This window comes from Marmota monax, unplaced genomic scaffold (genome assembly GCF_021218885.2).
Source record: "Marmota monax isolate L192 unplaced genomic scaffold, Marmota_monax_Labrador192_F-V1.1 WCK01_AAM20220418_F8-fsc00041, whole genome shotgun sequence".
Classification (NCBI taxonomy): domain Eukaryota; kingdom Metazoa; phylum Chordata; class Mammalia; order Rodentia; family Sciuridae; genus Marmota; species Marmota monax.
In genome coordinates this window covers 11,128,508-11,416,865 of record NW_026695238.1, presented here as the reverse complement: position 1 = coordinate 11,416,865, position 288,358 = coordinate 11,128,508, and the positions used below count along the sequence as shown (strand labels likewise).

The 288,358-nt window shown below is 38.7% G+C and overlaps 2 protein-coding genes across 8 annotated transcripts; one reads left to right on the top strand and one right to left on the bottom strand.

The window, feature by feature from the left end:
• Positions 1 to 50,374: 50,374 nt before the first annotated feature.
• Sphkap (SPHK1 interactor, AKAP domain containing) lies at positions 50,375 to 202,816 on the top strand. Of its 7 annotated transcripts, XM_058577448.1 has the most exons (13): positions 50,375 to 50,803; positions 75,709 to 75,787; positions 88,381 to 88,486; positions 105,924 to 106,031; positions 162,051 to 162,110; positions 163,821 to 163,955; positions 170,121 to 170,376; positions 171,783 to 175,557; positions 188,297 to 188,482; positions 190,358 to 190,444; positions 192,528 to 192,580; positions 192,666 to 192,850; positions 200,940 to 202,816. In XM_058577448.1, exons 1-13 carry the CDS (start codon positions 50,776 to 50,778, stop codon positions 201,081 to 201,083), a joined length of 5,202 nt encoding a protein of 1,733 aa, XP_058433431.1. In that variant the 5' UTR covers positions 50,375 to 50,775; the 3' UTR covers positions 201,084 to 202,816. The 7 variants fall into 7 exon arrangements, with proteins under 7 accessions (XP_058433431.1, XP_046295923.1, XP_058433433.1 ...); XM_046439967.2 differs by lacking the exon at positions 75,709 to 75,787; XM_058577450.1 differs by lacking the exon at positions 190,358 to 190,444.
• Positions 202,817 to 232,484: 29,668 nt separating this feature from the next.
• Positions 232,485 to 274,440, bottom strand: Daw1 (dynein assembly factor with WD repeats 1). Its single transcript, XM_046439853.2, has 13 exons — positions 274,325 to 274,440; positions 264,545 to 264,617; positions 260,632 to 260,776; positions 259,116 to 259,174; positions 257,481 to 257,603; positions 253,595 to 253,694; positions 249,627 to 249,734; positions 247,370 to 247,476; positions 246,157 to 246,259; positions 245,285 to 245,399; positions 237,687 to 237,763; positions 234,273 to 234,435; positions 232,485 to 233,062 (listed from the first exon to the last, which is right to left on the bottom strand). The coding sequence occupies exons 1-13, from the start codon at positions 274,404 to 274,406 to the stop codon at positions 233,028 to 233,030; spliced, it is 1,290 nt and encodes a 429-aa protein (XP_046295809.2). The 5' UTR covers positions 274,407 to 274,440; the 3' UTR covers positions 232,485 to 233,027.
• Between the last annotated feature and the right edge of the window lie 13,918 nt (positions 274,441 to 288,358).

Sequence of the window (288,358 nt, the reverse complement as noted above, 5' to 3'; positions counted from 1 at the left end):
TGGAAATGAACATCCTTCATTAAACTTCCGTGTCTGGTTCTCATTTTTGAGTTTTCTCCTAGTGCCTTGGAAAATAAAGTTTTGCAGATTTTTTTCTCTAACTTACCTTGCAAGTCATAGTAGAGTTGACCATGACAAAATGTGCTTGATATATTTTGACCAGCTTCATGTGTAATGCGTAAGAATAATGCTGTCTGGTTTTGTTATTTAAATTGTAATTTACTGTTCATAAAATGGTTGATAGTGCAGCCCTCTTGCTGCTCTCTTTAGAAGGCTCTGCTTTGGAGCATTCAGGGTTGGCTCTTGGCTGGCTCCCAGCTTGGCTTCTAAAATTTCCCCTGATAATGTGGTTGTGTCTAGAGAGTTGGTACATACCTTGGGACTCATGGTGGGCATCTGCTGAGAGCATGGAACTTTAGTGGTGGAGAATGCCTACGTGAGCAGCCCAAGTGGTCCTCCATGGTAGAAATACCACGTAAGCATGGCAACCCTTTGGTTGTTGAAGGAAGACTGTGATCTGCATGACCATTCACAGTTAGGAGGATGCACAGAGGGGTGAACAGGTCCTTTCACAGATTCCTCCCGTATTTCTCCCTTGCCCATCCAGATGTGCATGCTTGCTGTGTTGATGTGATGGATCTCAGACACGAGTATGATTCTAAGCTGATTCTCATGAGTCTTGGCAAATCATTGAACAGGTGGGTGGCATTAGGCCATTCCAAAGTGTTGCCTAATTAATGTAAACCAAAGATATTTACCTTTTCCAATCCCTTAAGACAACAGGAAACTCTTTCTTCTCTCATATCACATGTGTTACTTACCGCTTAAAAACTTGACACTACTATTCACCGAATCTGAAATTGCAGTCTTCATAAATATCTACCAATTACTTAACACTTCACTCTCAATTCCCTTGTTCCCTTGCCCATAGCTTCAGCTATGTTGGCTTCTCAGGGGAAAGTTACCTTTTTTCTAATCATCAGATTAGCATGGCTCTCTCCGCCCTGCTTCTAACACCAGCACAAATATACTGTCCTCTGCTCAGCCTAAGCTCCCACAATTTACTGAATCTGAGGCACAATTTCATAAGATGGGCTTGGATATTAAAACACAATCTTCAAATCTTGATGGCTGTATCCCCCATAATTATTTATGAGTCACAGATATCTAAAACTAAGTTCAAGCTGGCAATCCTTTTATAAACCTGTAGCTGGGGTGATGTCTGCTGAAATGTCAGCTTTCACAGTTGGTACTAGTTATGATGTGTTGACTGTAAATACAGAACACCTGGCTGGTCATGGCATAAAACATAAGGATAATGGGGCTAACACAGCAAGAATTCAGAGACAGGTGGTTTCCAGATTGGCTCAGGAGTGCTACCGTATCCAGTCATGGAGTTTGTTATGGTTTGGATGAGATGTCACCCAAAAGCTCACATGTGGGACAATGCAAGAAGGTTCAGAGGAGAAATGATCGGATTGAGAGAGAGTCTTAACCCATTCAGTGAATTAATCCCTGATGGGATTAACTGGGTAGTGACTGGAGGCAGGTGGGATGTGGCGGGAGGAAATGGTTAATTGTGGGTTGGCTATGGAGTATATATTTGTATCTTGAGAGTAAACTCTCTCTGCTTCATGATCACCAGGATGTGAGCTGCTTTCCTCTGCCACTCTCTCCCGCCATGATGTTCAGCCTCACCTGGTGCCCCATGAAATGGAGCCAGCCTTCTATGGAGTAAGACCTCCTTATATTTGTTCTGGTCAGATCCTTTGGTCATAGCAGTGAAAAAGCTGACAAAAACAGAGTTGGTATTTCTGCATTTCTCCTGACCTTCCTTACTGAGCAACATGGCAGCTTCTATTCCAGATTCTGTGTATTCACACAGAAAGCGAGGAGAGGGTGATGTGAGGGTGTAAAACAGTTCTCCTCTCAACCAATCACTGGAAAAAGTAAATGGATAAAGGAAAATTCACAGTACCAGGCTAGACCAATCGTGACTTGTCCCCAATGGCTGGAGGAAGGGTGAGCATGATGCTATTGAACAAGTAGAAATTATTTCGTAGGGAAGGAGTGTTGGAGGTAGGCCAGTGGCTTGGACACTCTGTAATGCACTGAAGTCCTTTGGAGTACTGATTAAACAGTTTTGGAGCCCAACATCCAGAGTTTCTGCTTCAGGCAGTCAGATGGGACCTGAGAATCTGCATTTCTAACAACATCCCAAGGCTGATGCATCAGGGACCCTTCTTTGAGAACTACTGTAGGGGCATACATCAGTCAGTGCCAGACAACTCTGTAAGTTCCAGGTGAAGTCAAGAGTGATTGTTGGCTTATTTACAGGCATAGAAGAGGATTTCTGTTGATCTCATCTACAGATGTAAACAGAGATTAGGGTGAGCCTCACCAACAGTCATAGGAAAGGATTAGTTCTGGCCTCCCAGTCAGAATGGGATCACGGTCAAGGACAATCATACTTTTAAAATAAAATCTGTGGTATGCCTTATCGTGTTGACTCCATAGGAAAAGGGATTATACCCCACAAATCAGTTCTTTTATCCAACATAATGGCCAATCCAAATCATTGTAAATAACAAATTTGCAGAGGAAATCCAAGTGCAATATAGTATTCTTTTATTCTCCAAATTCCTAAATATGTAAAATGGGAATGATAATAATATTTTATATTGTCTAAAAACATTACTTAAATATAATTTTAGCATGGATTAATCTCAAACCAATTAGGGGCTGTAAAAACCCAGTCTAGTGAATAAATTTTAATGGAAATAGTTTAGAAAAATTAAGAGGTCATGTCTAAGAGGTAACCGATTATATGCAAAAAGAATGTTTTCAATAATGTATATGGAATAAGTTTTCAATTATAATAGGTACATTTGAAGGTGGTGGGTAACATTTAAAATGTCATTCATACTTTATACTATCAATGTGTTCTTTTTGATCATCTGTTTTGCATCTAGTGCACAACAGGTCCTGTTATGTGTGTTTGAACAAAATATAGAAGCAACAAAGAACTTACTTACATGAAGTCTTTAGGCAGTTCACAAAGATGCAAGGAAATAGGCATGCCAGTGGTCACAAGTCCAAGTGCTCTAGTAAAGAGAGTAGGCTTATGTGCCCTGATAGAGGGGAAGGGTCCACACAGAAAAGTTGGTCTGTTTGCCAGCCTAGGTTACTTAGAATTAAAGGGAAGGGAGTGGGTTCCAAACTAGGATAACAGAGAGCAGGAAGAAAATGTAAATACATGCATAAAGAAGAAAGCACTTTCTTTGAATAGCAAGGATGAAGTCTGGCTGACTCTGGGGTGAGAATAAGTAATCAAGAACACACCGGCTTTTGAGCCCATTGTTTTAATCTGGGGAACACGGGGCTTGGGATGTAGCTCAAGTACAACAATTGTCTAGCATGCATGAGATCCTGGGCTTCATCCTCAGCACTGCAAAAAATAATAATATTAATCAAGTGAACAACAAATAAAAGTAAACAAGCCTCTTATGAAAACAAGTTCAAATAAGCATTTTTACAAAGGATAGAATCATGTACAAAAATAGCTTCTATATAAAATAGAGAAGTGCTTTGCTGAGCCATAAGAGGTTATCTTATAAACACACATCATATTTCACACATGAGAAGAGCCACAAAGACCCATCTGTGCTCCAGATATTATTTAACCATCCAGAAAGAATTCAGGCTCTGCCTAAGCCCTGTATTTTTGGATAAACACTCAAGAGCCCTATGAACCAACTGCTCTTTTGTTGTGGACACTGCCATCATCCTCTTTTTAAGTTCCCTATTATTGTTAACTTTTACTAGCACTTACTACATATCATCTGCATTCTTATGAAATCTGGGCTAATACCATAAAATTGGTTTAAATCTTATGATTTCAAGGATACAGAATTCTTGGGAAAGTGACCTTATGCATCTCTGTGATATATTGTTAGAAATTTTTAACAAGTACCTAATGTTTCAGAAAGGTTTTTAAACCAATGACTTTTTCTTGTGCTAAAATCTGCATAGCATGTAAAAATATCATTTGTAACCACTTTCAAGCTTACAGTTCAGTGGCATTAAGTGCAATCACACTGTTTTGCAACCACCATTACTATCCATCTCCAGAATATTCTAATCATCCTAAACTGAAGCTCTATAGTCATTAAGTTAACCCCACAGCATGCATCTCCTCCAACCCCTGTAACCATTTCTTTACTTTTTAATCTCCATGGGTTTGACTACTTTAAGTGCCACACACTGGAATCAGACATCGATTGTCTTTTTGTGACTAGGCTATCTCACTTAGCATAATGTCCTCAAAATTTCTGCACATTTTAGCATGTGTCAGAATTTCTTTCTGAGGCTGAATAATATTCCATCATGTGTATCCTCTATCATTCTGTCAACAGACACTCAAGTTGCTTCCACGCTTTGGCTACTGTGACTAACTCTGCTGAGAACACGGGTATACATACATCTCTTCATGTCTCTGCTTCCAATTCATTTGGTTATGTTGCACACGGGATTCAAATTCTCTAATCATCATCAGGGCTTATGCTGTATCTGTTTTTTATAGTAGCTGTCCTAATGAGTAGGAAGTAGCATCCTATTATGATTTTGATTTGCATTTCCCTAATGATTAGTGATATGGAACATCTTTTCATGTGTTTATTGGCACTTTGGGTTATCTTCTTTGGAGAAATGCCCATGTGAGTCATTTGCTCATTTTAAATTGAGTTGTTTATACATTTTTAGCATAAAATTTAATGCATATTTAATTCTCTACATTCCCTAGATATTGATTCTTTATCAGATATGTCATGTGCAAATAGATATCTCATTCTTTAAGGTAATTTTTTATTCTATTGATAGTTCATAAAAGTTCTTAGTTAGTATGAAGTCCACTTTGCTTTTTTTATTTTATTGCTTGTGGTTTTAGTGTCATATTCACGAAATCATTGCCAAACCCCATGTCATGAAGCTTCCCCCCTACATTTTCTTCTGTTTTCTAGTTTTTCTCCATGCATGTAGGTCTTTGACTTATTTTGGGTTAATTTTTGCTTATAATATTAGATAAAGATACAATTTCATTCTTCTGCATGTGAATATTTTGTTTTCCAAGCAACATTTGTTGGAAATACTGTTCTTTCCCTAATGAACAGTCTCGGCATCTATATCTCTCTCTCTCTCTCTCTCTCTCTCTCTCTCTCTCTCTCTCTCTCTATATATATATATATATATATATATATATATATATAATTAACATGTGTCCCACTAATATATACAAATAATATGTGTTAATAAAACAGTACAAATAGATTTAAAAATAGATAAAGTAAACAAATAAAAATAAATGTCTTCTCACAGGGAAACTGAATCTTTTGTTGTTTTGAAAGAATTATGTCACTATAGAAACCACAAGCTTGGAGTACAAGAACCTATGATTTTATACTTAAAACACAATACTCCATCCCCTAAAGCTGCAATGAGGAAAGAACACTCTCTCTCATCTCCAATTGATGTAGAATTCAGGCAAGAGAGAACTTCTCAAATATAAAGTCAAAGCTGCAGGGATCAATGGACAAAGAAAATACTTGCTGAGAAAGGAACTAGAGTTTTATTAACCCAAGAAACTAATCCAACCAGCAGACGGAGCGTATTGATACATGTATATATAAATGTAACATTTAGTGAACCCAAGACCACTTTGCATTGTCTAGTCCTGGCTTTTATTGGATTTATCCTGTTCCTACTCTACCAGTACATCCTGGGGTTGCGGCAGGCACATGTCATGTGTAGTTGGTTCCAGATCACAATCAGCCACTTCCAGACCTGATGAGAACACTACATTTCACTGCAGTCCCGGATTTTAAGCCCCAGCAGTAAGTGGGATTGCAGGCAGGCTGTGTGCAAGCAGATCTGTGTGCATTTTTGAAGGAAATGAGGGTATGTGGATGCCAGAGTGGCTGAATGGCAAACTGACAGAGACTGATAATGTCCCTTGGTTGTTTGTTCTTTCCTAATCCACTTCCTAATCCACCCCACCCCGGGAGTGTCAAAGTTCTGTCCACAGAACTGTCCAGCAGGGAATAGGCACATAACTATATTTGAACAATCAGATGTCAGTAGAAGGAATGGGTGAAATCTTCTGGTCAGGACCATTAAAGAGGGAATCCTTGTATTTCATTTCCTCTCTTTCCTCTTTTGTGGGATTGGAACAAAAATGTACTGATGAACTATCTTTGACCAGGAGAATGAAGACCACACAGTAAGAGACAATAAGGTGATAGATATTTGTGTTTAGACTTCAATAGTAATGCCAGAAAAAATGCTCTCACTTCCATGATATATGTCTTCAATATGTTTTGAGGTCTTAGGAGCAAATTATAGGAAGATATATTAAATAAAAGTCGCTAGAAAAACACTGAAATACATGTCACACTAGAGATAGAGGTCAGAAGGACACTTCTATTCTAAATGGATATTTTTCCAAATGTTGTATCAAGTAGTACTTTTCTACAAACCTCCAGTTTTAACTACTTGCACCTGTTAAAAGCTAATTCATTTCAGTTTCTTTATTATGCTTCAAAATATATGATAATATCCATAACCTAAGTTGTTTCTGTGAAACTTCTAGTTAAAAGATGTTTATGTAGACACTTTTTATTACAGAAAACTGCCTCGATTATGGCCAAGTAGAGAATTGAGTCCTAATTTTTAATTCAGGCTCTCCTTACATGAGTGTAATTGGAAAAATAGGCTAGGAAATAAAAGTCCTTATACAGGAATGAAAAAATAAATGTTCTTCCCCAAAGGGAAATACCAGCTGAACTAATTCTATTGCTGAATCAAAACACAAAAATCAAAAAGCAGCTACCGAAGTCAAATAATTCCATAAGGATTATTCAAATCACACTAAAATTAGCAAATTCAAAAATCCTTACATTCTTGTACAGGTAAACAATATTAATGACACATCACAGATTACCATTAACAGAACTGTTAATCAGACAGACCTTTCAATATAGTAAGAGTGCAGCAGCTGAAGCTATAACTCTTCTTCCTAAAGTTGAGTACCGTGAATGGAGGGAAAAAGGAAGAGAGAGGCCATGCAGCATGGTGGTAAGGATTAGGCACCCAGAACCACTGCCACGTGTAGGCTTTCCTTGCTCTCTGGCCTTGAATAAGTACATTAACCTCTCTATGCTCTGGTTTTCTCCTTTATCAAATCTGAAAAATAGTAACACCTTCATCAAAAGTGTAGACAATTAAATGTTAATGTGTGCAACTTAGAAGAGTGGTTGGTACACACATAATAAGTGTTTCTAAAATGTAGGTTATTATTATATGTCTGAGGTAGGGAAGAAATGCATAAGAATGTAAGATTATAGACTATGTGTTTAGGATTGAATTATGACCGACTCCCCCGCCCCCCCCCCCAACAATCACATGTTAAAATCATAATCCTAAATACTCCAGAATGTGACCTTCTTTGGAAACAGGGTCATTGAAGATGTAATTAATAAAGGTTATTTAGAGGAATAGGGTGGTGCCTAATCCAACATCACTAGCACTATCAACCAAAGGGGAAATCTAGACATACAGGAGAATGGCAAGTGAGATGAAATGATGAGTTGATGAGTTGATGTTCTATAAGCCAAATATTAACAGAGATTGACAGAAAAACACCAGGCTAGGAAAGTAGCATAAAATAGACTCTCCTCTACAGCTTCAGAAGAAACCAACTCCAACAACACCTTGATCTTGGACTTGCCATCTCTATAGGTATGTGAGACCTTAAATGCCTGCTGTTGAAGCCACCCACCTTGTGCTACTTTGTTAAGATGTGTATTTGTTTATTTCCTTTTCTGGTATGGGGAATTCTCACATGAAGTAGGCAAGTGTTCTAGCACCCAGATCCTCAACTTCTAAAGAATACTTTCTACTCAGTCTTCACACTCCTATGTTGAATGTCCATCTTGGAAACCATTACGATTTAGATAAGAAGTATCCACCAAAGCTCATGTGGGAGACAATGCAAGAAAGGTGAAATGACTGAGTTATGAGTACTACCCAATCAGTGAATTAGTCCGCTGGTAGGCTGGTCGGGTGTGGCTGGAGGAGGTGGGTCACTGGGGATGCTTCCTTGAGGTATAAATTTGGAGAGCTGAGCTTTGTCTCTCTCTCTGCCTCTTGGTGTAATGCTGTAGTGATGGGCAAAGGGGCGATGTATGCAGTCGAGGGGAGAAATAAAGAATTTTCATGTGCCTGTGCCCTTTTCAATGCTTTATTCACTCAAAATTACTCAATATAATTTCACTCAATACACTCTTAATCAAGAAATGGCAATACTTAATGCTGGGCAGTGAAACAGACATAATCAATTCAAAGCAAACAATTCTAAGTTAACTCTAAGCACTGAAAACCCACCTAATCATGACGATTACAGACATTCCTTCTGCGTGCTAAGCTCAAATGCCAAGTCGAAAGTCTTGCGTCTTAGATCGTAAGTCCAGCAGAATGCCCACTCAGACCACAGTGATCAGGTCAGCAACCAGTGGAGTCTTCTTTTGGAGTGGAGTTGACGACTGGTGGAGGAGACAATTATAAGGAGACGTGGCCATTCTCACCAGAGTCAAGAGGCTGCTGTAAAGTTTGAGAGCTGTGAGGAATGATGCAGAGGATCAGGCAGAGGATGAGAAGAGTTGGGTTGTCAGTCCAGGTCCTCATCAGGCTCTCCTGTCAAGTGAGTATCAGTGTCAGCTAGCTGGACGTCTGTCCTTTTGCTCTATTATTTATACTAATTTTTGGAGCTTCTGTTCATCCTTTGGGTCCCTATCAGCTGTTACCAGGTTTCTTAGTGACATTTTACATTTTAGAGACAAGACCTATTGTTTGGAGGCTTCCACCCTGATTTTACACTCTAACTCTTATCAGGGTTCAGGCAAGTGATATGTTTATACCAAGTGGCTTGTTTATGACTTTTTACCAGGCTATGCCTGATGACATATTGGAGGGCTCTGTAGGTTTGTGCCTGGGGAGACTGCAGGATTTTTAATAGTTGCTTAGGCTAACGCCCAAGGCCATCCTTACCAATGCCCAGAGCCACTTTTGTCCACCGTACTTTTCTGCCATGATGGTTCACCTCACTTTGAGCCCCAAGGAATGGAGTGGACCTTCTATGAACTGAGACCTCTGAAGCCACAAGCCCTGAAATAAACCTTTCCTCCTCTAATAGTTCTTGTCAAGTATTTTTGGTCACAGAAGCAAAAAGGCTAAGATCGATTGGAGTGGGGTCATTGCTGTGATTAACCTGACTATTTGTTCAAAAGTTTTTGGAGTTTTGGGGAATTTGTTGGAGAAATTTTGCAAAGTTTTGTTATGCCAGCTGAAAACGCTTTAGAATATTCCAGTGGACCTTGATGGGCAGTTCTGGTAGGAGCTCAGAAGCCCAGTATGCCAATAAGACTGTGCAAAGTAAAGATAGGGCTCAAGAGGTTTCAAAGGAAGAGGACTCTATTGGCAATTTACTAGAGGCCATTCATATTACATTCTGGCTAAGAATTTATCTGTATTTTTCCTGAGTCCGGAGACTTTCTGTGAGCATGATTTTAAAAGTGATGGACTTCTTTATCTGGTGGAAAATATTTCTAGGCAATCTAGTATTCAGTTGGTGGCAAAGATATTGCTGGAGGTTTCTAGCCAAGTCTCTTGTGACATTCAGGAGCAGAAAGCAAAACAGAAAGATCTGAAAAACTTGTATTTGAAAGGCGAGAGTAAAACTGGGGTTAAGAATTTGCAGTTATAAAAGACATTATAGCCACTAAAGAAATGCTAAAGACATTGCCCAGAGACAGTAATTGGCAAGACCACATCCATCTTCTGCTCAAGGGAGTAAAAGTAAAAATTCCTTTGAGAAGAGACCAGTGAGGCACAAGGGGGCCTGGGAAGATTTTTCTCTATTCTCAGCCACCGGGGAACTCAGAGGCTGCTATAGTTGTGGACCTTGGAGGCTGGACAAGAACATTGGAAAAGAATAACTGGAAGCCAATTCAAGTATTAAAATTTACAGATACTAGAATTACCTACCTAAGCCCCCCAATATAGCAATTATTAAAATGATGAAGTCAATTTAGAAAAGCTTCTGGGCATGGAATAGATACAGAGATATCAACTTTTGGAAATACAACAACAAATACAAAAATTTAAAACTACTATTTATAATGAAAATAGACACTAAAAATGTATCAAAAATTTAATCTACTAGAAGATATGTGTAACCTGCCTGAAAAAAGGTCATATATTTTATTTAAACCTCTTTAAAAGACTAAAATTATAGAGATTTCATTTTAGTAGATCAGCAGAATCAGTATTCAGCTCTCCCCACTTTGATGCAAATACTCCATATAATTTCAATAAAAATTCCAATAACATTTTCTGTGATAGCTGACAAAACTCTTTAAGAACTTATATGAAAAAAATGGCATTATTTTAGGTTATTATGAATGAGATGGTTTTCCTGAAATTTTTTCTCAAGTAGAATCACTGCTGTATAAAAAAAAAAAAGCTATTGATTTATATCTTGTATCTGCTACTTTTCTAAATTCATTTATCAGCTCTAGAAGTCTCCTGGTAAAATTGTATGGATCTTCTAGGTATAGGATCAAGTCATCAGCAAACAGAAATAGTTTGACTTTGTTTTTCCTATTTGTATCCTTTTAATTTCCTTTTCTTGCCTGATTGCTTTATCTAGAATTTCAAGAACTATATTGAATAAGAGTGGTGAGAGTGAGCACACTTTGCCTTGCTCCTGATTTTAGAGAAAAAGCTTTCAATTTTTCTCCATTCAGTATGATGTTGACTTTGGGTTTGTCATGTATAGCCTTGATAATGTTGAGATAATGGTTTACTCAGCTTTTTTGCTGCTGTGACTTAAAGACTCAACAAGAACAACTCTAGAGGAGGAAAAGTTTATTTGAGGGTTCATAGTTTCAGAGGTCTCAATCCATTAACAGCCAGCTCCATTCCTCTGGCCTTGACATGAGGCTGAACATCAAGGCAGAGGAGTATGGTGGAGGGAAGCAGCTCACATGATGATCAGGAAGCAGAGAGAAAGACTTCACTCAAAAGATACAAATTATATTCCCCCAAAGCACTCTCCCAGGGACCCACACCCTACTCACCTTTAGTAACCACTCAGTTAATCTCATTAGGAGATTAACTCTCTGATTTGGTTAAGACTCTCATAACCCAATCATTTCTCCTCTACACCTTCTTTCATTATCTCACACAGGAGTTTTTGGGGGACACCTCACCTCCAAACCATGACAGGTAAGTTTCTTCTGACTCAAGTTTCTCCAGCATTTTTAACATTAATGGTTGTTGTATTTTATCAGAGGCCTTTTATGTGTCTGTTGAGTTGATCATATGATTCTTGTTCTTCTGTTTAAGTGGTGAATTACTTTTCTTGATTTGGATATGTTGAGCCAACCTTGCATCTCTGATGAAGCTCACTTGTTATGGTGTATTATCTTCTCAATGTGGTTTCAACCACATTCAGTTTCTGAATGTGGTTTGCTAATATTTTTTAAGGATTTCTGCACCTATGTTCATCAGGGAGATTGATCTATAATTTTCTTTTTTAGATGTGTCTTTGTCTGGTTTTGGTACTAGGGTTACTTGCTTCATAGAATATATTTGGAAATATTTCCTTCATTCCTTTAATAATAACCTCAAAAAAATACCCTTACTTAGAATTAATCTAACTAAGGGGTAAAAGATTTCTTCAATGAAAACAATAGAATACTGAAAAAATTAATTTCACCTATAAAGATGAAAAGACCTCCCCTGTTCTTGGATAGGCAGAATTGTCTAAAGAAGCATGCTAGCAAAAGCAATATACAGATTCAATTCAATTCCAATCAAAATAATAGTGACATTCTTCACAGAATTAGAAAAAAGAGCAGTCCTTAAATTCACTTAGAAGAATGAGAGACTCAGAATAGCCAAAGCAATTCTGAGCAAGAAAAGTGGTGCAAGAGGCATCACAACACCTGATCTCAAATTATACCACAGAACTATAATAGCAAAAATAGTAAGGTATCGGCATAAAAATGGACATGTAGACCAATGGACTAGAATAGAAGACACAGAATTGTGCCCATCTACTTACAGATGGGCATAATACTTGACAAAAGTGCCCAAAACATATGTTGGAGAAAATATGGTCTTTTTAACAAATGGTTCTGGAAAAACTGGCTATCCACATGTAGAAGAATCAAATCACATCCTTATCTCTCACTCTACATAAAAAGTCAAATCAAAATAAATCAAAAACTTAGGAATGAGGGGCTGGGGTTGTGGCTCAGTGGTAGAGCACTAGCCTAGCACGCATGAGCCACTGGGTTCAATTCTCAGCACCACATTTTTAAAAAAAAAAAAAAAAACCTAGATAAAAAAATAAAGGTATTGTGTCCATCTACAACTAAAAATGTATATTTAAAAAAAAACTTAGGAATGAGACCAGAAACTCTTCAACTGCTAGCAGAAAACAGCAAGAGGCAAATATACCAAAAATATTTCTAAAGAAAAAAAAAAAAAGAACAAAGTAGGGCTTGTTCTATCAGATGTTAAAACCTTATCATTGTATCATTAGAATTAATATAGTTGACTTTTATGGTATTCATATATGAATTAAATATAGAGCCCTGAAACAGAATTAAGTAGCATTGAAGATCATTAGGAAAAAGGAGAGTCATTCAATACATGAAAATACGATAATGGATTGAATAATGGAAAGGTGCACCGGAGTCATGGAAAACGATCACACGAAAGAAAAACATACAGCTGTCACATGAAAAGGTTCCTTATTGTTAGTGATTTAAAACTTTGAAACCTGACAAACATAAAATATTGACATGGGTCTGAAGCAACAAGAACATACGTTCGGTGGAAGCTGTAACTGGTACAACAGTGTATGAGAAAGGGAAAAGGGCAGCTATTTTACCGAGCAATAAAAAAAAAAATGAAAGCATTATTAGTCTCCAGATGAAGCACAAAGTTAGCCAGTTCTGAACAACAATCAGGCATGATTTTAGTTGAGTAACATTCAGTTTATTTCTAATATGCATTTCTAAAATTAAACTAAAGTATTAGGAATTTTTAATGCAATGTATAATTTGTTTGATTTTTTTGTATTAATGTAATGGCCTGTTGAGTTCAAGAGTACTCAATGCCATTAAAAGAATATTGAGATTTTTACTCTATCTAGGAATGACCCATATTGACTGTTCCAGTTTATTTTAAAAATCAAGATATTATGGGCGTTCATAAACTTCCTAGGATAAAACACACCATGTTTTGAGAAGATACTTATGTTATGAGTAGATACCATGTTTTGAGAAGATACTTATGCAGGACACTTCACATATATTAGTTATTTTTTTAATTGACAAAGCAACACTGGAGAGGTCATCACTGTTAATCTCATTTTATAGATGAGGAAATCCAAGTTCAGAAAGGTTAACAATTTGTGTTTACATAGTTTATAAATATAAAATGTAGATTCAACCTGAGACTGACCTTATTTCAAGGCACATGTCATTTTTATTGCCATGAACTGCATTCTTTGCAAAGTGAGACTGGCCATCAACGTAATACATTATTAAGCAAGACATGTCCCTCCCTAAAAGACAGGTTTGGGATTTTTATCATACTCTGTCCATTTCATTTATTTGTTCAACAAATACATATTAAGCACTTTTTCCATATAACTTGTCATGCCATGGATTGAGGATAGAAGATTGCTGATTATAGTCTTTAGGAACAGAGGATATTTATGGCCAGTGGTAGAAAGAGCTCTATAGTAGAGAGACACCTGTGAATGACATTGCTCAAAGAGAACTGACTCTGGCTGCGAAAAAGGCTTCTGAGAACTGGCAGCAAGTATCCACCTTACAGAGGAATATACAGTTACGAATAAGCAATAACCCCCTGGCAAGGGCAGAGAGAGAAGGGAATGCTCTGGAGTTAGGAAGTTTGGATTTGGAACCTCAGCTCTGTCATTTATGAACTATGCAAACTTATATGATTAGCTGAACTTCTCCATGTTTACTTCTCCAACTGCAAAACAGGAAATAATAGCACCAAATTTCTTGTTTAAAAAATAGAAGAAAACATTGCTATGTTCTGAATGTTTGTGTATCCACCTAAAATTCACATTGGAAACATAACCTCCAATGTGATCTTTGAGAGACACAGCCTTGCCCATCCCTAAATAGCTTCATGATACACCTGCCACTGACTGATTAAAATTCCATGCATGGGTTATGGTAGAAGAGAAAATTAATTAACTGTATAATAGAGCTGAGGAAATTGCCAGAATGCAGCACAGAAAGCGAGATGGGGAAAAAATGAGAGATTAAGAAATAGAGAAGAAAATGACAGATCTGACATGCTGTGTGTTTAATAAGTTAATGATAATAGAGCAGGTGATCCCAATGTGACCAAGTCATTTCCAGTACAAGAGAAAGATAAAATCCTCAGTTTAAAGAAGTGTGTCAAGCTGGGAGAAGGAGCATGTGCTTTATTCCAGCATCTGATATTTTTCTCCCTTGAACTCACATTCCCCCTGGTGTGTTAGATTTTTTTCAGGAAAAAAACAGAATGAATAGGATATATATAGATGTATGGGAGTAGATTTATGATGGGAATTGGCTCATGTGATTATGAAGGGCAAGAAGTCTCACACTGTGACGTCCATAAGCTGGAGACCTAGGAAATCCAGTTCAAGTCTGAAGTTTTGAGAGCCAAGATGTCAGTGGCTGTCTGAGGCTGAAGGCTGGAGAAGCAGGGTGGGGTTGGGGAGGAGAGCAATAGTGTAAGTCCTGGGATTCAAAGACTCAAGAACCAGAAGTTCTGATGTCCAAGGGCATGAGAAGATGGGTGTTAACTCCAGGGTGAATCCCTACAAGGACTGGATGAGGCCCACTCACATTGGTGAGGGAGAGCTCTTTTGCTCTGTCTGCCAATTCAAATGCCAATCTCTTTTAAAAACACCCTCTCATAGGCACCCTGAAATAATAACGATTTACCACCTACCTGGGCATCTCTTATCTCAGTAAAGTGGATGCATAAAATTAAACATCACACTGGGAACTGATTTCTCTCATTAGTAAACATAAAAAGAAACTGAACATAAGTTAGCTCTCTTCTTCATTGATGCTAACCTGGCCCTTGGGATCATAAGGCTGGTCACACTGTCCAGGGCAGGACAAGTGAATCTGCTCAGTTCAGAAGTGAGAATGTGGGAAAATAGGAATTTACATCTCCCAGGAGTGAGTGTAAATTAGTGTCATTGCTTTGGGGGGAAATTTGGCAAATATATCCTAGAGTTGAAGAAGTAAATTATCTATGCTCCAGCAATTTCACTTCTGAAATTAAAAATAATTTTACAAGACTATCTCACAAGTAATTCTAAGCAACATATAAAGGACACTGATCATAGCACTTGGAAGCCTACTCTCAAATGCATATATATATATATATATATATATATATATATATATATATATATATATATATATATATATATACACACACACACACACACACTATGTGCACTTAAAAATTACATGCAACATTAATATTTATGGACTTCATTGGTTTGTATCAATATGGAAAAAAAAACTTAAAAATAATATGTTGGGTAAAGAGTCTATTAATACTATTGAATGCACTTAATGCCATTAAGTAAAATTTACAAGACTAATAATATGCATTTGTAAAGTTATATATAACTGTTGAACACATATATTAATAAAAATAGATAATTTGTATGTGAAAGACATCTTCATGATTGTGGTGGTCATTACCTGTGAGGGAGAGAGGATAGTTAAATACATAACAAGCTGTCTTTCATTTCCTGCCTAAATTTATTTCCCGTTCCATCCCTAAAGAGAAAGCCATTCTGGTCCCACCTCACTCCATTTACTAGATGAGAATGTTCACGCTTTGGGAAACATTGGAGATTTCTTCTGCCCTCCATCCCACCCTCTTCTTACACATCTCCCCAAGGAACAGGCATTTAACTCATGGGTGAATTGGGAAACAAAAACTCATTTCTCATCTTTGTCCTTTGTTTCATGAACAATCTGCATAAGATCTGCATTTCTGTAGAATAAACTTCTGAGCCAGGTGTGCCAGAGTCTGCACACCCGTGCTTATTGGAGGATTCGGGGAAATCTTTGGCCTCTGGCCCAGTTTAGCTATGCTAAAATTCCCTGTAGCCTTGATCTCCACCCACCTGCCTCTTAATTTCTTTACTTGATTTTCCAATACTTGAAATCAGAAGAGAAATTTGCTATCATTCTTCTAAAATACCAATGTTTCCAATAGTGAAACTCAAAAGCACAGTATTTGGCATTCTATGATACAATTATATTATATTATATTCAAGATCTACATAATAAACCAAGTATGTTTCTAATTTACTCATAATCTGATAAAATAATACCAATGGAGTGAAAAAATGATGACTATATTAAACACTGTATTGGGTCTTTTAAATTCTATATCTAGCAAAAATCCAATAGCAAAATCATTGTCATCCTCAATATACAGCAGAAATCACTGTGGTTAAGCAACTTTAAATGAAGGTCACAGGTTGAACATCACAGAGGCATAACTTGATCTCAGATCTATCCAGCTCCTGCAGCAAATAAGCCCAAGAATTAACTTTGCTCTGAGTCAGTGAGAGGGCAACAGTCTTTGATCACTAGTATCATGAAACAAAGAGAGCTTAGATTTTCTCGTTAAATCACCAGGTCCACTCTTTGGAAAGCCAGTGGAAGCCAAACAGCTGTTCTTCTTTTCATGCATGCTAATCACACTTATGATTGCTTAAAAGCTCTTTCATAGAACAGCACACATCAGGCAAACAATTTCATGATACAGTAATATTAAGATTGCATATTTTACCCTGCTTATTTACTGGAAAGTTACATAACATTCAAGAAACACATGTGGGCTTTATTATGGGTTTGGCAAATTTTGCAAAGGAGGTGAGATGTAATAAAATGATTTCATTTAAATACACCGAAAAGACTTGAACATAAAGTGTGAAAAATATTCTTAACAACAATTTTTAAAACCACAAAATATAATTCAAAACATTACTGGAAGGTTGGCCATTAGCTCATAAGAGTGCACATGTGGGCTATTTCAGCTGTTTTGAGAATCCATTGCTTGTAGACTCTTTGCATTTGTTGTAGTTTTATAAACTGAATTGTATCTATTCATGTTTTTGTATGTGCTCAAGTAAAGTATTATGTTAGAATTTCACAGCAGTAGTAATTGCTAATGATGTGTGAATCTAGACTGTGCCAACAGATCAACTGCAAGGAACAATAAGGTATGGAAAATTATCATTCAGTTCTTTATGATGTCTTCCCAATCATAAACCTCTTTCTGCATCATCCTTTCAGAGGCAAAGTAAACTGGTATTCTTCTCTACTCATCACTTTTCCCAGGGCTGGGGCATTGAAAGGCCAGGAGGTACCACTCCTAGGCATGTTGCACAACAGGGGTTCATCTATGTAAACTACAATGTGAAAGGTCCTTCCTGGGATTGTGCCACCCGCTAACCTTCCCAGTCTTTTCCAGCTCCTTGCATAGCAACCTCGTTGAATTCCAATAAGTTTTTCAAATATGCCCCTTGCTCTTCCTTGGTGCCTCTACATGTCCTGCTCCCTCACTCATTCATTCAGCAAATGTTCTAAAAGTGCCTTCAACGTATTCTGTTCTGTGTTGGGCTCCAATGTCGTCATCAAACGTTGATTATGTTGAAAAGTATTTACTTCTTGCCAACATGGCAAAAATGTTGCCTCTGTAGGATAATTAAATTAACCAAAAACAAATACATTCAGTGTCCAAATAAAATTAAACATTGAGCATACGATAAAATCAAACACTGTTTAATTATAATGTTTTCAGAATTCACTGAGGATAAAGATGGCTTAAGAAAAAGTACACATGATAATCAGGACTGAGTTTTAAGGAACTGAAATCCATCTTAAACTGTGCTATTGCTTAGAGTAGTATCCCTCAAAGGCTCCAGGTGCTATAGACCAGGACCGAGGGTTGGGATATTGGGGATTGGTAAAAGCTTTAGGAAGTGAGACCTCCCTAAAGTGGGAAGTCCTTAGGTCATTGAGGTTTAAAGTTACTCTACAATGCAACTGTGGGGCCCTTTTTATTTTCCTCATAATATAAGTAGGTTTTCTCTATCACATATTCCCTCTCTTTACCATCCAGCACCTCCACAGGGGCCCAAAGCAATGAGTCCTTCAGACCTTGGACTGGTATTTCCAGAACTGTGAATCTAAAGACAGGTATATTGTTATTGTAACATGAAACTGACTAACACAAACTGGTTTAGCAGACAGGTGAGTTGGTGGTGAAATGCTCATATAATTGATAAATCCAAAATAGCTATTTACCTGGGTCTCTGTTCTGATCTTTCTTCCCATTTCTGTTTTATTTCCCAATTCCTCCTTGGTTAGCTTCACATTGCTTGTTGGTATCATTCATCCCTGCTTTGGGCAAACTTTTGTTTTCTTTTTTTTTAAATTTATATATGACAGAAGAATGCAATACAATTCTTATTATACATATAAAGCACAATTTTTCATATCTCTAGTTGTATACAAAGTATATTCACACCAGTTTGTGTCTTCATACATGTACTTTGGATAATAATGATCATCACGTTCCACCACCATTTCTAACCCCATGCCCCCTCCCTTCCCCTCCAACCTCTCTGCCCTATCTAGGGTTTGTCTATTCCTCCCATGCTCCCTCTCTCTATTCCACTATGAATCAGCCTCCTTATATCAAAGAAAATATTTGGCATTTGGTTATTTGGGATTGGCTAACTTCACTTAGCATTATCTTCTCTAACTCCATCCATTTACCTGTAAATGCCATGATTTTATTCTCTTTTATTGCTGAGTAATCTGTGAGGTAAATAGACAGCCTGCAACTTGGGAGCAAATTTTTACCCCTCACAATCAGATAGAACACTAATCTCTGAGGTATATAAAGAACTCAAAACTTTAATCACCAAAAAAAAACTAATAACTCAATCAATAAATGGGCCAAGGACCTGAACAGACACTTCTCAGATAATGATATACAATCAATCAACAAATTTATGAAAAAACGTTCATCATCACTAGCAATTAAAGAAATGCAATCAAAACCACTCTAAGATTTCATCTCACTCCAGTCAGAATGGCAGCTATTATGAAGACAAACAACAATAAGTGTTGGTGAGGATGTGGGGAAAAAGGTACACTCATACACTGCTGGTGGTGCAGCCAATGTGGAAAGCAGTGTGGAGATTTCTTGGAAAATTGGGAATGGGTCCACCATTTGACCCAGCTACTCCTCTCCTCAGACCAAAATACTTAAAAACAGCATACTACAGGGACACAGCCACATCAATGTTTATAGCAGCACAATTCACAATAGCTAAACTGTGGAACCACCTAGATGTCCTTCAATAGATGAATGGATAAAAAAAAAATGTGGCATATACACTTTTGTTTTCTTGAAGGTGGAGTAAGATCTGCATCATAAGAGACTGATTCAAAAGGAAGAGTCTGTCTCTCAGAAATTACATTTCAAATGCATGGACAGATTGCCTGGTCCCTCTTGACTCAGTCACTGAATGTAGGTGAGCTAGATACCATGTTGAAGCAAAGCATCCAAACTACATTTTACAAAATCTTTTTTTATTAATTATGGTAATTGTTTTTATGATAAGAATAGAACCTTAAACTATCTCATAGAAATATGATTTAGAATCTTTGAGATCTTGAGTAGAAAATTATTTTTAAACAAAAGACAAAAATGATTGACTAAGAGGAAAATATCAATCGATTATTTATATTAAAATTTATTTTTGTTCATAAAATAAAAGCACAAATTATAAAATTGTGTACACAACCAAGAGAGGAGAGAGAGAACAATCTTAAGAATAGATAATTCTAAAATTCTATTTAAAAAGCACTGATAACTCTATAGAAAGTGGAAAAAAAATGTACAAAAAAGAACAATTTCGAGGGGGGTGTCATTAGGATAAGAAACAAATGAAGAGATGTTCCATAGCACAAGAGAACAAGGAATCACAACCATGATGATGGGTCATTATTTTATAAACTATAATTCCATACCATTCAATTGGCAAAGTTTAAGCCTAATAAAACTAAAGACTGAATAAGATTTGAACCACGTGTCTAATATGATTACTGTTAGGAATTTCTATTAGATTTGGACATAAGATGTCCCCCAAAAGATCCTGTGTCAATGCAGGAATGTTAGGAAGTGAAATGATTAGCTGGTGAGGGCTGTAACTCATCAGTCCATCCTGGTCTGAATGACTGACAGGGCAGTGACACAGGCAGGTGGGTTACTGGGAAGATTCACCTTCCCTCTGTCCCTTCCCCCTTCTTCATCTCTCTCTGTGTCCTGACCACCACGAGGTGAGCAGCTTTCCTCATCCCTGTCCTTCAGACATGATGAACTGCCTCCCCTTGGGCCCAAAGTATTGGACTGGGCTGTCTATGGACTGAGATCTCTGAAACCATGAGCCCCAAATAAACTTTCCCTCCTCCACATTGTTCCTGTTGGGCATTTTGGTTAGTGATGAAAAAGCTAACACCTGAGTGGTAATTGGTGAAGGCACTTTGGAAAACAGTTGAATATTTATATACCTGAGAATTTCACTGTTAGAGATATCCAAGAGAAACTCAAAAAAGAACAACAAAACTCTATGGAAGAATATCATACCACAGCAAAAACCTGGTGATAATCCAGGTGGCCATCCAAGGAGAGTGAATGATCAAATTATTCAGGCGGTGGCATATAAGATAGTGGCTAAAATTAATGAAATATAATAACATGGAAAAATATGAAAGAATCTTAGAAAAATAGAAGTATGTTTTAAAAAATGAATCCCCCAAATCAGAAGATTACATGCTTACTTTTTACAAAACATAATATAGATGTAATCATTCTAGACAAAAGTGGAAACAAGAAAATTTGATGCTTATATCAGATAGAAAGAGACAGAATGGACTAGAGGTTGAATCAAGAACTTAACTTTTATTTGAGTGGTAGGCTTATGATGCATATTATGTTATTTTAAATAATACATTCAATATAAAATATTAATTCAATTAAATGACTAAATAAATAAAAGAAATTCATTTTTTGACCAAATGAAGAGATTGTGTCATGACCAAGGAATTTATGATTAAACACTTCTGTACCCCTGGATTCCAAAGAAGGTGGAACAAGATACAAAAATCATGGTACCCACAGGGGCTAAGGACACTAAGTCTGTAAGCAAAGAATGAAGTAGGGAATTCCAAACTGAGGGAGTGTAAGATCATGAGGATGGTTCATCTGTGTTTTCTACTGTAACAGCAGATGGACATTTCCCCCCAGTACTTGTGATGTACCAGGCACTCTGATAGATGTGTTTTCCTGTATTATATCATTTAATCCTTGTTAGTAGATAGGAATCGTTTTCCCCCACTCGACTGATGAGAAAACTGAAGGTAAGAGTTTATCTTGTCCCATAATTCCATCCAAAAATGCAATGAAGATAACATTTGTGGGGCAGATGAAAGACCTTTGAACAGGTAGATCAGGGATTCCTCAAAGGGTACAAAAGGCATTACCTTCATCAGAGAACCAACAGGAGTCAGAAGAAACTTTCAGCTGATATGGTGACTCAAACTTAGTGAATGAAAAGTTGACAGGACCCTGGGCAAGGACAAGGAAACCATTAAAACATGTGGCATTTCTCCAGCACTAACAGGAACAGGCAACCATTTTCAGGTCTAGGCCTGAGAGACAGGTAAAGAATCTCCAGGAGAAGCAAGCCACCTGGCAGATGTCCCAGGCAACGGAAGACACAGCCCTCACACGAGACAGGTGGAGTTCCAAACTTTCCCCCCGTCATGTGCACCCTGATCACACGCCAGCATTGCTCAGGAGCTGAACACGGTATGAAGCAGGGGCAGGACATTGTGATAAGGCAGTATTGTAGGGGTCACTGAGCAGGTGCACGGAGTAGAATGAGGAATGGGTCCTGGGTAGTGTGGACAGAGAAGAAAAGGGCGTGCACATTTTTAAAATGCCTTATTAGAAAATTATTACAAATATACAAAAGGCATACTTTCAGATCAGTCCTTGGTCTACAGCTTTCTTCTCTTCCTTATCTCTGTCTTAGACACATGCATCAACAGTATGGCTCATTATTTTAAAAGAATACTCAGCAGAGGTTGTATAGGAAACATTACTTTCCCCTTCTACTTTGAATCCTGACCTTAAAGAACTATAAAGCTTTTACAGATCTTTTTTTCTAGAAAGCAATACAATGACTTTAGCACCACAGAATTAAGAATAGGAAATCCAACCTTTGGCTTAACATTATTGATGTGTTTTAAATTTTGACATGTATTTTATGCTTTGTGGGAGGAAAACTACTGATATAGGACAACTCTAGAAAATAGCAAAGTATTTCTAACCACTATATTGGATATGCTAATTTACAGAAAAAGCCTCCTGTTATTCCATTCAGTGAGTGTGCCCCACCCCCCACACTGTCATCTTTCTTCCTCACTCCTTAATGACATCTAGAGCAGAAAGCTACGGCTTTCTGATAATCTTAATAGTCGTATAATATTTATAATAACGCTATCTTTCAGAATAAGGAGGTGCATTTATCTAAGTCAAAATTTCCTTTCCACATCTAGTTCTGAGCTTCCACTTACCCGCAGTGGGAGACTGGCCTGGCTTGGGGATGAGAAGGAGGCAGAGGCAGCAGGACATGTTCACCAAAGGGATGGAATTGTCTCATGGGGATACAGGTGATAACAAACCCTCTCAAAGTCCAATTCCTCTTTTATTATCACCAGGCCTCGGTGGTCCTGCACGTTCTCACCAGTGGAATACGCCTGCTCCCCCAGAGTTTTGTTGGTTTCACATCTAATTAATTGGTTATTGTTGGGCTCTAATAATACACATTGAACTTAAAGTGAACAACTTCTTCTTACTTTCCCTTTTGAAAATGTAGGATTGCACCTGGAAGCTGCTGGGAAGGACTTCCAGTTATGGGGTCCACGCCCTCCCCACCCACACAGGGCCTCAGCTTCACATTTCCACCTCAAAAGGGAGTTGGTAGTGATGGATCACTGGATCTAATTTGGCCACAGTTCATGTTGTTGACTCCTACATATTACTAAGATTCAGAATAAACAGTGAAGGCAAGATGTGATTTTTCTTTTCTGAGTTATTTTTCAAGTGAATTTTTACTTAAAAGCAATCAGACACAATTTGAAAAAAGCCAGAATCAAGTTGAAAAACGTACAGACAGACTCGGCTTTATGATTGCTTATAGGGAGTATGACAGAAACAAGGAAGGAAGAAAGGAAGAAAAAAAGAAACTGTTTCAAAGATGACTGACAGAAGAAAATCCAAAAGATGACAGGCTTGCAGTACCAGGATAGCAAGAAGTGGAGCTCTGAGTGGCTTGATCACCTTCAGGGAGAGCTAGACGCTTGTTAACCAGCTAAAGTCAGTCTTATCCACCATTCAGCCATTTTTTTCTGAAGTTTCTCCTTAATAAAAACAGAAGCATGTGGTGAATTTTCAGGTGCAGATATTGGTGGAATGTTTTAACTGTAGAGATATTTGATTGCCTCTAGAATCAACTCTGAATAAAGACCTAAGTAGCAGTGCAATTTCAGAAACTTGCTATGAAATGGAATTTTCATAAATTGCTACCAAAATGATCATTATGTTTAAGACATTGCTTAACTATTTTTAGATATGTTGCTACATGTGAAAGAAATATTTCATATTTAAAATGAACAAAATGGGTTAACTAATAACCTATGAGCATGTACATACAGCATACAATTTTAACAATCATTAACACACTGGAAGAAAAAACTATAATATGTAATGTAAACTGTCACATGCAGCATATAAATTCATTACTGTGATACATTATTATGTTGGCATAATGTTTTTCTTCAAAATACTCAGTAATATAAGTTTACAGTCTTAATCCACTACTTTGTTTTCCTTTTTGCACTTTAATATTTATTTTGTTTAAATTTCTTTCATTTATTTTACTGGGATGATTATATATGGAGTGCAACAAAAGAAAAAATTCACTATATTTCTTTTCTGGGCATAAAAAATTTGTTTTAAGAACATTGCTAAAAATGATCCTTAATACAGAAGATAGTGTTGACAAGTGACCTGACCCAGGTGTCAGTATGTCAGTTATAACAGACAGAAGTGCATCTCTTCTTGGGTAAATTACTCTTCCTTGCTCTTATCCCTCTATTTCTAACTCCTCCAAGAAACGAGAGAGAGAGGATTAAAGGAAAAGACTGAACTTTCTTTTTCTAATTGCTGCTGAGTTCCGCTGCTGGCCCCTGTGCTCAATGGTCAATGTCTTTCTTTTTCATGGACGCCAGCACTCGGTTTCCTTTGCAAGCCTTTCAGGGGCTCTCTACTCCACACAACTTCCTGACATGGCAGATGGGACTTTTGATGTGACTTTTGATCACTGCCTTGCCACAGCTTCACCTCAGCCCACAGTTGGAAGCACACTCCACCCCTCTCATTCTTTATGCTGGCAGGCCACCCCCATGGCAGTGACCGCTGGGTCAGAGTGGAACCCATGAATCCTGGTCACCCAAAACAGCAGAACAAAGACTGCCTAGTACTGCCTGCTCTTATCCTGCTGACAGAATTCTTCAGAGCAAGACATCTGTGTTATGTCCACATGCAGTCCAACTCCTGGATATGCCTACGAGGCTCTCCTAAAATGCCTCCCATAGTATTTTGCCTGTGGCAGCTCCAATTGGGCATAGGTGACCTTCTGTAGGTCAAGATTCTAGACAGGGGTGCAAGGCAAGTTTCCCATTCTTGCTCAGGGGCTCTCTTAGGGGCTCGCTCATGAGGCTGTGCACTTTCTGCTGGTTAATGCTAATGGTTAGGCCAATTGGACAGTTGAGAGTCTCAGAGTTGCCCTGACCGTCTCATAGTGCACCATGAATGAGGCAAGCTTTCCCAAGCTCATTTTCACATGAAGGAGTACCCACGCCTATGTTTTATTTAGATTTTGTATCTTAGCTCTCAGAAGACTGATCTGTGAATAGTAAGAACCGTTGCACAGGTGTGAATTCTAGAAAGACTGTAGGATTTTTAGGAAGAAATAGAAGGAGTTGTAATTTCATGATTTCTGTTTTCTCTGTGAAATAAAAGATCAGATTGTCTGCTAAGGGTACAAGAGGAAATAGGAAAGCGTGATAAAGAAAATAGAGTTGTTTTGAAAAAGACATTTTGTTAAGCTCTATGAAGACTGAGAAACAAGCTAATATAGTAGAAGACATCAAATTATATTAATTGCTGACCACTTACTATATACAAAATACTATCAGAACAGTGAGTGATGCTCAGGCTGAGAGGCTGTCAAAGATCAGCATCAATCAAAGATCAGCATCAATTACCCAGGAGTGTCACTGTAGGCTGAATATGTGTGATTAGACACACGTGATGCCCTAGATTTTTCACTCAAATGAAATGATCAAAAAATGAACACACTCAGAACGATAAAATGAAGATATAGTATTCACTTTATCAATACAAACATTCATTTTCATCCAATAATAATGACTTCTTAGACCTTGCTTTCTTTCTCTCTCTGTTTCTATCTGTGTCTGTACATCTCTGGTTAATATTCATATTCTCTCTCTCTCTCTCTCTCTCTCTCTCTCTCTCTCTCTCTCTCTCCCCCCCCCCCGTCTGAATGTGTCTGTGTGTATGTGTATCTGCAGATATGTGGCTTGTGTGCATATTATGTGTTTGTATACTTTATTTGTGAATATGTATGTGTGTGTATGCTTATATATATTCAGATGTTGCTTTCCTATATTGCATTTAAAATTAAAGCTACCACAAATGCATTTGTCTTGACAATACTTTTTGGGATGTGATCCCAATAGCAGAGGCAACAAAAACAAAAATAGACAAGTGGGATTACATGAAAATCAAAAGTTTAGCATAGCAAAGTAAGCAATTAATAGAGTGAAGAGGCGACCTAGAGAATGGTAGAAAATATCTGCAAAGTATACATCTGGTGAGTCAATTTCCAAAATACATAAGGAACTTGAACAACTGAAGAGCAAAAACCAAATATTCCAATTAGAAAAATGGAAAAAAGATCAAAGTAGACATTTATCAAAAAAATAAACACACACACACACACACACACACACATAGATGGCCAACAGGGGGTTGAAAGAATGCTCAGAATCACTAATCATTATGGAAATACAAATTAAAACCATGATAATTTATCATCTCACTCCTATTAGAATGGTTATTATCAAAAGAACAAACTTAAGCAGGAAGACCAGAAGTTTGAGGTCAGTCACAACAACTTAGTGAGACCCCGTCTCAAAATAAACTAAATAAATAAGTAGACTGAGTGTTCAGCTTATTGGTCAAAACACTTATTCTGGTTTACATATGTGATGTTCCCCAAAAGTTTATATGGAAGACAATGCAAGAAAACTTAGAGGTGAACTCCTCAGGTAATGTGTCTTAACTTAATCAATGCATTGATCCTCTGATAGAGATTAATTGGGTAGTGACTGTAGGCAAGTGGGGTGTGGCTGAAAGAAATGGGTGACTAAAGGTGTGCCCTTGTGGTACAAAGAAAAGAAAAGGAAACTTATACACTGTTGGTGGGAATGTAATTAGTGTAGCTATTATGTAAAACAGTATGGCAATTTCTCTAAAAGTTAAAATTAAAATTACCATGTGATCCAGCAATCCATCTCCTGGGTAAATAAACAAGGGAAATGAAACAAGTAGGTCAAAGAGATATTTGCAGCCCCGTGTTTATTGCAAAATTATTCACAATATTCAGGGTGGTTGGGGTGGGATTGGGATATTGGAGAGATATTGGTGAATGGATCAAAATTTCAGTTAGAAAGGAAGAATAAATGCAAACTCTTTATTGCACAATATGGTGGCTGTAGTTAATATATTGCATTATTTAAAACGCTAGGAGAGTGGCTATTAAGTCTTCCCACAAAAAAAAAAATAGTAGCTATGTGAGGTAATGTATGTAATTACCTAGATTTAGTCAGGCTACAACATATACATACTTCCAAAATATATGTACATGAAAAAATATATACAATTTTTCTGTCAATATATATAATTATATATAGAAAGAAATTGTGCTTTAAAAAACTATCACATATCCTTAACATATAAGTTAAATACATCTTAGGTAGATAATTGGAAGGAAAAATTATGTTTTTTCAAGTAGGAATGATCAATTTTCAAAATAGTGCATCTTTCCCCTGCCTTAGCGATATTACAGAACACTTTATGATCTCTTCTTAAAGGTAGCACATAGCTTTGGCTATTTTTAGTCTCCTAATTCTCTTTCCGATTGCTCAGTCCACAGTTTGAAATATCTTTGGAAATGATCTCCTGGTGGTTTTAATATATCTTATAAAGGAGGAAAAATACCTTTTATTTTCATTCATTGTGTGTAAGTTTCTTATACCCAGCTTCAGAATAAATAACAAGGACTTCCTGTGCTGTACTGTGAATACTCATGATAGTCAGCAATCCGCTCATCTTCTTTTCATGCACAACCTGCACTGTAGGTTTTCAAAAGCAGAAATACCTTATTTGCAAAAATGGAAGGACACGTGGAATTTTTATGTTGCTTCCTTAAGTGACAAATACTACTATTATAGACATGCTGTTTGCTCCTGGTTGACTTCCTTTGGTTTGCAGAGAAAATTTTCATTTCGGTGTCATCTGAATTGGCTTAGGTGCTTTTTTTGCTTGACAGCTCTTGTAAAGGGCTGATTTCCAATTTTCATGGAGGAATAATTTGCAGAGCATCTTCCTAATAATGGTAGGTCACCAGTTATCTTCCTAACCCCCTGCCTACAGATGTATTTTCTTTTACATTTGGCAGAAATATCACCCACATTACCTGTGGTTTCCTTCTCTAAAATTGTCTGTTATGTCTCCAAACAGAAAAGGATAAAAACAAGGAAGCTCTCCTTCCTTTAAACAACAAAACCCGATATTATTCAGGTTAAGGGGATGCTTTGCCTGATTAATAGTATGTGGAAGATGAGTACACAGGAATAAGAGGCTGAGGAAAGAAGAGCAACGTACACCCAGAAAAGCATTAAAAGGCCTGGCTTGCCTGGATACAGGTAGGGCAGAAACGTTGGTGGTTCTTCCATTACTAGCCCCCCACCACAAGTAACTTTGTGGTAGGGGTCCTGGTCCATAGACAACTGAATGGGAGGTACCCCAGCGGACCTGGCCAACCAGAGTGCATTGAGTTAATTACCACCCTCACTTACACAGCCACATGTGGTCACACAAATCCACATCCAAGGATTGAGTTCTAGTCTAAAGGATGTAGTTGACAATTTCAAGGATTAAAATCTGGTTCTGACACCCCATGTCTTGATTTGAGAGGTTGTTAGATCAGTACATACATTTTTCAAAATTCATTGAATTGTACCCTTTTTAGAGGAATGAGTTTTAACTATTTGTACTTAAGCCTTATTAAAAGTAAATTTAAATGTTAAAAACAGTTTAGCTATAAAGCTGACAAATTATATGGGTTATGCTGGGCACACAGTAGTATTTCATTAATTTTTATTATGGTATTATTTTACTTTAAAATAAAGGTTTTTCCAAGTAATTATGCCTGAAAAAGTTATTCCTAACACAACTTCTATAGGTGACAAGATTGTCTCGTCTGGTAATTAAAAGAATTATTACCAAGAATGTTTTAGGGCTGGGTTGTGGTTCAGTGGTGCATGCTTGCCTAGAACATACCAGATCCTGGTTTGATACCTATTTCTGAAATAAATAAATAAATAAATAATTTAAAAAATTTAGCCAAGCACAATGGCACACACTTGTAATCCCAGCAACTTCAGAGGCTGAGACAGGAGAATTGCTAGTTGAAAGCAGACCTCAGCAACTTAGTGAGGCCCTAAGCAACTTAGCAAGACCCTGTCTCAAAATGAAAAATGAAAAGGGCAGGGAATGTGACTCAGTGGTTAAAGCACCCCTAGGTTTAAGTCTGGTTACAAATACATATATATATATATGTGTGTGTGTGTGTGTGTGTGTGTGTGTGTGTGTGTGTATGTATGAGTTCTTTCCTCATCCATGAGTCAGGAATTACTTCTGCTTTACTAGGATCACAATAGGCTTATGAATATCACAAGAAATAATATATGTGAAACAACTTTATAAAGAAACTCATAAATGTTTGACTTTAAAGTTATAACACATTTAATGATCTACTTAGAGCATAAACCATTTCTTTTCTAGGGTTATATCTCATTCCCATTGCCACCTCCAGCAACTATCATAATATAGTGAGCATATATGATGTGTTCCATGATATTGACAGATTAAATAGATAGGTAATTGAGTACCAGGGACTATGGCAAGCACAGAAGGAATTATACATATTGATGAAATAAAAATTGCACTTGATAAGATAACACATGTAAACATACTTACCAAGGTAACTTGTGCCCTGAAAAGAATGTTGCTTAAATAAGGGGGAAAAAAATAGCCTGGGAATCACTGGCCCTTCCTTGGCTCCAAGGCAGAAACTTGAGCTGTAGAATGAAAGGTTAAGGAAATAGGAGAAATGAGGATTCCAGAATGAAAATTGATTATAAAAACTAAAAGGGACCATTTACTCAATACTAGTCAGAACTATGGGGGCCTCTCTCTCTTCCTCTCTCTGTCTCTCTCTTTTCATACACATACACAGAGAGCTTATTTTTGTCTCTGAATCTGATTAATACTGAAGAACATAAGTGGCAAGGAAAGGAAAAGTATTCATAAGTTATTGACTTAATAACTTTTTGATACCCCAGAGTATCTTCAAGTCCCATATAATTTTTGACACTTGATTCTTTACAAATGATGCCTCTAAAAAGTTGTCTTTCATTTCCACCAAGAAACGAGTATGTACCCTGGACCTGGGAAAGCAGGAAGATGGGCCTCTGGGAACTAGGCTGCTCACTGTCCCTACTGAAGTCAGCATGCTGGGACTCCCCAGCTAAGGAGTTGGAGCTGAGGAACTGCAAACTGTAACCAAAAATCCTGCTGCTCTCCAAGTCAAGTTCTAGGTGGACATTTAACTTGGAGAATGGTCTTCTTGATGCCACAAATGGGTTTCTAACAAGGAACTTGTGTAGCTCTTGAAACTAAGAAAGAGTGCTCCCACTCACAGTAGGAGAGCCCAAAGCTTCTCTTCCTGTTGTTTTAACACAAACTTTGCATAGATTTGGAAGACTGGCATAATCATAACTTTATATGTTGCATCCAGATCAGTCACTCAGACTGTCCTCCATTTGGTGCAGACCTCTAGGCATGGCCATTCATGTCCACAAGGGCCTCCAGTGCTACAATTCCTCTTTCAAACATTCCATGAGGTTGTTGACTCTTTTCTACCTTAGAAATAACTGATCTCTGATTTTCTAACTAGAGATCCTTTACCTCTTCCCCCTGCCTCTTTGCCACAGAATACCATTCAGAAGGACCTCTTAATAACATTTGCCTTTTAAAAATGCATAAAACTATAATTGAATTTCATCAATCAAAAACTGTTTCTATAAACCAGTGGGAACATTTAGTCATTTCTTCTCACTTCTTTCTCTATAAACTAAGAAACATTTCTATCATCAAAGACAAAATTTTGCAGGCATACCCATGCTTGGCTTCGATGGGAAAAACTTCCCACATGGAGCACAAATGTGCACCCGCTGGTCTCTTAGCAATCAAGTGCAAGATAAAAAGTGTTATCACTCTTATCCCAACAGCCTATCATCTGTGCTGAACACTATTCATATGGTTCAGCAGGGTTTTCCTGAGACAGCCAGCTCATGTCACCACACGTATTAGGATACCTCAGATGCTTATTAAAATCTGAGACTCTGTTGAAGATGAAGGTGAGTCCTTTAGTCTAAGATGCAGTTGCCTCATGAAAACCAGCTCTGTGTCTTCTGGGTGTTCTGTAGTATCACTTTGATGCTCTGGTGATTACTTCTTTGCTGGAGAAGAATATAAATCCAAGACTGACAGTTGTCCTCTGAAACAAAACTGGGTTGTGAATTAGGAAATGAAAGCCATTTACAAACAAGCCAGAACTAGCATTGGTGTTTGTGGTCCCAACCAGGAACACTAGGCTTAGCGTTTTCCCCGGGGTAGGTGTGCACATTTTCAGTAATCATAGAAGCCCTAGTTAAAATGCTCCCTAGACACTGCTTAGACAACAAAAGTTTCTGCTTGAGCAAATTGGAACACCTCCTTCAGACCTTGATTCCTGTTTTACCCCATTATTCACATAGATTAACTCCAGCATCTTAGCAGAATTCTGGCTTAATTAGTCACAGAATGTTATAAATGGCCAAGTGTGGTTTATAAGCCATGCTCACTTAAGGTCCACTTATCACACCTCTCCCCACCTCCAACAAAAGTCACCTGGCAAAAATGAACCCAGTTAGCTGAGAGATGATCTCCTGGGAGTAAATCTGCTTTCGGCAAGTGTTCGTGAAGATGACCTCATCACAAAATGCAATGGTTTCTTTCACCAATTATTCTGGAAATCATTCAAGGAAAGATTTTTGGAAGGGTTTCTCACGCAGTCCAATTTGAATAAGGTGGGGGATCTTAGGCATCTCCCAACCTCATGCATCACATTTAAGAACAGCACATTTGACTCTGCATGCCCAGTGGAGTCCAATCTGTTTACTGTTAACTGTATGAATTTCAGAGTGGGCACACCCTTTCACCTGGGCTGGCTGAGAAGTACACTCTCACTTGCAGTTCCAGTTGAAGACATGAACTGTTTAATAAATGATATCTCATTAATTTCCTTTAATAGAGGAATCCTGCAGAGAAATTTAAGCCTGAAAAAGTATCATACCCATTTTTTAAGACTCAGTGTTGTGTGGAGTGCTCTGAGACTCTAGTCTCCAGGCCCCTTTCTAGTCTGTTCTTTATAGCCTAAAGTAAACCTGGCCCACTCCAGGCTGGAGGGCCATGTGTGGCAGGCCTACAAGTCAGCCAGGGAGAATGGGCTGATCTAGCCAGGCCCTGTATGGATTAGGAAACCATGTCCACTGCAATGGTGAGCACTTGAATTATTCTAGATGGGAAAGTTACAAAACAAGCTTGAGCATCCATCAGAAGATTTACCTCCCCAACAAGGCTGCTGCTCACTCAAGGGTTCCAACATAAGTGAAAGCATTTCATGAAGCCAAAGCATTATTAAAATGTAAAACGTTATAATTAGTATTATTAAAAACAAGTTTTAGCGTGTTCACAAAGAAAAAACAAATATTAAATCGTAGGAGTAAATTGTACATTTTCAAGAAATATTCAAAATGAAGGAAAAACGCTGTGATTATCCACAAAATTAGATTAGTACTCCAATGGAGTATATGACTTAAACGTATTATAGGAAAAGTGAAGCAAATCTTCAAGTTAAAACTTTTCTTTCATGATATTTTCTGTTTGTTATGGAATGGAGAGAAGTCCAGGAAATTAGGGGTCAGAAGTTATACTTTGATTGGCTAATTCTGTAAATAATTGATCACATGACCTTAGGGAAGTTCTGTGAACTAGACAAAAAGGAATGAGGGAAGAGAAGGGTGACAGGTGACAGGAATAGGAAAGAATGACTCTAACATGACTTTTCTATGAACATATATGAATATACCACAGTGAATCTCAACAGTGATCCTCAGCACATGTAAATAAGCAAATAAAACAAGGTATTTAAATTTTTTTAATTTAAAAACTAATTAGTCACATGACTTTGGGTCAGTCTTTTGAATTCTATAGAGAAGTTTCCTAACTAAAAATAAATTGTAGTACTGGAGAAATCATTGTAGCTCTTTCCAGGCCTATAATTCAAATTGATTGTATCTGTTGTAGGTAAAACCATTTCGTGTTTAATGACATGTGAAGATATAAAGGGAAAGCTACTATGTCATATTTTTCAGAATTTCAAACAAATGACAACCCCAAATTATATGTTCATGACATTCTTCAAATTGGTGTATCATTTATAAACTGTGTTTTTTCAAAGACTAACAAGCTATTCTTGGCAAAGCCACCAAGTACTTGGTTCTTTATTGTTCTGGAAGCACTTAGGAACAACTGATGACTGACTCTGTATCTCACCAGAATATAATGGTAACATATTCTTTAAAAGGCTGACTAGTTGGCTGGGGAAATAAAAACTCACTATCAGTCTCTGAGTTTGTCTTCAAACAAGGCCTTAAAAGAGATTATTTTAAAAATCTACTTAAGTACAAGTTCCATCCACTGACTTGGAGGCCTTTTCCTGAAAGAGGATGCTTGTTACCAGGTGACATCATTCAGTTTATGGCCTTGTATGTTCACAGTGTCCTCAGGCTCACCTGGATTCAGCCTTCATTTATTTACATGAATACATACACATAAGTAGACACTGAGCTCTGTAACATCATCTATGTCCATGTCTTCCCATAAATTGCAAGTGAGATTCATGTGAACATCACCTGGTCTCTGATAACAGTGGTGGCAGTTTGCTTAAAAGAAAATAAAAACTTCTATGCAAAAAAGTATATTATAAATCTGAGAGTAGTGTGTCATGAAAGGAATGAAATAGACTTCGAAGCAAGATAGTTTGGTGATGGTTGACTTCCAAATTCCACATCTCATGCAGAGATTGAGAACTACTTTAAATTAATAATAACAGATGAGATCAATCAAAGGAAGTCATGAGAGGGCGATGAAACTGTCTATCCAGGTGGTGAAACACTCAAGCTTTGGATTCAGACACAATTGGATCAGTTCTGCCACATGAAAGCCCTGATCCTAATAAGGAGCTACACAAATGCTCCGTGTGCTTCCACATCTGTAAAATGAGGATGATATACACCTTCCTTGTTGCAATGGTGGAGAGAAAGCATGTATGTGAGGTTATCATATGCCTGGAACATGGTAAGTACTGAGTAAATATGATCCTCAGGACTGGTGATGTTGGTAGAATTCTTAGATGCTGAGACATCACATGCGCTAGTGTCAGCAGCTGACCTCAGCCTTGCAAACGACCACTGCCACAAGTCTCCAGTATCAGGAGATGCCTAAGTAAATGTGATGTGCAGGCAAACCCAAGGATTCTCCTGACTGGATAGAAACTATTGTTTGAAGTAGAATTTACCAGAAAAGTAGGAAATCATTAACCATGAATTCCAAGGTCACCACTTTACTGATTTGGTAAAATTTTTCTTCCCCCTTTGAAAAACTAGTCCACCCTTCTTTGATATCCAGTATTGTCACACATTAATTCTCCTTTTCTCCAATTAAGGCCTACTGTCAGGTACCAAACTAACAGCATAAAGAATTGCTGACATGTTACAGAGCTACCTCTCCACAGACGTTCCCACTCAGAGTCTCCAACACTCTGAAAGGAGGTATGGAAATACTTGATGGTATTTAGAATTTTCAGGATTGGGATTGTGGCTCAGTGGTAGAGTGCTTGCTTAATACCTGTGGGGCACTGGGTTTGACCTTCAGCACCACAAATAAAATAAAGTTTAAAATAAAATTGCAAATTTAAAAAAGAAAAAAAGAATTTTCAGGGTCAAGAGGTAGAGCTTCTTCCTCTGTACACGTCCTGAAAATCACCTTCATTCATCTATGATTAAAGTCAAACTTACTTTAACTAAGAAATTGGCAGTATAATATGAAAATGAAGACCATATAAATTACTTGATACATAATTAATGTATAATATCTAGTTAATAAATATGTATTGATAATGCTCCTGTTTTTTTAAGCTAAGCTTTTAATAGAAAATAATTTTACAAGCAGTACAGATTTCCAGGTGCTAACACAAGTCCAAAGAGACCCAAGTACCATCCGAGAGTTCTGACTTACTGCTCATACTCAACATTATACAGATGAAGTCCAAAAATCTGTGTAGCATGGTGCTGTATTTCACAACTCTCTACTTTCACATTATTGGGTTTTCATAGAGGTTCACCTTTATAAAGATGAGAACTATATCTTGAAATGTCAGGTAGAAGATGTAATGTGTTGGTGATCTCATGGAGAACAAATACCTGTGTGTCTACGTGTGAATACTGTAGGAATGTGTGTGGTTGGGCCCCACTGGCCACCAACCTGATGGCTATAACAAAAGGAAACAAAATTAACATAAACATAAGAAAATTAGCAATCAACCAAATGGCTGACCGGCACTCTATCCTCTATTTCACAAACCACCCTGAAAGACAGATGCTATTTAGAAGGAAACAGGATAAGAGAAATTAATGAACATCTGCAAAATCACACAGCTAATGAGATGCAGGTTTAAGTAATCCCATAGACACTGTCCACCTCACTCTGCCATACCTCTCCTCATTATTCCCTCTTGTAAACTTTGTTTACAAAAAGAACAATAATTTATATATATGTGTGTTTATATCTACACATGTATATTTATAAAAATGTGCATTTCTCATATTTCTTACATATTGCATTGTTGATATTTCAACAATAAAGTCTTGCTGTATTTCTTTAAAAATGAAATATGATTTCCTTTCATCTAGAAACCAACCTCATCTGACATTATAAATCTGCCTTACATTCCCATTTAACCTTCAGTCATTTATATCTTGTCACAGATGATCAGTCTGCAACATCACACAAAAGAAGAGATGATGCAAAACTAGATTTGGACTTCATGGAGCAGCAAGAGAGGGGAACCTCAGGGTGCCACTGACCAAAAGGGAGGAAGAGATAGTCTTTGTTGGATTTGGCTTCTTACTGAAGGTTTCAGAAGCAACTCTAAGGGGACCATTATCTTCTCTGGATTGGCTATTGTTTTGAGGCAGGATTAGCAGTGAAAATCCTTTTCTTAGTCTGCTTGGAATATTATATAAAAAAACCAAAATCTAGGTGGCTTGTAAACACCAGAAATTTATATTTTACAATTCTGCAGGCAGGGAAGTCCAAGATCAAGGTGTTGGTGAATCTGGGATCTGGTGAGGACTTACTTTCTGGTTCTCAGCAAGTTGTTTGGCACTGTAGCCTCCCATGGCAAAGCAGTGTACAACGACTGACTCCTCTCTGAGGCACTCAGCTGTTCATGAGAGCTTTGCTTCATGAGGTCCCTCCTTCTAATGTCATCACATTGGGGGATAATATCAATATGTGAATGTTGGGGATCATACCAACCAGGAGTTGGGTGCCAACATGAGAGTTGATTAACAAGCATATCTCAGTAATGATAGCTCAGCAAATTAGGTTTGGGGGCATCATTGGTAAGAAATAAGTAGTGACTCAAAGAGCCTCAAAGGAGTCTTTGTAGCATTTCACCACTTCCAGATGACCCATAGGAAACCATGCTTCCCGTTAACATGGTTGCTGGCTTACCCTATGTATGTGTTGGGGCCAAACTGTATTCTTTCTTGATCCAAGGTAATGGTTACTTTCAGTCCAGGGCAGGTATTTGCTCTTCTCTATTCATTCTGGTTGTTGAGTTGACCAGTCATTCCTGTTTTATTACTGTATACACTTTTTAAAAGCAAGTTCCACATTTTCTGCCATTTCTTCTAGGAATAGGCTAAACACAAAAAGCTCTTGTGAAGGCATCATTAAGCAGAAGTAATGAGCACAAAATCAATTTTCAATCAGGAATCCAGAAAAACAATTGTATTTTTATGGTATTCATTATTTAACTATTGCACTTGCATTCATTAGTAATACATTTTCATTTCAGAATATCTGTATGAACTAAATGGCTCATACATTTCAATCAAAACAAATTTCTAGATTTAAGGAAGGAAGAATCCAAACATTTCAAAATACTGAAGTGTTAAGAGGAGGAAATGGGAAAATTAAAAGGGGCAATGCTTTGTTTATTAGCACAAAGATAATCTGATTCAAGTGTTACCATAGTATATTTCAACAATAACCCCAAAGTGAAGAGCTCTCAATAACACAGCCCTGTTTCTACCCCTGGTGCCATAGGTACTCAACAGCACCCTCTAAACCTCAGGGTAGCTGCAACTACATTAGAGAGAATTCCAGGAAGAACAGTATTCCAACTTACTTTCTAAAGGTTTTCAAAGAAAATGGACAGAAATTAATCTCCTTTCTGCATCTGTGTCTTAAAATGAGTAAGAATTAATTTTAAATTAAATTTTGTCTGTTTAGACTTTGAACAGAACAATGAAATGTCCAAGAGGCCTGGGGTGCCCATGTGCTGGGAGGAACTGAGGAAAATTCAATGGTGTCTTCCTCTTCTGCGACCTTTGATGTCTGTGGGCAAATTGTGTAACATCAAGTGCTTGAAGCCATCAACACTATTGCTGATTTAATATTACCAACAATAAAGCAGAACTCCATGTGTTTTCCAAAAAGAGGAGGGCTAAAACTGCCTAAATGATTACTTTTTTTGATAACATGTTACATGTCTCTGTATTTCTATGCATATCAATAATATGCATAGAATACATTTAGTACGAAGGTAGTTATATCTCAATGCAATGCCATAGGTTCCAAAACAGGTCATAAGCAAAGAGTTATGAGAAAACAATAAATTGTAATTAACTATGCTTAGAAGAGACAAGGTATCCTTGAAGAAGTAGCATTGGGTTTTGGTCAAAGATAAAGTGTAGGCTGTAGGATTAACATGAATCCATTTGATTTTAAAAATTTATTTCAAGAGAGTTATTTATTACATATTTATCAATAGAATTCCTGTTTTAAAATTATTTTGCTAACCACTTCCATAAGCATGTGCTATAGGCGCTAGCACCTCAAGAGTCTATAGAGGTCCCGTCATTTTGAAATCTCTCATTTACCTTGTGGATTTCAGAAACAACTCCCATGAACACATGATTAGGATTCTGCCAGGGTATGGAGAAGACCATGGATGAGAAGGGCCTGGAAGCCCAGGTGTTACTGTAGTCTCAATGACTTCACCCATGACAACAGGATGGAGGCCACACGGGAAATGCTTTGATACATGATCTTATGAAAGAATTTTGTGTAATATTGAACAAACAATTTCTAAGAAAAATACTATTTAAAAAAATTTAAAGATGTTCATGGACCTTTGTTTTATTCATTTATTTATATGCAGTGCTGAGAATCAAAGCCAGGGCCTCACACCTGCTAGGCAAGTGTTCTACCACTGAGCCACAACCAAATTGGGTAAATAAATAATATTTACCCAACCCCAAGGTAAATATTATTATTATTCTCACTTTGTGGTGAGAAAGATGAGGTTATATAAAGCAAATCTCAAGTGGAAAAATTAGGAGTGGAGTGCATTCCCCCTTCTTGCAAATTTTGTGTGTCTTTAGGCATTTTTCTTTAATGCTGCTTAGCAAAATCAACCCTAATATATGTACTTACACCTTCGTCAGCTCTTTCTACCTCTATTTGCCTCTAACTCCCTCCTCCTCCCATTAGTGCCTTACTTACTGGTGCATTGGTCTGACTTTTGAAGTCTTTGATCCTGACTCAGTTTCCTGTTTGCACATCTGATACAGTTTCTTGTAGCAGAAAATACTGAGGAATTCTCTACCTTCACAGACTTCAGAGTCCTTTTAATGTCACCAGCATACTCGTGCCAGAGCTGCTAAGAAACTATGAAAATAGCATAGGAACAATGGACTCTTGGCCAATCACCCACTTCTTGAACCTCCTTACTCACTGACTGCCCCATATCTATGGATACAGAAGATAAAGAAGAGAGAAAGACAAACAGAAGATGAGCATTAGGCTATTAACTTGAACTACTGGGTAGCTATGGCATCTTTTCCGGAGAGGTGGGAATCTGGAGAAGGTAGCTGTTCATAGTGTGGAACTCTCTCCGTGTCAGCATCCTTCTTTTAAATGGAAATATCAAAAATTAAGTTAAAAGTTAGGTCAATTATCTCCCAAGAATGGACATTTACAACACCATTTAATTTCATGCTTACCAAATGATAAAGAAGAACTGTTTTCTATGTTAAAGCTTTTAATAATCAATCCTAGCAACTTAATTTTTATCTGAGAGTATATGGAAAAGTGTTTTATTAGAAGACTTTTGTTGACATATTCATTTGTATATACAGACATTTATTTGACTATAGTTTGTTTTGGTTTGTTAGCTTGCCTTCCAAACTAGGACATAAGCTCTATAGGGAAATAAATAAGATTTCTTCCTTCACAGATGTATCCACAGTAAGAAGGGCAATGTGTTCACTCATATGAAGCACTGATAAATTCATACTGAATAGATAGAATAAAATAACATCAGCAATCACATGTTGGAACAGATAAGGAATATTTATCAAAAATGATTGGATCCTGAATTATTTTAAGCATTGATAGTAAGATTTTTCATTCCTGAAATGAACATTTAAAATTTAAAAGTCCGTGCAAGGCAGCAAAGTCATTCCCTTTCTATGGTTCCCTCTAAACATGTACAGACATACGTGTGCTTATGTGCAAACGCACAGTAAAGCCCATGAGCTGCTTGGTGGCTGAAGCTTCCCTCACAGAGCTTTGATTTCCTCTATTAAAGGAATGGTGAGGCCCCAGGGATAATAGCCAGGCCAGGGGTGAGAACCTTGATGGTGCGGCACCTCTGTCCAGGTGTGCATCAACACCTGCAGGGTGCTTAAGACTCTTGAGACCTGGTCCTCTGCAGTAGCCTTGCTGCACTCCCATGTGGAGTATGCGTGTGTCTTCAGGAAATGGAGCCTCTGTAGCAAATCAGTGCATCAGTTTGGGGATTCTTCAGGGGACTATCTCCAGGGGCCATGACCCATTTCTTCAGGACTTCTAAAAATAATGGGAAAAAAAAATATATATATATATATATATATGAATCCAAGTTCAGTTATATTTTTTTAGATTATAGGAAAATCTGTGAATACTCTTCTGTGGTTGGCTGAGTAATGACCCCAACCCTCCTCAAATGGAGTAAAAAGTGATGAGACCACAGCTGCAGAGACCAGAGTGATGTGACCACAGCTCAGGGGAGTGGGCAGCCAGTGTCCCCAGAGGCAGAGAATGAGTCCCAGAGGCTGAAGCCTCTAGAAAGAACACGTCCTGCCGACACCTGGATTTTAACTTCATGAGATTCTGACATCCACAACTATAAAGGAGTAAATTTGTGTTGCATTAAGCCACTAAGTTCGTGGTAATTTGTTAAAGGAGCAATAGGATATAGTACACTTCTGTTACAAATTATAGACTTTAAGAAACCTGGTAATTCCCTTTTCCCATTTAATGCCAAACTGTCCTTCTCCCGGCCCCTCCACTGGGACACACCTATTGGGATTCTGCACAATTATTTCCACCTTTTGGTAATCTGTGAACTGTGCAGTCAACCTGCACTGAGCTGAATTTATTTGCCCAGTAGTTCTGCAGCCGTGGAAACTCACTAGGGTGCTTCAAGTCTTCTCCATCTTCGCCTCTCCTTCCAATTCATAGTCTGCAATGCCAACAAGGTGCTTTTCTAGCCCCTACTAGGAACCCCACTTCTGGAGAGTCTCTCTCAAGCATACCTTGCTTTCTCAGTTTGTCTTTAATTTCAGTATTTATTTTTCTCACAGTGGGTTGACATTTGCTAAGTGGAAATTTGCCATATGGCTTATGGGCTTTGGAAGCTGCAATAACACTATCAAGAATAGCTGGGGGATGTTGTCCTCAATTTACTTGATCAAAGGTGCTATCTGCATGAGAGATCTAAGATATAATAGATTCTGAAGCTAAAAATGTTAGATAATGAAGTTATTTACTATTGGTGTAACTGCTTCTGTTGAATGACTTTAGGAGATATTTTGCAGAAAATCACCCATTGTGGCCATCATATCCCTCCTGAATCAATCACCTATTAACTTACTATTGTGGAAAGTAGCAACAGAATCCTAGCAAGAACCTGATAAAACATCAGTTGCTTTTAACAAAATTCCTCTTAAGGTCCCAATATGAATCATTTTAATACTTTTGTTTATTTATTTATTTTGATGTGGTGCTGCTGAGGATGGAACCCAGTGCTTCGCATGTGCTAGGCAAGCAGTCTGCCACTGACCTGCAGTACAAGCCTCCCTATATAAATTTAATAATTTCAGAGGTGAATGTGAGTAAACAATTTTTTTAATTAAGCTACTGGTAACATTCCATTTATTCAGCAAATTACTATTCACTAATAATCTCCATATACCAAATCTTAATAAGCCACTGGAATATTATGGTAATATAATAATGAACAGTTGTTTTTCCTTCTCCATGGTGGTGTTTGCCATGTAACAAAGGTGACAGACATCAAATAAGTAATAGCATTAAAATATCAGGGGTAGATGTCAAGCTGTCCTAGAGGAACTACAAGATGCTTTGGGAACAAACACAGCTGCACAGTTGGCACTTTTTAATTAATGCATTAAAAGAATATAAAGCAAAAATCACTTTATGATAGAAAAATATATTAGAATTTAATTTTATAATTAAGTAATAAGCATGCATATTTAATATCCAAATTTAATTATTTGGGTGATGTGATTCTGCCAGAGAATTTTTTTTTCCATGCTCTGTAGAAATTTAAGTTCCCATTAAAGGAATGAATTTGATCTACCAAAGAATACTCTATAATTACTTCAGTTATTAGAGCTGAAGTACAGAAAAATGCTATTGATTCCTAATATTTGAGCAAGCCCTTCTGTGTCTGGGAACAGTATTTATAAAGCTAATGACTTTTCAAACTTTTATCCAAACTTTTAAATATAGTTGCTTTTCAAGTTTTTTCTTGTTGCCCCTGATGCTTGATGCATCATGCAGGAGATAACACCTGTCCATTAATCCATAGCATGACAACTATCATGAGTATATTCATGAGGTGTTTGGGATGTACCAAAACAAAATCAAAATGCCTTGTAATCAGCACTGCCCTGCCAACCCTGCCAACTGGGTACTTGTCTCCTCTCCTGCTTCTGTAGACTATCCTGTCGTATCACAAGCTAATCTTTCCAAAATACCAGTCAGATTTCAGGGTTCTGCTGAGAGCCTTCCAGAGGCTAGCTTCCTTCCTCTTGAGTAGAACAGTTTCCCACTCCCTCTCCCTGGAGCAGGCCTCCCACACATCCCTTCACACAAACTTTTCCTCAATGACCACCACCCAGTGCCGGGAGGTTTCCCTTCCAGTGCTCACATTTCCTTTTCTATAGCACGTATCAACTCTCCTTAAACCAACTCACTTATTTCTCTTTGTGTTGTCTATTGTCTGCCTTCTCCTGCTAGAATGTAAGGAGCAAGAGGGCAGGAGGCCTTGCCTGTTTTGTCTAGTGTTGTAACCAGGTACCTAAAAGAGAATCTGTCATTTAATAGGAGTCCATAAATATGTGCAGGTTGCTTATGACATTGAATACTATGAAAACCTATAACTCCTGCTTAGAAGTGTGTTCAGAGTCTTACTGCCAATGTTGAGTAGGAATCACACTTAGCGGACTGTATAGGGTGTGTCTGTTGAGTTGGTCAAGGTCACCAATGCTGCAGACACCAGGAGATATACTGGAGGCCGCAAGACAAGAGTGGCCATGGCTGGTCTCCTTTTCTTCCCACTCACCGTGCCTCTGAATATACTGACTTGAATTCCATATTCCCTAAGCAACTGAACAAATACCAGGTCTCACTTGCTTGCTCCCTTCACTTACACCCTTAAAGCCAAGTAGGACCTTCACTTGTGATCATGCAGGTGGATCTTGGTTGTTTTCATGTGTTCTTAAGAATTGTGCAGACCCTGACCAGCAATTCTTTCAAGTTCTATGACTACCATTGAATCTTGTATCTGAAACTTCCAAATTCTCTCATTCTGACTTCTCAAACTTCTTCCAGAAATCTGAACCAAACCTACCAATTTCTGACTGTTTTGAAATCACATTAAAAGAAGAACACCTGTTACCCTCCCATGCCTCCAGGAGCTCACATTCTGACAACTGCCATCCAGAACCATCTGTCTAATTGTGCCTTCTACTTCCTGCTATTTTTTTTTTGATACCAGGGATTGAATTCAGGTGCACTCAATCACTGAGCCACATCCCCAGCCCTATTTTGTATTTTATTTAGAGAGAGGGTCTCACCGAGTTGCTTAGTGCCTCGCTTTTGCTGAGACTGGCTTTGAACTCACGATCCTCCCACCTCAGCCTCCGGAGCCTCTGGGATTACAGATGTGCACCACTACGCCCGGTCCCAATTCCTGCTTTTATAATTGGCAAAGAGCCACTTCGTGGAAAGTAATGCCATAGGAACTACAAGTGAGAACCAAGACAAAGTTAAGAAAATAGAAAAAATTCAGTCAAGCTAATGTTCTGAAATGTTCCATGACGCCATATTCTCCACCTCTTTTTTTTAGAGCAATTTTCCAACTTTTTATTTTAACATATTACACAAAAAGTTACAAATATCCCCAATTAATTTTGTTGCACTTCATTGTTTAGTTGCTTTGGCAGGTGCATGGAGGACCATTGCAATTGCAAAACACAAGAATGTTCTAATACATTGTTTGATAAATTAAGGCTCCAGTCTCAGTGATCAAGAAATGTTTAGGACTTTGAATGCACATAGATATTTTCCTGTCTCTTAACAAGCTTTATATCCCAGTGTGTGACTTGTAAATTACATACTGAGCCACTTCCCTATAGCAGTGTCTTTTTTCCTAATACTTCTTTTTTTCTTTTCCTTTTCTTTATTTTTAAATGGGGAAATGTAGGTCATGCCTGTCAGATATCTTGAAAATTAAAACCTCAGTGTTAGTCACTACTATCATTAGAGAGTCATAAGGACACCGGGAGACTCACTCTGTGTGGGGTGGGGGAGAGAATGGAGAATGCTAAGACACTTCTCAGATTTGCACTCAATCTCAGAATAATTGTGAAAGCTTTAGCCAGCTAAATCCTACAAAGGGGTGAGGGAAAGCTACTGTCTTAAGGAAAAGGTGCTCCATGCTTCTCTGTACAGATCTCTCTAAGCCACCAAGTTCATTGTCACAGTAGGACTGGTTCAGAAACTATTTCTATAATGATTCTCTCTGCCTATTGGCCAAATCTTCCCCCTAGACCTTAGCACATCTGACTCCTTCTGGTCTAGAATGAGTTTAAATTGTCCCTTATTAGAGATGCATTCCCCAACCAATCACAGCTACCTGTTGTGTGGAATTGACACTGTGCAGCCCTGTCTGTAAGTATCTCATTTAGACCACTCCTTCTTTACAATATGAAGTCTTGGGAGGAGGTGGGGACCTTGCTGTCCCTGATACCCCTTAGAATGCACATCACCTGCAATAGTGCATGAGCCTCAGGGCATTCTCAGCAGGTGTGATGGTCTGAATGATTGTTTCTCCCTAAAATTAATGTTGAAACCTAACCACCAATATGATACTATCAGGAGTAGGACTTTTGGAGGTGAACAGGATATTATTCATCAAGATTAATGCCCTTGTAGAAGAGGCCCCAGAAAGATTCTTACCCCTTTCCCCATGGGAAGATGCACAGAAGGTACTATCCATGAGCCAGGAAACAGGCTGTCAATGGGTGCTGAATCTGCCTGCCTTGATCTTGGACTTCCCAGCCACTAGAACCCTGAGAAATAAATGTCTATTCATTATGTAACACCCAGTCTGTGCAGTCCGTGGTACTTACCTTTAGCAGTCCAAACAGACTAGAGGTATTGTTGAATGATGAGAAGAAGAACAGACCAAGGGCAATTAGAATTCCCCCCAAAATGAGGTGTGGCCCACAGACAAATCCAGGGACCTCTGTAATATCAGATCACATCTAGAACAAGGATCCTGGCATGCCCTGCATTAGAGATGCACAGTGTCCTCTCACTATCCACCACCGGCCACTCAAATGGCTGACTTAGGCAGAATCACATCCTCTGAAGGATGGTTCTGTCTCAAACCCCCAAAACTGTAACATGATACCTTGCATGGCCACAGGGACTTTGCAGGTATGATGAAGTTAAGGGTTTTGAGATAAAATTACTCTAGATTAGCCAGGTGGCTCAGTTAATCCCTAAGTCCTTAAAAGTGGAAGAAGAGGCTAGAAGTTTTATTTTATTTTTTTAACATATGCTTCAGCAATATTTGTTGAAAGGCTGTCTTCCTTCCACTGAATTGCTCTGCATCTTTGTTAAAAGATGTCACTATTAAATAGAATATTAGGGTTTGGGCAGATGCTTTCCATCAAGCTAAGCAAGTCCCTATCTATTCCCATGTTTTTGAGAGTTCTTATCAAAAACCAGTATTGAATTTTGTCCACTGTTTTTTTTTCTGTACCCATTGATATGATCAAACACACACACACACACACACACACATTATTTAACTGACAATATGGGAAATTACACTGATTAATTTTCAAATACTGAACCATTCCTGCATTCCCAAATGAACCCCACTTGGATCCCCACTTGGGTGTATGTTTCTTTTTATATACTGCTGTATTTTGTTCACTAATTTTCCATTAAGGATATTATGTCTTGAATGTCAATCTGTAGTTTTCTTTTACTTGTTCTCCTATTTAGGTTTCAAGGCATACTAATCTAGTACAATTAATCCTTTTCTATTTCCTGGAAGAGGGTGTGTCAAATCAGGGTTAATTTTTCTTTAAATACTTGGTAGTATTCTATAGTGAAATCATTTGGGCCTGGAGATCGCTTTTTGAAGAGGAGTTTCTTTAATTACACATTCAATCTCCTTAAGAGTTGCAAGGTTACTCAAATGATCTGTTTTATATAAGGTCTGTAAAAGTAACATATTAGTTTCCTATGACCGTGCACTCTAATCCAGGTGATTGAGAACAACACAAATGTATTGCTTCACAGGTATGAAGGCTGCAATGTAAAGAGAAGGTGTCAGCAGAGTCACGCTCTGCTGTTCTTTCCTTCAGTGCTCAGCTGCATTTAGCTCCTGGCACTCCTTGGTTCCTGGCAGTATAATTCTACCAACTGCAGACTCATATGCCTTCACTCAGTGCTCCTTTGTGCAAGGTCCCCAGCCATATGTGAGTAGAGCTCACCTGAATACCTCTTAAATCGGCAGACTCTACCTCCAAAAAGTAAAAAGAAAAGTAAGAAAAAAAAATTCCATTTTAGAGTACTGCAGGTTAAGGCTTCAGAGTATCTTTTTTTTTTTTTTTTTTGAGATAAGGAAGAGTTACCTTTAACCCATAACTAGTAGTTTGCATTTTTTCAAGGACCAGGTTCATGTTTCTAAAAGTGTCAACTTTGTGTGTGCAGAGTTGTTCACAGAATTCCCTTATTAGCCTTTCGGTCTCTGCAGTTTCTGGGGCAATATCCCTTATTTCATGGCTGATATTGGTGATTTGTACCTTCTCAGTCTTGGTCAGTTTTATTGATCTTTTTAAACATCCAACTCTTTGTTTCTTCTTTTCAAAATCATTATTATTTTGTTTAAATTCCATTCATTTCTGTTGGTGACTTTATTATTTTTATATATTTTTTTTAGTTTAGTTTACTTTATTTTTTTTTTTTACTAGCTGCATGAGGTGGGAGCTTAGATCATTAAGTTAAACATTTCCCACTTTTTTTGTATATGCATTTAATGAAAAAAAATGCAAATTCCTAATTGCAGACCAGAAATTTTAAGAGGTTATATTTTCATTTTCATTTAATTCAATTCACGTGTTTTTAAATTTTTCCTTGAGACTTTTTTTTGATCCTATATTAGAAGTGTATTCTTTACATTCCAAGTATTTGAATGTTTTCAACTTTTATCTGTAGGATCTTGATTTTCTTTTTGTTTCTGTTGTGTTTGGGGCACATAGTATGATTTCAATTATTTTAAACTTACTGAAGTTTGCTTTGTGCCACAGTATAGTGATCTATTTTCATATCTGTTCCATGGATACTTGAACAAAGCCAGTGCTACTCTTGTTAGGTGGACTGCTTTACAACTGTCAATTAGACCCCACTAGTTGATGGTATTGAGTTCTTTAATATTCTTGATGGCTTTTTTCTGCCTCGTTGTTCTATCAATTGTTGAGAAAACAGTTAAGGACTCCAGCCATAATTGTGGATCTGTCTGTTTCTCCTTTCAGTTGCATAAGCTTGTTGCTGCACATATTTTGCAGATTTCCTGTCTGGTGCGTATGCATTGACGGTTGCTGTGTCATCTTGTTACATTGACTTTCTATCATTAAATGACTTCCTTTTCTGCCCCTGGTAATTTTCTTTGCTCTGTGGTCTGCTGTATCTTCAGTATCAATATGGTCACTATTCTTTCTCTTGAAAAATGTTCACATAATGTATCTTTTCCACACTTTTGCTTTCAACCTTTCTATATAGATGTATTTGAAAGTTTCTGGTAGATAGGGTATAATTATGTCATCTATCTCTGTCTTTCACTTGTAGAATTTAGACAATTTGCATTCCATGTTATTGATATGTAAGAACTCAGAGCTGATAATATTGGTTTTTGTTTATTTTCTCTTTTTTGTTTGTTTTATTTTTCTTGCCCTACTGTAGGTAGCTTAAAATTATTTTTAAGTTTAACATGACTTAGGTATACTCATTTTGAGCATATTTCTCTGTATTGGTTTTCAAAGTAATTTCTCTACCCATGAGCTATAAAAACACGTAATTGTAATTTATGTTCAATTGGCATTGTCAATTTACTAATTAAACCAAGTTATAAATCTTACCTCTCATATATCTCTATGTCTTCTCCCCTTTATAGGTGTCTTAAATGTTTACTTATATTTAGAAGAACATCAGAAAATGTTGTTTGCTCTGACAAATATAGAATTGAAAGAAGAAGGAAATCCCATTGAATTTACCATATTATGCTTACTGTGTTCCTCTTCCCTGATGCTCCAAGAGTCCTTTCCAGTTTGATTTCTGTTTTGAGAACCTCCCTGTGGCCATCTTTGAAGATGGGTCAGCTGGGATCCATTCTCATTTTCCCTGGATGGGGAGTCTGAATGTCAATAACTCTTTTCCTCAGCACTTGATAAATGTGGCATCATTTACTCCTGATGGCCATAGCTTTTGATGAGAAATCACTGTCATTTGAATTATTCCCCCCACAATGGGTAAGGTGATATTTCTCTTCTACTGTTACAACAGTTAGTGCTTTATTTTGCTAAATTTATGTCTTTTTCATTTGCTTCAAGCATTTTTGTATTGCTCAGCAAGTTACAGTCCTTCCTTGGTATCCATTGCCTGGGGGTATTGGTTTCAGGCTCCCAGCCCATTCCAAAATCCAAGGATGCTGAAGCATGATATTCACATATAACTTATGCACACCCTACCATATATTTTAAATCATCTCTAGATTAGTTATGTAAATGTGATGTACATAGCTTTTGCCTAAGAAATAATAGCAAGAAAGAAGTCTGCATGCATTCAATACAGACACTTTTTATTTCAAATATTTTCTGAGATTTGTTCTACTCACAGATGTGGAAACTATAGCCATGAGGAACCAACTGTATTTTTATAATGACTGCCTTAAAAGCTTTGGCAGATCATTTTCATATCTCTGTTATCATGGTGGAGATTATTTTCCATCCAGCTTTAAATATTCCTGGTACTTGACAGGGTAGAGCAATTTTCTATTAATATCTGTTCATTTAGGGCATGATGCCTAAAGTTTCCGAATCTTGTTTAAACATATGTTTTAGCTGGCTCCTCTTGACACTGGTACTGTAGGACAAGGCAGATGGGATAATGCTGCCCCATAACTACCAGGTGGTGCAGGGATCTAGGTTCCTTCTGGGCTTCTGTTAACAATAGATGGTAAGAGTCCTTGGTGCTGCTATGTAGGGGAGGGAATTCAGGCTGTTCACTGCTCTCCACTGATATCCCTGGCTGGGAGTGGTAAGGGTGCCACAGGGTCTCCAGTGACTGAGACAGGGGGTGTCACATCGGGACTATGGCTTTTTTATACTACTCCTGAGTAGAGTGGGGTGGAAACCCATTACTGCTGTGTGGGTGTGAAAGTTTCCCCCAAAGTGGGGAAAGAGGGTTACTACTGTCTTAGGGGTTAAAAGTCCTGGCTTCCTACCTTGCCTTAATACTACCTATGTGAGTGGATAGGAAGGAGGCCCCACTATTGTGTGGACATGGAAAGCCAGGCACCACTGGCACCATGACCAGGGTGAGAAAGGATTGGAGAGTGTGTTAGGTACTAGAGCTAATGAAAGTCCTGGTCCCCATTCAGCCTTCTCTGATACCACCTGACCCAGAGACATCACTTGCATCCCTTCATCCCAGCAACAGAGAACTGTGGACTTTTCCTTTAGCCTTTGATGGGCAGCTGAGAGTGGAGTCTCAGGTTTCTCTTGTGTGTTAGCCAGGGTGAAGCAGTCATTGTCTGTGAATTTTCTGTCTTGCTAGGCTGCCTCGACATTTCACTAGAGAGGGAAGCTTTTATTGGGGCTTTTTCTGTTGCTATCTTTGACATCAACAGGTTGTCATCTTCTTTAGCCCAAGTCTGGGATGTATATGGTGGAAAGAAAAGCCCAGAAACCCACCCCTGGGACATTCCTTGAGTCTCAAGGTCCCTGGCTGCCTTACATGCTCTGTTCCCCTTCTTGTTATGTCTGTTTTATAATCTCCACGGGTTTAGTTGTACTTACAAGGAGCAGTAAGAAAAAGTGCATTTATTCCAGTTTCCCAATCCTGGCAGTCTCCAGCTTTCCCTTTTTAGTTTGTTTTTTAATTAAAAAAAAAAAGAATAAACTGTGTCCCCATCTTAACAGACATTTTCTGCTATCCTTTTTTAAACAATGCTCATTTTTGCTCAAGGATATACGGATCAGGCAATGGTGACATTTGTGACAGCTTCCAGACTCAGAGCTGGCTTCAGAAGGATGGCCACTGTCACAGGTTTTGAAATCTCTCTGTGTTCCCAGGTTCTGACACGGTAAGAGACTGACTGGTGACAATTAAGGGGAATGAAATAGATAACGAAATGTGAGGACCAAAAACGGAAGAGAAAGGCCAAGCGAAAGGATGCACTCTTCTGGGTGATCAACCATCATGTGCCAGAAGCCAAAGGAAAATAAAACTAGGGGCAGCCAAAGGTGTGGTGCGCGCCCAGTGGAGAAAGCGGGAATTGCTGGACAGCGCGACTGTGAGAAAGTGGTTGAGCAACTTCAAGGCTCTCACTTGCCTTGACGGGAGAGAACCGGAGGGAGGGGACCGGACCCTGGGGCGGGGAGAGAGAGACTGTATCGAGTCACCTCCGCTGTTGGGCGCGGGGAGTGGCAGGGAAAGCTGAGAAGCAACCCGGGGCAGCTGACACTTGGGTATGCTGGAGGAAGGAAGCAGCAGCCTTGCAGAGGGTAGAAGCGCTCGCCAAGCGCTCCGCACCGTCTGACTCAACCGTGCGAGGGAACCACTGGGAGGTCGCTGCGCTCGGCGCTTCCCCTCCAGGGAGGAGCGAGCCTCAGCTGCCTCCGCTGCGCATCTGTCCCCGCGTGCTTCTGTCCCCGCGCGCATCGGTGCCGGCTCTTGGGGAGCCAGTTTCTCGCACCGCAGACTTCCCATCCTCCGCCTTTCCTTAGCGCCTGTAAACAATGGATGGCAACTCCCTGCTCTCGGTACCAAGGTAAGACTCGCTTGCCCCTATGCCCAACCCAATGGCCCTCAAACTCCGTTCTGAGCTTCGGGTTCGCTCAGAAACTTGCCCTGGGGCTCTTCGGTTTGCGCGGGTCACCAATGAAGGAGCTTGGGGTCGCTGCACTAGCAATTAAGTCCCGCACCGGCTGTGGGAGCCACTCTCCAATGATCGCTGTCCTGTCAGCTGCCCCCGCTGGGCGCGATGTTGGGTGGGGCCTGAGCATAGGGGCTACAGGGGATGGGGGACCGCTCGGTGCCCTCCTCTAGGTCCCTGGGACTGAGATGTCCTCTGCCCTGCGAGGTACCCTGGAGCCAAGCTGGAGAGGTTTTCTCAGCCTTGTCGGGGACGCGGATTCCAAGGTAGGGATGAAAACCGGATGAAGCAGGACTAAGGCAAACTGTCCCCTCTTCCCTTATCTTGACCTGGGCGGGTGTCTGGAGGTGCTGGGGTGAGGAATGGTGGTTGGTAGGGGTGAGGGTAGATGGCCCCAACCTCCGCCGGGCACCTAAACCGCGCCTACAGTGATCCAGAACAGAAGAGACCTCAGCCCCTTCCAGTCCACCCTCCCCGCCTGCCTTACACCCCCCACCCCTACGCCAGTCTGCTAATTACTCCTTTAACATCTGGACTCCTTTAGCATTTCCAGACTCTCAGCGCTGAGGCTAGGGTGCTGGGGTTCCAGGTGAAGTGCTAGTCTGCTCCTGTCTCCTCCACTCCCTTGGCTCCTGCACTGCTCTCCTTCAGATACAATCTGAGAATCCAAGAACCTGGGAATTTTCTCTTTCTTGCACGGTAAATCTCAGGGGTAAATTGGGATCCTGGCTCTAGTTGGGCTCCAGCAGCTGGGCAGGTAGCTTTGCTCTCTCTGTGGTTTGGCGCATCCGGGAGCATTCACACTCTGGGGAGGAGGATTCTGTACTCACAGGTCCAGGGTAGTGCTATCTATGGCCAGCACCGCCTCACCTCTCCTCCTATGGAGCTTAGTGTTGATCCTCTTATCATCTTCTACTTCCTCCTTTCCCCAAATATCTAGGTAGCATCCTGTCGAGTTGAGAATATCAGACACTGGAATAAACACTTTAAGCTTGGATTCTTGGAGAGCAGCAAGACCCAACGCCCACAGGCTGGGCACATATGTAGCTGATATTATATTACCAAGTAGCCAAGCAGGAGGTGGGAGTGGGGTCCGGGTGGTAGAGGGGGTTAGAGACTGCCTTTCAAACCTTTGAAGCCCGCCATCTAGAGACCCCCATAAGCATATCTTACCATGAGGGTACCAAAAGGCTTCTGAAAGACCCATCGGGATTATTGTGCAATGCCCAAAGCTGTTCTTAAGTGAAAAGTTTGTAATATTCTGAGTCAAACATGGTCAAAAGACCACTAAGTCTTTCAATTCCGGCTGCAGGAAGAGGACAAGTATGAACCGCTATAAGATTTTTTAAACTACTACTTAGGGCAAAAGGTCATGTAACTTGAAATGATGAACTAAGTGTCCCCACCATTCTAATATAGATACTTTTAATAGATCACTTATTTGAAATCGAGTTTTACAGACCAATACCACTGTGACTGAATCATGGTTTATTCTTATTCAAATGGGGGGGGGCATTTTATGAATATTAGAAATACATTGTGATAATAATTTCTTAAAATTATTTCTACGTAATGACCCTATAAATAACAGACTGACTGCACTGATATTGCTCTATGTCTTATAGTAGTCTATTCAACTCTCCATAGAGATTTAACATCAGCTGCAGAAAATTAAACTTTTGGAATATAGCTGCCTATTCTTCCAGAGATATCACATTCTCACAAATCAGTGTAGTAATTTCATCTATTTTATTAGCATCCTTATCCATGTATATTAACTCCAATTGATGAGTTACATATGCAAAAAGCAAAATAGAATTTTAAATTATGTATACAAACATGTATTAGTCATACGACTTATCCACAAAACCTTGAACATTGAAGAACTAATGATTGGATATTATACACAAATGTTTTTAAGAAGATTACAATGACTAGGAAACATCAAATTAGTATCAGTCAAGGCTCACATTGTACAAATCTGAAACATTTTCAGTATCTGATAAAATTAAGTTGGTGATTATAAATCCTTGCTTCTCTTGAGCAAGAATATATAACAAGGATGAGCAAGGATATAAAACAGTTTAGAAATTCCTTTCAGCAACCAGACAGAGAAAACAAAATGATGTGGTCATATAGTGAGTTAATTAAAGAACACATTTTCTTTATTGGCTTTTCCATTTTCTTAGTGTGTTTAATTAAATGTATAAATGAGATTTTTAATCAAGCAATATTCTGTGAAGATTGAGCTCAAAATTTAATTTGCCTCATATACTTTATAAACTTTAAATCATGGGTTTTTAAAAAAGAAAATGTTGATTCTTTGAATTACCATACTACATTATGTTACTGCTGTGAAAGCTCCAATTCATTTTTACTATGAATATTTTCATTTTCAAATGCAAAATAGATTATGTGGATTACATTGCAAATTTCTTAAAATCACTGTTCATCAAAGTTGAAAGAGGTTTCCAAAAAGGAAACCGAACTGTGAAGGAATTAAATGCTTCCTCGTTTGTTGCATTATAAATCCAGAATCTTCGTTGCATTATAAACACAGAATCCAAGTGTTTTTTGACTAGTAGTCCAGTTCAAAGAAAGAATACATTTTAAAGGAAGCTGCTTTTTGTTAGGGGGTGGGAGTCGGGGTTTTATTTAGAAGTTTTGGTAGAGTTTCCTCAGTCGTCTATTTTACAAAAAGTTTATTGAATTTTCTAAGGACACACAACTAGGTTTTAGGAAAATAAAAGAATCCAACGTCTCTCCTCCAACACATCCAGTAGCACATTTATTGTATGGAAGTTTCTCCTCACAGAAGCAAAGCCTGTTTTATTTATCAAGTGATATCCCTCCTTGGGTAATTTGATCATTATATCCTCTGCATTAATTATTACAGATATTTATCCACTTCCTATCAAAAACTCTAAAACAAAAGAAAAATAAAGAAAAAAATTGGATTTTTAAAATTTACACAAATAGTATGTAGCAGGGCTAGGTCACCCCCAAAGTTCTTCTGGTTTCTTTCTTCTATTAATTGAGAACCCACACACTTTGTTTCAAATGGGGGGAAAAGAAATTCTAAACACAATTTGGAGAAATAACTGATGTCATTCTTAGAACACATGGGGGCAGTCTAAACGCAAGAGGATTATCTTTTAAAGGCAGCAAGTACTGAAAATATTTTTCTTTCTTTTGTAAACAGAAATGATTTGTCACTTTGACCACATCTAAACTTGAGTTAAAAGTTTAAAAAAGAAGTCTTCTCTTATTTCCTAAATATTTGCACATATTTTTTTCTTCTCTTTTAACTTATCAGATTTTATTTCAATAATAAAGTTTTGACATGACTCACATAGAAAACCAAAGTTGATCAAAGATGAACTTTTGAAAACAATTAGGCATACTGATTTAGGTTTCCTGTCAGATTATTTTAATTAACCTGAAGTTTACATGGCAATATGTCACTAAAATTCACCTGAACCTCAAGATTATGTCTCTCAGAATCTTAGTTCCAGGAGGAAAAAAGAAAACTAAACTAATTGTAATACAGATACTTTTAACAAGGGCCCTGTATCAGCAAAGTTTTACTTTATGGTTAGGTCCTCAGTTTCATTCAAAATGAGAAATGCAAGAGTGTATTTATGTTTCTGTGTCCTGTTTCTGGAAAACTCTTGAGGAAAAAAAAAACTGATCTAATACTCTTAAGTTGAGGAACAGAAATGAATATCGTATGCTGCCTTAGGTGTAAACTTAGATGATGCTTCACCCTGGAATGCTGTCCTTAAGGTCATGCTAAGCTGCAGCCACATGACCAATTCATAAATGTCAGGACAACACCACCCCACAAGGTACAACTGGGGATTAGTAAATCCAGATGGCCAAGACTCTGGGAACCTGCATTGCTACTGGGTAACAGGTACCTCGTGAAGAGATGGGAACTCTGACAGCAATTTCCAATAGAAATAACTTCATAAAAGTCTTGAAGTGCATCACTCACACTGCACTTCAGGTACTGGCAACTTTTATAAGTCCTTGACCTCTATCCATGCGGTGCCTTCAGTAGAATATGTACATATCTGCTAAAAACACTCAACTCATAAATGAACTAAGTAGGAAGCATGTTGTTTTGAAGAAGTCTCCTTTAGATAGTATTACTCATTTGAATGCAGGTTTTCTCTGTGTGCGTGAGTTTCCAATCCAAAGATCTTTAAGGAAAAAAGAGATAGTAATATACTTGGTATGTTGAGACATGGTGTTTAGTCCTTTTGGAGAATGAATGACCGTCACAGCCTGGGCATCTCTCACTTGGGCACTCTGTGGATCAACATCTCACACTCTTAAAAGAGGTAAGTGAGAAATCAAGGCATTAAAAAGAACTGAAGCAACACCCACTTGTGTGAGAGAACACTAGGCCTAGAGCATGGGTGATTTGTTTTAATATTCCCCCATATGAGGAGAGAAACATTACGCTTACGTAAGGTGCAGTAAAACCTTACTCTTTTGTAAATAAGATCCTGATTCTACCATGATAGTTATTGGCTATCCATTCCGAAGAAAAATGCTTATCTACTCTGTAGATTTTTTTCATCATCCATGAAATGTGAACAAAAAACACACTTCAAACACTTGGAAGGATGTTTTGAGGACAAATTGAGATAGCCTGGGTGAAGGACAAGCAACAGTGCTATGTTTGAGCTTTGATACCGATCATAATGGATAAATCTCTGCAAATACAATTCATAATAAAATTTAAAAATCAGTACTAGTAAATAGCTCACATGACTTAGACATGCAGTCTACTTTCTCTGAAATTAGTACACTACTCTAGTTTTCTTTTGGTTTATTTTTTCTATCTTTTTGCTTTTAATCTACTTAGGATTAATAATAATAATTTTAAATTATTTATTTTGGACAGAGTGTGATATCATACTCTTTTTACCTCTCACCTAACAATCCCTTTATTTTAATTGATGTAATGAGACCATTTATATTTATTATGATTGTGCATAGGGCTGGATTTAAATCTTTCAGCCAGTTGCCTGTTTTCTATTTGTGCCATTTGTTCTTTCACTTTCTCTCTCTCTCTCTCTCTCTCTCTCTCTCTCTCTCTCTCTCTCTCTCTCTCATTTGTGTTAAATGAAAACTTTCTATAATTCCATTTTATCTCATTTATTGACTTACTATTTATTTATATTTTGTCAAAAACATTGGGGTCCCCCACAGTTTAGAGTATATATCTTTTATTAATCAGTCTAACTTCAAGTTATAATATGCCACTCCACATCCAGTGTAAGCATTTTCAGGTATACATTCCAAATTCTTTCCTTTGATACTTGGTCCTATTTCATCATATATTTTATTTTTATAAATGCTATAAACATAGTGTATATTATTGTATTTCTTTTAAACCACCAGATTTTTTTTTCAGAACAATTAGAAATAACAAAAAGTGAATTTGGATTACCCTTAGCTTATTCCATGTCTGACACTCAACTGTACATATTTAACTGTACAGACTGGCTGCACACCTTGTGGCCAAAGAGTATGCCTTTCCATTTCCTGTAAAGCAGGTCTGCCTGCATTGAATTCTATTTTTGCTTCTCCAGGAAAGCTTGTATCTCTTTGAAGCAGGCCTTTTATGAGAATGGGGTTCTAGGTTGACCATCATTTCTCTCTTCTCTCTCTCTCTCTCTCTCTCTCTCTCTCTCTCTCTCAAGCCAGTCCTCTTCTGTCTTTTGACTTTTATGGACTCTGCTGAGAAGCTGTTGTCATTCTTCCCTTTATTCCTTTCTATGTCTTTTGTCTTTCATCTCCTCCTGTCTTCAAGATTTTCTTTGTGTCCTGTTTAGAGCAATTTGAATGTGATGTGCTAATGGAAGGGGTGCGTGTGTGCGTGTACTTATCCTGACTGGTATTCTCTAACTTTCTTGGATTGGTGACTTGGTGTCTGTTATTAATTCTGGTAAAAGCTTGGGAATAATCTCTTCCAATTGCACACATCATTAGAACATTCCTCTGACGCTCTCTTCTGCGGTGATCTTTGTTGTCCCCCCTCCTATAGTATTTGTTTCAGGCAGGTAATTTGCACTGATCTATCTTCAAGTCCATCAATCCTTTTCTCAACTGAGTTGATTCTACCAATGATTAATTGGTTAAAATCATTTTTCATCTGGTTTCAGGGCTAACATTTTATTTTGTCTTACAGTTTTTATCTTTCTACTGCAATTACCCAAGTAAGTTTGCAGGCTGCCCACCTCCTTCTCCAGAACCATGAAAATAATAATCATTATTTTTGATTTCTTATAATGTAGTTCCAACTTCTTTGTCATACCTGAGTCTGGTCTGGTTCTGTTGGTTCCTTTATCTCTTGAGAGTGTTTTTAATTTTTTCCTTGATTTTTCATATGACTTGTAATTATTTTATTGGAAGTCAGACATATTTTGCAGTATGAAAGTTTCCCCAAGTGGCAACTAGAGTAGGAGCTATTATTTACAGCCCGCTTTTAAAGATGAGGAACCAAGGCTCAGAGTTTCAATGACATTCAAGGTCACTCAGTCAGGGAACAACAGAGCCAAGCTTGAAGTATAAAATTCCAAATTCCAAATCCAATGTCATTTGATTATCTCCCTGTTCCACTTCATTTCCTAATGCTTGTACCTTCAGACTCTGGGGTTCTTTAAGACCTCCTCTGCCACAAGGCTTCATTTATTTTAGACATTTTTGATCTCCTGTTCCAAGAAACTTACTGAATCGTGAATAATAATGAGTCAGAAATGGTTCCTGACCTTAATTAGCATGATATATAATACCAACATGCCATTTTTTTCTGAACACCTTTTGATTCAGCAGGTCTCAAATATGATTTCTGACTCACAAGCACTATGAAGACAGATGGGTATGATAGAGAATTTGACACAATCACAGGAAAACAGTGGAAACATAGGGAGTGACAGTCAGTGGGATTTAGCATGTGAATTAAAATCTGTGTTCCCAATGAACGCTAAAAATCCAGACATTAAAATCTCTACCTGCACACCAAGCTACATTTCCACTTGAGATACAAGAGTTGGCATGTTCTGCAATATGGTTTGAGTGTTTTTAATCTAATAAAAACAAACAAAAACACACGTGAATTAATGTGTCTCCTTCTATCCCTTTTATTTTAAATACACACATAACCAAATTATTAAAAAAAAGTAGCCTAAACTTCTAAACTTCTTAGAGTAGACATGGTTTTAGACACTCAGGTTAGTTCAAAAAAACATAAAGACATTGCATTACTTTTCTCATGCTTCTTTAATAAATTGCCATATAATCAATGTCTTAACACACAAATCCATTATCTCACGGTTCCATGTGTCAGAAGTCTGACATGGTCCTCCCTGGGGTAAAGCCAAGATGTTGGCAGGGCTGCATTTCTGGAGGTTCTTCTGGAGAAACTGGCTCAGTGCCTATTCCAACTTCCAGAGACTGCCAGTCCCCTGGCCTCATGACTAGCTTCCTCCTTCTTCAGAGCCACCAAGTTAGGGTTGAGTCTTCAGTTTGCATCTCTCCAACTTCTGACCTCTTCTGCCTCCTTCTCCCATTCTTACTAATCCTTGTGATTACATTTGTCCCCTAGATATCCAGCTTAATCTTCCTATATTGAGGTCAGCTGATTAATGACCTTAATTCCATCTTGAAACCTGATTCTGCCTTGCCATATAACATGACAGATTCACAGCTTCCCGGGATTAGGATGTGCATGTATTTGGGAGGATCACTAGTCTGTCTGCCAGAAGCATTAATTGTCCTAAAAATTGACCATTGTTGGCTCTCAAACAGTACTTGAGATTGTAACTAGAGTGACTTATTTATTTCTTCCTCTCTCTCCTCCTTCCTTCTTTCTTTCTTCATTAAATAAAAGGGAAAGGTGACAAGACTATTGCTTCCTCCTCTGTGATGCACAAGTCATTTGGTGTTGTTGAGCTGAAATAAGCATCAAATTGGCAAAGACTATTTAAGAGGATAGAGCAGGTCCAGATAGACCCTGAAAAAAGGGAAGAAGAATAAGCCCCTGTCCTCCTTCCATGATCAGCACACAAGTGCCTGCGCATCTTGGAGGTAGCTGGGGCCATGTGGAGAGGAATTGAGGGAAACACAAGAGAGCAGATACTGGGACACCCTGGGCAATAGTTTTCTTTTCATTTCCAAAGGGATGGTTTTCAAACTACAGACTGATCAGCCTTCCGCTCCCTCGTCAACAACATTTGACATGATTGACAGGTAACCCATAACTTCTTAAAATAATTTTTCCCTGAGGAGAAATTCAACTATAAATCATGCCTTTTGAAACACCAAGGGCTATTCTCTCTGTGCTAGAAAAATGAGAACATGTAGTGCAGAGGATATTAGAAGTAGATAGGACTTTGGCAAAGGTCATCTTGCCCGGTCATCAATCCTGTCCTTCACAGCCAGAAAAAAAAACAAAGTCAAGGAAGGTTATGTGAATTACTCAAATCACACAAATATTTGGAGATAGAGCTGATAATAAAACCCTGAACTCCTGATTATACTTATTACTACATTGGGTTTGTTTGAAATCATAACAGCAGCAACAATAACAATAACACTAATCTCCAAAACATAATCAGAAGCTCTCAGAATTTTCTGGTACAATACATCTATTACCCATTTCTAAAAATCTGCTCCACTTTTCTATGAGAAAAAAACAATTTCGATGTAACTGCTCACATGATCATTGCCCTTCAGCTTCTAGAATTCCTAGAAATAAATTCAGAGCTCAAGTGTAACAGCAGAGTAGAAGTTTATGATTTCAATATCTGTGCTGTTTTTAGCCATGATATGGGCCTCTTTTTATATTTCTATATTCCCTAGCCCTGAGTCATTTGGTGTAGCTGAGCTAAGCATCAAATTGATAAAACTCATGTTTTATCATTTTTTTCATATATATCTTTTCTGTTAGCTATCCAAATTCTTAGTGAAACACGATGGAATATCCATAGCTAAATCAATCACTCACTCAATTATTTCATTATAAGCAAAGGAAAATGATAATTTTCCTATGTATCAGAGCAATTGAACTTATATATGGCAATGGTCTGTTTCTATTTTAATTATACTTTTTTCAATGATATACTCCATCTGAAAAGTTTTAAGGAATTTCTTTAGAACAGTTAGTGCATTGAAGTAAAACCAACTGTTTTAGAATGAATATAAAATAAAATATACTGCTAGAGTTTTATAAAAGAGATTTCTCAATTTTTCATCAAATATATATGTTAGACATGTGTGTGTGTGTATATATATATATATATATATATATATATATATAAAATTTATATACACAATGGCTACCAATTTATATCAGGGGAATTAATACTTAAAATACCTTTTCAGTTTTCACATGTCACACTTTAGTGTACTTTCCTAAAATATTAAAATACACTGAATAAAATTATAGAAACTTTGAAATATTTACTATTGCTTTCAAAGTTACAAGGAGAATTAATCCTTTTCTCTCTTTATAATTCAAGATTACCATAAATTAAACAAAAAAATTACTTTTCTCCTACATGTCTATGATTTTGAACTAAGAAGATAAACAGATACAATAAATGGCTTTTTATAAACTATGCCTATGAATAGACTTATTCATTCATTTTCAGTTTGAGTAGTCAATTCTTCCACTTAGTTCATGTGGACAAATATAATCACAGAATTTATCTAAGCTATTCAGATAAAAATAACTAATTGAAGCCTTTCTTTTTTCTCTAAGTAAAATGTTGGCCCCATAGGGTATAGTCACTGCTGACTCATGCTCTTGATATACCTTGAAGATTTTTAACTTTTATATTGTTTTTCTACTGAATCAACAGTGTTCCTAGGTAGCAACTAAAAAGGCTCATTCACTCCACTCCACTCCTGTAATTATCAGCAAGTCAGTGATCTGACCAGGCATTCTGTTAAAACGGTGTTAATCTTCCTCTCCTATAAAGATGGAGAAAATGTGGTCACTTCACAGGAATCGTGTAATTTAGGAAATGAGCTGCAATTTCACCACATGAATCACTCAAGAAGAAGTGTGCAAGGAAGAGATTCAATATACATGGAAAGTGGCATGCCCCAGCACAGTTCTCACAAACTGAATGACCCTGAGTCCTTGAAGGTCACAGCAGTTCTTCATACAGGGAAAGGAATGTGGGAGCAGTGTGAACAATGACATTTTCTTCAGTGTTTATCCCAAGCCCAAGACTTCACAGGATGGATACAGGATATATAAAGAAATGCAGAAAAGGTGGAAATCTAACCCAGGTTTTAAGCTGGAAGACTTTACAGTACTGGTATGAATGGTTGGGAGTGGGGGAAAAAATAGGAAGGGTTGCTCACCTGCTTGTTTAAAGGGAAAGAATGTAGCGATTTGAATGTGTGCTACAAGAAGATAAATGGAACCCAGAAAAAGATGTGTAAAGTAAATTTGCTACAAAGATGTCTGTGTCATATGAAATCGTGAACAACATTAGTATGATTGGTTGGAAATTTGTCATTCAAAAAAATAACATTATAATTAGCTAATTTTACCAGTATCTCAAAAGGAAATCTGAATGACATAATGAACAAATAATAAATTAGGTGTGGCTGGATTGGAAGATCATAATTTTCCCTTTAAAATTATGTGTGAACATGGTATTCTGTTTCGAGATCGGAAACAGTGTCAATTCTATAGCCGTACTCAGCAGCCTCATCAATTTTGCCAACATTCCCTTTAACTCTTTGACTCTCAAATCCATCTCTTGTGTGAAGCATCTGTCCTGTCAGTTCTCATTGATTTTCTCTTCTTTTGATATTATCTGGTCGCCTTCTTCCAGATTTCCATTTAGTGATGTGATTGACTTGTGCTTAAAGAGTTTTCCAACAGTTACGTTCTTCACCTTTCTGAAATCCTTCATCTTCAGCAAGATTTGTCATTTCAATTAATTAGCACTTTATTTAAGTAAAAGTCACCACCTCTTAAACCATCATCAGATAAGTGTTATACAATACAAAGGTACTGTTTTGACAGGTAGAAACACTCAAAGAGGGAGAGATCTTTACTGGAGACTCATTCTTATATATTTGGTCTATTAGTTAATAAAACTTGAACTTTACCTTACACAACCTTGCAACTGCAGGGCATGGTCTGTGAATAAAAAAGACATCTGACCTTTTTGGGGACAATTTGCAGTGATGAAATTTACCAGACTTTCTTCGAGGAACAGCACTTCTGAAATCTTTTCCAGCTTCACAACATTGTCTGTACATGGGTGGATTGTCTGACTGAGCAAGGCAGCTACAGTCAGACGTTTCAGATTGAATGTTTCCATCTATCAGTCAAACTAGCATTAAAGAGGCCTTCATGGTTTCAAAATACCTCACAATTATTATTCTCTTTCTGATGCGTGGGTAGTAATTTGAATAGAATATATGAAAGCACCATTTTTTTTTCCAGGAAGATAGAGCAGACCCTCAATATATATCACTCCTCTTCTCTTTCAATGGGACCACAGTGTTGCTCAAAATCTAAAAGATAGTCAGAAGGTCAATTAGATTAAAGCCATGCAGTGATTTCCTGGCAGTGTCTGTAGTGACCAGGACCTCAGTGACATTAATGTCTATCTACTCCTTCACAATTATCGTCATTGATCCCTATAATAATTCCAAAAGCCTCCAAGGCAGGCGAGAAAGTGCTGCCACAGAAACAAGCCTCTTGATAGGGAGTAGAGGCCAAGTGCAAGACAGGTACAAGCCTTGGGAAAACAGAATTTATTTATTCATTCATTCATTCATTTATTCAGTACCCACATTGAACCTTTAGTGTATACCAGGTAAGGTACCTGTCAACTCCACTGGTGCCTGGAGTTCAGGCAATGAGGAAAAGGGGAGGAAGAAATAAGACCTGAACATTAGAGGCCAGAGTATGCTAAGCCTTGGGAACCAGTAGATGCTCATTCTAAAAATAATGTGATATCACTGAAGTTTTTCAAGTTACAGGTGCCTGGAAACCCTAATCAAAATATACACATAAAGGACAGAGCCCAATACCTAGTATATTGTAAATGCTCCATAAACAGGAGTTGTTATTGTTGCCTATTAATTATGATTATAATTACCCATAATTCAGTAGCACAACTCTTGAGGGCAAAGGAGGGGAATAGGGTGCTAAGATCACAGGATCAGCAGAAGAGGGTCACTCAAGAGTAGTGATTATCATTAAGAGGATGCTATAAAGGTTTTTGTAGTCTAGAGATAAACAGGTACCAGACACACAGAGGTTGGTCATGTGCCATGCAGACAGACAGCCACCAGGAGAATTCTCCCCTGTGATGTTTATTGAGGTATTACCATGTTCTCCAGTGTAAGTAGCAAAGAAGGTGGCACTACTGCCTTCATGCTCAAGTGTCCTGCCTGACCCTTTGTGCACTTTGTAGATAAAAACAATTAGCCTCTCCTCTACAGTACTAGGGAGGAAAGATGGGAGAGTGGGCGAGGGAGAGGATGGCAGAGAACCAGAGCAGAAGTGTGAGTGAGAGGGCTTGAGAATGGATGGATGCTGGGAGGGGAGGAAAGCAGATCCCTTGGGTTCCTTGGGCTGCACTGTACATGCAGGTACTAAAGCTGGTAGAATTCAACAAAAAAAAAGTTGCTCCTAACATTTGCTAAGTGTTCAATAGAGAACATTTATTTTATTTGTGTTCTTAAAATCTCTATATATACTTGTTCACCTCTGTATCTATCTAGGTCTCTGGGTCTGCTACTCAATTGCCCTAATAATTTTCATGATTAAAGAGTCTCCATTTCCTTCTCCAAGGTCATGCATGAATCCACATCCACTATAAAACACTGGACAGTGTCTGTAGCCCAGCTCCTCACAGCTGCTGCTATCCAGTTCTTAACTGACGAACAGCCGCTCCCTGCTCACTTTAAAAGTGGGACAGCAGGATCCGTTTCATCGGGGAGCCCCAGTGCTTCCTGGCTCAGCTTCTATGGGCACAAATCAGCTGTGCCTCCCAGAGGTTTGCCACTTCCTCGTGGCATTGGGTTTAAGAAGGTCTGAACTCCCTCTCCTTATGGATCCTACAACCTCTATGCCTTTCCTAACTTCTACTTTTCAAGATTAAGGTAATATAGCAATATATGAAATATGTGTGGCACATAATCCCTGTTTTCAGTATCAGCAATGAATAAATGATTTCATAGAATTCTTCCCACTGGGTTGATACAAAAACAATTTATGGATGCACAAGTATCATTTAGCAAAAATGACCAAACCTGTGGTCTTATTCAAACATAAACCGAGATAAAAATTACTGATAAATAATCCAGCTGAATATCTAATTGATGTGGCCAGTGACTATATTTCAAATACAAGAGACCTTTTCACAACATATTAATGTCATTAAAATATCAATGCCTATGTCATAATTAATGCCTGAAATTCACCCACATTCTCCACTGAACTCCTTAGATGCTCTCGTGCACCTATTAAAAGGATGCAGGCATGCAGGGGGCTTCCTTTTCGGGGAATCTACTTGCCCCTGACCTTATCTGTTTGGAGGTAAAGTACATAGAAGCAGAAAGCCTAAGTCTCTGAAGAGGGCTGGCTCCTGATTTATAGAGTGCAGGAGTTATTAGAGAAAGAATATGGTAGGTTACAACCAGCATCTACCAAAATCAAAAGCAAAGCATATTCCTAATAATTTGTAAGAACATTTTGTCATCTGTTGACTCCATCCTTGGGCCACCACTTGGGCCCATGAATTGTACTTCTGAAGGAATAAGAATGTCTGCAATGCTCAAATTTCATGTGATGCAGTAGGTAGGCAAGCTGTCGGTTCTGTAAAGCTGTCCACAGCACTGGCAATCCCATACACAAGGCTTTGAACTGATTACCACATACTTAAACCAGAGCACAAAGCCAGGATAACTAACATTCTGGAGCAAAATATCCTTGTTTCTGGATTGAGCCAGCTCCTTATCCTCCCACTCACCTCCACTAGAATACCAAGGTCTCACAGGTCTCACATCCTCTCCGCTGGGCTCCTGTTCAACCTTCTCTAGACTTGTTTCCCATTGCCATGTGGAGTGACCCACCCTGGGGCACTCCTACACACCAGGCCCCTTCACTTGGAATCCCCTCTTCTCTTCCTCACCTGGTTAGTCCCATCCCTCCTTAACAGTCAGATTCTCAGTGAAACCTCTCCTCTACTTTCACTAAGTCGGACTCTCCCACATCATTGAAACCCATGAGGCTGACACAGTTATCATTTAATTTTTGGCTGCTCCACACACTGAGTTTGTTGAAAACAGGACACACGTCCACCTCTGGTCACCATTGTATCTGCCGCATCTAGTATTATATTTTTCCCAATGTCAGCTTGGAGAAACATTTATTAAATGAATAAGAGAAACTTAAATGTTATCTGTAGTCCATATCAGTATCAGCAATGAATAAATAATTTCATAGAAATTATTTATTTCTACGAGCACAGAGAACATAGATACTAATATATTGTTTGAAAAACCAAGAGAGTCATTGTACAGAAAAGGGAAATGGGTCCAGACCACCGACGGTAAACATTTATTACCTCACACTAACACCAAGGTTTATGAATGTCAAACGAGTATAGTTAAAAAACATTTATGTCCCATAGATGTATATTTGATTGGCATATAAGTCGTGCCTAACCATATAAGTCTATTTGAGTATTTCATTCAGGGGGTTCACATAAATCTAGCTAAAGAACATACTAACTCATTACACTGGGGAAGAGAGACACGATGATTAAAATATTCCACATCCCCTGCTTCCAAGTTCGTAAGTCCACTGATAGCATCAGCTCAGATTCATTCAAAACACCAAACTCGGGAGAATTCCTCTGCCCTAATCTGTAGTTTGGCCATTTTGTCTTCCCAAAGTGATGAAGGTTCTGACATTAAAGGCCTTGCTGGCAGACAAGGGTGAGGCGCGTCACCAAGGGCAAGAGAACTCCTTTTCAGCCTCCTAGCACCACACCATGTTCCTGTAGGGTGTCAACAAAGAATAAATTGCTCTGGAGGGAAATTTTGAAGACATCTTTGGAGAAATAAGCTGCACAAACAGAGCCATGACGGCACAGAGGCAAAGCCTCTGGTTCCCTGTGGAGGGTAGTGGGCGTGGGGAGGAAGGAAAGCCCCTGACATCCACTGACCAAGAGAGCTGTCACTTGTCCCTCTGCCGGGCTCACTTTTAGATATGCTTCTTCCTGACTCTAGGTCCACACCCCACTTTCTTAGAGCAATTTCTTTAGAAAACTTGCATTTGTATTTTATTTCTCTGACCTTTTGATATAGTCAACATTTTGAAAGCTTCTTGTAAGTTCTACAGACTTTCTTAAGGATCTGGGAACTGTCTACTTGAAGTGTAGACATCAAGGGAGACAGCAATCCTCTCTCCCAGTCTCTGTGGGAGACTAGGACCACAACCTCAGTGGGTGCCTTGTTCCACCTTGTGAAACCCCCTCCTGTCATAAGGATAGGAGAACGTTTACTGTAGATAAGTTAACAAACATTGATGACCGTGACCCCCACCCCTGCTCTCAGTAAGCTCTCCTGATCTTCAAGCTGAGTGGGTTGCAGGCTCCGTTCTGGTCTCTCTCCTCTACTGCAGTGGCCTTGAATAAATTCTTCCTTAGCTCTTTAACTGGGGCCCACTTCTTGCTCCATCCCTCAGTCTCCATGACATGCCTCCAGTCCTGGTCTCCTCATCTATGGTTTATGAAGAAGAATTTAATTCTTTCAATGAAAATAAGAATGCAAAAAGATAATTTTTAAAAAGGGTGGGATGCCAGGCATATTTAGAGTCATATTGGAGGGATTTGGTAATTTGTTAAATATCTAGGGTGAGGAGGAAAGGAGTAAATGGTCAATCCAAATTTTCTGTAGTTTAGACCATTGAAGATGATTTTAATGACAGAAACTAAGCTGAAAACTCCAAGGGAAAACTGTATCAGGTGGATGAATTTGACCTTGAGATGGATGCAGAATTTGAACTTGAGATGTAGACATCTGGGAGGCTTCTGGGCCTTGCAGTCCGAAGCTCAGGAAGGAGAATTTGAATCTCGGCTGAGAGTTTCAGAAGGATGCGAATGGCTGTCCTTTTCCCACTCCTAGTTCTATTCTTACTGAATTTTCAATCTTTTTATATTTTTAAAAATTTTCTTTTGGGCCCAGGTTCGCTCTATGGAATTGGCAGTGGGGTTCAGCCTCTCAGACTTTGACCTTTCACGTCAGCTGTTTCTTAAAACTTGCCTCTCATTCTTTCCACTTCTGTGCACTTTAACCACCTCCAGACTGGTGCTGGGTGCGACTGGTCTCTCAGTCCTACTCTCCAGGATAAAATCACACAGTGCTCAAAAGACAGAAGTGAACCCCATCACAGCGTTGTGACATCTGTATGTTTTACCTTCACTCATCCCACTGAGGTCTGAAAAGGAGATGAAAGTGAAGAATGTCGTTAGTGGACAGTTTAGACAATAAATAGGAGTTGTTTGAATGGACGGCCAGCACTGAACAGCAGCACTGACTAAATTCACTGGGTAATTGCCCGATCTCCCTGTTGCTTTAGCACAGCTACGGAAGAAATGAGTCTGTGCGGGATGTCCACTCTGCTGCACACGTCCTGACCTTTTTGCAAGCAGATCAGTCATCGTTAGCTCCACTCAGCTTGAAGTGCTGTTGTGTTCCTGGCATTTCCACCTCAGTCTTGCACGTTCTGCAGCAGGCTGGAGGCTGTGGCAAAGACAAAAAAATAAATAACCAACACTGTGGAAAACAGAATGCCTCATTTACCTGGTGACTTTCTTTTCTCTTTAAAAATCAGAATTACTCAACCTAGAAAAGGCAACCACTGCCCTTCTGTGACCACTTAAATAGCATTTCCGTGTTTATTTCTGAGACACTCCAGCGAAGGCATTCTGAGCAACGGTAAAACCATTGGGTTCACGCACTGTCCCCTAGTTCTACTCCACTGCTTTCATCCCAAAATGACACCTCTCCCAACAGGCACTGCTAGGCCAGGGTGGGAAAGCAAAAAAAGTAACTAAGTACCTGCAGGAAGTTAAATGAAGTCAAAGCCCTCTGGAAGCAGTTTTAATAATTAAAAAAAAAAAAACTGGAAAAGGAGAATAATGAGAATAACAGGTGTTCTATTACTAATTATCCAGCTGCTTAATTCTGCTCCCACCAGTTGCATCCTGCTTTGTGTGAGGCTGTGAGTGGAAAACCCTAAAATATTCAGATACACTTTCTGTGTCAGGTTTTCTACATGTTTTCTTCCCTGTGATATTCAATACAGCTCTTTGGGACCATTCAATGCACTTTTGGGCTGTATGATACACAGTGCTTTCTAATGGAAAAATTCCAAGGCATGGGATTGGAAGACATGGGTTTTAAATCATGTTCTGTGCCATACTATGTGACTTTATCAAAATTATTTAACTACCCTGAATGTGTTTCTGAATAGTTCCTGACCTAGTCCTCATTATTCATGTGTAGGGAGAACTAGACAACCCACGTGAAAATACTTACCTTGTAAGAGTAATATCAAATGTTATTTTCCTTATCTTTGGCCTGTTTTACCATGTGGCTTTTTTTTTGTCTGTCTCATCCAATACAACATAAACTCACAGAGCTGGGTTTTGTCTGCTCATTCACTGCCGTATCTCGAGTAACTTGCAGTGTTTGAGGTTCAGTAGTCATTTGTAGAGGATTAAAAGAATGAGTGTGCACACAGATTTCTACCTAGTTTTATGATCACTTAGAAGGATTAAGATCTTTCTGCCTATTATGCTTATAAACTGGCTAATGGGAGCTGTTAACAAACTATTAGAAAGGAATCTCATTTTGATCTCATATTTCAGGAAAGATCTAATGCTTGTATAGTTTCTAGAAAACTTTGCTTCAAAAAATGAAAAACTCAGAAGTAAATCTGAACCCATGACAAGGTCTAGGACACGTTACCATGACTATTTGTTGAAGCAATAGAGAATTCCGCCATCCAAGCAATCATGTAATAGTCATCAGGAATACTAATATACATGAAGCTTCCTCCTGGCTCCTGGATTAGTCAGTTTTCAGTTATGCTAACTAATAACTGAGATAATCAATTTTATTGTGGAGAAGAAGTTTATTTTGGCTCACGGTTTTCAAGGCTTTAATCATGATTAGTTGGCACTGTGGCTCTGAGCTTATGGCAGCACGTCATGGTACGACCATGTGGCAGAGCAAAACTGCTCACCTCAGGCCCGAAGGGAAGAAGAAGAAGAAGAGACCAGGTTCCCATAACCCACTTCAAGGACACATCCCCATTGATCTAAAGACCTCCCAGGAGGTGCCCCCTCTAAAGCCCTTCCACTTCCCAACAGCACCATTCTGAGGACCAGACCTTTAATTGCTTGGGCCTTTGGGGACACCTCAGATCCAAACTCTACCAGCTCTTGTTTCTAGCTCTGTCACAACTGGCATGTCATTGCATTTGACACACTTATGTCAGATTCCTTGGGAAACGATAATGTAAACATGACAAAAGTAAATATATAAGTGAGTGATCTTATCTCACAGTAGGTTTTGTTCTCTGGGTTGACACATCTTGGCTTAACTAATCCTTCAGAAGGGAAGACATTCTAACCACAACTCTCTTCTATATGGGACACAATCTGTTCTGCTCTGCCTAGGAACTGGCTCATAGATGGTGACCTGCTGAGTGTCCTCCCTGAGCACCCATTAACAATGGCTCCTTAACACTGGACTTTTTTTTTCTTTTTTGCCCCCTTCTCCTGTGCCACATGGAAGCTCTGTCACCTGTTTGCAGCTATAATTTGCAAAAAAAAGGAAACAGGTTTTCTCTCAGAAATATGTTCACAACACCCCTAACATTTGATAAATAAGAAAACAACAGTTTTAAGGACTAAGCCCCGAAGTCTCTGCATAATTGCTCTGGCTGGATATGCTCACTTTCTGCCCTGGGTTCACTTTCTCAGTGGCATCTAATGAGGCAGCGGTGAAGGCTGCTATGCCAACGGCTGAGCTTTCCTAATAATGAGGGGATACATTCATCTGCCCGACCTCTGTAAAATCTGTGCCCGCTTCCCCTGGAAAGGATGAGATTCAGTTTCCAAGAACAAACCAAAGTTCCTTGAACCTTGGCTCATTGGGAATTTTGGAGTTATGAAACCTGAAATGCATATTTATGTCATATTCATTGGATGGTCTTTTTAGTAACCAACCTTCTTTTGTTGTTTTGATTCAAATGGGCCCTGATACCTGAAGCACCTATTAGTAAAAGCTGCCCTTGAGTTGTAACTTTCTAAGAATTGGTGTTCCACTTACTTTATTCTCATTATCTACCTTCAGAAAGCAAAGGGTTCTTACTCCACCAAGTTTTATCTCGGAAGTGACTACTGGTGGGTGAATGGAAAGCATATTTCTTGCTAACCTTCAGGCACAAATGCTGGTCCCATTTCTGAACCTTGATTCCATCTTCTGAAAGAAAATGGATTGGGTTATGAACAAAATAAGAAAGTCGTGTCAGCAATGCGACAGTAATTGAGATAAAAATGTTTGAAAAAATGCAATCAGATTTTTCGGAAAGAAAAATTAAAACTGCACACATGATAGAATATTGTTATATTGAATTTATAAGATGAAATTAAGACTTAATAAGATTATCAATAACTCACAAATGCCTGGTACCTGGGAAATACACTTGTATTCTGGAATTAATTTAAAAATAAATAAATGAGAAAGAGGAAAAAAAGTTGTTATACTATCTTTAAAAACATGTTTTTTAGGTGGGTTGAATAATGCTTTAAATAGGTGATTGGCTTTAAAATGGTTCATTTACAAATTGTACAAAGATATAATTTTGTCAGTAATATTGATTATCGCAAAACCTGAAGTACTGCCCAAATGAAAATTTTATTATTATTTTTAACTAAAATTTTTCCTTCAGATATAAAATACTTGGACAAATACTGTAAAATGTGCCTAGTTATCTTGTGAGAATATTTTAAATGTTGACTTGGCTCACATGCTTTTTTTCATGAAGTAGAAAATGAATGTAGAATACTTTTCCCTTTGTAAGCTCAGTGCTTAGAGTTTAGGATTTGAAATGGTGATTTAAATTTTGTCTTCTTATTAGTGATTTAAATGATTTCCTTCCTTTTAGTTGAATGAATTATTGTGAGAAAAGAGAAGGGAGATGTTAATTCTTTCCTTTATTTCTGAATCTCATTCTAAAACCTGATCATTTTTAAGTTGCTGCTTTTTTTTAACTGAATTTGACTGAAGGGTCATGAAAAGATTGATCATTCTACTTCCCTCTCTAACATATTGGATTGTGCTACTCAACCTCCATCAAGGTAAAAGCGCTTTGTGTTGAAAGCAATTTAGACCTGGCCGAGAGGCAGCGCACATCCAATCTGCAGTCTGAATTTAAGCCACTCACCTGAGCTCTTTCTGAAAAATTAAAACTGTACACACAACGATAGACTGCTATTATATTGAATTTTTAACATGAAATTAATACTTAATAAGGTTATCAATAACTCGGAAATACCTGAGCATTTTGATGTATTGTATCGGGATAAACTTCCTCTGAAGCATGTTGCTTTCCAGAAACAGATTGAGCACTAAGTGTATAAGAAGACTGCATTTGTTTAAACTAAAAATCAGGACACCTACTGTGTCAAATATTTGTTTTTGACATTCATAAAATGATTTTCAATCAGGTCTGCTATGAAAACTGTAAGCTTCATGGTCATCTTAATTATGATCTACATTTAAAAAATGAAGATGTTTTATTGAATTTCTAAGGGGTGACCTACAGGTTGAGCATCCCTAACTCAAATACCTGTTAATCCAAAATACTTTGAAATCCCATATTTTCTGAGCACTAGAATGACACCCAAGCAGAAAACTCAACACCTGACTGCATGTGCCAGGGGGCAGTAAGATCTACCTTTGGGCTGTGTATATACAAAACAAAGGAATTTTATGTTTAGACCTGGGTTCTACTCCCAAGATATCTCAACATGCATATGCAATTATTCCAAGCTCTGAAAACATCTAAGAGTCAGAACTTTTCCAGTGCTGAGGTTTCTGGTAAGGGATGCTCCACCTGTACAGTAATTACTGTTACTGTTGTTTTCACTACTGCTCATTGCTATAGCTCAAAATGATCACATAACCATGTATCTCTAGGCAAAATAATTGTCTAATTCCTTGTCAATCCAACTACTTCTAATTCTTTATGAAAAGCTGTTCAGGCAATAAGCTTGTTCTTCTAGTAGGGTCTTCTCTGCTCACAAATATTGTTAGATGTCCCTCATCCTCCCATGTTTTCTCAGCCTTCAAAGCCTTGGTACTGTTGTCCTTTCTGTGTGTGACTCTTCCAAACAGCTTCAGGTAACTTCTAAATGCTGGTGAGTTTTAGCTCTAGTAGTGTAACAAAGTTATTTATCAATCCTCTTGATGAAAGTGATTAAAATGGGTAATAAAATATTTTCAAACATACTAAAATACTTAAAGAATAGATAAGATAAAAAGGAATTACCAGCTAAACATCATCATACCACCAATGATAATAGAAAATTGTTAATAGCAGTTGGTAAAAAAAAAAAAGACACAAACCATCAAAAATAATAATCACACTGATTCCTGGTATCACAAAAGCAACGAGAGGCTACCAGGGATGAGGAAGCAGCATCTTCAGTGAGTCAAAGGAAAAAAATCTCCAGTTTAGAATTCTATATTCAGTGAAAATATCTTGTGAGGATAAATACATATTCATACAAACACCAAGAGCATTACTTCTCATTACATAAAATTATAGGAGATTTACTCCATGCAGAAGAAAGGCAGTCCCAGATGTGAGGTCTGCAGTATGGAAAAAATAAAATGTAAAGAATGTTTTAAATATTTAGTAAATCTAAATAAGTATTGGCTTATAAACAATATTAATAATGCCCCATGGTGTCAAGAAAAATTAAATATAAGACAATATTTGTATTCATCCAACAAAATTGATAATATTTGTATTCATCCAACAAAATTGCCTCAAAATTAAGTCAGTGAAAATGGACAAAGAAAAATTATCCCCCCGAAAAAAAATTCAATATGGATTTAGAATTATTTGAACATCATAACCAATATATTTTAATAAACATATATTGGATAATACAACCCCAAACTGCCAAATGCATACAATGTTTACAGAAATTGACTATCTATACTGGGTTATAAAGGAATTTTATACAAAGACCAAACATGAATGGCATGCAAAACATGTTACATGAGCACAAAGCAATTCAACCAGAAATCATCAATGTAAACATAAATTAAAATTTTTCATATAAATAAAAATTAAAATGCAATTTCAAATATACATGTACCTGCATATCTATAATACAATTTATAAAATAGTTATAATATATGGGTAATAAAAATTGGCACATTTCAAAACATAGAATCCAGATAAAAGCACTATATGATAAAAACATAAATGGATGCATTTTTTAAAATAGGCTAAACATGGTACAGTAAACATTAGAAAAAAACAAAAGAACTCTAAAGAAGGTGAGAAAAAGAAATAATAATAAGACCAGAAATTAATAAATTAGAAAGTAAATATAGACCAAAGAGGACAAACTAATCAAAGATTCGTCCTTAGAAAAGCAAATCAAGTTATCCCTGAGATATTTAATTTGACAGAACAAAAACACAATTGTAGGAATGACAAAAAATGAAGATTACTACAGATACCTGAGACAAAAATTACAAAAAATATTTAATAAAACAGGTAATTTCAAGTAAAACCGTAACTTACCTAAATAACCCAAGAAGAAATGGAAGCCATGAATGGTGTATAAGGATTAAAGATTTAGCCAGGCATGGTGGTGGTGCACACCTCTTATCCTGGTAGCTCTGGAAGCTAAGGCAAGAGGATGGCAGTTTTGAAACCAGCCTCAGCAACTCAGGGAGGCTGTAAGCAACCTAGTGAGACTCAGTCTCAAAGGCAATATTGCTCAATGGTTCGGGGCCCTTAGATTTAATCCCTGGTACCAAAAAAAAAAAAAAAAATCAAAGATTTGATTATTTGATTGTAAACTTTCCCTCAAAAAAAAAAATGCTGTACTCCCAGATAGTTCTACTGGAGAGTTGAGCCCATGATTCAGTATGTTTCAATAAAACAGATAATTCCAATAGAATGCAAACTCATATGGAAAATAAAAGAAGATAAACACCTCTAAGCCTGACTTAATGAAATCAATTATTATGATCAACAATATTAATAATCTAAAGGAGAAAAATCATCTGATTATCTTGAGAAATCCAGAAAGGCACTGGATAAAATATAATATTCTATCATAAGTAATAGAATAAAAGTACTAGAAAAAATGTTTTAAGTAGAAATAGACAAGGACTTCCTTAACTTAGTAAACAGTATCTACAAACAAACAAAGAAAAATACTACAGCAAACATAGTACATAGTGGTATAAATTTAAGGATTTTTACATTAATGTATTTATTCAACATTTCCTGAATATTCCAGCTACCACAGTAAAGCAATAACAAGAACAAAAAGTGTATATGTATATAGAAGAAACTAAAGCTGTCAGCATTTGCAATTCATTTCATTGTGTACCTAGAAATACAAAATAATCTGCAGATAAATCATTTATTCACTTAATAAATGAATTTAGCACATTGGCTGAATATAAATCAAACACTTTGATAAACTATAGTTTCATATGAGTCACAAACAAAAAATGAAACTTGAAAAGGAAAAACGTTTACAATGCTACAAATAAATGATCACTTTCTAGGAATAAACGTGCAATACCTTTCAGAAGAATTATAGACCTGAGTGAGTGGCTTCGATTGAAGCTCTCATGTGACTCCGTGACTCCGTGGTTGCTCATTCATATCTGTTGCTACCACCCCTTTCCTACACCTGGTATTTTCTGCTTTGATGGCTCGAACAATTTCCTACCTTATTTCTTCTCTGTTATCTTCATTCAGACAGCAAAATGGCTACTGGGCAATGAGATGTGAAGATTGTTTCACTGCTTCCTTTTTACTCTTTGCTTATAAATTGATGATGATGATGATAAATGGATAAATAAATAGATAGACCTATAGATAGTATTCTTTTTCATACTTATAGTAATATTACAACTTCTGAGATTTGAAGTGATATACTATTGATTTGCACTGAAAAGGGAATTATTAATATGACTTGGATGCATACATGGGGTAGAAATCTTATTTACAAAGCCTTCAAAGAAGCTGGATCTGTTGCCTAGTTATTCCCTTTTAAAACATTAAGCCTGAGAAACACAAAAGTGTGTTTCTCGCTTGCAGATATGCATGCGACAGGTCAAATTCTTATCTGCAAAATGTAAATTGCCTTTTGATGCATTAAAGATGTGAAGCTCAATCATAAACATAAATTCAGCATGACCCAAGATAGATACCACTGAAAAACATCTGTAATCTTGGAACCCTTTTCTGAGTTAAAAAATTAAAATACTATTGTTGCAAACTCATGATTTAGCTACTTTTGTGCTTTTTTAAAAGACAGCCGACTGTGAATCTGTGTCATTCCTCTTAAATGATACTAAAACTGCTGTTTCTTTTTTCCCCCACCCTCTCCTCTCTTGCTTCCTCTCCAAATCTGCTGGTGTTTTAACTCCTTTATGGTGGGTGTGGTCCTCTCCATCAGCCATGTGGGTAGTTGAACCAAACTCTCCTATCTGCCTCTCTGCTGCCCTGCCTGCCAAGAGACACTCGCAGGAATCCAGGTTGGTTGTGGGGCGTGGGGTCCAGGGGATTAAAAATCCAAGTTGTGATCAGGGCATCTTCTTTCCTTCCAGCATCCTGTGAGCCTCCTGGGTGCTCACCCTGAGGCTTTGACCTTGACCTCACAGGTTTCCTGGTATACAGTACTTTTGCACCTGACCTCTTCTTCACTGGAACATTTCACCCCTTCTGTGCCCATCCCTTCAGGACCCTGCTACCCTCCCTATCTCGAATGACTGCAAGACAAAAATACAGTTTTAAGCATCAAGGTGGACAGGTGGCAGAAATTTATACTCAGAGCTTTCCTCATGTCTCAAATCATAAAAGAAATATAATTTTCTATTTCATTTTTATGTAACCCCAGGCCTGATGATGTTTGGTAATACCCCCCCACACACCATGACCCCAAAATAGCCCTCTTCTCTCAACAGGAGTAGACATAAACCAGGTGCAGCCATGGAGGGATCTTATGCCAACCCTCACTCTGGCCTGCATTGTTCTCTATAGACCTGAGTGTCCAAATCCTGTGGAAGGGCCCACAGGAAAAACAGTTCACAGCATGTAACAAAAGCATGAAGTCAGCAGAGCATCTGGGAAAGGGCACAGGCAGGAGCAGGCCCGTCTCCGTTTAGACTCCAAAGAAGCGTCTTGATAAACTGTTACTCTGAGAGGGTGCCAAGCCTTCAGTCTTCTTACACCTATAATAAGCTAAGGGCACCTGCCCCGCCATGATGCTGGGAGAATTTGAAGCAACCAATGTAAGATCCTGTCACAATGACTGGAAGAAAGCAGGTGCTCGATTAACTGTGTTTATTACTATTTACTGAGATTCGGCAACAAGGAATCTTGTGAAGTAGATATTATCTACTAATTGTACTTATGTAACAGATGAGGAAACCAGATCTCAGAAAGATTAAGTAACTTTCCTAAGGCCAAACTGATGAAAATGACAAAGTTGGGACCCCAATTCAAGTCTTTTATTTCTAGTACACAGTGGTATTTTCACTATACCACATGGAAGAAGAAGGGTTGAAATTTGACATATTTAAGTCAACTGATAATCTTCTCCTGGGTTTAATGTATAGGTGTTGTTATACATCATAGCTTCCTTCATTCTACTGATTTCAAATATTGCAATTATAATTTACACAAACTTTATAATGATTTTTAAAAGCAGGAAGATTCCATTTCTGGCATATATTGTTTCCATCTACCTGATATCTCTGATAGGTTCCCTAAAACTTGTATCTCAGAACTAGAGACCCTCACATCCTAAAGTGGGAAATCGAAATTAAAAGATGATCTTTATTTTTGCATGGCTTACTTAAAGAAAAGTCACAAGATTGTTTAAAGTGAGGCCATTATTGTCCCAACCACATTTATGGAGAACTGAGCAGTTGGCAGACATTGTGTGCTTTCTTTCAAAATGCAACATAAGTTTAAAAATATTCTGAGAACAAAACTAACTCATGGAATATTTAATACAATTCTAAAAATTTGAGAGTGATTTGAGGAGGGTCAAATAAGCAGAGCATAGAGGATTTCTAGAGTAATGAGAATACCCTGTAGATACTATAATAATATATACATGTCATTCATTATTTATTTCTCTAATCCCATAGAACATACAGCACAAAAGTGAACCTTGGTGCAGACTGAGGATATTGGGTGATTACCATCTTCAGTGTGTAGTTTACCAAAGCAAATAAGTGCAGCTCTCCCTGGGGAAATGTTGGCGACAGGGAGGCCGTGTGGGGGCTGAGGCATGGCCAACAGGGGACCTTTCTGTACATTCATCTTAAATTTCCTGTGAACCTAAAACTGCTCTAAAAAAATAAAGCCCCCTCCCCCCCAAAAAAAGGCAAAAACAAGAAAATCCAGGAAGGAAAATCCGAGATTAAAAATATGTCCCAGATGTTTTATCTGGGGTCACATAATCAAATATTTTCCAGGCCAATACTTATAATGAAAAGGAGGGCAGCAGACTCTGAAGGCATGCTTTAGAGAGGTCCCAAGTTCACCAATTACTGCCCAGTGCAGCCTGATTTACTGTTTGTTCCAGAGAAAACAGAAACGTGGTCTTTTGCGGGGGATACATTCTTCCACTTTCCAAGTGTTGGCAGCTAAATTAAAATATTTTAATACTGTGCAGGCCGATATGGCTCTCAGTTTGTGAGTCCTGTTATATTCTCATTGCTGTGCTTTTGATATAAAACTATCTCTATTTTAAGCTTATTCGATTTTTATTTATAATGTTTGACATTTAACAAGCTGCACTTTTTAAAGTCATAAAATGAAAATGCATTGATTTTCATTTAAATAAGGAACTGAGTTACTTGCACCATGTGGAAATAATCTACAACTGTAATAATAACAACTCCAAGTTCATTTTGCAGAGTTGATCATTAAATCTTAATATATATGCCAAAATGCCTGCTAGCAGGAATTACCTGGCCAAGGTTATCCCCAAAACCTTACCTAAGGACTGTTCTTCAGGCCCATTCCAACATGCTGAGATTGTTTTAGTATTTCTTCAAAATCATCCTCCTGGCTTGGATATTTTTTAAAAATACTCTAATGTACCCAATAAAGAGCTCAATAAAATTCTTGAGTCCATTAAAATTGTTAAGGAAAAATGAAGCCATTAGTTTTGGCCATTCTTACGCATCAGGAGGTGCTCCTTCTCAGGGGATATGTATTCATGGAATGATAATATCCTTTAATACTGTGCCAGAAAGTTTGGCTGGCAGCCTCCAAGAGCCTCAGCTCCTGATCTAAGTCTCATTACCCAGAGCTGGTGAGGTACTGCACAGGGTAGTCCCAGGTGAATTCATTTCATCAATTATCTACAGAGTTACAAAATCCTTCAAAAGTCACACCCCAGAAACATAAAGGGGGCAAGGTATAGCTCACAGGCAACTGCAAATGTTTTTCTCAGACAGGTGAAGCTTGTGTTATGAAGTGTGCTTCCAGTTTAAGGTAACATCTGCTGGCTTCTCCAGTCACATTGGTCCACTTTGACTGTGCTGGCTGAAATGTCTGTCACCTCCGTAGGACCCGTGAGAAGTCCTCGCTAAAGCAATCCCATATATGTGAGGGTTACCAACTTCATGTGATTTGAAAGGAAAAAGTTATTTACTAACCAGAGAAATTCCTTAGAGCTGTAAACACGATAGAATTTTGCATTTCTTAATTTGTTCATAACCACCAAATTTCCAAAGGTCTTTCTATCACCCATTTAAAAATAGAAAACATTATCTGGCCACAAAATAATATATACAAAATGTACAGGAACTGCAAAAAGGAACAAGAAAGAAAATATCACAAATAACCCCATCACCCTAAGGTGACCAGTGTTAATATTTTCATGTTTTCATGAGTATGAAACTTTGTATGACCAATGCTTTAATTAACTCATTGACTCAAGAAATGTTTACTGAGCTCTTACTATATATACTCCTACTATGCTGAGCTCCTATTATGCCATATTCTTGGAATGGGAATATATCATTAAACCCAGCATAGATAGCTACATTCATGGAGTTTATAACCTGTAAGCAGTGAGGGCAGGGGGGGAGAGGAAGGTAATAAATAATAGATGCAGGAAGTTAATACATTCTATGAAATGTTAGAACATCATAGGGATACTGAGAAAATAGAGCAGGGTAGGAGATGTTAGGAATCCAGAGACAGGGAGGTCTAGAGGGCAATTGCAGAAACTGTAGTCAGGGGAAGAAGTGTCACTGAAGAGGTGGCATTTGAGAGACCTGCAGATCTCCAGCAAAGCAGGTTCCAGCTGGGACAACACCTTATGAAGCTCCAAACCATAGCCATGCCTGGTCTGTTCTAGGAAAGCAAAAGCAAAGAGTGGCCAGAGTGAAGAGAGAGGGAGGCGGAATGCAGAGGGGACTGAGTGTCAGAGACAACAGGGAGTCCAGGCAGATGAGCTCTACAGGGTGCTTCTCAAGGGCTTACAACTTTGCTGGCCTGAAATGGTGCACTATTACAAGCTTTTCAGCACAGAATGACTGGATCAGCCCTTTTATGTGAGAAGCTGTCGCCTATGTTGATAGCTATGCATTGTAATATTTTGTATTCAACTGTTTTCAGTTAACAGGGGTATGGTGTCCCTGATGTATTTTTGGGTGAAGGGGAGTCATCTTCATATCTGCATACTAACTCCATCCATGGACACATTGATGAACATATAGTTTTCAGGGTGCTTTTCAATTAATCATAACAATGCACATGTCTTTATTTTTGTTTCTATCCTTTGAATAGAATCCCATTAAAAGGCATTGATGGGTAACAGGCTTATGCAGCTGAGAGCCTTAAAAAGCCTGTCCAGATAATTCCCCAGAAAAGCCATGGATTTACACTCCAAGAAGCAACATATGAAATGTGCATTATTTTTGCCAACAGAATACTATAACATTTGAGAGATCAACAAAATGCATTCCTTCACTTAATTATCCAAAAATTTTTAAAATCCACACTCTACATGGAAATCACCAGACACATCAGAAGGGCGCTTGCCTGTGTTCTTAACAAGCACATCTCTTACCTCTGCTTTTTTAAAAGCTGGGCTCCCATCCTGTCTCTTCCCCCCCCCCAGGCGCTTTCCTCTGTTCTGTTCTGTGATGTTTTACTTATAAGTGAAGCAGAGCCCCCACAGAAGCCTGACTTCCAGGATCTCTGGAAGAAAGGATTTGCCAGGCAATTAGGAAGGCAAAAAGAAACACAGAAGAAGAAAGAAATAGAAGATGCCCCCAAATAATTTTTTATCTATTTATTGGAGTAATCTAACTAAATAGTTGCTAATTAAAGTAGCATATTAGCAGTACAACTACTTTCCCCTAGAAACGGTTTCAATCCAGGTTTTCACCAATGCCAAATTAATCTTGTGTAGACTTTGGAGCTTTTCTTTAATCATCCTGATATTTTCCCATGTGAATGGATATAAAACCATGTTCCTGAACAATCTTAGACTCATTGAATGGATTTCTTTTATTGTGTTCTGTTGGACTTCAAAAAGTCTTTGATATTCTTTATTTTATAACTTCATAATCGTCAAGTGCAAGAATAAGTACAGAAATTTTTAGAGCATACTTTTTTCGGAACCCAGGTCTGAGTAAGGAGAAGAGAAATATCACTAGGATAAGTATTCATGCTTATGCATCAAAAAGTCTGTATGCATTCCATTTAACTTCTCAAAATGTGTTGAAACCTAATAAGGGGACCCTTAGAAGTAAATAAGTATTTGGGGTAAAATTGGGAGTTCATAACCAACTTGAATCTAATGTATGAAATATGATATGTCAAGAGCTTTATAATGTTTTGAACAACCAATAAAAAAAATTAAAAAAAAGAAGTAAATAAGTATACAGGGCTTAATAAATTAAATGTAAAGGAGAAACTACTTTTTCCTCAGTTTAATATGGACTGCTTTCTTGGGTACTGGGCTACTGCTGTATGGGAAATGCCATGTAACCACGGACACTCCTTAACAGAGCCCCTATTATCACTAGCATTTTATAGTTGAGGAAACTAACACTTAAGTAACAAGTCCAATTTCACATATAGTAAGTAGCAAAAAGGAAACTTGAGCCTAGTTTTCTTAAATGCCAAAGCACTGGAAACAGGCTACATTTGAACTCATTTAGATGGAGTGGTTATAGAAGCAAAGAATTAGAAGGAATACTGGAGGTCACAGAGGAAAATAACATGGTATAGTGTGAGCAGCAGATCCAATCTCTCTGTTAATTTGGCTGTAGTCTAACCTTGGATTATTTGTTAACCTCATGACTACTTCTCATCTATAAAGTTTGCACAATTAATGAGTAGGTAAACCATACCATATAGTGCAAAGATGCACCAAATGATGATAATCGCTAGTGGAAGTGATGTGGAGAATTATATCACAGAGTGAGCCACCTGCCCACATGGGTTGGTAGAAGAGCAAAAACAGAAGGGAGATGAGGGGTAACTCTAGCACTTATTCTAAGTGTATCTGAACTAAAGTCTGATACAGCTGAATGCAGTGACAAACACAATATGTTTTGACCACAAAAAAATATACCACTGCAACTTTTTAAAAATAAAGAACTTTAGGGATACATATTTCTGAAGAAAGCATCTAATGATATTAACATATTAATACATATTCATGCAAAATTAAGTGGGCAAACAATTATGTGTATTTGCTATCTTACATTAAAATAATGCTTTCACACTAGCCATGAATAGGACACGTGTTTTGAAAAATTTCCCTATAGTCCTCATTAACAAAAGGAAGAACAAACAGCTAAGCCATCATGCTCTCTGGCTTAATCTTTTTTTCTGAACAAGTGGATATAGCATCAAAATTACTTTGGGGGATCTTGGTGAAGACTAAGACTGTAGGACAGCTTTCTAAGATAAAAGTTAATAATCTATGTAGTAGTGATTTTACCCAACATAACATCATCTGCCGTCACCTCCTTTCTAGAGGCAATGCATGAGTATATTGCAATATATGCACAGTATCTGACATATATAAAATTGTGTAATGAATGTTATATTATGTACACAATCACCAATAACATTTATGTTTGAAAGTACAGCCTTTTTCTTAAATTAGGGAGTTTACTACTTGACTGGTTTTTTCTATTGTAATCTAGTTATTTCCATAGTATCTGTTTAAGATGTGGTTTCACATTTCACTGGCTATATCCGATAGATCTAGAGTTGCCTAATAAAAAAAGCTTTAATTAAACAATACTCAAGATCATTTTCAGTATAAAAAATTTCAGCACAGCTAGTGTCGAAAATAGGAAATATACCAAATAGGAAATATACCAGCTGTTGGTGTTTACAAACCATATCCCAAATGAAGTAACAATGAACTATTATGACTTTGTTTTGCATCTTTTTTTAGTAGGTTGAATTATAATATAGCTGATTTGAGATCATGTGTTCTGCTAAGAATGACTGCTGTCTTTATGACTAATGGTGAATGAACTGTTTATATTTTTTATTGTCATTTACAAACATTTCACAAACTTAGGTCTGCAACTGATTAGGTCTGCAACTTAGGTCATTACTGATCTGAGGACAGAACTGATAGCAATTTTGTCAATTATCTTTTCTTATAAAGGAATATTCATCATTAATAGATTATATACATAATTTTGTTATATTGTTTCAATGTCCTTTCTTTGAAGCTTTATGGTAAAAGCAGACAGAGTAATGTGTTTTGTTATCAGTTGCTTTTTAAAGCTTTATTTGAGAAAATAAAAGGCTGGCCACTTCATAATATTGCTATTATTGTTATTTTTATTTTGCTGGTGTAAGAGAGCAAAAGTCTGGAATTATTCTACAGTTACTCAGCCACCTTTAAATATTGAATCAGGGTATATAATGATGGTTTCTAAATACTTTCAAGGTTTGACTAGTTGTTCTCCCTGATACATTTACTAAAACCCTACAAAATTAATACAAACTTTGTAAGTCTTTCAGCCAGCAATAAGTTGGTAACAAATTTAATTTGCATAAATGACATGTCATCTCTGACCCAGAAAAGAAAGGTCTGAATAAGGAAGCAAAAGAATAAAAATTAAAAGTAAAGGACATATAAACTTCTTGCCTGGGAGATATTTGAAACCAGAAAAGTACACAGTGTAAAAATCAAAATTTTGCACCAGATCTTGTTAACAATGACAAGACAGATTTCATGCAAGCTCCTATGACAGAGAGACAGACATCAGTGTAGAACTAAGCTCCACTCCACAGAACATGGGCAAGTGGGCTTTACAGCCTACAGGCAGACTGAGAGGGTCAGCAGATTTAAAAAAATCACTAAAAGGAGATAGTAAGGAGGGGGAATCTGGGCTTAACAGATTCTTGCTAATGACAGGCCAAGGACTAAACTATCAAGGGCAGGGGATGAGGAAGTTGCTAACTGACTTAGCAGGATTCACTGATGAATGGGCTCAGCAGACCAAATTGCAGGAGTAACTGAGAAGAGAACTAACAGGAGCTCAACTAAAACTTGGTCTAGGCAGGAGTCTGTCCCAGACTGGGCAGTCCATGAAGACAGGAGATACTAACACATCATGAGAATTTTAAAACAAATCAGTCTTTGAAAGATGGACCGAAGCCCCTGAGCTCCACCTAACAGGTAAATCCCTTTGGATGAGGGTAAAATAAAGACGTTCCCTGGAGCAAGATTTCATCTTGAACTGTGCAAAGGCATATTTTAAAATACTCTAAGTTCTTGTTTGTAGTATATTACGAAATTGATTTTAATAAGATATCTCAATTCTTTGTTCAAGATGTCTTCTGATAGACAGATCTGCGTTTTAATTTTTTCCAGTGTTGAGATTAAGAGATTTGGTATGAAGCTCAAGGGCAGATACCCTTGATAGGATTGAGACAATCAAATGGAAGATAATCACTACATTTCACCAGAAGCACTCTTTAAGGGTGAGAAGATAAGAGTGAAGCTTGTCTTTAAGAACCTATTAAAATTGTTTAACTTCACCCTGTGTTTACTTGACATTTTAGCAATAATAACAGCAGGATCCTTTTTCATTAGAACTCTCCTGGTAAATTCTTTAAATTATCATCTCAGGCCACAGCTTATCTCACCATCTGTCACACTGCAGCAAATTAAGCATTGGATTCAGACACTTGTTTGTGCCTGATCTTTTGCGGTTAAGCAGGATGCTCAGAAAGATAGAAAAATAAAAACCTTAATAGATGTTTTTTGATTATCTATCATTGCACAGCACTATCCTAGGTCCTAAAGCATCCCTGTGCTTCTAGAATTTATAGCCTAAAGGGAGAGACAAATACTACAAATCTTTGTGCTTTTTGACTGATGCTGTAACAGGACATGTGGCTCTGGCTGCTGCTGAAACATACAAGGACAGCACTTATTTCATTTCTTGGGTTGGGGAGGGCTGGAAAGAGGTGGAGTGGGGATGTATTTGCATGTGCACAGGGCTTTGGTGGTACATTGAAGAGGAGCAGAAGTCACCTTGACAGGGACTGGGGAGGAAAGAGGCACCAGAAGTCATTATCTGAGACCCAAAGGATAGAGCAGGAATTATCAAAGAGGAAGGTGGAGGAGGAGGAACAATGTCCCTAAAAGAACTAACAACTTGAACAAAGGCCCAAGAGCAAATAAGAATGTGCATTCAATTCAATGTGTCATATAAGTGACTCTCAAACTTTAGTGGCCATATAAATCACCTGAGTTTAATATAAAAATGCACATTCTGATTCAGTAGTTTTGGGGAATGACCTGAGTCATGAGCTCCTAAGCAATACCACTGATGCTGGTTCATGGGACAAGTTTTGATTTTGAGTAGTGATATTTAAATGACCCAGTTTCCAGTTACTGGGCACTTCTGTCTCTGGGGAAATCTGAAAGCTCCCTGAACCATCTTCACTGTTGCAAGTGACCTGCTTATTCACCTGCATGAATTATTGATGGGGCAGTACAGTGGCACCTCAGCACTTCCTCTATTCAGATATGACATTTTTTCAATAAGGGAGGCTGTTTTATAGAAGACTGGTTTAAAGTCACTACTTCATGGGCTGCCTTTGTGTCGTCTTCTCCTCTTTACCTACCTTCTTGCTGAAACACATTTAACAGTTGCAGCATGAAGGGAGTCTGAAAGGATGTGCTTAGTAAATATTGTCAACTCTTGTGAAAATCAAAGGAATGTGTCCTAAGGAAGAATTTGCTTCCTTACCCATTAGTAGCAAGTTATAGGGCTGTACTGCATCTTGATTGCCGTTCTTTTAATGTCAGTTTGAGTTCATTTTAATAAATGCTTGATTTCCCTGTCACCAACAACTCTGCCTCATCCTAGAGTAGGGAACTTTCTACCTCTCTGGAGACCAGGGACAGCTTCTCTGCAAAAACTCTCAACTTTCATTTCCATCATTGGGCCAGGTTGTAAGGTCACCTCTTGAAATTCCACATCTATAGCATGATTTAAGATAAAAGCCTCTGTACATATTTTAGGGCACTAAACATCAGGAAAGTGACAGATAATGTTTCTGGAAATGAGAAGAAGCCTTTGCCCTCCATGCTGGTGCAGTGGTGCTGCAGAAGGCTTGTCATTAAGTAGCACACCGATTTTAGTCTTGTCATGTGACTCTGCTTCCCCATTTAATTCTCACAGCAAATAGGTAAGTGTGGATATACATTGTTTTGTTTATCTATTGAAGTTATACAGGCCTAGATTTGGAATAAATGGAGCGAGCCCTGCAGAAAGCAACAGAACTTTCACACTCCTATCTGCACCTTCATTTCCAACTAGAGTCTCCCAGTTGGTAATACAGGGGGATTCTGTGGGTAGAACTGGCATTTCTTCCTTCTACTAGATAAGTTCAGCAGTTCTTCAACTTTTGGGTGGGTGACAAGTAATATATCTCGTGCTCCATCTAAAGTCACAAAGTGGGCAACTAAGTAATTTTCAAGACTGATCTTCTACTTTTCTTTAAGTTTACATTATCCACTGAATTGGGACCTAACCAACTCTGCCTAGGTCAAATGTGATTCCCCTCCAGAGAAGTTAGAGATTGCTGAAGTGCTGTGTCTGCTGTATGGGATCAGGGATGAGCAACCTACAATCTTCCCAAACATGACTTGTTAGCTTGCCTGTGCCCTACTCCAGGGTTGCTAGCCCTGTAAAAAAAAAAAAAAAAAAAAAACATCAGAAATGTCCTAACTCTGGATAGAAGTGACCCACTAGCTCACCAGATGTGCCTGGGAACACAATAGCAACAAGAGCCAGAGCTGACTGCCTGAGTTCCTGCCCATGGGGCTTGACTGACTCCTAAAAGGAACATAAATTCTTTCCTTGACTCGAAAGCCTAGTTATCATGCGCCAAATTAGTCTAGTCTGCAGTCCTATCCTCCACATGTTAGTAATTTGAAACCTCATATTGATATCTGCTTGGTGGGACATCTGCAGTTGGTTTTGAGCTGTAGTCACACTTAAATAGCTGCTGGAAAGGTCATGGACCCCACATTGTGGGAGCCCTGAAATTACAGGGACTGAAAACTCAGTGCTTTAGTACATTTTGCAAGTGACTTCCAGATTTAGGAAAGAAATACAGATTTCAGTTTACATGTGTCATTTATAATGAAGAGATTGAGCCTCAAAAGGCTAGGTACATAGCAGCTAGAGATCAAGAACCAGAAAAAATAATCCAAAGTCCTCTCTCTTTCCCTTCCTCTTTTCTTCTTCCTCCTCCATCCCTCCTCTCCATCATCATCTCCTTCTTCCCTCTCATGCTTTCTCTCCCTCTACCTCTCCTTCTTCTTTTCCTTTTCACCCACCTTAGCAAGGATGATGTGGGTGTGATCTGTTCATCTACTTTAGATATATTCTAGTCCACAGGGTGACAATTGCTTGAAAATAATACATGAAAATTTTAAACAAAATACATTTTTCCTCATTTCTACTATGCATTTTTGCCTGACTCTATGATTTGTTCCACAGCACCATCAGCAGTCATTTTAAAAGTGTCATTCATACTACTTAATAACAGAAATTTCAACAGACTACACTGGTGCACAGTGTGATAAAAACTGACTCATTCAGAGCTGGAAACATGAGAGTCAGATGTTAGTTGAAATATACTATTTATTTAACTGATCCATTTCAAGAGGGAAAAAAGTCTACATCTTGGGTTGAAAATTACCTATAGAACTATTCAATTATATTGCAAAAATGTATTTTAATGAATTCTACATGTTCTATGTGGTCAACAATATGGCTTGAGATATCAGTACATTTTAAATTCCAAATTGTGTTATTTTCAAAAGAAGAAAATAATTAGAAGTCTTAAATGACTCAGAGAGCTTTTTGTATTAAAATGAGGCTTAATTTTCAATTTCTTGGCATGTTATGAAAAACAGATTTGTTATTAATTTTAATCTTTTACACATCTCGAAGATGTAGAAATAAATTTTAGTCTGATATTTTTGTGCAATACTATGCATAGTCAAACCCACTAAAAGTTGACTGTGGCAGGGAAAGGAGTATAGGTGTGGGGGAAGGAGTATGAGTCTCAAGGGACAGTCTCCAGCCACAGAGATGGTCAAGGGATGGGCTGTGTTTGTTGTAGTCCACACTCCTTTCATGGTACCATTCAGCATCCCATTGAAAATTACATCTTACCCTTATTTTTTTTTAAATGAGTGGTTTTTTTTTTTTTGTTTATTTGTTTGTTTTTTTTTTTTTGTCATGTTGGTACTAGAAGAGCTAAATTAAAGTGACACATGAAAAGACTTTATTTGAGTTTTAAAACTGCATGCTTAAGAAAAGCTGCTAACACTACTGCAAGTTGGACAGATGCGATTGTGTCCGTGTAAGCATTGTGGAAGGCCTTGGGCTGCAGTTTTGTATTCGCGCCAGCCTAGCCCAGAAATGTGCCCAATAAAGAAATGTCAGTTTCAGCAGCAGGACTGGCAGTACTGAATGCAATCAGAAAAGATGATTTTTGATAAATTGTATCATGCCTCATTCATTCTGCATTTCTAAACAGATGACTCACTGGAATGTGTTCTCTTTTGTGTTTGTGACACAAACAGCAACTCGGAGTCAACACTGATGTATGAAGTGTCGGAGGCGCAGCAGGGCAGCGGCAGCGGCAGCCTGGGAAGCAGCCTGGGTGGCTCCATCACAGCCTGTAAGAAGGTAACCTTGCCCAACTCCACTTCCTTCTCAGGAGTTGAACCTGAATGCTATTGGGGCTTGACCCTTCAAGTACTTTTACTAAAGTCTAAGCAACCAAAGCAAACAACAAAACGACCCATGGTTTGTTTTCCCAAATAATCCCTGAGGACACTTAAAAAAATGTAATTCATGGAATTGACCAAAACAATCAATTCACAAAAGTATAACTTGAAAATTATAAACCTGCATTGCCATACCCCTTCGTCACACCTCTTCCCAAGGTACCTTTTCCCAGTTTATGCATGGATAACAGCTTCTTGGGTCTCCTTGGGGCAGGAGGAGTCTTCACAGGTTTGAATGACTTAATTTATTGTATTGAACTCACAAGTTTGTATTTACGAAAATGTCATAGCTGTTTTCCTTTTGATGTTTTCTTTAAAAGCAGGGTATGCTTAACTTATCTTACTGAAGAAGCAGAATTGTGGGCTGGGGCTGGGGCTCAGTGTCAGAGCAGTTGCCTCACATGTGTGAGGCACTGGGTTCCATCCATAGCACCGCATACAAAAATAAATAAAATAAAGGCATGCTGTCCATCTACAACTACAAAATAAATAAATAAGCAGAATTGTATTGCCTGGAATACAAACTTCAGAGATATCAAACAATCAAGCAAATTATCTTCTGTGCTTGTATGATTATGTCAAAGTGAACACCAATGTTACGTATAACCATAATACACTAAGGAAAACATAATAAACAAATAAAATTTAAAAGATACTTATAGAAATTTGTCACTTGAATGACAAACATCATCTATTTCAAGTACCTCACATTTCTAGCCAGTCCACTAAGATTCAGAAACAATCCAAAAAACTCAAGATCCTGATTGCCCCCCCTAGTGTTTCTGTTACTATTTGATGCTGATTCCCAGGAGAGAATGCTTCCTCTCATTCAGAATTAAATGAAATCACACTAGATTACTTCATTTATTGGAAAGATATTTTAATTTAAAAATCTTGTTAATGTAAATAAAGACAAATTCAGTTGATAAATTATTATATATTATATATGTGCATATTACATTTTTGTATGTAATATACATTATATACATGCATATGTGTACATCTATCACACATATTATGTATGTATCAATTTGTTGACTATTATGCCCAGTTAAGAAATATTATTCATCTCTGCTTGTATGACTTCCTTGTTTTAAAGTATTAAGAAATTAATAAATATCTGCACTAGGAAACATATGATCATATTAGAAAGTAGCATTAAAAAACTATTTGCAGACTGTATTAGTCAGTTTTCCATAGCTGTAACAAATACCTAAGATAAATAACTTAAAAGAAGGAAAGACTTATTTTGGCTCACAATTTCAGAGGTTTCCATCCATGGTCACTTGGCTCTGTTGCTTTTGTGCATCTGATGAGATACACCAATATGCAGGAGTCATGGTGGAGGAGGCTTCTCACCTCAGGGTAACCAGGAAGCAGAGATAGACAAAGAGAGAAACAGAGAAACAGAGGTAGGGGGTGGGGTTGGAGTCCCAATGGCCCCTTCCTCATCCACCAAGACATAAGTTCCTTCCACTAGGCCCCGCTGAGAGCTCCACCACCTCCCAATAGCACCACAGACTTGTGACCAAGACTCCAACACATGGCCTTTGGGGCCCATTTAAGATCCAAACCATAACATATGCATTCATTTGTACCAAACAAAAAATAAATAAGCCTGTCTAATTAATTAAGAGCTCTTAATCATCTGTGTTATATATGATCTATTATTCTTTCTTCTCTTATAAATTACCTAATCAAGAGTCAATGCTATCAATTCCAGTTTTTAATACTGAAAACTGATGCACTCTATTTCAAAATGATTTTGGCTTTCTTATAAGAGACCTAAAACTGCAGTTTTCCAAGCCTTAGGTATATTTTCTCAATTCTATAACTTCAAATTATCAAGTATTCACCAGATTCTGTGCATCTTGGAAAATAAAGGATTTTTAATTCATTCTAATTTTTAAGGTCAATATAGCTTACTGATTCTGTATGGTATTGTAAATGATTGAAGCCAGACCTCTGCATTTGACAACATGCTAAATCATTACCTGTTGTCTGAGCTTCAGCAAATGACTTTCCCTCTTCTTGCCTTAGTTTTCTCATCTTAAAAATGAAGATAATTATATCACATACTTTGCAGGATGGAGGAGAGAATTCATTGAGTTAATAGATCTGACATGTTTAGAACAGTGTAAGCTTATTATAAACTCTCAAAAGAAAGATTACTTCATACTAATATAATTCTACAGAATAATTTTATCAACAAGTGTGCAATCCCACATAAAAAATTGATATAGGTATCACCACAATGACAAAGCAAGTGATTTATAATGTTATCTCCATTACAGTTATTTTCCCAGAATAATAGTGGTTATATCTGTTTCTTTTAAAAGAAAAAAAAATATGTCTAGAAGCTCCTGAACAGAGTTTTTGTAGCTGAATGCCTTATCTCCTCAATTAAAACCAAAACTCAATCATCAGTTTTAAATTACTTCATATTTACATATATGCACACACTCTGTAAATACATACTTCATGATATGTATATGTGTATATTAGATAGGCATATGTCTATTTCTATGTACACACATACAGTCAATCTATTTTTCAAATTAGAATTTATAATTTTAAATATAACCCCACTCATTCACATTTATTTCTGGAACAACTATTACTCCATAAGAAATTGCTTTCTTTGTAGATCAAAAATGATCCAATTTAGGCAACTTCATAAAGTTCAACCTACATAAATTCAAAACCCTGTTAGATCTTGAAGGAACATACCAGGATAGATCATAAATTGCTCCCAAACCTGACCAATTCACAATCTGGTTTGGTAGATAATACTGGCTTCCTTGGTGAAAAGTGAAACTGTAATTCATAAGCTTAATAATTATGTAACATGACTCTACAGTAATATCTCAAAATAGTATGAATTAATAATCATTGAAAGCTAAGAGCCAAAGAGACCTTAGACAGGGGCAGGAAAGTGGGTTATAATTTAGGCTCTGAAGGATGGCCAGGATTTCAATGGGTGAACAAGACATCCAACCAAATTTATAAACGACTGCTACAAATTAATGCCATGAAGATCTTTACACCTTTATGTCTGATAATTTTTAAAATATTCATAATACCTTCCTTTTATTTCAAATAATCTCTGAAGCTGACATAATAATTTCATTTAAAAGACTATTTAGTACTAATTTGCCATGGGTCACATGTCATGAGGGCTGTAATTGTTCACCTCTCCTTCAAAACAGTAACTTGCCAATGATTTGTCCTTCTTGGTAACCAGAACATAGTCCCTTGGTAGCAAGACACTGAATATCGAATGATTCCATTTCTTCATTAGTTATTTTATTACTACATATTACAGCAAATTAATTTCAATAGCCCTTTGTCCATATTTTTAATCTTGTTAATCACAGATTAACAAGATAATAGCACTAAGGAAGTGAAGATCTGTATACACAGAAATGCACCTGTAATGCTTGTTCTGTACAAAAGAAGCTGAAAAGAAGGACAGTTATATCTCAGAAGCAGCGGGCCACACAGCGGAATCACTACTCTTAACAGTCAGTCACCCTTCACTCGGAGTAATGTGAAAAATTGAAATTTATTGGTAATTTCCAAACTCATCTAAAGTGATAGCTTCATCTCCTTCCTAATCAAGCCTTCTCATCAGAATTAACATATTGCTAAATTAACTGGAAGAGGAACTAAATCAAGGGTCCAGAGGGTAATGCATTAGTTGGATTATTGGCCTTTGCAAAGCTGCAAATCAATTTCTTTTCTGTGTTTCATAATGAATCTCTAAGGTTCTGGGAGTCCTACCCAAGCACAATTACTTAGGTTTCTCTTTGCAGAGGAGGGAATGTGGTCGATGGAAGCCCCAACTATGAAAAAGCCATAGTGTCAGGACAAAGAATTTGTTGGACTTATTTGAAAAATGAGCTACTTGATACATGTTTTTGAAATTGGGAGACTGCCTGTTATAGTTTGTAGATGAGGTGTTCTCCAAAAGCTCATTTGCTAACATGGGAATGTTCAGAGATGAAATGATTGAATTGTGAGAGCTGTAACCTAATCAGTCTATCCTAGTGGAATGGACTGACTGGGTGGTTACTAGGTAGGGCCCTGCTGGAGGAGGTAGGTCACTGAGGACATTCCCTAAGGGTTCATCTTCCCTGACACCCCTTCCCTCTCCTCTCTCTGCTGCCCCGCAGTCCTGAGCTAAACAGCTTTCCTCTACCACGCCCTTTCACCATGATGTTCTGCCACACCTCTGGCCCAGAATAACAGATTTGGTCCACCATGAACACAACTTATGAACTGTGAGCCAAAATAACTCCTCTACGTTGTTCTTGTTGCTTATTTTGGTCACAGCTATGAAAACTCCACTAACCACAGTGAGGGTTTACGTATATTTTCCTGGCATTTCACTAATAGATGTCCCTTTGCTCTCTGACAGGCTCTGGTATGCAAGATAAGTTATACGGTCGTCCTGGCTCTGGCTTCAGAATTATCCCTGCTCTTCTTTCTCACCTTCTTTTAAAAGCTGGGAAAGTCGCCAGATACATTCATACTGAGTTTCTAGGGATTGCATAGCCTGAACTAGTGGTGACCAATAAAACCTGGTCACTAATAATACAATTGTTGGCCCTCCTATAACCTGACTTTGCTAATTCAGTCAATTGAACCCGGTATGACCTCAGAAGTCTGCTCATTTTGGAGCTCTAAGCAGACACTTTCAATCCATCCAAGTTGGAATGTGAGATAATCTCTATGTCAACTCTAATTTAATGAGCATGGAGATACAGAGTGAGTTTTAATGTGTGCAATGTGATTATCTGAAATAATGCATTTAAAGTGAAAAAAAATATTGGAGAAAAATGGAGAAGAGATACTGGTGGGGAGAGGGTACTAGCACTCTCCCTGGATAGTCTTTGAATTGTATCCCGTATAGACTCTGCCTGGCGCCCTGCTTTTTCATATGACACAATCAGAACCACCAGTGGTAAACGGATTCAAATGGATTTTCACTAAATGTGGTAAAATAGTATATGCTATTATTTTTTTTAAATTTGTTAAACACTAAGTGAAAGATCCTTATAGTCTCTTTATAATAAATCAAAATCTGCTGTCTCTAAGGAGGCAGTGTGACATTGTGTTAAAAAAACAATTAAGAAGGGATGGTGGTGGACGAGGTGGCACAAGCCTGTAATCCCAGCAGCTTGGGAGGCTGAGGCAGGAGGATCGAGAGTTCAGAGTCAGACTCAGCAGCAGCTAGGTGCTAAGCAACTCAGTGAGACCCTGTCTCTAAATAAAATACAAAATAGGGCTGGGGTGTGACCAGTGGTAGAGTGCCCCGGAGTTTAATCCCTGGAACTCCCCCCCACAAAAAAGGGGTGAGCTTGGAATCTAAATCTGAAGTAGATCCTACTTACCGTGTGGTCTTAGGCAGGGATGTAAACTTCTCTGACTAATTCTTTAGGGTTAGTATGATGTTTACAAACAAAAAGATTTGTGTAAGATCTTGGCATATGGCTGATTCTCAATAAATATTAGCTAATTCCAAATAAATGATCTTTATACACAGGCCAAACTTATTAAAATACAACTTAAGACGGAGGGAAACGTGGCGTGCCATGTGTGGAATATCAGTTAGAATTTCCTCTGCTTTGAAAGTGTTCTCTTCCACAATAGCTGGACATTTTCAATCCATGCTTTACCTCACAGACTAAAGATTTGCTATTTGGAATGTAGTGGAACCAAGTCTATAAATAGGATTGATGTAAGGAAAGGATTGTTGGAGCAAAATCAACACCCCAACCAGCCTTCTTTTTTTTTTAATGTCATGTTAATTAAATCCACCATAAATTCGGATTTATCAAGGGCAACAGGCTGAAAACACTTCAGCTTCCCAGAGGCAGAATTTGACCTTAATATGACATCTGATCAGCTCTTTGAAGTTACAAGAGCATTTCTTTGCCATGACTGACCCCTTTAAACTGACTTAAATTTGTTTCAGATCTATCAGGAGAATGATAGACTAGATGTCCCTCAGTATTTAATTACCCTGTAAAATTTCATCCAAGCTCATATCTTTTTAATGACATGTAACTAACAAAGGAAATTCAATTAATGGGTTCCATCATACACATTGTGTGGATTTTTCAGAAGCCAAGTCATCCTTCTAAAACATTCTTAATAGTCGGAATTGTTCAGGGACAAAGGTGTCAACACTTCCAAAAAGCTAAGAAGTGCTTTCACTGTGTGTGACAGCTGGATAGTCACATGATGAAAAATAGTTAGAAAATTCTGCATTTGTAGAAGCTGTTTCCTTAAGGAAGAAAAACGAAAATTAAAAAGAAATTTAGCATGGTTGAGTTGTATTCTACAGAAGGAAACATTGGTGCTCCCCCTGGGTATAAACACTCCCGTTGGTTCTGATCACCCATACAGTCCATGATCTTCAGGCCCAGCTTCTGATACCACCCATTGGCCCATCAAATTTTTGTCAAATAACTAAATGTCCTGTTTCATCACCATTCTGCAGCAAAATTGAAGAAACAGGACTTTTTTTTAAAGAAATAGGTGTTTGTTTTACAAAAGTGATATTTAAAGAGAGTTAATCTGGTAGTTCTGGAGGTAATTTCTTAGGGAATTGGGGCCCAGGGGGGTCACGCTTGGTGGGTTTGGGGGACTGGGATAAGGAGAAGTAGAATGTGCATAGACACAATGCGAAGGATAAAAAGGAACCCAGACAATTATGTTTGGGTCAAGTTTAGCAGAACTCCAGCCTCGAGGGTTGTGCAGAAGAATGAATGGTGCCTGTTCAGGCCAGGGTATCCGTGAGCAATGGCACTGTTCACACCACTGGGAAGGGGGACTGGGAGACACTAGGAGTAGGAGACCAAGAGTCTAGATTCAGCCCAGTTTCCCCAAAAGAGCTAACCACAAAATTCCCTCTGGGGGCAGTTTTACTGACCATCTTAGGAAACGTCTGTGTGCCCTGAGCCACTTCCACATCTAGGAGGCTTCAGGGTCAGGCTGAGGACAAAATGCAAATGATGCAGGCTGCTGGCAGGGTTCATGTCCTCTGCTGGAGACAGAGACATTTAGAGTCTGTGGACTCTGCCCACCTCTCTTTGCCTCCAGCAGCCTACTTACACAGTGTTGAAGATTCCAAAGTGTCTGCCTGTTCTCTACAGCTCCATTCCTGAAGCATCCTTCCTGCTGTGAGAGACAACTCTTAGAAGGAGCTTGCAATTCTTTTTTTTTCCTCCCTCCCTCCCCTCCTCCCTTCCTTCTCTCCTTCTTTCCCTCCTTCCTTTCTCACTTTCTCTCTTTCTTAACTAAAAAGTTATTATGAAAACCCATAATAACTTAGAATATTTTGTGGATTTGAGGGTGATACTGTACTATTGGAACTAGGCAAATGATCTTTCCCCTCCCCCCCAAAAGTTATTGTAATTACCCTAAACCATTTTTAAAAATAATCATATATATGTGTGTATGTGTATGTGTGTATATGTATGTGTGTGTGTGTGTGTGTGTGTATGTATATATAGTGGGAGGGGGCCTTAAACTTTTAAAATATCTAATCTGGCGTTCACAGTTCTCCTTTCTGTCTTTGGATATTTGCAGAAAGATTAGCCACTCTGCCCCCTATTACTAGCCTTGGGCCCTCTTCTCTTTCCTTTCAGGCCTGTGTCTAAGAAATCTTCCCAGTTTAGTTACCTGGAGTAGGCTGTCCCTCCACTCATCATAATATCCTCCAGCAGAGTGAACCTGCTCGTTTGTGTACCTGCATTTGCCAGGTTCACTTCTGCCTTTTGTGAAGGCAACTCACCCTGAAAGATCCCTGTCAGGGCTCATCCTCTGCCTGATGGGGAGCATCTAAGAAGCGTGTGTGTGTGTGTGTGTGTGTGTGTGTGTGTTTTAAATATGTGTCTGTCTGCATGCATCTTAAAATGGAGTTGTTTCCAAAGCTTCTTCCCAAGAAGTCTTTTGTTTCTGTCCTGACCCAAGAGAATAAAAACTAGGCTCTCTCCATTTTGTGGTTATTCTTGTTCTATTTACTGATTCCACAGTTAGATAAAGAGTGCCTGGTAAAATCAGCAGACACTCAAGAAGCAGTTGTTGAATAAATGAAAGAGTGAACCAAACCTTGGTGTGGATGGCAAACTCCTTCTCTTATCCTGGCATTCAAAATTAACATTAAATATAAAGTCTAAGTGAGGCTTTTGAATATAGTTTGGACCAATATGGAACCAAGTCAGTATCTGTAAAAGGAATGAGATATGTTAAATTTAAAAGGAAAATAAAACATGATGAAATACCACCATGTACCTGTTAGAAGGACTAAAATAAATTTAAAACCAAACACTGACAAGGATATGAAGCCACTTGGAGTTTCTTTCATACCTTGCTGGTGGAAATGGAAATTGGTAAATTCACTTTAGAAGACATTTACTAATTTCTTATAAAATTACCAAATGACTTAGTAATCCCATTCCTGGGTATTTATCCAAGCAAAAATAAATAAATAAATAAAACTTAAATTCAGGCAAAACTTGCAGACAAATATTTATAGTAACTTTTTAAAAATATTGGCTCCAAACTAGAAGTAACCTAAAAGTCCCTCAACTAGTAATTGTTTTTTACTCTGTATACATCCATATGTTAGAATATCACTTGGTTATAAGAAAACAAATTACTCATATACACAATAACATAGTTTAATTTAAAACCATTTGTTATGGTTAGGATATGAGATGTCCCCCAAAAGTTCTTGTGATAACACAGGAGAAAACTGATTAGATTATGAGAGCCATATATTTATCAGTTCATACTAAATTGAATGGACTAAATGAATGGTAAATATAGACAGACAGGTACACACACACACACACACACACGTGGCTGCAGGGAGTAGGTCACTGGGGACATGACTTTGAGGTTATATTTTGTCCCTGGAACCTTGATCTCTGGCTCACTTCCTGCTTCTTGGCTGCCATGAGCTGAGTAGCTTTCCTCCACTGTGCCCTTGGCTTGATGCAGGGCCTCATGGTCAAGCCCAGAGCTGTGGAACTAGCCCACAATGAACTAAACCTCTGAGAGTGTGAGCTCCAAACGAACATTTCCAACTCTCAGTTGTTCTGGTCAGTTATTTGGGTCCCAGCGATGATGAAAAACTAAGGAATGCATGATTCTAAGTCACAAAAAGCTTGGTCCACACCTATGACATTCTGGAAAGGACAAAACTTGAGGGATAAAAGTTAGATCAAGCCCTTAGGGGCTGGGACTTGGGACACATGTGACATTTTGACATTTGAGGAACAGGAGGGATTTGGGGGGGGATGATGATTGGGCTGGTGTGTACACAACTATGTGTGCTTTCCCAAATTCATGGAATTTCGCACACACAAAAAATGGGCGCATTTTACAGGAATGAGGCACTCTATGAAGACAGTGTTGGCTGAAGGAGGGTTGTGTTGCCAACCACACACGTGACAGTTCTGAGCCCCTGCCCTCAGGCTCGTCTCCTCTTGCCCTCTTTCCCACTCACTATTCAAATCCAATTGAGCCCTTCACTTTATAATTTTTATAATAAAAATTTAATTGAGTTTCCTAGAAAGAGTCCAGGACAGCAGTGGAGGCCCCTAGAGCCTTCTCTGAGTGAAGTCACATATTTCTTACTGGGCTTCTCTGCCTCCTTTTGTCTTGTAGTTCCTCTTGCCTTTTGTCGTCACAGTCATTTAAATGACATTGATTCCTCTCAATGGTGGCTCCACATCATTTCAACATCAGGTTGCATATTTAGAATAATATCTGTCTGAACCCCTTGAGCAAACAGATGGCTGGGGTGCTTACTCTGGAATGGCCACCCCCAGGGTCTGTTCAACCTCGGGCTGCTGAGAGCATTCATGTCTCAAAAATCTCCACTTACCTTAGCTCCCTGAAATCCACCTGTTTGAGGAAGGCAGAGGAAAGGACACATCTCTGCTTGTGGAATAGAGGGAACTGCTTGTTCTGATGACACATAGTTGATTTTAAGCAGCATTCCATCATTAGCCATAGTGCATACGTCCAGGAAATAGAGCACGTCGTGTGTGAAATGCCCTTCTCTTGAAAGTATTGAGGCTGCTTCACTGTGTTATGTGATGCTGATCAGAAAATGAAATGTTTTGATGGCACAAGACTAGAAAATGGGAATCTTCCTCCACAATAAAATCCTTTGTTACTTTTTTAGAAAATTCTTGCAGTGAAACATCCTTGTGGGCATAGATTTGACTATCAAATTTTCTTCATGTTGAATAAATCATGTGATTAAAAAACTCAACTGTTCTTTTAGAAACATAATCATTGGAAAAATACACAAATCTATATGACATCAAATTAAAGAGATGTTTGTGGCAAACAAAAAAAAACAGTGGGTCAGGAGCAACAATATGGTAGGAAATGCACAAAATCTGAATTGAGTGAGATAAAGTAGAAAAAAAATTCTATTACAAAGATTTCACAGCAGCAGAAAAATCTTTGATACTGGAACTGGGCTCAGTTTTAGTTAGGTTTTAATGTTTGGGAAAGAACTTTGTTGGAAATTTTAGGGGGTAGCTGGAATGATGTGAAGAAAAACGATATGTGACATAAAATCTGTGTGGTTGATCTCTTTGGTACACTGTTAGATTATTGCAGAGAGAGTATGTTTGCAGAGGATTGATCAGAATGCTTGGGAAAAACTTAAGGGAGCAAAGTACAATATAACTGAAACACTGGACATTAATAAATATTCATTATGTGATTAGCAGGTGGGACCTGAACTAAGTTTTATCTTGAATACCAACACCTTGGACACTAGATTTTAGCATATAAATCTTGGAGGAACACAAACATTCGGATCATAACAATCTCCATCTTTTTTATTATCTCTGGCAGCATCACGTGGATTTCCTTATGATGCCTACCACAATTTATAAATGAATGTGAATTTCAATGCTCCTTTATTTACCCTTTGGCTTTGTTGCCACATTTTAAGCTTCATAAATATGAGGACCAGTTTTACATTATTCACCAAAGTATTTCTTGGAGACTAGGCCATATGAAGTATGCACTTAAAAATATTACCAATGCTTCATGAATGAAAGAAAAAAAAATTCAACTTTGGAGAGCAGGCTGCAAAACTAGCAATAGACAAGGTGCTCTAGCTGGAATATACGTTTCAATCCAGGGTAACTGTGAATATTGTTTTGTTATCAACAGTAAAGAGGAAAATTAGGTTTCTTCTGGGCATTTTAATTGGGGAAGAAGGAAGTTTTTATTTAGACACAGAGTCCAAGATGATGGATGGCAGGAGATCCAAGTATAATCACCCAGAGTGAGCAATGTGAAAAGCCATGATTCTGAGAAAGGTCAAAGCTGAAGAGACAGCGATGGCTGAGTCATCTTCTGGGTCGTAATTAATGCCCCAAGCAACCCTCAATTTTCCAAGGGAAAATTGTGACTGAGGGAAGTGGAAAGAGCAAGACACTGAAGGCAGACTAGAGGGAATGCTTACATCTAGGGCTATGAAGGAGGAAAGGCTAGTCAAAAAGAGGAATGAACGCATCCTCCCCAGCCTCCCCAGTCACTCCAGACAACCCCAATCCATCTTTTAACACCATGGTCAAGTCCAAAGTCTTTTGCTGCCTTTTCCCTCTGGGTAGGACTGACCACTCCACTATTGGTATATCTGACTTAGACTTCCATTAATCAAAACACCTGCTTCCTTTCGTGATCCCAGGAGTGTTTCTTTTCCCTCTCTTTTTTATTTCCAAAAAGGCAGTGGTCAGTTTTATTCATTTTAATATTCCTTGTGTCTAATGTCAAAAGAGCTCAATGAACATTTGACTGAATGCTGACCACAGAAGCAGAGTAGAGAAGAAAGAGCAAAGTAAGAAGGGTATATAAAACATAATAAATAAAAGAAGAGAAATTGTCAAACATTGTGGAAAGGTCAAGAAACCGTAAAGATGGAAGAGATCACTGCCTTCTGATAGTGATCACAATCAGGTATCAATTGCCTGCTCTGATAGATTAGCCCTTTGCGAGCATCTTATTTCTTCCTTGAAACAACCTTCTGAAGTGGTTTTAATTGCCCTTATGGAATAGATGCAAGAACTAAGTCCCATAGAAGTTAAGTGACTTGCCCAAGTCCACTCAGTAAATGATGGAATTAGACAGAAATTTAGTTCTGTTTCCAAATCGCTGTAGCCAACCTTAAATGACTCTCTTTACCAATCTGATTACTTTGAAAGGTTAAGACATCATCAGCAACGTTCAGGGTTATGTCCAGTTCACTAAGCATCTATCTCCCCTTCTCTGTATCACATCCATACTGAGTTCCTTCATCTTGGTTCTTTCTATCCAAGGGAAAGTAACTATCATGCAATATAAGAACCTTTCTTATTTAAGATACTTGTGAAATGTTAAGAGAAATTATGCCACTATTATTTCAAACTTGCAAATACACAGCATGTTCATTATTAGCTCTTCATCTGCAATAAGTAAGCCCAGAACTAAAAATAGCAGACAAATAAATGAACCGTTGAGATCCTGGTGAGTTTTTCTCCATTTCCTCTCAGAAATGGCTCTCTCAGCAGGGAGGCTGTACTCAGAAAGCTTCAAAATCATTAAGTTCTTAAGCACCTATTCTTCCTTCAAGCATTCTTCTTTTTCTAATCATTTGTCCAAACCATTAGACCAAAAGCATCTCACAGGTTAAAATTGCTTAACATGAGAGGTTAAGTGGTTTACTGAAGCCTGAATTCTTATTCTCCTTGCATATTTGGCTCATCACGTATAAGGAGAAAGGAGAGCAGGAGGCATGAAAGAGGGGGAAGAAAAGCATTCCAGGATTCCTGCTGCAGAAGTGGCCTTCAGATCAGATAGCTTGGTCCATTTTTTTTTACAAGGGACAGAGGCTGGGGGCCAACTTAGCCACAGAGATAGTTAACAGTGAGTCATGGCTGGACCTCAAACCTCCTGCCGCCTACCCATCACAGGGCCCTGAGGAGAAATGGGTGACTGCAGAAACAGGAATTTGGTAGGACTTAAAGATAAGAAACTGAAATTTCATCACCATGCAACACAGCACCACTTAAGTGGAAATTCTGAGGTCTGAGAGCCTGCCTCCAAAGCCCATTCAGCCCTCACTCCTTTACCGAGCTCTCCAAGCCTGGACAAAGGGAATAATCTTTTGTGATAGTTAATGTCTATTGGGCCCTTATTGTATTCTAGGCACTGAAGACACTAACACCTTACACACTCTGTATGTATTAGCTTATAGAGTCGACCCCATAAATATCAAGGTTTGATTCAGATAGCATTAGAGCCTAACTTCAGAGAGTTCTCAGTGCAGTATTAATAATGCAGATCAATAATTAAATAATATAAATATTAAATAATTAATAGCATAAAAATTAGTACACTTGTGTAAATGTATTTTAATTATTGATGTCATCAAATGAACTCTTCAATTATAATGAATAATGAAGTTTTTAAATAGTATGTTAGTCAGTTTTTCATTTTGTGACCAAAAATACCTGAGGAAAACCATCTAAAGAAGGAAAGGCTTACTTTGGTTCACAGTTTCAGCGGTTTCAGTCCATAGTCTGCTGGCTCTGTTGTTTCTGGGCCTGTGGGGATGCAGACAACCTGGAGGAAGGGCCTGGCAAAGCAAAGCTACTCGCCTCAAGGTGGCTGGAAAGCAGAGAGAAGGAGAAAGAGGCCCAGGACAAGATACACCCTTTAGTGGCCCTCAGTGACCTACTTCCTCCAATTAGATCCCACTGCCTGCAGTTTCCATCACCTCCCAATAATGAATTCAATTATGGACCCATCATTGGATTAATCCATTGGTGAGGGCAGAGCCTTCGTGATCCAATCACTTCCCCAGAGCCTCACTTCTGGACACCGCTGCACTGGGGATATTGTTCAATGGTAGACAGGCCTTCAACACGTGAGCCTTTGGTGGACATTCCAAATCCAAACTAGAGTGAATCAACACTTTTACCACACAAAGAGGTCTCCTCAAAATATTTCTTCCTAAGCTTTGAAGATTCAAGTTTTATTTTAAATTCCATTTTCTTCCCCTGCCATTTCTATTTCCTCTAAAGGAAAGACACATCTTAGGGAAAATATTCAGCATCTTCAGGATGTGGAATATGCCATTGAAAAGTCTTTCTAGAAAAGTCTTTCTAAAGTTTTCCATTGAGTGAGTAGGCATATAAAACACCTTTCCCTTACTGTAAGGATAGAACAAAGCAAGGCATTTGTGTATATTTGGTTAATTTAAAAAAAATAAGTTCAAAAAATAAATGTTTTTAGTGTAAAAGACTCCATAGATTAATCTTTCTGCAATGATTTCCCTGTGTTACAGAAGTGAAATGCAGGAGAAACCCAGTAGGTAGCCTGCTCTCCTCTCAGCCAAACTCCTCACCAGACAGCCCCTTCCTCAGTTTCAGGAATCTCAAGGTGGAAGGTGGCAGGCTGGTGACTTTTGGTGCCTGCCCCTCTGCCTTTCTGTGTTTCATTAAGAAAATGTGGTGAGCCAGCTCATCATTTTTCTGAAAGATCCAAGTGAATTGACATTGAACTCTGTCCAGCTCCTCAGGTTTGCCTAGGACAAGAATAAATCATTTGCTATTGTGGCCGCTGCTTTTTCTGTTGACATACTTTGTTGTAACCATAAATATGAACCCTGAACGTATGAGAATATAGACCAGGTCCAGGGACTAATTTTTGAGGAGTGAGCTTTGAAATGACTAAGAAGTGATTCTGAGCTGGGCATGGTGGCACACCTCTGTAATCCCAGCAATTTGGGAGCTTGAGGCAGAAGAATCACAAGTTTGGGGCCAGCCTTAGCAACTTAACGAGACCCTGTCTCAAAAAAATAAAAAGGTTGGGGATTTAGTTCAGTGGTAGAGCAACCCTGGGTTCAATCCCCAGTACAAAACACATACAAGACAAAGAGTGCTTCTGGTTAGAAGGTGTGGTGTAACAATTAAATATTAATGTAAAAAAATACATGAAAGAAAATTTGCAATTCCTAGCACATTGTAATCTTGCAAAAATAGTAGATGCAACTCTTAATACTACAAAATGAATAAGTGAAATTACTCCACACACAGGAATATTTGCTAAAGAAAATTTGCCTTTATATAACTGATATAATTTCAGTCCAGTAATTTTTCAGACAGAAGGCATCTAATTATCTGTCATTCTTTCAAATAGTAGCAATAAAAACCATTGTCTCAGAGAATAACCTGCCATCTGCAAGGATCAGTATTTTATGTGTAGCAGTTCAATGAATACCCACAATGTGCCCAACCTTGTGGGTACTGTGGTCCCCATTTACAGATGTAGAAATTAAGGCTCAGATTTTAACTCAGCTGCCCAAGCCCATCCTGCTTCTCACGACCAAGGCAGGATTTCAGCCCAGTGGGATCCCTGATGCCCACGCTCCTGAACTCTATCCTATGCTGGAAATAAATGTGAATGTCAGTGTGGGGGTGGAGTAAGCTGCACAGTTTAAATGAAGGTAAACCACTAAGTCTCATTGTCCTATTTATAGGTCATCTATTAAAAACTTAAAGGGAGCAATTTTACGGGTGTCCTGTAAGATTTTATAGGTTCTCACAAGGGTTCTATATATAGCACAATAGCATATCATGAGTTAATCTAAGGCCATGGTTCTCAAGCTTTTGAGCTCAAAACTATTTTGCCCTGCAAAAAAAAAAAAAAAAATGATGAGGGACCTCATGAAGCTTTTGTTTACATGAATCATGCTCATTGATATTTTTTATATGACAAATTAAAGTGAAGAAATATTTTTTATTTATTTCAAAAGCAATAAACACAGGCCAACATACATAACATATTTTATGCAAAATATCTATTTTCGAAAGCAAAGCCTTGAGTGAGGATAGAGAGTCAGTCACGTGTCTGTAAGTCTCCTTCATGACCTCCTGCAGGGAAGACAGCTGAGTCAGCATTAAGGTTCTGCTCCACATTCATTCTGTCCTGCCACCACCAGCGGTCACACAGCCACCAAGAAATGCCACTGAAGACTCAGGAGGCAGAGTTAAAATAGTAAATAATGCCTTAGTGTTCTGAGGTGAAACCTCTAGAGGACTGAGGAGTTCTACTGCCAACTTTAGTCCACAGTATAACAAAGTCATCACTCGATTGCCCCTTGTCCCCAAAGTACCTCAAGAGAGATGAAAAATTGTCATTGTGAAGTAACGATAAGCATCAAGTAGGAAAAGCTTTACAAGTAATATCACAGGTCCAAAACCAAGATGTTAAAGAAATAAGTGAACTCTATTCAAAGACCAAAACTAGTATATTTCTATCTTTGCAGAATAAATGAATAGAATCCTTTGTTGTAAAAATGAAGTGTAGTTGAAGTGTCATTCTATCTTATTAGCATTAACCAAACTGATCAAATATTATGTTGTTAAGGGAAGGTAGTAGTGAAATATCATTAGACACATAACCTCATAAACATGAAATCTCCAGGATAGACTGGGAATCTTGGATAAGATGACAGAGAGACACTTTATGCAACGTTTGGAAACTGGTAGAACACATTAGAAGTCGAATCGTTTGCTTATTTATGTGACTTCATCTAAAAAATATTTTGGCTCTGAAATATGCCTTTTCCTCCTTATTTTAAAAGCCAGGTCGTAAAACAAGGTATTTATAAGTTATTTTTGATTTTGTTAATTCATATATTCAACTTTGTGTTTACCATACCACTTCAAAATGAAAAATGGTTATCTCAAAGCAATTGAGTTACTCCTAATGATGTTTAGCTTAACATAATGTCCTAGGTGCTCCAGAGAGCTGTGCCCTATTTCACAAGTATGTTAGCAGAGTTGAAGAACCAAAGAATCAATGTTTTACCACAAGGGAAAACAATCTATTTTTTAAAATATATTTGAATTGTGAAAGAACACTAACACTAAAGGAAATATTTCCCTCATTGCCAACTTGGCCATATCTCAAAACAATCATCTGATTGCATATTATGGGAAGATCACACCTACAACGAAGTTTCCAGATGTTGGATTTGATAAGAAGAGGAATTAGTGTCAGCATCAATGGATTCCTCTTATGCCAATTTCCAGGGCAATATTTTACATTTTCTAGTAGTACTATTTTCCCACAGTGTTTTTTGTTTGTTTGTTTTCTTTTTGTTTTCCCTAATGTCTAGGTACTGTAAAAAACAAACAGCATACAAACAAAACCCACCTACATGGGGTTTTTGGAAGAGAGCTGCTTGTTTAAGTAGAAATCCTTGCCAAATAAGCACTGAGTAGTTGTCTGGGTTCCCCCAGGTCCTCCGCAGCAATAGCTTGCTGGAGTCCACAGACTACTGGTTGCAGAATCAGACGACGCCCTGCCAGATTGGTTTTGTGGAAGACAAGTCTGAAAACTGTGCTTCTGTAAGTATCCAGAACTCTCGGGAATGTCGTGGATAAAACAGGGAAATGGCACATGCATCCTTGCTTGAGATAGAAGTGTTGTAATTTATAAAACATAAGTTTGGAAAAGTGTCCTTTTGAAAATACAAAATTAGTTTGTATGGTCTGTCAACAAAAGGACATTGAAAGCTAATGCTTCTACCTCAAACTTGCTCATTTCAACAGGTAAACTCATCTGATCAATTCTCCAAGGGAGAAAAATTTTTTTCCAAGAGAAAAAAGTGTTTACATTTTCAAAAGCAACTGAGAAAAAGGTTCAGAAATAGATTTATAGAATGACAAATAAAAACTATTCAATAGTGCTCTAAGATTCTTTTTAATTTATTTTATAACCCTGACCAGTAGGTATGTTCCAATGTAAATATTATGTAAAATTTTTCCACCACCCTTGAGTTATAGTTATAACTTGAAAACTCAACCTAAGAAATAAAGAGGCATGCATTTTAATACACTGTAGCTGTGCTTGACATACAAAACCTTTCTTTGCCGGATCAACAATAATAATTCCTACAGCTTAGAATGCAAATGCATACTGTTGATATGAAATAGGCTCCTTCCCATATGCTCCATGAAACTATATTTTTCATTTTTATTGAACTCATCCAGCTCTTATGGGGTCATGATTATAGAGATGGGAAAGCGTGTTTTCAAAAAGGAGAGAAATATAATGTAATTCTCCTGACTAAATTGAGAGCATCAGCTCTGAGCTATTCCTGGAGGTAAGTTGAATGCCAGCATTTCTGTTAAAAGGGAAAAGCAGAAAATGGGATGGGAGGCTTTTTATATACTGAGCAGACCAGAACCGGCAGACAGAGGATGTAAAACGCCTCACACAGCAGGCTCTCATAGCCCAAGGAATGCACAGTTCACTGTCGCTCATCAGTATATCTTTCTTTAGGCAAATGGTTGGGAATCTTCACCTTTTAGTACATTTGGTTGCTTTCCAGAAAACTAGTTGCTGGCTAAAAATCTCTGGGGAAAACAAGAAAGGATTAAGGGGCAAGTAATTTGACAGTAGTACCTCCTTTGCAAAGTCAATTCTGAAGTGAGCTGGAAAGTACAGGCAATTGCTGGTTCTGATGTGCAATTAAACAGGTATCAAAGGTAAAAGAGAGAAATACAGAGTACAAGCTGTTAGGGGCCACACATTGGTCAAAGTTGTCATCCGAACAGTTCCAGTATCACACGGTTTTTCCACTTGGAGAACACACAGAACTTGGGACACTAAAAATGGTGTAATGAAGGGCTAAGAGGTCTTCTCTGAACTTCCTATTTGGGGAGTCTGTGTTGTAGGTCTATAATTAGAAATGCTAGCTAATTTCTAGTTGAATTTAAAGATTACCATTGTATTATCCTATATTCAAAAAAACTCCTCCCACTCCCTCGACAAACCCAGTATACTTAAATTTGGGCTTAAAACTGTGACCTCCTTTCTTTATTCTCTTTTTCTTTCTAGTATCAGATGACTTCGGGGAGGTTGAGCTGATTCATCCTGCCTTTAAGGTTCTTCTTATTCTTCCCCCAAGGGGAAAATCCTAAACACAAGTAAAAGGCATAATATTAGATTATTTGCTTCCCCTCAGAAATTTTAATAATTAAAACTGACACAAAAATCAAAACTTGTCCATAATTCTATATTCAAGAGAAATCCCCCCCCCTAAAAAAACTTAGCCCTAATCTCTCATAAACTATCCTGTAGTCAATTTTTCTTAATTTTGAGGTCCTTCCTCTTTCTGGCTTGGCAAATATATGTAGGTGGGGAGGATAAACCAGAGACCAGAGTTGCATAGTGCTAAGGAGTAACTGTCACCTACAAAAGAAACACAGACCAAGTCTAGAGGTGCTGGACCAGGTCAAGGAGCTCTTCAGCAAAAGAGCCACATAGGAGTCTCCAGACGGTCAGGGAGAAAGTACTTAATTCCCTCTTAAAACCCACTTTGCAAAATGTTCGACATCTCTAGTAATTAGAGAAATGCAAATCAAAACTACTCTAAGATTTCATTTCAATCCAGTCAGAATGGCAGTTATCAAGAATACAAGCAACAATAAGTGTTGGTGAGGATGTGGGGAAAGGCACACTCATACATTGCTGGTGGGACTGCAAATTGTTGCAACCAATCTGGAAAGCAGTATGAAGATTCCTTAGAAAACTTGGAATGGAACCACCATTTGACCCACTATTCTACTCCTCAGTCTATATCCTAAAGACCTAAAAACAGCACACTACAGTAACACAGCCACTTCAATGTTTATAGCAGCACAATTCACAATTGCTAAACTGTGGAACCAACCTATATGCCCTTCAACAGATGAATGGATAAAGAAACTGTGGTACATATACACAATGGGATATTACTCAGCATTAAAAGAGAAGAAAATTATGGCTTTTGCAGGTAAATGGATAGAGTTGGAGAATATCATGCTAAGCAAAATAAGCCAATCTCTAAAAATCAGGGGCTGAATGTTTTCTCTGTTAAGTGGATGCTAGTCCATACGGGGGAGGGGGCATGGGATAAGTGGAGGAACTTTGGATGAGGCAAAGGGGAAGGGGAGCAGGTGGCAAAGGGGTAAGAAAGATGGTGGAATGAGATGGTCATCATTACCCTAGTTACATGTATAATTACAGGAATGGTATGATTTGACTTCATGCACATCCAGAGAAGTGAAAAATTCTGCTCCATTTGTATACAATGAATCAAAGATCTTTCTATTGTCATGTATACCTGATTAGAACTAATTAAAAAAGAAAAAAAACATTTTCCATATAACCATGAAAATGAAAGTGTAATTGAGACAGGGAGAGGGTATCTTCGTTTAAAAAAAAAATCTTCATTAAAGTTTAATTCTTAAAAAAAAAATAGCTTATGAAATCATCCCAAACCTTAATCTATTTGTACATAATCACAGCAGAGTCTGAGGGGCTGAGTAATACTGTCCTGTATTGTCCTGTTTTGCAATCTGTTCATAGTTCTGGGGAATCCTACTCTAAGTCTGTTGTTGCTTTATAAACTCTTTTCTTCCTGACCAAAATTAGTAATTACATTTTCATATTTAGTGTAAGTTAGTTTGGTGTTTGTTACACTAGATTTAAGGTTTTTAGATCTGTGGCTTCTTAAAACTAAGTACCTCAGTGTCCTCATGGTTTCTAAATTTAAGATATCTATTTGAAATTTCTTGGGGTGGGGGACAACCTCTGGCTTGGAAGACATTCAGGGGGTTGTGTACACATCTCAATATGGCAGTTTGTTTTCAAGAGCCAGACCGTGGATTCTAGTTATTTCTTCAGTGGGTGACCTTGTCCATTTACAGGTAATGAGAGAAGTCTTAGCCAAGAGTGGTTTGAAGGAGTCAGGAATGTAACAGGCACCTCAAACAGAGCCAATGGCCCACAAGCTCCTGAAGTCACCTCCAATGGCTTTTCAAAAGGTGTTATGATTTTCCTAAATAGAATTCTCTTATCAAACTTAGACTTTTACTTTTTGCTAATTTGACATTCTGAAAAAAATATTCATATATTAACCTGGTAGTTAGTATATGAATACTAACTATTCATATACTAATGAATATTAGTTTTGCAACCTGGTCATTTAAAAGAGAGGGACTGTGTAGGAGAACAATGGAATTCTAAGCCATTCTCCAAAATTCAACAGCTAAGACATTATCTCAACAGAGGTCCTTAACAGATGAATTGGATTTTTTTATAATACCTTACTCTTTAAGTTACATTAGTCCTTATTAATCATCTATTGCTTTTGGCTATTCACTGGAAATTAAGTTTTGACTTTTCAGGAATCACCTTTTGGTTCAATACTTCATTAGCATCACCACATCATAAAAGTTATTATTACTCATGTAATTTCTGTTCAGCCTTTTTCCTTAATAACCATTGTAAGACTCAAGCTATGTCCTCTTCATTGTATACACTTTAACTGATGAATCACGGTGTTTTAAAATGTGTTATGTTTGCCTTAAATGTACAAATAAGTTGAGTTCTCAAGTGGCCTTCAGCAGACTACCCATGGTATTGCAAAACTAAGATGCCTGTCAGGTGTTCTATAGGTCTCACGTTCTGAAGCAGTCCAGGAGCAAAAATTAAAAAAAAAAAAAAACTCAGATGAACGTATTTAAATTTAATTATTTCTCCAAGTATATCTACATATATTCTGAAACTTAAAAAAAAAAGTAAGAAAGAGACAAATACACCGCTTAGGTTTTTCTGTGGAAAAATCTAGACTCATGTGATCAAGGAAATGCATAACTATAAAATAGAGAAGTTTTTCTTTTTTCTTTTTTTTCTGTTTTGAGACAGGGTCTCCATATATTGCTGGGAGGTCTTACTAAATTGCTGAGGCTGGCCTTGAAATTGCGATCCTCCTGCCTCAGGCTGCCTAGTACTGGGATTAGTACTGGGATTATAGGAGTGTGCCACCACACGATGTTTATTTTTCCTTTAAAACATCAAATCTATCTTTTTTTTTTTTCTTTTCAATTTAAGGAGCACTAAGCACGTCTTAAAAATGGTGGCAGAATGGCTGAGCCAAGCCAAAGCTCTGTGCTTGAGTGGACCCATTCAACTTAGGAAGTAGTTTAAGCAGACATCCAGGGTCACTTGAGTAGGTTGGCTCTCAGAAAAAGGGGTGCAACAGAGCCCTCAGTCCCAACACCTAGATTATCCTGCCAGCTTCACCCAGTAACACTCTCCAAGAGAAAAGCCCCAGTAGGCTCTATTTCTTTCATTCTGACAAATTTGCAGGGGTTTTAATACCCAACACTGTTGGAAGAGTCTAGACAGGAGCTATTTGAAATCTAGATCTCAAAGTGATAAAGCAAGACAGCCTCAGAGAAGTAGAGCCGGAGACCTACAACCTGTCCATGTGGCCTTGCTCACCTTGTGCATGACCCATGGCCCCTCAGAAAACCCAAGAGTCTTAGGGAAAACATTTTAACCTGACTTTTAATCAAAAGAAATTTCCACAAAACCTTACCTAGTCTTCAGGAGGTAATGCATTAGAAAGATCACTTGGTTGATAACCATAAAGATTTACACATCCTTTATAATAATATAATATAATAATATTTATAATATTCCAAAGAATATTTAAGTACTTGGAAATAAAGTCTCCTAGTGTGACTTTAAAAAAAAACCTCTAATATACAATATAAAGAATATAGGTAATAATAGTGTTTTGTTTTCAGGATTTTTGTTAAATGAGTTGATTATAGCTGCTGCTGCCTCGAGGGTAAGAAATGAATAAGTACGTGAGGCAATAGATATGCTACATTATAGTGCCCGTTTTACCACATGTATCTTATAGCATGTTGTGTGCCTTAAATATGCACAACACAATTTATCCAAAACCAAAAATCACTTGAAAATAAAACAGGATGTTAATAAATTGGATGAAGAAAGAGAAATCAAGAATAACACCTCTGATTTAGGCTTGAGCTTCTAGGTGAATGGACATGTCCTCTACTATGATGGGATGACTGAGGAAGGAAGCAGATGGTTCAGGTGACATGATGCTATGTGTCCTGTAGGTACCAAAGGAGAGAAGTCAAGTAGGGAGTTGCCTATACAAGTTGGAGCTGTTCAGCAAGAAGTAGAGATCTGAGAGTCCTCAGAATGACCCCCAGAGAGCAGAGATCAGCCAGCCTGGGTGGGGTGTAGGCAGAGGAAGGGGCTTGTGCCGAGCTCTGGAATTCTCTGAAACTAAGTACCTGGTCAGTGACCAGCATGTTTCAGGGTCCTAGAGGTAGCAAAAGATTATTATTTTAGCAAGTAAGCCTAAGATTCAAATACTTAATGAAGTATTTTATAAATCTTGACAATTTTTGCAGTTAAAATACAGTCAGAAAACCTGAGTGTTTATACCACTTCTCAATTTTTTAAAATTCATTTTGACAGAAGAATACATTATTAAAATAGTTCAGAATAGCTTCAAATTTCAAATTTTCAACACTTTCTACTATTATAGCAACCCCTAGTATTATAGCAATTTTCCTCTTAGGTGAAAGCCTATCAATCAAGAAGATCAACAACAATAAATACTTATTCTCATTAGAATACCTTTAAACTTCAAGGGTATCAATGACATTATTTTCTGTTTCTTTTTAGCAGAATTATTTGTTTAGATTAAACTGCTTCCTAATAACTTCTTCTAAAATCCCAAAAAAACTACTTAGAAATAATAGTATTTTTTTAACTTAGATTATCAAGATGAACATCCATATCTTTATTTCTTCATAGATTTCTCTATATACATAGATTGATCTGTCTGTCTGTCTATTGATCTATCTATGCATATGGACAGACCTGTGAAGAATTAAAGAGAGTAAAGATTGGACCTGGCTAATAACTGCATAGGACATTTTATTTTAGTTTTTAGTCTCTGGATTATAATTTCCATCTTTGTAATGAGACAAACTCACTGTACAGATTTATTAGGAAGTGAGAAAATGCTAAAGTCTGAAACAGAACTCCTAACCTACCACACACTGCATATTGTACTTATTTATAGACCAGAGACAGCCCTCATTTTATATCACAGAGAACACTTTATATATGTGTCTGGCCTGTTGTTTCTGCAATGTCATCGGAATTTAATATGGATTTATTACACTTTCCAGAAGCATCTGAAGGTACTGAATAGGGTGAAGGAAAGTTTGTGTCCTCCTAAATTTTGTCTTAGGTTTGGTTTAATGTAAGTATTAAGCAGAATAACAAAGAGAGTTAACAAAGATAATTTTACTAGGAATCCTGAGGGAATTCTTGTAAAGCAAAGTCTTTTACTGTGGACACTACTGAAATATTGGACTGGATAAGTCTGTCTTGTGAAGCAGCTGTCCTATGCACTGTAAAATGCCTAGTAGCACCCTGACGTCTACCCATTAGATGCCCGCAGTAACCGCCTGACAAATTGTCACAAACAAAAATGTCTACAGACATTGCTAATATCCCCTGGATATGGACAAAGGGCAGGAAGTGTGGAAGGATGACACAAAATCACATCCAGTTAGGACCGACTACTTTAATTGTTTTCAAACTTTAGCCTCCAGTCACCCATGAGGTAACCCAAGCCAAGTCGTGTGCTTCAACTCAAGATGCACCTCACCCCTCCACAGTCATAGAGGATCACGTAGAATCTACTCCTTTCAAATGACTACAGTCCACATGTTGCTGTCATCAATGGCCATGTGCACTGAAGAGGAAAGGTCCATGAGACAAACTAGACCAGTTCAGGTACCTGCCCATAAGTCAAGATCAGTTAACTTACTGCTATTGCCTGTGGCACCAAATAGAATCCAGTACCACTGGAATATCCCATGCCACCAATTTCCAGATTGAGCTATATTGCATTTATTTTGAACTTCTTTTCTTTTATCAGATATAATGCAATACCAAGAGCTAATATGAAAGCATTACTACCTAATGGACCTATTATTGGCATTCAGGTTATTTTCTTCCACACTTTCCCACACAGGCTAGAAAGAAAAACCATGTTGACTCATCTGGTTTCCAAATGAGAATATAAGCCCTGGATAGAAGATGTTCAATTTGTCAGGAAAAGTCAGAATCTTTTTTTTTTTTTTACATCTACTGAATTCTAAATGTTGGCCCATACTATCATTTTCTTTTGATGTTGTGTAAGCAAATCAAAACACATCTGTGGGTTAGAACCAGCTGTTGGGACTTCAGGTTCTGAAATCCGTCATTTTAATGTATGCCCACTAGCCTCACTCTTATTGTCTGAAAACTTCTATGTGCATTTGAATTCAGGATTGTGAACAATCCTACAAATGTTTTTTCAGCTCAGAAAATGCTGGTCTAGAGCCATGGGTTACCATAGCTTCCTTTCTCATTGGCCAAGTCCATTTTTCCAGATATAATCCACTCCCTATCACTTCCACAATATAATTTAGAAATATAATCAGATATATCCACCCCCTATTCACTTCCAGAATATAATTTAGAAAACAGTCTCATCTAACCTGGAAATAAAGGGCAATAGATGTGGATTACAACAATCTATTTTCTTTATTCATATGTATATGTATGAGTATATTTCTGTTGAAACTATTGTTCTGGTAATTAAACAGTTCCCTTAATGAAGACTCAGTCAAGAGTGATCCAAAATATAAAAATTGACCCAGTAGGTGTATTTGCCCCAAAGCATCTGACTCAAGAGCCCCTACTTCTATCCTGTCCAGGTTTTGACTCTGGAGTATGCCTCTGTTCTTCTGACTACCCTCAATCCAGTTTCATTAGAATACTTGACATCTTTCAAACACCTATATTTCTTTCCCCAGGAGATTTCCGTACCCTAGACTACCCTGGTACCTGCTTGCTGCCTTATAAATCCTTACTGACTTTTTCAGTCCAACTATGTTCATGCAAAATAATCATTTCAATTTTTAAGTATTACTCATTCAGGCAGGGAGAAAAATATCAGGTTTATTTTTTTCAGATGAGTTATTGGAAAACTTACTGAAGTTTTCTGCACTTCTTACTTTTCTTGGAACTGACAGCTGGCTTCTGTATTATTTAATTTGTGTGCTCCTTAACAATTGCTTTGTCTTAAAAGACAACAAATGGTCATCATTCTTTATAAATGTACTCTTCATCACTGCATTATTATATTCTTATACATATTTATCCTTTATCTTTATAAATACTGTTGCTCCATCTTTCCCTTTAAATGCAAATAAAAAATAAAAAATAAAAAAAAACTTTATTGACTTGTCAAACCACCTACATTGCCCTCCTTCCTTTGACCATCAAACTTAAAATTCAATAAATACCATACTGTATTTACTACCTGACTCACCTTTCTCCCCATGCTGCTTAAATCACCAAGTCCACTAACATATATTCCCAGGTTACCTTACTGAGCTGTTGATAGACAAATTGAAGTCACACCTCTTCCCAACCTCTGAAAACAAGCTATTTTTTCCATGGCTTCAAGAATACCATTCTCCCTTCTAATTTTCTCTTGCCTCTAGAATCATTACGTTTAAAAATCTCCATCCAGGGCTGCTGCTCCCCATGCCCAGCCTGGCACTTTGATATGGTGATTCCCAAAGGTCTCTCTGAAACCTGTGTCCTTGATGCTCCCACAGGGCCATTTCATCCTTACCCCCTGCTTCAGCTGTGTGATGATGACCTCCATCTCCAGACTGTAGCCTTATTTCCAAGTACTTGTCACATACACCCACCTCAGACCTCAACAATATCCCATATTCTGATAGTGAATATCCAAAAATATGTTTTGCCTGCTGAATTTTTTATTTCTCCCAGTAATTCAGTAATCTGTGCATCTACCCCAGCTCTCATCCTCAGTGTCACATTCACCTTGTTTTTCTCCTTCACTCTTCATGTTAAATGGATTACCAAAGCTGTTTTATTTTTTAACCCTGGTTATGCTTGTCAGCCCCAACATCACTATTTTATTGCCTAAAGTCTCATTGGTATCTTCTAAGTATTCAATATGCAAAATTCAAAAGCAAGCAAATAAGAGAAAAAAAAAAAGCTAAAGAGACACCAGCAACTTTGAGATCCTCTGCAATACCTAATTCCTAGATTTGTTTTAAGGGTCCGGTGGTATGAATAACTATATTTCCTGCCACCCACTGCCTCCCCCACATCACTTAATTCTCCAGGGGCTCCTGAGTCAGCTCAGTATCTAATTTAGGACCAAGGCTCTTGTTTTTAATTGAACTGGATATTAATTCCAAAGGAGCTGAATCACTGTCTTTCTCTCTAATTTTGAAAGTATCATAACAAATGCAAGACCCCTGGAAAAAAAGACACTTTGACATGGACACACTTTGACATTGGAAACACACTCAACATTCATTTCCCAGAGCCTAGTGGTAGCACTAAAATAAAAGATCAACTGGTGAATGTGTTTATACCATATGCTAAACAAACAGAACATACAAGCATTCTCTTATTCTGCCAAACTAAATGACTAAGTTTCCATTTGTGAAATGCAAAGCTTCATTTTTCAGTTGAAGAAATGAAACAGCAATGAAAAGAAGGGATCTCTCAAGGCCACAGAGTAAATCAGTAGCAAAGTTAGGTCTAAAGCCCAAATTCACCAGCTCTTAGTGCAGTGAGCATAGCATTTTTCAATATTCTGGTAGCACCCCCCCCCACACACACACACTAAATATTCGAATAATTTTATTAAAGCATAATAAAAGGTATAATTCTTTATTATAAGATCATCCTGTTTGAGTTTTAAAAGATTTGTCTTACTAATCCATAATCAAGAACTGAAAGTAATATTTTAAAAAGTTCCTAGATACTTAACTTTTGATCGTTTTTCATAAATTCAAGAGGTTGTCATGTGCTTATATATAAGACACTCTCAAATCTCATCCACAGTTGTAAATGCTATTAACATCTGATATGTCTATACCATCAAGTGAAATGTCAATATCTTCAGTCATCACAAGGGACAATATCCACACTTAGTCATTCAACTAATATTGATTGGGTCTTTTTGTTGTTGTTGTTCTAATTAGTTACGCATGACAGCATAATGCATTTTGACACTTCATACATAAACAGAGTATAACTTCTCATTCTTCTGGTTGTATCTGATGTAGAATCACACTGGTCATGTAATCATTATGTACATATGGTAATAATGTCTGATTCATTCTACTATCATTCTGATCCCCATACCGCCCCTCTTCATTCTCCTCTAATTCAAAGTACCTCTATTTTTCCCTACCCCCCTACTTATTGTGAATTAGCATTCACATATCAGGAAAAACATTCACCTTTTGGTTCTTTGGGATGGAGTTAGCATGATATTCTTCAGCTCCATTCATTTACCTGCAAATGCCATCATTTCATTCTTCTTTAAGGCTGAGTAACATTACATTGTGTATATACACCACATTTTCTTTATTCATTCATCTGTTGAAGGGGACCTAGGTTGGTTCCATAATATGGCTATTGTGAATTGAGCTACTACAAACTTTGATAGTGTTACATCACTGGAGTATGCTAAGTCCTTTGAGTATAAACTGAGGAGGGGGAAGAGCTGGGTCAAATGGTTCCATTCCAAGTTTTCTGAGGAATCTCCATACTGCTTTCCATAGTAGTTGCATCAATTTGCAGTCCCACTAGCAATGGATGAGTGTGCCTACTTCCTCATATCCTTGCCAACATTTATTGCTGCTTGTATTCTTGATCATTGCCATTCTGACTGGAGTCACTTAAACAGATACAAATAGGAAAACTATCACTATTTGACAAAGACATGATTCTAGATTTATAAGATCCAAAAAATTCCACCAGAAAACTTCTAGAACTCATAAATGAATTCAGCAAAGTACCAGAATATAAAATCAATACCCATTAAAAAAAAACCTTGGGAATAAATCTAACAAAAGAGGTGAAATCCCTCTACAATGAAAACTACAAGACACTAAAGAAAGAAATTGAAGAAGACCTTAAAAGATGAAAATATCTCCCATACTCTTGCAAAGGCAAAGTTAATATTGTAAAAATGGACATACCACCAAAAGCGCTCCATAGATTTAATGAAATTGCTATTAAAATTCCAATGATTTTCTTCACAGAAATAGAGAAGTCAGTCATGAAATTTATTTGGAAAAATAAGAGACTCAGAATTGCCAAAGTAATACATAGCAAGAAGAGTGGAGCAGGGAGCATCACAATACCAGACCTTAATTGATACTACAGAGCAATAGTAACAAAAATGGCATGGTATTGATCGGGTCTTAATAATGTAAAAACCACTATACCAGAATCTCTGAGGGGTATGAAAATATGGGCCAAGTAAATCCTTGCATCTTAAGAAACTCAGTTACATTCAAGTTACTTTAGCCCAATGTAGAAGGTTATGGATCAGAGTAGAATGAAAAAGTAAGGTTAAATTTGGAAGGCAAAAAGATATTAAGTCTGGCTTGATTAAAGTAGCACTTAAAAAAATTATGAAGCTTATTCTATTTGAGGTGGTCCTTGTCAAATATGTAGGATTAAGACACACAGAAATGTGGGCAGATGTAAGACCAGGCAATAGGAATACACTGAGTAAAGCCCAAACAAAAAACGTGCCATCAGTACAAAGAACAGTGGAGGGTAGACAGCATGAACAGGTATGAGAAGGAGGAACTCCCCCTGTAGGAAAGGTAACCTCCTCCACGTAGTAATAAGCACAAGGGAATCTTCTCCCCTGCCCTCGACTTTGGTCTCCATCCTATCCTCACCCAGAACACACATGAGAGAAACCACTGGTTTGACAATGTGAGCTCCTTGTAGTAAGTTTAAACATAACTTTGAGGTTTGTCATCAAATCAGTTTGCTATTCTTTTAGATCCATCATGTTCCATTGCAGCAGGAAGGCTTCTCCCAGATGAAAGATGTCATGCACCATAAAGAGATTTAAAAATCAAGAAAATGAACATACCAAAGTAATGGGAACTTAAGAGAAAGAAAAATAAAAGTCAAGGCCACAGCTGGATAGTTAGTCTATAAAACTTTTGCCTTGAAACAGTGCAGTTCTACTCTGCATTTACAGGCAGGCAGCTCTGAGGGGGAATGAGCTGACCATCATAGAATCGAAGTTGGCCAATCACCCGGGAGCAGTCTTGCTCTTCCTCATCCTAAGACCACTGGAAATTTTTTAATGAACCCTAAGATAGAGTCATCATGATATTCTTCAGTTGATTTAAGTCTCTATCATTTTCACAACAATGAGGGCCCTACAACGGTTCCCAGAAATGTTCCAAAGTTTTACTGATGGCCAAACACCAAATTCTAACTCAATGAAAGCTGTACTATGCACGATCCAAATTCTGTCGTCCACATGCGAAGTCTCCATGACCAGCTTCCTCCAGGTACATTTACTGCATCTAAACAGAGTTCTTATTGTGAGGTCACTGAGCCCCTGAAAACACAGGGAAATTGTGTGTATGTATGTGGCATTTTTTATTAAATCAGCATTCCCTCTCTACCCAACTATGGCCTCAACTTTTTATCAGTTTTTTCAAAGTGTCTGTTAAGTCAAAAATAACAAGAATCACTTAACTGAAAAAGTGAACATATCTGGCATTTAAATGAATTTCTCCATTAAACCTTCATAAAGATTGGAACAGCAGGGAGCTATGGTGGTATCCTCTGTGCTCTGCCTGGCTCTGTTGGTATGGAAAATCTTCTAGGGTATTCTGGGCCTTACTATTCCCTGTGAGGACACCGAGATCAATACCTCAGTCTTACGGGTAGGACTCGGGTGGAGTAAAGTCACCCTCCACTTCCTGATTTACTATCTGGGACGTTAGCCTCTTTAGCTTAGGGTTGGCAGGAATGAGGAATGTTGGTGGTCTCTTGCTCCCAGTGAAATACTGAACTCTTGCTGGATAGCTGGGGAGAGAGGAAGGAAGCTCTGCTTCTTACACCCACAAAATGGAGCTCTTGCCAGGGTGATCTGAAGGAGAAGGGCATGGGATCTTGTTCAAATGTCACAGTTTCTCTCACATGTGTGCACACACTCTCTCTCTCTCTCTCTCTCTCTCTCTCTCTCTCTCTCTCTCTCTCTCTCTCTCTCTCTCTCTCTGGTTTAGCCTATTTTTGTTATATTTTCCTAAACAAATATTTTATTTTTTTAAATTTTATGAATGCTCAGGACAATTCTAGAGAATTACAGTGTGTGTGTGTGTATGGCAACTTTTCTTATTTGACTGAGGAGCTGTTCCTCAGGCTCCTCATGCTCTCATCCCAGCTGGAATCCACTTTAGTATCACATCAGAAGTTCACTTTAGTTTATGTTGTGTTACCTGCCTGGTCCTTGGAGGTGTTTGGGTTTGTTACACTGCAGTTCCATGGCTTTGGTAAAGGTAGCTTATTTCCCTTGGCATTCAGCCTTGTCCAAGTTGGAGAAAGTTAAGGCATCTAATGTCCCTGAGAAAGAACATCTCATTTTTGTATAAAGATGACAAGAGAATAATTGAGAAAAGAGCTTTGATTTTTCTCAGGAAAGTCATTGGGGATTCTTATAATACACGGAGTCCAAATTCAAACAAGGCTTTTGTTAATATTATTCTGAAAACATTTAACAAGTGTCATTCAATGTCCAAAGCAGACACTTACTTATTAAACGGCGGTGATTGTTTAAAGAACTTAATTCCAATATGAGCCCACAAAATAAATTGAGTGTAAAATGTTCCCTCTGATACTACGTGTGTTGACTTGCAATGCAGTTGTTGGGTTGAAGACTTAGATGACAGGACAGAGAAAGGATGATAAACGTTGAATAAATGAAGCTGAGTCACTCTGTGGTATTAACTGGACAGCAGTACACATTGTTTAATTATACCACTCATTTGTTTCAACAAAATCATGTCATCTACCTGCGAGAGAATTGAATCTTCTATCTTTGAAACAGCCAGAATTTTTATGTATTTTTTAATCACAAGTTAATGGATTAGTGTACCTTTACTAAAGTATGTCCCTGTATTGCAATTTTCATCTAGTAACATTCATAAATAAGGCTGAAGAACTTATATTACAATTAAAAGTCATACATTATTTATTGCCACAATAAATAATTCCCAAGTGACTTGGACTGTGTGAACTCAAATGCTCCTTCCAAGTTTCAGACTCTGTTCAAAAGCTTATTCATTGTTCCTGACAGTGCATATTGGAGGAAAGTAATATTTTGCTTAATTAGTGAGAGCAGCTTATATATATATATATATATATATATATATATATATATATATATATATATTTTACTCTGACCTTCACCATGGTGTTCTGTTGATTCAGCGGTTTGTTATGCTCTGAAACTTTGTGAAAAAAACATTTTGTTGAATTACCTAAGAGGCAAAGGATCTAGGGGTGTATTTTTGGTTTACCTTACTAATGTCAAACAGAATTCATCAATCAATGCCCCAGGCTCCAGGCTCCTTATCACAACTCAACTTTATTTTTCTTCCTTTAGTCAGTTTGTTTGCAAAAACTGCCCTTTTTCTCTGACCATCCCAACCTTCTTTCTCCCTATAAGCAGAGAGCCCTTTGATCTGTAGAAAGAGGAAGGGCAAAGAACGGCACTCATGCCCACGTGCTTGGAAGCAGTAGTGAGAATTAATTTGCTGAGAAAAAGTTCACTTGGGTTTTTAGATTATGAAAACACTTTCCACAATTAATCAAAGGTGAACATTTTAGATATCTCCTAAAACAAAGCTCCACAGGACATCCAAGATGAGCCCAAAATAATGGATTCCTGCAGTGCATGAAAATTGACATCACATCAGTTGTTTGATAACAAACAATAAAATCAATTTATAATAAACAATATCTGTGTGCAAATGGAGTGAACTAATTGACATTTCTTAGGCAGTTGATAATTAAGGAAATATCCATGAAGATTTAAGCTTACTTCAAATCAGTAATCAGTCGTGCAGTGATTTCTTAAACCTTCTATTTGTAGGGATACTCTCATTAATAGCATAACCAATATGAACCATATTTATATTTAGAATTTTTTAAAAGATGATCAATGCCAGGAAGCAATTCATAATATGTACTGCCTGTGATATGTCAAAATATATTCTATTGTAATATATAACTAAAAAGAACAAACACAAAAACAAGAACAGCAACAACAAAATAAAAAATAAAAATGAAAGCACATGTCCAAAGCCAAGCCAAGACAGTTAGCTTCTCAAAGAAAACTGAAAATCATCTGTGACCCTGGTCTGTTTTCCCATGTGTGACAGGGCTCTACAGCAGGTGGATATGGACATGGGTATAACTGCCTTCACCTCCATTCAAACGACAGCTGCCCAAGTTAACTACACAGAGATGGCTTCTGTTTTTATGGAAGCATAAGAAATATACATTCTTTAGATCCCTTTGTTTTACAACTAATTAAAATACTTACATTTTTAATAGAAGAGCATATTGGTTTTGGTCCATAAAGTCTTGCGGAAAGGACAACTGTAAAGGAGTTCTTTTAGAGAAAGAAAAACATATTAAAGATAGTCATTTACATGTAAAACTATAAGATGCAGAGAAAGTTTGTCTCGAATAACTCAGCATGCACAAAACTTCACCATAGTTGTCAATGTGAAGGATTTTAATCACTGATTTTACTATCTTCTTCTTCTGGATAGCTTCTTTTAGCATAGAATTGCTTTCCAATGTAAAATATTCTGTAAACCAAAAATGGCAGTATGTATAGCTAAGTCTTATGCATTAATCAAGAATCAAAACAATAACAAAAAATATTATCCAGTTGTTACCACTGTGCTAGGCACTGGTTAAACTCTCACAATTTGTCTCCTAAATTACAGTTTTCTAACTGAACTTTCTCATCTCAGGGACATTTTCTCCATTTGTACCTATATGCTGAAATTAGCATTACATTTTCAAAATGAAAACCTAATCATCATACTAGTCTGCTTAAGAATCTTGAAATAAGCACAAAATTATCCAGCATAAATTCAAATGCTGATCTCATTCAGAAACACCTTATAGATCTGCCTAGCTACCTAGCATCAAATGAGATGAAATTCAAAATGTTTGGATAACAATATACACAAAAACTCAGGATGAGGACAAAACTAATCAATAGAAACAGCACAGAAATGATACAGATGATATATCTCCCAGAGAAGGTTATTAAAACAGATTTAAACTATAGATGTTCAATAAGATAGAAAAAGCATGAACATGTAACATTTTCCTAAAAATAACAATTGCAGAATATGAAATATATGAAATTCACAGTCTAAAATTAAAAATATTCTGAGTGGAACTAATATTAGATTCTGTATTAAAGATCAATGAACTTAACAGTATAACAATAAAAAATATTGAAAATTAAACAACAACAAAAAATTAAACTGACAAAGCATAAAGGGAATGTTGGTAACTTGCTGAAATTTTGATTTATGTTTTATTAAATCTATAGGTCTATTTTGGAGAGATATTACATATTAAAAATATATAAATAAATGCACATGAGTCTATATCCATTTGGGTCTTTATGTTATATAGTTTATGTTATATAGCTTTTATTTTAGGGGACTTATAAGTTGTCATTAGATTTATTCCTAGAATTATGAATTTCTTATGTTATTTTAAATAGTATTTTTAACTTGTTTAATGTCTCATTTTGAATATTAACCTATACCTATAACCAAAGTAAATGCATTTATTTCTAATAATTTAAAAAAATAATATGTACAGCCTGTGTAAGGTTAAATGGGTGTGGACTTAGTGATCATTCCTTTGAAGCAGGTGAAGGTGGCACTGTGGCATTCCACAGACTGAATTCAGCAGGGCCTCTTTATTAAGTTTCGCAGACACTGCCCATTGCTTTACTGAGCACTAGAAATGTGTGGGGCAAATGAAAGGAGACAGCACAGCACAATTGCTGCTAGTTTTATTTAATGAAAAAATAATTTTGCTATTTAGCAGAAATACTGAATGTATTATCTCTACTGAGAAGTTCTGTGCAAAGTAATGAGCTTGCTAATAAAAGAAGTATTAAAAGAGAGATGGAGTGAAACAGAGCCGTGGCATCTTAGTGATGAGTCCCTCATGTGATGGGTAGTGCTCTAAAGGACCTCTGGACTCTTCCACTCCATATGATTTTGCACATCATTCCAATAAAAAGGAGAGTTTAATAGGTCCTAAGTACTTCTGGTCTACAGGATTTCTGCTTTGCACATTAGGTGGATCATTTATTCAAATAATCTCTCTCCTGGGTAGACAGTACTGTTTTCCCCTGGTGAGGCAGACTTGGATGATAAAGCCATATTACAAGGACACTAATTGGTGGGATCAGAATAAGTCCCACACAATCTGACTAAGAATAAAGCCTTCCTGACCTTCCTGAGCTGTCTCCACACTGTTTATAGCCATGTCTAGTCCTATGACTTCATAGCAGCTGAACAATACATTTGCTCCTTTTTATGCAGAGACAGAGGGCCCTTTCATTATAAAAGTGATTATTTAGTGATTTCACAAATTTTCAACCTTATTATTATTGTCCTCATAAGTGACTTTCTGAGAATTCCTCTGCTCACCACCTGTTAATGACATCAGCATTATTCATTTGTATAATGCTCAAGTCTCTGCAGTGCTTCCACTAATATTATCTCACTGTGTTTTCACAGAAATCCTGTGAAGCAGCCAGAATAGATATTATAAGCAAAGAGCTGTGTGTGGGTGTTGAGAGGCTAAAGGCCTGTTGAGGAGCATTCAGTGATGGAATTGGTGCCTGAACTCAGGTCTTGCAAGTACAGATGCCAAGTAATCTCTTCCTGGCCAGGTCACCTGCCAATTAAAGAAGTAGCTGGGGGGAAAAAAGTAGTATGATTTCATATCCATGACTTTCAAGAGGGAAAAACACAGTCCTTCCACGAAATCTGGCCCATGGCCTGTTTTTGTGATAAAGTTCTAGTGGGACACTGTCACATTCACTCATTTATGTGTTGTCTATGACTGTTTCCCCACCCCCACAGAAAAGCTGAGTAAACACATCAGAGACCCTATGGCCTGCAGCCCTGAAATATTTATTTATTTATTTATTTATTTATTTTTTATTGTGGGTTGTTCAAAACATTACAAATTTCTTGACATATCATATTCCACACTTTGATTCAAGTGGGTTATGAACTCCCACCTTCACCCCATACACAGATTGCAGAATCACATCAGTTACACATCCATTGATTTACATATTGCCATACTAGTGTCTGTGGTGCTCCGCTGCCTTTCCCATCCTCCACCCTCCCCACCTCTCCCCTCCCCTCCCCTCCTCTCTCTCTACCCCCTCCACTGTATAACCCTGAGGGTCTCCTTCCATTACCATGCAATTTCCCTTCTCTCTCCCTTTCCCTCCCACCTCTCATCCCTGTTAAATGTTAATCTTCTTCTCCTGCTCTTCGTCCCTACTCTGATCTTAGTTACTCTCCTTATATCAAAGAAGACATTTGGCATTTGTTTTTTAGGGATTGGCTAGCTTCACTTAGCATAATCTGCTCTAATGCCATCCATTTCCCTGTAAATTCTATGATTTTGTCATTTTTTAATGCAGAGTAATACTCCATTGTGTATAAATGCCACATTTTTTTTTATGTGGCCCTTTACAGAAAATGTTTGTCACCATCTGTTTGAAGGCACGTAGCTAACATTTGGAAAGAGAAAGGCCACTTCTCTGGAATGAGGGCTTAGCAGGAACAAAAGCACAGCTGTATCTGAGGAACTTCTCAGGTCTTCTTTGCATTAGTGTTGGAAGAATTTTACTTCTCACCATCAAGACTTCAGCTGGCTGATCTCTGCTTTCCATACTGAATGATGCCCCAGTTATGGATTTACTTAAATTTTTATCAAAATGACACTTTCCTAAAAATTTTATTTTCTTCGCCGTCGTTATTAGTTTCTTCTAATTTAACTGCTCAGAGTGTTTTTTTCCCCTAGAAAAATCTAGCTCTTAGTTTTTCTCAAAGTTGTAATTACTAACAGTATTTTTAGTCTCCAAATTCTAATTTTCCATCCCTTTTTACTAGAGCCCGTTAATCAAAACTTATTGGAAACTACAAAAGCCATAGCTGTAAAGAAAGACTTGAATATGACTTGCAATTCAGAGAGAAGATCAAATACTCATCAGCTCTTTAGAAAAGGAGGGTAAATCTTTGGTAATTCAGGTAGGGTGCAATCAGAGTATACCTTTTCTTATTTCTGAGCCTCATTTTTGGGGAAGATAACATAGACATGTGTACTGAGCCCTGAATTTTTGTAATTTTGAGAAAAAAAAAATATATATATATATATATATACCAAAAGTTAGTGTGGTACATTTAAGGTGCAATATAAATAATGTAGACAATATAAAAACTTTCTCATTGAGAGCCATTTTTGTGATGATATTCTGTAATTTATATTTGCCTAATATAAATTAGGTTCTTCCTGATTTAATAGCCATTGACTTACTCCATGGAGCTATATTTGTGATTGGGATAGACATAGCCTCTGCCCTCTGGGCGCCAAATTTTTCATGGCTTTAGACTAAAATGACCTCATTTTTCTTTGATAACATTGGTTATCTCATTGCTGAACAGAAACTTAATTGGTAGAAATACATGTTGATTAATGAATGATAGGAAGAGAGGGCTTCTTGGAGACCTCAGAGCAATTTTGAGCTTGACTCTATCCACTCTGAGAATGTGAAGTTGTGTGAACCAATATTCATTCAAACCTAAAGCTTTATACCAATTCAGTAATTTCTTGGGGTGTTCCATACAGACCAACACTCTCCTCACATCATAAAGTGGGAAATACCATTTACACCATTAGTGAGCTGTTAGGTGCTAGGTCAACTATACTACTCCTCTGAGCTAATTTCCTTGTCTTTAAAATAACCTGATTCAACTACATGTTCTCAAAGTTCTCTTCCATACTTGAAAGTCTGTGATTCTTTAATTATCTGTTCGAGTTACTGTGCCTGCACAATAAATTATCCCCAAAATTAGTAGCATGAAACAACCTTTCATTATGCTCTTGGAGCTGTGTGCCAGGAATTCAGGTAGGGAACAGGGCAGGTGTCTTGTTTCTGCTGCATATTGTCTGAGGCTCAGCTGGAAGTCAAAGGTGGGTTCCAGTGGGTATCAGCTTAGTTGACTGAAGACTGAGGGCTGGAATCATTGGAAAGCTGGCTCATTTGTGTATCTGACATCTGGGCTGGAAAGACTCAAAACAGCTGATATCTCAAACAAAGGCCCTCCTCTCTGTTTCTAAGTGGCCTCTCTATGTGGCTTCTTTAAGTGGTCTTTCCAGTACAGGGCCTTTGGTGAAGCCAGACTTTTTACATGGTATTACAGGGTTCCCAAGTTTTTTGTCCCAAGAACTAAGTAGAAGATATTTAATGGCCTGTCTTCAGAAGTCACCAGTATCCTTTTCACTGTTGGCACAGCCCACCCAGATAAAAGGAGAAGCGACATTAACACTGCCTCTTGATGGAGGAGTGTCAGAGGTACATTGAACTTGTGGAAGTGATACATGGTGTCATCAACTCTAGAAGATACCTTGTCGCATCATGCAAAAGTAACTTCTCAATGTGTTCATTCTAGCATGGACATAATTAATCTGCCATGATTACCACCTTCCTGAAGTTCTATTATTAAAGAGCAAATGTAGCTAGATAAAAGATTACTAGACAGACTAGTAGACAGTTGAGAGTTGATAGATTCCAGTATTTGTGAAGACCTGAGAACCATGAGAGTGGAGGGCAGAAGATCAATGTTCTGTTCATCAGTCAGGAAGAGAGCAATTCACCCATCCTTCTATGTTTTTGTTCTATTAGGACTCTCAAGTAATTGGATGATGGTCATCCACATTGGGGAGGGCCACATAGTTTACTCTATCAATTCAAATGCTGATCTCATTCAGAAACACCTCATAGATCTGCCTAACTACCTGGGCATCCAGAGGCCCAGGCAAGTTGACACATAAAATTAATCATCATCTCCAATGTTGTTGGAGGTTGTTTCTCTGCTTAGCGAATGAAATTCCTTCCTACATTCAGGGATAAATTAGCACTTGCTTTCTTTAGACATTGAAAAGGACAGACAGGTACTCCTTCTCCACTTAGCATGCAGGCGCCTGACGGAAGTTTGGTCAGTCATAAGCTTCAGGTGCCAGCAGAGGTGGGGGAAATTCAAAATTCATGTTCTGATGGCAAAACTATCAGATTCTGAGTGGCAGTGATGCAAGTCACAGCTACCAATGGGACCACAGCAGCAAGACCTAATCAGTTGTCTCATGGCCTGACCTATTCTGGACCCAACCACTTAGCTTCTTGTGGCTCCTGTTTGTTTTCCAAGCTTGGTTCCTCAGCCTTCTCCTCTTTGGCTGTGGATATGTTTTGCAATATCAAAGAAATCAATTTATTTTCTGCTTATACCAGTCCAAATCCATTTCAGTTGTTTACAAACAAGAACATCAGCCATTGTAGAAAACTGATATATGGTAAAAAAAAAAACTTTTTAAAATATATTTAATAAATATTAAGCATCTATATACTAGGTAAAATGTAAGAAACTGACAATCTAAGATAAATAAACATCAGAATATTCCTGGAAGGAGGTGGTTCAAGGAGTCTTATGACATTTTTTTCAGCCATTTCTGACTCTAACGCAGATCCTCCCTTGAGTGAGGAAGATATTGTTGCTTCTAGACTGTCCAGGTGAAGACAGTCTAGAGCACTTAGGGAAACCTCATAATATAGAAATGAAGTCTTAGAACTGAAAACCATTGCCTTAAAACTAATGACTTCAGGAGACAGGTTGAATGATCACAGAGATTCAAATTTATAGTCTGGGAGATAAGCAAAAGAAATATCTCAACCCTCTCATTTTAGGAAATAAAAGCACATACGAAAGTTGAAAAATAGATCTGGGAAACCTGATGAGCATGACATAAGCTTCAGAGGGAGAAAAAATGAAAAATTAAGTGGAAAGCAGTAATTAAATGATCAAGGAAAAATGTTTACCTGATCTAAAAAGAAACTACAGAATGTTGTTTCAACCTGTTTGGATAGGAAACACAAACATTTGATAAATTGAAGTTGCAATATTTTCTTCAAACAAAAAAATCCCACATTTAGAAATGAATGCATGAAAGCAACTGTAAATGAGGATCTAGGTGGCATTTTTCACAGTGCAAAAGCAGAAACAAACCACCCAATAAACCCAGAAGCAAAATTGTTTCTTTTTAATAAGAATGTCAGTGTAAACTGTGCTACCTCAGCTCATGAAGTAGGAAGCAGTCACTACAAAGAACCAACAGGCTTAGAAAAATTTCTAGAACACATTGTTGAATGAGAAAAGTCAAATATAAAGAAAGGTATATAATACGACATCATTTTTACAGATAATCAATGTCCAAATCCCATACACACACACACACACACACACACACAAATATATATGGTATATTTCAAGCTCTTATCACAAGAAAGAGGTGTGGGAGGAAGTGATTGGGAAAAGAGTGGGTGAAACTAATTAAAAAGAAAATGAGTGCTGCATTTTTCTTACCCTCTCAAAAAAAAAAAAAAAAAAAACTAACATTCTCATATGGATGAAAACCCCCAGCATATATTATGATCATAATTATCAAATACATAACTTGCCCATACAGTTTTAAAAATGTATAGTCAAATATGTGTGTCCATGAGAGAAAAGTATTATTACAAAACAAATTAATAAAATTCTTGAATGGGTGCATGTAAATATTACATAGATAGAATTATATAGATAGATAAAATAATTAAGAAATGAGACATATGGAGACACATACATATATGAACATTAATTAGGTCTGAAAAAGTTGTGGAAGGTTATACACCTTGTTAAAACTGATTACACACACTGGGTATGGGTATTGGAGGGAGGAGATCAGAGGGGTAAAAATAACCAGCTTGCTTTTACATAATTTATGTCTCTAATGTTATAATGAGCATATTATTTGAAAAATTGCATATTTAAAACAAATGTAATATATCCAGATAAGCCAGAGCCCTGTATCTACGTGATCCTCAGCAGAGCTAATAAATTCTATTGATTCTTCATTTTGTTGGCATTCAAAGACATGAATGAAGGAGGAAAGGTGGCAGGGGAAGTAAAAGTTATTTCTGCTCCCAGAAGATAATGAGAAAACCAAATAGCCCAAGTAGACTCCTTAGGTGATGAGTTTTTGTTGTTGTTGTTTTTTTTTTAACTGTAGCTTGAAAATAGAAAAAAAAAATAATGGGACAAAAAAAGACACAACAGAGAATTCTAGGCAGGAGCAGGATCACAACCAAAGGCAGATACAGAAGATCAAAAACACACTTAAGGATTACTTTGGCTATTCTGGGCCTCTTATTCTTCCAAATAAATTTCATGACTGCTTTTTTCTATTTCTATGAAGAAAATCATTGGAATTTTAATAGGAATTGTATTAATTCTGCATAGCACTTTTGGTATTAAAGCCATTTTGACAATATTAATTCTGCCTATCCAAGAATATGGGAGATCTTTCCATCTTCTAAGGTCTTCTTCAATTTCTTTCTATAGTGTTCTGTAGTTTTCATTGTAGAGGTCTTTTAAAATATTTGATCTATTCCCAAATATTTTTGAGGCTATTGTGAATGGGGTAGTTTTTCTAATTTTTCTTTCAGTTGATTCATTCCTAATTTATAGAAATGCAAATGATTTTTTTAATTTTTTTTAGTTGTTGAAGGACCTTTATTTTAATCATTTATTTACATGCAATGCTGAGAATTGAACCTGGTGCCTCACACGTATGAGGCAAGCACTCTACCACTGAGTCATAACTCCAGTCCCTTCAAATGATTTTTATGGGTATTGATTTTTATATCCTGCTACTTTTCTGAATTAATTTATGCAGTCTGCTTATAATCTTGTGTTTTATAAAATTGTAATACAAAATTTTATGGTGGAGTGTTTTGAGTCTTATAAATATAGAATAATATCATGGGCAAATAGGAATAGTTTTAATTCTTCTTTTCCTATTCATATCCCTTTAATTTCTTTTGTCTGTCTAATTGCTCTGGCTGGATTTTCAAGGACTATGTTGAATAAAAGTGGTGAAAGAGGGCATCCCTGTCTTGTTCCAGTTTTTAGAGAGAATTCTTCCAATTTCTCTTCATCTAGAATGATGCTGCCCTTGGGTTTAGGATATATAGCTTTTGCAATGGTAGGTAAGTTCCTACTGTCCCTAGTTTTTCTAGTATTTTGAACATGAATGAATGCTGTATTTTGTCAAATGCTTTTTCTACATCTGTTGAGATAATCATGTGATTCTTGTCTTTAAGTCTACTGATGTGATGAAGTATGTTTTTTGATTTCCATATGTTGAACTAACCTTGCATCCCTGGGATGAATCCCACTTGATCATGGTGCAATCTTTTAAATATGTTTTATATGTGATTTGCCAGTATTTTATTAAGAATTTTTGCATCTATTGAACTTAAAATTTTAAATTGCTCAGAATATTACTGATGATCTACTCTAACCCACTTCGGTTAACATGTTGAACAATGGTTTGGTGCCAAATAAAAATGCAGATTTCCACATTCATATGTATTTATAACTCATGCTAAAATTCTAGTAACCATGCTTGTATATTTGTAAATAATTCATATATTGTTCTGAATATGGTCTGAATCAATGTATTTTCTTTTAAACAGATGATATGTTTTCTGAATGAAATCTTACCTGTCCCCTAGTACACAAAACAGAGACATGTATAAGTGCCATTTGAAGACCAGGACTCTTAATTAGAATCAGTCATTCACAGTTCTGAACCAGAGGTCCTTATTTAAGTAATAGATGACTGATTGAGTGTCAGTCTCTGTCATCATCTGTCTGATGGCTGGCTGCCTCAGCCCTCAGAGAGAGCCCATCAATTTCTAGGCCTAGATGATTTTAATAGAGCATATGAAATGAAGTTCTGCTCCCTTCAGATTTCTAATTCAACATGTGCAGTCTGCTTATAATCTTGTGTTTTATAAAATTGTTAGCTTATATCTGAGGTTTTTTACAATTTTCTTTTATTTAAAAAATGAATCCATTTTTATTGCAGTAGGGAGCACCCATCACTGTTCTCCAGCAGTTAAAGGTGTGTTGATGTGATTCAAACAACTGATACTTCTCTAATAGTAGATAGAAGATGCAAATGCTCCTGCCTTCTCCTAGTTCTTTTTATACCTATGCTGCAATAGAAAAGTAGAATGCCCTTCTGCCCTGTCCTCTCTCTCTCTCTCTCTCTCTCTCTCTCTCTCTCTCTCACACACACACACACACACACACACACACACACAAAAGGTTGTTGAGTCTTTCAACATGAAATATGTGGCTCACACTTTTATAGTCACATCCATGAAAATCAATTTTCAAATTAGGTGAAGAAGGACAGTCTGGAATGTTTCACATTAAGGAGTAGATAATGAAGCAGGACAAGTGAATAAAGAAATGAAGAGGAGCTTAGTTGATAGACCAGTGCATCTGAAACATATTGACGGTCTCCCAAGTATTATCCCTCCTATCTACTGGCTTAGTTTAAGTGGGTGCTAAAAACAATGGGTGAATTTGAAGATATTATTTTCTCTGATGAGTTTGGGCTGTAAAGAGAATTTATTATGGAAAAATGATTCTCCTTTTATTCCAAACAGCTCGATTAGCTTGACATGTCTGAACATAGGCTTGTTTCAATACTAGAAAGAACCACATTTTCTGGGAAAATCAGTAGAAGACAAATTCAAGGAAAAACATGAGTAAAATGGAAAGGCACTACTCTGAACTTCTCTGCTGTCATTCAACTGTCTAATCATTAGACATAGCTAACTGCTCCCTCTCTTTCTTCCTGATAATTCCAAGAGTATTGCTTGGTTGTCAGGCTAAGGCAAATTATACCCTTCAAACCTAAACTAGATGAACTCTTTGAGTACAACATGCCACCTGAAGCTTCATCTGTGGCCGTTTTCACTGGAGTCACTCAGATTGAAAGATGTTGCAGAAAGGATTCCAACTGTCCGACACCCTCTGCCTTCCACCTTGGTGGCTGATCCTCTTCACTGTGTTTGCTCTGCTTGGTCAGCATCCGTCTTTTTCCCAAAGGCTCCTGGAACTTTGAGGGTTGGAACTATCATCTCTACCCAGGCAATCCTCACAATGCCATTCCTGGTGTAGAATGGGCTCACAGATGCGGAGCCTAGGGAGCAGGCATCTGGACAGACTGCTGTGCTCAGTGGCACACCCATCCTGAGAGCCTCCTGAGGTATCTTGTCACGGGCCCAGAGAGCTGTCCTTCTTCCAATGCTGCCTCTCTTGGAAAGACTACCATCTTGCAATCTTTCCAGGACTAGGAAGTTATTTGTGCCCCCTGGAGATCACAGTATACACTGCACCATAATCCTTAAGTCAAGAATCATGATCTCAAGAGCCTAGGAGAGACAGATTCCAGGAAATAACTAAACTATCACAGTTAAGTAGCCTTCTCCTCTGAACACAGTTATTCTTTTGGAAATTGCCCTCTGCATTCTATTTGTAGCCAATCTTTGTGAAATAGTCTACCTGTACTGTCTGTACTGTAGCGACTAAAAGTCACTGCAAACAAGCTTCAGTCTTCAGGACTCCTTGCAACTGATCTTCTTTAAGTTCATTGAGAGTCAGCATACTCTCTTTTATCTTTATCCTCCTTGATCTCTTGGAAATTCTAGTACAGCCTCCTTGAATTAGTGCCTGGAGAAGGCTATGAAGGATCTGAGATGTCACCCTACTTTCAAGCCAGTAAGCTAGTGTGTTACCATTTGATGAATGCTGGAAAAAGGTATGAGACTCTGGGTCAGAGGAAATTGACTTTATTACTCACAGCACAACAATAGCCAGAGAGTCAGCATGGTTGCATCTGCCCATTTTCCTTGTCTCTCAAGAACCATAGGCAGGGGCAACAGAGCTGGGTCCCAGACATATGTCATGCTTACAGTGATTTTGCATCAAAACCAAGGAATACTGAGCTTAGAGAATGCACTGTTTTTTTTAGCAAATTTGCTTTTTCTCAGGGAGAGGGGATGAGAACATATCTCTTCCCCTAAGACTGTTGCTGCATAAATTGCCTCCTCCAACAGTGTATTTCCTCAGCTTCTGAAGCTCCATACTTTCCTGTGTTTGCAGCTACTTTTCTGACTATGTGTCCTTTGTCAGTTCTCTACTCTATCCATATGTCAACATATTAAAGAGTTACATGTTAGTCTCTCCTGTCTTCCTTACATGCTCTTTCCCTTTGTGATCTCAGGCTTTAATTAATGTCTGTATCAGGGAATTTTAAAAAAACATATTCTACAGGGATAAAGAAGGTAATTAAAATCAGTGACACACATCAGAAGCAAAGCCAAAAATATGATCTTCTGTCATTCATTTTTACTAAACAGAGATGAAAATATTGAACACAGTACAAATATGTGTGATATAAAAATAACATCTTTAAGTCAGATATTAAAACTATTAACACTAAGGAAAAAAATTGTATGACTGAAATATTGAATTGCAAGTTATTAGAACTTGATCTAAAACAAAAAATTTAAACTTTTCATTTACTCAAGATGCTGATGACAGGTTTAATATTTCCACTTGCAATGTACAGTATGAACTTCAGCTGTGATTACTTTGGCTGAATGTGATAAGTCACTTTTATTACTTGTCATAATGTAAAGAGTTTCTCCCAAATGCAAGGCCCACCAAAATTTGATGGGCTCATGTTTATATTTAAGATAGCTATGACTGAGAGACTTGTAGAATTCTGATATCTCAATGTTATTATTTTTAGATATTAGTAGTTATGATTCTGTATGTCAGTAATTTCCATTGATAGTTCTTCCTTTCCATTTAAAATATTAAGAAAAAGAGTTTGAGCAGTGTAAATTAATTTTGCTTGCAGTTAACATCAATCAGAGTCACCTTTTTAAAAATTTAGCCTTCAAAACCATAGTGTGAGGAATCTGATTTTGTTTCACTTGGGAATCTGATTTTAGCCTATGAAAATATATCTAGTTATTTATTTCTAAATGACACTCCAAATACATAATTTCATGATGAATGGACCAGTGAAATGTTTTCCTGTAACAATTCAGAGGTTGGACTGGTTGACCTGCCACCTAAACTGGACACATCCCTAATAGTCTTTTCAATCACGGATGCATGAATAACTGTCTTGTCCACAGTTAAAGCTCTCTTCAGCACCTTCCTGAAACCAGGTCACCTAAACTCTCTGTGGTGCCCCACATTCAATTTTTCCAGTAATATCACCTTGGCAAAAATCATAGCAGCACTGAGTTACTGGAGTTAATTGCTAAGTTCATAATATTGTCCAGTTTTAACTTTTTAACAACAATTTAAAAAGAACAAAAAATTCATAATGTACTACATGAACCAAAATTTCACATTCTTGAAAATATTGCCAACAAACACTAGTTTCACAATAAATCTGACTTGAACATCAACCACAAAAGAAACATCATTTCCTATGAATTTTGACCACAGATTAAGTGATTTCATGATATTATGCATTCAGGGAGCTATATCTCTTTCCCGGATTAAATCAAAATTGTCATCAACTCCAAGAACAAATGTAGTTAAATGGACAATACTAGCCATTAAATGATAGATAATAGATAGATAGATAGAAATTAATTTGTGCCTTCCTCATATACCACAAATAGTTTTTCCACTTAAATATATAGTAGAATCTTAGCAATGGCTTTACATGCCAAGCCACAGTATTTGCAGCTAGAATTTTGTTTGTGAATGTTGTTTCTGTTTAGAACACATAATTCGTTTTACCAAATAGGCTTTATTTAATAAACTTACCATCTGTAAAAAGCAATTGCCTAGGCAAGTTATTTTCCCTAATGGATAACTAATTGTCTGGAATCATCAGTTATTTTACTTACATCCAAAACAAAACAAAGAAAATTCCTTCAAAATCCAGCCCTTCTTTTATAGATCACCAGTTGTTTTATCATGTCTTTCCTGTGTGCCACCAATATAGTTCCTTAGGTTGGATTATTTCTTAATATGATTTTATGATTATTTTGTTTCTTTTAAACACAATATACTTTGTATGTTCCATATGTGCATCCAGTACTCATTTGCACAAAGAAGTACACTCTGCCATTTTTCCTAAAACACAGTCTTGACATTTTCTTTATTTTTCCATTTTTAATAGAGACATGGCACAGAGACATATTTCTGCACTATTAAAACTGTAGCTGCAAAAAAAAAAAAACAACAACAAAGGGCATTTGCCATTAGACAGGAATTTAATCATGTCACTCAGAAGATATTTTACCTAGCATAAGCTATTTGCTACAGAATGTGGGTCACCACAGAGTTTAGTGTCCAAGATATAATAACCAGGAAGTGGTCTGGGGTCTGGGTAATAGGAAGCTCATGCCACATTGAAAGGGTCCAGGGAATTGACACTTTATCAAAATGCAAACCACTTTGTTCTCAGAGGGTGTATTTTCTAAAAGATGCCAGAAATCCATATTTAGTATGTGAAATCACCAATTTGTTTATTGTTTCTTTCACTTCACTTAAATTATCATTTTCTTCCACATCAAACACATTTCCAGACTGGTTAACATCTAATTGGGGACCCAGAGTGCCTGTTTGTAACCTCTGAAAGGAGTTGGGTGAGACTCCTACCTCAGAGGCTACCTTCTGTCACAAGAAGTATTATACATTTTTCAATGGAAAGAGTTATTTTGTCCAGTTTGTTTTTTATATGGCCACAGCTAATGCTATTTTCCAAGAAGATTGATTTCCTGGGTATTCAGAGCATAAATATCTCAGCCCAAATATCACAGTTACTGCAAAAAAGAAAACTATTTGAATCACATATTGTAAACTCATCTTTACCACATTATTGGTAAAACTGAGAACCCAGTTAGTAATAATAATAACAATAAATAATAATCAAGCTAATTGACGGATGTTCTTGTCCCTGAGCCTTCCTTCCCTGTGTATGTGGACCTAGCACCAATAGAACACAGCCCAGCCACCTGACCTTATTATCCAGTATTAGCGTGTCACTTTACAAAGAAGTTTCAGCACTAAGAAAGAGAAATTCACACATGCTGCTTTTGAAGCATGCATATTAAAAAAGGGAGGATTTCAAGGAACCCCAAAGGTCTGCCACTCATCTTGGTTTCTTTTCAGACTCGACACCTTTCTGCAAACCACTTATGGAGCCCAACGTAAGGTGCCCTTGAAGGAATAAATCATCATGGGTTCAGTTACATATATACTATAGTCATGGAAGTAAATATCACAAATTCATGTTAAAAAACAAAGCAAAACAAAAAAATCTGACTACAAAAATGAAAGCTGAAAGTGTATTCAATTCTTAATCAAATTAAAAATACTGAAAGGCTATCTAATTCATCATTTTTTAAAAAATAGCATAGATTAAATATGTAATATTTTATGCTACACATATGTATATTACATAGTACTTTATATAAATATAACATCTAATAAATTCTATGCTTACATGAACACAGCATATAGCACAGAGCTCTAAAACAGACAGCTTGGGAATGAATCCTGTCACTCAGAAGATCTTTTACCTACCATAAGCTACTTGCATTTTCTGTGCCTGTGTTTCTCACATGCATTTTGGAAGCAGCAATAGTACCTTCTCGTGTAAGATTGTCAGGAAATCTGAATGCCTGGCCCAGAGGATGAATTAGCAAAGTGTCTGCCACTGCGGCTATTATTAGTTCCACAGGCCTCAGCTGATCACCTATGTAAGTGACCTTTCTCTCTTTAATTTACATATAAATATCAGATCATTGAAGTTCTTCATTTAATTAACCTTGATGCTAATGTCTTTTTTCATCATCAAAAAGGAAAGCAGAATCCTTGGAGTGGACCAGCTCAGTGGAGCAGTTGATACCAGGGCAGGTCTCATACTCCAGACCTACACTAGCAACCCTTGACCATCAGGAACTCAAAAAACTCAATATCTTCTTGCCAGAGATATAATAAGAACCTTTTAATTTTGCCATCACTAAAAATTCATTTCACAACCAGGAGTCAGTAAAAATGGCACAAAATAATATCTAAAGAGTAGTGTTTAGAACACATTGATTTTATAATTAAAATCATTACTTTGGAGGAGACCATTACCAGAAGACTGTACAATCCCACAGCTTGATGAGAATTTTCATTCCCTTCACTCCAGTGTACCCCAAAAAATGGTTTCTGCAGAAAAAATCATTCCAGGGAAAATCCTGGTAGTGAAATGTCCCTTAGAGAAAGAGATGAAGCAGTACAGGTCCATTGCCATCATCAGAAGATTGGGAGAAACATACGAATATTGGAAATGTTCTATGAGTAACTTTTTCCAATATTTTTTTCAAATTCCAAATTTGTTGGCAAACCTGCAAAATAGTTTGGGGTCCTGCATTTTAACCCAGTCAACAAGGGAATGCCAGGCTGTCTGTGAACATTCTAGTACATGGGAATTAATATTTCTTAGAGTGGGAAAGACAATATCTAGGTTCTCCTGGTGCCTTGAAATCACTGGAGAGGAGTCACAGTACAGTTCCTGGTGTCCAGCCCCTGGTAGCCCATGAGCCATAAACTAAGGGAGGTCGAAGCCCAGAACATGACGAAGCTATGAAACCAAACCGTGGCAAATTCCTTCAATATATTTGACCTTGTTCCTAAACATGAGGGCTTTCAGATAAGAGGACTTTATATTCAGCAAAACAGCACAGGCTGTTTTGAATTCTCATTATTAGGCATGGTAGTTGCTTGACTGTCTAATTTCTGTAGCCTATCTAACTTTGAGGTTTTCAGCTGTGAATCAGAGCTTACCACAGTGACATCACTGGGCTGCTGGAGGAGGGACTGAGACAAAGCAGAGCACTCCGTTTAGAACAAAACACACAACTGGTAGATGTTATTATCTCAGCTGTTATTTTTCCTTTTAGATATTGGCTCCTCGAGGTAGAAATTTTTTAATGTTCCTTAGCGACCCTTAGCACAGAGTTTTCTGCACTGTTGTTCTTTTCCCGTGTCTGGTCTCTGGGAAGAGTGGCAGTAATTGTCACACAGGATCACACGAGGAGTAAGAAAAACAATGGCATAGAATATTTTGAACAATGCTGGCTCAATAAGTGTCAGTTACTATCTTCATTCTTGATCAGTAATTATTAATTATTTTGTTTTAGCTATAGAATTTTTCTTCTTCTTATATTTGTTCTTTTCCTCTTTTAAAAATTCTAAGCATTCTGCGACAAAGACTCATTCATAAGGCAAAAAGCACAGAAAAATACAGTGCATATTCATATGAAATTATATATTGTATATTTTTCTGGTGTTTTTATGAGAAGAAGGTTATTATGGTTTAGCTATGAGGTATCCCCCAAAAGTCATATGTGTGATAATGTGTGAAGGTCCAGGTCTGAAATGATTAGCTATGTGAGTTTTAACCTAATTGGTGGATTAATCCACAGATGTGGATTAACTGAGTGGTGACCATAGGTACATAGGGTGTGGCTAGAGGAAGTGGATCATCAGGATTTGGGATTTATATTTTGTTCCCGACAAGCAAGGTTCTCTGTGCTCCCTGGAAGCCATATCCCCAGCTGCTTTCTTCCACCCTGCCTTCTGCCAGGATGTGCTGCCTCATTCTGGACCCAGAGCCAGGGAGTTGTCCAGCTATGGACCAAGACCTCTGAAACCATGAGCCAGAATGAACGTTCCTTCTCTAATTGTTCTTGCCACGTCACAGCAGTGAAAAAGCTGACTAAAACAAAGGAGGAATAGAAGAAGGAGGAATGGAAGAAGAAGAGAATAGTAACATTTCTGATGTGAAAAACATTCACAAATACTGGCTAACATCTTTTACAAGTAGTTGTAATTGTCAAGTAGTTAGAGAATGCAAATTATTCTTATTAGCTAGAAATACAAACTTAGGAAGATAAACCATTCAGTATATAGCTGCTTTTCTGACATTCATTTGTAGCTTGCAAAAATGTGATTTCCTCACTACCTAAAAACCTTAATCCTGGTTACCAGAACCTTAGAGGCAATAAAATGTGGAATGTGTGCTTAACTAGGAACTGTATATTTTTGTCATAATTTGGGAAATTTTATGTGACATAATCTTACCAAATGACTCTCTAAGAAAGATTCATACAAACCCCCAAATAATTTTTGAGTCTAAAGGAAAAAGGATTTTTTTTAAAAAAATCAAGTTTGAAGCTTCAAGTAATAATAATTATATGTACAAAATTTTAAAAATGAATGTTTGTGTTAATAATATCTTAGACTTTTACTCCCATTTAGTTTATAATACCTGCTGATATCTCACCTGGCAGGTACAAATTTTCATCTGCAAGAATAGCCATGTCTTTTCTTTTTCTTGTTCATTATAAACCTACTGATTTTTTTTCTTTTTTTTTTCTTTTTTTTTTACTTCAAGAATGATTGTTTCACTGTTTAATGCGACAACAAGAAACAAACCAAATTCCACCAATAACTCAGAATTAGTAGGAGCGGTGTCACTGAACCACAATGTTAGCAAAATAGGAGTGAATTACTATCCTGAATGAGTAATCTTGTGTCAATATTTTTGTTTGAATTTATTCCCATTACACAGTTTTACTAGACAGGACCCAGGAATTCTATATTGAACAATAAGAAATATTCTACACAAAGAGCGTGTGCCTGCATACCTAAATGCCTTTGAATTTCATGGAAATTGAGACACATTCCTTTGATGCTGATTAATTGGCCTATTTACTTTTCAGAATCATTTTCATAGAGTAGGCCTGGTGATGTAGTAGTTAACAGAGAAGGCTGTAGCATCAGATTTCTAGTTGCACTATTCATTAACTGTGTGACCATGGGAAGTCAACTAATACCTCTGCCCTTGAAAACATCCATGTATATTTAAGTACAGTAGCAATGTCAAGCTTATTTGGTTGTTATGAGGATTAAGTGGACTCTACGAGACCATGGCTGCAGCTCGGCTTTGCTACATTTAGAAATCCACTTAGAAAATGTCTATAATCGCATGGGAAACAATGACAAATGTGAAGAAGCAGCAAATGAAAAACATTGCAGCCACTGTGGAAAATAGTCTGGCAGCTTCTCGGAAGGTAAATGTGCATTTATCACCCAACCCAGCAACCCATGTATTTGTCCAAGTGGAATGAAACTCATGTTCCTAAGAACATTGAACACAGTCACTAGATAAATGAGCAAATGGATAAACAAACCACAGCCCATCCGTACAATGGAACACCCCACAGCAACAAAGGCAAGCACATGCATAAACCTCAGATGTATTTGGCTAAGTGAAAGAACCTAGTCCCAAATGGTTATGTACATGCAATTCTGCTTAGATGAAAATCTGAAAAATACAAAATGATAGCAACAGAGAATAGATCATGCATTGCTGGAATTATGGATAAGGAGAGGAATGAGTGCAAGAGAATTTCGGGGATGGAGAGTTGGAATTATTCTGTATCCTATGGTGGTATATTAGCCAGCTTTTTGTCACTGTGACCAAAATACCTGAGAAAAGCAACTTAGAGGAGGAAAGACTTAGTTTGGCTCATGGTTTCAGAAGTTTTGGTCCAGGGTCAGTGGGCTCCATCATTTTGGGCCAGGAGTGAGACAGAACATCATGGAAGAAGGGCATGCAGAGGAAAATCTGCTCAGCTTGTGGCAGCTGAGAAGCAGATACAAAGCTAGAGGAAGGTACAAGAAGTGCCCTTTCAGAGTATGCCCCTAGTAACCCACCCCCTCCATCCAAGGCCATGGCAGGTAGTCCCTTCACCACCTGCCAGTGGTCCATTCAGCTATCAGTGAATCAATCCACTCATAAGTTCAGAGGCCTCATGATCCAATAGCTTCCCCAAAGCCTCATTTCTGAAGGTTGCTTGCTGCTTTGAGGACTAAGCCTTCAACACATGAGATTCTGTTGGACTTTACAAGAACTTCTGCATGTATAAAATCTCCTAGAACTATATTCTATCAGGATGATCTTTATTGTCTATAAATGTATTTCTTTAAATGTAAGTGAATAAATGGATGCTTCTATTTGAGAGCTTATAAGCTGCTAAAAGCAGTCTTTTGTATTTAACACCATGTAAATATTACAAAATCACATAGCAGCTGTTAAAAACAAATGCTTGAGAGGAGAGCAGGACACTTGAAAGCCTGCACAATATGATACTAGAAACGGCCGCACATTGGTTGGGGTCTGAGTGGATCCTCTGCTGGGGGCAAAGGCACAGGCAGCAAGGCCCAGCAGCACTACTAAATCATGAGCTCTCAAGGCCTGGACAGGGCTAAAAATATGCTGGGCATGTTCACGGAAGATCATTGGTCTGTTGCAGCTGAAATTTAAGGTGCAGGATTGACAGGATATGGTAAAATGGAAATGCCTATCTTGTAGCAGAGCATGTGCTTTAGAGTGTGTGTACAGGCATGGTGATGTGAGATCGAAGACACAAAGGGAAACATAACATGTGACAGTAAGATAATGGACACCTAGGCACTAAGCATGTGGAATGACTCAAACCTTTTGCTAAAGTTCCTCCAGACATGGGGAAAAAATGGAAGCTTAGGCTGAGAAGAGCAAGACATAGAATGGGCCCAAATTGAGAGACCTCAGTCAAGGATGTCAGAAAAAGTTTTTGCTCCTGGCCACAAGCAATAAAGTCGTAAATTAGGCAGTGGCAGCAACAATGTAGGAGAGATGTAAGCCTGTCTCAGCAACTTAGGAGGTACAAGGAACTGAGGCTATTAAATAGTGGAATGTTGGGGTCAGGGAGGGTAAAAGATCTGTCCATATGAATATGTCAGCATCCCCAAGTCTGGGATCTTCATGCCCATTGCCTTTCCATTGCCTTCAGGATGAAGACAAAATCTTACAGCCAGCATAATCTGGCATCAATGTCCTCTCTTCTTCAGCTCACTGCCTGCATCCTGAACACTCCCCCTCTTGGTTTCTTAAATGCACTATGTTCCTTCTTGTCACAAAGCCTTGACCAATGCTGCTTGTTTCCATTCTGGAATCCTTTCCACAGCTGCCTTACCGGGCCCCTGTCTTGTCTCTAACACCTTCAAATCTTTGCTCAGCTTTTGCTTCCTCTCCTTATCAGTCCAGGGTCCTCTGGCACTCCTTGAAGTCTGGGGAGTTTTCCTCATAATTTTGATTTTGAAGTGATTACTCTCATAAGCATGTAAATATGTTTTCCAAGGAAAGAATAAAACAAGTAAGCTTTGAACTTTCAATAATCATTTAGAAATGGAGAAGATAGAGCTTTAAATAGATGATCTTGCTTGAGTTTTGCTTAGAGTCTGAGAATTTTATCCTCTATAAAACTATTTTAGAAATCAATGGTATTAACTCACAATATTTTGAGTTTATAATAGATAGAAGTTATATGCAAAAGCCCATTTTATATTAATTGCCTAAAGCATGATTTAGAGGATACTTTGAAGAGAACTTTGAAGGATAAAGAGAAAGACAAATTCTAGACAATTATTGGTTTCACTCATGACTCCCTTCCTAATTGTGTGGTGGCATTGAGAGCCTATGCTTAAGTTGTCAAGTGCAGATTTTTGATGTACCACTGGTCCATGTGCCTTTTTGAGCACTGGCAATTCTTTGTCAACCTTGGGTGCCATCCAAGCTACTCTCAGGAACATTGGTAGGCCAACAGATCTTAAAATAAGCCTAAAGACATGCACAGGCTGCCATTCAAAGGAAAAGTGACTTTTCCAGTACAAGTAAGAAGGCATGTCTTCAACTTCAAAGCTACCTGATAATTGTTTAAAAGCACACTTGTTGGTATTTTACAAGACAGCTTTTATTGACTTCATTTCCTCCCTGTACAAAATAGTATTTTCTCTGGTTCATGTTTGTACTTTCTGAATGGTAAAAAGAATTTCTTTTGCTTATTTACTCTATCCTTTGTTCAGATTTAACATATTTTTAAAAAACAGTTAAGAAGCTCTCAAAACAAAAAGGATAAAGAATTGCTATGTCAGTGACCAGGAAAAGTAAGTACCAGCAGATTACATCACAATTCATCAAAACGTATCTCCCAACCAACTAGGGCTGGAAGAGATGGTCCATGATAACACAGACTTGCCCCAATATAGGACACAGATATGGCGACTTCTACATATTCTTCAGTGACCTGGTCATTTTTTATTTACTTAGTAATCGTCTACTGAATATCTACTCTACCATGACTCTGACAGTTGCAGTGATAGATCATAGTTTCTATCTTCATAAATCTTTGTCCTAGTTGAAAAGAAAAAAAAAAAAGAAACTAGGGCTTGGAATATAACTCAGTGATAGAGCACAAACTTAGCGTTACAAGGTCTTGGGTTCAATCTCCAGCACCCCTCCAAAAAAAAAGGGCAAGAAATAAAGTTCATACAAATTGTGCTATGAAAAAGTACATAGTGCTGCAAGAGACACTAGTAGTAGGATAATCAGGAAAAGTTACTTTGAATAGGTAGCACTTCAGAGGAGGTCTAAAGATGAGACAGAATAGACGCACCCCCACTTCTTAACTTTATCTGATCATTGAAATTAGAAGGAGTAACCCTATTGGGCACAACATGTGAGGACTAACAACATGTAAGGCACTAACAGCACTATATGTGAGGACTATGGAAAGTGCTGGCAACAATATGCTCAATGGAAGTGGAGTAGCAATTTGGAATCTTAAGATCTCTAAGATTGATGTCTGAGTCCTTAATTACTGTTGTTGGCATTTGCAGGAGATGGAGGTTTGCCATGAAGCACAGTCTTCAAGGGAGCAGTAGGCTTCAGAGGCAGCCGCAGCTCCCACGGCTGGGAAGCCAGCTCCCAACAGTAGGCAGCAGCTCTCAGAACCAAGGGTGCTCCAGCGCCTCTTAGCTTCTGAGCTGGGACTCACTTGAGCGTCTGCCTCACCGCTATCAATCCTTTCTGCAGTCACAGCAAATGCAGGAGGGAGCAGGAACCTCCAGGGTGCCACTGGCGGCCACAGTAAGCTCTCATAGTCTCTCACTCTAGCCGCTTTGTTGCTTGGGTTTTCCCCCTTCCGGCATAAGAGAAGCAATGGTGGAAATGAACTTTCCCCTGTGAAAACGAATCCTAGATGCTGGTTGGGAGATGGCACTTTGCTAATTATTGACATTTCACATTTACACTGTCATTGTGCCGTTTTCAATTAAGTTCAATATCTTCATTTCTGTTACTCTTATCACTGGACCATTTATCCTTTCTTTACTGTCTTCTCCATTTCTCCCTCCCCGTTAAATTGGTCACTCCAGGAAATAAATGTGCTTAAATCTCCATTATCTTCAGTCCTCTTCTATCACCCTTCTGAGTCCCCAGCCTTGTCAAACCACATTTTTTTTAATTTTGAAAAATATTTATTTTCTATGTGTAGAATTATTTTCTTTTTTGCCCTTTTAAAAATTTGTTCTTTTTAGATAAACATGACAGTAGAGTATATTTTGACATATAACACATACATAGAGTATATCTTATTCTAATTAGAATCCCATTCTTGAGGTCAACCCACTTTTAAACCATAAATTTTCACCCCCTACAAGAACAGAGTGATGAAACTCCAGCATGTGACTGAAATCTAATTCCAGATCTAACGCTCACTACACTCAAAGGACCCTGAAAAGACATGCAATATTTCCCAGCCTAATTTGCGTATATTTAAGAGCTCTTCTGTAAATACTCAACAGTCACCTGGGTCATTTTCCAAAAGGCCCAAGAATCAAACTTGTACGTTTTATGAATCTTTCTAGAGAATTCTGATATCTACTCCCTTCTTTTCCCCAGTTGAGGAAACCTAAATTAAATAACCTCTAAGGTCACCTGATTATAGCAGTCTATAATTAAGTGGTTTATTGCCAAACTTGTCACAGTGTTGTAATCTGGATGCTACTTCCCCTCAACAGTTCATCAGCTCACTGCAATATCTTCTGGCCAACCCTTACAATGTCTCTGAATTCTTCCTTTATCGACTGCATAGCTCCTTCCCCTAAAAGAGTACCATATCCTCACCCTCATTCATGATTTATCTAAAAAGCATTATTATCATCCAGATAATTGAGGATGTTAAAAATGCATATACAAGGACACATACCTATAATCCCAGCCACTTGGGAGGAGAGGCAGGAGGACCTAAAGTTTGAGGTCAGCCTTTGTGATTGAGCAAGAACCTATCTTAAAATTAAAATATAAAAGGGTAGAGGATGTAGCTCAGTGGTACAGTGTTCCTGGGTTTTATCCTTAATACACAGAGCCTTGACTTCCATTCCTCCCTCACTGCTGTCCGTATAGCCGTCAAGTCCTCCCCAGCTGTCTCTGAAATGGCTGGTTGCACCTTCTGTCTTATTACTTGGTCACTTCTACTGCCTTTATTTAATGATTTCTTTTTATTTCCTTGTCCTCATCACCATCAAGGCAATTATCCCAATGCAACCAATGTCTACAACTGGTGTAGCTTAATAGCTAGTTCCAGAATTCCATTCTGGAAAAAAATCTTCTCTTTGATGCAGAGAAATGTTTGAGGTTCTTCCACTAAATACAGATGATTAAATTCATGACTTTTATCTCTGTTCCCTCCTAAAACTACTTAAAGTAATACAAAAGATGTGTAAAACAACGAAGGACAAGAGGACGGAACAATTGGTGGTAAACATCAAGTTTCCAGAGAATAAAAACCATGCAGACTGTACCAGAGCTAAGAATGCTAAATTCTAAGTCTTTAGAGGAAGAATGCCAAGTCAGTCGGCTCACACCCCAAATTCAGGAAATTACTGGTAATTGGAAACCACTATCAGATAGACAGGGCCTGGAAATGGGGTATTGATGGAGTCTGTGGAAGGAGTTCAGATGCTAATCTCTTTTTCTTAGGCTACATAAGAGGCCACCACTTCATCAAGAGCTCTTTGCTCTCTGCTGCACCCCCATCACCCACAGAATAGCTGGACCATAATAGGCAGTTGACTACTAGGTTTTTTTAAAATAAATAAATGTAATTACAGGTTTATTCCATAGTGACACTAAATCAGGCTCCAGAGAAAGATATGAGAAAATTAAAGTGCTGAAAAATGAGTTTAAATGTGAGATCCAATACTATACCCCCAAAATCCAAGGAAAATAGAAGCCAAACTTTTAATATGAACACTTCAAGCAATAAGTTGGAGAATTCCCATCTGGAAAAACTGATTGGCTGCAGTAGTGCCTCATTTTAACTGAATGTTCATATGCTTCCAAATTAATATGCTGAGGCCCTAAGGTGAGTCACTGTGTCACTCCCAATGTGTGTTGGGATAGAGGGCCTGTGAAGAGGTCACAAAGCTTAAATGTGGTTGAGGATGGGGCCTTAATCCTTCAGGGATGCTTCTCTCATAAGAGGAAGAGACAGAAGAACTTTCTTTCCTTCATGTGAAGACACAGGGAGAAGGTAGCTATCCACAAATCAGGATGAGAGTTCTTAAGAGGAATCAAAACCATAGGCACTTAATCTAGGACATCTAGCCCCCATAACAATGAGAAAATAAATTCCTGTTGTTTATTCCATCTAGCCTGTGATATTTTTGTTATAGCAGCTTGAGCACACTAAGGAACTATACATACTGATGATAAGAAGTGTCCCAAGATTATGACTGCATCTCAGCCCTCCAGAGAAATCCATTAGTTAACAAGCACCCTTTGGAGATGTCCAATTTGTTCAACACTTCTAAATACAAATGTGTAACAAAGTAAAGCGAGTCAAAAAATCTCAAATATGAAAGATAATAACAAAACAGACAAGCAAATCTGGAAAAAAAATAGAAAGAGACAGGAAACAAAAGTAACTCCATCATAAATGAATAAATACCTTGTAAGTTTATTATTAGAAAAATAAAAGAAAAGCAGTATATCCATGAAATAAAAACAGAACTTATTCTTTTAAGCAATGATTTAAAAAGGGGAATGGAAATTAAAATCATGAGGGCCCAAATATACTAATTCAGTCAAAGCTGGAAGATGAAGTCAAGGGAGATCTGTCCTCCAGAAAGTAAAACAAAAATTCAAAGAGAAAAATAATATAAAAGTCCAAAGACTTTATATTTTATATACTATATAAATATTATATATTATTCATACATATATATATTCATGTCATAATATTTATATTATATAACACATATAAAAAGAATTTTAATATAATACATATAAATAGAAGAATATAATACATATAAAAAGAAATCCAAAAGCTAATCTAACTTCTAGAAGAGATGGTAGAGCTAAAACAGAAAGTGGAGGGGTGTTATGGTTTAGATATGAGGTGTCCCTAAAAGACAGGGATGTTTAGGTGAGTAGTTGGATTACAACAGCTGTAACCCCATCAATTCCTTCTAGTTTGAAAGGATAACTGGCTGGTGACAAAAAGTAGGTGGGGAATGTCTGGAAGAAGTGGGTCACTGGGGCCATGCCCTGGGAGCATTCTTTCTTCCTGTGGCTCCCCCTTTCTTGCTTTCTGGGCTGCCATAAAGGGAGCAGCACTTTTCCACCATGTTCTGCCTCACGTTGGGCCCAGAGCAACGAGACAGCTGGTGATGGACTAAGCCTCTGAAACTGTGGGCCAATTAAACCTTCCCTCCTCTGAGGTGCTCTTGTCCCAGTGATGTAAAGTTGATTAACATGGATCTGAAGGTTTTTTGAGGTGGGGTCATGGGAGCCGCTTACTCAGGAGGCCTTGGAGGGCTCTGGGGGTACCATGTGTTTTCACTATTATGTCAGCAACTCATTGCACGTTGTCTCTATTGAGAATAATCTTATCTCCAGTCTGTTTCAGCAAATAACTAAACTAGTTCAGTCCTTTGAACTATAAGGAAGAGCAGGAACCACAACCACCTGTTAATCTCATCAAAATATGCCAGCAACTTGCTCGGGAAGCATTCAGAGTCTGCCTTCCAATGTTCTCCAAAAGAATAAGGGAATGAGCAGTGAAAGCAAATGAATGAATGAATGAGTGCAGAACTGTAGGAAAGGGCATGTATTCATCAGTTATCTAGAATTTAGTTTCCTTATAGATAGGGAGCTGAACCAAATGACTTTTAAAGCCACTTTCTCTAATATTCTGTAAATTAAAATTAAAATACCAGAAACACATTGACAGACATATCCTCATAACTGACTTTGATAGTTATTCAACTTTTGTTTATTTTCTTATTCATATACTCACGGTAAGATATTTGAAACCCAAGATGGTTTTAAGTTGTATTCTGCTTTTCTTTCAAGTGGGAAAGAGTTAGGTGTCAACAGCCTTGGGATAATGATGAGGTGTGGGAGCAAAGGAGGGGTGGACTTCACTCTGCTGACTTTGCTCAAGCAGTGCTGTCTCTCTTTGCACAGGGAGGGGATTGTGTTAGAGACTTTTGAAGACTACAAATAGATAGTGCACAGAATCCTCCAGTTGCAACTGAAATTTTAAATCTCTGACAGGAATATATAATGCTACAAATAATTCTTTCCTCCTCCTCCTCCTCCTCCTCCTCCTCCTCCTCCTCTTCCTCCTCCTCCTTCTCTTCTCCTCTCCTCTCCTCTCCTCTCCTCTTCTCTTCTCTCTCTCTCTCTCTCTCTCTCTCTCTCTCTCTCTCTCTCTCTCTCTCTCTCTCCCCCCACCTTTCCCTCTCTCTTTTTCTTCCATAAATGCTGAATCCAAATTAATGGATGCTCAGTGAGGAAAGTCAGAAACTTTAAAAGGAATACCAAAAAAACCAGCTTCCTGCCCTGTGGCTGTCAGTAATTTTTAGTAACTTTAGAAATAATAGTGTTTAACAAACATCTGAATTGCCTGTCTATTTTGAATATTTGATTCTGCAACTGGGGTTTAACTGCCAAGATTTATCTGCCATACCTTACCAACAACTGAGGTAACTCAAACTACCTCCCACATCATGAAGGTCAATTTTTCCAAGAGTCATTACCTTAAACGAATGAAGTTCAAGGGAGTAAATAAATTGGACAAAAATAGCATAAATCAGAATGCACATTACTTTTACCAACAGAGAGCAAAAACATTAATAAAGTGCCCATCTTATATCACATCTTTTTAAGAACATTTTTTAATTGTACATGAACACAATAACTTTATTTTGTTTATTTTTTATGTTGTGCTGAGGATAAAACCCAATGCCTCACATGATTACAGCACACCTTTTGAAATAGTTTTTTTTTAAATTAAATTACTTTAATATATTTAATGGATAAAGAATAGCATGTGTTCAGAGTCTATGGTGTGATGATTTGATACCTGCAAATGACTACAAATTAACTAACACACTCTTCACTACCCATAGTCACTGTATGTGTGCATTTGCATGTGTGTTAGGTGAAGACACTTAAAATCTGTCCTTTTATCAAAATTCAAGTAGATAATATGTTCCTATTGATGATAATCACCATAATGTATATTAGGTCCCTAGAACGTGCTCATCTTACACCTGGATGTCTGTAGGCTTTGGCCAGCATATCCCCATTCCCCCACCCCCAGCTCTTCATAACCCCCAATCTATTCTTTATTTCTACAAGTTATTTTTAGGTTCCATATATCAGTGAGATCCTCTGGTATTTATTTGTCTTTCTGGTTCTGGCTTATTTCACTTAGCACACTGTCCTCCAAGCTCTGTTTTAGTGATTACTTAGAATCATTGTCAAAGGAAACAAATACAAAAGACATTTTAATCCTATTCTCTATGATATATGTTCCCTCTCATGCTTTGTTTGGCCTTGACTTTTTCTAATTGTTTTATCTATTTACTTATTATGTGGGAAATATAGACCTCAAAATTCCACTTTTCAAAGACTTGAATTTAATCGTCATTTATTGGAAAAGTGAGTTACTTCTCAGTATCTGCCAGTCTTTTAGAACATTTAAATTAATGAATCTTTAAGCAACCTATGAATCTATTCTACAGGGTCAAAATTTTGTATTCATTCCTTGGACTAAAATCTTTGACAGACGTAGAATAGGCCAAATAGAGTGGTTCTTAGCAATCCAAGGAAACAAGATTACCAATATAGACAGAAATCTGGATAGTTCTGTCCAAATAAAGAAGTACCTTGTCTCCCTTAGCATCTATGCTTGAGGGCTGAATCCTCTATCACCACTTCCCTGTGCAGAGTGGTTCAAGATGTGCATTAGTGGTTGCCACTGAGTTCTACTCTGCATACAATTTAGCTGTACTAAGGCATCTCAGCAATGCTTCATCTGAAGAAGCTCAGTGTGGGCTCAAGGAGACCTGAGGTTTTTGAAAAGGTAGTGTCTGTCATTAGTAGTTTAGTTGTCAAAAATGTGAGAGGTGCAAGTGAGAGATCAAGTTCAGATAAATTATTTATTATTTAAAATGAGTCTTTCTAATCACTTATTCACAGGGATTAAAAGTATTTAAATTGCCTTGTATCTCTAGTCATGATTTACTTAATGACATGGATATGTTCTGAGAAATGTGCCTTTGGGCAATACTGTCACTGTGCAAACATCATGGAGTGTGTTTGTATGAACATAGATGGTATAGCCTATTATATACCTAATATATACAGTATGTGTGCACGTGTGTGTGTATGTATATATACACACACATACAACATCATATATGTGTTATAATATATATAATATACATAAACATATTGTATACATATATATGCATATATATATGGTATGGCTTATTGCTTTTAGTGTCATGATGACAAAACAACATGAGATAAAGTCAAGCACATTTAAAAATGATGAAATCAAGAGACAGTAAATATAACATGCATGAGGCTATTGCTGGGTGCAGTGTGGCTTGCTGTTTTAGAGTAAACATTTTTATAAATAGAATAAGTACACACTAAAAAATGATACATAGATAAACCAGTAATATAGTCATTTATCATCATTAAGTATGATGTCCTGCACATAATCATATGTGCTATGCTTTTATATGATTAACAGTTAAGTAAGTTTATTTACATCAGCATCACCATGAACATGTAATTCATTGCAGTATGTCAACATTACCATATCAATAGTCAATAGGAATTTTTGAGCTTCATTATAATCTTCTGAGACCACCATAATCTATGTGGTCTCTCATTGACCAAAACATCACAATGTGACACAGGCTAAATAATTGAGCTACTCTAAATGTCTATATTTTTAAAAAATTTTTCTTTGTGCAAATGTATATGGCTTCAAGAAGAGAAAAAAGATAATTGCTGAAGGTTATCTTATTACTGAAAAGATGAAAAAGAAATTACCTATAATGGAGGATTACTTGAATGTTGAAAACATAAAATTCTACAAAAGTCTAAAAATGTATCATATTTATGTTCAATAAATATGTCTATAGCATTGTTTTTCCATAGTCAAAGATATAATTGCCTTTTCACACCTGAGGATGAACAATGTACCCTCAATTATTTTTTAATGCAATTTATTTTTGTGGTACTGGAGATTAAAACTAGGGCTTTGTACATGCTACAGGAGCACTGACCCAATGAGCTTCATCTACAATCCCCTCAACTATTTTTTAAAAGTTTAGAACAGAGCCAACCCATTTATACTTTCACACACTGTGCTGAGAAATTGAAGTTATGCATTAGATTCAAGAGGCTGATTTGCACAGAAGAGCTGTTATAATTCTGATTCAAGATTGTTTTTCTTAATAATAGGGACTCTATTGGCTCAGGTCCATAAGTTCTCTCAAAAACCATGTTTATATTTAGGAATTAATAAAGAATGATTCAGCAATGGTTGGTGTTTTAACATATCTACAATTTTGTTGAAAATTGTAATTTCGGTACTTCCATAGACATAGTTGGATGCCAATTTCATGTCCCTTATAATCACCCACTAGTTTTATAACTCTTGATAATAGCAAAAACCATAACACTGTTGTGCATTTAGGTGAATTAAATTATAAATGCCTCCAGGAACAAGAGGGAAAGCATTTCCTAATTAAGTGATCCATAGCCCTGAAAAACAAGTTAACAGTCTGTACATATATGTATGTCTTAAAGGTTTAGACAAAAGCAAATTATGGTTTTTGTCTGGAAATAATACTTATAAAATTAAACTGAAATAAATATTCCAAGTAAATAGAGTTACAGTTATATAAAAGGTAGTTACCACAAGAAGACAAATTTTAGTTGTTTTGCATTCTCAGAAATAGCTAGTCTTTATAAATATACCATCTCAAATTTAGATTAAACCTTACAAAATTGCCACTTTTATATGAAAGAAATTGTAGAGCAGCAATATTCAATAATTCATGCTCACAGACTACAGTCCAGAAATCAATAAAATGTCATCCAATTCTGTGTGGAAACAAGCCCATGGAAAAGGGAGACCAAACAATGCTTTTCTCTATTTTGTATTTCATTTCATCTGCACAGAAATTGAGCAAAGCAAGTACTTCGTTATCCCCACTGTGGCTTGTCAAGATGTCACAATCCATAGCTGGTGGAGCTTAGATTTGAAGCTGGGCAGCTACAGCCATCTTCTGTCACCTGTACATTCTCCTGCTTCAGAGGAAGAGAACATTCTAGCCATTGAGGCATCGTTTTCCCCTGAGAATCCTCAAGAGTCAGTATGAACACCTCAGTGCCTGGACTTAGATGAAACTTAGGAACTTCTCACATTCTGGACTCAGAATGAGCTCTCTACCTGGAAAATATAGGATTCTTTCTGAAGATCTGAAAATGAGTTAATTGTTTACCTACTTCTCCAGTTTTGTTTTCTTAGTTCTTTGGTCATATTGTTCACTAAGAAGACACTGGGGATCTGGGTTATTCCTGGCTTTGGTGACCCAGGAGCAGCCTCTCTCCCTCTATCACTCTTTTGTCAAAGCACATTTGCTCAGATGCCCTAGAGTTGCAGCTTTGAACTAAAGGTATACAGAGGAAAAGTAAAGGCTTATTTATTTTTTTAAAGGCGGTTACGAATGAAGAATTTTGAGAAGTCTAGAACCATCCTATTTAGCTTGAGAATGGTTAAGAATTGTAGGTGTTGGTCTCGAATGTTCCTGGATCAGCAAAAACAGCATCACACCTCCCACCTCCTGAGGCCATACCCATCTGTCAGCAATGTGACTCCTCTCACTTACATCCTCATGCTCCACACACACTGGTGTGTGCACCCCAGAAAGGGTGATTCTGATTAAACTTCCTGGTGATTCCAGAGGCTTCCTGCAGCCTATCTTCATCTCAATGGGCAAAGTGGAAGTTTGAGTAACCACCTTGATCAAAAAGCACTTTGCTGCAGAATAGGAGACCCCTCACCATCATCCTCAGTGCCTATAATAATTCATCTATGCAGTCTGCTTTTCTTTGCACTATCCCAGGGTATGACTGTTGGAAATTCAGAAATTTATCAAATCTATTTTATATCAGTAATCTAAATAATCTCCAGGAGGAAAAATGTAAACAAAGTGGAACCAAGTCTAGCATACTTTTTCTTTTATTTAAAAAGTAAAACTTCTAGATAAGTCCAGTTCCAAGGGAAATATGAATCAACTTTTCCCACATCATTCTTGGTGTCACTTTTTCTTAAGACCACGCCTTCCAGTGGGAGAGGATCACAAGAGCAAGGTTGCATCACCAGGAGGATGGGAGGTGACAGAATTGCTCAAGGATCATTTTATCTCAAGATTTCCAAATCCTCACTCATCATGGAAGATTTTAAAAAACAAAAACAAAACAAAACAAAAAAATTCCTAAGAAACAAACCAAACATCTACAAATGGTTAGATAAGCAAAATGCAGTATGCCCATACAATGAAATAATATTTTGCAAAAAACAGTGATGGAATTGTTAAGACTCACTATGATGCAGATAAACTTAAGAAACATTATGTGAAGTCAGTCACACCCCCAAACACATACATTCATATTCAATGTCCAGAACAGGCAAACCTATAGTGATATAAAGAACTATGGGAGTTGTCCAGGGCTGGGTAGAGGGTGTCTGAGGGGGAAATAGAGAGTGTCTATAATGCACATGGTTTCTTTGGAGAATGAAGAATATGCTAAATGCCTTTGAATTACTCACTTTACATGGCTATGCTATACAGTATGTAAATTATGTCTCAATAAAGCTTTTATCTTTTAAAATAAATAATAACAGTAACTAATATCCTCAGGCTCTAAACTAAGAGGCTGCAACTGAGCAGTGCTGGTGTGGAGCCTGGGAATATGTAAATGCAGAGCTCTGCCCAGGGCACTTTGCTGTGCCATCCCGATGGGTTTGGTTCTGACAGTGAGCAAGCCAGGAGAAGCAGACCCAAAGCTTCCAGTCTTCAGATCCCAAACATGACTCCCTCTAGAAGCAAGCCAGGACATGATGCTGAGCCCTGCTAATGTCCTTGTTTCTTTGTTTTCTCTTTCTCTTCTCTCTCATACTACCAGCTCTTCAATTTTCACTTCCATTATTCTCCTTCCTCTTTCAGGAAATCAGCATGCTCCTCAGGGGTACTATTTACATTAAGATTCCTGACTGGTAGAAGGTGACTAGTTACTCAGTTTCTAGAGCTCATCTGACAACTGATAAGCCACTGGGCTTGACTATGGTCTCAACTGCCCAGGAGCCAAGAATAGAGCCAATGATGGCAGCCCTTCCTGGCCAGTACCCTAGACCACTACCCCCACCCACATTCACTTACTATACAAGTACCCCACACAGAGACTATGCCTTCCTTAGGGATGTTAAAATTTCAAGGAGTGTAGACCTGACTTCTTATGAACAACTATTTCAAGAACCCTGATTTAACTCCCTGAAAGCCCTCACAGGTTAAAATGATGTTGATCCCAGAATCTAGAATCTTCCCCTAAACTTAGAGAAAAATTCCTTCATGATCAGTGCAGAGTTAGTATGGGAGAGGGAGGTAGGGAATTTCATCAAGATCAATATAAATCTGATCTGCATGTATAGATGTGGCACAGTGGAACCTGGCATGGAGTGTATCCACAGGACACTAACTTAAATTAACAAACTGACTAAATGGATTGAGGGATTCTAGAGTGGAGCTTGGGCAGGATGAATTACAGCAGACTGTGTTCCAGGCCTTTGTGATTATGTCAGGGTCGATCCTGATGTTGTGTATGACTAAAGGGGATTTTTAAAAAATTTTAAGCTAGCAATAAAATTGGCTTCCTGTATGGTTAATATAAAAAATCTTTCATCTTTTAGAAAATTTTAGATCATTCACAAACTGCTTGAAAACTGCCCCCAAAACAGCATTTCAAATATATTTTTAAAAAGATATTGACAATAAAAAGAAGCAAAGACTTTTTACAGTCTCAAGAGTAAATACCACTTTATATTTCATCTTGGTGAGACTGTTGCAATTATTTCAAAGTAATAACTGGATACAAATGCGGTATTTTCTCCAGTGGTCAAATGTGTTCCAGAATGTCTGCCAGCATGATGATACCAACATTGATATAAAATTGCCATTTTAGTATCATCAGCTTAAAGTACTAATCAGAGAAAATGTGGCATTCTTCAGGAGATAATTTTGGTCCATGGTCCTGAATCTAGCAGAAGTCTTTGGTTGAGGGAAGAAAGCAGGCAATTTTTTTTTCCTTGGAAGCTTTGTTGATCAGCATTTTGATGCCATCAAATTAAGAGATCTTGTCATATCTCACATGGCCAGATGGCTCATTGTTAGAAGCTGAAAAAAGGAACTGGCATTCTTCTAAGATAAACCATAAGTATCTATTTGGTCGTATTCAACACTGAAATGGCTAGATTTTAAAGGCAATTTGACATCCTGCTTTTGATTAACATTTGCTAAGCAGGATCTCCATAAGAATGATTTCCTTGATGGCTTTGGCTGACTCAAAGAGAGACAGAAAGATTGCCAACAGAGGAAGTCAGAATATCACTTTGGGGCTGAAAACTCTGCTGCCATCTAACCTCTCACATAGTGATTGGTCCTTAGTTCAAACAAAGCACAAAGACATTTCTCCACTACTGCATTTGATCATCTGAATCACCTAAAACGATGACTAAAGGCAACATACAGAATCTTAAAACTGTCCTTACAGTTTCTGGGTTACAGTTTTATAGGTTCCATGCACAGAATTCTCTTTAACCCCTAGGACCATAATGCAGAATCTCCCAGGTGTAATATTCTAGTCAGACACAGCACTCACTCCAGTTCCTCCACAAAACTCTATTTGGGTTTCCTATTACCAAAAGTTCTCATTACAACCTCCTGCAATAACCCCTTGAGCACAGAGCAGACTCACTCAGGATTTATAACCCTCAGTTCTCTCTCCATTCTTATCGCTCAGGAAACACATCAGAAAATTATTCCTTTCGTTATTTCACTATTCCCTCTTTCATTCACCTTCTTTAAGTCCCCTGAAGTGTGGCCAGAGTCTTCACTGTGTAAGAGGAAAGGCATTCTGCTCATCAGCATGCTGACAATCATCACCAGCTTTGGGGGAAAGGTGGGGGAGAGTGAATTCAATTCAAAAGTCAGACTTTTTTTTTATCCCATAAAATAGTACTGTTTTGTGCAGACTTAATTTGTAAATACAGTCACTACACAAAAGTCACTATGAATTACAATCCACTTTACAGTGATTTTACTTCATCCTCTTTTACTAGATTTTAAATGTCAGCTTCTTTCTCACATGAATCTTTCACCAAAATATGTTTTATGAACTAATAAAATTTTACAGCAAATTTCTATTTAAAAAAAAATGCTTACAAGAACACCATTTGTAAAAAGGAAGTTATAAATAAATCACTGAGATTGCTTGAGTAAATAATCCACAATACTAAAGAGATTAAACTGTATATTGCCTGTAGACATTCAAAGTTTTGTTTTCCATAAAGAACTGCAGGGCATTTTATTAGATTATGTAGAAGTCAAAATCACAAGTGGCATCATTTTCTTAGTGATATTTATTCCTACATTGTTTCATTTTAAAACCTTAAGAACAGAAAAGTGGCATTAGTGAAGGCTGAAGGCAGACAGACCATGTTGAAGAAAAAAGGTAATTCTGTAAACACATTATGAGTACCCGTCCAGATGGAGGTGAACAGCCAACACAACAGTTACACCTGAATCTCAGCTGCCTGGTGTCTCAGCCCCAGCCTCTCCAGAACAGAATTCTCTCCAACCCCTACACCACAATTCACAATTTTCCAAGTGTCAATACTTGAGTAAGACATGACACTCACCCCGGTTCCTTTATGATTCCTGTTACCAAAAATTTCCATTACAACCTCCTGCAATAACCCATCAAGCAGAGAGCAGACTCAGGGTTTGTAACTGACAGGTCTCTCTCAATTCTTGTTGCTCAGGAAGCATATCATAAAATTTTTCTTTTCATTATTTCATTAATCCTTCTTTCATTCACCTTTTAAAAGTCTGCTGAATTATGGCCTAGTCCTCACTGTGGAAGAGGAAAGGCATTCTGCTCACCACCTTTGTTCTCCCTTTTCGGGGTTCTAGGCCGCATGTCTTGCTCTGGATTTCCCTGCTTCTTTCCCTTCTTCTTCCCCTCCTGCTTAATATAGATCCTCTTACCAGGTCACTGTTCACAGGTGCTAATGGTGGCAAAATCATCCATTCAGTGTCCATGCAGTATCAACTCATGGTTTTCAAATTGTCCCCTCTGACTTCAAATCTCACCTCAAAACCTGCCTTCTCTGGGATAGCATTTGTGATTAACCCAGCTCTCTGGATGTCTTCCTCCAATATATGCGACCTGTCACCCTGCCACACTGCCTAAGGGTCTTCATTTTAGGAATATGTCCTGCTTCCAGACAAATCATAACCCTAAGAGCAAGAACAATCCCTTGAATTGATTATTTTCTGAGCACCCTGCACAAACACCATACACCCACAGGAGGCAGAACACAGTCTGATCATCAAAACCTCCTAAACCAGGCCCACCATTCCCAGCTCTTCTAGACTGAGGCTTGTCTTACCCTATCCACTTGGAGCACAGCATGAGTGGATGCCTAAACCTCAGTGAAATAGCCCAAGGTCATAGAGTGGAAACTTGTCAAGAGCAATGCAATCATGTGGATCATCTCACCAAGAAGTGGATTTAGTGTAAAACTGTCATAGCTCAAATTTGAGGATGCTTTGGCCTCTCCCAAGACCCTGGAATGGGGCCTAACACTGTATTCACATGGTTCTTTATGCAAATGTTTTCAAAAGTCATGTTTTAAGCACAATTATCTCTTTTCATCCAGACTCCTATCATATCTTATTGTCCCTCATTGGATTGACCTTGGGCATTTGTGGGATCTGGCTTCAGGGAAATTCATTGGGGTTGTGTTGACCTGAGGTATATTTATGTGGCTTAGATTCACTCTCATATACACTTAAGTGATTGTTAGCCTTCTGCATGTGTGAAAGGTTTTCAGGAATATTCCTACCACAGAAAGTGGCAACTCAACCAGACATTGCAACAGAAATGCTGTCAGGTCAGAGATCAAGTCATGTGAATATGCCCTACAGTTCCCGACATCAGAACTCTATAGGAGTGGAAAGAAAACCACTCTCTACCTTGTATGTTTACACCAGTAGCTAGTCTATGTAAAATTCTTCCAGCCATTAGACATGCAAAATTTAAGTACATGACTGGTTTCTCATTGACACTTACTCAACCCAAATTTCTCTACTAGAAAACAATTTATTTGGTATTGCAGCAGTGAAATTTGTAAGTGCACCATGCATTTGTTCTTCTTCCATGGAAATAACACAAAAGAAAATTAATCTAAATACTTACATTTGTAGAGCACAAAACTATAACTATATTGCAAATAGTAAGTGTGCCTGTAAGAACTCATATAAGCCAGGCACATTGGCACATGCCTCTAATCCCAGTGACTCAGGAGGCTGAGATGGAATATAAAATTCCAGGCCAGCCTCACCAACTTAGTGAAACCCTGCCTCAAACAATTAAAGGTGGGTGGGATGGGGGTGGGGGTCGGGGCTGGGGGAGGCTGGGGATGTAGCTCAATGATGAAGCACCCCAGGGTTCAATCCCCAGTACTTAAAAAGTAACTTGTACTTGAAAGAAATTATAATTCCACACTAAATTTGATATTAAGCTGAAAATGTTTAAGATTGTCAATAAAAAATTTTGTAGCTGAAAAAAGCTCAATCAGCCATACTAGAGAAAGACTGAATTATCCTTCTATTCATCCTAGATAAAATTATATTATAAAACTGTCACCATATGAAGAGATGAACAAAGAGAATGCAGCCTAAAATCTCAGGGGAAAGCATTGAGCAGTTAATTCGTTAAAATATCATTTTTTTTTCTGAAAATTTCAGTGTTGTTAGTATTAGCCTTTCCAAATTTGAATTCATTTTTTAGATATAATTAGAATTTTATTACCCCTTTTCTAAAAGAAGGTTTTTTTTTTTTTTTCAAAATTATACATATATCAGACCTTAAAAAAAAAATCTGGATCTTCTTCTACTACAAAGAGATAGAAAGACACACACTCTAGGTAAAACCAGGTTTTGTGTACATTTGGTTATGTTTCTATCTTGGCAAAGCTAAAATTGTGAAGGATTTCCTTCAGATGTAGGCAGAAGCTCATTTTTAGCCAAGAAGGACTCAAAAGAGAATTAATCCTTGGAAGAGGGAAGACAATATTGGAGGGCAGATGAAGCACTATTACAGATGCCTGTGATTGATCTCTGGTCTCTGCTTCACCCTCTCCCACCATGATGCAGGATAAAAAGGGTTGTAGGATGCCCAGGAGCAAGGTAATGGGCTTTCTTTAAGGTGAATGGCAAATTGTCTATCAATTCAGAAACTGCAGCCCTGGTTACGTGTTATTAAAAGTCCCTGAGCACTAATGGATATTGACCCAGCTTTCCAAAGGCAAAGTTGCAAATATTGTATGAATTTTCTCAAGCTGCCTTAGATCATGAACTACTTCTGAGCTCCATCTATTATTTATGTTTCCATTTGTACTGTCTGCAAAGGGACTCATGCCCAGTTCCTTCCTATTTTCCATCCTATTGTCCCAGAGGAGAACCTCTGAACAAGCACATAGGCAGCATTCCAAGCCCCTCTCCCTCCCCAGTGCTCATTAAGTTACCTCAATCCCTAGAACACTGTGTCCCAGGGATGCAGGATCTTGTGAGCCTATGACACTGAAGGAAATCTCCAGTGTTTGGGAGTTCAGCAGCAGTGATCTTTATACTTTAGCAACATGTTTTAGTTCTAAGTGACTTTTCCAAAAGCTTTCAATTATGTTTTTATGTTAATCTCAAAAATAGATGCACTGTAATAAAACCATGACACCAAACAACCAATTGCAGATATTAGTAGGCATCTAATAAATTCAAATAGTGAATTAAATGTCTTGATGATTAATTTTCTCAGTTGTGTATGGGCAAATTGACTGGTTAACAATAAAATATATTTATATATATTATATGGTGATTTTTAGCAAAATATAAAACCTCATTCACATTATTTTATTTAACATGATTCTTCCAAGTTCTTATTTCTGACACTGCCCTTTCTCAAGGCATCTGTTTCAGTCAGATTCTTTGGTTTCCTGAGAGTGTGTTGCACTTTCTCACCTCCAGGCATTACTCCTGCTTTCTAACCTACTAAGGACACCTGCCCCATCCCATGCCCAATAAAAGCCTTTTATCTTTCAAGAACGTAGTTCATTTCCTTGCTCAAGTTTTCTTCTCTTCAACCCCATCTGAATATTCATAGTAGTTTTCTATCTATGAAATGATTTTGGAATTTAAATCATAGGAATTATTTTATCAGTTGAAATTATTTAATATTGTACCTTCTGTTTTTAAGCTAATTTATTCACTCTTTGATCTAAGATGACCAGAAATAAGAAGCAACTAATTCAAGATTAAATCAGTTAAAATGAACTAAAATACTAAAGCAAAAAGATATCTGCTTATCACAACTGTATTGAAAATGGGTGGAGGAAAGAAACAAGAAGAGAACACAGGGAAATGGAGAGAAGGGTTCATCAGAGTTGTGGACAAGGGCTTGGAGCATTATAAGTACTTTTACCTTTGAGATTGCATGAGATTCAAAAACAGAGCTGAAGATTGTGTTAGGACTCTTCATGACTCTAATGCAAACAGGCATTTTGACTGTGTTTGGGCCATGAAAGGAAGAGGGCATCTGCTGAGACCACTGGGCAGTTCTCAGCAGTGCACCACAAACCTGTGTAGGAACCCAAAGGTGAAATGATTGTTTCTATGCCAACCTATATAAAATGTGTGGACTTGCAAAGCAGTTTCCCAAGATTCCTGCTTTCTTCCAAAAAGCCTGTTAGGTTTTTCATTTAATTGACAGTTTTTTCCTCTCTTTCCCAGGTCTGCTTTGTGAACCTGGATGTCAACAAGGATGCAAGCAGCACAGAGCACCTGCAGCAGGTAACAGCGGGAAGCTGAACTCTCCAGGAGCTCACTGTAAGAGCTGCCCAATCTGACCCCATGCTTAAGTGATGATGTTCATTTAAAGAGAATACAGTGAGAGGGTCTCACCACAGCTGCATCCCCAACCCTCCTCGCTTCTGTCCCAGGACTTTGCCCTTCTTAACATTTGTGAAACTTGCTTTTCTGTGTCAGAACTGTTTTTAGCATGCTCTTCCTCTGGCCCACCAGTGCCTCAATGTATCTGCTCTCTCCTTCCTTCACTCCCAACACCCAGTCTGAGGCAACTTTTTCATATTTTTTCTAAAACCTGAATGACACCAGCCAATCCCTCCTCTGACTCTTAGGTTTGCTCCTTCCTGCTGCTTCCAGCAGACCCTAACCTTGACTTCCTTGTTTTACACCCATCTTGGGCTTGAACTTTATGAACCTTGTAGCAGCTTATGTTCCCAAACATGTCCAAGGTTGTGAGAACCTTGACGTGAATCCCTGACAGAACATAAGCACTTGGAGTTCTCCTCTGTTCTTTGGAAACAGTCTGCAGGACAATGGGAAGAATTAAGTGGTGTGATAAGATTGTCATTCCATGCCCAAAGCTGACAGTCTGCCCTTGCCATTTGGTATAATACTGTTCAGAGTATACCATCTGCAGCTTGATTATCACAGAACGGTAGAAGGATTACTTAGTTACTCAGTATCTGGTACCTAAGTACTCCATCCTCAATACTGACAATCACCTGGTTACTCTTATCATATTTTCTCCTGGTAATGTTGCACCAAAGCAACATGAACCCAGTTGTTCACACAGATATCCTTTACAAATCTTTACTACCCTCTAACTATCATCATCTGTGTATTTCTGGAAGAATTTTCAAGAGCAAGTGTACATACAATTTTATTTGATGGAATTATGGTGTCGAGTTCATTGAAAAGAGATCAGGGAGGATGAAAGCAAGCAGGCATGTCCAGAACCCTGTGAGTGATTTGAGACAATCTCCTGGCATGATGTGGAGCAGGCACATTGGCACTGATTTGTGCCAGCAACTAACTCTGGGCTGCTTCTGTATAAAATGAAAGCAATAATGGTACCTAGTATACACAGGACTGTCATGAGAATTAAATACAAAATGATGTAAGATATGGACAGTCTTTAGCACAGTGCTTGGTACACAAAGGAAAATCAATGTTAGTCATTATCTTTACCATTATTATTGTTATACAGAAAATCATTGGTGAACAATTCTTTGTTTGAAAGCTTAAGAAGGGAATTTTTCTACACTATTATTTATGTCTATTGTGTGGTATTAATTACTAAATGATCACTTTGGAAAATTTAGAGCTAAAGAGTTTCTAAAACTTAAATTTTCTATTCCAGTCTTAATTCTTTTCTTAATATTTATGGTTTTTAGTTTTAGGTGGACACAATATCTTTATTTTATTTTTATGTGGTGTTGAGGATTGAACCCAGTGCCCGTGCATGACAGGCGAGTGCGCTAACGCTTGAGCCACATCCCCAGCCCCATATTCCAGTCTTAATTCTTATGTTTTTATTTTACATAATTTCTTCTAGTAATAGCTTTAATAGATTGAGCAATTTGAACTATGAGCACTTACATAAATAAATCATTTTTGCACATAAAATAGTTTGGGGGTTATCATTATGGAAGTGAAAAGAAATAATCTAAACTAATAAAGATTCTTGTTCTACAGAAACTGGTCAATGTTTCTCCAGATCTTCCAAAACTTATCAGCACCATGAACGTCCAACAACCAAAAGAAAATGAAATTGTCCTCCTGAGTGGGTTAGCATCTGGTAATCTCCAAGCAGATTTTGAAGTTTCACAGGTATGAAAGCTAAGTTCTTGATAAGACATTCACTTTGTACTATGTTATCCAAAGTCAGCTCAGTGCAGATTGATATGAACCCAAAACAGATGCCTCACATAAGCTCCTATACCATAAAAATCAACATAGTATTTATATTTGATAATAGTCTTTATTTGTATTTCTTCAAAATATTGTCGCTTGAAAATTGACAAAACTTATCTTGCATTAATTCTTAATTTCTAATATCTTCTCAAAAATCAATGATTCTCAGTTGTTCTTGAACTAGAGTAGACACATTGGGCAATGACTTTCTTGGTTTCTGAAATCTAGTAGATAACCAAAAACAGAATTTTCTTTTATTTTAGGAACATTACCAAACGTCCAACTCATAACATGTGATTTTGAGATCCTATAACATCATCTTTCTAGGTTCCATTTACTTCTTAGGAAATACCAAACTAGTAAAAGCTAGTAAATAAAGACCTGCAGTCCCAAGTTTCCTTGGACCCAAGAATAAAATCCCCAGACAAAAGAAATACTATTGAAATAAAATACTATTAATACGAATCAGTGCATTCATGTCCATTAATATTATATAAATCATCATCAAAACACTTACTTGAGGAAATATGGGTAAAGCTGTTCAATTTGCAATAAAAATATACACAAGGTCTCTTATAGTGATACATAACATAGCTCCAGATTAAAATAATGAGCATTTGCTTCCTACCATATTGTTCTTCCTTAGATTTTAGTTTTGCTCTCAATTTTGAAATCCTTTTTTTCTTCAATCTTTAAAAATCTTCAAAACATAGGAAGCCCAGCATTATTATAGCTCATCTCCAGATGATTCATGAGGATTTCTCCCCAGCCCAATACAATTTTCTAATTGAAACTCTCTAATAGCATTTTCCCTGAGCAGAGAGTCTAGGTTTATGGGAGAGGAAAAAAATAGAAAATCACTCTATATTATGAAAAACTATGGTGATCAGAAATAAGGTTCAAACCTGTGTTTCACAAGTATTAGAGCTGAAAGTCTATATCACCTCTACTGCTATGCCCTGGTAATGCATTTCTCTTTTCATCCCCTACCCCATTTAAAAGATTTTTACTTCACGGGGTGTGGAGCTCATTAATATAACACATGAAACTCCAGGTAAAGGAGCCCATATAGAAGACTGGCTCTCCTGGAAGCCAAAGCGTTTGCTCTTTTATAATAAATAAAAGCAGAAAGTCCTTGGCCTATGCATATATCTGCACCTTGGTATAATAGTTTTCTTTAATAAAGCAGGGATTCATTATCCATAACTGAATCTTGCTAACCAGAATATTGTTATAACTGAATAGACATCATTTTGAATTTGAAGCCAAACAATGTGGATCTTTCTGAGGTTGGTCTGTCCATCTATAATATTGGAATGGTAACAATTTCAACTTTGCGGGATTCATTTGAGGGATGACATAAAATAGGTAAAAAGCACATTGTTTAAAACAAACTTTAGTTTCTGTGACAAAGAAAAGGAGGTAGAGTTAAATCGTAAGAAACCCGGCATTTTACAAAAATATACAATGAAACTATTTTCCAAAGAAAAAGAAAATCCAATTCCAGAGAAAATGGTTTATCTCCAAATTTCAAGCTTTGCAATAATGATTTTCTAAGTAATATGAAATGTCAATTAATAAGCAAGAAGGCTTTATTGATAGGTATTTATATATCTTTGATTTTGTAGCTACTAACAGGCATGTATAGTATAGATTTTACAGGAATCTTAAGTCATTTTTAATTTATAAACAAATTGCAAATTATGTCTTTAAAACATAACAGAATAAAAACTTTGTTTCTAACTTCTTTATAACATCAACATTTCTTATTTTCTGTGTTTTTTTTTTTTTTACCAAAGTGCCTTTTCTTTAAGGAACACTTTTTCTAAATTTTGGTAAATGCAGGTATTATTTGAAAACCCCAATTTCAAAGACTTCCAAAGACTCTATGAAAATTGATACTGACATTAATTGGACATGACCTTGAGTTGAACTTGCTAGACTGATTATCCTCAGGATTCTTAATTAAACATGATAGAAAATTGGCTTAAGCACAAAGAGAATATACTGTCTCACATAGCTAAGCAAATTCAGGGGACAGATTAGATGTGGGGATTGAGCAATGCCATCAAGACATGGATTTTCTCTTTTAGTCTCTTTTCTGCTTTCTCTCCATTGGTCTGATTATTCCACAAGTTCCTCCCACAAGGAGACAATAGCCCTTCAGGTTCAAGGTGAATTTAAAAAAAAAAAAAAGTCCCTTCCAACTGGCTCCCAGCAGGTCTTTTTGAGTCCTAGGAGCTCATTTTTGAGCCAATCGCTGTGACCTGAGCAGTGCATGGTTCAGATTGGCCAGGCCTGAGTTACATGATCACCCTTGGAGTTGAAGATGAATAAACTCTATGTGAATTGTTTGGACAGTGAATGGGGCAGAATATGGTGCTCCACAGAGTATGAGAACCAGAGGACAAATGATGCTGGGTTAGAAAAGCATCAAATACCTTCTCTGAGATCAGAGAGAGTTGAGTGGTCAAGAACTCATTAAAGATCACTCATAAAATCATGTGGCTCATGCCTATAATTGCACCACCCGGGAGGCTTGAGCCCAGGAATTTTAGAGACCAGCGTGGGCAAGAAAGACTACGTCTCAAAGAACAGACGACCAAACATGATTGGGATCGGGCATACTTTTTCTAAGAGCTATCAAGAATTGCTGGTAAGCTACCTCCCTCTTAAACATGCCACATCTCTGTATTATAGGGATCCCTGTCACTTCCTAGGTATCGCTTCACCTTTCTGCAATTTTCCAAAAGCTACTACATCACTTTTAGGTACCACAACCTGTATGTTCCAATACATCAGCGGTGTGGGCAGCAGAACCCCACTCTAGCCGACCCTAGCAAGGATTTCCTTGTTGAGGGATAGATTGGGTTTGGTTGTTTTGCACATTGAACTTTGTGACCTATTAAGATGGAGACAGCTGCAGAGGCAACCCAAGGTGTGTTATTCTGGGACGTCTGAATCGGTTGACCTAAGGTCTTGGCTAAGAATCCCATTAACCTCTGAGGAAGGTAATAAACAAGTCACATTGAATCTTTGACCCAGGAAATTAAAATATCAAAGGAGATTTTTTTTTGGTGACAAGCCTGAAACTTTCAGTAGGCCAGGCTTATTCCATTTCTCTTAACTTCAATTTTCTAGTCCAAAAAGTTGAGATTAAAAAATAATAATAAACATTCTCAAAGGCTTGTAACAATAATGATTTGACAAAAAAAAATGGACGTACTTTGAAAAATACAAGGGACTATTCAAAAATTTTTCTTTCATATTCAAAAAAAAAAAAAAAAAAGAAAGAAGAGCATGGTAGAAAAAAAGCACCAAAATCAAAATTAAGTGTTAAGATGGAGTCCTAACACCAAAAGAAACCATCCCGTCATTAATTGGTGAGGCTTTGGGGGCAAAAAGGTAGAATAATATTGCAAGGATGATGTGGAGAATTGTCATAAATTCTTGAGAAGTTTTGTTTTCTGTGTGGAGAAGTTTTCTCTTTATGTCTTTGTCTTTTCACCTCAATAAACTACTCCATTGTTTTTTTTCTTATTCATATTTTTATCCATGGCTGAGACACTAGTAGGATATTATGCCCTGTCTCCCGGGGCAATTGTTTGATTCATATTTTCATCTCATGATTTACTTTACATATAATATGCATTCAGAAAATGTCTGGTATGTTCCACTTTAGTGTATTATGTCTAAATTCAGTGGAAGGAAAATTAATGAAGAGAGTTACCATTAATCTATAGAGTAGTTCCTTGTCATTCAGGGGATCATAGCCACTTTGTAAATTCAATAAAGCTATAAACCAATGCATTGCAAATGCTAATAATGTATGTAGAGATCCCCAACAGATTCCTTGAAAATGCAGCTTATAATATAGTGGGTCCTGGGTGAGTTCTAAGATGATACATTTCTAAGGAGCTTCCAAGAGAAGCCAAGGCTATGTATGAGTCCATAGTCCACACTTTTAAAAGCCAGATTGTGGACCACTTTCACTGAAAAAATGGCTCCAATCACATATGTACAGTGATGATGTTTTAACCAGCTTTGAATGTCTGTGACCAATATACCTGACAAGAACAACTTAAAGAAGGAAGAGTTTAGTTGGTTTACAATTTTAGGGGTTCTGTGCATGGTCAGCTGATTCCATAGCTCTGGGCCCAAGGTGAGACAGAATATCATGGTGGAAGGTGTGAAAAAAACAACAGCTCAAGACATGGAAACCAGGAATCATAGGGACCTCCACTCATCAAGGATAAGCGTAAATTCTAGAGGCGCATCTCTACAGTGATCTGCCACAATTACCACCCAGTGATTTCATATCAGTGGCTTATTTCACTGATTAGGTTATACCTCTCATAACCTGATAATCTCACCTCTGAAAATTCTTTTATTGTCTCACATAAGCTTTTGTGGGACACCTCGTATCTCAACCATAACAGATGAATTCTATTTCCTACCATATAAAGATTCCAGAACCCCTTGGAGAATGATTGAACTTTTCATTTTATATTAATCTTTTCTAGAATAACTCTAGGTATAATGGTCAACTGAAAGTTGATAAATAATGTAACAAAAAAGTAAGCTACTTTATGAAATACAGTACAAATGTCTGTGTGGACGTAGCCCTCTGTCACATTCCCTTCTCATAAACACACACATTCAGACTTGGGGACTCCAGAATGGCAAGCTCATTAGTAGTAGAACCAAGAAACTTCAACCTCAGATAAACATATGATTTAATAATTCTTTCTTCTAAATTGAGCATTGAAACGTAAAAATATTTTCCTCAAACATTTCAAATTCTACTTCAGAAAAAATCTATTTAGTGACCCCCTGAACATGAATTCTTATTTTCATTCAGAGAATTTTCACTTAAAATTTTTTCTTATGAGAATAAAAACCCATGCAGACATAATTCATTCTCATGATTTACTAATAATCTGCCCAGGAGCAATTGAAACTTTTAATTGCTATTTAACAAAAATAATATGTATAGATAAAATGTGTCCTGGAAAACAGGCATATGGTCCGAAGCCCTAGAACTGAACAGAATTAAACAGGTCTAACCGAGACACTGTGGGATAATTTGGGCCTTTTGGTCATTGTTTTTCCTGTACACCAGTTCCCAGAAGCTTTCTTTAAATTTCATGTTGACTCCTTCTTCAGATGAGCAGTACAAATGAAAATATCTAACTCTAGTTGATAAAACATTGACTATGCATCCAAAATTCTGGCAGAACCTTCACTGAACATCATCAGGGCAGAGAAAGACATTGGCCTGAAGAGCTAGAACTCAGTTTAATCAAAAGAAGCGACCCAGCCAGCATGCACACAGCTTTTCCCAGGCTTCTTCCTGACTCCAGACCTTGGCTTCCTTTCCATAGAGCATTTAATCTGGAAACATTATCATGGTAAATTCTTTCTCTGCCCCTTTGAAATGCACATCATTTCCAGATTTAAGACCCAGGAATGTCTTTTTGCAGGAAGTAGGGGCCATCTCTTTGCAAAGCCCTCATCACAGATGTCAGTGCCCCATCTCCCAGTCTCTGTGGGACAGTTAGAACAGAACTCCTCTATGCAACCTGCACCCAGTCATGAAACCAACTCTTGTCACAAATACTCGAGAAAGCTTACTTTTACATTTACTTTGGGTCAAGCTCGTTAGCAAAGGCCTTAGGCCTCCCCTTGTCCCCAGATCTCAAGTTTGTAGCCTTGTGTTTCAGTGCAGTTGTGATCTGAGTTCTGAATTCTCTCCCTTATTTAATAGCCTTGAATAAAATATCTCTTGCCTGTTGAACTTTTCATGATTCAATTTTTGCTTTCCCCAGGGAAAACCAAAATATGTGAAACAGCTTGTCCAATATCCCCTAAGTTAAGCTTTCTCCTTGGGTGCCTTGTGTTCCCAAATGCCACTTGAATTTTTTTCCAAGCAGCTCATCAACATAAGCCAGAAGATATTTGAAATGTTTTTAAGATTTCCCACTCTTTTTATCAGGAGAGGTTGGTGCACAGTGGAAGGTCAGAAGCAATAGTGTTCTATTTTCCCTTTCAAACAGTGTCTTCTTTTCTCTCTGCTTGTAGTGCCCTTGGCTGCCAGATATCTGCTTGGTCCAATGTGCAAGAGGGAACAGACCGAACAGTACCAACTGCATCATCTTTGAAATCAACAAATTCTTGATTGGTCTGGAACTGGTGCAGGAGCGGCAGCACCACCTGGAAACAAATATCTTGAAACTGGAGGATGACACAAACTGCTCCTTGTCCTCAATCGAGGAAGACTTTCTCACTGCCTCTGAGCACTTGGAGGAGGAAAGCGAGGTGGAAGAATATAAGAATGGTGAGCACTTTTCAGTAAGAACAATGCACATCCCGAAATTAGTCACCATACAAAAATGTCTGTGTGAGATTTCAGAAAAGTTTCAGTTTGGTTGACACAACACAATCTTCACTTGCTAGGTTGTGAGAAGGAAGAAAGATAACACTGGTGAAGATGCTGGTTAATGTACTTTGCAGACTTAGCAGTTGGATGGTTGCAGACTTCCAAAAGATGCCCTAGGGATGCTAAAGGAACTCTGTGTGGCTTAAGAGGAAATTTTCCTACCTGGCAGAGATGGAAGCTATTCCTGGGAGGACAGTTAGTTTCCCTAAGACTTCCATAAAAGGCAAATATTAGTTGGAGGCAAGTTGGACTGGCCTGAATTTGAATCCCAGAACTGTCACCTTAAGGCTGTGAGACCTAGGGTCATCAATCTAATCTTTTTGAGTCCCATTTACCTTATCTATTATTTGAGAGTACAATAGTGTCTATATCTACTGATCTTTGTGAGGATAGAAAGAGAGAATCCAGGAAAGTACTTAGCATTTATTTATTCAGCTGGTTCTGTTGACCCCTAGAGCTCAATTAATGGGTTCATCTTCCTCACCCTTAGCCATAGAGGAAAAACACCCCAGATTGCTTGCAATTATTGCTGGGCAAGTCCTATGCAAACTTCAGAGTAAATCTTTGCAACAAGGCCCACTATTGAGCTTGCTCTAAACATCCTCCTCTTTCCTCCTCTTTTCTTTTTACACATTAGAAAGCTCTAAGATGTAATTATCTGTGTTCCTGAATTTTTATTTCCCCTGAAAAATGGTGATCAGCCTATAGTCCTTGCATCAAAAGCCACTTTGTTGGGTAGCATCCCATAATGGAGTTCAAAAGAACTTTAAGATTCACTTTTCCTAACAATATCCAGCCACAGAATGGGCTGAAGTGCTGATACATGCTACAACACAGATGCAGTATCCTCAGTGGAAGAAGCCAGTTGTAAAAGACTTCATATTGTAGGACTCCACTTATATGAAACATCCATAATAGACAAATCCTTGGAGATTAAAAAAAAAAAGAGTAGTGGTTGCAAAGAGGAAGGAGGGAATGGAAAACCAGTACAGGGTTTCTCATTGGGATGATGAAAATGCTCTGGAATTAAGTCATGGTGATAATTGTACAGCATTTTGAATGTGCTAGAAGTCACTGCATTGCCTTTTAATGGTTAAAATGGTTAATTTTGTTATGTTGATTTTATGTCAATTAAAAATGTGTAAAAAATCTAAAAAAAAAAGTTCACAATGTTTCATTTGAAGAAAAAAACAAATAAAAATAAGATAGTGCATTAAGGCAATTTTGGAAAGTAATTGTTATTTTAGACCCATGGCAACCTGATATTCAAAAAATAATAGTGGCCCTCATTTTCTCTTTATTAGGTTATGAAAATATAAATCTGTCAGCCAATGCTTTGGAAAGTAAAAAGCAAAAGAGAGTCACCCAAGAGGAACGGGATTACAACAAAGAAAAGTTGCTTTATGCTCTGGAAGACAAATGCATTAACAAATATTCACCTTTTATTAAAACAGAAGGATGTCTGGAAAAGGTAGCAGAGAACACAGGTTTTCAGAGTCTAGATCTTTCCACCAAGCCATCCCAGTGGAAGGGTGAAGCTATTGGGAATGAGCAACCAGCTACCAATTATTATTATTCAGAACATTGTAAAGGTCAAGTAGAAAAACCTCAGGCATTGTGTATTCAAAGTGATGCTTATTTCTCCATGATGGTTAAGAAAGATGGACCTTCTGCATATGGTATTGTCACTGAACATGGCAACAGCCTAGATCCAGGAGATCATGAAGGTCCAAGAAACTCACTTCCTCCTATCCAAGATGGAGAAGCCACAACTGGCGAGTATGCTACAAATTTAGCAGAATCTGTGCTACAAGATGCATTTATCAGATTATCTCAGTCTCAACCTACACCAGCCCAGGAATCTGCAGTCAGTGTTTCTGTAGGAAGTGCTCTGCTTCCCACTAGCTGCTCAACAAAAGATGTAGTTGTCCCTCGGTCATGGGACGAGCTCCCCAAAATCGTCATAATGCAGAGTCCAGAAGGCAGTGATGCTGGCCCTGAACCAGGCATCTCTTCCTGGCCTGAGATGGAGGTCTCTATGGAAGCCGCAGGTGTCCTACCTGGAGAGGACCCCAGCAGACACCCTCAGAGTGCTGTAGAAGTAGCACTCGCCTGTGCAGCCACTGTGATTGGAACCATCTCCAGTCCACAGGCCACGGAAAGGTTCACAATGGAACAGGAATCCCTGGTAGCAAACTGTGCCCTGGGAGGCAATGGAGCACTTCAAGAGCAGGCATCTCAAGGACTCAAGGAGTCTTCCATCAGTGAATACTCCTTTCCATCAGCTTTGTGTGGCATGACTCAGGTGGCAAGTGCCGTAGCTGTCTGTGGTTTAGGTGAAAGGGAAGAAGTGACCTGTCCTGTATCCCCAAGTAGCTTCTTGCCTGCAACAGAAGATGCAGGAGCAATCCCTCCACTTTGTAGTTCATCAACAGAGAGGAATGTGGAGGTGGAGAAGGAAGCCATTGCAGAGGCTTTGCTCACAGAGGCCGCTCTGGTTTTAACTAGGCCACAGACCTACAGCAGCATTGGTGACCTCATGGAATCTGTGAACAGGAGCATCGTGGAATCTGCTTCAAAGTCTCAGATGCTGTGCTCAGAAAATATCCTGAGGAATGAACTGACACAGACCCTGTCCAATGTTATTCTGAAGCATTCCATTGATGAAGTTCACCAGAAAAATAAAATAACCCACCCCAACGATGGCAGGCTTTCATCTGAAACACTGGACGCCTTAATGGAAAGCACAAATCGACTGCTCCACAGTGTGATATGCTGCACGTTCAAGAAGATGAACCAGATAGTGCAGCTTGGTCAGTGTCCTCCTGTCCTTTCTAAGGAGACCATCAGATGGAGGGAAATGGAACCCCTAAGCTATCAGCCATTTGATCAGGTTGCTGGTCAAGCAGGCACAAAAGACACAGAATATGCCAGTGACCATCCACTTAGCAATGCACAAAGCACTAGTCTTGTCGCCAGTGATATTATGGACCTGAAGCAAGACAAGAGCCGAGTGAGGGCGGGCCTAATGGAGAACCCCACACTGCAATTTGAACTGTCCTGTAGTCGCAGAGTGCTGGACTCTACAACAGCTAAAACATCCTCCAAGGAAATGTGTATAGAAGGAACAGTGGGAGAAGACACAAAGGAGCTCCATCAGCCACCCAGGCACAAAGAGAAGGAACGCAGAGCCTCTTTCCAAGCAGAAAAGCTACCCACAGTGGACAAGTGTAGAAGCAGCTCCCAGGATGCGGAGGACAGTATCAATCCAAACACCCAAGAGAAGTACAGTAGTGTCTTGCCCCTAAATAATGAAGTTCAAGTTCACCTGTCCTTGTTAGGGGACGAGTTGGCGCTTCCTGCTCAATCCACAAAGCAGGCAGAGGACTACTGCATTACAGACTTTGCAGAAGAATTAGCAGAGACGGTTGTCTCCATGGCAACTGAAATCGCAGCAATCTGTCTTGACAACTCCTATGGAAAACAACCCTGGTTTTGCGCATGGAAAAGAGGGAATGAGTTTCTGGTGACCCCGAATGTATCCTGCCGACCCTTGAAGAGGAAGAAGGAAAGCCAGGGAGGTAGTAGCGGCTTGAGGAAGCACAAGCCTCCTCGGCTCAGTGAGATCAAGCGGAAAACGGATGAGCACCCCGAGCTTAAAGAGAAGCTGATGAACAGGGTGGTGGATGAGTCTATGAACCTCGAGGACATCCCCGATTCAGTCACTATTTTTGCAAACGAAGTGGCAGCCAAGATCATGAGCCTAACGGAGTTCTCCATGGTGGACGGTGTGTGGCAAGCCCAGAGCTATTCCCGGAATCGGTTACTGGGTGGCGACAGGTGGAACAGGCTGAAGGCCTCTAGCTGTGAAAGCATTCCGGAGGAGGACTCTGAGGCCAGGGCCTATGCCAACAGCCTGGGATTAACGAGCACCTTAAGCCAGCCGGTCAGCAGGGCCAGCTCGGTCTCCAAGCAGTCGAGCTGCGAGAGCATCACTGATGAGTTTTCCAGGTTCATGGTCAACCAGATGGAAAACGAAGGGTGGGGATTTGAGTTGCTGCTGGATTACTATGCGGGCAAGAACGCCAGCAGCATTCTGAGCTCGGCGATGCAACAGGCATGCAGGAAGAACGACCACCTTAGCGTGAGGCCGAACTGCCCCTCTAAGCAGTCCAGCACCGAGAGCATAACTGAGGAGTTCTACAGGTACATGCTGAGGGACATGGAAAGAGAAAGCAGAGACGGTGCCTCCTCCAGAAGAAGCAGCCAGGATTGGACGTCAGGTTTACTGTCTCCCCCTGCACGATCCCTTCTGTGTTACAGACAGTCGTCCATGCCAGATACCAGGTCCCCCTGTGCCAGGTTAACAGTGAATGCGCCAGTCAAAGCCAACTCCTTAGATGGCTTTGCCCAAAACTGCCCACAGGATTTCACAAGCGTACAGCCCGTCAGCGGAGCTTCCTCCTCGGGTCTCTGCAAATCTGACTCTTGCTTGTATCGAAGAGGAGGGACTGACCAGATCACAAACATGTTGATTCATGAAACGTGGGCGAACTCAATTGAGGCTCTCATGAGAAAGAACAAAATTTTCATAGATGATGCAGAGGGGGCTGAAGCCGGTCCTAATCCCCGGGGCTCTCCTTTGCAAGGGGAGAAGTGTGCAGACAGAATAGCTGCCGGCAGAGTGCACAGCGGGCCACCTTTGCTTGTTCAGGAGTCTGTAGATTGCCGGAGGAAGGACTCTGTTACCGAGAGCAAACATCCCTCCGTGTCTTCTCCAAGCAAAACCGCTCCTCTTAAGAACCAGGTTGGCTTAGATTGTGCAAAGAAAACTTCCTCATGCTGTGGCGCTGGCCCTCTAAATCACACCTGGAGGTCATTATGCTCAAGGGACGTGCCTTTGATTCAGATTGAAACAGAGCAGAGAGAAGAGGATATCAGAGAACCTGAAGGAGAACCTGAATGCTTCCTATCCGAAAGTGGCTCCCCACAGGAAGCAGAAGAGCATTTGAGTCAAGACAAAGTCCCTGATGTGGCCAGAGGTGGAGATACAGCTGTGAGCACCTGCCAAAACCCTGGGTGAGTGAATCATCTCTTAGACTCCAAGGGGAGCACGCCAGCCACTGGAGTCTGCACCTTAATTAGTATTGGTTCTAAATCTTAAGACATATGGGGACTGTATTGATGCAAGAAATGAATTTCTTAGACTATAACTGATCTTCCTGAGTTAATATGCATTTATAATATAAGCTGGCAGTGATTTTTTTTTTAATTTTGAAAACAAATTAAATTAATTTATACCACAGAAGAAATAAGGTAGCTTTCCTCCCCTTTAAAACTAACATCCCGTGGTTGGCTACCTTTTAAAATGTATTCATGGTGATTTCAAGCCAAAAATATGTCTGTGTGTGTGTGTGTGTGTGTGTGTGTATATATATATATATATTACACAATGCCAATTTATTCATGTAAAACTGATTAACTAATTTTAGAATTGGATTTTGAGATTAAATATTTTGGCATCATTTCTCTAGAATTCCACCTTTCAAGGTTTTTCTTTTCTATCTTTTTCTAAAGATCTTTGTGAAAACACTGTGTCCCACAGGGGGTGGCTCTTTCATGAATCGTGTAGTATAAGTGAAAAGCAACACTGTTGTATTGTCATTTGAATGGTTTTGTTCCAAAAAATCATAATGCAGTTGACAATACATTTTGAATTTGAGGCAAAGTAATTATTTATCTCAAGCCAAACAAAGAGATGTCAATTTCTTTTGCAACTTCCAAACTCTATAGAAAATTCATATGAGAGTATTGTATCTTTGTATTATTCCTTTATTTTTAATCTATAAAGTTAAGCAAAACAGAAAAACAAAAACAAAACATTAAGCTTCTAGTTTTATATACATAATGTTGGAGAAGTAACCAGTGTGGTCTTTTCAGAGACATGATTATTGTTCATTCTTTGCAAAAAGCCTGCGATTTTTCAGTGTTTTGCTGCAATTAACAAACTGAACACAGCCATCATCATGGGATTTCAGCAGCTTTCTAAAGTTCCCAATCCATTTCCATCTCCCCCAGGAAAGCAGAAGGGGTGCACCTTCAGGTCCTAAAGTTCCCTGTTGGAGGGCGTCATTATAAGATGTGGTTGGTACATGGTCCAGTTGGACTTGAATGTTTCCTGCTTAGCCACTTAGTGCTCAGAACTTTACTTTGTAATTCAATGAAATTCTGGAAGAAACCATGTAAACATAAGGATGGGAGACAAAGTTTAATAAATGACACAGGCTGAGCTGATCAAGAAATCAAGCTTTTATATACCAGCAATTCTCTATCTCTACACAAGATTTACTACAGACATGGGTCAAGGCAGTATGGAAAATTATAATTTTTGAAAAGAAATCAAAGAATTAAAGAAACAAAATTGGCCAATATGCTATTGTAGGATTACCTTCACTTGAAATAGAAGTAAATAGAAAATCCTGATCATAGATTCCAGGTGTCTGACTTAAATTCTGCTTCAACACAGAGATCATGACCAAGCTGAGACTCAATCAGAAGCCACCTAAGTAGGCAGAATTCACTAACTGGCATGAAACAAAATTCAAGGTTGTGAGCTCAGATCAAATAGCAGTTGTCATTGAAGTTGAAATAAGTACATTACATCATTTTGAATTGAATATCACTGATACTGTGCTTAAAATAGGTATAACCCTGGGGAGTTCCACAAACAATTTTTGAAATGTGTACGATTAAGACCTCCAACTGACTCAGGGTTGTGCTTCATATATGACCTAAGCACACAAGCCCTCAACACTGATATGGATTTCTGATTTGGTTTTCTACCAATGAAACAAAAAGAATGTGAAATTATCTATCCTAGAAAGTCAAAAGCTGGATCCACCAGTAAAGTTTTGAAAATATTTTTCTTTGTGGAGCAATATAACAAACTGTTAGAGACCAGGAACTCTGCTAACAGACCTTGAGCTGGGGCAGCCTGAGCCAGTTCCTAATCTCTGAACCTGTAAGTGGGAATAATAATAATGATAACCTCATGAAACGTCACAGTGACTTGGTTGCTGCAAGCACTCAGGAAATGCTTATGGTATCCTTATCATCTGTCATTTGTTCTTTAGGGTGAAGGTGTATGGCGGCCTTTATTCCAGGAGAATTCTTTTCCCCCAAAAGAAAACTGTCATGGAAATGAGAGAGTTTTATTAAAACAAAGAGATTTGCCAGAGTGGGTGGGATTTAGTCATTGTTATATTACATTTTCTAAGCTCAGTTTTCATTATGGGATTTGATTTGTCAAAATAACTAAATCAAGAACTCAATTAAAAAAAAAAAAGAACTCAATTACCAGTGAAGGAGTTATACTTACTTATGCACAAGAGTGACACAAGCTCTCTCAATTTTCTTTGGAAGTAGAGAAGTATCATGGCCTGAAGATATCTTTAGGTGACTCTCTGAGGGACAGTTTCATAATTATTAAAAATTTCATTAAGATTCAGCACACTAAATAAAAATCACTTTTTTATTAGCTGAAAGAATAACAACTTCAGATTCATTTTGGAAGGCATTCTCCAAAACAAACACCTGTTGTCTTTTATGTCAGCATATTTTTTAACATATCTGAATGATCCTTCGATGATAGAAATGATCTTGTTTGGGGTTTGGACTAAATTAAAGAATATGGAAATTAGAGTGGTAAATTATAGCTTACCCTGTGGCAGCTCTTGAGGCATATATCAGTCTCAGTGTCTATGGATTGATCTTCTAAAGTCCATTCTGAGAATGGTCTCAGAAAATGAGACCATTGGTTTCAGTTCCAAATCTTCTTCACTCGTAAACCCAGAGAATAGAAGGACTTCCAACATAAGCCAACTTCAGATCCAAAAGGGTATAACCATCTACAAACTAAGGGAAGAGTTGACCAACCAGAAAAGGGGACCAATGTGAAAATTTCTGAGGGTTAGGGCTTGAGGGTAAAAGGAAACAAAACTCCCTAAGGATTTATAACCACAGCTTTCCTAATTCATGTGTGGAGTTCTAATTTGGGCTATCTGTGTGACCCAGGAAACCCCAAACTGTTAGATTACCTTAAAGGAATTTCAGGTTAAAATCCTTGTAAGAATTTGACAGAAAGCAAATATACTTCTCTGGAGATTTAAGTCCAAGTCTTAAAGGATTCCAAAGCCCTGTCAAATATGAGCTAAAAACTTCAAACTGCAAAATACACATGGAATTAAGGCATCATGAGCAAGACTCAGCATAATCATCAAATTGCAAAATTAACCCTACCAAGGACCTCTGAGGCCAGAATTATCAGAGAAAGAACATGATATATTTTAAGAATTTTATAAGGATACATAGACCAGGAACTCAGGGCAAACTATAATCAAAAATAGAACTAGGCAGATATAAAAAATGAAATACTATAAAGATGAAAACTATGTTAATTGAAATAGATAAACCATCAGATGTATATTTTTAAATGTTGTTGAAAAATAAATATCAATAATATATTTGAAAAAAAAAAAAAAGAAGGACAAAAAAAATAAAGGACTTCTTTTTTCAATTACAAAGGAGTTACTGAAGCTGAGAGGCTGTTCCTCTATAAACCGGAAAAATTTACAAAATGTATTGAGCAATTATTTTCACACTGTGCACAATACACAGCATGTTGAGGGAAGAAAACAAACATGGTGAGCCCTATAATTGCCCCAACTGTCTGCCTAGATTTCCTTTAAAGACAAGAGTGCATGGAAGGCCAACCAGAGCAGAGGTTGGGGTTATTGAGTTGAGGAAACAGAGATTGGACAAAGCGGTGAAGAAAGCATTCCAGAACCTGCTGAGGGGTCCCTAAAGCCTGTTACTGAACACTGAGCCAGGCATGCCTATGTACAATCCCACAGAGCTGGAGAGCTCAGTCCTGAACAACTCCACATGCTCACATGAGACTGCAAAGACGCTTAGTTCCAACAGCCAGAGAACAGATCCTATGTAAACATGTACCTCATTTAGTAGAGATCCTGAAAGAATCACAATGCAGGGCTTATATTGGCCCTAAAAGTGAAGATTCATCTAAACTTCCTTAATAAACTTATGAATGAGATTGAAAATATTAAGCTTAACTGAAAATAATGCAGCCCAGAATGAAGTTCAATATTAAAGAAAGATGGCAAAATCCAGCAACCAAAATCAAAAACGTGCAATGTCACATTCCTCTCAAAAGTTGTTACACATATAAAGCCCAGCAGAAAAAATGTCAACCATACCTGAGAGAAACATCCAGAAATTATATAGAAAATAAAATAAGCAGATAAGAACTTTAGATAGCAGCAAATGTGCCCACAAGATTTAAAGATACACATAAAAATGAAATTTTTTGAACATAATAAATTTAAAAATCAAGAAATACAATGAAATTTGATCAGAATAAGCAAAACTAAAGCTGCACCAAGGTATATTGTAATTAAATTATTTGAAAATAATGATTAAAAATATATTTTTTTTAGTCAGCCCAGAGGAAAACAAATACTATATATTGAGAAACATAAAAAAGGGACTTTCTCATCAGAGACAATGTAAGATTAAAAAAAAAAAAAAAACAAGAATGACATTTTTACTGGTCTGGTGTGGTCTCCACCCTGATCTTCTCACCTTTCCCTCTTATCAGGCAAGGACAGTCTACCAGGGGCTTCACTCTGTTTATCAGGGTGAGGGGAAATAACTTGTTTGTGACCATTCTGAAGGGCTCTGTAGGTGTGCCTGGTGAGACTGCAGGTTTCAAACTGGAGTTTTTAAAATGGAGTTGCTTAGGCTCAGGCCTAAGACCATCCTCACACATAATATTGGGAAATTACAAACTGAAATGATGAAATACCTCTGAACATCTATTAGCAGTAAGTCCTAGCTAGAATACTGTGCTACAGAAACTTTCAATCTTGGCTGGTGGGAAAGTAAAATGGAATATCACTTTGGAACACAGTTTGGCAGTTTCTTAAAAAACTGAACATTCTCACCCTGCTATCCAACAGGCATGCTGGTTGGCATTTACCAAAATGAGTTGCAAACTATGTCCACACAAAAACCTCTACATGGAAATTTATAGCAGCTTTATTTGTAATTTCCAAAACATGAAAGCAATCAAGATGTTCTTCAGTAGGTGAATGGAAAATGTGGCTTTGTACATCCAAATAAGGGACATTGCTTAATGCTAAAAAAGTACTGAGCCATGGAGCCATGAAAATACCTGGAGGAAGCTTAAATGCAAACATTAAGAGTAGCCAGTCTCAAAAAGATATGAACTGTATGGTTCCAACTATGTGACACTCCAAAAGACCAAATGATGGAGAGAAACAGGAAAAAGTTCAGTGCTGCCAGAGCCTGGGAAAGGAGGGATGACTAGGCAGAGCATAGATGATTTGTAGGGCAGTGAGGCTTTCCTGTATGATAGAATAATTGTGGATAAATGTCACTTTTATGGTTCCAGATGTCCAACAAAAAAGCACAGATTGAAAATTTAATCCTCAGTGCAACTGTGTTGGAAGATGGATGGGCCTACTGTGAGATTTCTGGTCATGAATAAATTAGTGCCAGTGATTAATGGGCTTGAGGCTACATATTCTCTTTCCTACTCTCTCACACTCTGTTGCCATTCCTCCTTCCACCATAGCATGAGACAGCAAGAAGGCCCAGTCTTTGGTATGCTGATATAGGAGCTCAAAGCAGATCAAGACAATCACCATGCATTGGTCAAAAAACATGGAATGTACAGCATGAAGAGTGAGCCCTCATACAACCTATGAAATTTGGATGATAATGATGTGTCAACACGGCTTCATTGATTGGAACAGACGCATCATTCAGCCCAGGATGTTAACAGGCAGAGGGGCTGTACCTGTTGCGGGGGGGGGGGGGGGGGGGGGCAGGCAGGGAAAACTCTATTTTCCACTCATCTTTATATGAACCTAAAACTACTCTAAAGAATAAAGCTTATTAAAATGTTTAAAATAAAGGCCAAATAATAACTTTTATACAAATAAAATCTCATAAAATATGCCATTAGTATGCTTAGACAACAGAAGTATTAATGGAAGACATACATCATAGGAAAAGAATACTAATGAAAACCTGGATCTCCATAAAGGAACAAAGAATAACACAAAGAGCAAATATGAAAGCCAATATAAAATATTTTTCTCTTTTTTTGCATTTTCTTAAAAGATACTGTTTAAAATGAAAAAAATAAAAATGTCTTAGGATATATGCGGAGCTAAATTATGTCAATTGTAGTACAAAGAATGAAAAGGGGAAAGCAAAAGTATCTTGAACTACCAAGAAAATAAAAAATAAAAACAAAGTTATAACAACTCAGCAATAGAAATAAAATGAAACACTTCAAAATCGCTCAATTTATCCAAAGTCAGAGATAGACAGAAAAAAAAAAGTTAAGAATGGATGGGAGAAATAGAAAATAATTATCAGTGATATATTTAAATCTAGTCTCATTAATAATATCAATTAATAATCTAAATATTCTAATTTAAAAGCAGAAATTGTCAAATATAACAGCAAAACGCCAGCGTAAACTGTCTATAAGAAATACAATTCAAATATGAAAACACAAATAGGTCAAGAGTAAAATGATGGAAAATGAAATCTTAAGATGGGTGGAATAACTATATTAATATCAGACCATGTGAACTTCAGGATAAAGACTATTATCAGGGATAAATACAGATATTTTATAATACTAAGGGGGTCAATTTATCAAGAAGACATAATAATCCTAGATATATGTAATTTCGTCAATAAGGAGCCTTAGACCACATGAAACAAAAGTAAGAAGGAGAAATTAAAAAAAAAAATTATAGTTGGAAATTTTGCTCTCAGTAATTGCATAATAATAGAAAGACACTATAAATAAGCAAGACTTGAACAACATCACAGTCAACTGAATGTAATTAACATTATAAAACACCCCATCCACAAAAACAAAATATTCATATTTTTCAAGTCGACTTGAAATATTTACCACAATGTCCTATAAGGCCATAAAATAAACTTTAATAAATTTAAAATAATTGAAATCATACAGAAGATGTTCTTTGATCATAATGGAACTTAAAAAATGAATAATAAAAAGAGATCTGGAAAGTCTTCCAAGATATTTAGAAATTAACAACACCTCTAAATTATCCATTGGTCAAACAGTTACAGGGGAAGTTGGACAAAGTTTGAATTGAATGATAATGAAAACACATCAGAATTTGTGAGATAGAGCTAAGGCAGTGCTTAGGCAATAAATCTATTCTTGTAAATGTTTCTCTTTAAAAAATAATAACAGTGTAAAATCAGTGATCTAAACTCTACCTTAAGATGCTAAAAAAAAGATCATCATTAGACCCAAAGTAACATAATGAAGGAAATAATAAAAATAGGAGCAGAAACCAATGATTACAAAAGCAGAATAGAGAAAATCTGTGAAATGAAAAAAAACTTTTTTCGTCCAAACTCTGATAAATATGTAAATATATAAAGTTGAAGTTAAATAAGCAAGGTCCAAACATTTAATTCTTATGATTTCCTCTTTCAAAGAACTTTTTGCACTGACTGTATGACCCATTGAGAAGAGGAATTTTACTATAGCTATGTATTTATTTTTGTTGTTGCCTTTTACCTATGGCAGGGAAACTATGTTCCATTGACAATAATGACTTAAAATTTCCTTTTAAAATAAGCATAATTATGTTATGTAAACTGATTTGAAGAAATTGTGGGAGTGCTATGACACAGGTGGAATACAGGTACGTCATGAAAGTGGCTAACCAGAGAAGGAAGTTTGGGAGAACACTGGGCTTGAGGGTCCCTGAGGATCTGCCAACACAGAAATGTTGGATGTGCAGGGCAGAGAGTCTGCAAAGCTTGTCCGTGAACCATGAGCTCACAAGAGGGAAGGTCACCTGCGTATGTCTGCACAACACACCAGTCGTCATTCATAAAGGAGTAAAGCTCTACATTTCTCTCAAAAACAACTGAGAACTACTATTTTGAATAATTGTTATTCATTCTCCATTTCCAGTTATGTGGCATGGAACATGAGATTTACTGTAAATAGAGAATGAAATTGAGATAAAATAAAATGCCTGGAGAGACTCCTTTTTAAACCTGGATGTTCAATGTCAATCACAGATTGAACTCCTTTTTTTAGCAAGAAATATCCTGAAATCAATTTGTCCTCTGGAAAAAAGGTCCTAATTTAGTAAGGAATTAATCCAGGAAATTGCTTTTTAACTAGACATATAAATAGGGTCAGAGCCCTCTCCTTTATCATAGCCCCTGGCTCATTTACATTTTTTTTTGCAATGTGTTATTGTTTTCATTTGTTGTCAGTAAATTTTTCCTTCATTTAAATGTAAGTAATTCTGTCTCCTTGGATACATCCCTTCTCCCTTTTTTTCTCCCTGCTCAATTTGGAAAGATCTCAACATTTTAGGAAGGAAAACCAAGCGTGTCAAGTAGCAGAGCTTCCGAAAGACAGGCACACTTCAGTACCACGGCTACCCAGAATGTTGTCAGAATGTTGGAGACAAGGGTTCAAATTGCTTTTAGAAATTTTTAGATTACAAAGTTCACCAATCAAAAGGAAATGTTTATCCATACCCCCAATGTCATGCATTTGGAACGCCACTTTCTATGCTAGAAGTAATTTTTGAAATAATTTATAGTATAACCATTAAGAATAGATAACAGAACTAATTCTTAGGTGGAGAAAAATCACAAAGACCTTTCTGTAGCCAATATGCTATTGTAAATGAAAGAGTCCCAGTGAATCAGGTTGTGTTCCCTGGCAACAGACCCAGAGAGGGAGAGTTGCAGATGTATAACCAGGAGATTAATACCTTCAGATGGAGAACTTGTTAGGAACTGCTCTCCAGAGGTAAGTGCACTATATCTGCCTGTGTAAGGAAGTGGGAAAGGCAAGACTGGGAAAGGGAGAAGGTGCCCTCAACTTTTGCTTGCAATTCAGCACATCCTGGGGGAACACAGGAGCTGGATGGCCCATGGCATTTGCTGTCCAAAAAGTAGGCTGTTATATCTCTGTGTTAGCCAGTCATTGGGATGCTCACTGGGAAAGTGTAGGGCTTAGGTAGGGAAATCCTTTATGCAAGGGTAATTCCCAATGTGCATGGTCAGCAGAAAATACTGACCACTATCAGTGTGAAATGGCCTGGAGAGAGGCATCCAGTGTCTGGTGCACCAAGTGGTTGTATTTCCCAGTGTCTGCTGATAAATACTCTGTTGCTTTTTGTTTGCAGTCATTATTGTCGTTATCTTCTGCTCTGTTTGTTTTTGATGATCCTGTAGTTGGTATCAGAAGACAAACTCCCATGAAAATGTTCACATTTATGTAATACTCAGCGTCTCCTGAAGCAAAGAACACTGCTAATTGGTTTAAAGGGTGAATGAACACCAACCCAAAAGACAGACTTCTAGATACACACAGATGTATATCCCTGGGGCCTCTTGTCTACATTATAGGGTGGTGAAGCAGAGACTATTCCCCTCTCTTTGCAGATTGTATTCTAGAGCAGATCTCCTCTCTCCTTCTCTCTCCCTCCCTATCCCGCCTTGTCAATTTCAGTCTCCCTTTTTCTCTATTCTCTCTTCCCCTCTTTCAGTCTCCTCTTTGTCTCACTCCTCATCAGACACTATTTGGGGAGGGCAGGGTGAGGGGCAAAAAAAAGATGCTACAGAAACCTCTGAACTTCTGAATGAGTTCTGTCTTCATAATTCTGAGGGTGCATCTCTCACCTCACATCATGGGTACAGTGCATTGGGAAATTAGACCATGGGGACTGGGGTGCACAGCTCTGTGAATGCCTGAGTATCTAAACCCCAGATCTAAAGGACAAGTAACCCTGTGTGAGTGTGTGTGTGTGTGTGTATGCGCGTGCTCAATTGTAGCAGGCACAAATGGAAAGTCAGGTTTATTAAGCACCTGCTTTTACCAGGTGTAGCAGTAGAACATACTAGAAACTGCCCCATATCAACACCATATTTATTTTAAATATTGTTATCTTGTAAGTAGTGCATCTCAGATCTTCCACAGTTTTAGAATGAACAAGTGGAGCCATTTAAATAGAAAATACAGGTCTAGTTATAAAACTTAGCACTTTTAACAATAACATATTCATCTGAAGATGAATCTCATTCATCCATAGCTCTGTTTGTAATGTATCAAAAAGTATAAAATGCATAATAATGCATGCTATAAACACAAATTTAGCCACTCGACCAGTAGAATGTGTTTTTGGCAAATTATACATACATGGAGTATAACTTATTCTATTTAGGATCCCATTCTTGTGGTTGTTCATTTAGCAGAGTTACCCTCGTTGTGTATTCAAATACAAGGCTAGGAAAGTTATATCCAATTAATTCTACAGTCCTTTCTATTACACCCCCCTCTCCCTTCCATTCAATCCCCTTTGTCCAATCCATTGGATTTCTATTCTTCCCCTCCACACCTCCATGGTTTAGCATTAGCATCCACATATCAGAGAGAATATTTTGGTCTTTGGTTTTGTCGGATTGGCTTATTTCACTTAGCATGATATTCTCCAGTCCTATCCATTTACCAGCAAATGTGATTCATTATTCCATTATTCTTTATGGCTGAGAAATATTCCATTGTGTATATATGCCACATTTTCTTTATCCATTCATCTGTTGAAAGACACGTAAGCTGTTTCCATAGCTTGGCTATTGTGAGTTGAGCTGCTATAAACATTGATGTGGCTATGTCACTGTATTATACTGTTTTTAAGTATTTTGGAGAAAATCTTTACCACAAATACCTTGGATATAGCATTAATCTCCAGGTTATACAAAGAGCTAAAAAATAAATTGACATGAGAAAAATAAATAACCCAATCAATAAATGGGCAAAGGAACTGAACAAATATCTCACAGAAGATGACATATGAATGGTCAACAAATAAATGAAAAAATGTTCAACATCGCTAGCAATTAGAGAAATGCAAATTGAAACTACACTGAAATTCCATCTCACTCCAGTCAGAATGGCAATTATAAAGAATACAAGTAACAACGAATGTTGGTGAGGATGTGGGGAGAAAGTACTCTCATACATTATTGGTGGGACTGCAAATTGGTACAACCACTATGCAAAGCAGTATGGAGATTGCTTTGAAGACTTGGAATGGAACCACCACTTGACCCAGTTATCACACTCCTTTATCCAACACTCTTTTCTCCAATTTTTATCAGAGGAAGTGACTAGGCAAAAGATAGAAGGCAAAAAGATGGTGGCATGTTTGGGGAACAACAGATACAGTTTTTTGACCACGTAGTGACCAGGTGGAAGCAGACAAAGCATAGGCAGAGGACCCCCATAAAAGTTTAGCTTTCAAAGATTCCTGAAGGTTCTTGACCAACATCATCTTTCAGAAACATTAATCTAGCAGCAACATAGTGAAGGTTTCCAAAGTGGAATGTCAGCTGGGGTACAACTGCTGAAAGGTTGAAGGAATGTGGTTCAACGAGGAGTGATGTGTAACATCCACTGGCCAAGGTCTAAAGTTTGGTACCAACTCTCGTTGCAACCTCGGATAAATCCTTCCACCTCACTGGGCTTCCATGTTCTCATCTGCAGAAAGTCTATAAATTTCCCTTTCAAATCTAAATTTTTTGGCAATTAGGAAGGAAATTAAGGTGATTTCATGAGCACAAAGACAGTTATGAGTATTTGAGATAAACTCTAGATTGGGACTGACGGTCACAGTGATTGATACCAAAGGTCAATGGAAATAAAAAGCACATGAAAAGTGTGGGATTGCCATCAGAATTTATTTTAGATATGCCCATTCTGAGATGTTAGGAGACAGACTGGAGATGTTCACGAGGCCAGCTGAAAAAGAAGCCCTCGAATCCAACTATGGGGTCTTGAGTGGGATTCAAATTTGGAAGCTATTGACATGGACAGGAAAATAGATGGAATTGCTTAGGGACAGACTGTGGAAATGAGGGCAGTGAATCAATCAGAACTGGCTCTAGTGACACTTGAAGGAGAAACAGAGAACTAGGCTCCAGGCAAGGAGTGGCCAGAGAGGTAGAAATTCATAGGAGGCTAGGGAAGGGACACTTCAAGGACAAAGGACTGAGCAATCAAGACTGAATGCTTTGGAGAGTTTCTTGGTCTAAAACTGCAATGATTCCAAGAGGTGATGCTGATGTAAGCCAGGTATCAGAGGGAGGGGACTGCGTAAAATGTGCCTTTGAGTACAAAATAGATTCAGAGGCATTTGCAGGAAAAATGACTTGAGAAACTCCAGAACAGGGTTGGGTTTTTTTCTGCTAGCATGGTCCATAGACCCACTTGCATTAGAATTACCGGGTGCTTGGTGAAAATTCAGATTCCTGGGCCTCCTTCCAGAACCACTGGATTATAATCACTGGGGAGAATGCTTTGTGTATCTTCAGTTTAAATACCTCTGTCCCTCAATAAATCTGATCTGTGCGGGGCAGGGTGATTCCAACCTGTTTTTCTAGTGAGCAGAGAGAGTCATCAGAAAGAGATCAACTAAAGAGATAGCAAGGCCAATGGAGAATCCTGAAAAGGCAAAATGGGATCTAGGGCTCCAAAGGAAGGAACGGCTAAAGAAAGTCTCCACCTGTGGCCAGTGACATCCTGTTCACTATGTGGAGATCCAGGCTCAACAGTGTCCAGCATGACTCCCTGAAAAGACCTTGCTGTACCTCCCCTCCTGTTAATAATGTCCTCCATCTACAGTGACAGTCTTGATGCCAGAGATGTACCAGGGGCTGAAGTCTCGGCAGAAGCCAGAGCCCCCGATGAGTTCCACAACCCTCCCAGCAGCAGCGAGGAGAGTACAGGCAGCTGGTCCCAGCTGGCCAACGAGGAGGACAACCCAGATGACACAAGTAGCTTCCTGCAGCTCAGTGAGCGATCCATGAGGTACCTGTCTTTCACTTGACTCCCAGGGAAGCTGCTCTCAACACATTACAGAAATGCATTTTAGGGTTCTCTGCAAAGTGTCCCTAATACAGAAAAGTCGAAAAAGAAAGCCACCATGGGGTCAAGGTTCCTGCCTGTCATGATTTGTGCTGAAAGGCATCTTAATATCCAGTTATGCCTTAAATTACCTCGGCCAAAGTGAAGAGTTTGTTCCCTTCCCTCAAAGCCCAGATAATGCATTCTGTGATAACAAACTTCTGGGATTTGGGGGGGGGTTGTTTGTTTATTTGTTTTGTTTTGTTTTTTAATGGAGGACTTCTATTACACTGGTGTGTTTGAACTTTGTTTCTGGTTCATTTGTATTTCAGATGCAACACAGGCTGGGTCTACATGACAGAAGCTGTGTTGTGTGTCTTGATCTGACTTTCCTCCTCTTGACCTCCCCTGTCCTCTGTATTGCTCCTTCAGAAAAGGCAGACAGGAGTTTAGGAGAGATAAGTTTTGGAAGGATTTGAGACAGTCAGGAGATATGTACTAAAAGCTATTCCTCTGTGAAGTGGAACCTCCAAAAGAATCTCTGTGTTTCTGTTCCAAGTCTTGTTTGACATTGAACCAACAAACCCACAGATATTCCAGAGAGGGCAATTGGAAAATGAGATTCCAAAGCATCTGGATATATGTAGAGCTCTCTGGAAATTCTGTTACTGACAGTTGAGTCTGTTTAGACTTAGGGATATTTCATAGTGTTAAATAATTTATCTAAAATTTTTAAGAAATGTGGAAAATGCCACAAAATAGAGACAAAAAAAAAAACAGAAAGAACTTGAGACTTTTCACTCAACAGCAGAAGTGTATAGATTATTCACCTCCAGTATAATTTTGAGTCATCAGGTTTTAGTCTGTGAACATATTGAATGTCTCACCTGAAATTTCAGACAAGAATTTAAAATTGAGGGAGTTGGGTTGGTGACTCATGGTATTCCTGAAGAAAGCCGAGTCAGTCCCATTACATGACGCACCCTTTCAAAACCTTGCTTAGAAGAGACATCACTGGGCAGTAGAGAAGGTGTGGGGAAACTCGTGAGTTGCTAACAGCAGGCATGTTCCACTTCACAAGGGGAGACAGAGCCTTCAATGTGGCTCTACTCTGCTGTGTCTCAGTGAGCAAGGCTGGCAACTAGACCATGTGTTAATTGTGCAGCCTGTGAAAGTGACACACTATATAATATGTGATCCTCCTCCTTCTCTATGATGTGTCATCCTTTCTGGAAGACTATAAGATGGAAGAGTGATAAAATCTGACATTGCCGAACTTGGTACTTGTAGGAAACTCAAGCCAGGTGCACATCCTATGAAATCCTATGGAACGTCCCTGAGAAAAATCTGTGAATGGCAAAGGGACCACATGTATGAGTCCACAGGTTTCTATCAAAATCCAAGAAGCAAACAGATAAGCATTCTGGTATCTCTCCCAGACAGTATTTTCAGGAACATCTTCATCCTGCAGACAAACCCAGAAGCAGGAAGTGTTTTTGCTGGTAGATAAAATCTTTCCCTCTAACCAGAATGAAGAAAGAAATAGCAATTCTGATTATTACCCACTAGGTAGGATCTGCCAGGTGTGACTATAAATTATCATAATAATGATAAAAATAGTTGTTGTTATTATTATCAGCTTGAGCCTGTTAAACAGCTTCTGTCTTGTGTTTTCTCCTAATGTGGTTAGAAACCAGTATCAATGAAGGACTCCCAGACACACTGCAATGTTTTTCCAGGGACCTAGGGAAGGACCTCTTACAACAATGGAGCATCAGTGTCAATAGCATGGTCAGGGGGTGGAGATGGGCATTAATATGTAAACTTTTGCTTTGTCAGCAATGGCAACAGTAGTGCCACTAGCAGTCTTGGCATTATGGAGCTGGACATTTATCAGGAAAGCATACCATCTTCTCCCATGATTAAGTAAGTAGCCACTGAGATGCAGTGATTGTGAGACCACTACTCCAATTCCATCTGGCAATCCATTTCGATCATTCAGGTCGTGCCCAACCACTGATTCCATTGTGTCTGTGCTGCTGTGGTTTCATGTCACTAGAGCAAGGACTCAGGACCTAAAACAGGCCTTTGCCCTATCACTACTTGCTTTCTTGGTTTCCAATCTGACCCCTGTGGAATTTTATTTCAGATAAAGTTTACCATTATAATCGGAACTGTATGTAATTTTACTTACTTGGATATATAGAAACCAATATTCCATTTAAATTGTACTATTTACTGTTCTTCACTATAGAATACACTCACTTCAATTGAGTCAAAGTGAATGATTTTTCCTATGCTTGTGGACACACCTGAGCTCACTACTAAATGTGTCTAGTGCCAAATGGTTGCCATAATGGAGATGTGTGACTACCACATGGGAACTTCTAAAGAATAAAGGAAAAAAACTTAGATAAATGTGATATGTACTACATAACTATAGCACAGAAAGGCAGGACATCACAAAAATTAAGACTACTTACAGAATTTGTGATTACTCTGGAAAATTAAAACCAAAATCTTAAAATTAAAATCCAAATTAGAACCAAAAATCTTTGTTTGATATTATGGCTTAGCTTATTATTTGTAGATTTCTGAAATTTTAGAAAAATAAAAAAGTTGAGGACTAAAGTTGCTAATTAACCTATTTTCTCAGTCACTTTCTACATCCAAAGAGCTTTATTTCACCATTTCATCAGAGATTTTCCTCAGCAACTGAAGGTCACAGTGAATCCTATGTGGTTCCATTGGGCCATTATTCAACACATTATTCTTTATTCTTTAAGGAGAAACCCCAAATAAAACAAAACAAAGCTAATTTGGGGTAGCATTTGTTTAGGGACTTTTTCCATCATTCTCTGTAGTATGAGCCTAGACTCAGGGAATGTCTGTCTTCAGGGAAAGTCAAGACCACAATCTCCATTCACAGCCTCCTGCAGCTCCACGGACATCACTCACAGACCAAGTAAAAAATCTAGACCCTTAGGAAACTGGCATTTCTACAAATAGTTAGGTATGGATGAAAAGAATAGCTACATTCTTTCTCTCAACATCAGTGGAATTTATCATTACAATGGAATTCATCAATATAATCAAGCATATGAGCCAGATCTTAATAGCAACAGAGAACATGAAAGAGTTCTCTATTATCAATAGGTACATTTTTAAGAGCCTAAATCAACTTTCTAGACAGTATAAAAAATATAAGACATTCACAGGCTTCCCAAGATGGCCACTTCCATTTATCTGTGGGCCATATGATCACGTTTTGGAAACCCTACTGAGGCTTCCCACTACCCAGAAGGCTCTGTAATAAGCACATACCAGGGGAAGACACCTCCAATATTCAACATCACCATAGCTAATGAAATACCTTCAGTTAGGAGGCCCTTGTTTTAAGATAACTTCCAACCTACTAAATTCCTCCACAATAAAAAAAGAAAAACTTCCATCCAGAGAGATATTTTGCTGTAAAATTTAAGTTCTGCAGTTTATCCATTGTCTTTTGCCTTATTCCAGAATGAAAAATGATGTACAAGTAAAATACTAATTTTCTATATTAAAATGCAAATATATATTCCTAGCATAGTACAGAGGGGAAAAAGCATTTGACAAGATGGAAACATATGATTCATTGAATGACAAGTAAAATATATGATAAAGATAAGTCCCCAAATCAGAACTCATTACCCAAAAATCTCTCCTTAACTGTTCGGCCCTGTGAAGTTTTATAGAAAGGAGGCTGAAGAGAAGGAGGCTGGGGTCTCCCACACCCATTGTCCTAACTAGAGCCGTTCAGGTTGAACAGGTGAAGGAGGCTATTTGCTGCAGACAGCACCCTATGTCATACTACATGGGCTTCTCCCAGCACTAGGTTGCTCTATGAGAACAACAAATCTAGAATGAATGTCAGGAACTTTCAGTTCAGTAAGACCCATCACCTCATCTCCCATTTAGAGTCTGTTCTTCCTAAACATTACCAACCATATTCTATTGTTTTCTCCCAAAGTGAATTAGTAGAAGAAAAGGAGATTCTTAAAGAACAGTCTGAGAGCATAAAGGGTAAGCCCTGTTCCATAAGTTTGACACACAATTGCCTGCTTCTCCCTTTGGGAAGTGGAGTAAAACCGTGGTCGTGTTCATTCAGAACAGGCACCTGGAATGGCAGTGAGAGCCACCAGTCGCCAGAGGAGCCTGCTGGTGATCAACTTCGACCTGGAGCCAGAGTGTCCTGATGCTGAGCTTAGAGCCACTCTGCAATGGATAGCTGCCTCAGAATTGGGAATTCCCACAATCTACTTTAAGAAATCTCAGGAAACCCAGATTGAAAAGGTACCATGTTCCATGTTTGGGGAGGGTATCAATAATGCTGTGTGTTTAATCACTCCTGGAAACTCAGTAAATGCCCATGGAACTATTATGAATTTGAAGTATTTCATCTTGACCTTTCTGGGCCTCAAAATTGTGGCAAGAACTTTGACACTCTCCACCTATACAGGTATAGTCATGATTGCTGTTCTTTTGAGACTCCACTGGTCCCAACTGGTTGGTGGCAATGAGAAAAGTAAATAGAAAAAATATATATATTTTCTGTCATTTTTTTAGTGCTACCTTGCTCTGGAGACCAGCCTCTTTGTAACAATGAATTAAATCAAATATAGGAAGAAATGACCCAATATGTATTAAAAACTAAAGTGAGGCCACACTGATATTCAAAAGGAGCCTTGATGTGGTGTAAAAGAGGAGACATGTTTTAATTCTCCACTAAGCAATTTCACATTAGGGGAAACTTCTCATTATCATTTTTCATCTTCCAGAAATACAAAGCTGAGCAGCAGATCCTAAGCCAACTTCACAATGAATAGCAACTGTCGCTGTGATTCCATGTCTCCAAAATCTTTTTTTTTAATCTGTAATAGAATTCAACCACGTGAATCCATTGGCCATGTCTTCAAACTACAGCTCCCATAATTTAAAAGATATCAGATTGATGGCAACACCATATTAGTTTTCCATTGCTGCTTAACAAATCCCCTAAAATTTACCAGCTGAAACAACGCTCAGCTCTGCAGACCAAAAGTTCAGATGAGTTTGACAGTGATTTTCACTCAGATCTTACAAGGTTGAAATCATAGACAGCCTGGTTGAGCTCTTCTATGGAAAGTTCCAGGGAAGAATCCATGTCCAGCTCATTTGGGCTGCTGTCTTCATTCAGTTCTTTGCAGTTGTAGGACTGGAACTCCCATTTCTTTGCTGGGTTTTCCCATCAGGCAGGAGCCCCTCTCCACTTCTAGAAGCCACCCAGCTCCTCACTGCATACCCACTTTGTGTTTCCACACTGTCAGTCTGGTGTCTTTTGCCAGTAGGCAGAGAAAATTCTCTGCTTTCAAAGGATTAGATTAGGTTTCCCTGATAGTCTCCCTCTCCATCAAGTCAAAATTAACAGGAATCCCTGCGACCATGTAAGGTGGCAGAGTGAGGACTTGCTCTCTCCTGCCATTCATGGCCCCAGGGATTAGGGCAGAAATTGGGGAGCTGTTTTAGGACCCTGCCTGTCACAGCCACCATGTGTCTTTTTCATGTCATATTGTCACAAGGAGCCTCTATGTACCTTAAAATGCATTTCTTAATAGCCATGTGAGAATTGCAGAATACATATATATACACATTTTTATTTGGGGGGTAATCGGGGATTGAACTCAGGGGCACTCAACCACTGAACCACATGCCCAGCCCTATGTTGCATTTTATTTAGAGACAGGGTCTCTCTGAGTTGCTTAGTCCCTCACTTTTGCTGAGGCTGACCTTGAACTCATGATCCTAGTGCTTCAGCCTCTCAAGCCGCTGGGATTACAGATGTGCACCACTGAGCCCAGCTGCAGCATAGATATCATTGCCCCTTTTTTACTAATGAGCAAAGCGGGGGTCAGAGAGGCATTGGTCTGATAGTAACAGTTGAGCCAAGTCCCCAAGCTCTGATTTCTCTATAAGACACTTCTCAGTCATTCTTTACTAAAAAGTACTTCCCTCAAATTAAATGAATTTAAGATTACAATCTGGAATTTATTTATTTATTTTTGTTTTTAGGAATTGAACTAGGTGAAATTTATCACTGAGCTACACACCAGTCCTTTTTTGTTTTTTTAGGCAGGGTCTCACTAAATTTCTTAGGGCCTGGCTCAGTTGCTGAGGCTGGTCTTGAACTTACAATCCTCCTGTCTCAGCCTTCTGAGTCACTGGGATTACAAGTGTGCACCACCAAGCCGGCTACTCTACATATTTTTAATGTGTAATTTCATTTTAATTTTCAGTACCAAAACCTATCAGCCTAAAATAAAATGTTCTTTACCCTCTTTCCCATTTCCCTGCTAGTTAGAATTGGTTTCTTGCCTCTGTTAAACCAGCCAATGGGATTAGCTACTGGAAAAATCAAGGAGTTCTAATCCCTTTCCCATGCCCTCTCCCACCTCAGCCTCTGCCTCCAACCAGTAGTGCATACCTCTTTGCATGCTTAGGTCTGCCTACCAGTCCAGAGTTAAGTCTAGGCATCCTCCTATACTGAGCATGCTTTCTTTCTGCAAAGTGGTGAGTAGGTCACTGTTTAATAAACTCTTCTTCCATCTTACCACTCAGCCTTCTCAGGGCAAAGGATGGAGTGATAGAGCATAAGTCCGTCTCACTCTCACACATATCATACAACAGGGAGGGCAACTGTGAACAACCTCAGGTTCATAGACAGGTTGGTTTCCAACCTTACCTCTAGCTACTCCCCAGATAGAAGCATTTGGGTGGTGTCTTGATGGAACAGATTACTAATGTCTTGATTATGGAAATCATATGAGATTATCTCCATCTGATTTTCTATTCTAAAACAGAATGCCTGTCCTCATTCATAACTATTTTTTTTCTGAAAATAAATCTTCCACTAGTGTTATTAAGAAAAACATTAAATGACATTTTACTCATTCAGTTAGCAGTAAGTTAAGGAATTTAATTCTAAATAATGTGGTTTTAGGGGATAATTCTTCTAATATTTTTTATCCATCAGTTAAGGCTATCTATATTTAGTGGCTTTACCACAAACGGGAACCACTTTTGGTCGTCTAGGACTGAACTGGTAAATAAATGAAACCCTTAAATAACATTTAGACATATCTGCTTTCATCAAAGGTGATCTTTGAGACCTCATTCTGTTTTGTAACTGGACAAGTGGTTACATAGTTATTGTCAGGAGGGGCATCTAGATTTCATTTTTTGGGGGGGGATAAATTAAATCAGTCATCATGTTTCTCTTTACGATATTCTCAACTTAGTAACCTGTGCTAAAGAGGAGGAGGATCTCATGAGTGTCTACTAGAGTAGCTCTTCTTTCCCATCATTGCTAGTGAACTTGGCCCTGAGCTGGAGGGCGCTTAAAGACAGCTTGGAACTGATTCCAGCTTTAGTTCAAATCCACAGGCAACTTTCAAATATCCTGGGAGCCCAGTGTTCTGTCACTCTTCTAGTGACACACAGCAGCTTCATTTTCCAAACTTTTCCTTTCTTTGGTATTTTGTCTCATCGTTAAAAGACTATCTGCCCTTGAAAGTCACATTCAGAACATTCATCAAATGCTTACGGAGTATCTTCAGCATGTCAGGCCCTGCTCTAAGCTCTAGGAATCCAGGGAACAAAAGAAACAAATTCCTACTCTCTCAAAGTTTACATTCTGGTTCAGGAGGAACCCAAAGTAGGGAGACCATAAATCAAAAGAGGCTCAGATTGTAACCTTGAGATGTGATGGCAGCTCATTCTGAACAAGGAAAATGAGCAACACACATGTTTTCAAAGCATACCCATGAGCCAGTTGAGTACAACACAAGATCACATGGGGCATTTACTCAGAGTTCAGATTCCTAGGCTCCTTCTGGTCTCATTCTGATGATCTCTAAAGTCTGAGATCCCCTCCCATAATAGATATCCTGAAGGAGTGGCAGAATTCACAGTGGTCTTAAAATATGCTAAATTCCATGGGAAAGACTGCTGAGAATCCCAACACCTGATACCGGAAAATGTTTACAAATTTAATTTATAACATCCTTGACATTGTTTAAATTTAACCCCATTAATTCAAGGCAAAAAAAACAGAGAGAGAATCATGCACAAATCTGGCTAATAAAAGAAAAAGACATTCCAGTGTTTAATAGTCATGATTTGGGGATCCAAAGGTCTTGGCTTTGCAGATCCGTTTAAGGTCGCTGAGCTTCCATGAGCTGGGGTAGGCTGATGACTGTCCTCACAGCAAATCTGGTGCCTTTTTTACCTTTAAAGCTGCATTGAAAATTACTTTCTTTTCTTCAAAGAACAGAAAGGAATGCGCAGAAAAGTAACAGATACATGCTTACCTTCCTAAGAAAGTGGGGGCCGGAAAAGAAGTGGCCTTGCCTCTTATTTCTTACTCCACATGAAAAGTGATAGAAAGAGAATGAGAGAAAAATGTTGATGGTATTGATATAACTTTTCCCAAAATAACTCCAATTAAAATATCAGTTCTAAATAAACATGTCACATAGAAAGGAAAAATAAGGAAGCATTCAAGGTACTAAGGTTTGTCATTTGTAAACCCAAGAATTGTCAGGGAACAGAATCCATTAGTCGGGATTCTCAAATTTAGTGAGGGTTAAAATCACCTGGGAAGGTTTTACAAACCTACTGTTCTGACCAGTTAGTTCAGAAGCTCCTCTTTGACGACACCCAAGCATCAGAGTTTGTGAAGGGATTCCAAGACACAGCCAAGCCAAGAATCACGTCTCTATAGGCCATGAGTTTAGGAGCAATCTAAGCACCAACCAACTCACTTGTGCTTAATGAAATCTAATTCTGCCTTGGAGTAAAACATAGCAGCTATTTTCAGAAGTGTAAGCTGAATGTTTCCAAAAAAGTGAACAATCCTGTAACGGCTCCCATTGATCCTACCATATAATTTTATCAGAACACAAAAGTCATCTACTATTTGATGCTTTTCCTTCAAATGAATCTGCTAATGATAAACTCTCACAGAACATGGATTATTTTAGTTTCCTAAGACAAATGCTCAAGAAATGCCCATTGTGATCTATATTAAAGGAATCTAATTAGTATTGATAGTGGAATGGCAAAAAATAATTTTCTTGTTTTTATTTTTTTAAATCAGTTAGGGTTAGGGTTAGGGTTAGGGTTACCCAGATCTTTGACATACTAAAGCTGATGAGGAAAATACAGAGGCGACAGCCTGACAGACACCATCGAGGCTCTAGGGCCTGCTGCTAAATAAATGTGGGTTTAAAGGCCATAATAATGAAGTGGAAATACCTTCCTCTCGCTTCTTCACAATCTTATTTCGTTTTTATATGAACTTTTTAATAAAGAAAGCATGAGACCTTCTTGCTCCTCAACTCCACAAATGTTTCAAGGTCTCAATGTCCAAGTCATCAGAGTCTTGGAACATGCTATGTTTGGTGGGGCCAGATCATTTTTAAAACCTACTCTATTGAAACGTCAACCTATTGAAACTTAGCAAGTGTGAGACAGATTCTAGCTCCTGGCCATCGCACAAACTCCTGGCCTAGTGATCTACCTGCTGGGATATTTCTGCCCCTTTGGGTCAGCCATCAGCATCCTGTGGTCATCCTGTGGTCACACAGCAGTGAGATGCTCTCCTTCACGGGCCCCAAAGAGATGGAAAGAAGCTTTAGTCTGGCTTCCAGAAAAATCTGAAGCAGCAAGCCTGGAAGGGTCTAGCAAATATTGGCATCTGCCCCTGATCTTTGATTCTTCCTCCACCCCTGGGGAATGAATGTGAGATCAAAGCTGATCAGGTGGTAGCCCAGAAAGTCAAGGTTTACAGAGAGAAGGCAGAAAGGAGCTAAGGCTGGCTTTATATTTCTATGTATTTTGCTTTGAATGCGTCTTTATAAAACTTGCTAAGGAAGAGAATGAACCTTCAAGAAAAGACTTTGGCCAAAGGCCACTGATGAGCTTTCAGGGAAACCATGAGAAAGAAGTCAGTGAGCCATGAGCCTCTCTCAGTGGGTCCCCAGGACCCTGATGTGCAGGCCTTCTCCACCAGGAGCATCTACTTCCCAGATTTCTAGCAAGTGCTGGGAAAGGCTGATTCCACATGCAAAGTCCCACCCTTTCCTTCTTTTCCTCCTCTTCAATCAAAGAATGACTGGAAGCTTTTTTTGCACAGAGGTATAAACAGTGGTTCACAAAACTCTTTCTAGGTAAACCACTAGTAGCCACCTGGAATGTTCCCCTTCCTAAGGGTATTTGCACGACAAGCAAAGCCTTCACCTAAGGGTTTGTATCTCTTCCTAAAATGTTAGGGATCAGACAAGCAGGAAAATGTCAGGATGGTGAAGGGTTCCAGGCAACTGTGTTCTCTGTAACTCTAACATAGACTGACGGACCTGAATGAGCTGACTATCCACTGCTGTTGTAGTGAGTAGTAAAAAGAGGGGGCTGTGTCTTTCTTCCACTCTAGGGCCTTAATGACCTACTTGGAGGCAGGCCCTACTGACAAGCTTCTATTGAGCTCCATGCCCACTACCATCATCCCCCTCCAGGTTTTCTTCAGACTTTCCCTAGATTCATGACCTCTGAACATTTTCATGGATCACCCTAGTAGGAAATTATTGAGCAAACCCCTCCTCCCATATTCATGTTTATTTTTTTAATTATATGCATGGCATTCAAATACATTACCTAAAATTAAAGAATGAATACTTGGTAAAAGTTTAGCCTCAGTGATGCTAGATGTCCATCCCTATTTCCAGTAGTTTTCTTGAGAACTTTGAATGTACTTGGTTTGCATTTGGTCATCCCTCCCTTCAGCAAATATTCACTGCGCACTCGTAGGTGCAGGCACAAGATATGAAAGCTAAGATATTATCCTTCCTGGGAGATTATTATCTATAACATGGTGGCCATCTGTCTCCCATCTGTGTCCCCTTTTACATCATCCTAAAACTCTTTAAAGACAACATTTATATTTCCAGGTATTAAAAGTTAAGTCTTTCATTTTTTCAGCCTTGAAAATTGCTTTATTTTGATTATGCAAAATACAAAGCAAGCAAGTACAATAAAGTGCTGATTTTTGTAACTGTGCATATAGTTGGGTGCCACCACAGCTGGCAGAAAGAACATAATTTAACAGCGGTTCTCCTTGAGACAACTTCTCAGTAATTAAAATGAATTAACAAATCCAAACTGGAAAGAAACTAACACTCCAGTTTCTTGCTGATCTCTGAAGTCTGAGAAAATGCAAGAAAAAAAAAACAACAACAACAACAAAAAAAAAAAAACAGGCAGAGTTTTAAAAAATGTCCAAAAAAGAAACATTAAAGAAATATAATTGAATGCCAATTTTAATCTCTTTAACAAACAGGGCTTTCTTCCTCAGAATGAGGGCTTTCTTCCTCAGAATGATACCAGGATTCTCAGCCTATCCTTTCTCTTCATGTGAATGTTAATATACTGTCCTGGTACCAAAGTAGAGAAGGATGCCATCATCCAAAGAGCTCCGGACCACAGTGTTAGAGGCCCACGACCCTGCTGCCAACTTCTCATTTCTGAAGCCTGAGGTCTTTCATTGTGAATGGCTGCTTCCCAGGCATTCAAAAGGAATGAAGCTAAACATGATTAAGTGCTTCCTGCAGCTTCAAGCTCTTATTAATTGTTACTTTTCTTTGAACATATCCGTCTAAGGAGTTTCACGATGGGCTTTATCCTGCAGTTTCATGAAAATAATGACTGACAGTGATTTTCCTGTCTTCCATCCCTCCAGGCCCACAATTTACTTGCAGTCTAGAATTCTGTTTCTAGCTGTGACCAATTGAAGCTCACACAAATGCCCAGGTGACAGATCTAGGGTGTTTCCTGAATCTTTCCTTTCCTGTTACTATTGGAAACTCTCTTGATGCTTGATCTTAGCACATGAGGAGGAGAGATGCTTCTCAAGGTGGGTGAGGAACCAATACGTGGACCTGCCTGAGAGCTGGCACTGAATCTGTTTGACCTAAATAAGCACATCCAATGATAAATTCTTTGTGACAGTGACAGAAGTGAAGAGAGCCATGTTATAGAGCCTTGTTACAGGGGGTCTGTCTCAGAGAAAAGCAGACTTCGGGAAACACTAAGCATCCAAAAATCTGACACTGAAAAGAAGTCAACATAAGCCTACTGTCCAGGTCCATGCAGGGCAGCAGCTATGTAGAAAATTCCAGTTCAGTTGAAGGGACCCTCCAATAATCTGAAATACCTCAAGGAAATATACCGTCCTAGAGAACAGTCCTCTGAGACTAGAGAGACTCACACACAGACTGGAAAGCCACTGGTCTTGAAAGGGTGGTTCAGTAAGATGCCTTTGAGGATGTTGTATTCTGACTCTGTTTTGCTTTAGTTTCTAGATGTCGTGCGGCTGGTCCATCAGAAGTCCTGGAAGGTGGGAGATATCTTTCACGCAGTTGTCCAGTACTGCAAAATGCATGAGGAGCAAAAAGAAGGGACCCCAAGTCTCTTTGACTGGCTCCTGGAACTAGGATAAGGCAGCTTTGCCCTGGAGAATGTCCTTCCTTTGTCCTGGCATAGATCACAGTGGTTTGCTCTAAACACTCTGAACTTTCTCAAAACATCACATCTCATTAGCAGAACTATAAGGCATGTACGGCTCAAGTCCACTGGACATGGAATAAATTTGAAGGAAAGCAAAATAAAAGTCTACAAATCAATACAACCTGTTTGGATTATCAAAAGAGCTTGTGTTGGAAGAGCCGGAAGAGACATTCCAGTGGGGCCCAAGTTAGAAAGCTCATGATCAGGCCCAAGATATGGCTGGACTCACATAGGTTTAATAATGTAAAATGAGATGTCATGTCTCCAATTATATGAATCAACAGGAAACAAACTCACTGGTTAAAATAATTTTATAAACTATGCTATAAAGTTCATTTTACTTTTCAGAACAGACTGAGGGGTTGATAGCCCAGAGAGACACTTAGAATATGCAGGAGAAATGCCCAGACTTTGTATAAATAATTTCCACTTTAAGAACATTATCAGTGGATAATAACAGGAATGAAACAGTGTCCTCCACTGAGGCGATTTCATGTATTCACTGCAATCCACTAATAAACTTCCCACTTTTTGCCAACAATCTCTGGGTTCCTGGCTAACCAGAAAACTGGTGGCATTCAACTAGACAGAGGAAGACTGAATACTGCCTTGGTCCCATTACTGCTTAACTTGGGTAAAAATTATTGTAGAATTCTTCATCTAAGGGAAAGCTTTCTTACTTAAAAGAAAAGGAAATAGTTCTTTGAGATAAAATCTGCTTATGCTTTGGATTATATGAAATATAAACTTTTGATTTATTTTTATTGTAAATTATGGAGAGATTATTATCTTAAATAATATATTGAGTAGTTAAGAGGTTTGGAAACCATGAAGAGATTGTCTGAAATCATATATTGGCATTGAGCTCAGGGTTTGTGTTCTGAACGTGGAGGGACGTGTGTGGCTGCCTATTCTTCCAAGGACTTTATAGGGTTGGAGTCAGGGTAACAACCTTGTGTTGACCTGACCTTGTAGGTGGGATTTCAGACTTCTGACTCAGTGATAATGGCACTCAGTTTGAGAAAAAAAGGATTTGTCACATTTTAAATATTTTAATAACAGAGATTTACTCTTGTGAAAACTAAAGTTATCTAACATCTCGCTACATCTTTTCTCCCAACTAAATAAGCTACCTTTTACTTTCTTGATCAAAGAGTTGTTTAATAAGAATCTTCTGAAATACTCTGCTTTTACTGTGTTTTTAGACTGAGAAGTCATTTTGAATCTGAACAAGGCCATATGCCATCATGCTGGCCTTACCATATCTAGCGCTCCCATCTTGAAATGCCAGGAAGGCTTCCTGTAAGCCATACTCCCCACCCCACCACCACCGTCGATGCCAGGAGTCTTTCTGAGGGCTCACTGGGCATTTATTACACAAATGGTCCAAATTTAGGTTGTATGTTTAGTTTGATACATTAACCAAATTTTAAAATCCATCCATTATCTCAAACTGAAATGTGCTTCTTTGTGCTACTAAATGGAAACTGATAGATTTATTTTTTAAACAATCCCAGAATATTGTATGTAGATGTTTGTTGTGCTTGAATAAATGTTTACTTACCCTACAAAGCACAAATACTGGATTGTAACCATGTGATGAAGTTATATATGTTGTACTAATGTTGCAAACTAATCAATAAATTTCTGTTGCCAAACTTTCAATCATTTTTTTTTCTCCCAGAACTTTAAGCATCTCTTAGAAAACCTCATGATGTGATTAGATAAAATGAGTTGTATCCCTTAGATAAGTTTGGCTGTCCTGCTTTCAATTTTTAATTAGTAAATGTTCTTTGATGAAATATGATAGAATCAGTAAAATTCGTATTCATCTGTTTCTCATCCTTGGTACTATTTACATGTGGAGTCAGATAATTCTCTGTTCCAGGGGTTGTCTTGTTTAGTAGTCTCCCTGATGTTTACTTATTAGATGCCAATAACTGCCTCCCTCCAGGTGCAACAACCAAAAAGTGTGTCTGGACATTACCAAATGTCTCCTAGGGGATAAAGTCAAGACTGGGTTTGGACCACTGGTGTATGAATGCACTGAAGGCACGGGCCCTGAGGCTTCAGGAGGTGTTACACTGAAGGAGGAGAGCCTGGAGCCCCTAGTCCAGGGAGTCCCAACAGAGGCCTGAAAACCAGCATCCCCTACCCAAGGCCCACGTGATATAGCCTTTACATTAAGTCTGGAGGACAGGAGAAAGAGACACAAGACCAACAAGGAGTCTACAGGCCTAGGGTTAACCAACCTAAACCCAAGTAAACCAGAGATTAATTCACCAGGTAAAGGCTCGGGAAATAAACCAGAATGTTTGCAAATAAAGCTTTGGAAATCATGGGTATGCTATTCATTAATAAGAAGGCACGAGTGTGCTCCTGTGAAGAAGAATTCTCAGTTGGCCAGGGGTATCTTCAAATAGCAACTCTGGACATTGGCAAGGAGAGACTATTTGAAAGGATTATTACAAGGGGGAAGGAGGACATTTCAGAGGTGATGGGGACTGTTGATAACACTCCAACATGAGATCAGCAAGGGTCTCAATGACTAGGCTTAAAATGACCAGGTGTGAGGACATGGGATGGATAGGTACAACCAAGCAGGGGGCATCATCAGGGAATATTTTATCCTGAGGTCAGCCAACACTCAGGAGGGGATTTGGGGGGAGGGGCTGTATGCTGTATCAGGTCAGGATGAGTCAAAGTCTAGGGGCCCAAGCTAAAAAAAAAGAAGCTTAGCTTAAGCTTACCAACAAGTACTGTATTCCAATAGACCAGTGGATACGGTTTAGCTAACCCCAAGGTGGAAATTTAGAGGGTCTGTGCCTAACCTTGTCATCAGTGGGTATTATCTAAGTTATATGGGGAAGAATGACTTCTTGCAATAAGCTGTATTCCAGAACAAAAAATTAGGGGAGAATTGTCTGACGATGGCTGTTCAGCAGCATCACAAGGCTCAGGTAAAGTTCATAGTGTAGCAAGACTCAAAGAATAATCCTAATGGAAGCATTATCCCTGACTCTTGCTGGAGCCCACTGGTCTTTCTTCCACAGAACAAGTGCATGTCCTCCCACTTAGCAAACACCCTTTGAGTGACTACAGGGTGTCCACATCATGTTGGACAGCTAGAATGAAGTTCTTCAATCTGGCACCACAGCACTCATAGGCTACAGGGGAAGCAGACACTTCAAAACCTAGTAACACAGCATAATAATTGCTAAAAAGGAACTCTCCTCAGACTGGCAAAGGAGAGAACACTGGGAAGGGAGTATTTATTGCTGCCTGGTGGCATGTGGAGCCACTTTCAAGGAGAAAATATTCAAGTTTAGTTTTTTGATTATGAGGGAATCATTTAAACAAGTGGGGATTAGGAATGCTGAAGGCCTAAAGGAAGGACATTTAGAGCAAAAATAAGGTCATGAGCCATGATCTGAACATGCAACCTGAGATATGGACGGGAGATTGATGCAATTATAACATAGGTGTGAGCTGAAGAAGACACCAGATTTGAGGCGGGGGATTGAAATCAAAGTCACATTTTAATAATCTTTCTATTTATACCACAGATTCCCAAATGTATTTTGAAGCATGTTAATCAAAGGAGATACAAAACCAGATGTACATGTAAAAGAAATAACGTGAATGTATGTGTGACTCACTAAGCCATAGCTTACACCTGGGATAATGCCATGTAAGATTACTTAGTTCCTGGATAAAGGAATTCCCCCCATCTCTATGGCTTGTTTTCCTCACATAGCACAGAGCAATGGGGGTTCCCAAGACCAACTTCATTGTCAAAGATATACTGGAAGGACTGATGGAACTCAGAAACCAGGTGTTGACTGCTATGATTTATTGCAACAAAGGGGTGGAATCAGATAAGCAAAGAAAAAAGGCACACAGGCTAATGTCCAGAAGAAATTAATGCAAGCTTCCAGGTGCTTCCTCCAATGGAGTTGCACCCGACGCACTTAATTCTCCAGCAAAGATATGTGAGAGCACAGGCAAAGTGTCACCAATCAGGACAGCTCCATCAAACTGTGGTGTCCAGGTTTTTTATTGGGTGTCAGTCCCATCACATGCACCCATGTGACTAATCTCAGCTGCTCATATCTCAGCACATCCCACGACCAAAACCAGGGGTCTACGATAAATCACATTAGTCATATAAATTATCTGGTCATTCTGACATCACATGACCCAAGACATCAGGCATCCAAAACACTCTCATACTCTCAATCAGGCAGAACATTCCAAAGACTCAGCTCTTAGAGGCCAACCAAGAACCAGTTCTGAAAGTAGACTCAAGATTCTACTCTGATACTCTGGGCACACACAACCCAGGCACAAAGATTAATTTATGGCAAATTGTATTGTCCTTGGTATGAACACCTGGCCTAAGTCTTTATACATACACATCTGTCTCTTTTATCACATCATGAAGAGCAGCACACAGCACAGATCGAGTAGGATTATGAAGGATTCTTCTCACAGAGGAAAGCAGAAGGAACCACCATTTGTTGAGATAGAATGAAGGTGGATGAAACCAGGAAGGGCCTTTAAAATGCTCTGAATTTTGCACTCCCTGGTGTGGCATTTGTGAAGTGCTCTTCTATTTTCATGTAGCAAGACAATTCTTTTCAACCTAGCATATTTTCAATAATAAAGGCCGTAGACCACACGTTGACCTTTCATAACCACAGAAGTGTTAGATAAAAGCCTCACTAAATTAAATCAGTTATTTCCTCATTCATTTTTTTCGTTTGTTTTGGTACCAGAGATTGAATACAGGGGGGCTTAAACACCAAACCACATCCCCAGCCCTTTTTTATATTTTTATTAGAGACAGGGTCTCACTGAGTTGCTTAGGGCTTCACTAAATTTCTGAGGGTGGTTTTGAACTCATGATCCTCCTGCCTGAGTTTCCTGAGCCTCTGGAATTACAGGCGTTCACCACCGCACCTGGCTCCTTATTCACTTTGACAGAATCTCATTTTCAAATACAGGTACAGGAATAAGTCGTAAAACCAGTAACTTGTAGTCTCATCTATGTGGATCCTCCAGCATATTACTAAATGTTTCTGAAATTTAGTAATTTTTCTACTATAACCAATAAATTGCCTGGATAAAGTGATATATAAAACCTCTTCAGACTGATCATTTTAAAAATTGCTGACTGGCAAAGAGGAGAGTTAAAGACGAATCCATCATGGGGAGCCCAGAATTGTGCAGGGTCTGGTGTCTCCGGGAGGTAAAGCTCAGAGGAGGCTTTCTTTGAAATATGGAGCCACACAGAAAGGTCTAAATTTGAGCCATTCTGGCCAAAGAAAAATTTGAGAGTGTCCAATGAGACAAAAAAAAAAAAGATGTAACTATAATTCTCAACATTTTTGTGTTAAATCTCTTTTGAACACATGAGGAAAGCTGCAAACACAGAGTTTGGAGATTTTCTGCACAGCCATGGGGGTTATTCAGGCCTTTTCTGTAGCCCAGGTCTAGGTTCTAGATAGTAGAGTCTCTTACCTTCTAGAACCCCCTCCAGTATCTACCTATCTTGGCCCACAGGGGGTCTTCCACACCTTTGTTCAAGGAAACCAGAACTCAAGTATTTATAAGGAAAACATCTCAAAAAGAGTCAGATTCCAACCAAAAGAAATGTTATTTTTCAAGATTTATTTATTTTTTAATAGAAAATGTCAAAGAAGGAAACACAAACAGGAAGGAAGGAAGAAAGGAAGGAAAGAAGGGGAAAGAAAAGGGTAACTCTCCAAGAAATACTCTGTGATTTTTTTTTCCATTACTGGGATTGAACCCAGGAATGCTCTGTCATTGAGCTATATACCAACCCCCATCCCCCCACCTTTTTTTTTTTTGGTACCAGGAATTGAACCAGAGTGCTAAACCACTGAGCTCCATCCCCAGCCCATTTATTTATTTATTTATTTATTTATTTATTTATTTATTTATTTATTTATTTTAATTTTGAGGCAGGGTCTGGCTAAGTTGCTGAGGCTGGTTTCCAACTTGGGATCCTCCTGCCTCAGCCAACTGGGTACTGGGATTCCAGATGCGTGCAACACTGTGCCACAGCAAGAAACACATTACTTTTAAAGTAAGAAAAATCTACATCCAGAAGTAGAGAATCTAGTTTCTGTAGCATGCCATGGCTAAAACATGACAAGATGAGTTGTCTACATTGCTTAGGTTTTTCATGCATCAGTAAAAGCCCTGGGCCTCACTCATGGTTCCTAAAGAGCTTTCCATTCAACATCAGCAACTTCAAGTTCTCCTCAGCTGCTGGGGGAGGAGGCGCTGATGTCAATCCTCCAATCCCACCGTGTGCCTTTGCTCTTCTTTCATCTAGATTTGCTGAAATCAGAGGCAACAGTTCTAACCACTCAAAGCAGATGAAATGTATTACTTTAAAAATCACATCAATTAAAACAGAATCTCTTTTGAAGAACTTCTTTCTTCCTGAGGAAATAAGGAGATATAACATATGTCCTAAGCAGCCTGTTAATGTCTAACTAAGCATTTCTTGATATTTCAGCAGGATGCCTGGCATTCCCATAGGCGTTGGTATCTAGCCATTCACTCCATAAATATTTACCCAACACCAAGCATGCCAAGCACTGCTCCAGACTGCACGAGAAAATCCAGTCCAGTGAGGGATAGAGAGGATGGTCCATAGCCAAAATATAGCACGGAATAAACAGGTGAGCCTATAGCACTGGCAGAAAATGCTGGGGGAAAAAAAAAACATAATGTAAAAGCAGGGTAGAGGCTAAAAAGTAACAGCAAATGTTTAATTCAATCATTCCTAACCTTCTGGTTCCAAATGCATCATTAGATGAATCTCAGAGTTTTTAAACAAGTTAAAAAGGCATCACTAAAAATGGACCCTACCAGTTATTCCTTAATCTAAATGTGACTTAGGGTAAGGAGGCTGAGGAGCAAGGCAGCTCCTGCTTGCACTACAGCACTGGGAGACGCCTCAGCAGGCCTGGTGAAAATAGGGCAGGTGGAGAGAGAGAGATCGATATCCATATAAATTCTTTCCAGCCTCACTAACACCCCAGTCCATTCCCTGCAGATGTTTTCCAGACTGTCTCCGGCTCTTGCTGCACGGCTTGCTGAGGCCACTTGCCCTGCATGAGTACAGGTAGGTGGCAGGAGCACACTGTTGCCTGAGTCATGGAATCTCATCTTTCAGAATGTCAAGGGCAAGGCCATTGTCTTTGGACTCCCCTGACTGATGACCAAATAACATTTAAACATTGATGAATTTATTCCTGGAAGAAAAGGCAGTTTCCTGGCTCAGCAGGTGGTTCTGGCCAGCCCTTTAGTTGGAAGACGGGGGCATCTGCTAATGAGCATCTGTCAGAAGTCCGAGTACAGTCAGCTTCTAAAGATTCTGGAAATGCAGGGCAGCCTTGGCAAGAAGCTCCCAAGGCTAATTAGCCAGCATTTTATTAGTGATTTCTTCCTTTACTCCCTGTTCAGGTCCATGTATTTCATGTGAGTTTGAGGAGAAGTTATGAACCTAGTTTTGCAGGTAAACAAACAGATTCAGAAGTATAAGGGGAATCCAGTAAGACAGCAAAGAAAAAGTAATAATAAGAAGAACTCACATTTATTTGAGCACATACTCTAAGTGCCAGACATCAGTTTAAGGGTTTTGCATATACTGATTTATTTCATATTCACAGTAGCCATCCAAAGTGTTATTATTATTATCACTTTGTTATGGGAAAACTTGGAGCTCAAAGACAATAAGCTTGTTTTAAAGATTTTTTTCCAATCTTCCAATCCTCCAATTATTGTTTCTTTGCTGAGAAGAAGCTTTTTGGCTTGAATCCACCCCATTGCTTGATTCCTGATTTTACTTCTTGCACTTTAGGAGTCTTTTTAAGGAAGTCACATGCACCTCAGATAGAGCACTGATCCTCAGGATATATAAAGAACTCAAAAAACTTAACACCAAGAAAACAAATAACCTAATTAATAAATAGGCAAAGGAACTGAACAGACACTTCACAGAAAAAGAAATGTAATCTATCAACAAATATGTGAAAAAATATTCCACATCTCTAGCAACTAGAGAAATGCAAATCAAAACTACTCTAAAATTTCACCTCACCTATCCCTCTCCTTGGTTTATACTCAAAGGACTTAAAATCAGCGTATTACAGTGAGGCAACCACATCAATGTTATAGCAGCTCAATTCACAATAGCTAAATTATGGAAACAAACTAGGTGTCCTTCAACAGATGAAAGGATAAAGAAAATGTGGTATATATACACAACGGAATATGAATCATCCATAAAGAAGAAAGAAATGATGGCATTTGCCAGTAAGTGGATAGAGCTGGAGATTATCATGCTAAGCAAAATATGCCAATCCCAAAAAACACAAGGCCAAATGTTTTCTCTGATATGTGGATGCTAACTCACAATAAGGGGGTGGAACTAGAGAAGAAGAGAGGTACTTTGGATTACATACAAGGGAGTGAAGGGGAGAGAAGGGAGGGGGTAGGAAGGATAGTAGAATGAATCAGACATTATTACCCTATGTATATATATATGGCTGCACAGCAGATATGATTTTTCATGTACAATCAGAAAAATGAGAAGTATACTCCATTTGTGTATAGTGTATCAGAGCGCATAAGTACATCCTACCATTATGTATAACTAGTTAGAACAAATTTTAAAAGACAATAAGTAGTTGGTTTATGGTTCTAGAGCCAGGACAGGTAGAGAAGGATGTATTGCAGACAAATGTACTCTGGATCCCATACGCTTAAGTCTTAATGCAGGTTTTAACTCACGTGAACTAGAGACATGAGAAGCAAGGAGGTCAAAGAATGGATAACGAAGGGAAAGAGAAATGTAGGCTCAGGCCACCATCATCCTTTATCAGTTTAGTCATGTACTATCTCAGCCACCATGTTTCTCCCAAAGTAAGGAGAGAAAATAATGAACAAACCTCTGTTACTTACTCAAGAGCAGTTAAGGCTGGGAAAGTAGAGTCTGTGTCTATTTATAAGGTTGGGTGAACTAGTTGAAAGCACCCCAGGGGAAGGAGAGTATACTTCTAGATCATTTGCATAAGCAACCTGCAGAGAAATATCGCATTTAATTGCAACATGCAAAGATGCCCTCAATCTGGGAGGGAAAAAAATGGTTATAAAATATTTTACACAACATGCACACACACCCAAAAAAATGTATTTGGCTTGTCTGATAATGTTTTTAGAAATATTTTTAAATGTTATATGATATTTAAGCTTTTAAAATGTTATGTTAAACATTCTTGACTGATCATGCTGTGCCATTCATCTATTCAAAATGAAAAATTAAGCAGCAGCCTCAAGAGCAGCATTGTTCAATGGATTGCAGAGGAAGTATGTACCAGCCAAATTTTCAGCATGTGAAGAACGAACAAATCATAAACACACTGGGAGATGAATTTTAAATTCTGTTTTTAGATCTCAAGTCCAAGAAGCAGAAAGAAAAGAGGAAAAACTCAGCAGGAGGTTATTTTCAAGGTAGCAGATGCCAAGGTTGACTCACCAGGAGGCTGGGGGTGAGAGGAATCTTCCCTTATGGCTGCCAAAGAGCAGGGGGGAGGGAGGAGGAAGTGACCACAGCACCGATCTGCTGGTCACTGGGTACATGCTGGAAATGACAACTGCCCCATCCCCAAATGGGCAAGGTCAGTAATGGATGACAAATAGGAAAATATTTGGCACAAAGCAGCCCAAAGGAAATTGGTCGACACTGCCCAGGACTACATGGGTCACAGCCAAGACAAAAGCAGATGACTGTCACATATGGTGGCCCCCATGCCATGGAGAGTTTGGGTGGCCTAGTCAATAGCATCTCTTCTCCCTCTCTTCCTTACCTAATTTATTTTTATGGAAATTCACTTCATAGAACCCATGTGATTCAAGAGAAACTGACTCCATCCCAGCTCCCGGGTGGATGAAGGCTGGACTAAGCCCAACAGAGTTCAGTCTTCCTTTATCTGAATACTTCACGTGATCGCTCACCTACCTTGGCCCAATTTGAACAGAATGCGTCTACAGCAGACTCTATTGTGCACGCGCTCTCTCTGTCTCTCTCTCCGTCTCTCTTTCTCTCTCTCTCTCTTCCTCGCCCATTATGAGATGGAACAAGGAAGTATTTTGGTAGCCAAACAGGACCACACTTTCTAATGTAAATGGTTTATTAAATAATTCATATTACACGAGACAATCAAACCATGATGTTTTTTTATTGTTGTTGTTGTTGTTTATTCTTCAACTACTGGATCAACTGTGCTCTGTTAAGTCTCTACCATTCTATTATGAATCTAGGGAAGTTCCTTGAGTTTCTGGTCACTTTCATTACTATCATTTCCAGCCATTCTAATTCAATGTATAGGTTTGACTTTAGCATTCAACAAAAGCCCCTCTCCCACGCCCTTCTAAACACCTCCAGGCCTGAGGAGCTCGCAGTTGGAAGAGGGTCAGTGTCTGCTTTTTCCTTGTATCCTGCCTTTTTGGGTCCTGTCTCCATCAATGTTGGGCACCGAAGGGATGGATGGGAAACAGAGCAAATGTTTACTTCTTTATCTGGAAGTGAAATTATGATTCTCTATTAGACACTCAATTGTTTCTATAGTTAATATAACCCTGTGAATTTCTCCACAGAAATAGGAAAAACAATCCTAAAGTTCATAAGGAATCACAAAAGACCCAGAATAACCAAAATTAAAAAAAAAAAACAATAAAAGCTGAGGCATAACAATGCCTAATTTAAAATATACTACAAAGTACAGATCCAGAGTTATTACAATCACATGGTACTGGTATAAAAATAGACACATAAACTGATGGAATAGAATAGAGAACCCAGAAATCAATCCATCAATCTGTGCTCTTAGAGCCAACTTATTTTTTTTAATTTGTTTGAATTAAAAAAATTATACATGACCATAGAATGCATTTTGACACATCATACATAAATGGAGTATAGCATCTCATTCCTCTGGTTGTACATGGTATAGAATCACACCAGTCATGTAATCATATATGTATATAGGGTAATTCGCATCTCATTCTTTCTACTATCCTTCCTACCCCCATGCCCCCTCCCCTCCCTTCACTCCTGTCAACCTAATCCAAAGTATCTCTATTCTTCCCTAGCCCCCAATCACTTATTATAAATTAGCACTCACATATCAAAAAAAACATTTGGCCTTTTGTTTTGGGGGATTGGCTTATTTCATTTAGCATGATAATCTCAAGCAAATATCATCATTTTGTTGTTCTTTATGATTGAGTAATATTCCATTGTGTTTATATACCACATTTTCTATATTCGTTCATCTATTGAAGGGCACCTAGTTTGGTTCCATAGTTTGAGCTGCTTTAAACACTGATGTGGCTGCATCACTGTAGTATGCTGTTTTTAAGTCCTTTGGGTATAAAGGAGTGGAATAGCTGGGTCAATAATGATTCTATTCCAAGTTTTCTGAGGAATCACCATATCACTTTCCATAGTCATTGTACCAATCTGCAGTTCCCCCAGCAATGTATGTACCTTTTCCCCCATATCCTTGCCAGTATTTATTGTTGCTTGAATTCTTGATAACTGCCATTCTGACTGGAGGGAGATGAAAACTTAAGAATAGTTTTGACAAATGCCAAATGTCTTCTTTGATATAAGGAGAGTAACTAAGAACAGAGTAGGGACGAAGAGCAGGAGAAGAAGATTGACATTAAATAGGGATGAGAGGTGGGAGGGAAAGGGAGAGAGAAGGGAAATTGCATGGAAATGGAAGGAGACCCTCAGGGTTATACAAAAGTACATACAAGAGGAAGTGAGGGGAAAGGGAAAAATAATACAAGGGGGAGAAATTAATGACAGTAGAGGGGGTAGAGAGAGAAGAGGGGAGGGGAGGGGAGAGAAGGGGAGGGGAGGGGAGGGGGGATAGTAGAGGATAGGAAAGGCAGCAGAACACAACAGACACTAGTATGGCAATATGTAAATCAATGGATGTGTAACTGATGTGATTCTGCAATCTGTATATGGGGTAAAAATGGGAGTTCATAACCCACTTGAATCAAAGTGTGAAATATGATATATCAAGAACTATGTAATGTTTTGAACAACCAACAATAAAAAAATTTTAAAAAAGAGTAGTTTTGATTTGCATTTCTCTAATTGCTAGAGATGTTGAACATTTTTTCATGTATTTGTTGATGGATTATGTTTCTTCTGTGAAGTGTCTGTTCAGCTCCATTGCTCATTTATTAATTAGGTTATTGGTTTTTTTGGTGTTAAGTTTTTGAGCCAAATGATTTTTGACAAAGGTATGAAGAACAAACAGTGAAGAAAAATCAGGATTTTTGTTAAATTCTGCAGGCAAAATTGCAAATGCAAATAACAAAGAATACAGCTAGATCCCTTTCTCTTGCTTACATAAAAATCAACTCCAAATGGATCAAAGAAATAAATCTTTTTTTTTTTTTGGTATAAGGGATTGAATCCAGGGGGACTTAATCACTGAGCCACATCTGTAGCCCTTTTTTATTCTTTATTTTGAGACAGGATCTCATTTAGTTGCTTAGGTCCTTGCTAAATTGCCAAGCCTGGCTTTGAACTTCCATCCTCCTGCCTCAGTATCCCAAGCTGCTGGTATTACAGGCCCGCCCCACCACTCCCAGCAAGACCTAAATCTTAAATGTGAAACTCTGAAATTACTTCAAGAAAGCATAGGGAAAACACTTCAAGACATTAGTATAGGCAACAACTTTTTAGATAGGACCCTAAAATCACAGACAACAGAAGTTAGAATAGAAAGTGGGATTATAAATCTAAGAGGTTTCTGCACAGCAAAGGAAATACTCAATGGGATTCAAAGACAACCTACAGATGGGAGAAGGTATTTGCAAATAGTACAAATGACAAGGATTTGACGTCCAGAATATATAAGAAATTCAAAAAGATGAACACCATGGAAACAACCCAAATAAAAGTGGGCCAGAGAAAGAAACAGATACTTTTGAAAAGAAAATGGCCAAAAAATACACACAAAAAAGCTCAATTTTGCTGAACATCAGAGAAATGCAAATGAAAACCACAGTGAGGAGTAGTCTCACCCAGTCAGAGTGGCCAAGATCAAAAAACAAGAAGAACAAGTGCAAGTGAAGATGTTTGGAAAGGGAACAAACCCGTGGCTGGTGGGAATGTGAAGTAGGACCCATTATGTAGAACAGTACAGAGGTTCCTCAAAACACTCAAAATGGTACAATACAGCACCCAGCAATTCCACTCCTAGGCATGTACCCAAGGGGGTGAAATCTTCATACCAAAGAGACAGTTGAACCTCCATGGTTATTGCAGCACTAGTCACAATATCCAAAATCTGGGATCAACCCAGATGCCTTTTGGCAGGTTAATGGACAAAGAAAAGGTGGTATTTTTATAAAATGAAATAATACTCAGCCATGAAGAGAATGAAATTCTGTCATTGGCAGCAACATGAATGCAACTGGAGAACATGAGGTGGAGTGAAACCGGCCAGACACTTCAAGACCAATACCACACGTTCTCACTCATTTATGGAAACCAATACATCAGCCTCTTAGAAGTACTGAATGGGTCAGTGGTCATAGGGATGGAGAAAGAAGAGAGGAACAGGGTAGGAAAATCTTAGGGGGGACATTTAGGAACTAGGGGGAGGGGAAGGGAAAAGAGTAGAATAATGGAATGAGAGAGAGGGCTTAAAAATCCATCATCTAATTAGGAGAAGGCTTTTCTTTTCTTTCTCCTTCCCCTTCACTCCAATCTGTTGGAGAAAATAGAACCAAGAAAGAGGGACCAACTATGTGATCTGGAGACCCTGGTACAAAATGGGAATGCAGGCTCCAAACATTATTAAGAATTTCAAGATGGCAGCAATGGAGCATGAAGCCATGGGTCCCGCCTTTCTAACCGTGGGCACAGGCTGCCCACCGTGAAGAAAGTTACATTTAACAAACCAAGCAAGACCAGTTGGCCTGCTCCTGAAACCTGTAAGCCAGGAAGCCGTGTGCCAAGACCAAAAAAAAAGGCAATTTATGAAACCCTCCAGAGAGCCTGGGTCCTCCCATCTGCCCTTCCACCGACCCACACATACTGAGACAGTCTAGGACACACACGGAGTTACAGCAAGCTCTGACTCTGAGGTTTGCATGAGAGTCCAGAGGGTAGAGTCTGCTTGAAAGCACAGGTCAGATATGAGAAATCAGAAAAGTAAGAGGGAAAGGGATGGTAATTCTAAACAAAAGGAAAAGTATAGGCAATGTTGTGGGACACCAAGTCAAGATAATTCAGGGAGCAGGACAGAACTTGCAATGTGGATGTCATTGGAGCCAAAATGTGGCAGGCCTTGGATAATACCACTAAGATGTGGGGTCCATCTAAGCAATGTGGTATCCTATACACATTTGTGGGGTTTTTAATTTTTTTATCCTTTGAGTGTATGTTGATCATTTTGATGATTTTGTGAAATTTTTTGGTAATTTTTGAAATAATAATATTCAACCAAAGTCTCAATGAAAGTAGGTTACATGTTATTTTCTATTATTCCAGTATTCTGAATACAACAGTTACATGGAGTAGCTTCCAGTACAAGGTGGACTCAGTGGTTCAAGTTGCACCTGGAGAGCTCAGAGCTTTCTGCTGTCCTCTGCTTAGCTGATGACAGGGAATAGGAAGGAATTCTGCCAGAGGAGTGCTGGGCTTGGGGTAAGAGCCTGTGACCTTGAGCCTCATTCGCTGCTGACCCACCTGTGTATCTTGGGGAAAATCATCAGCCTTTCTGAGCTTGTTTATCTTTCTTTAAAAGGTGCATCAGCAAACCTCCATTACTGGGTTGTTATAAGTATTCAATTGGCAACATTCACAATATTTGGCTCAATAAGCAACAAAGTACTGTGCCAATGTGATTCCTGAATCCTTGGATCTGTGTTGTAAAGGTCATCCTAAATGATGCCTTCTTGAAAAATGATACAGAAGTCTATAGAGACAGTTAAAACCGGCTAAAGTATTTATAAGCCTAGTTTTCATCTGAGTAAAGCATATTTTTGACAGGTGAATCTCAAGGGAAGCTTTCAAGTGTCAAATTTGTGGACCCATGAATAGAGCTTATAATTGAGGGTAGTCAAGTTGAGCTTGAAGCAGAGCTGCTAAGATCCTGGGGAACAATAAGGTTTTTAAGAATGAAGCTTTTATGTAACCCTTCTACAGTTATATCTGATGCTCCATACTTTCCAGTCCTATAAAAACACAGGTCTCTATTTTGAGAGTGTTGATTGTGAAACAATTAGGCAATCGCCTTTTAGTGTGATATAATTCTACTTTACTCCCTGTGCTCTTAAAGGTCAAGGATTTTAGTTATTATTTATTGGACATCTAACAATTCCTTGCCATTTCCCCTCAAATGATCCATGGCCTTGCAGCACCTTACACAAGCTGTTTTCTCTGTGCAGAATACACATTTTCCCATTATGGGCACTTGAAAGTGGCTCTTTAATCACCTATTTGTCCCCTTCCAATGACTCTACAGGGAAACTGGCACCTTCCCAGGGTTCCACAGGTCTAGTTTCATCAACTATGGCATTCTATTTCCTTCGACATGAGAGTGGTCATGATTGATCCCGAATGGTTAGGCAAAGCTTGATTAATCATTAGGGTCTGATTAAATAGACTGACCAGAATAGAGGGTATTTTTGGCTTATTTTTATTTTTCCATTTTTCTAATTTATTCACTAAGTATTTGTGGATTTTATATATAGTTCTGTTGAATTGAAATTTCCTGAAACTAAAATTTATACCTTTATAAATATTGAGCAGGTCATTCTGACAATCTTTTGAAACAGTTTAGCTACTACTGGAATCAAAGTTAAGAAACTGATTAAATATTTCTCCCAGAAGTCTTTTGGTATCTTTCCGTGGACCGAAATACACATAAACTTGGCATCTCTCCTCTAATAACAAGTAACCCTATAAATCTCTTAAAGTAGATACCCAACCAAGATCATACCAAAGTGCCAGGAATGATATGGGCCAAATGATATCATGTGCATGAATGAGTATGTAACAACAAATCCCATCATTATGTACACCTACAATGCACCAATAAAAGTGTAGAAAAAGTTTTTAAAAACAAAAAGAAATACAGACAGGCAAAGATGAAAGGACTCAATGTTTATTCTACCACCTGCATTTTTATATTATGACATAAAAGATGAATGCATCTAAGTTAAAAATAAACTTTAATTCATAGCTACAAAAAAGATCATACCAGATGAACTTGATTAAATTGCTACAATTAACTCATATGTATCACAGGACTTTTCCAGATTTTCCTACTTTTAAGAAGGTAATTTTTAAAATACTTGCAGATTCTTTGACACTTCTCCAACTGGGCAGTGTCTCTGTCCCTTGTCCTTAAATCTGAGTGGGGTTCTGACTTCTTCACACAAAAGGGTTTGGTGGAAGTAAGGCTGTGTGACTTCCAGGGCTAGGTCACTAAATGCCTCTGTCTGGTGCTTTGGGGTACTCATCATGAGGAAATTCAGCATCTATATATTTTTTTAAAAATGAGACTGTGCTAAAGTTTTCATGCTGAAGAGATCATGTGTGAGTATTCCCATTGGCACCTACTGCTGGCATCCTGTTGATATTCCAGTGAGGGTAGCCTTGGAGCCATCCAGTCTAAGCACCACCACACACCACTGGACAGACAGAACTTCCTGCTGTCTCTTACATAAATTCCACTTTCATCCATCTACCTTTTCTCTCTCTCTCTCTCTCTCTCTCTCTCTCTCTCTCTCTCTCTCTCTCTCTCTCTCTCTCTCTCTCTCTCTCCTTCCCAAACACCATGAGTTGAGCCACTTTTCTTCATTGTACACTGCCTGCCAGGATGTTCTGCCTCTGATAATCAGGATAGAAACAATGGAACCAAGTGACTATGAACTGAAACTTTGTACCCAAGTGACTATGAACTGAAACTTTGTACCCAAATAAACCTTTCCTCCTTTTAAGTGGTTTGCCTCAGGTGTTTGTTCATAGCAAAGGAAAGCTGACTAATGCATATAATATAATGGAAAGTGTGGGATATTTTTAAGCAAACATTTTAGGGTTCAAACTCATACTCTGGGTTATTTTGTGTCAGTTACTTAGCTTCTTAAATTCCAAAGAGTTTATGAAATTTAAAATTGATAACATTTACAAATAATTTGTCACGTATTAGACATCTACTGACAAATGTAAATGTCTTTCTTTTCCCTTTCCTCCGTGTCAACAATGCAATTTTTAAACTCAAAGTTAAAATTTTATCTAATTAGGATTTCAGTGACAGAAAGTTTGAAATATTTGGAGAGGAAATGCTCTGAAAATCAACATCACTATTGCATAAGAACTCACAGCAATAGAAACATACGTTTTCTTAATTCTGGCTCCATTTTTAGAAAACTGATGTTCCAGGCCAAGAGCACTGATGATTCCAAAGTTGAAGTAAACAGACTTGAGATAATTAAGTAATAAATTTAGTTCTTATTTAATAACCAAAGGAAAAAACCATCCTTCCACATCCTGAAAGTAGGCCATCCTCAGATTCTTTTCAATACAAATGTGGTATATATAACTGATAAAGCAGTTTTGTTCTTTAGAGAAAACATAAATACCAATATACAAGTGGGATTCACCATATATTTTCACTGTGACCATTCAGACATTTATCAACACTCACCTGTGAAACTATGTCCCACGGAGCAGCCCTCCCAGAACATAGCACACTTATTAATCTCCATGTATCTACCACAAGCTAGGGCAAGCCAAGCCCCTAGCGTCAACAGGGTGAGTCCAGATCAGAGTCTGCTTCAAACACTGAAAGGTACACTTCAAATTAACCTTTCAAAATGCCCTTAATTAACTACACTCTGAACTCTGAAGAAGGATGTTTCTATATGTTAGAAAATATTAATACAGACTTGGAGCAAATATATTTTATAACAGACCTCAAGTCCCTTGGCACTCACAGTCTGCAAATATATTTTCTTTCATGGAAAACAATGGGCCCTATGAGACTGTCTGTCTAGTGGTAGTTCAACTCTCATCAATTAGTCCAGTAAAGGAGGAAATTGTGTTAAAGTTTAAACCTGCCATTTAATGATCCTTTTCTGATAATAAAAGAGAAATTGTGATTGGTTTATGTGTGCTGCTTCTTCAGATTTCAACATGAGCAAAAAGAGAAAAAAAAATCTGAAGTTAGCTAGGCCCAGGCATAAGGAGTACAGAAGTGTTAACTTTTACAAGCTCATGCAGAATATCCTCCAAGGACAACTGTAAGCATAGCTTAGTTCTTGGAAGATGAACTCAGTTGCCTGTCTGAGATTTACTTGATTGACACTTTAATTGTTAAACAAATACATATTAAACATTACAATACCCAAACATCATCATCGGGGGACACCAAAACTATAGACAAGATGCCTGCTCCTTAGAAAAACATTCCTGCAAGCAAATAGCTACAATCCACAGAGACTAGTCACAGCAAATGGCACATATATTAAGTATTTTCTGGAAGTTCTTTTGACTTTCTTTCTCTTTATTATCTTCAATTTTATAATTAGGTATGTGTATATGTACATACACATACTATGCTTTCTATAAAACTGCTACGAAATGCTAGCTCTTAATGTAAAAGGGTCCATGTAGAATTATGTAAGAAGAAATAATAGTACATGAATCCATTACTTCAAACCAGGCACCTTCATCTGGCCATCCAAGCACCATTTTCTACAGGGCTCCGTCGAAGCTCATTGGCCAGAATAGGTTACACCTCAAAATGCTGTTATTTATCTATCTTCCTTATTTTAAAACTGAGGACTTCAACCCAGATAAAATTATACCTGCACTACCAGTTAATATTTTAAAAAATAGATACAGGTGTCTAAAGATTTATCAAAAGCAATTACTAATATAATTTAGGGGAGTTTTCTTTAAGAAATGCATATCCACATAATATTTTGCTTTGTTATTTTCAATAGAATTAAAATTTAAAACGTTTTTTCTATTGTTTTAAATATATGAAAAGAAAACAAAAAAACTCAAATTTGAAGTTTCTTTGAATTTACATGAAACCTCACTTTAATGATCTCCAAAATCATTAAATCACACAGTTTTAGAACTGGAAAAGACATGTTAGGCCAAATAATAAGATCAGACTTTGCTTCAAAGCTTGTGCCTAGAATGCTTTACTGGTCTTGCTTTGAGACGTTTTCTGGTGGTACCATTTCAGAAATGACAAGGCTGAATTTATGGGAAAGAGTATGTTAGACAGCTTTCTATTACTATGACAAATAACTGAGGTGACTGATAAAAAGATAAATGACTTTTTTGGTTCACAATTGTACAGATTTCAGTCCCTCATCAGTTGGCGCCATTGCTTTGGGTGAACAGAACATCATGGTGGGAGCACATGGTGGAGAAGAACTGCTCGCCTCATGGTCAGGAAGCAGAAAAGAGAGAAGGGAAGAGATGGAATCCAAGGAGCCCTCTTCAGGAATTCTCCCTTAGTGACCTAAAGATCTCTCCACCTCCTAAAGGCTCTACCAGCTCCCATCAGATACCAAATACTCTGGGCAGCAAGTCTTTACCACATGGACATTTGGGGGATACTTAATACCCAAACTATAACAGAAAGTATGTCAAGTTCAAGTAACAAATTGGAGGCATTGAGGAATACTTTAATCTTTCTTTACTTTAAATAGATATTAGAAAATATTTATTCCAGGTGAAGCAAGTTAAATTTTAAAACAGTATTTTGAAGCTACAAATAAGTAGTGGATAGAGTTCCAACCACTGAACAAATATTTGAGTGTGTCACACAGAGAGGCATTAGTTTGCAGGTCAGGGCCCTTGAGTAGCCAGGAGCCTGGCTGCAACATGGTTCAAGTGCATTAGAATCAATATATCCATAAAGTGTAAGATTCCAAGCCAGGAAAGTAAAAAGGAAATATCATTGATATTCCTGACTTGGGGAACTGCCTTGATTTGGCTACAGAGTAACTTTTAAAATGCATCTAATTGCCTTATGCAGAAGTGACATCCTCTATATCATCTTCTATTGGAATACGCAATATGGTGGTCACTAAACATATACAGATATTGAGTACTTGAACTATGACCAAAATAACCAAAGCTTTTATTTTACTTATCAATTTGATGTTATTAAATAGTGTTGACAGAAGAATTATTGAATGTGCTTAAATTGAATAAATAGTTTCAAACAGATTCTTTTGCTTCAAAGTAATTTAAATCAATTCTTTAAAAGAAAATATGCCTGTCAATATGGGTACAACTGTTAAAGGAAAATGACGATTTGGTACTCAACTTAATTATTGGATAACTTTCAAATGTAGTTGGAAAAACCCGGGTATATGCATTTAATTTTTCAACTGGAAATTTTATGAAATTTAAATACAAATTAAGTATCTCCTGTGAAAATTGAGCTTCTGAATAAAGATGAATCTGCCCTCCTAGCCAGTCTGCTATAAAAATGTGCTCGTTTTCATTTGTCTCTGGAGAGAGGGTTCATGGAGAGTTCATCCTATGGAAGTCTCTGTCAAGTGACCCTTTCTTATGAGGTCACAAAGCAGCAGTTGGGGAAATAGGAGCTTGGCAGACTTGTGGGAAGATTCCTGAGAGTCCTTGACCTCAGGACAGCCTGTCTTCCGTTTTTCGGTCAAGCCACTATTCCTCAGAGCTGTGCAGTCCCCAGATATGCTGGGGACAGCATTGGCCAGTGGTATTTATCTGACCAGGGGAGTGATTCCAAAACTTCATTGCTGATTCTCCATAGAACTTAGCCAGGTCCACTACAAATTGATTTTTTAACAGTCTCTAGAAAATAGAAATATTTAACTCTTTCTCAAAATTTAGCATGACATTTTTCAACAAGTTGTTTTAGGATCTTCCTGGTGATGGCCAGTTTTATGGGTCTATTTGGTTTGTCTATAGTCTCCAGCCATTCAACACTCTGGAGGGCCTATTTACTTTGTTATCGGTTATAAATGAGGGAGTCTGAGGAGATCCATTAGAGTGTGTGGAATCAAGGGAGCTTCTCCTCCCTGGCACATCATGGTGGCTGGGATCACTCCAGCTCTCACGGTTATAGATATGGGAATCCCAGTCCTGCTCTTTCCCTCCCTCCCAGGAGTCACAAATTTGTGGCCCTGCAGGGTTAATGTGATGAGGAGCACCTGTCTAGAGAGGGAAATTTAAATGAACACACACACACACACATATACATACACAACACACACGAACATATACAATGTCTAAAAGCAAAGAAAATAGGGTATTTTGATTTGCCAATATCTAGTAGTCTACTATATGCCAATTATTTGGCTAAGTACAGGCCTATAATACTAAGTAGATATTATTAATGTTCATCAATATCTATTTCTCTCCAAATCTCATGTACTCAAAGAGTTACATTCTCTCTCTCTCTCTCTCTCTCTCTCTCTCTCTCTCTCTCTCTCTCTCTCTCTAAGTACTGCCAACTGACAAAGAAAAGTGACTGGAAGTGACATTAATCAGCTGCCAGTTCTCAACTCTAGCCTTTCTCCCCTGACTTAGTGACCAAGGGACTGACCACATGTTGAGGAGGAGCCACAACCACAATGAAGAATCATGTGGACTCACAGCAGACTTTGTATAAATGAGAAATAAATTTCTTTATTAATCTTGTGAAAAGTAAAAAGTTGTGTTTGTTTGTTTTACAGCATAACCTTACCTATCCTAGTTGAGGACTAACTGAATAACACATAGTACCTGTCCTCCAAAGCTACAGTCAAGAAGTTAACTTACAGTGGCTTTAATAACACTTGTGTTTTAGCTAAATAGTTATTTCTGTTACATAGACATTTACCTTCAAAGAGGATTAAAAGATCATTTTAATATCAAAACATGTATAAAACAGAACTAAAAAATTCAAATCCTTTTAGAACAGTTGTTCTTAACCCTGGATACTTAATAGACCCACATGGGTAATATTTTGAAAGTACCAGTGCCAGAGCCCTAGACCCCTACAGTTTCTAATTGGTACAGAGTAGAGCCCAGGCATCAGTATTTCTCACGATCCCTAGTTACAGACTCAATGAATGTGATAGTTGCATTAAGCTCCTGCAATGTCTATAGTCTTAAAATTAAACATTAAACTTAACTCTAGATTTCCATAAAAATATAAACATATTTCTCCTTCCTGGAATGTGTTGTATTTTGTAACAATTTTTAATAGTCCTCCCTGTGATGATCAGTTTTATATGTCAACCTGGCTAGGTCACATGTAGCCACCCAACAAACAAATCACCTCTGTAGAGGTGATTAATATCCATATTCAGCTGACTTTGAGTAAGAGAGACTATCCTACGTATTCTGAATGGGCCTGATCCCATCAGTTGAAAGATTCATGAGCAGAACTAAGGTCTTTCAGAAAGAATGAGAAATCCCACTTGTGGACAGCAGTGTTAGCGTATGCCTGCTCATCCTCATGGCCTGACTTGAGGATGGCAGACTTTCCCAGTCAGCCCCACGGAAGCCAGTTCCTCGCAGTCCATCTCTTTGCATCTCCCACTTAATGTTTCTCAGCTTGAACCTTGGCTGACACACTCCTTCACCCCCTTAAGTTGTAAACCATGAGGCGGAGGTATCCGTCTTGCTCATTATGAATCCCAGGACCTGGCAACATGTTTGGTCCATAACAGGCCCCAGTGGACATATGTTGAATGAATAAACAAATGAACCGTCTGGTCAGAACATGAAGAGTGGGCCACAAGGCGCAATAAATGCTATTAGAAATCAGCACAAGGAACAAACTCATCTAGCCATGGCGATCGGGGAAGAATTGCTATAGGACCTGGGGTTGGAGGATGGAGGTTGGGGAAGCAAAAGTGTAGACAGTAGAATATGACTGGATGTGGCACTATTGAATTCAGAACTTTATTCTTTTAGCCAGTGGTGATGGTCGGTGGTTTTCCATATCTCTCTCTCTCTCTCTCTCTCTCTCTCTTTCTCTCTCTGTGTGCATATAATTATATATATATGCAATTTTCTATATATAATCATATATTATAATTTTTAAAAAATACATTTATTTTTTTAATTGTAGTTGGACACAATACCTTTATTTTATTTATTTATTTTTATGTGGTACTAAGAATGGAACTCAGGGACTCACACGTGCTAGATGAGCTCTCTACCACTGAGCTACACCCCCAGCCCCTATATTATAATTTTTTAAGATTTACAAACTTTTCTTCAAATGCCTTTTACTCATAAGCCAAAATAAGGTCTTTATAATGAAGCTTCTCAGATTAAAGTAAGATGTAAAGGATGGAGTTCCACGTATTCATCCCCTTACTCGTTACCATAGGTACTTTTGAGGAACCTCTAAAAATGGCTAAGATGCATTAAACCATAGACTGAAAGTCAGTTCTTACATCATTATTTCATTCATTCATTTCATCAGTCAATCATCAACTATTGAGTGGTGCAGCATCCTATATTCTGGAGAAGCTCAGAATGAGATGAGAGGGTTTCCCAGTGGTGGGGCCAGTTTAGAAGGCAGTGAAAGCTCTGCTGGGGTTGGTGCCTTTCTGGACATGACTGAGGTCCTGACGCACCCTTCAAGGCCCATAAGGCTTACTCCAGAGACAATGAGTCCCTGAATAAAGAGGCAGACCTTTGTAAACTTGGTGGATATGTACTTGCCAGGTTTCTCTCTGACCTCATCTCTCCTCCGTGAACTTGTGCCAGAGCCCTAGGGAGAAGAGGAAAAATAAAATTGCTCCATCATAAAAATCTCTGTGCAACATGAGGCCAACAGCAAAGCTGGTTCACAGCCACACGGCAACACAGAGGCAATGCCAAAAGGCACCTGAGATGGAACAGATTCTAAAAATGGATATGAGGGAAGGTCATCTATCAGAAGAGGATAGGGAGGGGCACAGTGGTCAGAAGGAGAAGTACTTGTCACCTTGCCCGTGTCCTGTCTTGGGAAAGGCAGAATGTCTGACAAATGCGAAGTGGTACAAGGAAAATTCAGACTCTATTTGCTGGGTCCATCTTGCAAGGAAGACTTTCACTTGTTCCCCAGACTGCTCATTTCCAATGCCCTGGGCTCTTTCCCATCAAGGATCTCATCACTCAAAGATGCTTCTACTCAAAAAGCCCTCTGAGAGACTCGGCCTTCTCTTGGTGGCTAGTCCCTCTATCTCTCTTTATTCATATTGCCTATTCTTCACAGGGATCCAACACAGCTATTCTGTCACCGTCAGCTCTGACCTTGTGTCCTTTTTGTGCGATCTCTATACAAACCCATAGGCCAGGACCATTGTTAGAATATACCTCCTCCACCCCTGTGCTACAGAGGCAAGCACCACAGGAGAGAATCACACAATCATAACACCAGTGGCTACAGCAGATCTGTAGTCTCCAACCTTGGCTGGGTCCTCAGTGTTGCTCATCAGCCCTCTGTGATTCTCCTCAGTGATCACCCCCACACACACAAAAAAAAAGAACTGTCAATGTCCATCTTAGTCCTTAAGTACCACACGTTCCTAATGTGGTCCTGCCAGAAGCAAGGTCATCAGGCAGTAAGCAACCAGGTCTTGTTGCTTCTGGCCTGATAATCAGAACCAGGCCACAGTGTTCTCCAGCTGTGCACAAACAACTGCACAGAGCCTCAACAGAAGCAAGGCCACTTTGTGACTGTGAAAGATCCAAATGAAAAAAACAAGGGCACTGTGTAGTCATGTCTGAACAGAGACAGAAAGTGAACAATGACCAAGACACAAAAATGGCTGAATATCCCCTTGTCCTGGCTCAATGACAGCTGCTCCTTTGCCAATCACAGCCTCAGCCTTGCTGCAACCTGCTGCCCCCCTGGACAGAATGTATAAAGATACCAATCACAGAAATACTCTCACTTCTGGACAACATCCAACCTAGAACAATGAGCAACATCCCCAAACTCCCTTCAAAATAACCTAACACATGTTCAAATCCTATAATAAATCATTCCTATCTTTCTCTGAGACACCCCATAGTTCCCCATGGAAGGGCAGTCTCTCTCCAAACTGTCATCAATTTAATTTGTTCAGCCACAGGCATTGTCCTGGTATTCTTTATCTGGAGGGCATTGACAATTGTAATAATAATTATTGCTATTGTCACACTTGCTAGGTTCTGTGCTAAGCACACATTTAGTCCTTTGATAACAGAAGTGATTTTTATCACTGTAGACATGGAAGCTCTAAGACTAAAGGAGACAAAAAGCCATCCAAGTCACAGCTCCAGCAAAATGAGGGGAGGAATCCAGGAATCCAGTTCTGGAACTCATGTTCTTAATGATTTTAGAAATAATGTCACAGATTTATCAAAACCATCTCTTGCTCATATCTTCCCCCACCCCAGCCTCAGAATATGAGCTTTTGCTTCTCTTAATGTCAACTCCTCCCTGTCTCTGCTCTTTGTTCAGCTCTTCTGTCTCCTTCAATGCCAGGTTCCAGCAAACAGAATATTTTTCTAATTCTTCAACCTTTTCTCATCAGTAGGCCCGGCTCCTCAGCTTACAACTAGGTGAAACCTCCATCATCTGAAAGCCAAATTGCAGTTATCTCCAGTGACCCCATGTTTCCTTTGTCTTTTCCATTTCCAGCCTAAATTCTGGAAACGCCAGTCTGCAGGCACCAGCAGAGCATGATCAGTAAGCATGGATGAATGGGGTTTGTGAAGAACTCTTTTTCAGTTTGGAGGTGTGGAAGTGAGTAGAAGAAACCAAGAGTTCAAGAAAAGCACAATATCTGGAGTGAATTATAAAGCACTGGGGAAGTGGAATCGCCCAGGAGTAGACACAGGAAAAGCAATTTTAGAGTAGGCAGGTAACAGTAAAATTATTTTGAAACCCAGTGAGGAATCTATTTATTAATATTCCAGAGCTGCCATAACAAAATAACAAAAACTGAAAACAACTGAAGCATTGTTTCCACAGTTCTAGAGGCTGAACATCCAAGATCAAGGTGCCCACAGGTGCAGAACATCCAAGATCAAGGTGCAGATTTCTTCTGCAGTCTCTGTCCTTGGCTTGCAGATGGACTCCTAACTCTAAACCCACATGGTCTTTTCTCCGGGCACACACACACACCTGGTGCCTCTTTCTCATAAGAAAACTAGTCATGTCGCATTAACACCTTATTTTAACTTTTTCTCTTAAAGACCGTGTTTTACAATATGATTACATATTGAGATACCAAGAGTTAGGGCTGCAACATATAAATTTTAGGAGAAATACAATATATACCATAACACCTAGGATACTGGGGAGTAGGAAAGATCAGGCAGAAAATGTAGATTTGAATCAGATGCCTTGGAACGCAAGAACTCCTGAATAGCAGACTCTATGAATACCTGACATGACACCTCTCACCTCATTAGACATTCAAAATTGAAGGCTAAATCTATTAACATAATTTACTCACAAATAAATTATCGGACCACGTTATAGCATATATGTTGTAACAAGTCTTCCCTCTAAAGAGATTTGCCTTCAGATAGATTCATTCTCCTGTTTCTATTTTCTTGCCTCAAACCAAATCTCAGAGGAAGACCCTATAGATATTTAAAAGATTGTCTGAGACAAAATGGAGCCCATGCTGAAGGAGAAGCTTGTAAACATCCCCACAGATGCTGAGGAGGCAGTGGAGGCTGTTCTAAATATAGGCCACCTGCTTTGCCCGAGAGAGTCAGAAGCACACTGAAGAGGGATGGCTGGTGCTGCAGCACAACTGGGCACAGGGCTTCAGAGAAGCCAGGGGGCTGCTCCCTTCGCACCCTGGGAGAGGGCAGAGCTTCACCCTCCTCTTTCCCATCACTCCAGCCAGATTCCAACCTGGAAATGTGCCTTCCTGATGGAGAAAGGGAAAGTCAAGAACACTTATTGACCATCAAGTACACCACAGGCCTTGATCGAGTGCTTCTTCGGTATTATCACATCTCATTCTATGATTATACTTATATTTGATCCATGAGGACACCAACTCAGGCAGGAGAAATGACTTCTTCATAAAGAATAGAATAATGAGCGGAACCCTGTGTTATTCCAAAATCCGTGCCCCATGCCACTCCCATGTGAGTAGGGTTTTCTCCCCGTGATCAGGTATGTCAAGGACTCCGCAGCCTTTGCGTCCTGCCTCTGCCTCTGCACCCAGCTGCAGTAACAGGGATTGGGCCACCACCAAGGATCTGCTGGAGGTCGGCCAGGGCACAAAAATCTCTCACCCTGCCCAGAAACAGTAATATACTAGGTTGAACCATACGAAATTACTTTTTGTAGGTCAAAATTTGTCAAGATCAGCGAATTTCATATGATTTGATCTAATCGCTTATTCATGGTCATAACCCAAGAGCACTGTAACTGTTATCCGGCTTCCTGGTAGAGAGTTTCTGGCCTAGAAAAGCATTGTGCACGTCCTTTTGCCTCAGGCACACCTGGAACACAAGTCTCCTGCCTGGAGAAAAATGTCCAGTATCATTCTCTAGTCCAGGAATATACATTCCTTTGGGAAAACACGGGAAACCATATTCGAAGTAGGCAGAAATTCAGACATTACCCCTGGAATTGCTATTTACACAACTAAAGTAGGCAGATTTTTCTATATCCTAGAAAAATCTGCCAATACCAAAGTGTATAGAAAATAAAGTAAAATGCTAATCCAGGAGCAACACCACAAAGGCTTCCTTCCCAGGGGTCCTCAAACATTTGTATAAACCAAAATCCAAACTACCAAAGATCAACCAGAAGTGCATCTGGAGCCATTTACTCTAAATGGGCGCTGGCTTCTTTGACTGGCACTGTGGGCAATTCAAATTCCAATTTGCGGGCGTTTGTCAATTCCTTCAATGAGAAACACTGAAATTTGAGTGATCACATCAGAACACCTTAGGGAAATGTTTCCATCTTTAAGATATATATTTGACAAATTCTGATTTTTTAATAAGAATGTTATTGTGTCCAGTACTGGGAAGAGAATTTCAAGAAGAATTTTTAAATTCCACTAAATTAATGATATTTACATCTCCCCCCTCATTAGCAATGATTTCCACTGTGTGTGCAGCTTGGAAGAGGCTTTTCACTTACAGAGAAGTTCAGCACCATGCAAATGGGAGAAGGTCTGTAAGAACCAGGGCTGATTCAGTCACAACCCCTACATGTTTATTACACTGAGCCAAAATGTTATTCCTATCCCTGAATGCATAAGAATTCTCCAGAGCTGAGGACTCAAGTTATTCACTGAATTTCTTGGACTTCCCTTTTGTTTCCTAGGGAAAGGTGAATTGGGACACTTTATTACAAGGATGCTCCAAACCATAGTATATTAATGAGAAAATGGGCCTTGAATGTTCTTTGGATGCTTTTGTGGGTCTTGAATACATTAAATCCAAGTCACTAAAGCAGTGTCCATGGATAATATGGCTACCACTAAGTGGCTGTACCATGTACCAGGCTCTTCATGGCTATTGAATCATTTAATCCTCACAGATTCTCCCCATTTTATCATTAGTTTAATTCCATGGATAAGAAAACCAAGTGATGCAGTGTTTGCATTCTCAATATCCCTCAGCTGAAAAGCAGTGAGGCAGGATATGAGAGTCCATATTCTATTCACCAAAATACTGTCACTCACAAGCATCCAGCAGGCATGGCTCTCCCCCCTCCCCCTAGACAAGGACCATTATAAAGGTCTTATAACAAGAAGGCAACCATGACCTCCACTTGTTTCAGAAGATGGGCAGCATGCATGTACACACACACACACACACACACACAACGTGGAGACTTCCTTCCTCTTTTGAAATCTCCAAACTTCTTGCACACCCCCTGTGGTAACCAAGGACTGTCCCATGTCCCTGAAAACCAGTTAGAAGGTTTCCAAGGTACTCATCTTGTCAGGGAGACACCGTCAAGCATTTCCTCTTTTTTACTCTACAGAATTGACTCTCTCTGAACCTCTGACCTCTGCTGAAATGAAAGGGACAGCAGGTGGCTTTCCTGCCACAAGTTTGAGTAAGCAGCCTTTCTCAACTTGGTCTCAGACTTTTGTCTTTGACAACCAAATGTAAACCAGCTGGACCCTTTAGGTTTACAGGTACATAAAAACCGTAAAATTAGAAGTATTCACAGTATTAGGACTCTCAATCCATTGAAATCACAATAAACTTTTTAAAAACATAAAACTAATCCATATTCACTTTGATCAAATATTAGTATTAAAAAACTTGAGTTTTTGATTCCTTGATGGACTGTGTTAGTATAAAATAAATGATCATAACATGGTCCCAAACAGAGGAACCTACAAAGAAAATTGGAGCTCTCTCTTCTTCACCTTCCTGTGTGTCTGCACAAGCAGATGGGAAAGTGTCTCTTCCCTGCATTGATGAGATGTGGCATTTGTCCCAGATCTGCCAAGACGGTCCTGAGCTTGGAGCCACACCACAACCTGAGCACTTCTCTATCTCCCCACACAACCCTGATCCATAAGGGACATAGGGTAAGAAGTTGACTCTATACTCTTCATTTGTAGCTCTTAAGAAAAGCTGGAGTTTATCTGCCAAAAGGTGAACACTGCCACCCGCTGAAGGAGAGAACAAATGATGTGCTGGTTTACCAACCAAACACAGGGCAACCTCTCCCAGTCTCCCCCATGGGGGTTGTTCAGTAAGACGCAGAGAGGTCGGACCTGCTGTGGCAATTACTTGTTAATGTCCCACAGTCCCAAGCAGAGGAGGCCGCTTTGTTCCAGGCGAAGCGTCCAACACCTCCCCGAGGGCTAAACAGGGGGCACCCTCACCTTCATGGTAATCACAGCTCCCATTTTATCTGGAATTCCCACGTCTTCAAGTCCACAAATAAGTCATAAGTTCATTTTAAAACTTGGAGATAATACAACCGGAAACTCCACACACAAGAGGAAACTTTGGACTTGGTAGTTTTGGCCTCAGGTATACCTCAGAGAACTCCTCCACTACTTTTTACTGTCCCCTCCATATTCTCAGACATCATCCATCCTGGGAATTTCTTATAAAAACCAAAGTGTTCCAGAGGAAAGGCAGGCGGCGGGGGGGTGGCAAAATGGGGTAAAAGACTCAAGTTATACTAACTTCTAAACACACTATCATCTCTAAATTGGGGCTCATAATCCCAACTTCATTACACTCAAGAACTGATTTATGCAAAAGCCTTGTAACCTATAAAATATATAAATTTTTTTCTGCTCATTTCAGAAAGTAATCTGTTAGGGCAGAAGGAAGCCAGGGCAATCAATTAGAAGATTTCAGTTTCTAGTACGATATTGATGATGAGATTGATTATAGGTTACAAATCAAAAGAGCAAAATGACTGGGAAGCTTGGATTTATTTTTCAATTGAGGCAACTTTTTACAATTTGGTAGACAGACTGAGAAAATAAGGGAGAAAGTCAATGATGATTCCACTCTAAGTAGGGTGAGCACTAAGGCGAAAGAACAAGTGGAAGGAATAGGGAGGTAGTAAATGCACTCAGCCCTCCGCATCCGTGGACTCAACCAACTATGGGGCCATACCTGGATCATGGTGAGCTCTCAGCCACATTGGTCATGGCTTACGTTATTAAGGAAAGGAGCTGTAGAGATCTGCCTTACGGCACAGTTCCCACAGTTTCAGCTCAAAATTGCACTTAAATTGTTGGAGGTGGTGGATATTGTCAGTGTCCCGACCATGACTGTGGTGTCACGGGCATTTACGTATGTCCAACTCTTCAAGATGTGTACATCAAGCATGTGTATTTTTTTATATCAATTAAGCCTTTTGTGAAAAAGAAAAAAAATCTGTAAGATTCTCATGACTTCTCCTGCACTAAATTCAGGCATTATTAGTTTTAGCTTGTGTTTTATCTTTTAGCATTAATCTTTAATATGCATTTGGGCACTTTTACAATCTTTTTTAAAAGTTATATTTTAATATCCCAGCAATACTCAGGTGGATGTTCAATTGTTTTCTCTCATACTTTGATTGTTGTCCTAGCAGGTTTTTAAATTCAATAGTGCATCTATTCTGTTTAACATTCCTTAGGGATAAACCTGCCTACATTTTTCAGCCCATTATCAATTAGTAATATTTTTCCTATTAAATAAGAATTATTTTGATTATCCTCATATCACCATTGAAACACATATAGATATATAATTCATAAGAAGTTTTCTCCCAAAACTTTATTCAGCAGAAATTATAACAATGGACTTCTAAGTGGAATAGACCACACACTGCTAAATCATTCTGGTTTCACTTATCAGCATCACAATACTATTAAAAAATAAAATGTTAGGGCTGGGATTGTGGCTCAGCGGTACAGTGCTTGCCTAGCACGGGTGGGACCCGGTTCGATTCTCAGTACCACATAAAAAAAATAAATAAATAAAGGCATTGTGTTGTGTCCATCTACAAAAAAAAAATCTTATTCTCTCTCTCTCTCTCTCTTTAAAAAAAAAATAAAATGTGACTGAAATCACTAGAGGCACCAAACCCTAAGCTGCTCCTGCCATTTCCACCAAATAACATCAAGAAATGATAAGACACCATCAGTTTTAATAGTTCTATATGCAAAGATAGTGCATGAAGAGAGGGCTTGCAGAAGAAGGGAAAGTGTGTGAAATATCAGAAGAGCTTGCCCTTCTTCAGGAAGCCTCGGGTCTTGACCACAAGTGCTGGTAAGTTTGCTCACTCGAAGACCTCTCCAGTCAACGCCATATCCTACAGGTATTGTCCTTGCTACCTGAGAAAACAAAATTCACAGTCATTGTTTTCTTTCTCTCTCTCATTTTACCAAGTTGACATTTTCTGGGTCACTGCCACTTAGCAATATGCTAAATGTGCTAGACTCTTAGCATCTAGCTGCAGAGACTCTGAGCAATGCAGGCACTTTTGAAATAGAGGTTTTCCTTCTGTCTTTTCCCATGATACCAGTCAACTGTGAATTGAGCAGCACCACCTCCTAGTCCTACCACAGAAGTACAGTCAACTTGAGTATCTCCAGGTTTGGGTGACAAGCTTTTCAGAATGTCAGTAGGTTTCCTCGTCAGCAGTGGAGCTGTAGTTCTCTCTCCTCCAGGGACCAGGTCCAAGCCATCATCACCAGAAGGGTGAGGGCTGTGGGAATTGGGGAAGCCATTGGAGACTGCATGCATAGCCCACAGGAGACCCCTCACATTTGAAAAGAAGGAAGAACACACCGGCCACTTTTCTGCCAATCTGTGATTCTAAGCCAACCTCAGACAGTCCACTAAAAATACATGCCATTAATCATAAGAGGGTCCACCCAGAAAACAGTCCACCCAGACCAATTCAATAAAGTGGTCTTCTGCTGGTGGCAAGACAGAGAAGCAACCCCACTCTAACAAACTGTCATCAGTCGGTTGGTTTTTAGCACTTGATGCTTTGAGATACAGTAAAAAAAAAAAAAAAAAAAACAATGGTATCTTTAAAGAGCTCAGGGATTTAAGTGCCAGCACTTAAACAAGGCACAGACAACTAACATTCTTTTTTATAGTCTCCAAGGTCTTCTGTGAAATTGGTTGGAGAAAGAGGCACCTCAGAGCCAACCTCACATGAAACTCAAGACTCGGGAGGGCGGGTCCCTGGGAGCCTACACAGCCACCTTCCTCCTTGCTACAAGGGCTCCTGCAGGAACATCCTGCTGCCTCCCTTGATTTTCATCTTGGGAAGGGATCTGACCCTGGGTTCACAGTACAGCACGTGGTCAGTTGGGGCAGTGTTTTAGGAATATCCACGTTTTAGTTAACACTGGTGCTATGGTTTGGATAGGTGTCTCCCAAAAGGTCATATGTGAGACAACGCAATAAGGTTTAGGGGTGAAATGGTTGGGTTATAAGGGTCAGAGGTGAAGTCCCTGTAGCCTTTAGCATGACACCTCTAACAGCCCCTTTAAAGGGAAAAGCAAGTCTGTGGCTGTGTTCTTCCCACACCTGTGATGACTATGTTGCCTTTATAGTTGAAAGCACATGAAAAGATTTCATCAGTGTGTCCCTCGAGGACCTGCAGGCACTGGCCAGTCTGCGCGTCCCAGATTCGGGCTGTTTTGTCAGAGCTGCCAGTTAGAAGACGGTTCCCTTGCGGGTTAAAAGAAATCTGCAAAGAGAAAGAAAAAAGGAAAAACAATCACAGGTTTGTGTAATGGTTCCCAAGAGGTCTTCACCAGCAAAAAGGGGACATAACTACACATCTGTCATTGACCAGCCTGGTATTTACTCTTAAACAAAGCAGTTTCTTCCTGACAGGAAAAATATTGAACATGAAAACTGCAATCAAGATGGAGAAGTTTAATTGTCTGCCCCTCACAATTCTAAAGATAAGCACTCCGATAAAATTGAGAGTTCCTCTGGGACCTGATAAAACTAAGATCAAATAACGGGAATTAAATGGCTTGCCAAGATGAGCCTGGGACCTTGGGAAGGGGAAGGAGTCAGAGGTGAAGTCCTTGTAGCCTTCAGCATGACAACACTAACAGCCCCTTTAAAAAGAAAACCAAGTCTGTGGTCAAAGCTGTGAACCAAAGCACTCATAATTACAGGATTCCCCACCCAGCTTCTTTCCAAAGCCTCGAAATCCCCTTCCCCATGCAAATAAAGAGGCAGGGCCCTGATGTGGAAGGGAACACATGCCAGCCCATGTCATCTCTACAACACAAATTTCTGTAATCAAAAGCATAACAATCTCCCTTCAAGTCCGTACCATAAGATAAGTGATGTCCAGGTCCACAAGAAAGCACTTCTTCATCTATTGATGCCCTAAATCTAGCACTTTCCATAAATGTTTGGGTGCCTCCCTCGTGCTCAGCATTGTCAGAGGAACTTGTTGGTCCCTAATTCTTTGGCTGTTACACTCATATGCCTCTCTGGTCAATGATTTGGGCGACCTCCTCTATAACTGAAGGTGTGAAGAGGGCAGGGCCATGTCTCTTGTCATTATATCACCAGTGTCTGCACAAAGCCCAGCACAGCAGAAGCTATCAGAAAGGGCTTAATAGTGGCATAAGTGAATGAATGCTTTAGCTTTGATTTCCACAGAAACACCATTAGCACATGGCCACTCCATATGTGACATATTCACTTAACATGCAAAATATTTAAAATGCTAAGTTTGAGAATCCTTTATATTTTCACACCCATAAAAACAGATGTGTACTTGCTGAGGGGAAAAGTCAGACACTTAGGAACAGGGCCAGGGCTCCCTCCTCACCTGCCCTCCATGTTCCACCTTCCCTGCCCCTCCTGCCACCCCTACATCTCTCAGCCCAGAAAGAGGGTGTGGGGTGTGTTGTCATGGAGACCAGAATTGACCAGTCAAAGGGCAAGGGTCACCAGCAGCAAGTGCAGAGGCGGGGGGACGAGAGTACAGCAGGGGCAGCTCTGGGACAGGGCCTGCCCAAGCCTGAAATCATCACTCTGATCCTGCCCAAGGAAGGAGCAGATATGACCTCGGGCACAGGGACCCAGAATTTGGGCTGAGCTGGGAGGTGAGAGGCACCAAGGAAGGCCCTGCTTACTCTACAATGTTCCATGACACAGGTAAGCCTCAGAGCACCCACTGTGTGGCTCTGCTCCATGAGCAAAATTTTGGGAAGAGTTTATACAAAATTCTGAGATACAGCTCTGGAATCTCAAAGTGGATAATTTGTACTTGAAGTGTTAACTATTTTCAGGAAATACTTCTTCAATTGAATTTTATTCACACAACACTTGGTACTGGATGCACAGCATGCTTTTTGTATAACATGTTTACTAGAACCAGAAAATGCTCTTCATAAGCCCCTTAAATTGCTGCATTAAACATTTTCAGCTCACTAAATCTTTTGCTAATAGTTGAAGAGGATGTTATTTTGTAATTTTTTAATGTTTGAGAAATAATTTACTATGCTGAGTTTGAGGGGGGACACTTAAAAATAACATCTGTAATGGTTAATCTTAATTGTCAACTTGATTGGATTAAGAGCTGCCAAGGATTAAGAGGGTTATGGGTGTGACAGTGAGGATGTGTCTGGGAATGACTGGCATGTGGGATAGCCAACTGAAATAGAGACCCTCCCTAAGCAGGGCAGCACAGACCAATAGGATGATGGTTTGGACAGAATAAAAGTTGGGAGAACAAGGAAGCCTCAGTAGATGCAAGCTCCATTCTTCCTCTACTGGTTTTTGATTGCTGTTGTGATCATCTAAGGATATCAGATCTTGTTTCTTCACTCTTCCAAGTGGATTCTCCAGAAGCCTTTGGTCTCAGATTAGGGTAGCGCCATTGATCTCACTTGTTCTGCGGCTTCAGCCTCTTGGACTGTGCAGCTACTGTTCTTCCAGCTCTCCAGCCTGCAGCCGGCCATTGTGGACTACCCAGATTCTGGTTGTGTAAGCCAACTAAATAAGTCCCCCTTTTATTATTATACTTCCTGTTGATTCTGTTCCTCTAGAGAACCCTGACTACGACAGCATCTTTAGGTAACTGATTATAAGAAAATAGAATATAATGAAACAAACTTTAGTACCTCTATCCCAACAGATCTAGTCTTTTTAACTTTTTGGAGACCCTGGGTTTTCTGTGCGAATACTCAGTGGTTCCACACTTAATAGAATAAAAGTGGTTGTGAATATTTTAAAAGTACATTTCATTAAATTCTTAAATTCCTACAAAGGCAATCATCAATCATGTACAGGTAAAGTCTGTCTGATCTAATTCATTATTTTTTTTTAAGAGAGAGGGAGAGAGAATTTTTTTAATATTTATTTTTTAGTTTTTGGTGGACACAACATCTTTGTTTGTATGTGGTGCTGAGGATCGAACCTTGGCCACACACATGCCAGGCGAGCACGCTACTGCTTGAGCCACATCCCCAGCCCGTCTAATTCACTTTTAATTCCTTGGTGTCCAGAGCTCAGAAGGGAAGACCACTGCTGGCAATGAACATATCCAGAAAAGATGGCAGCCAATTGGGATTTTTATTTTTTGAATGGTACACATTTTGCAAGAGGTTTTATCAGTTGATTCAAATGGATGTTCAGCTTAAAATAATGGTCAAATGCAGATATAACAAATGGGGTTCACTGTCGCACCTTCTCTGATGTATCTCCATTAGCTTGAGCAGCAATCCCTGGCACCACTTTGGACTTCACAGAGACTTGGTAACACATGATCCTCTTTGTTTAACTGTGTTCACTCTGGATTGACCCACTTGATGTCAGAAACATTTCTTTTCCATTTATTCCATATTAATACATATGTTAGGCATTTTAAGAGGTAAGTTATTAAATATTAGAAATCAAGGATTACTCTTATTTATATAAAACATGCTGTTTATTTTTTGAAAGTAAATAAATGAGGAAGTAACTCACCTTTGAAATTTCACCCTCATGGCCTTCCAATTTGGTAATGCATTTTCTTGTGGCTGCACAGTAAACTCTGGCTGTTCCTTTTGGAAAGGTGTGGGGATATATATCAATTCACCTGAAATGCAGAACTTTGGGCCAAAGAGTTTAAATTACCCAAATATCTACCCTGTGATACATAAGCTCCATGTTGAGTTCTTGCCGGTAGCAAGAGCCAACCACCTATCTTCTAGATGCAACCCTGTCCCACACAGACCAAGGTGAAAGGAGTTCTTCCCTATCCCTGACCTTATTAGAAGAGATAATGTGTATAAGGTAGAAGAAGCAGTGAGAGCCAGGAATAAAGAAGGGAAAATATTTTAAAGGGCAAAAAAGGAAAATCAAGAGGTCTGAGTCTGGATTCAGGGAGCGCACCGGACTCCTGAGAAGTCGGGCCTCTACTCACTGAGCAGAGAAGAGGCTGAAGGGCCCTAGGCACAGAAAGTGCTGTAGAACATTTTGTTTCCATGGTAGGAAGGGCCACCATATCACAGAGATTGAATAAAAAGATGTTAAGATGGATGGATGGATGGATGGATGGATGGATGGATGAATCAAAGTGGCATGTAAATTTCCTTAGAATTAAGAAAGGAAGAGTTAACTAGGTATAGACAGAGAAAACATGGATAGTGAAACTGTTCTCAGAAGAAAAGTTATAGTGGACCTAGCCAGATGCTTTCAGTATTACATAAAGGTAAAAATACAGCAAGGGTAGGGAACTTTAGGTACTTAATGTGCATTCAGAGAAAAGTAAAATACCTTAATAAATATTTTTATTTACCTTTCTGACAATGCCAACTTCAAATGGAGTAGATAAAATGATAAAAAAAAACCCTGCTACTTTAGAATTTATATGATTAAAAACAAACAAACAACTACAAGAAAAATAAAACTGCTACATAGATGTTTCAAAATCCTGAAAAGAGAAGGGCCAACCAACTTGCTGACAGCTCAAAAGGGAATGTCCTGCACAGACCAATGCTTCACAAATTTTACAAAAGCGTTTTTTAAACTTCAGGAGATACATAAATAATATGACTCTAAACTTTCTAGCTAGAAAAGAGGAATAAGGACACTAAGATAAAATAAAATAAAATCAGACATGAGATTAACTCCAAGGAGGAAGAAAAAGGGGATGTATATAAAGAAACAGATGTAGCTGTACATGATCACCCGTGTCAAGCGAGAGCCAGCTTTTCTAGGAAGGGAATTAGGAGAAAGGCCAGAGAAAGATAAAACTGATTGGATATACACCAAGACTTCTTAGGAAGCACAGGATAAGAAAAGGCTTAGAAAATCTCTAAGGCGGGTAGATATTTTTTTGAAGTACTGAACAAGGAAAGAACAGGTCACTTCTGGGGAAATAGATGACAGAGAAAACAGCTGGAAGCACTGAAGTTGTGCTTTACCCAGCCATCCCTCAGCACCACCATCCGCCACCGCAGCTCCTCCCCCCACTGCCCCAAAGCTCTGTGTAGTACAGTGACCTACAGAGGACACACGTATGGAATTGCTCAGGCTTCATCTTGCTCTCCACAGTATAAATCCACAAGGGCCCTGGTTTCTCTCTTTTGGTCACTGTCACAATCCCTGGCACAAAGTAGTTATTTCAGTACATACTGGTGAATGAATTTTCTCTGTGTAAATGATATTTAAAGTGAAAGGATCAGGCTGGCAGCATAGCTCAGAGATAAAGAGCATGCTCAGCAAGGCCCCAGGTTCAATTCCAGCAACAAAAAATAAATACATAAATAGAAAAGGGTGGATTAATTGCAATTGAGGATGGTTTTAAAAGTCAAGACGTACAAAAAGATTAAAAAGTAAAGGGTTACTTTAAAAATAATGTTCCCCAGATGCAGGGTATTTGCATTTTAGAATATAAAAAGGACTTGTACCAAAAGAGCACCATTAAAAGTTCTAGTGACTAGGAAAACAAACATGCAATGTAATTTTGGAAAGGAGACAGTGAAATAAAGACAGTATCTTTAAAATAAATCAGTGACAAAACTCTACAATTGATCACAGCACAAAAGATAAGTGACTATGCACATATTAATCACAAGGAATGAATCAAAGGAAATAGAACATGACATACTTGGAAAGAGCACCTCATTTTGTCAGAATTGTTCAAGTGGCTATCAGGGAAACTATGTATATGTGACGTAGAGTCATGTGGTCTTTAGGAGAATCAGACAGACATAAATAGCCTTATATGTGCTCAACAGAGAAATGGCTCAGAAATAGTGCTGACTCATGCATGGCTGTCAGAACAATAACAGTTATAGTAAGCATGATATGCATTCATAGGGGGGATATAGTGTCATCATGGAAATGATGTAGATATACACAGGGTGGTATCATAGTTGGTAATGAGGGAAATGACCCAAATGTTCTCATTAGGGAGACCATGCAGATATAGTGTCCTGTCATGCACAATCACCAGAGAAATGACCTAGATAGAAATAGTATAATGTCACACATTATTGACAAGGAGGTGACAAGAGTTTAGAATCGTGATGAGACAAAAAATAGAGAAGCATCATGCATAACCAATGAGATGATCCATATGTAGTGTCACCCACAGCTATTAGAAATTGATATACACATAGTGTAATGTATATGAGGATATTGTACAATGCAGCAGCACAGCATGGTGACAGAGATGTAGTATAATAACATACATGGTCCTCTGGAGATGAAGCACACATGGCACACACTTGTATGTGGTGATCAAGGCCATAACACAATATAAAATGAGGAATGGTTTTCAAAGGTCTAACACAAACAGTCTGGGATCATAAAGTGCTGATGTATACTATAGAACCCTATGTGAATATGAAGATAATGTAGATATAGATACAATGGAGAAGATGATGTATTCTTTTTGGAGATTATCCACAATGTATCACCAATATGTTTTTTTATCACCAATATGTTATAAAGAAGATGATGCATAATTAATTTACATTCACATGATTATCAAAGTGATAAATCAGATACAGTATTATATCATATGATAATTCAATAAAATCAAGAAAATTTACAATAACATTACAGTGTTTCATCTCTGAATCACACATAGTGTAGCATCAGACATAGGTATTAAGGAAAAGTTGCAGCTATACAGCATCACATGCAGTAATAAGATGATGCCTATCATCAAAATGATAATTCTACACATAACATCACACACAGTTATTAAGGCTATCGCTTAGATATTCAGAGATTATGTCAAGATGGTAATAAATCAGTTTAGCATCCCATAGGATTATCAAGGAAAAGACACAGCTATGGTATTACATCCCACATAGTGTTTAAGGAAATGATGCAGCCATCTTCAGCATCAAACATGATTATCAAAAATTAACCTATAAAATAGCACCTGTTATGGTCACCAAAAATAAGAGCATGACGGCATCATACATGATATTTAAGTTGATAACCAAACACAGGGTAGCAACATATGTTATCATCAAAGAAGATGGCCTATAATAGAGCATTATTTGAGAGTATCATGGATCACAAAGCCATCTTGCAATCAAGCTTATTAGACAACACACTGTAGCATCATATACAATAACACTGGCAATGGCCCAGAATGCTGGCTAAAGCTCAGAATAACACCAAGACAAGGACCCAGATTCCAGGATCATACAAGGTTATCAAGATGGTGAGGACACAGTATGGCACCACTCATGGCTATCAAATAAATGAGGCAGACACAGACATAACAGAAGTTTCTCTGTGGTCATTAGAGATGCCACCAAAACAATATGACATCATAAATACCTTCAAGTGGAAGATACAGACTAATTTATCATTTTTCTTGAATATCAGGAATATAATCTAGATGTTATATAGCATTATTATAGTTGCCAGAGATGAAGCAGCAACATTAGTTTAGTGATATGTGTGACACACACACACACACGTGTGTGTGTGTTATTTTATAAATATATAGATATACAGATATATAGAGATGCCATGTGTAGTTGTTATGGGCCAGGCTATATGGGTAGTGACCAAACAGACTCCATCATACCCTGAGACTCCACATGATGTAAAAACTTCTTTTCCCACGGGAAAGCCCTGCCTCTGTACCCATCAACAGTTGCTTATCATAGCATGTGTGGCAACAAAAAAAAAAAAAAAATGACAATTCTTTTACAATGTAAAATTGTTTTCTCTTTGGTTCCCATTTTCCTTGGACAATGTACCCTGTCAGAGATTGACTATCTAGATGTTAGTAAACATTCTTTAACTTGAACTCAACTAGGGACGTTTGGGCCAATCCCTTTTCTGCTTATGATTTTAGATCTCATGATGCTTGTTTATGGTTTTGAATCATAGCAACAGCCACTTATGATTAATGTGGTTTTGGACTATAAAAGGTATACTCAAACCCTGGGACGGGGTCAAAGGGTGTTGACTTGCAGCCTGCCCTTTGGCCCGCCAGCTTGCTTTAAGATTGACTACAGTGATTTATTGCATTCTTGCTTTAACATAGTGATTAAAGGTATAATCTTGGGCCAGGGTTGTAGCTCAGTGGTAGAGGACTTTGCCTAGCATGTGTGAGGCACTGAGTTGGATCCCTGGCGCCACATAAAAATAAAAACAAATGAAATAAAGGTATTGTGTCCATCTACAACTAAAAAAAATTAAAAAAAAAAAAAAAAAAAATATATATATATATATATATATATATATATATATATATATATATATATATATAAAACCTATATTATAGTACAAGGTATACTTATGTAGGAGTTGATACAGACATAGTATAGAGTCACACAGGGCTAAATGAGAGGCATCGCATAGCACCATACATGGTTCCAAAAGAAATGACAAAGCTTCAAAGATGCATGCTTTTCAAATAAGTTCACATACATGCCAGGGAAGAATCACACACTGAGGTAAGGCAGGCACACACATTGGCATGGTCCTCAGGAAGAGGGCACACAATCGGTATCAAGGGGATGATGCACAGTTCAGTGTCATGTGCGGTTGTCCTGACATGGCAGAGACAGTGTGGTTGTGTGATACTGAACTCTGCATCAACTGGATGGGGCTGGGGGTACCCAGCTAGCTGATAAAACATTAGTTATAAGTGTGCACGTGAGGGCATTACTGAGTAAAGACATCCTCGCCACTGCAGGTGGGCATCACCAATCTAGTGGGCCCAGCAGAACAAAAAGGCAGAGGAGAAGTGAACTCATTCTCCCTTCTCAAACTGGGACTTCCATCTTCTCTGGCTCTTGGTCATCAAGAGCCCCCTGGTTCCCAGGCCTCTGGACTCCAAGACTTAGACCTGCAGCCTCCCTAGTTCTCAGGTGCTTAGACTTGGACTGAGATAAACTGACCCCCTGGCTCATAAGCTTTAGACTTGGACTGAACTACAGCATCACTTTTTGTGGTTCTGCAGCAGGCATATAGCATGTGGTGAGACTTCTCAATTTTCATAATCGTGTGAGCTAATACCCGTAAAAAATCAATATATACAATCTATAGAATATATATCCTATTGTGCTGCTTTTCTGGAACCCCTAATATAAGTATCACACGTGGTTGTCTGGGAAATGATGCAATACTAGGTAGCATCGTAAGTGGAAGTCAATGACAGGACAAGGTTATCAAGCCCTCAATAGCGTATAACGTCACACATACAGTGGAGATGAGCAGAATATCGAGCATCACACAGGGTATCAGAATATCAAGTGCTCAAGGATGTGACATATGAGTACATTGTTGTAGCAGATATCAAGGGATGATGTGCACATAATGAAGAATCATGCTTTTCTAAGGGAGATGATGCAGACATAGTGGGGCCTATAGACGTGTTTGTCAGGGAGAAGTAGAAACATTATAGCATCATACACAGGTTTCCAGGAATGGACTCACATGGTGTAGTGTCATACATGGTCATAAAGAGGAAGTGTAAATTAAACAGCACAGTCAGATATATAGGTTATCAAAGGGATAACACAAAGTTGGTGTAGCTTCATACCCAGTCATCAAGTGGATAACAGAGTCATGGTATAGCATTATCTGTAGTCTTTGGAAAGATTATAAATTACACGTGGCTCTCAGTGAGATGATGTGGATATAGCACAACATCTCATATGACTTTTGAGAAGACGATGCAAGTGTTGTGAGTTATCATACATGGCACGGCCACCAACAAGGTGACACAGACAGTATTGTATCTATGTGGTCATCAGGGAAATGATGCACACAGAATTTAGTACCTCACTCAATGATCAGGTGATGGCATGACAGTCATAGTCATCAAAGAAATAGCTTAGACGTTGTGGTCATCAGTAGCTATCAAGGACATGATATGGATATGACCTAGCATCACACATGGCTTTAATAGAGGAAAACATAGAATCATGATTTAGATATATAGTGTCCCCAAAGACTCGTGTGTTGAAGGCTCGTTCCCCAATGCAGCAATGATCACAGGTGGGGCTTTTGAGAAATGATTAGATAACAAGGGCTCTGACCTCAGCAGGGGATCAATTCACTGATGAATAATTATCTGATGGCACATGGGAAAGTGGTGGAAACTGAGGAAGTGGGGCCTAGCTGGAGGAAGAGGTCCCTGAAAGGGTATTTCTTGTCCTTGATTGATTCCATCCCCACTCCTTCCCTCTCTCCCTCTCCCCCCTCCCCCTCCCTGTCTCCCTCCCTCTCCCCCTCTCTCCCTCTTCCCCTCCCTCTCCCCTCCCTCTCCCTTGCTGCTTCCTGGCTCTCATGATGTCATGACCTGAGCAGCCTGCCTCCATCACACCCTTCCACCATGATGTTGTGCCTCACCTCAGGCCCAAAGCAATGGAGCCAGCTGACCATGGACTGAAACTGTGAGCCAAAATAAAGCCTTTCTCCTCAAGTGGTTTATGTCAGGCATTTTGGTCACAGTGATGAAATTCTAATATACATAAGGTAGCATAACATGACTTTTAAGGGAATAATACAAACACAGTATATAACAACATATGGTCACACGTGCAATGTCACACATGGTCAACAGGGAGATGACATAGTGTAGTATCACATATGGCCTTCATGACATTGAGGTACACTTAGTATAGCAACATGTCCATGGTTATCAGTAGGATAACTTATACATCACATAGAATTAATGAGACAAAGTATAGCATAGCATCATATATGTTTATCACAAAGATATGTCTGACAGAGTGGAGCAGAGCACAGTTATACAGAGATAGAGAAGACTTGTTGTGGTAACATCAGTGGTGGTCACGTGGATGAGGCAACACAGTGTAGCATCAAATATGGTCACCAGGGAGGTGATCCAGAATAGAGCATCACATGTACTCATTATGGAGATGACAAAGACTTATACATGTCTATGTGGTTATCAAGAATATGACCAGATGGACACACTGTAGTGACACATACAGTCATCTGGGATATAAGGCATATATAGTCTTATCATAGCTGATCCTCAGGCAGATGATCCATGGTGTACAATCACGCATGTGTATCAAGCAAAGCACAAATTCCTCCATAAATTAAATAGTTAACAGATTACCTACCATCAGCTGAGGCAGTTGCAATAAGCTTTCCAGTGTAATCAAAACAGCTGTCTAGAATTTCATCATCATGGCCTGTTAAGGTTGCCACACATTTCCCATTGGTGGCATCCCACAACTGCAATTAAAGAAAACAAAAACTAATCTCATGTATAAAATGTGATGATGGCAAGGGGTCTTCATGACATGCTATGGGGGTGAAATAACTGAGCCAAAATTAGGTATTTTGTGTATAATTCTCACTTGTTCCATTAATTTTACCTTGATTGATGACCAGAGACCATGGCCAACCATCTGTCAAGACACACTTTGGTCACAGAGAGGACCAAAGTCAGGCATTTAGAATCTGCCACAAATTAAGAGAAAAATTCTTCCAGTGTATACTTTAGTGATTGGAGTTGAAGGGTCCTTTTTTTACAGGAAGGACATCATAAGAAAAGGGACTTGATTCCAAACTACAATGCCAGAAAATGAAAGTACATGATAAGATTATACCACATTTGATAATCAAATGGTAATTCCAGAGGATAAGCCATTAGCAACCATGTCTGTAAGTGCAGAAACCTAAGAGGCAGGGATATACTTAATAGAGCCTCCTAGAGGGCCATACTAACCAAAGTATAATAAATAAACAGCAGGACATTAGACAAAAATAATGTGCTCTTTTAAATCGGAACTTTAAAACATTAGAAGCAAGCAAAATTGTTTTACCACCTCATAATTCCTTGCAATTTGGGAAATCAGAAACTTGACATAACGCTTACCAATTATTATTTATGAAATCCTATCTTAATTTTATGTCACCTCTGAACTGTGTTGTTACAATGAACATCTGACTTGGAATAGAAACACAATGTGAAGCCTCTTGAGCTCACCATGCAGGTCTTGTCCATGGAACCAGTCAGTATCAGCGAGCAATCCCAACTGAATAAGGCACTGCTTATCTCTGCACAGTGGCCAATGAGGGTGAACACCTTCCTGTAAATGGGGAAAGGACCAAATTTGCTGAAAGATGTGTACACAAATAATGAAACCAAGCCCATCTGTGTGAAATAATTTAAATTTCAGTTTTTAAATAATAATATCTTTTATGAGGAAACAAATATTGCTCTACTATAGCTCAAAAGGAAGCTTCTAATTACATATCAACAAAAGTGCACTTAAATTTTAAACAATCAAAGATAACATTACTGTGTCAGTAATTTCACTTAACATAATGTTCTCCAGTTCCTTCCATCTTGCTGATTGGATTAGGACATACTGTATACATGCACTGAAATATCACATTGTACCTTATAAATATGTACAATTAAAACATTTTTTTAAAAAATGTAACATAATTTAAGGCAACATTTCAAAAAGGAATAGGTTAACAAATAGTTAAAGCAAAATGAAACTCTATAGACATGTCCTTACACCAATGAGCAGACCCCTGGTTGTTCAGAAACTACACATCAGAAGACTGACAGGCCCTTCTTTCCTCTCATTTCTCCTTGAGCAAATCATGGTCAGTACCTCTGATAATGAGCCCCTCTATCAAAATGCAGACAAGTCCAACCATGGAGTGTTCCAACATAAATATGGTAATTTAGTTAACTTCTTAGCAACCAGGAAGTATATTGAAATCTTTGGACTAAGTTAAATTTGGGAAATTGACTATAGGTTTTCTTTATGCATGATACTCACATCTACCATAAAAAAACAAGTCACTGAAATTTTATTATTTAATACATGGGATAAATAATAGCTATGTACCAGGCTACTGCTAACATTCTCCTTTTCTGCAGCTGTTTGAAATTATTTGCTCAGAACTCTGAGAAGGTGCTTATTCTGTGGATAAGAAATACCATTAGAGAATAAATTAATTTATGTTGTTAATGTGTCCTATTCCTGTAGAATTCAAAGCCCAGTAATCGGTACAAGGTAAAACCAATAAAAAATATAAGTTCTTCTTAACCCCCTGACCCAGGTTTAAAAATTCCTTTTTTCTTATTGGCACGTGTTATTTATGCAGAACAGGGTTTCTTTGTGGCCCATTCATATATACATAAAAATGCAATGTGATCAATTTCACTTCTCAAGAATTACCTCCCAGTAGAAGCATCCCACACTGCAACTGTGTGGTCAAAGGACCCGGTGATGATTCTGCTTCCAGAGGTGTCAAATGCCAAGGAAATGATTTCTGCCAAATGTCCCTAGAAGAAGACCAGATATTGTCATGCATACCCGTGGATAAAACAGTTCCACAACATCATACTCTAAGAAGAAAATGCTAGAGGAGGCAGAGCCATAGAGAGAGAGGAAACAGTGGCTGGCTGTGGGCTGAGAATGCGCGGTGGCTACAAATGGGCTCAGGTTTCTTTCCGGGATGATAACAATGTTCTAAAAATTGATTTATATGGTTATAGAGTTCTATGAGATTATTAAAAATCACTGCCTTACATTTTAACTCAATGAAGCTATAGAAGGAGGGAAAGAAAGAAGGAAGGAAAGGAGGGAGGGAGGGAAGGAGGGAGGGGCCGTGTTTGGGGAAATTAGGGAGCTTCTTTCTCATTATCTTGGAAGTGCTAAAAGGAACAGTATCTGATCTATCTATAGATGATGGGCAAATCAAAACAGTGTATGAACAAATTTAACTTTAAAGAAAGAAAGTCTTCAGAATATACAAGAAACAGATTAACAAACACCTGGCTTTTGGTCTGAACTTCCCTGGTTACAGTGTACTGCTAATGTGTTGTGGTTTGGATCCGGAATGTTCCCAGAGGAGCTCATGTGTTGACAGCACAGTTCCCAATGTGGCAAGCGTCAGAGGTGGGGCTTTCAGGGGGAAAAAAATGGTCATGAGGACTGTACCCTCAACAGTGGGTTATTCCATCTGATGGAGTAATAACCTAAATGGATTTGTAATGGTAAGTGTAGGCAAGTGGGTGTGGCTGAAGGAAGTCACTGGGGGGGGGGGGGGTCTTGGGGACTATATCTGTCCCTGTCCCCTTCTTCACTTTCTGCTTACCAGCTGCCATGAGCTGAGCAGCTTCCCTCTGTCACGTCTCTAGGCCTTGATGTTCCTACCCTGCAGCTGGACAACCAGGGACTGAACTTCTGAAACCATGAGGCAAAACAGACCTTTTCTTCTCTAAGTTGTTCTTGCCAGGCATTTTGGTCACAGTGATGAAATGCCAGCTGGCACATGGGGATTCCAGTGTACAAGGCAGTGGGAAGAAGCCTCTCCCTGGAGCAGATCCTGCAACTCTGATGAGCCTCTCCTGCTTGGAGTGCACCCCGAGTTTTCCTAATTATTTTAGTAAATTAACACCATCATATTTTTAAATAACAAAGTATTGCAAAAGTTCATTTTCAACTGATTTTCTGGTTGATTCCAAATGACAAAAGCGAAACGTGGCTGAATGTTAGAATTCTGAGCACACAGTGCCCTCAGCACAGTCAGGGGAGGAGTCCCTTCAGTTGAACTGCGGGTACTAACAGGGTTTTTCCAGCCATTTCTCCTGAAAGAAGAGGCAGTGAGGAAGCAAGGGCCCTGGAAATGTGACATCTGAGTTAGAGAGCGCACACATGTCGGTGACACTGGGTACTCAGAGTTAAGGGAGAAAAGCCTTTGGTGTTGCTTTTCAATGGGGACCTCTCTTCTCTTGTTTTAGTCCATCTGTTAACTTCCTTAGGTAAAGAATCAGGCTTTTTATATTTATTTATAGTTTTGAAAGGATAAGAAAATGGGAATTTCCGTGTAGCTGTTCCCACTTATTACAGCATAAATAGGTCCATTTTGTTGTGGTCACGTGGGTCAGGGCAGGACAGAGGGGAGGGCGGCAGGCCTGGGGAAGGTGTGTGTGGTGGTGACAGGTGAGAAGAGCAAACCCATCGGCACCACTCTGCAGGTGTGCCTTGGCCTTTCTGCCCCTGTCCCACCCCCTTGTCATGGGACTCTCCCAGGAGATCTCAGAGACAGGCAGGTGAGGGGAGTGTGGACATGCGCCCCCATAGGGAATCTTCAGCAGGGACCTCCAGGGCTGCCTCTTCCAAACAGGGCCAGCCTGCCTCCTTTTCTTTTAGCCACAGAGACGACATGGGTTCAAGGCTATGGTTGTTTTTTTCAGAATAAAAGTCATCAAAATCAAAGCTCATATGGCTTTCCAGGCCCTCACCAAGTCTGTTGGAACAGTCAGGAGGCCAACTGCAACTCTCCCTCTGCAACCTGAAACCCAGTATTTTGAGAGCATCTTCTAACAGCGCTCATCGTAACAAAGACACAGATAGAAAATGAGGACGAAGGCAGGTGCGTGAACATCAGGACACACAGACACACTGACACACCGACACACCGACACACCGTCAGGGTGCACATTTCCTCTCCGTCCTCGGTGTTCCACAGCTTGGCCGTTGTGTCCATGCTTCCAGTAGCCACCAGAGTGCTTTGGGGGTTGAACGATAAGCACACCTACGTTGTATGAAATGGAAGAAACTTTAGAAGGATAGAGGTTCAAACTGTGAATTCTCTGTGGCCTTGCAATGACCTTGGCAGATTCAGTTTAAGTCTTTGAGTAAATAACAAAAGGTCAGGTACAGGAAACCCTATGCGCCAGGCCAAATGGAACCAGTCCCCACACCTCAGCTCAGGCTCGGAGGGGCATGGACCCTCTCTGACACTTTTTGACACCAGAAGAACAACAGCAAAGCCACCCTTGCTGCTGGCATCGCGGTCCTTGTGATAACGTCCCTCACCAAAGGACTGTGACACTGGCTCGCACTGCCCATTGCACACCCTCGGTGGCCTTCATGTGGGCAATACATCCAGTCCCCCTGGTCCTCTTCAGTACCTGACCCTCTGGCTGCACCCTGCACCTTGACATCACCTTCTCTAGAAGATTCATCACCAACTCACCAATCGATGGGCCCCATTTCCCAGTACTTCAGCTTTCTCTCTCATGTTCCCTTCCTTCTCGCCACAGACTCTTTGGCTTCCCTGAGATCCCGAGATCCCTGCCTCTCGCATTCTATCTTCCATATTCACCTGACACCCAGGAAGCAGAGCTCCTGCCAGCAGCCTCCATGTTTTCAGTTCCTACCTTCTTTCAAATGCACCCTCCAACCAACTCTGAACATGAACTTTTGTCAAGCCAGGGTTTTAATCAGTCACCCACCTTCCTGCCTCATCACTCTACCCAGGTAGCCTAAGAAAACTGCATCGGTCACTGGTGTGGCTCACTCACACCTCTGCCCCAGGGCCTCAGCACCACCACCCACTGGGTTAGACTTGCCTCTGGCTCCCCCTTCTCCTGTTGCCACTCTTGCCCCCAGTCTCACCCTCACTCTCCCTCAACAGACAACCTGGCCTCTGATTGCTTCCTTGAGAAAACTCTCCTTATGGCTGGGAGCTTCCTTCCCTTTGCCCATTCTAGAACCCCCTTCCCTGGATTTCTAGGGGACATGTACCTATCAGCTGTCCTTCTCTCTTGACTAGATCCTTCCCAGGGGCCTGTCAATATGCTTGAGCTTTTCTTACTTGAAAGCACTTTCTCCAGTGACCCTAGGTGCCCATTTCAATTACCTTTTCCCCTTTATAACCAAGTTCCTTGGAAAAATGATTTACCATTTGCTGAGGGCCATCGCTAAGTAAGAATGACGCATGGCATGACCCAGGTCATTTGCAGTGTCATTGCATGTAAGGTGACCTTGCTCTAGGACCAGGGCAGATCCAGGTTTAGGGAGCATTGGGTTTAGGGCGTTCCCAGTTTAGGACAATCCGGGTTTAGGGCGGTTCCAGGTTTAAGGTGTACCCTGCTGGGAATAGGGCGTATCCTGCTGCCTCAGGCGCGCCTGCTCCTTGAGTTCCCGTTGAGTTCTCCTGGGATTCAGAGAGTATTTGGGATTTTGCCCAGAACGTGGATTGGCCCAGAACGTGTGTGTAAAGTGCCGGTGACAGTTCTAGAATAAAGAGTTGCTGTTTGAATCTACAAGGTGAGTGGCTCGTGATTTTGTGCCCAGCCAGACTGCGGCAACCATTACTTTTTGCTCATCTTGGACTCACTCTTCAATAGTCCTGACACTGCTGTGGATGGGTCCAATCCAAAGGGCTCTGTTGGTCATCCCAGTTAGCCTCCCTGATGCTTGTGGTGTGGACTCCTTTGTTTCTGATATCTGTACAGCTTTAAGGTTCTCTGCTTTCTCCTCTTTCTTCTCATTTTGTTTTGGTTTTCATTTGTTGTTGTTGGGACAGGGGGGTGTATCAATTAAAGGTTTGTCGTTTGTATATTTCGGGATTCTGTCAGTCTCTTGTCTGTGTGTAACCCTTCCTCTGGCCATTTTCCGTGGCTCAGTGGATTCTAATGGTACCAGGAGACCAAGGCCCCTCCCCAGACCTCACTCCCCAGTCAGTTCCAGCCCCAAAGAGCCAACAGCCAAATGGATGCCTGTCTGGGTATCGCACAGGCATCTTTAATCAACCAAAGACTCCAGATCCTATGAATGCAAACCTGTTCCTCCTCAATGATATAGAGTTAGTGTGTGGCACTACCCATCACCCACGCCCCAAATCAGGGAATCACCCTGGGTGCCCCTTTTCACTCATGCCTCAGACTCCCTTGGTAACCATGTGGTACTCCCCCCACTCCCTTACATCTCTCACACTCTTATCTGCCCCAGGAAAAGGTTGCATCACCTCTCATCTGGCAGCAGCAAGGTCCCCCACTGGCCTGTATGTCTGACCTCACCTACCTCCCACCTTTCCTGAGCACCACCACAGTCTTCCCAGAAGCCAAGCTGAGGTACCTCCTCCCAGCTGCAGAGCCTCAGCAGTGTGGCCTGACCTCAAGACAAAGCCCAAATGTCTCAGCGTGGCACAGGCCCTCTACAAATCTACAAGATGGCCTTTGCCTGTCTCTCCCACTTCAACTATTCCTGCCTGGTGATCTGGCTTTGACTGGGCTATTGGTGTGCCAAGGCCCTGGGGTTCTTCATCCAGGCAGCTGGACAGCACTGGGGATCCTGACCCATCACTCAACTCCCTGCAGTGGGTGGCACACCGCCCGCAGCATACCGTGTGCATGCCTTCAAAGGGGACGGTCAGGAGGTTCTGCTGTCATCGCACAGCTGCCTGAGCTCCCAGGCACATGCGTGTTTGCACACTCCTCCAGGCATTGGCCAGCGCTGCTCCCTTGCCTGCAGTGCTCATGTCATCTCTCTAAGTCTTCCCTGAGCTCCTTTCCTGGCCAAGGATACAGATACTTGACAGCCCCCCAGGCCCTCACTGAACCCCAGCCCACTTCTCGCCATCTCAACACATCTCTGCACTTACTCACCGATGCGTCTACTCCTCCTACTGAACTGCAAAATCTCTGGAGGACAATAACTGCATCCTTTCCTGATAGGCCTCCTGGAGGCCACGTTTCACATACACTTAATAGTGGGAAATTATAACTGTCAGCCTAAGAACTCTATGTAAAGAAAACCTTTCAAAACTCCAAGGAAGTGTAGAGATGTGCTGCTCTCTACAAAAGAGATTATGTCTCTCTTTGACCTTAAGCAAGTGACTCTCTATGCCTCAGTGTCCTCATCTGTGCTTCAAGATGGGCAACCTACCTCTTAGGGTTGTTAGGAGGCACCATTAAGCTAGAACATGTAACAGTCTTAGAACAGCAGCTCCTGAACTATGAGCCCCTACAGGGTCATTTTACAATGTCTTCCTGTAGTACAATGTCTTCCTGAACTATACCTTGCGGGATAAATATACCATGAACTGGAAGGATGAGCGTAAGTTCACTCCTAAAATAAGCAGGTTGCTTATTTTTAAGTTATCCATATGATGCCAATTAGCTCACTATTGTTTTAAGATTTTAACACAGAAATGGTCAAGGGCAAGGACCCCCCAACTGTGAAATCTATTTAGAGTATCAGAATATTTATTCAAATTGGAGTTCTAATGATACTCAGAAAATAATAAGCCTAAATATGATGTTAAAAGTTGTTTTAAAGCTATTTTAATAACTTCATCAGCCTATATTAAGTGAGTTCTTTAAAAACAAGTTAATGAAAAAATAAAGCTGAATATTATACTCACATATTTATCGTATCACAGATCCACTTAGTACAAAATACTGCTCTTTGAGAGTACCTGCAGATTATTAAAACTTAAGTTGTTTTTAAATTATATCACCACCACCATATAAAATCCATGCAGACTAAGAAAATACTGGGATAGAATTTGAAAATTAATTATAAAAGTAGAACTCGTACTTTCATAGTGAAATCCTAAAACAAACAGCAACATAAAATATATTTCAAAATGTTAAATATACTCACTATTTCTGCTGTGTGCCCCCTAAAAGTATGGTAACATTTTCCTGTTTCTGCACTCCACAGTTTACAAGTCTTATCAAAGGACCCGGTTGCGATTTTGTCACTGCAATTTTTTAAAATAAGAATTTTTGAAACATATTCAGTCACATTATATATGATACACTGAATATCAGCACATGGATATTTATCTACTTAGAAATGTACTTCACTTTTAAAACTGTAAGCGACCCTGTATCAGTGGATGACCAAATTAAGGTTTAATTGAATGGCATCAATTTGTATGTTCAATGTTAAAGTTTTTATATTAAAGGAATAAATATATTTGTTTGGGATTATAACAATTTTTGAAATTAACAATGAATATGGCAAAAGCTTCATTCAGAAAATTAGTAATGTGGATATCAATAATATGTAGAATCAGCTGTATCAGCACAGAAAAATTCTGCTAAAAGGTAACACTGAATTTAAAAGAAGAGAAAAAGATATAAAGCCAATTAACCAAATGCTAACAAAGTTTTGAGAAGTCTGGCAATAAGGGTCTCCTTGGGAAAACAACACCAATATTACTCATGTTGGAAGAATTCAAAGAGAAAATTGGTAAAGACTGGAGTCTTTTAAACTGAAGGCTCCCAGTTGACCCCAGGGCAGCTCTACTGCTCCCACCCAAGGGCTAGAGGTAGATTCGCTGGGCTAACCTTTGGTCTTGGCACCAAAGCCTTATCTTTTATTCCTGACCCATACTTAGCCTTTATAGCAAGTCCTCAAGATGTTCACCCAGTTGGATGAGTATTTAATGTGTAAGTTTGTTGTTCAAAAGTGCAGGGTCTTTAAGACCCAACACATATCCTAAAGCAAATTATAAATACCCAGCCCAGTGGCCAAGTCTCTGTTTGCCCAGAGTAACACTGAAGTCTTGCTTTCTGCCTCTGTTCCCAGGTCACCCACATAGTATTTCTGCGGTCTCTCAGAATAATGGAAAGCAAGGTGTTCTCTATCTATACCCCAGGGCAGTGTAGACAGAATGTCCTGGGGAGCCACCACAAACCATCCAAAGCCCCTGTCACTGAAGGCTGGTGGCCCCTCAGTGTCAGAACTGGCTTTCTCCTTGACATCTTGCTGTCATCTTTATGTTGTCAAGGCAAGTTCAACGGCCTGCGAGTTACCTCAGTCCGTTTTCCATCCTTCCTACCCTCAAATACATGAGACTCAGGGTGGCTGTTATTTCTTGACTGATTTCTGTTCTGCCACAAACTGTTCTCTATCCATGTTATAAATATTACTAATGTCAGCATTTTTTAGAATTATTATATTGAATCAAAACTCACTCCTGACCCACTGTATAAAAGAAATAAACACTAAATCAGTGGAAGTGTCTCTCTATCTCTGTTTCTCTCTCTCTCTCTCTCTCCCCCCCCATACATACACACACACACACACACACACACACACACACACTCCAACTTATTCTTTGGTGGCTGGCTCACTCTGCTGAAACCCACAGACCATGAAATTCAAAGATACTGCATTAGCAAATAAATAAATCATCAAACTGTGAAAACTATTTACATAACTGGACAAGAGAGATATTCATCAGGGACTCTTGGTAGAATCAGACAGAAGGGACAGAATGTATTCTGCACCATTTTTTTCTCAGAAATCTTTGTTCTCAGAAAGATGCCAAAAAATATCACATCTGTTAAGTCGACTATTAAAGAATATCATATTATATGATAGAGAATTGAAATGAAATGAAAGTAGGAATTATACAGTGAACCAGTATAATTTATAATTTCAATAAAAATTTTTCACTTCCACAAATTGGTATAATAAGGTATTATAAAAACTGTCATTCTCTATAGTGTAAAAATACATAAAGTTAAATTTTCTGTAATTTAATTGCAATGTTTAATCATTTTAATGCACCAATTAAGGTTGATTGTACAATCACAATTCATGTGTCTTGAAAAGCATTACATTTTAAAAAGATACAATATCATTAGCAACCTGGATATTAATTGTTTTAATTGCAGTATAAAATCTCTAAGTGCATCAAATTTTTATAAAATTCCTCTCTCTTCTACCACTCTGTCAGGGGAGTTTTCATTGCCCCCTGAGCAGAGTAATGGCCCTGCCTCCTAACCCATCTCTTTGCCTCTTGCCTCAGGCTTCTTCCCACCACCAAACCCCTTGACCCCTTCCCTCTGCAGGGCAAGCCCTCTAAAGAGCAGTCCTTGCTTCCCTTCTGTGTTCAGAAGCCTTCTAAAGCTTCTCAGGCTTGTAGAACAGGGCTCACACTCCCAGGATGCTCCATCCTCACCCCCTGTGACTCTCCAGAGGAAATTCCACTGGAGACCTGGCAGCTGAGCTGGCCGGAGGACTCCACACCTCACAATCCTGAGCTGCTGACGGCCCCTCCTCCACCTTCCACCATCCAGGTTTAGGCTTTAGTCCCACATCACATTCACAGACACTTGAACCAGGAGAAATCATAGTCTTCTTCTCCTCTGGGCTTTTAAACCACTTACTCTTTTGTCCTAACTCATTGTAAATGAACCATATTTATTGAACAGCTTCATTAATGGAAAAACTAACTTTAAGTGAACAATCATGAAAAAAAAAGATTTTAAAGTTACTTTTGATATTTGAAAATAACAATCTTCAATTTTTTTTTTTACTCAAATGAGTACGAATACACACTTATTTGCCCATCTCTTGACAAAAGGCTGGGGCCCTTTGACTATAGGTCAACTAATCAGAGTTCATCATCTGTTAAGAAATCCTATCAAAACTCTACAGTTTATAATTTTCTTCTCTTTAAAATTGAATGAGAAACTCAAAGAATTTAAATATACTCACAGAACAATCTGAGTACAGAATTTTTTCTTATTTATTTATTTTGTACCAGGGATTGAACCCAGGGATGCTTACTCACTGAGACACATCCCCAGCCCCTTTTTTTTAGTTTTTACTTGGAGACAGGGTCTTGCTCAGTTGCTTAGAGCCTTGCTGAGGCTGGTTCTGAACTCACAGTACTCCTGCCTCAGCTTTCCAATCTGCTGGCATTACAGGTGTGTGCTCAGTGCCCGGCTCAAGTGCAGAATTTTTCCATATTTTCTAATTTGACATTGATCAATCTACAGCTTCATTTAATAACTATTTTTTTTCAAAGGTTTATCTGATCTGTTTCTGTAGAAAACAACAGCTTTCTTTCCACACTCATGTTTCATTAGTTTATGTAGTATTTCAATAATTTGTGTAATTAAATTCCAGTGCATGAGTACATACAACTAGCCCTGGATAGGCTCATACCCTCACTGTGGAAGAGACAAGCTGGGGGATATCTCACCAGTAAAACACCCAGTGCCAAGGCATCAGTAGTACACTGTGCAGAAAGACAGAACACACTGCACACTTGCTCTGCTGCCTCAGCCAAGCAGAGGGTGGTGTTTAAGTACCTCTGCTCTTCTTGGCACAGTTATTTAGCATGCTACCACATGCATTCTTTTCTACCTGGCAAGAATGAAAATTAACTCGTGCATGTTATATGGTGCATTTTCACCTCATCTTCTCCAGAGCCACCTGCCCAGTGCTCTACTCATCCATAGGAACTGCCTCCCGGGGACTCCCAAGGGCCGAGACAGTGTTGCTGAACATGAACTCCAGCTCCCCGCTTCCCCACGGTGTGATGCTGGGAAGGGCAACAGAGCTTGACCGTTATAAAAATGATACCTATCCCAAAGGCTTTTTAAGCACTGAAGGAGTAACTGAAAGGCTGCTAAAGCATGTAACAGGCACTCAGTACTTTGCAATGCACTGTCTTCCCTTCGACCCCCAATACACAGAGGAATGAACTCATGAATTGAAGGAGTAAGTGAATGAGAGAACAGACCCATAAGGATTGTTGAATGCTATGGCGTAAACCACGTTCCTGTGACCTTCCAGGGTGTGCAGCTCCTCTCCAGATGCAGTGTCCCAGAGCTTGCATGTCCGATCATAGCTCCCCGTGATAAAGCTAACACAGAAACACAGACAACACGCAGGATGGCAGTATGTTAACAGAGGCTTCAGATTTCACTGACAGGATAATTCCTTTGTTTTGCTTTTCTCAGTGGAAATCATGTATGCAGAACAACAAAATTAAGAACAATAGTTAAATCTTTTGACTTAGAAAATTATCTTTATCCCAACCAATAAAAGAAGTCCCTATATAAAATAGGGGTTCTTCTAACAATGGTTACCCTCCATGATATATATTCTTACACTGTTAAACAGGATATATAATGAGCAGTAGTTTATGAAACTCTGCATCTATCTCTGTGACAGCATCTTTCTCACAGTTTTACAGATCATACAATTCCCACATTGCCCTTGATCTTCCTTCCCCCCCACACACTCCACACGTGAGCTCTCAGTAAATTCTACTAGTGCCATCTCAAAATACACCCTAATATGGCCACTTCTCCCCAGATCCATTGCCTTCATCTCTTGCTTAAACAAAACCATTCTCTTCTAGGCATTTTCCTTCTGGCTTCTTGTCTGGCTTTCCTCCATCTTTTGCAAGAAACAGACCTGTATGTGCACGTCTACACATATGAACCATAGTAATTGCTATGTGTTGAACTATGTCCTCCTGCAATTTTTATACTGAAGTCCTAACCCGCTGGTATCTCAGAATGTGATTATTTGGAAATAGGACCATTGCATATGTAGTTAGTTAAAAGGAGATCATATTGGGTAGAGTAAGGCCCTAATCTGGTAGGACTTGTATTCGTATAAGCAAGAGAAATCTGGAACCAGGCAGATACACAGCAAGAACATCATGTGAAAATGATGACATAATAAGGATGGTGCTTTAATTGCCAGCAAATATCCAGGACAGAGGTGTGGGGCAGAGTCTTCCTCACAGCCCTCTGAAGGAGCCACCTTATCCTGGGACCTCTAACCTTCAGAACTGCAAGCTGATACATTTCTGTTGTGAAAACTGCTTAGTGTGTGCTGACTTACTATGGCAGCCTTAGCAAACCAATCAGGTGTAATTACATTCATGTTCAAGGGTCCATACACGCCTTCTACCCCATCCTTCCTACCTATCACCTCAGATTGTAAGCTCATCAAGGGCACTTCCTGCACATGGGCTTGACGGTTCTATTCATCACACCCCCAAAAGTAAATTACCTGCTCTGAATTGTCAGGTCACAACCAGCCACAATGATGCCTTGTCTGCCCTAAATGCCAAGGCCAACGTGAGGTCACCCCAACTGACCTATTCCTGAGTCAAATTCTTCACAGCTATAATATTTCTGAGACCCCAGTATGCTTTCTACCTAAGATGCTACAAATATTATAGGAAACTTAGATTAGAAGAGAAGGAGAAAGTACTTACATTTCTCTTCTATGTTCAGTAGGACACAAAAATCACAGAAATGGACATATTAGCTACTTAACTAACTGGAATGTTTGACAAACACTTAAAACATTTTTATCCCTTGATTATTAAAGATTGGAAATAAAAAGAAAACCTTACCATGAGCCTGATTTGTTAAGTGCAACATTAGTCAATGGTAATATATGTGCTCGGAGAACCTTCAACGGAAAAAAAACACCATTTATTTTGGATTCAACCCAATTAAGTTAATTTTGATTTTAACTTTCAACAAATTAAAACATTCAATGTTGTTTTAATTATATGTAATAAACGGACAATATTCAATATCCTAACAAATGAGGAAAAAATTGCACCTCCTATAAAAGACAAACCAAACATGTGGTACTTACAGATAATTACAGAACACAATTGTGTTTTCCATCAGTACCAATTTACCTTTAAATAAGTTATAACTATTAAATAAGATAACGAATTGCACTAATTCCTAATATTTTTTACAAATTGCATATTGTTTAGTGTGTGTATATATATAAACATACATATAAAAAGTATTATAGGAAATACATCAAATATCTTTCAAAGATGTTTTTACAATGTATTATTGCTTTCTGAGTTCTAAAACTCCTTTACAGTCTATAGATATCTTATTTATCTCTCATTCCCTATGGTGTCTAGCTTACAGTGGTTGCTTAATGAATATTCATTGAATTAATATTCAAAAATTGAATAATCTATTAATAGAGTAATTATCTAGACCAAGAAAGTTCTATATCTGCTCTCAAAATGTAACTATTAATAGTGCCCCTTTAACTATGAAAAATGTTCCCTTTGGATGATAAATTACAGGATCACTGTAGAAACAGAGCTCATATTAGTAGTTAGACAGTGCCACCTGCTGGAAGTAAAGATATTATAAAAATAGCTTCATCCTTCCAGAAAAATGAAGGGCTGATGACTAAAGACCTGGATACTTTATATCAGATAGAGGACAGCATAAATACTAATTATATTTATCATCATAATTATATTTGAAGCATTAAAATCAGTGTGATAAGAAGGAATTTTAGAATAAAATAAATTTAAAAGTTTTAAATAAAAAAAACTGTTTTTAAGAGTACTAAACTGACCACATTTGTTGTGATTTTAATTTAGTTATCAAAACTACAGAGAAAAATAAGCATATATATATAATTTAAATTATATAATTCATATTAATAAATAATTTACTGAATATTAGTATAGTTTAGTTGCCATAAAAGCAGAAAATATGAAATGCTGATATAATATGAAACATGACTTCTTAAAATTACTCTGAAAGATAATTTTAATAATTTATTAACTTACAATCACCTTTATGGTAATAACCCTTTAAATTTATCATTATAAAGGGTAGCTAAATTACTTACAAATATTCATTTACTATCTTAAGAAATAAATGTTGTCTTTTACTCATTTATTCAATAAGCAGTTATTGAAACAATCTTAGCAAATGCTTGAGGCACTGAAGCAAACCACAGGGAAGAATCTTTCTTGGAAAAAAAAAAAAAACGTATTTTTAAGGAAATAGAAAACTATTTACCGGAAAAGAAGAGTTCATAAAGCATCAATTACTTCAACAAAACTCTTCCCTCAGTGATTTTTAACCAGGCCTTACCTTAAACAGGTAGAAGCTGTGGTTGCTGTTCTCTCTGAGCTTCTCCTGCAATCTCTGCACCAAGAGGCTGACTTGCTCTGTCCGTGAGGCTGTGATCAAAGGTTCTGCTCTCTTGATCTCTTCCACCAAAGCACTGACATCAGTACTGAAATTCACCCCCAAAAATATTTTCATGTCAAAAATTGCACATACATTCATTACATGAAGAACAGTTTTTGCTTTATGAAGCATAACATTTATATGTTCTTAAGAATACCATCCTGTTTCCAAGAGATTTCTGAAAAGTATCACTCACATCAGCCAGGAGCATAGTGGCACAGAAACAAGATGCTTGGACTTTTTTTTTTTTTTTCTTCTTCTTCTTTTTTTTTTTCTTTTTGTAGCCGGACACAACACAATGCCTTTATTTTTTTTTTATGTGGTGCTGAGAATCGAACCCAGGTCCCGACCGTGCTAGGTGAGCGTTCTACCGCTGAGCCACAATCCCAGCTCAAGATGCTTGGACTTTCTAGAACATGTTTCCATAACTGGGCCTTTTCTTATGGAGGGAGTGCCAAGACTCTGGGGAGCTCACCGAGTGCCATGGTTTGAATGTGTGTTTTCCCTCCAAAGTTCATGTTGAAATTGCCAATACAACAGCACTGAGAGGTGGGCTCCCAGGCAGGGAGGAAGTCACGAGAGCTCAGACAAAGGATTTTATCCCATCGGCCCTTCTACTCTTTGCTGTGAGGACATGGCACTCCTCTCATCCAGAGCATACAACTCTATGTGTGTTCTTGGAAGCAGAGAAAATTAAACCTGTTCTCACCTCCATCTTGAATTTACCAGCCTCCAGAGCAGTGAGATAAAAATTTCTATTCTTCAGAAATTTCCCAGCCTCAGGTGTATTTGTTAGAGCAGCACAAAACAGACTAAGACACTTAGGAAGGATGAGGGTACAGCGTCCCAACTCTTGAGTGTAAGGAACTCATTATCGTTTTCCTGAGCTTCTCCTGCAATCATTGAACTTATTTTCATTGAATTTATATTGAGTATGCCTGGTACTATATTTTCTGTTTTAAATATGTTCTCTTAATACTATAACAACCTGCTAATGTAACACTTTCATCATTAACTGTTTTAGAAATGCAGAACTGAAATTCAGAAAAGGTAGACTTCAAGATAAAATGTCTCACTATAAACATTTGAAGAATAATGATTAATAATAGTCCTTCTGGACTATACTATTTCTCTGAAGAAGAATTAATCTTTATAATATATATATTTTTTTGAGAGCTGGGATCATATTTTACACACTCCCTCTCTCCCCCTCTCTCTCTCCCTCTCTCTCTCTCTCGAGAGAGAGAGAGAGAGAGAGAGAGAGGGAGAGAGAGAGAGATTTTCCCAGTATTCAAATAATCCATAGAAACTTTGGTAAAATTTGCTACTCCAAGAATAGCATTAATTCAAAAAGAAAGTATTAATGTATATCTACCACAGAGCACCCAAAATAGAGTTGTTTTTCAAATTATGTCATAAGCATGCTTGAAAGATGCACTGTGTGTTATCAAAAAATAACTCCAGGCCCACCACTGGAGAGGAGTCTGGCTGGCTGGTGAGTTCCAACTACAGCCCTCAGGGCCAAATTCAGCACTGGAGCCAGGGCAAGACCCTCCTAGGAGACCCTCAGCCCGTGGCTGAGCAAGGAGCCGTGCAAAAGCCTGGCCATTTTTGTCCCATGAGTGACTCCTCTAACTGGCATGCTTTGCTGCAGGTTCCCCTTTGGCTCTGCAGACTGCTGTCCACTATGCATCACCATGGACAGATGGCAACTTCCGCTCGGTCTCACTGCATGTGATCATCTGTCACAGATGTCACTGTACAAAAAGCCTTTTACCCATTGACTCTGTCTCAGCATCAGCTCCTAAAATGTAATCTCTGGTAAGCATCCCCTCCCCTCCTCTTAAAAAAAGATTCCCTAAGTTCCATTCTTATGCAAGGCAAACCTGTTTGTTCAGTTGCTTGTTGAATACCTACCCTAGCTTAGGCCCTGTGAGTGTAAAATATGATCCCAGCTCTAAAAACTAATTATGTACTTGGAAAACGTAGTGAATATTTTGAACAGAAATGAATCGGAGACCATTTATAACCATTATATGGATAAACTCTGAGCTATACAATTATCAAAAGAATTATACTTTCATAAAAATTAAAACAATAATAATACCTCTTGGAAAGATTGTGTGAATACAAACAGATTTGCTATCAAGATCTGAATTAACCAAATACCTAATCTGGACATCCAGTCCTGCAATATTCCAATAGCTACATTCTTATATAATGTCATCTATAATGCAAGTATTTGTATAAGCACAAATATTTCCAGATTCTTGTGAAAAACCAGAAATAAGATCCATACTTTATAACTTTGAAATATTTACTTTCCAAAACTATCACACCTAGATTATCATGAGTGAATGGCCATGGCTGTAGGTGGCCACCACTTACACCTCCTCACAGCTTGGTACTATCCAGTGACTGTGACAGCCTAAGGAGAATATCAAAGCATTTAGAGCTCCTAGATTCCCTGCCCCACGAGTCCTTTATGAAGTCACCCAAGGATCTTACTTTTTAAACATAAACCATGTTTTTCTTTAATCTCCAACTGGAAATTACTCTCTCTTATACAAGTTTACCTGAACCACTCAAATGATGCTCTGTTTTCTACAATTTATTTCTCAAAACAAACAATATGGCCATTGAGGATAGAGATTATGATTAGTGACTGTATCGTTTCTTATTGAACCCAATGGAACTGTGCATGTGGGAGAAGCAAATATCTCACTGCAGACTAAATAAAGAACATCTAAAAAAAATTCTTGCATGCTAGCAGAGTCACACAGATCAGTAACAGATTTCATTTATAAAAAAAGAGTGGTAAACAAAGATTATTGTAGATGAAATTAAATGGCATTACCTGTATCACCATTTATTCTTTGATTTTTAAAAATACCTGTTGAGTAACTGCTCTGTCCTAGGCACCTAGACTAAGGTTGGACCCTACTGAGACTGGCATCCCCCAAGTCATGCTCAGTCCTCACCAGGACAAGTGTCCCCTTAAACACTGCAACTCCCAAGTGGCAGCAGCTCCATGTCTAAGGGAGCCCTCTCTCTCCAGCTGTCATGCCACTGGGCTTATTTAAAACTGCAGTGCAGCCCTCTGTGTGAGAGTCCCTCTGCTGTCTCAGGCCACAGCTCTAAAGCACAGTATATTTGTTCTTTTTTACCCATTGAGAATATTTTCACCTATCTGAATTTGAACTCCCACAGTTATAAACACTACTCGTATCTCTTACAATGGAGATTTGCACAGAGATCTCCTGAAGGCAGTGAATTCCAGGCATTATGACCTCACAGATCTCTTCTGGGCTCACACCAGGTTTCAGAGGTAGAGATCAGGGTTCCTGCCTCTGCCCCATGACAAATGATGGGCAGGAACCTAAGCAATCAGCCTCATGAAATATTTCCTGAGAAAAAAAAATAGACTCAGTAATATTTTTCAAACTCAACAACCAGTACTCCTTAGATAAGTTAAAGTCACCAAAAATAAGGAAAGTCTAAGAAACTGTCACAGCCAGGATATAATCCTAGATAGGATCTTAGAAATAAAAGGGAATTAGAGAGAAATTAAGGAAAACTGCATACTGTGGACTTGAGTTGGTAACAATGCACCATTTCTGGTACAGCAACTGTGACAAATTTCCCAGACTAAGATCTTAACAACTGGGGAAATGGGGGTGAGTGCAGGGGAACAGAAGAAGGCTTTTAAAATAGTGCACTGTAGTTCACACACATCCACGCATCCTCCTACATTAGGGTTTTCTAAGAAAGTGCAGGTATACGAAATGCATGCTGCGTTATAAAGGTAACTTACCTAGGGCTGAGCTCAAGCAAATCTATAGATCTTGTCTTTAATTCCCCACTTTTTTCATATTCCAGCATAATTCCTATAAAAATAAGCAAACATGTTATAAAGCACTGAGGATGAAACCTAAGTTAATCTACTTTGACATAATTTCTTTCATTTTCATTTTTCAAATGTTAAAGTTTTCATCATAAAAAACATGAAATGATGGCTGGTCCTAAAACAAGGTTGATTAGACTAGCTCTTTCCCTTCCAAATACCCTTAAAATTGTCCAACAGACAATAATGAAAATAATTGACAGCTGAGGAGGAAAGGTGGCCTGGATAGGGACCCGACCTCAGGCTCGACAACATGGGGAGCCTTGATCTCCCAGACTCCCCCAAACTGGGGCCAAGGGCCTACAGCCTGGACCACCAAAAGGCATAGAGACAAAAAATAAAATGTCTTTCACCCTGGGACCAAAAATCAGATGAAGCAGATGTTGAAATTATCTGACAAGGATTTTAAAGGGAGGGTCATAAAAATGCTTCAACTATTACGTATCCATTAAAAAATGAAGAAAATGTCAGAAAAGAAATAGAAGTTATAGGAATTATGCTGGAATATGAAAAAAAAATCAAATGGAAATTATAGAACTGAAATACACATTCACCTAAACAACTTCTTGATGAAGGGGCTCAGTAGTAAAGATGACAGGACAGAAACAGTGAACTTGAATACAGATCTATGAAATATACTCAATTTAAACAACAGAGAGACCAGGGACTAGGGCATACTGAGGGCATACTGGACTAGGGCATATGATATGTCAAGAGTTTTGTACTGTTTTGAACAACCAATAAAAAAATAAAAATAAAAATATATTAAGTATTTTAATACAAGCAGCATTGTCTTATGAATATAACCATAATTCCCAACTCCCCCCACAAAAAAACAGTAAGAAGAATTGCACTATATCACACTTTTGCAAAGACCTTTATATGGCTTAGTTAAGGAGAGCTGAATTTTCATCTCTGCTGCTGCATTCAAGCTGTTGCTATATGTTGCTTTAGATGAAGTATAAGAAGAAAATGTGGCCAATGACACACGCCTGTAATCCCAGCGGCTTGGGAGGCTGAGACAGGAGGATGGAGAGTTCGAAGCCAGCCTCAGCAACAGTGAGGTGCTAAGCAACTCAGTGAGACCCTATATCTAAATAAAATACAAAATAAAGCTGGGGATGTGGCTCAATGGTCAAGTGCCTTGAGTTCAATCCCCAGTACCAAAGGAAAAAAAAATGAAAAGAAAAAGAAAAAAATCTGATTAAACGTTGATATGTATCAGAAAGATGGAGAAATTTATTAATATAATTTTCAAATGATTACAGATATTATTCTTTGATACTACATTTTAATTTAACAATGGTACTTTCTTAAAAATTGGTTGCAGTGTAGAAACTAAAACCACGACTGTGAGCTCTTCCATGCTGGCTTCCATTAAAATCCACTGGTTGATCTCCCAATAGATCTTTTATCAATGCATGATTGAAAAATAGTGTCTCACTGAGTCATGTGTATTTCTGGGGCTAGGGTTGTGGCTCAGTGGTAGAGTGCTTGCCTAGCATGGGCAAGGCACTGGGTTCGATTCTTGGCACTGTGTATAAATAAAAAAAAGCCCATAGACAACTAAAAATTATTTTTTTTAAAAAAATCACATTTGTTGTTATCACTTCCAATGAATGCCATCAGAAAACTCTTTTATTGTTAGCAAGTCATCAGGCACATGGTAGTAGATCCAACTTTTCTGAAATTCCATTTTTTGTTTGAAAGCTCAGATTTTATTACTGGAAGAACTACAGACAGTTTTCAGTTGAAACTTTCAGGCTCATTTTGTTCATTTTCAAGAAAATGTAGGCCAAGTGCCCAAATAAATCTTGGAATTAAAAAAGGGGCTTGTTTATCTGTCTCTGTTTCAAGTAAAAATGGTCTTTCATTAAAAAACAAAAAAAGACCTGTGGACTAGCTCATTCCAGAATTCAAACAACCACACGAGGAGTATTTTCCTCAAGACAACCTGTGCCCTTCACTGCACAACAGAAGAGCTTTATGGGTCTCTCATACAGTACTCAAAGGGCAGGCACTGATAAGCCCTGCGGCTTCATCAAAGCCATCATTCCTGTCCTGAGAATGAGCACTGCCAGAGTGAGGTGACACTTCCGTGACCTGAGGTAAGGCCCAGGAACTTTCTCCTTTCCTTGCTTTTTGCACCATCAGTGCAAATGTCAGTAAGTGGAAAATCAGATAGCACCTTATTAGTATTATGACAACAGATTTGACTGCGAATCTCCACTGAAATGGTCCAAAAGCCTCAGGGTCCCTCTACGTGTGAGAATCATTGCTGTGGACTAAATCTGAAGCAACACACGTGACTCCAGTGGCATTTCAGGTCCAGGGGAAATAGCTAATGCCATCAAATCTCATCCCTGTATCTACTTTTCAAAAGCACCAAGTCATTGAGAGAGAATGTAGCAGAGTTGAGAAAGTAGGTGCTTAGCACCAGGGAGATGCAAGTTTGCATTTCAGTTCAATCCCTTACATTTGTTATGATACCAACAAAGTCATCTCATTACAACTCAGTTCTCTCCTCCATAGATAATACCTGGAGTTTGAAGGCTGAGACTAAATAAGATGCATACAAAGCATTTGGCATATAGAAAAATCAGATGACCAGTGCTTATTACTTAGTTATTAATCAAATACTACCTGTGATGTCCTACCCAATTACTCAGTATCACTTAACCTGCATACATGCCATTTTTTCCAATGAGGCTGCAGCTTCTGTGAAGGAACACAACACGTCGTGGTTTCCCTGTGTTTCCAGGTGGACCCTCCTCAGAACCAGTTCTGAAGACGGAGGCCAACAGGCGCTTCATTTGGCCAAGGTCAAGTACAAGCAACACCATCAAACACATGAAAATTATACCTTTCCTCTCTGGCTTCCATTTCTCCTGCAATGGTATCTCCCCATTATTTGCTTAATCTTTCAAAATACTCAGAGAGTTTTCTAAATATCTGAATTACCAGTACATTGAATGGATATGAGTCCCAGATTGCTTAATCCAATTGATATTCCCTGTCTTCAAATCACATGGCCTTTCAGAAATAATTGGCTCTACAATCAACTTCCTTCTTCTTCAACTACAGCCTCTCTAGGCTTTTATTGAAACCTCTCCATCTTTCTCTTTCTCCAATTACTTTGTGACTTTTCACTCTCCTTCAGTGCTAAAAACTGGTGGTCTTTAGGCTTCAAGACCAATGATTCATTTCTTGTTGCTGTACATTCTTTCCTTATTTAAAATCATCCATGCTCTTGGCTTTAATGATCATCAATATGCCAACTACTACTTGAAACTCTCAAGTGGAGTCCTTTGCTGAGTTCCATACATGCGGTGACTTGCCTTCACCTTACACAAGGCCAGCATCCTCCCCTTGGAGCCTGCATCCCCTCCAGAGTTCATGTCAGCATCAGACCTCACCCCTCCCTCAGCTGCATATAGATCAGGAACTCAACAGTCTCTCTGCACAGATTTGGCACAACCAACACAGGTACCTGAGTAGCACTTGTGTGATGAAGTTTAATATTTTAGAATAGAAAAATCATTTGAAATGCTTCTAATGACTCAAGAATTCCCAGAACACCAATGAAGCCAACCACTAGAATTAAGAGGCCAGTTTGACAGTTTTGGTTTGGGTGTCTCCCTCCCCCAAGAACTACTGAAGACCTGAAACCAAGCTCTAGCTCTCCAGGATAAGAAACAAAAAGAAAACAGGGAAGTTTCTGCAGAGAGCCAATCACTAAAAATTCTATTCTTATTTCCTTAGAGTAAAAAAAGACTTCCTGTGCTACATTGAACTTTACAACAAAACAGGGACATTACAACATTTTTAAATCTTCTTAAAACCTATTTGTATGCCATGTAAAACAATGGTATGGACTTACAAAATAAATAAAGTACCAAAAGCTGAAATTATAAGTAGACAAGAAATAGATGGACTGCCAAGTGAAGGTATCATTGAGGAAAAGACAATATTTGCAACTGCTAAAGAAACCACTGAATACTTAAATATAAAATTGGTGGGAAATATGCATGACCTAGCTGAACTACTGGAAGTAACAGAAAATTATGATAAATGGAGAGAAACATTGCTGAATTAATCTATGGAAATGAAAAAGTCAGGATTTTAGTTTTTCAAACTTGAAAATTTACTCAACCAGATATTATATTCAACTATAAAACAAAGTATGACTCTGATAGAAAACTATGTCAATTTAATAGAATTATCTATACATGGAAGTTTTAAAATAAGATGAAAGTGACATTTCAAACCAGTGGAGGAAAAATGAATTGTGGAATAATAATGCTATAATAATCAGTTAGACTTTCGAAAAAATAGATTTCTACTACACACGATGTACAAAAACACATTCAAGGTTGATTAGAGAGTTTATTATTAAAAATAAAAGTAAAATAGTTTGAGTAACAGAACATATTCATATTTTAGTGTCTGCAATCAACTTTTTAAACAACAGCTAAAATTGAAAAAAAAAAATGACCAATTTGCCTGAAACAAATCTTAAACTTCTGCATAGTAAAAGATACCACAAAGTTGAAGACAAATGATGATCAGCAAAATCACTTCAACAAAGCTCAGAGAACTTCATATGAAGAAGTCTAAAACAGATTTTTTTAAAAATAATAATGAACAAAAGGCACAGATGTCCAATTTACAAACAAAACAAAAATAGACAATGGTCATTAAATATGCCAAAGTAAGACTTTGAATTTCATTAATAAGAAACGGTAGGTACTAAATAAAATAACAGTTATAATTTTTATCCATCAGATTAGCAAAGATTATAGGGACTAATACTGCTCAGCATTAGCAAACCCCAAAAAACATGTGTTCTCAGAACTGTTGGCAGACAGGTCATGACTCTTTTCAAGGGGCCGTCACATCTTCAGGAGGATGGGGACGGTCTCAGCTATTCCTTTATACCTTTATAAGATTTGGTTACAGTAAATATTCCCTTTATAATAGTAAAGGCATACAAAAATAAGGAAATAAAGAAGAAAATTATAGGTGAAAACATTATTAGAATATAAACTATTGAGGAACAAGGTCCCTGCAAGGTCATTAGACTCAAGTAAGTTACAATAATTTGAAAAATACAAACTTTACATAAATGCAAGTCACTGTCATTGTCAAGAATCGTGTCTTTCCTTTCTATTTCTGTAATTTTAAGTTTTACGCATTACATATAAAGTACTTAATAAATATTTGAGCAAATAAATAATATAAACAATGAATAAGCAATATAATCATATTAACTCAAAGAAAAGGACTACAAAAATTAGCACATGACAACCCACACGGATTAGTTTGATGACCTAAGGAAACACATTTGAAACATCTAGCAAACAAATTAACAAAAGTCAAAAGAAAGAGCAAAATCTGAATGTGTGAGTTTCACTGCCTCCTCATGGCAACACATGTAGGCAGTATGTTCATACTTCCCTGAGCTCCCAGATGAACAGAGCCTGTGACGTGTGTGTAGAGAATATAACTGAAAACAAGACAGAGATGCTGATGCAAGTGTGTCTTGTCTTCCCTCAGTGATCACGTCCAAAACCTCCTGACATTCTTGATCTTCTCTTAGTCGTGGACAAAGAGGCAATAAGCATAATTCTCAAAATGCTTAGGTAAGAAGCCTCTGCCCTCAACATTTTGCCCTGTATTCAAAAGGCTACACTTCAGTAGTTATTAGTATCCTTTACTCAGATCAAGGAAAGCCTTTAAAGTGCTCAGAATAACTGATGTCTATTTAGTTCCTTTTCCTGGCCAAAGAACTAGGGACTGCATACAAAAATAAATAAATAAATAAAGGCAAAACTTGACAAAACTGAGTCAGTGGAAAGGCACGTAGTCAGCACCTTCATCGCTTCAGGAACCTGACTTCATGAGTTAAACATGCCCAAGATAGAGGGGGAATGTCCCGTGTCTGCTCAGCCATACACCACTGCTATTTACATTCAGTCACCTGGAATTCAGACAGGGAGAAGGCTAATTCAGTGGATGCTAACAAAAGAATGTTCCAGACCTATGTCATTCCAAAGTCAGTGGGAGGACTGCAATCAGAGAATTTTCTAATTGCTGTCTGTGCAGAAGTAATAAAGGAAGCGTGAGAATGAGGCCCGTGGTGACTGGGGTTTTTTTTTTCCTATTTGATAATGTTATTGAAACACCCACCCGCTATTCATTAGTATCTTGAAAACTTGCATATAATGTGGCTCACTGAAGACTGGAATTCATGAATTATATATCTAAGTATGTAAGTAATAGCACCTCATTATAAGATAATCATTAAAGCAAACAGTTGCAAGCCTGAATCTAAATCTTTACTGAGATCATCACTAGAACCACTGACTTTTGAGCTGGATCAGACATGGAAGGTCACTTATCTGACCTGTCCACATTTGGGGGAGAGTTCTGGCATTCTACTTAACACACAGCATCTCATTCAACTCACGTATTCAACAAATATGTGAGTGACAGTCTTACAGAGTCCCCAGGTAGGGACACACCTGGCCATCCTAGGCCCACCAGGATGAGGAGTACTGCTAGAGGAGTGATGGGAAATGGGGGTTGGAGGCAAAAGGCGTTAGGATGTGTAGGGCCTTGGAGTGTGGCCCTACTTTCAGTGAGAGAAAAGGCCTGTGGAGGGCAGTGGAGGGGTGTGGCCAGAGGTACGCTCCAGCAGTCATCCCACTGCTGAGATGAGACAGGCTGACATGCGCTGAAGAGAGAAGTCATAGCAGTGAGGGGTGGGGAAGTTCCTAGAGTCCACATGGATTGCTGAAGTGTACTGACAGAATAAAAGTTCCCATTGGATCAGATGTTGTGTCTGAAAGGAGAAACAAGGATGAGGCCAAAATCTTGGCAAGAGCCAAGTGGAAGTTCACTGAGATGGGAGAACAACTGAGGACCCCGCCCCACGCGAGATGCACATTGGATACCCACAGGAAAGTGTCGAGCTGAGAGCGACATGGGAGGGCCTACTTAAGATAACTCTTCAGCAGTGAGAATAAATGAGAGCGCCCAGCTAATGAGTGCGGATAGAAAAGAGAAGTCCATGAGCAAAGATCTGGGGCCTCCATCCAACACTGAGAGATGAGAACAAGATGGACCAAGGAGAGACAGCGGGGCAGGAGGGAAAATAGCATGCTACCAGAAACCAAAGGCAGGCACACGGTCAGAGATGGAATGCTGCTGTCAGGCCAAGAAAGGTGAGGGCTGTGACATGGCCAGTAGGCGCAGCCATATGGAAGTCACCAGGGATCTTCAACAGTAAAGTGTCAGGGGGGCAGTAAGTAAAAGAATGATAGGAGTAAACTCCAGGCAGAAAAGAGGAGAGAGCTTGGAGGAAGCATTCTTTCAGGGAGGTTTACGCTGAAGGGAGAAGGCAAGTGGGTTGGCAGCTGGAAGGGACCAGCGGGTCTATGAGGTGAGTGGCACTGTCACCATCCAGCTGACAGCTCACAGATCAAAACAAACTGCCCAAGGGGAAAATTGTATATGGTGAGAGTCAGTTATTCAGTCTTCAGAGCCCACATTTCTAACCTGTACTCTTCAACAAAGGCAAGGCATTCATTTATCAGGTGATTTGTGGGAAATAGTCCTGGCTCACGTGTGAGCACAGGCAAAAGAAAATTGGGATTGCTTAAGAAAAACAGGCTATTATTCTTAAGTTAAAACGTCCTTTATGCTACTCCTTCCTATCTAGAGCATTTTCATGTTGTTTTAGTTGGAATTCTAAGGGAGAAAATGAGTATCTTTTCTACAAATATGAACTTTACATTGGAGAGAGTGGCCACTCAGGCCTCCTCTCGCATCCCTTGAGCTTTTCAACATTTATTCACATCAGTTTCATGCCTGGATTGACCTCTTTCATAATCCACATTTGTGCATCCACTCAACAAACACTGAATGCCTTCTACGTCCCAGGATCTTTTCAGGAGCTAAAGATACAGCAGTGAACAAAAGACACAAGGTCTTAGTTCTCATGGAGTTTGCATTCTATGACAAAGAGGTGAAGATTTAAAATGTCAACTAGTGTCAGATGATGATGAATACAGTAAAAACAACAAATGGCATAGAAAAAAAATCAGGGAGGGGTTACTTTGAATGAATGGTAAATGAAGATCTCTCTGGACTGGTGACAAGAACTGAAACCAAAATAAGAGGACAGCCATTCCAAGGCCTAGGGAACACGAGGTCCAGAAAGACAACAGTGAGTGAAAGACCCTCCTTAAGTCTTGGAAAAACAGTAAAAGAAGTCTGAAGTATACAGAGTGTGGAAGACCAAGGTTCTAGAAGTCAACAGGGCAGGCTGTGCCAAATCCTGCAGAGTGCATAGTTTATTAACAAGAGACTATGGGAGATGTTTAATTCAGATTTCACTGGCTGCTGATGACAAGACAGATTGCAAAGGATAAGCATGAAACCCAGGACCACAAGCAGTCCAGCAAGAGGTGGGGACTGCCAGAATGGAGGGCTGGACTAGGCTGGTAGTTGGAAGGGACGTTACATCAAGAAAACTGTGCCATGGAAAAGGGGACAATTGGATAGATTCACAGAATATTTTGACAGAATCTGTTGATGGAATGGGAAAGAGAGTGTGGAGTGGTGGTGAGGTAGTACCAGGAAAGAAGAAAAAAAAAGACCAGCCAACTTCCTGACAGAGAAACTAGATGCGTGGTGATGATGCCATCAACTGACAGAGCACAGTATGAGAAAGCAACAAAATCAGGATGGATCAGAGAAAAGGAACCATGAGCTCTGTCAGACCTTCTGGTTGAGGTTAACCAAACAGCTGGCTGCACTGCTGGGAAAAGTAAGACATTTTGAGTTCTTCAGGTCTCACGTCTCATAAAGCTACCTTAAATCAAACTGGTCCAAAGAGATCCTTCCCAATCCTTTGGAATCTTTTTGCCACTTCTTATCCAAACTTCACACTGGGCAAGTGTACTTTGGTCATCTCTTGCTCTGGGGCAAGTTTTGCAAGGTTTTATCTCATATTCTTCTTTTTTAATGAGTTCTGAATTAAAAGTCAAAAGAGTTTTCAAGTCCTAACAAGCTGGGAGATCAGTGCGCTCCCCATATTCTCCAGATGCAACCAGGTCCTCACCTCCAAAACAAGGGGACTAGAAGAGAATACCTTACTCTAAAAGTATAGCATTTGGTGGGGTTATTTCACTCATTGGGATCAAGGACTAGATCCTTCTTTAAAGCCTCTTGGGAAGGAGCACACAGTGGATGGATAAGCCCAGACCCAATACATTCACCAACTCAATATGCTTCTCTGGGTCTGCATTTTCCTTTTCAGACTCCGTGCACCTTGACTTGATCCTTCTGGAGGGTTTAAAATAAAAGGAAACATGGTCCCTCCCTTGTCTTCCCTTCCAGAAACCTACACCCCAGGAGACCCCCGGTCACACCTCTCAGGCCCCATCCCACCTCGTTCCTGGGAACCCAACAACATGGCATTTAAAAGTTTAAAGACTTTCTAAAGTCACTTTAAAAGTTGTGAGGACCAGAGCCCAGGGTGTGCCAGAGTGAGGGGCTCAACCTGGGACTCATCAGACTTCCCGACCCTCCCGACCCGCCCGGGGCGCGACCCCGCGGCCCCCTCCTCCGCCCCAGACCCGCGGGGTTGGGAGTCCGGGGCCCCAGTGACGGCGGGGCCCGTACCTGGAGGGTAATACCGGAGCAGGAGGCTCTTGAGCTTCATTTTCTCGCTCTCGGATCCCTGGCTGAGGGGCTTCGTAGCCATGGAAACGCCAAACAGCCGCAGGTCTCGGGCGCGCATGCGCGGAGCCTCCGGGTCGCTGGGCGCGGAGCTGTGAGCTGTGAGCGCGGCCTGGGGCACCGACCCGGGCACGCACAGACCAGAGCAGGGACCAAGGCTGGCGCGGGGCCACCAAGTCTCCAAGGCTAACAGTTTTCTTTACGTTCGTGGAATTTCCTTAAATTGGCTCACTTCTTTAACTTGTCTTTTTAAAGAGTTTTAAGAGAAAACTCTTGTAATGAAAATTTCATGTTACAGGAAAGAGGAGGTCAAAATAAATGCAATTCTTCTGAAACTCTATTGAATTACTGTACTGTGGTCTACAGAGACTCTGAACCAAGACCTTCTCTTTCTTTGTTTAAAAGAAAATCGAATAGCAACTATATTTGAGATTTTCAAGATAAATCTTGCACCCAACTGAGTCTTTCTTCTGATGTGCTAAAAACATCGGAAAGATCAAGGAAATAGTGACCCAATTAAACCTAATGGAAATATGGGGCACATAAAAGTCAGGTTATGTGAGTGAGCATTCCACAGCTGGGAAGCAGCTACCTTTCCCCTAGTCATTAAGACAAGATGGAAAAGATTTAAGTAGAGAGGCCAACAATTCATTTTATAGAAATGAAGTATTTTTATTGTTTATGCTCCTGCCATTTAAAACTGTAGCCTTTGCAAACTATGGAACCAGCCTAGGTGTCCATCAGTGGATGAATGGATAAAGAAAATGTGGTATATATACCAATGGAAGTTTATTCTGACATAAAGAAGAATGATATCATGTCACTTCCAGGAAAATGGATGGAACTTTAGAACATTATAAGTGAAGTAAGCCAAACTTGAAAGTCAAAGTTGTTCGTTTTCTCTCACATGGAAGCTAGAGAGGGAAAAGGTCTATGGGGTGAATGGGAATCTCGAGAAAATCAAAGGGAGATCAGTAGAGGAGAAGAAATGGACCACCACGGGAGGGAGGAGAAGAGGAAAGTGGAAACACTGGGAAATGATTCTGGCCAAATGACGTTGTTATATCATGTGCATGAACAAATATGTAACAACGAATTCCACCATTATGTATGAATATAATGCATTAATTAAAAAACATTGAAAAATGTGACCTGTGGAAAAATGACTTTACAATGGAGAAATATGGTGGACCCATGTGAACCATGTGATCAAAGTTAACATGACCAATTTGTGGGGAAAAATGACATCCTGTAACTGTTTTACAATACACTGACAGAACAGAGCAAATCTCAACAGTCCTGCTCAAGATGTATTACTTGTCTTTAATCATGAGGAAATGTCAAAGAACATCAAATTGAGGAAATCTTACAAAGTAGCTTTCAAAGTCAAGAAAGAAAAGGACTGAGGAAACACTCCAGGTTAAAGAGAGAAAAAAAATGGATCAACTTAATATTTTGGATAATGCTTGTATTGGATTAGGGAAGTAATTAGTTATAAAGGGCACCATTGGGACAAGGGATGAAATCGGAATAGGGATCATGGTTTAGATGATGGTGTTATATCAATGTTAAGTTTCTTTGATCTCTGAAGTGTGGTTATGTAAGAAACTGTTTCCTTATAGGGAAGGTACACTGATTAATTTTAAAGGCACACGGAAATAAAAGAGGCAAGCTGTCTGTAATCAACTCTTAAATGACTGAAAAAAATCCATATCAATATAGATGTGTGCATGTGTTTGGACTGATAGATCAATAAAAAATGATAAAATCAATGAACAAAACATTTAGTTTAGTTAAGAAGTTCCTTTGAGGAAGGAGTTCGCTGTATAGTTTTTGCAACTTCTCCATTAAGTTTAAAATTATTACAAAATAAAAAGTGTCCTTTGTTTCCTGTGGGTCAATCCAGGCTTCTGAGTACTCCAGGATATAGATGGAATGGCAGAAACATTTGGCTCTACTTTTATTTTGCTAAGCATCTGATCTTACCTGGGACTCAAAAACTGACAGGGCCAGTGGCTGCTAATTGAATCATTTGTCAATCTGTATTAGGATCTTCTGTTGCTCAACATGTTACTGTCACAGGAGTCTAATTCTGGAAAACACTGTAAGGGAGTCTTCATGGGAAGAACTGGAATTCAAGTGGATTTGAAATGATGGGCATGATTTGGGAGATGGATTCACATTCACACATTCACTAGTTAGTTCCCAAAATTCACTAATCAGTTAATCCTGAGATATGCAGGGGACACTAGCATGGAGGTAAATAACAGCTTTGCCACTTGTAGGTCCACAACTCCTCTGGACTCCAGTTTCCTCACAAGAAAACTAGAAATTGTCATGGTATCCAACTCAGAGAGTTGCTATTGCTATAAGTCTGGCTTATTTGAAAACACTGTGTAAGTTTTAGGGAGAGTGAAGACAGAAGAGATATTAGTGTCCTAAGTGTGCTTGAAACTGGCAAGAGGGTGTTTGCATATTGTTTCCATTTGAGTTGAAAATACAGCTCAGCAATGTGCCAGTAACAACTTCCATGCAATTTGGAATCCTCTGTGACACTGGATGCAGGCATTCCTTGGTAAGTATGTAAATTGTTACTAGTATAATTGATATAAATATTACATCTAGCTTACATTCCTTAGGACACAACTAGTTTCTCTGTGGACCCAAATAGATTTATCTTCTTAAACAAGTGGCCTGAGGATTTAGAAGGGAGGAGAGGGATCTAAAATTTTAAAAGCTAGAGATAGTCCAGGGAAGGGCAATAAAGATGTAGAAGGACCAAGAATGTTCAGAACTTGAATAGGAGGACCTGGGATGGGCACACGGGTACATAATAAGGCTTGGTTAGTGAGTGATGTTTGAGAACTTGGAAAATTCATTTAGAAGAGCAAAAAACAAATTCAGGCAAGACTAGAGGATATGGCTAAAAGAGCAGGATGGATAGAGGCAGGAATCAACTCAATATAAAGAATTTTGTGCCAGTCTATGCAGTAATGAATCAGGCTGTGCTATAGTTTGGGTCACTTACATGACCCTACTGATTCCCCCAAAGGCCAATGTCCTAAAGGCTTGGCTAGGGCTTAGTGCGATTAGAAGGTGGCATCACTTTTAAGAGAGTAGGGCCCAGTGGTAGTCCTTACTTAGCACATTGAATTGAGGATGTGCTCTAAGAGGTTAGCAGAAATCCAGCCACTTCCTATCTTTCACTTCTCAGCCATGAAGTAAGCAGCTCTGCTTTACCACACAACATGCACCCAAAGCAACAGGATCAGTTGATCTCCAACTGAAAACATCAGAACTGTGAGCCAACATAAAACCTTCCTCTTTTTAAGTTGATTTATCTCAGGTATTTATTACAGTAAAGGAAAACTGACTGTAGTCAGTTTGATCTTTGCTTGAGAGCAGTTTATCAGGGCTGTCTAAACACACTGACCTCTATTCATGGTTTCTAAAGTCCTAACAGTTTCTTCCAAGGAAGAAACTGTGTACAAGCTGTCTCCAAAATTCCAGAGAATTTCCCGGCCCTGAAAGTGTTCTAACTGAGGTAGTCTGACCAGATGCCAGGAGGGTTATAGACACAATACTAAACTAGCTGAGACAGGAGCAGACAAAATTTCCCTGGTGCTTCTGTGATTGCATCTGCGCTGTCTGTGCATTTTCACATGAGCATAAATGCAGAAAGCTGAAAAACAGTGGGTGACTAGTCAGAAGGCTGAAATTCCAATCCCAGCCCTCTCATCCATGACCTTTAAGCAAAGCATTTATCATTCTAACCCTTATCAACTGCAGATGATTTTCTCTCATTCCATTCAGCTGTCACATTACCACAAGGGCTCGTTCCTGCACAGGGTTCTTGTTCTCGTCCTTCCTACCTCCTGATAAGCCTCCCACTCAGCTGTCTTAAGGCCTCACCAGGATGGAACCATCTTACTCAATGAAATTTCATACAACAGCAAGTGATGGGTGTGGATTTCACATCACAGGCTTCAGAATGGTCCTACTGTGCATCCTGCCTTAAGCGCCTGTGAAGACTCCCACATCTGGCCACTCTCATGCACTCACATGACCCTAGTGATCCCTCAGCACTTCACATGGGAAACTTCACCACATTCAAGGTTGTTTATTTGTTCTGAACCCTACTATCTTCTGCTGATTAGACTAGATCCTGTCATCTAGTTAATCTAGTTAGCTCCCACCAAATCTGTAATCACACTACCTTTTCTTTCTTTTCTCATCTTAATTACTCTACTACCTCTGGTTTAAGTTTTCCGGGCACTAGAGGATTCAAAAGTTCTAAAAGAACATATTATAGATATGAACTTAGGCCCAGAATCCCCGTCCTAGAAGGAGACTGTGAACTTCCTTTCTCACCAGGATCCCAGGAAATCTTAAAACAAGAGGCTAAAGATTTACTTTGAAGAAAATCTAAGACTTGATTCTCAGATGATCAGGTATGGGCCACGTTTGCCTGAAGCTTCTGCTGCCATGGGCCACTCGAGGGGTTTGCCAACACTCCCACAGTTTGCAAGATTGCTCTGGGAAACAGGAGTGTGAACAATCTTACCAAATCTGCCAGCCCCACGGGCAGAGAGCTATAGGAACTCCTGCAAGCCACCCTGAAAATTGCCCAGCATTGGAAATGATTCTGGTTTTGTGAGAGGGTCACTTTTTCGAGGTTAGAAGCCATTCCTGCATCCATATTCTTTGAAATCATTCTTTTATCTATGCCATCACCAAAAATATTCAGACCACACACTGGGAACTTCCCAACAGGGTTTATTCTAAACTCCAGAAGGATCTTAATCAATAACCACTTATTATAGATGGATGGAGAAAAGGCCTTCAATTCTCAGTCTTGGCTATCCTTGGTCCTGTGCTCCCTCCCACCTTGAGGGCAGCTATCTGCAGAGGTGTCCCTGCATTCTGCATCTGTTCCCAGCCAGGCAGTCTCCTGCATACCATGTCTAGAGTCTCCTCTTGTCCATAAGACCCATAAAGCACCTGTGAGTTCCACACTTCCCTCTGAGGTACAAAAGACTTTCAAATACCTAGGATTGACAGTGTGACAGAATATGATTTAGGGAACTCTCTCCAGTCTGCACTAGGCCACCTTTTTTACTCACTTTCCACTTACCTCTAGAACCCACGAAAGCTCCTTTGTGGGGCTTTTTGAATGCCAATATCATCTCAGGAAAGCTTGATATCATTCTTCTTTAATTAAAAAATTCCAAAGAAGTTCTTTCTTGGCCTCCTACATCTTACTATGACCAACTGTCACCCTTCTCCCTCCCACTAGCGTTAAGTGTCATTTTCTAAATATGCTGTGGAGGTGGCACTGGTAGTGGGGACTAGTTAGAATTAGTTCTCTGGTGCCCTGTACTTGCTGTGAATTACGTGCAGGTAGGTAAACCCATCCAGCCACCTCTAGCACAGGCCATGCTTTGGGGCAGATTATGAAAAGATGTCACCTCTGGTTTAGAGGATGTCCCTTGACATCCAGGGCCTCCAGGGCTAGGCCTAATGGGGACATTCCCACAGGTGGGATATTGAAGGTGAGCAAGACCAGACCAGACTTCACCCCACTCGTCCTCTTATCCTCCCTGGCAGGGTTTTGGGAGATGACCAAATTCCCAGCCAGCCACATTAAGCTATGGATGGTTTGACTTAAATTTTTTTCTATTTTTTGACTGTACAGTGTTGCAAAAGCAATATATACCCCATAAAAATTGTACTTTGAATTTTGATCTTTTCTCAGTGTTGCAATATAGCACAACACTTTGGAACTGCTGGGCTAAGAATACTGAAGAAACACATAATGAAAGTCACAGCTCCCACAACAACAAGGGTAAACAGCCAACACTATAGCATACTGTCACCAAGCTGCAGTATTTGTTGATGTGGCTTTCTGGAAACTTACAATGGGTTTATTGGGATGTAACCCCACTCTACATCAAGGAGCATCTGCATTTGCTTGCAAGTTCCTTTTTAGTGAAAAAGAAGTGGAGACAAAGATGATGTAGCATATGGTTAGATTAGAATCGCTAAGAGTTGGATTTCTGATTTTACAGAGTAAATGATGTAAATATGGTACACAGTATACCCAATTACTAGGCATTTAGAATACTTGTTTATTTAAACATTATCCTAATGAAATTATCCACCTCTACAACTGAATTTAAGTGTGGAGTACATATTGACATATATAATATATCTAACCATCTATTCTAAATATCACTTGGAGAGATTTTTGCTGTGGATAGTTACCCATTTGCTAACCTGCTCACCGACAGTAGGGGGCAGCAGTGTACACAGATTATATATGAAGAATAATATTTTCTTTTGGAAGACCATAGCCTGTGTGACAGCGAGAGAGTATAAAGTACTGAGCCAAGTAAACTGCTTCCTTTGAGCTTTCTGGAACCTATCTTCAAAGGCAACTCCAGAATATAACACAGAATAAAGAATTTAGTTCATTTTATTTTGTATAATGTTGTATTTATTTGTTAAAATTATTATTATCTGAAAGCATCTCACTCTTTGCTTTGGAAGAATACTCAACTTTGGTGAACTATATTGTATTCATTTATTGAAATTTCACATGGTACACATAAATATATGTACAATTACTATGTGTCAATTAAAAATAAAATATATTAAAATTTTTGAATGATGAACTAGATTTATTTGCCATTTCCTATTGCATTTAACTTTCATTCTATTTTACCTCTGCATTCTTAGGCATAAATAAATATATTTGATGTAGGGGAAAAAAGTCGAGTTTCTGAATAAAAAAATCAAATTGTAAGAATCATGGCTGACCTAGCTATAAAAAAAAAAAAGTTAAAACTTATGGTCAGAATAGCCCTGCTAATGACACACAAAGATGTTAATAATGGTAATAATAATACTTAACCTTTTATGAGTACCGGATTTGATCCTGGCACTGGGTTGTGTTCTGCACAATGATTATCTGATTTAATCTTCATGAATCTCTATGAAGTAAGATCCATTGTCCCCATTTTACTGATAAGAAGCTAAGACTCTAAAAGGATTAAAAAGCTTAAGCTTTCTTTGTTTATAGGTTCTTTTTTTATATAGTTATTTTATCTGGCTGACTATTTTTGCTTGTCTTCTACTCCAAAGATATTTTATTTTTAGAAAATTGAAATTCTACTTTCTTCTATCTTTCCAGAATGTTACCTTTTTGCCATGAATGAAGAGCTTCTTATAATACTACTCTAGGTGTGTGTGTGCCAACTCTTCACAGGACTCACCAGAGCACATAACAAAATGGTAAGGGTTTGGACAGCTCTCAGCCAGGATTTTGACCATGTGTATCAACCGAATTGAATGTGTGATTGCCAAAAAGCAAAGTTTTAAAACTAACAGGGAAAAATCATCTTGCCCTGATTGCCTTTTGTTTTCCATGTGAATATATTTTAAAAACTCACAAAAATATAAGTTTTTTAGGACCTTTGTTGCTGCAACTGTCACTCTTTTCCCAGGACTTAAATCCCAATTAACTGCTCAGTATCTCAAAATAGTAATATTGTAAATTATGGGAAGATGCAGCTGAGCGTATCTTGGCAACTCTACCAAAAGCTCTTTCCCCCTCCTCCCTCTTTCTCTGATTTCCTTCCTTCCTGAAGATTTTTTGGCTTTTTCCCGCTTTTCTGATCTCTCTCTCTCTCTCTCCTGCCCCCTCCTCCCTCTCCTTCTCCCCCCTTCCCTCTCCCTCTCCCTCTCTCTGTCTCTCTCTTCCCCCACCCCCCACCCCCTTAGAGTTCCACATTTAGGTCTCCAACTCCTCCTATGCAGCAGCCCCTTTTCCCAAGTCAGCTTCTCTTCAACTGCTTCTGGACTTCCTTTCCCCTCTCCTCCTATTCACCAGCTGGCAGGCCCTTTTATTTCCAAAATGCTTACAGAGCCCCTTTGACCAATCTGGCAGGAAAACAGTCAGCTGTTTCCTCCCCTGCTGGGGCCTCGCACCTGCAGGAGGCTGCAGGCATCCTCACAGCTCAAGTTCCATGTGTGGCCATCAGACAAGTGACACCCAGGTGACACCGGTGCCATTTGGAAGCAGAAGCAATATGGACAGGCACATTCTGGGCTGCATCTGATGAGCTTGGTCACTCAGTCATGAAAACAGTATGGTTTATTTTGTTTGTTTTCTGCAGCAATTTTACGGAGTTCTCTGCCTCTAGTCTCTCATGTGAAAAGCAGAATGCAGGCCATCAAAGTGCCAGTAATATTGTGGTCCCCCTAGCCATCAGCTCTGTGCTGGCATCTTGGCCCCCAACTATCTTGTCACAGCAGAACTGGCCACAAACTTGGTTGACTAGCTCTGTGGCTCAGACTCTGTTCTACTAGCCCTTCAATGATTTGGAAAACTTCCAATTCCCTGTTTTTATCACTTTAGCTCAAACCACCACTGAGCTCTTTCCAATCATTAACTGGTAAGAGTACTGATCAGAGGCAACCATGTCTCAAAGATGGGAGTCTGGGAGGGGCCATCTGACATGCTCGTGTCAGTGACCATTGCAGGATGAGATGCAGAGCATCTATATCACACCAGAACCTGGGTCCTCTTTGTCCATAGGAAACCACCCTTATTCTTTATGTGGCAACATCATGCTGTTAGGACAGCTTGAACAAGAAGTAGAAGAACGTCCTAGTATGACCCTTGGGTGCCAGTGGTTCCAAGATTAACTTCACTAAATGCAACAACCTGCCACCTTACAGATGTTCCTAAGAGAACAATGTTCTTGGAGGTGGTTGGCATGTACCCTATGAAGAGAAAATTAAGATGTTGCATCAGCTCCATTCCCTTAAGAGGCAAAGGACTTGGTGAAAATGTGAGGTCCCTTTGAGTTGGGACAGCCTCAACTCATTTGTTGAATAAGTATCTAAGGCAACTAATTTACGCTGGGCTTAGTATAATGAAGGTTTTCAGCTGTTTTGGGCTGCAATGCAAAAGCTCTGCCACTCAGCCCTTATGAGTCAAAGTGTCTCTGGCTGCTCAGAATCCCATGCAGAGCTTCTGGCAAGTCTTGATAGAATAATCACAGCTCAGATCCCTGGATTTCAAGCAAAGTATCCACTCTTTTTTAAGTAACACTTATTTTGAAAATAGCTCTTAACTTGCCAAAGGGCCCTGGTAGAGACTAAATACCAGAAAGACCTTGAAAACAGAGATGCCTATCATGAGCTGGGTATTATCTGCTTATTGAGCCATAAGTCAGGTAGAACCAACAGAAAGCTAAGTGGAAAAGTATTTTAGGAGTCTGGTTAGAAAATTTCCTGGAGCACCAGTCAGTAGACTCCCATGTACCTGCCTTGATACATAGACATACATAGACATCTTTTCCACTGTTCACACCTATAGCCCCACCAATTGATTAAAGTAGAAAAAAATCAAATATAATTTAAACATGTCTTCACAAGTAGAAATTGGACTGCTGCAAAATTATAGCCTCAGTCAGATGTGGCCCTGAAGAATAGTGGAGAATGGAAAACCATGCTTGGGACTGAACCTGGAATAGCCCATCTCAAAGTCCACTTTGCTTAGAGTCGGGAGATGGTCTGGCATATGGCCAGCTGCTGTAGTTGAGACAGAAGTTCAAGGACTCAGAAGGCAAAAATGGAAGTTTGGTGACAGGAAGTAAATATTTATGTCCCATATGAATGTTCATTAAAAACCTCCACTAGAGCAGAGATCATCCATGATCAGTAGAAGAAGAAACCAAAGGTGGAACTCTCAGTCAGCCTTTTCCCCACACTCCTACATTTTCTTCAATGGGTTCTTGAATAAAATTGCTTTAGAGGCACAAATAAAGCTAAGACATGGTTCAAAGAGGACTTCCTCTCAACAAGGCTGACCTCTCTTTTGCCAGTGGGCTGATTTGCTACTTCACTACTGAATTCCAAACTGCCTTCAGCAGCAACCAACCAGGAATCCCATTCTTGCCCCATAGTCTGGAAGACCAGGCTGACACCCATCAGAAGGAAGTGCTCTACTATGGAGAGGGTGGATGGAGGTTGCCCCCAGTGGAAGACTTAGGCCTAATAAGAATTTCCTTCTCTCCCTGAAACAGGTTCTGCTTTAGCCATCAGCATGTATCCAAACAATGTTGCTTCTCGACCAGAAACTCATCCAGGCAAAAGAACAAAGGCAGCCATGGGGTTCCTGCCCTTACCATGCACCTCATAACCTGAAAGCAACTGGCTAAGAGAGCATTCAGCTCCAGGCCCAGGTGGAAAGAAATCTTCTGTCAGATTAAGGCATGCTGTTTTGATGGGTGGTTTGCTGTGAACCAAGAACCATCTTGGGTACTGATCTTCCCCCAAGTCTGAACACATTGTTCTGGGATCCAAAGGATGAAAATGTTTGGGCATCTCTTAACATTCTACTTAACAATTCACAAAAGTGTGATCGTCATCTTTTCAAATGTGGTTCTTCTGGCTCCAAAGTCTGTTTACCAAAGACAGAATTACTTCACCATTAAATACAACCAATTTCCCATAGCTAAGAAAGTCCTTTGGTCATTTCAGGTTCTTCATGTTCCTAGATAAACAGGCAAAAAAGAGGGGTCACTGCGTTAACTGGGGAGATGAGATTGATTATCAAGGAGAAAAGAAATTTTTGTTAAATTATGCAATCAAAGGGAGAATATTCCAGAAATCCTATGGTGTGGTCCATTATGGTACCATGTCAAGGGGTAAAAGGCCAATGGAATATGATGGTTACCAACAATAACAAGGGCCTCCTCAAGATTCCTACCCTTCACTAGTAAAGAATAGATACCCTAACTGCTACAGGACTAGCAGCAGGCCAGGGAAACATAAATTGGAATTCAAATAAGGAAAATGTAAAGAATAAATATCAAGTAAACCTTATGATCAGTTGCAGAAATGAACATTGTTCATTGTTACAGCTAACATATCTCTTCTCTCCTTGCTGGGTCATAGTTTTCTCTTCCCCTTTTTCCTACTATTTTACATAGAGCTTATTGGTGGCTGTTAACTTTATAATTTTGTCTACAGATCAAAGTATAACAGGACTGTGATTAAAGTAAAGGAGGAAGATGGTCCTTCCTCCCAACACCCAGAGATAAATGCTGCACCTGGTCACATTTGGGGGTCTCTGCACTGGGGGAGAAGTTGAAAGTATTTTCATTTGTGTGAAGGGTGGTTCTATTATCACCATTAGAGCATTTTGTTGTTGTTTCTGTTACTGTGGTTTGAAATTTTAAGCACAGGAAGAAGGGCAAACATGGGTGTCTCCTTGCCAAAGATCTAGTCTGTGGCAAAAAGTGAACATTGGCTGTATCAACTCTACTCCAAACCCTTATTCCTGGCCTTACTGTGAATTGGAAGCTACATTTCCCAGGGATCCTTACAGCTCAGATAGCCCCTGTGACCTTTCCACCCAAGCCCCCTGTGAGCCATGCAGAAGAATGGAGAAGACTCTTCAAACCTAGATTTGGTCTAACTTCTTAGCCAAAATGGAAAGTTCAGGGATGTTAAGAATGTGGAAAGTATATTGACTTTCTCAGAGCTCAGAGTCACAATATTCCATGTGAAAAAATAATAACTCATACCTGGAAAAATTACCATGGGAAATAAGCGTAAAGCCCCTGGCACAAATCATGAAATGTCAGTTCTATCCCTGAACAATCGATAGATCAGTTTGGCAGTCAGACAACTGCTAGTGTCTTTTCCAGGGAGAATGAGCAAAAAAATGTGCAACGTAACAGGGATGATAAGAAAAGAATTTACGATTTTATCTAGCTGGGTATGAGCCAGGGGAAATCTTACCCTAACTGGGGTCTGATCTCTTTTGGGAGATGAAAAGTTATCTTTGCACAGGCTCCTCTGGAGAGCTGAGCCAACATCCCATTAACACTTCTGGACTATGCCACTGCCCAAACAGAAATATTGTTAAGATCTATCTGCAGCTTACAGGGGCCAGGGAATAGAACTGTGTGCCCATGTAGCCCCCTGCTTCCTCGTCCATCCAGGTTTATTTATCTCCTGAAGCAGGAGAGAAATAACACACAGCGGATGGCTCCAGCAAACTCTTTTTTAGTACTTTCCCAGTTAAACTTTCTTCAATATGTCGTGACATGCCCCGCACTCTCGGGTTGAAGCCAAACTATTTGAAATGCTTGTTCTCAGAATTCACCTGTGACTTTAACCTTCATACCTGAAAAGAATAAAAATGCAAACTGTTTGTTCACAGTGGAAACCACCTCTTTTCAAACAATGAAGTGAAGTGAACGGTCAGGCTTGACTGTGCTGCTGAAGCTGTTGTTCTAGAAAGATCTGGCACCTGTTAGCTCTGGGAAGAACAAGAAAGCTATTCATCATCCAGTAGCAAAGTATACAATGCATTAAGAATTTTATAGGTAGAAACTGCTCTGTACTTTCCATGTCCAAGGTAGAAGGAGGAAGTTCCCCTTTTGAGAACTAGTTTAGGGGAGAACAAGAATTTTTTTTTTCTCACTGAAATATATCATGGGCTTGATGAAACTTATATGTGATATTGAAATACTTGCAGGCTACATTAATTTGATTTTTATTTTTGTAACCAGGAATACAGAAACAATGAACAGATACTTAGGTGTATACATATATAGGTATACACACACTAATACTCAGATATTATTCAGGAAGTATATTAATTCCTACAGTATATTATTGAGTGACAGGAAGTAGATAGAGGAAAAACTAGGGAGTAAAAGATAAAAAAAAATAAGAAAGAGATAATTCAATGTGAAGAAAAGGAATCATTAGAAGTAAAGAAAGAGTAACAGAAAATGAGAGAGTAACTCTAATATAAATAAGAAACGCAGTGCTAAATAATCTGACCTAGGTCTTGGGGGCAGTGTAGGAGTGGTGCTGATTGTGTGTGTCTTCTCTGCTTCCCAAGTCTGTGGGTCCACCACTGTATCACACATGGTTAGCACAGACCAATAAACTCTTTGTCAATATCTGAGCGTGGTTGAGGAAGCATCTCAGCACCATGGAATGTCAGTTACAAGACCTTGAGGGGGATACCCTCCATATGTCAGCTACGTTAGTTCCTTCCAGCATAAACAGCACACTTTGCAAGACCCTTGGAGCTAGTTTGTCCTTGCAGGTTTGGTCCTCCTTCCTGTATCTACCACAGTTTAGCCCTTGGGATCGCACCCAGCAAGTCAAGGTGCTCTTCTACAGAACAACTCAGCAGAAGCCAGATAAAATTGTCTTTCAAGATCATCTTGAGACCCTGCTGTTTCTTCACACCAGTTTCCAGGGTCCTCATCATTGTAACCCTGTCCTCTGCAAGCATTTTCCTCCTTTTGTCTTCTACTTTTCAAAGCATGGTTCATTCTCTTAGTACGGTCTAAGCAACATAAAGGAAAGGGGCCACACCTCCTTCAGTTCAGAGACTGGAGGTTTAGAGCCATGCCCAGTGATGCTCTCCTGAGCTCTAGCCCTTAGGAAAGGAAACTGAAAATCCAATACTATACCTTCCATTCATTCAAATGATATCAGGAGTGAGGGAGAGGAGTAGCCATATCATAATAAGAAGAGCTCACCCCCAAAGGCCACTTTCCAATTCATACTAGAAGACAGTTTCTGTCCTCTCCTCTGAGAGTATTGAGCTAGGGCAGGGAAGTTTGTCTTTGCTCAAATAAACTTCAGGTACCAACTCTCCTTCCCAACAACATTTTTCCTTCAACTTCTGTATTTAGCAAGGCTCTCCCTGGACTTGCCTTATCTGCCATCATAACTGCCCACAACGTAACTGCCAACTTTAACAATCCCCCTCCAAACCCTTTCCCAGACAGACTCTTCTTCATCCTGCCCAGCAGTGTCTAAGAGGCAGGTACTGAGCCTACACTACTCAGCTCCACGAACCCACACAGCCGATTTAACCTCCTTTCTCTGTCCTGAAAAGTGAAGATAAGAATAATGCTGCCCTCCTTGAGT

Excerpts from the sequence above, each read along its gene's own strand:
- Sphkap (XM_058577447.1), top strand. The coding sequence starts at position 51,053 with ATGGGGGACCGCTCGGTGCCCTCCTCTAGGTCCCTGGGACTGAGATGT. Across the intron at positions 190,445-192,527 it reads CCATCTTCTCCCATGATTAA|TGAATTAGTAGAAGAAAAGG; the intron begins GTAAGTAGCCAC and ends TTTCTCCCAAAG. Across the intron at positions 192,851-200,939 it reads AGGAAACCCAGATTGAAAAG|TTTCTAGATGTCGTGCGGCT; the intron begins GTACCATGTTCC and ends GTTTTGCTTTAG.
- Daw1 (XM_046439853.2), bottom strand. The coding sequence starts at position 274,406 with ATGGCTACGAAGCCCCTCAGCCAGGGATCCGAGAGCGAGAAAATGAAG. Across the intron at positions 259,175-260,631 it reads ACAGCTTCTACCTGTTTAAG|GTTCTCCGAGCACATATATT; the intron begins GTAAGGCCTGGT and ends TTTCCGTTGAAG. Across the intron at positions 233,063-234,272 it reads AGGCAACATAGTCATCACAG|GTAGCAAGGACAATACCTGT; the intron begins GTGTGGGAAGAA and ends TTGTTTTCTCAG.